This window comes from Falco peregrinus, chromosome Z (genome assembly GCF_023634155.1).
Source record: "Falco peregrinus isolate bFalPer1 chromosome Z, bFalPer1.pri, whole genome shotgun sequence".
Lineage (NCBI taxonomy): Eukaryota > Metazoa > Chordata > Aves > Falconiformes > Falconidae > Falco > Falco peregrinus.
Genome location: NC_073739.1, coordinates 42322522 through 42610879, shown reverse-complemented (window position 1 = coordinate 42610879; position 288358 = coordinate 42322522). Strand labels below are relative to the sequence as shown.

General features: G+C 38.7%; 4 protein-coding genes across 11 annotated transcripts in view; 1 reads left to right on the top strand and 3 right to left on the bottom strand.

Annotated features, from left to right (window-relative positions):
• Window positions 1–5494: 5494 nt before the first annotated feature.
• Window positions 5495–42714, bottom strand: RASEF (RAS and EF-hand domain containing). Its single transcript, XM_055791563.1, has 17 exons — window positions 42164–42714; window positions 30448–30594; window positions 29572–29662; window positions 26751–26846; window positions 25603–25680; window positions 25020–25135; window positions 24104–24172; window positions 23142–23226; window positions 21266–21357; window positions 18316–18550; window positions 17135–17272; window positions 16893–17040; window positions 15856–15937; window positions 14449–14563; window positions 13473–13592; window positions 12382–12458; window positions 5495–10605 (listed from the first exon to the last, which is right to left on the bottom strand). Exons 1-17 carry the CDS (start codon window positions 42523–42525, stop codon window positions 10497–10499), a joined length of 2160 nt encoding a protein of 719 aa, XP_055647538.1. The 5' UTR covers window positions 42526–42714; the 3' UTR covers window positions 5495–10496.
• Window positions 42715–112057: 69343 nt separating this feature from the next.
• Window positions 112058–252623, bottom strand: FRMD3 (FERM domain containing 3). The gene is made up of 14 exons (XM_055791516.1): window positions 252320–252623; window positions 188069–188173; window positions 175296–175338; window positions 166282–166360; window positions 154739–154836; window positions 153392–153515; window positions 143419–143506; window positions 141507–141595; window positions 139174–139237; window positions 138076–138164; window positions 134689–134763; window positions 134039–134107; window positions 130751–130872; window positions 112058–115550 (listed from the first exon to the last, which is right to left on the bottom strand). The coding sequence occupies exons 1-14, from the start codon at window positions 252416–252418 to the stop codon at window positions 114955–114957; spliced, it is 1740 nt and encodes a 579-aa protein (XP_055647491.1). The 5' UTR covers window positions 252419–252623; the 3' UTR covers window positions 112058–114954.
• Window positions 252624–267019: 14396 nt separating this feature from the next.
• IDNK (IDNK gluconokinase) lies at window positions 267020–272547 on the top strand. 4 transcript variants are annotated; one of them, XM_055790902.1, is made up of 5 exons: window positions 267020–267072; window positions 267376–267406; window positions 267704–267790; window positions 269330–269373; window positions 271530–272547. In XM_055790902.1, exons 3-5 carry the CDS (start codon window positions 267761–267763, stop codon window positions 271888–271890), a joined length of 435 nt encoding a protein of 144 aa, XP_055646877.1. In that variant the 5' UTR covers window positions 267020–267072; window positions 267376–267406; window positions 267704–267760; the 3' UTR covers window positions 271891–272547. The 4 variants fall into 4 exon arrangements, with proteins under 4 accessions (XP_055646877.1, XP_055646878.1, XP_055646876.1 ...); XM_055790901.1 differs by lacking the exon at window positions 267020–267072 and adding an exon at window positions 267114–267220; XM_055790903.1 differs by lacking the exons at window positions 267020–267072; window positions 267376–267406 and adding an exon at window positions 267096–267220.
• Window positions 272548–277879: 5332 nt separating this feature from the next.
• Window positions 277880–288358, bottom strand: part of UBQLN1 (ubiquilin 1) — a 27128-nt gene continuing 16649 nt past the window's right edge. The window contains exons 4-11 of one of the 5 annotated variants that reach the window (XM_055790898.1): window positions 287110–287351; window positions 286174–286332; window positions 285282–285525; window positions 284665–284807; window positions 283607–283690; window positions 281294–281409; window positions 280818–280986; window positions 277880–279075 (exon numbers count right to left, since the gene is read on the bottom strand). In XM_055790898.1, the coding sequence (XP_055646873.1) occupies window positions 278920–279075; window positions 280818–280986; window positions 281294–281409; window positions 283607–283690; window positions 284665–284807; window positions 285282–285525; window positions 286174–286332; window positions 287110–287351 (1313 nt within the window). In that variant the 3' untranslated portion in view covers window positions 277880–278919. Of the gene's footprint in view, window positions 279095–280817; window positions 280987–281293; window positions 281410–283606; window positions 283691–284664; window positions 284808–285281; window positions 285526–286173; window positions 286333–287109; window positions 287373–288358 lie in introns of all 5 variants that reach the window. The other 4 variants (XM_055790899.1, XM_055790896.1, XM_055790897.1 and 1 more) reach the window with 4 other exon arrangements.

The window sequence follows — 288358 nt, the reverse complement described above, 5'->3', positions numbered from 1 at the left end:
TGAAACAATAATAGAAAAGACACAAATAATTGGCAGTAGGTGAATGACAGGGGCATGGGAAAGCATGGAGGGAGAATAGTGATAGTATGGGATGGATAGACAAGTAGAGACACAGAACAAAGTTAAATATAAAAAGACTGAAATAAGAACCAGAAGACTCCAGGACTTGGGAGCAGAACAGTAAGCTTTTCAGGGTACGCTGTGCAGGTCAACTTTTGGCCTTCAGATATTTGATTACATTTTTGGATGTATGACTTTCTTTGAAGAAGAAAATATTTTAGATGTCTTGATATATAAAGTACCCAGTTGCCTAAATCTTAAATCTCAAATTTAAGATACAGGTAAGAAAAATATGTGATATAATAAAATATTATGACTTAACAAAATGTTTACAGAACTTGTCTTTAAATAAAAAGACCAAGGTTAAATCTGCTTATACCTTTCATTCAAAGTTACATAGGTATTTACGTGCTTCACTGGTTGGGTTTTAAAGCTCCCCATCTAGCTCCAAATGTATTCTTTGGAAGTATAATTTTACCACTTTTATTCCACAAAATCCTATCAGTAGCTAATCACCAAAGATATTTCACACTCCACATCACCTATTTGTTCCATTCACTGAAAGTGTCATATTCTATTTTGAACTCACTTAATAGCTTGATTTGTAATCACGCTTTCTGGGAAAACCACTACACACAGGCTGCATGACTCCTATCCTCCCCAGTACTTCATTACTTGTAAATACACTTTAAAAAAAGACAAGTCTTTCTTTAGCAGGCAGAAGAAAAACTGTCTCCCTGTTACACACACAAAATGATCCATGTACGTTGCCCATTTAAGAAGGACAGATTTTATGCCCATTGCAGCACTTCACTGCTCCAATTACTCACATTCCTCTTCAGAAAGCACAGCTATTCTGTAAGAACTGTAGTGCTCAAATGGTCCATGAAGTCTTTAGGAAAGACACTACTTATTCATTGGGACCACCTTGAAACCTAAATCACTCATGCAGATCTTGAAAGAGGATCATTCTGAGGCCCTTCTATGCTCAAATGTTGATGCACCTTTCCAAGTAACTACAGAATAGAATGCAAAAAATATTACAGTACCTTTGCCCAGGGAAGCGGTTGAGTTACCATTCCTGGAGGAATTTAAAAGACATGGCACTTAGGAACATGGTTTAGTGGTGGACATGGCATTGTTAGGTTTACAGTTGGACTCCATGATCTTAAGAGTCTTTTCCAACCTAGATGATTCTATCATTCTATGTACAAGGTAGTTGAAAGCACTTTGCAATAAAACACTAAAAATACTCTATGGGTTTCAAAAGCAAAAGTAGTTCCCAGTATGTGCTTAGCAAGATACAGCCTTGGATTCAGAGCAGACTTACACTGAGGAAAAGATGACAAGAACACTGATGTCACTGTTACCTTCTATGAAAACCACTATGTGAAAAATCCCTTTAATTTTTTAAGGGAATGAGAGTAGTCACTGTTTCACATGCATATATGCACACATAATACATATATATACACATGCATGTGTGTATATAAAAGAAAAATGAGTATATATACTCTAATGTGTATGTATAAATAGTCATATATATGTATATACCCCCCCCCCCAAGATGATTTTCCAGAATCAGAATGTTGCCGTGCAAAAAGGGGTTACTAGTCATGGCTCAGCCTTACACTATCACTTGTGTTTGGTCACGTCATCTGACTTCATCAAATAAATGTGGGAAAAAGTATACTTTTGTGTATTTGCTGAAATCTCTCAGAGTAGAATTTGTGTCATCTATATAGCTTTTTTCAGATTCCGACCAGTTTGACCAAGGACAATGGTTAAGAACGGGAATAGTTACAGAGTTGGCAAGGGTTCATTTAGGATGCTTGTGGTCCACAGCTCTGGTTACACGTAAGTTTAATGTTACAGCTCTGATAGTACCAGAACAATGTCTATAGTTTTGAGTAAAATAAAGACTAGCAGAAATATATTAGAAAATACCAATTACTATACTATGTTACTGTAATTCACAGTTTGGAGTTTAGATTAGATTTAGCTAAAACATTTCACTGAATTGGTACTTCTATTTTTATTTGCATCACTTTATATATCTAATTTAAATACAGCACTGTCTGCTCTCACAGGCCTGGTTTTCAGTTTGACATCTTTCACACAGTTAATTTCCTCCACTGTTTTATCTTAGAATGTGCATCTTTGGTATATAGAGGTTACATGAGTTTGTTTAGTGGAATCAATCCAAATCTCAGGCACTTTGACTTAATTCAGTTGATAAAGGGAACTTTTCTCATAAATGTACTGTAAAATGCCTGAAGATCTTCTCTGACAACTGCAATAAACAGTTACCTCTGTAAAGATATGTCTGTGACATGAAGAGAACAATTCCCCAAGAACTACAAAAGGAAACAGTCTACAGGAATGGATACACACTAAAGCAGAAAGCTACTTTCAGGGGGGAAAAAAAAAAAAGCCATGAGGCAGTAAGTACTCTGTTCTAAATATAGTAGCTTCGGCCTTTTTTCTGTTTTCCTGTACCTTAAATGTTCCCATTGCTCTTTTATTCTGGTGCAAACAATAACACTTCTGCACATGGAAATTCACAGTTGGAGCTGGGGAGCATAAAAAATAAGAAATTCATATGGAGGATTTTCTCCATTCTTTCAAGGATTCTATGCTTGATTCTGCCTTTGATTTTTATTTTTATTGTTTATTTTTAATTTTTATTTTTTAAAATTTTTTAATTTTTTTTTTAAATTTTTAAATAAGTTCAAAAAAAGACCTTTAGCAAAAGGAAACCAATAGCAAGTTCTTAGCAAAGTTACCGATTATTTCCAAAAAGTAACAGAAAAGTGTAAAGAGAAAACTATAAGGTATTTTTTTTTTAGTTGCCATGAGAAGATCAACTTTCATTGCTGCATATCTCACTTTCCTTGGATTACAACACTAGTTTATGAACTAGAATTCCCAGCTGACCAAAATGTCAGTAAGAAGATATAGGCCCTTAACGTAGGACTATAAATTGTTTCTGATTATATGCTGATAGAATCAGGTATTAAATATGGCTAAACATTTCAGTTTCAATAATAATTTTTAATTTGTACAAATTATAAAGAAGGCAAAACTACATTTTAATTCATACTACTTTTAAGGCCACAGGAAAAATAGGTTATAGAAATAAGGGAGGAAACTATCTAAAGAGAAAAATTAATATGAAAATTAATTTTTATATCTTTTTTACTAGCTTTTTGTTCTAAAAGAAGGGAATTCAGGCTTTGAAGAGACACACCCCACCCAACCCTTCCAGGGCTTACTACTCTGTGGCAGAAAGCAGTACACGTTCATGCCAAATGTAGCTCCAGACCCAATCACTAGTGAAGCCATGTGTAAGAAGAATAGGAAGGACTTGCTGTCACACTATGCCTGCTGTCCCAAGGCACTCTTTTTCTGTTGCTCTAACTCCAATTAAATCGGAGGTTGATATACATGAGAACATAACATCTTTGCGAGCTTCAGAGTAGCTACATAATACAACTCAAGCAAATCTAAGATTCCTTGGGAACTGCCAAGGAGAGGTCAAAGTTTTGCTCCAAGCCTAGAAACAAAAAGAGATACACAGTGTACTGATAGCCAGTGTTACTCTAAACTCATCTCATCAAGGAGCTCAAGGTGTCAAAACTTTTCAAGGACAGATGTCAGCAGTACTCAGGAAAGCAGCAGTGTTCAGAAGCCTAGGAACATACATCATAGCAGTTCTCCCAGTAAATCTAAGGACTAACTTAAAGATCCATGAAGTCTCTTTTAGGTTGTTCTCAGCTACCATACTTTTCACTAAAATGGAGTACACTTGGTATTTTGAGTATTGTACTTATTAAGAATGTATCTCTGAGAAGACGCCAGGCAACAAAGTGCTTGAAAGTTCCTATTGGATCAATATGGATGGTCAGACCCAACGAGGTGTTCTGAATGGAGATAAATCCAGTTGGAGGCCAGCGACAAGCAGTGCTGCCCAGGGTTCAGTACTGGAGGTGGGGGGGGGGTGGGGGGTGGGGCAGTTCTGTTTAATATCTTTATCAATTATCTGGATAAGGGGATCGAGTGCACCCTCAGTAAGTTTGCAGATGGCACCAAGGTGGGGGAAGTGTTGATCTGCTGGAGGGCAGGAATTAATGGCCCAAGGCCATTTCTATGAGGCTCAACACGGCTCAGTGCCGGGTCCTGCCCTTGGGTCACAGCAGCCCCACACAGCGCTACAGGCTGGGGCAGAGCGGCTGGAAAGGGCCTGGTGGGAAAGGGCCTGGGGGTGCTGGTCCACAGCCGGCTGAGCGTGAGCCAGCAGTGTGCCCAGGTGGCCAAGGCGGCCAGCAGCACCCTGGCTGGTACCAGACACAGTGTGGCCAGCAGGACCAGGGCAGCGATGGTCCCCCTGTCCTGGGCACTGGTGAGGCCGCACCTCGAACGCTGTGTTCAGGTTTGGGCCCCTCGCTGCAAGAGGGACATTGAGGTGCTGCAGCGTGGCCAGAGCGGGCAGCGAGGCTGGTGCAGGGTCTGGAGCACAAGTCTGATGAGGAGAGGCTGAGGGAAGTGAGGTTGTTTAGTCTGGAGAAATGGAAGCTCAGGAGGACCTTACTGGTCTCTACAACTATCTGAAATGAGGTTGCTCTGAGGATTGGTCTCTTTTGCCAAGTAACAGTTACAAGATGGCCTCAAGTTGCATCAGAGGAGGTTTAGATTGGATATTAGGAAAAATTTCTTCACAGAAAGTGTGGTGAAGCATTGGAACAGGCTGCCCAGGGAAGTGGTTGAGTCACCATTCCTGGAGGTATTTACAAGACATGTAGATGCAGCGCTTAGGGACATGGTTTAGTGGTGGGCTTGGCAGTGTTAGAGTAATGGTTAGACTCAATAATCTTAAGTGTCTTTTTAAAATTAAATGATTCTGTGATTCTATGGCAACCTCAGGTTGACAATTTTATCTGAAGCAGCTTTTAATCTGAGTTTTGGGGCAGTGTTTTCTTTGACATATGTATCCCTAGGTATTTTCTGTTTGAGGTCTAGAGTGCTACACAGGGCATATTTGCAATAGGCTTATTACCTTTGGCTGCTTTTTTCTTTTCTTTCTAACCCTACCAATACCACATATTAGTGGTGAGAGACAGAGTGGTTAAAGTATCTCTGTAAACAGATACAGCAGCATAATTTTAAGACTTATTTGGGACACAGTGAGGCACATCTCTCAGCTCAGATAGTTGATAACTGTTCCTTGAGGCTAAGAAGTTGAAGGCAGACAGAGATACAGCGGTTGCTTCACTCCTGTATGCTGTTGGCCACAGAAACTGGTGAGCCCTAAAAGCAGTAAACTGACAGGTTACCTCAAGCTTACAGATGCTATGCTGGACTACTGCTCATAAGCTCTGACAAAAAGAAAATACACTGAAGAAAAATGGCTATTGAAGCATATTGTATTACACAGCAATGTGTAATACAGAAAACGCAGTCCCTTTTAAACATATGTATGTACAAAATTACAGCGAATGCTGTGATCTGTAGTTTTGAGGAAGAACAAGCTTCATGAAAACCACAGTTTTAGTTGTAAACAGTATAAATTAAAGTTTCAAAAGTTTTCACAATTTAAAGCCTTATTTATATAATATACAGACTTTTAATAAAAGCTGGCACATGCAATTGGCACTGAATTTCTTCCTCATACTAGTAAGAAAATACACTTCTGTTTCAAATACTTCACTTTATATTCAGTGGGAAATCTTCACAGCTTGGGTTTATTTGTTACTCACCCACCTAATGACTAATATCCTAGAAACTGTATCTATAGCCATAACTCAAATACCAGAGATGGCAGAAAAAGGAATTCTTTTACAAACTGTGTAATACATTTGAATCTACATTCCACATATCTGAGTCAATTTTTTTTTTACCATAAGAAAAATTTTCTCACAAAACAAGATAGGTGAAAAAAAAATGCATTACGATGAATATTGATGTTACCAGTCCTAAAGATACCAGTAAGAAAGGATTATGTCTGATAGTAATACAGCAGGAGAGAAATACTAAAATAACTGGTGCTGTAAAAACCTTCCCCAATCCGTAAGTAGCCTGGACAGGGTCAGAGTGATAGCATTACATGCTATATCAAATCTAGCAGGGGTAGCGGTAAAGGGCATTTGAACTGCACGTGAGATATTGGTCTATTTCTTTAATTGCCTAATACAGTCAGAAACATCTTGGAAATAGGTTTCTTTGTAATACAAGAAAGTGCCTTGACTATATGAATTGATATCTCTTTGGTTTATGAATTAGTGATCTTTCACTGAAATCTTTTTTGCCTAAAAAGTTACCTAGCACTGTTGTACAGCAGTGGATTGGGGAAAAAAGAAAACCTCTTTAGGAGGATCCATATATGAGCCGATTGCCTGCACTAGCACAGAACCTATTAGCTTAATTGGGGATTTGCATGGGTGCACATCTACATGATGCTCCTTGCAGGAGTGGCCCTTAGATATTTTCCTTGGAATATATTTTAACAGGCTATAGCATTTAAAACTGTAATTTATTTTTCCTAAAATAATAGAGGATTTTGTAGTTAATACAAAAATAATTACGCAGAAAAATACTTCAGCTATGTTAGGCCATAACAGTACTTCTAACTGTACTGCAGCTTGTCTTATGAAGCTACTAATGTATGCTAAACAGGCACAAAGTGGTTACAAGAACTTATGTGATCAAAACATTTTCAGAGTGTCTCACAGAATTTATTACCTCAGAAACATGTACTATGCCACAATTTAAAAAGGATAAAAACAAATACAGTATTAATACTTCCATGTCAATGAATAAAAATAATTTATTTGCAGATCATGAGGAAAAACACAAAAGGCCTTTTCTTTTAAAATAAATACATGTATTAAAGGAACACATCCACTAACTAAAAAAAAAACTGTGCAATTAAATGAATAGTTCTTATGTACTAAACAAAACCATAAAAACATTCAAAGTAAAATAGTGCAACTATGTCAGAGCATAAAGCTGATGTTTGCCGTTTAACATTTTAGGTAGAAGGCAAGGTAACTTTTCAAAGCAAAACAACAGAAAACTTCACTATATTAATTATTTCCATTTACAAATACATGCTTTAATTCCTGAATTTAATTTTTTTTTTTCAAAGTTCTATTGTTTTAACATGAATTCTGCATGGTATCATGTGAATATTCAGACTTGATGGAGCTGATCATCACAGGATTTCTAAAACTAGTTCCAACTGAGCTATAGCTACATCCCCATTTGGTAGTGCTTTTTTTAGTCATTTAGACATTGACCATAACACTAGTCCAAGGTAAAACTTTGATAATTGTTTTCAACCCTGAAACTTTTTTAAAAAACAACACTGTTTCAATTTAAAGTTGCCTTACATGACACAAAAATTACAGAGCTTAAAAAAAGGGATTCAGTTTATATAATTGGGCCAAATAAATCAAGAGAGATTTTGGTCATTTAAGTAAATGAAAAAAAGCACCCAAAGCATAAATCACCAATCCTGAAGACAGAGAAAAATAGGTGTAAAGGCAGGTCCCTGAACTCACATCCTTCAACCAAGCTCTTTAGAGGCATGTACATTCACATGACACTCTCTGTATGCTAATAATCTTATCTATGAAAGTAATTACTGCACATGCACACACACTGCTAACTCTGGGATGTGGAACCCACATTTGCATGTCTTATCTCACAATGTCATTATACCAGTGAAGACAAAGCCACGGGGAATCTTGGCCTACAGATGCTGAAAGGGGAGTTACCAATACAGCAGCCAAACTCTTCTTGGTATCAGGAGATGATATAATGAGGGGAAACACTTACAAATTTGTAGTCATTTGGGAAACTGAGGTTGGACACTGAGAGAAATTTTTATCCAGAAGGGGAGTGCAAGCATGAGAACAAGTTGCCTAGAACGGTGGTCATATCTCTGTCTTTGAGGAGTTCCGCAGCCTGGCTAGCCAAACCCACAGCCAATCTGATCTAGGGCTGAAAAAAGTCCATCTCTGCTTGGGTGTTTGGGAGGTGTGACAAAACCACTTCCAGAAATCCTTCTTGCAAACAACTTTGTGATTCTCTGTATATGACAAAAATGTTTTCCTCATGCAGGTGTATCAACAAGGTTTAGGCAAACATATTTCACCTCATTTACTGCAGGCCAAGACCACAGAGCTGGTAAAACACTTGTGGTTCAGAAGACACACATTGAACACCGAGCCTCAGTCTAAGCCCTACAATTTAACAGAAGTTAATAACACTGAAAGAGCAATATTTTGGAATGTAAGGAAAAGCTTATAACCATGACCTTCTCATCCTGAGAAAACGCAAATGCCTACATGTTGTAAACTTACTCTTCAGAAACCAAGCACTGGATCATCTCCTCCTCTCCTCCCTACTGCTGCAGGAAGAACTACCTTCAAGTACAACCCACGTTATCTCTACTTCCATTTCACTCTTCTGGAGAGAGAGAAGCTTTTTACACCTAAAGGACACAGAAGCAGCCCTCATCAATGCACTCAGTTAAGCACAGTTTTCTCCTCAGAGAAGCTAATCACAGCTGTAATTTTCTTGTTTAAATACAGGGTTAATAGTAAACAATACATATGTAACCTGGCATATTCCTGATACGCCTACATCTCCTTCATTCTCTGCCACCTGCTCCAGCTAATTCTCAGGACTACAGTGAGGCATTTTGTATTGTTGGGTGGGAAGATGCTACAGCCCTAAAGTATCCTGCATGGAATAGAGTGTGAAGATTCCCTTAGTACTTGAAAAAGGACACGAAATGTGTTTTCTCTTCTAGAACTGAAGTACAATACAGTGAAATAAAATGTCTTATTCCTTCTGGCATTAGATTTCTCTATCTCGTTAAGAACAAGCTTTCAGATAGTTACCTGAGGATTAAATGCTCTGATCTAGAGGTTTGAAATGGTGCCTAAAAACACTGCTCTTCCTACTTTAAAACTGTACGTTTTTTTTAAATGACGAACCATCCTGTTTCTGAGAACTCCACACTTTATACTGATAACACAGCACAGGCTATAGGGTTCAAACACAGTGCTGATAAAATGCAGTAACAGCTGCTAGTCATATGGGTTGCCAACCAGTACATAAAAATTTATCCGAGGTTGATTTACTAAGCTAGGTTTCAGCCTGGAGATGTTTTGCTAATATACACAGAAAAGACTGAAAAGGTTTGCTGGCATTCAAGGGTCCCTTAACCCATTCTGATCAAAATCAGGGAAAGCTGAGAATTGGATCACAACTGTTAACTGTAGAAATACCTGCAATTTTTACTACACTGTAGGACTGTTGGGAACTATTATAAACAATACTGAGTCAGTTTTTAGAGATGCTGACAGCTAAAGCTACCACTCACTGGTACGTTTCTCAGAATTTTCCTAAAATCGGGCAAAGGAATTCTTATTTGTGGTTGCTGTTCATTTCAGGGACTTCTTTTAACGAACAGTTTGTACAGATGCTTGTGCATGTGCAGCAATTCTTTCACCTGCAGATTTAAAACCTAAAAAATGCATAAAGAATATCCATTGAAACAGACTCCCGTGTACCATTACAACCCCTCAGTTAGTGTCTGAATGGAAGACATTTAGAAAAAAAGGGAAAAATTACAACCCATATCTCTCTGTAACACTAATAACAACCTAGTCTAAACAAATGGGCAGATTCAGTAATCCTACAGGTATTACAGTCTCTCTCAAATTTTGAACAGTAATGGTCCGTGCACATGTTCGTTTCACTTTTGAGCCAGTAGTATCAGATGTAAAGTCTACTTCTCAGTTATGAATCAAGCCCCAACTCCCAAAATTAAATAAATTCTAACTCACCAACTTCTGCAAAATTATACCAGAACCCCAGGTACCAGCCACACTGTCTTCTCCTGTCAAGAGACCATTCTGCTTCATGCCCTTGAACTTAGGGTTTACCTGGACCTAGGCAACCTTTTAATAGTTTGAGTTTTTCTTGGGAAAAGTTTCATCAACAAATAACTTAAGGCCTTCAAAAAAAAAAAAACCTAGAGAAGCAGAGAGATATTAAATTAATTGAAGCTGCTATTTTTTCTTTTCCTATGAGTGATATATGATATTACCATGTTCTATACATAAGAAACAAAGAAACAAGCAGGTAAAGACAGTAAAATATATCATAATATTTTATGCAGTGACTACTATAGCATTGATTCTGAGCTCACTTCATTCACTTACTTAGGAAAGGTGAAATCAGAGCCTATGGGCAAGTGCACAAATATCAATGAGCAGAAAGTAGAGTCTGGATTTTTAACATGATGTGCAATTTCTAAATACAGAGATGTATAAATCCACATAAAAAGAAACAATATTAAAATCCTTCATTATTTTCTTTTTAAAATACACAAGTTATTTAGGTCAGGAAAAAGTATCTGTCACTTAAACATTGCAACAGTTTTTCCTGAGTGTCAATTCTTTGACAGGTGTCCCAGCCAGGCTAGTTATTGACCTCACATCATCTTGATTATCACTTCGTTTTCGCACTTCACTGTAAAAACCAAACAAACAAAAAATGCACCCAATTAATACATCTCTATTCATGTTCACTGTTCTGTTTCTCCCAGTACATCTCACAGAGAACACCATCATCTATTGCGTGGTTAAAGCTATGCTTTTTAGTGCACAGAACCAGTATGTCTTAAGTTTCCAATTTGAGAATCATATCAATATTTCTATACAAATCATAGTGATAGAAATGTAATGATTTCTGGTATGTAATATCTCCACAATGTACTGTTTTCCCTTTCCTTTTCTTTTTATTTAATTTGTTTGCTTCAGTATATTACCATAGAAATAGAATATATTCATAGCTGAAAGTATAAAACTAAGTAACTGCAATTTCAGGTATAAATTTACCATCAGAGAAAAAATCACATTGTTGGATGTTTTATTATAAATGCAGACTTAAAAGTTGTGTAAGTATCAGTGATTATTGATCTGTATTCATATTATAGGCCCCCTAGAATGTCAAACACCAGCTCTAAGATTTCTTGCTTTGAAAGGTTCTTTCAAAGTATACAGATTACTGACTTGAGTAAAGGAATTGCAGAAAACCATTCCATACCAAGGTTCTGGGTAATGCCTAGACCATCTGAGGTCCAATAAACCTTGTGAAGAAAAACATTTCCCTTTTTTTTTTTTCAGATTCTGAAATGAGAGGCTCCAAATGCCAAAACAGTCTATCCTTGAAACAGTTAAACAAAGTTATCATGTTTAAACATTAGAGATAATTTTCCAACTGTGACTTTTATATAATTGTCATATCTATGTTCTCTAATTTCAGAATCCACTGCTGCATTAATGGCCAGGTTCTTGGACATAAGTCATTTAATAAATCAGTAATTAACTTAATATCGACATTGACAGACAAATAAATGCCTGTGATTTTCCTGAAAATACAGGTGCTCTTGAAAGTCCCACGCAAAGAAGCAATGAACCTCTCTAGAAAGCCAGTATTTTGTATTCAAGCCATGTCAATTAGTAGCATTTTAACAATGAATGAACAAATACTGAACGAATGTCAAAAAGTTTGATTATTGCATTAGGCTTCTGCAAAAATCACATGAATACGGTTTGTAATTCTGGCCTTGAGCTCCAATATTAAACTGAAAAATCAGAGGCTGAGGATTCATTACATACTGTAGCACTTCAAAATTATATGGTAACCACCAACAGTTTGGAAAGGTAGTGGAAGAGTAATGTTTGGCTCACATATTATCACAGAAATACCAGATTGCTAAATGAATATAATCAGAATTTCTCTTTTAAATAATTTAGAGAAAGGGATACCAAAGAAAATATGTGGGATTAGAATGGCCAGTTGTAAAACTGAATATATAATAACATATGTTAAATAATTAAGAATTAATTATACATAGAATTATACACATATTAAATTAATTTAAGAAAGAATTAAGAAAGTAAACCCATGTACCATTAAAAAACACAATTCATTCACCAAACGGGTTTTTAAATTGTGAGGCCCCCAACTGAGCTTTAATTTAAATATAACTTACTGAGACAGCTTTGTAACATTTGCAAGCAAAAATGTTACTTGATTAAACTGAGAATAAATCCTGTCTTGCATTTATCTACAAAGATTTAACATGGTATTCTTTTTTATGCTTTGTTTGCTGAATTTTATATTGGTACATGTGTGTCTTTTAAATGTACATGTGTGTCCGTATGTATGCTCACATATAATTTTTTTTTTATTAAATATACTCAGATGTGTTTATTCGAAAATAGTAACATAGCTACTTACCGAGCAAGATGAAGAACTGCTTCTACAATATTAGATCCGTCTTTAGCACTTGTTTCACAGAATAGCGCATTATAAGTCTGTAAGTAAAAATAAAATGTTACACCCACTAATCTAAAACAGTTCCCATGTGAATATGTACATTCAATTACAAATGGTTTCCTCAATAATACAAAGAAAGATGGCACACATTTAAATGAACATGATTTCTTCTGGTACTCTTAATTCTTCAATATATTCACTTTAGTACTGTGAAAGAAAAGCAGTAATTGCCTTTTAATTGCACCTTTTTTTTATATTCCATATATTCTGAATTAACAAACTGAATAAAAACACATCATTGTCTTAATGTCCAACCTCTATCTTCTTGTCCACAAGACTGCAAAATAGGAAGAGTTTCTAGGACAAGTTACTGAATCCAGCTTGTAGTTACTCATAAACCTCAGCATCTGGTATTCTAGGTTAGCGAGAAATACCATTCCATAAGTAACATGATACCTGCCCCAGTATAATCTATCCATTGTGCAGGCACTCAGCAACACAAGACTAAAATTTCTACATTTTTTTCTGCAAAATATGGGAAATGTGCATCCTTTATCCCCCATAAAAATACCTGAAAAAAACCAACTTGTCCATACATTTAGCAGACAGTTCCTTTTCCCTTTCTGCAGATATGGCGGAGATACAAGATAGTCTCTTGAAGATGAAAATACTCCACTCAAAATCTGGACAGACACAAGCCAAGTGAAAAGCCTCATATGCTCAGTAGTGTGCTTCATATTTGCACTGACAATTTCTCTTTGGCAATAGAAAAAAATCGTAGTCTTCTAGTTCATCCACTTTTTCACCATTTAAAGACTGTGAAGACTATCCCAGCCAATAATGAACTTCAGCTTAATGGCCACTGAGATGTGATTTTAGCCCAGCAAACACCATCAAGATAGGATAGTCTTCTTGAAAAGTATCTGTGAAATCTAATTACTAGATTTGAACAAATGACCAGAAAATTACTTTTGTTTACTAATTTTTGAGATGGTCTTCAGATTAAAGTTCTTAAGTCCATTGTATACTAAAGTGGTAGACTTGGACCTTACCATAGCCAGCTTTTCTCCATAGTTTATAGGCACACATTTTTGCCCATGTTCTGTAACAGCTTGACGGAGATCTGCTTTGTTTCCCACCATCATAACTGGAATATTCTCATGAGTTGCATCCTGTAAAGAGAATTTTATTTCCTTATTGCTAGAACACTCAGGATACAAAAAAAATTAAATAGCATCATTATGTCATAATGATTTCCTTCCCACAAAAAAGTCTTGTGCACTATCACAAAAAATGAGCAACTATCAGTCATGCTGACAGCTTTTCAAGGGCTAGTTCGTATTTAAGCAGCCAGCTTGAACATCTGCCTGCAAAGATGTGCTTCCATTCCCATAACCTTCCTTGTTTCCCAGCAAGAAATTTCATGTGTGAGCTTAATCTAATGGAAATGGTTACGGTATCCAAATGCTATATGACAAAATTAATATGGAAAAAATGACCACGTCCTATACCATGATTAAAAGAAATGGCTTTCAGATGATGAATTAAAGATTGTGCTTATCAATTTCCCTCCTATTAAACACCTCTGATATGAAATAAACCCTCTTTTCATTAAATGAAAATTTGTATTCAAATAAACAAACAAGAAGTAATAGTAGAAAGAAATAATGAAAAGTTCACTTGAACTACAGCTAATCTACAGAATCTAACATATTGGTTTAAAATGCAAAGACTCCAAGGAACAGTCAAGCCATCCACAAAAGGGTATCTGAAATGCGCTGTCATGTTCATTTCAAAATGAAGTGAATGGGAAGAGTGTGATTACACGATACCCTTTTATACAAAAAGATGTATCCATTTTAACACTGAGTATGTCAGGATACATTTTGGACTTCCATGTAGCTTCCACTGCTATGAAAGTCTGCAGTCTGGCTAATTCCAACATACAGATTTTCAAATTTTATAAATAATAAGGTCACAAATGCAAGCAAAACCTAAGTATATGTTGTATAAACTTAAGGGTCTTACCTCAATCATATCCACCCATTCTCGCACATTAAGAAAGCTTTTCTCACACGTTATGTCATATAGCAATAAGACACCATCTGCTCTTCTGAAGTATGATTTAGCAATACTTCGGAATCTTTCAGAAAATAACATTTGCATAAGGCCATATTATTAAAAAAGAATTCCATTTAACATCATTAAGAACACAGCACTACTTTATTGCACTACTGAGTACAATTATCTCCACATTACAAGATGAGTTTTCTCGTAGCTTTTCATAAGTAGTTCCTGAAAACTGCTGATGCAGGTCTACAAATGCTCCGTAAGGATCCACAGGATTCTATCCTAAACAGCAACTAGGTTTTTTGGTATCAAAACAATCTAAAGTGCATTTACCAAAAAAATAATCTGCTTCACGCTGAACTTCTGATTAGGTGGAAAGGCTTCTTCACTTACACATAACTTTATAGATTGAGTGGGTTACTCTGTCACATTTGAAAAAATATTAAGCCAACAAACTTATTCCAGGAATGAAACAGTTTCAGTCATCTTTTCCATTAACATAACACAACCTCCTTAACAACCAAGTACAGCAACTAGGCATTTACATTATACACTGAAATATTATTCACAAATTTATTGTGTAGGAGGAGAATGATTGGGCCTCTGACTACCTACTTCACATAATCACTCATTCAGGCAAAAGTAAACACACACAGCCCAATACAAATCTTGGTCAATGAACAGATTAAACTGACTTCCAAGGTGTTAGAATAACCTCTTAATAAGATCCAAAAGCTGTCAGCAAAAAAAGTAATGGCTCTCAAGTAAGGATGTCATAAGATTTTGAGGAAATTCTACACTAAAATTTGAAAACCCTTGCATATACATTCAACAATCTGTACAGTTTTGCCATAAGCATTTTTAAAGGCTTTGAGAAGAAGTTTTCACACACTAAATACAATGCAAATCAGGATCAAGACTTTCAAGGAAAGAAGAGGAGAGAAGGGTGAAGAGAAGGAGGTATTTAAGATAAAGCCTGCTCAGAAAAAAAAAAAAGGTCTGTATGGACAAAGAAAGCTGAAGACTAAAAATGGAATAAACAATGTAGATCTACAGCATCTTCTTGTATTGCAAGAGTGACATATGGATTTAAAGTTATTATTGCTGTGGTGAACCTCAATTATTTCTTTCTGCAGAAAGGATTACCCTAGGCACCACCAAAGCTAACAAATAAACATTCCATCTCTGTCTTGGGGTCTCAGCAGAGCAAAATCACATCTGTTTATAGACATTCATATACAGCCATACTGACTTACTATAAGGCCATACAATATTCAGTGGAATATTTTTCACTTAGATGAAAAAAGGCAAATATTTTTTAGAAACAAAAATATTGAAATTACACACGTGTAGAGAATCACTAACCTTTCCTGCCCAGCTGTGTCCCATAGTTGTAGCACAGTAGGTTCTCCATCAACAATTAGTCTTTTCATTTGAAAATCCACACCTGAAAAGAATAATGTGTATAGTCTAACAAAAAAACATCAATAACCTTAAAAAACCCAAGGAAAATGAAGTTATATGCCAAATACAACAGTTACTTTAAAATTCATGTCTTAATAGATGATGAGATTTCATTCGTTCACATAGCCTTGAACTGCAATAATTCCCTAATGTATTAATTTGTCTTCAGAAAAATATTTAAAGAAACATTTTACCCACACATCTTCCCAGAAGCATTGATACAAATTTGGCATTATCACCAGCAAACAAGATCTCTCTCTGCTTTATTTTGCTAAATAGTTTTACAGAGTAAGAGAAAATGTTTTATAAAACAGACTTTATTTCTAATGTTAATGAGGAAAAAGATAAATCAGAACAAAAATCCTGACTCAGAGGTAACAAAACAAATATATTAATACAGTTTAATTGGAAGACAAAATTTCAATCTTTGGAATCAGTAAGACAAGTCTGTTAGCTGACAGCTACAATAACATACACAAGTCAGTCAGAAATCCCTCCAGGTGCATTTAAAGCAAAGCTTCAATAACACTTTGAAGAAATGGAGACAAAAAATAGTATGAAAGACATCAAAGTATAGTATGAAATACAAAGGAAACAGGAAAGCACTGAGAAGACAAGCAAGCAATGAAAAAATGGACAAAGGATCACACACACATTCTAAGTCCATTAGACTGAAATTCCATTTTCTCGTGCTTTGGGTTGTTCAGAAACAGGCTTCATGCTTTGCAAAGAGAAACTAAATTAGAGCAATACCCTGTTATCCACTCAAAACAGCAGTTAGGTACTTCCAAGCTTTAGTATTCAGTTAGATCTCACAGCCTAAGAAATTGCATATGCATATTCAGGAAATCATGGTAAGCAATCACAGAGGGTAACCTTTTCACCCACTTCTGCAGAACAACAGAACTCACTTCAGTACTAGGAACAACAAACTATACCTAGGGTTGCACTGGTATTGCCTCGAAATTCATTCTTGCAAAGTCTCATAAGGAAACTGGATTTTCCCACTGCTGCATCTCCAGCAAGAACAATCTTGTAAGCCTTCTCTGAACTGGGGTATTTTGGAGTACATTCAGTTGCATCTGACTGAAAATAAAAAGAACCCCTCTATTTCAATTCATATAAAAATATTCTCCATATCAAACACTTTTTTTTTTCCCCCCCTTAAGAAACTGGTTACCTGAGGGCTGAGAGCAGATATGTATTTCCTTGTTGAAGCAATTGAGCTGCTTCGACTTACTGGTCGTGAGGGCTTCCAGTCTAATACTGTACTGCTGTTGTCAGGACTGTATGCTTCTTCATCCCTGATCTCTGGAACCTGAAAGTGTAAGTTAGTGTGTTACCTACACTGAGAAAAGTATGCCTTTTCAGAAAGGCCCAGGTAAGACCAATTAAAACATTTGTTTTAACAGTTTGGATTAAATGGAGATAAAGGACTAAACAGAACTCTGCAATTCTAATCAAAATACTGTGATTATTCTCTTCTTATTCACATTTGCTGTTTACTATACCCTATATTTGGTCATTAAACATGTTTGCTGTTTGGCATACATGCTTTCAGTACAGTTTCCAGATGAAAAAATTAATTTCCATAAGGAAAATTTCAGCTTATAAAATAATTACAATGAACAAATACTTTCTTTTAGAGCTTATTTTACCAAAATTAAGAATTTCATTACAAGACATTACTGTCTATGCTATTACTACTCAAGCTAAACTAAATACAGCACAGCTGTAATCAGCATTATTCATAGCATTTTCAACTGCAAATAAACTAAATGTCTCTACTAAACGAACAATAAAGGACCTGTTCCAAAAAAAAAAATTATGTTGTGCTTGATACTAGTCTTGCTATGTAGTCATAAGTAAAGCTCTCCATTTTATTAACAATAAAATGAACACAATAATACCTCCCTAAATTTGTAAAAATCGCTGAGACTTACTATGTCAATGTATGCACTAACAGCATTCTTTTTCTCATATATGTGATTTTTTCATTCCCTGCCACAGCATAGTAACAGAAAGCAAACAGTAAACTATTTATTTTGACGGTGTCTGCTTTTTGATCACTAGAATATGGGCTTCTGTGTGCATGCTGTTTAACCTTCGAAAACCACATGTACTTCAAAAATGAAATTATTCTCTCAAAAATCTATCAAGAAAACCCATTTTATTTTAAAGAGGAGTAACTATCAATCTATTCTCAAAAAAGTTGTCACTAATCTTATTTAAATGCATATAACCCAAATACTTAGTTTTAACTGACTTATGGACAAAGATTCATTTTATTTCAGAAACAGGAAACTAACATTGTCTCCAACCAAAGGTCTTTCTCAGAGAGGGAGTAATTCTGGCACTTACATCTGCATCAGAAGCATCACCACCAAAGCTTTCTTGCATACACTGTGACCTTTGAAAAATCCTTTGATGCCTGTACTCCACTTCTGAATCATACTCATTTGAATCTCTCAGGGTTGACAAACCACTGTCAAAACAGCTCTCAGGTAAGCTGTCGACTTCACAGTTTATCCTTTGCATAGGATCACACAGGGCTAAAGAATCATAATCTTCATCCACACAAGAAGAATGAGATGATCTAGTAAGAAAATATTGCAGGAGGGAAAAAAGAAAAGTTATTCCACAATTGGTTTTCTCAACAAAATCTGAGCCATTCTGGAATAGTCAATACTTAGAAATGCCAACTACAAAGTTTAAGACACATATGGGTGTATTTTGCCTTTCTAAATAGTTACTTTTTCAATCATTTCTTTTAGAATGCTCAGATTAAATTATATAATCTATGTTATTGATGATGACTTCACGAGCCTCGGTAGGCATTTATTCATACACAGAAAAGTCATTGTTTAATGACCTTGACCTACTGTATCTAATTTAAACGAATGCATTTGCTCACAGAGGCACACAGGGCAGTAAGTAACAGTTGTAAATATAGAAAATAAGGTAACCAAGTTCAGGAGATCAGTAATGGTGGAACAAGTTACTGAAATGTGTTTTCTTGCAGTTTGGTAGGCTACACCAAACTTAAACCTTTACACAAAAGTCCTTTCTTTCCCCTCACCCTTCCTTCAAAGGCCTTTTCATTATGTTTTTTTTCATTCTGGTTGCTGTAAGATATAAAAATACTTAAATGGATGCAGCGATGACAGTATGGCTTACAGAAAAAAACAATTTAGTTTTTATTTATGTAAATGAAACTACAGAAAAGAAAGATAAAAAGATTATTTTAATATTCACTCTATTAAAGAAGTTTACTGTGGCTACAATCCTTAACTTACTCCTGCAGTAAGACAGACAGGCACAAATTTAAGTGAGGTAGAAAAGATCTCCAAGACGCAGCAGAGAGAACCAGTTTGGCTCTGTCCTGTTGGGAACTAATGTGAAGCACTAAACTGCTAGAACAGGCAAGGTCAGCATCAATACTTGTAAAGATAGTTTACTGCCAGAGGTGTTGGGAGTTCCCAGTGCAATGGCACACCATAGAAGAGTACACTGGGGAGAATCCCTAAATTATGAAGCTGTTATTGAGTCCAATATGATTCCTCTCTGCAAGTGGCCAAACAGGGGTGACAGAGGCATCACCGTCCAATGCAACAACATTCAGATTCATCTAATTTACATCCTTTCAGGCTAATGAATAATCACACGAATGAGTGTGATCTTTACTGTGGAATATCACAGCATCCATGCTATTTGTACTCATGCACCTACTAGCCTATACCAAACCACTGAAATACAGAGGAAAGGTGCATGCTATAACAAAGTTAAGCTTGTCAGGCACTCCCTGAAATAAAGGTCTTTAGTATTCAATTTTCAGTCTCACTGAAGCATGTATTCAGTGCTGGGAATTTCATATGTGCTTAAAGCAAGTTAGACCAAGATGTATGATACAGCTGAAAAAAGTATACTTACTAATGTAAATCACTTAAAACATATTAGAATGCAAAACAGTGTTTCTTAATGCTGATCTGATGCCAGCAGACAGACAAAGTACTGAAAATTAACAGGTCTGGGGACATTCATATCTCCTTCCATCTTTCAATACTACAAAGTCACACCTCTTAAGAGCCAGTTTTATTCCTGCCACATAAACTTTCTTCTAAAGCAGCTTGCATTTCTCATTTTTGTAGGAATACGAAGATTGCACCATGTGGCAGGTACTAAAAAATATTCATAGAGAAGGACATCACTAAGCCTTCAGAGAGGTTTTAGTTATCCCTTCAGAAAATTATTCAACATAATATGCAACTTAGTAGCGGATGCCTCTCAAAATTTGCAGCGTCCAACAGAGGGGAGCTGGTTTTATCTGCATTAAGCAGAAGGAGTCACTTTGTGACAAGCAAAACTTTACAGCCAGCAAACACATCTCACATGGAGACAGCAGAACAAAAGCAACACTATTGAATGAATGGGGATGTTATTAGTATGAAGCAGAAACTAACTTAATCCCTACCAAAGATATTAATCTCTGACAAAATGTAAAATACAGACTACTAAGAACTCTAATAGAGAACACACTATAGTTTGAAATACCACTGAAAGAAAAAGAAGACAAAACAAGCTATCATCTGAGTAAGGACACACATTTTTTCGGGTTGTTTTTTTTTTTTATGGATCCAGTGCCAGACTTCAGTGAGAGCCTCTGCAATGATCTGCGGAACCTCTGATCAAAGACCTACATCCAGTAAGTACAAAATCAAAGTAGCTCTGACTATTTGATATTTGCATTTAGATAAATAATCTGTGGCTCTTACCCCATTAATATTCAAGTGCATTCACTACTCTTGCATGTCAGTGTGAGATGAGGAACTTTATTTGTTGGAAGAATTAGGCCCACATACTTTTATAATAATCATTACCCAGGAAAATCAGACATACAAGCTGATGTTATGACCAAAAATGTTTTATTTCATAAGTACTGAGTAAGCTAGCTAACAGAAGTCCTCAGCAGACTTTTATAGTTTCTTGGAGACAAGAAGGGGAGGCTGAGAATCAAGCTACAGTCAAGAGAAAGAAAAAAAAAAAAAAAAAAAAAGAGGAGTTCAAGACCAAAAAAGAGGCTGTCCACACTCTCTGTAAGTTCATGATTTGCACTGAAAAGAAATTTCCTGGGCTTTCTGAAGTCATTGAAAAGATTCCTATTGACTTCAGTATACTTTGTATCATATGCTATAGTTACACATTCCTTCTGAATCAGACAGAACTATTCTCTGTTATTTGACAGTATTTTCTCTTCTAAGACAAGTGGAATGCTCTAGTCTTCTTAAACTCAATAAAAGCAAATGTGGCTTACCTGTCATACCGTGGGTTTAGAGGAGACTGTCCACCATTAAATTTAGGACTGCTTCTAGAAATGGTACTTCCAGGTGAGGTGTTTGCTAACCGCTGCAACAGATGCATAACAAATGCATAAAGTTTGATGAAGACAGTTTAAGCATCTGGATTTGTAATGAAAAAAGTGTGCATCAAAATTATTACTGTGTATTTTCATATATATCCAACTACTTTTTAATTAACCTCATGCTTTATCTAGGACTGGATATTAAAAGGCCCATTGCATTTAGGCTCCACTGTTGCCTTAATACTGAACCTGCTAGCTACACACAACCACCAAAGACAACAGAAATTCCAAGAGGATGACTTCATTTACTATACCTTTAACACTTTGATATTATAAACTTTGAAGAGTAATATGTAGGAAAATGGCACGTTGACTACTAAATTGAAAAGGGAAATGTCACTGGCTGAGCTAGTTTCAGTAGAGATACCTGCTAGTTCTTGAATGAGATAGTGGAGAGGATGAGAAATCTCAACTGATAGCACATGAGAGTATTTTATATATTCTGCTGTCCCTCTACATGTTTATTCACTGTGAACAATTTCCTCTGTTTTCCCTGTAATCTTCCTCCTTTATGTTTCAGAGCATGGCAGAAGGAAATTGTATCTCTTTTTGCATCTACAGTGAGTCTCTGGTAACCTGTATCAGCAAAAGGCACTTGTGTTCATTGGTAGGGTATGCTGGAAACAGGCAATGACCCCATTTTTCCTCCTTCCTGTCCAGTGTTGTCTCTGTGGGCCCATTATTCTGGCCCCATCCTTCTAAAACAATTAGTTGCTTGCCTGATAATGTAAAGACTTGCCCAATCATTAGTTCTGGAGTTTAACAGGTTTCCCAATATCGCAAAATGGCAGCATAGAGCAGATTTTTTTGTAACTTTCAAGCCTTCCTTTCTCTGGTTTGGAGGATGGAGCGTTACACGTTACAACAGATCCCTGTACAGTTGCAATAGCCCAAAAGTGCAGGAGGGCCTGGGAAGCAGGACCACAAGTAACAATCAGTTGAAAGGAACGTGCTCGAGCTTGTGGGCCACAAGCCCTGGTGATAAGGGACATGAAAAGTTACTGAAGAGTATAGAAACAGGGACCAAGTAGCAAGTTAAGACTATACAAGGAATAAGGTGGTCAGTTTGCCAGATTGCCCAAGGACGTGGTGTAAGAACTGCAGACATTGTTATCGTTAACTACTGCTGAATTGCTAAATAGCTAGTGTGAGATCTTCACGCGAGTTGCTACATAGTTATAGAATAAGCAAGTTTTGAACCTATCAGAGTAAGATGTAACAATTGCTTGTGTGTATATAATCACGCTATTAGGCTAATTGAAGTGACATTTGCTTGGATCAAGCTGTGTCCCATCTCTCAATCGCGGCACAAAAGGTTCTGACTGAGCTCCCTATTATCAGCAGTCCCTGCTATTCATTTTCCCAGTGACATTAGGCTAAGACCTCGCTACTAAAAGAAAGCAGTTTTCTGAAAAAGTGTGTTTTCAGCAGTAGGGCACTTCCACATACACAATAGAAACGTATTCCCTTTAGTGCAAGAGAAACTGCTGACTTATTCACCTCATCAGATACATTTGGCTACAGCATATTAATAAAATCACTACTTTCAAAAGCACCTCAGAAAGTAGCTGTGCTCTAAAAAACCTCCATTATTTTACATCACACAAGTAAAATCTAGCAAAATTTAACTACACAAGTGTATTCCCAAAGTGAGTCTACTGAATAAAACTCAATTTTCTGAGTATCCACACAAGTAAAAACAAATTTGTATTTGGTGAGTTAATTCTTAAACCTTCTAGTACAACATCACAAAAATATAAATACATACCAATGATCTGTTGTACTTGCTGAAACTGTTTTCAAGTGCAGTTCTTAAACCATCATTGCTGTCATGAAGCTTTCTATTAGCTGATCTAACAAGGAAACACAGTTTAGTTTGCAGAAGTAAAGAAAACATTATTTAGCTTACCACAAATTAAAACTGAAAAATACAAATAAAATAAAAACTTCTTCCAATAAACACTAAAGAGTAATGTGGAACTAGAAATGTGCTGTTTGTACACTCAAACAAATGACTGTACATGAAAAAAACACTGTGAAGGTTAGCCTCCAGTGGCAGCCTAGGAAACACTGTCTCACGTCTGTAGCTCAGCTGGTGGTCAGCTGAGGTAGGAATGGCTGCAGTAAAACAGCTACAGGGTAGTAGACAGCTACAGCCATTTCCGAAAAACAAAGTGACTACCCTTTAAGTATCGCTGAGGTTAGTCTTAAAGACAGGTGTGATTGAGCAGCCTGAAAGAAAGAATATGTTCAGGATAAAGAAATTAACTAAAGATATAAAAAACCTGTTCATTGTGACTCTGCTTGAAAGCAAAAATCTGTGTACACCTTGTATAATACTACACACAATACTTTCTAGGTAATGGTAAGACAGGGCGCTACTGGAGAAGTGAAGTCAATAGAAAAAGGAGCCAAGCAATAATGTTTATAATACAATGAACAGACTCAAATCTTTTTGAGCTTATCATGAAGAAATGAAAGTCAGTGAGGCTAAGAAAAGAAAGAAAAAACAATGAAGATTTAGTGGCTCAGTAACACAGTGGAGTTAGCAGCACAATACCTTCTATGAGAGCTGAGCACAGTACCTCCTGTGAGAATTGAAGCCATTTCAGTATTTTTACTTGGTATTTTTTCCCAAATCTCATCCCAGCCTTTTGCATACAAAAACATTTACCCCAAATATGCTGGGGAAAAATTTGTTAATAAAATCCCGTATTACTAAGAACTTACTGAAGTATTTCAATTTGTCTTTCCAAATTATCTCTGTCTTCAGTATACTCTCGGATCATTTCTAGGTCTCTGGAAAACAATCCCAAGTAGTTATATTTTACAGGATATCCTTTTTTAATTTTTATAATTTTGCTTTTGGCAGAGGACAAAACTCAACAGTCAACAGTTATAAGAGGTGAAAAAATACAGTGGGGAAAACACCATTTCAAAATATTTCTGAATATTTCTGAAATATTTCAGTTTTTCTAAGTTTACATTTCTGCTGAATGTCAAAATGTTAATGTTAAATGTAAAATGAATGTTAAAAACGTAAAAAAAAGATGTTAAAAGCAGTTTATGCAAAGTAAAATCACTTGGTAACTTCACTGACCTCTGCCACTGTATCTCAACAAAGATTGTGAATGAAAAATAAAAGATCCTCAAAATAACCATACGGACTGCCTCCTTTCCCCTTGAAATACCATTTGTGTTACTGGAAGATAACCACATAATCAAAATGTCATTTACACTCCTTTAATATCTAGAAGCGGTTTTCATTTATATTAGAAAAAAAGGTTGAGACTGTTGTGGGAGGCTTCCAAAGCCATTCTCCCTAATATTCATACAGATATTCATCTGAGTGCAAGTCATGGAGCAAAAAATTGCCTGATGCTGTAACTTTTATTCCTAACTAAAGTCCCAGTAAAATCAATGGGCTTCCTTGCAAGATTATGAGAGTTTGCATCACATCCTGAACTTGCTCTTTCAGAAACCTGGTAAGAAAAGCAAAGAGTAGTCATAGCATACTTCACATGGTGTCAAATGTGTACATTTATGGCAAATTTAGAAAATAACAGTTACCAACTTACATAGTAACTACATCAGACAAAAGATCTTTTTCCCCTGGTGAAAATGTAATCCTGTGGAAGTACCTTACCTCTCAGTGTTCAAAGTCTGATCTGCATACTCGCTTTTCAAGCTATCTAATTCACTCTGTAGAAAAGCTATATTTGTCTGTGCTTCTAAAAGATCTTTCTTAAGTTTCTGATTTTCCTTAAAAAAAGGAAGATATTAGATGTTAGCTGTCATAGTCACCTGCATAAAATGTTGACATACTATAACGGTAAAATAAAAATCATAAAAATCAAATAAAAATGAAACACTAGAATATCTGAGCATACAGGGGGAAAGCAAATTTAAGAACTTAAATCAATGGAGAAGTCAGTAAATCAGCATGCAAGAACCACTCTATTTTTATTTTTCCATTTCAGTTACACAAAAAGGGGACTACGTAATCTCAAGCTGTTTCCCAATGTTACACTTAAAATGTGTATGCATTTATATAGGACAAGGTTTTTTCCAAGTTAAGATCCTCATAGACTTATCAACAACTTTAAAAGTTTATTCTGTAGTTAACCAGTACTAAATGTAAAAAAAAAAATTTAAAAAAAATATAAAGTCTGTATTGCAGAAGTTAAAACTGAAGCTAAATTAGTATGTTAATGATAAACATGTCTTACCAGCAACATATCATGTATTCTTTTTTTCAATTCAACCACATCTTCCCTGTGATTTACATTTTTGGATTGCTCCTCCAGCTAGAAAGATCAAAAATGCAAAATTAATATATGTTATTGATTTTTCTGATTCGAAGTACATAAAAAGTAATGGAAATCACATTAAATAACCCCTAATTTACAGCTATTAAAGTTTTTAAACCCCAGAGTTTTCCCAACTATGTGAGAAGGCAGCATTACTCCAAAAAACACTGGCTTTCTAAACTATTTTTTAAATCAATACTTAAAAAATGTTTAATGAGCATTTTGCACCCTGTAGGTGTTGAACATGCATAACTACTGACACAGAAGCCAGCTACTGAGAAGACATAAACAGGTGCATCCCCACAAATGTAAAAAAAAAATAATTATATACTACTTCATCTGTGTAGTATTTGTAGTACAAGCTCTCATATTTCTTGTGAGAAATTTCCATTTCTACCAATGCTCTTTTAAGTGCAATTCAATATAAACAAAGAAAAATATATCCTCATTGCTCACTATAATTCTGGTAAAACTTATCATGTCAAAATTAAAACTGAATTACAAAATAACCCAAACCAATATTCATATCTGAGACTTCAGTTTACCTTATACTTAGGTATCAAATGAAAAGATGAGGCTGAAGTTAGGTTGAGACTAGTAATATCAGTTTAAAATTACAGCTTAATCCCACATCTACCATAAACATTTGAGAGAAATGCACTAGCTGCTAAAAGGCACCATATTGCTGTAAATTATTATGTTTGGGTTGCCAATTTCATCTAAATCTATAAATTACAAATACTTAAGAGACAATATATTAGAAAATTTCTAATGTATCAAATACAAGACTAGGTAACTGCAGTGTTAACAGCTTGATGACCTACAAAATTATTCAGCAACAGAATTTGGCTAGCAGTTGGTCCACTTCCTAAATATTTCAGTAAATTATACAGAATGAATACAACAGCACAGAATGATAACACAACAAAAAATTATTTGCAATTGTCATTTACTAATTACATTAACTTTAAAAGCTACAATTATGATTATCCATCTTGGGGAAAGCATTTCATAACATCAGCATCTCTTAAAACACTTTAAAACTTCTCGCCATGGCTTCAACTCACTTTTTTAAGTTTTTTTATTGTCACCTGAAGATCCCCAACTTCCATATCATACTGGCGCTTCAGCTCATTTAGTGCTTCTTCAGCTTTTCGCTTCTCCTGCAATATTTTTAATCTCATTAGAAGTCAAGATAGATTTCAAATGTTTATTAAAAAATGCATTCATTGGTTTGGAAACCACACACTTTTCCCTTAGATTAACATGTGCAATTTTGTCTTTCCATTACATCAAACTGCCCCTTTCTGAAGATCCATAGATTCTGATTCTGTAATAGTAGTCCATTTATAAAATATTCATAGAAAAAAAATGGTGAGGTGGAAGCAAAGATATGGCTCAGTTCAGTGTTTGTTACTCATATCATAGTCTCCTGTGCTCAACACTCTCAATGTCCTAAAAAAGAACTGAAAAAGAAGTGTCCAAGTTTTATTTGTGTCTAAATTTAGGTGTGTATACATACATACCCACACACAAATCAGAGTATTATACCCTTTTTTTCAAACTAGCCTTCTATGACTCAGCATACACTGTTCTAATAACAGCATTACTGTGCCCCCATCAGTTACTTACTTCTGGTTTGCTTTTTTTTTTTTTTTTTTCCCCAGTTTCAAGTGTTGGAATGTTACAGGCCCATGTTCAGTAAAACTGATGACAGCATCTTTAGCTTCATACCTTACTTGTCTGAATATCAAACCAAGTACCCTGTTCTGAGTTTTATTTTAATCAAAACAGAGAGATTTTGAAAGGAAGTTACATCAAGCACAATGAGAACGGTGTGTTTAATTCACAAGTATGTGTTTAACTCACTCCAGTCACTCCCCAGAGACTTCAGTGCAGTTTCACAACACAAGAAACCAGAATGCATCAATAATACATGGTGCCAATAAGACAGGTTGAGTTTTCACACAAAAGACAGAGGTGGACTTTGATCAGAATTCAGTGCTTTCCTGTAGGTGATGCTGACATCCGTGTGTTAAAAAGATAAAGTAATCAGTTTAAGCTGGATAGTCTTACTGTTGGCACCTATCTAGGACTCCTAAGTATTCTTTGGTAACTATTTGTTTCCCTTGAAGAAACAAAATACAGGATAGGCTCAACCTGCAGATACTATCATGCAGAGACAGGTGTCAAGGTGGTATGAGTGAGATCACTCTGACAAACAATACCTTTGAGTACAGGCAGTAAGGTTAATGGCTTAGTACAATCCCACAAAGTAAATATCTTACATTTACTCTCAGGGCGTTTTAGGAGGTGGAGTATGTGGAGCTATGAGCTACAGGGAACATTTAGGACTGAACATGAAAAGAGCACTGTAAGAAACAAGTTACAGCCCACTTTTCATATCTAAAGCTAGGTGTGAACAGTGAAATGGCAATCCACCCTCGGTGACAATTGAGGAATTTATAGAATGAGAAACACAGACTAGGTGAGGCTCATACATAGCAGATGTGTTTTACATAATGCTAGCCCCTACCTGTGGATGTTCTCCCACTGGGCAAATACACACACCTGAGTCATCTTTTTAGAGTAGTGAAAAAGAGTCTTCAGGGCTTTTTTCAGAACAGAAGTTTTCCAGAACAAATGTATTTGTTTTCTAAACATAAACACTTAACCTCTTTGGAAATCAGAAGTTTATCTCTACTGAGAGTTCCATTATCATTACTGAAAGATATTATAATACGCTTTTTTTGCTGGGGTGATATCTTTAACATTTTTATGTCATTATGTTTTGTTTCTAGGAAAAAAAATTGAGGTTTTGGTTTTGTAGGAGTGTTTCTCTTGTCTAGAAAAAGATGCTGTTTGAACAAAATCTAACAGAATACTGTTTACCTTCACAGATCAATTACTGTGAACTACTTAAAATCAGCAAGTTCACAGACTGCACTTTGTTGCTTCTGAAGCTGCAGATGCTTTGGTGAAAGAACCCACACCAAATATACAGACATTTAGTATACTGGGTGTCCTACAAAGCAATAATTATTCCCATAGTATATGTTTTAATCGGTGCATTCCTCATGTCCACATTAGAACACTTTCACAAACTGTTATTCTTATGCATGCTATAAAGTTAGGTTTTTCTTATGTGCATTTATTTAGTAACAGTTCAACACGAAGCAAACACAGGGTGATTTTACTGTACTGCTTTCTGCTGAGAATTACATAGCCACATGTGGTTCTAATAAACCTTTGATTGGGTAAAGGGAAGAAATTCTTATACCTTCCTGTCGAGACTACAAGCCAGTTGAATGTCTAAAATTTGAGCACATTGAAACAGAATTTACCATCAACTTTGGGAGGTCCAGGCCATCACACACTGTCATCACAATTACACTCTCTTATGTCTATAACTCTTTAAATTATAGTTGCAGGATCAGCATGGGAGAAAGAAAGATCACCAATCCAGGCAGATATACAAATTAGGAAGAAATTATCTAAGCATTAATTTCTACAGAAATTCATCTACTAAACGAACGATTTGTTCGTTTGTTTATGGTGAAAGGTCATCTTCTCCACATGCATTTCCAATACTGGTCTCAGAAATAAATCCATCTAGGCCAGCATATTCTCTCTCAAAAAAAAAACAAACCCAAACCTTTTTTTTCTTTTTTCTTTTTTTTTTTTAGTTTATTAAATCTGAGCAGCCATTTCTCTTCGAGAAAGCATTAATACATTTTAAGTCTCATGGATAGGTTGTTTTCATCCAGGCCCTGCCTTCATCAGCTTTGATTCAGCCCATCAGGATCAAAAACACACCTGTCCATCAATCCTGCTTAAGACTGCTGAGAGTTTGGTAATTATTAAATTCTGTAAATATAAAATACTCACTTCCTTTTTAACTTTATGCTCTGCAGCCTGTATCCGTTGTTCCATCTCTTCCTCCAGCTCACTGAGCTGAACTGCTGCTGTATCCTGAGCTCTACAATTTAAAAGTAAATATTCTCTCAGGAGCTGCCCTCTGACTTGACAGAAACATCTAAAACACATCTGCCTACCTCAGCTGAAACAAATTAGACAGACAGACAAGGACACAGTTTAACATCGCCCAGACCAGATCCCAACTGGTATGGTTGGGAACCAAAATCAAACTAATTTGAAGATACAGGGAAATTACATTTTAAATAGCAGCTGACAGCCAATGATTAGTATGAAATACATCATGTCTCCATTTTTAAAATTAAGTTACAGAGATAAAAGGCCCCTCTGGTTATCCCATGAAGAGACTTCAAAAGAATAACTACAGCAACTAGAATTACCCACACATACAAGATCTCTGTCCTGAGCTTATCTGTTTGGTTTTCACAGTGATGATGTGAGATTGCAAATGACAAGTAGTTACAATAGGTAAATACATCCCTTGAAGCTGAAGAAGGAAACATATGGTTTCTAAAATGAAAGTATAATGCTAAAACTCAAAGCTACAGCAAAGGAAGAGGAGTCAAAATGTTTTAAGACACTAAACATAACAATACAGCCTGCAAAAACTTGGTCCAGGACTTACCCAAAATATGATCAGGGAATCATTTAAAAGCTGCTGTATGTGCTTATGCACATGTGTGTGCATGCTGACATGTGCATGCTGAACTCAGTTTATGGAAATACTCCACATGACATATTTTGGCATTAACTCCCAGTAGTTTAACCCAACAAAGTGTGACAGAGAAAAAGTAACTGCATAATTGAAACAGAAACATGACTCTATACCTTTTTACCGCACTGGCCAAAGTTTCCATCTCTGTGCTTTGAAGTTTGATCTCTCGAATGAAGTTCTTAATGACATGTTCATATGGCTGGATCAATCTTGGTTCCACTATGTGTATGTTCTGATACAGAACACTGACCTGCTCTTGTCTGAAAAGAGAGATACCATTTTAATGCACTCACTTGGAACAATTCTAAATTATGTTTACCCCTCCTGCTTCTCTACTTTAGCTGCTGCTGAAGAAACTTTTTAACTCAAGTAAATTTTTGTACTTCTGTTCATGGTGTATTGAAAAGCATGCCACTGGACCAACTTATAATGCATATCAAGTTTGTTGGTGGCTCTAATGTTAATCGTAACCTGTGAAAAAGTTTACAACTTCATAAGAAATGAAAATGGGTATGAATATCAAAAACCTATGTTATAAAGGTTGTTTAAAGGGGGCAGAGGGAGGTGATCATACCTCCTTCATGAAAAAAAGGTTTAATGTTCCCTCAGCTGTTGGACTTCTAGTAGTATTTACCTCTCTTGTATCAGTGCATGGCAGGGGCACAGCTGTAGGGGAAATGAGAGTACAGCTCTTCGGTTTAAGACAAATTATTCTGGTCCAGACAACTGTACTCTTCATAATGCCAGCCCTGCTTTATACCCCAAAAAGTTCATTGTTATAAGAAGTAAATCCTGTATATGATTCTCACATGAAAGATAACAGCTGTATCTTGTACAGCAGAAAGAAAAAAGTTTCTGTAGATCCTTTAGTTATTAAAAACCCTCCTGAAATCCTGAAATGTATACTGCTTCTTAAAAGCTGCCCCAATAGAGGCACAGTATATTCCAGTTTCCATTTGATCTGGAAATTTACATAGGCTGTATACAGTTTTAATTGTCAAAGCAAAGAATCTTGACAAGACACTAAAACAAAGAACAGCATATGCATCAAAGCATTATTACACAGGTTACTACATAAAAAGCACTGATTTCTGGTCATACCACTAGTAATGCCATGCAACCCTTTGCATTATGTGACAGCTAGGTTCCAATACCTGGATTACCATAACAATATACCAGAGAAAATTCCAAAACAGAATTTAGCAGTCCCAAGGAAAACTGAAGCTGATTGCCACATAGACTATATACCAGAACACGAGGTATTCAAGAACTTAAAAATTAAACAGAAAAAAAAAGGAAAAGGGAAGAGAAGGTCTAGAAAGGTGGAGAAACAGGCCAGTAAGAGGGAAATACAGCGTATCAATGGCAGAAATACAAACAAAAAAAATGTTTTGCAAGTTCTAGTCTAAACCATATCTAACATATCACGAATACATGACCTCTTTTTGTTGTTAAAGGAAAGCTTAAACTCTGATTTAATGACCCTCCTTGTTTGTTAGCTGATGTTTTCCTATCTTCTGTGGAGGCAGTGCTACTTATTATCTTCACCATGGGCACGGTATCAACAATCAGTATATACTCTGTGCATTTTTTCCCACTTGAAGCAATTCCACAACTATGATTATCAATACTGCAGCACTCTGCTCCTTCTATGTGATTTCCCGACTGAAGGTATAACTTGTTTTATTTACAATAGTATCGTAATTGTTACTATAGCTCAGATTCCCATTTTAATCAACTGAAGTATTTCAAGACACTGTAAGGTCTGTTTCCAGCTGAAATGCTGAAATCCATTTCAATATACAGAAACGTAACAGCAGCACAAAGAAATATAGATTTATCGATGCCAGGGGCATTTCTGGATACCTACGTGTTTCTGTCTTGCAAAGGGCTTCCTTTACAAGACTAATGGTTTAGCTATATTCAGTGTTTCCAGAAGTTAAGTTAAAGTTAATGTAGTGCTCTGAATATTTTCCAGTGTATGCACACAATTTCTTTTTCAAAACATGTTTTAAGTCAAGAGTAATGTCAAGGTTTGTGAATAGTCACAATAATGCACAGCCTTACCTGGTCATCAGATGCTACAAACTGTGTATAAATAGTATATCATTCAAGAACTCCCCAAATGTATGTTTACTCAACTAATAATTCACATTTTAAAAACTGTTAAGGACATTTTCCTTAGCAGTAATTTTGCACTAGAACAACACTGACATTATCAGCACCATCAGAAATTTAAAACTAGGAAAAAACAAAAAGTAAAAATAAGATTGTACACTTAAAAACTGCCTTCCTTTCACTCTGTACTATTACAACACACAAATGTGAGATTTCTGCATGAAAGGGTTTACTGCACAACAGGTTTTTGGAACAGTTTTGATAGTACCATGTATCGCAAAGTCTGAGGTTTGGATTCAACAGATGGATACAGCAGATTTGTAGAACTTAAACACTGACTTCCAAGGACACACAGACAGACAAACAACAAATTCAGTATCTCAAGGTGTTACCATTTGCAGAATCCCTACCACACTTCCATTAATGTTGGGTAGGCTTGAAGCTAGAGCCTGGCTGTACTTCAGACATTACAAAATGTAGTCTCTTCATTTGAAATTCTATTTATTTTCGATAGCTGGTAACCTATGCTGCATTTCATAAATTCCTAGCACTTCAGCAGTTGTCCTTCAGAGCTGCAAACTGCTCACCAAAACAGCCAATAAACTATTCCAGATTATTTCAAATTTTAGATAGACGTAAATACTGTGCATACCCAGAATTAGCTGCTGAAGAATGTCACCTCTTCAAACAGTGTGAATGCACACAATGTCCTTTAAATAAGTCACATGTAAAATAGAAATGGCACTAGACACAGTGAGATGGACAGTTTACCAATCTTCCAAGGCAGATAAATTCAGCACAAACTAGCTCAACATATATGATTTTTAGAACTATGAAATACAAACACGAAATCTGTGTTCTGAAACTTTCTTTATTTTTCCTTTAAATTTCACCAACAAGATGCTTAGTAATAACCTTGTTCCCTAGAAAGCAAGCAAACAGTAGGAAAATTACTTGTTACTTGATACTAACATAAAATATTCGTTATATAAGCACATGTTCTCCTGATTCTCTTCCAAAACATAAGTCACACTGGATCTTTAAGGACCTACATAACTTTTTCATAAAATTATAGGGCAGGGGTCCTCAAACTTTTTAACCAGAGGGCCCGCGTGCGGATGCAGTGGCAGGCAGCCATCTGCGGCTGCTTGGTTTCCCCCCTCAACCCCCGGGGGGGGGGGGGGGGGGGGGCGGGGGGGGCAGGGGCGATCTGTAAATACCGGGGGCCGGATTGAGGACCCTGGGGGGCCGTATCTGGCCCGCGGGCTGTAGTTTGAGGACCCCTGTTATAGGGTTATATTGGTACTCACTCTTTCTCACCCTATCTTGTGCAGGATTAATCAGATGCCGCCTTTAAATCAAATCAAGCTATATCCATGACACTACAAACTTCAAACTATACTACAAATCCTGTGTTCAAAAATAGCACATTTGTAATGTTAACACCAGAGGCTTCCTACCATACGGATTATTAAAGAAGTAGCAAAACTGAAGATACAGTATCTTATGCTGATAGGATTAGAAAATCAATTAGTCTGGCCTTTCCTTACGGTATTTTTTGCCAGGAGCAGAAGACATTTGCAATGAAATATCGTAATGTATTTCTGCAACTTTCATTCTCTTTACAATAATGCTACAGCCACTCCCTCTTGCAGCTTCTTTTCTAAGCGTATGCAAATATACATAACAGAACGGAAAATAGAAATCAGTATCTCTGCTGAACCTCTGCCATACAGCCAAGTCTGCTTTAAGATGCAGTAGTCAGAAGCACAATGTAATTATTGTGAGTGTATTCTCCCTCTGTGATACAAAAAAGCCTGTTCATACTTATTATTCCTCCTTAGTCCAGTGACCAGCTACCATCCAGATGGATTCAAAATATCTCAGTGACCCAGTTTTATTAGTCAGTACTTAGGCTTAAGAAGCAAAACTATACCCACACAACCACAGTTGTGCAGGATTCTGGAAAGGGCCTGGAAGGTTTTTTTAGATTATAATCAGCCACTGAAATTCTCAGTGACACCTGAGTGCTCCTATGGCAACTTTACGGGAAATCTTAATTAAAAACATGACTCAACAACTACTGCAGCAACAAAAAAACCAGAGGAGAAATAAAAGGCATGCCACAAAATTGATGGGACTCGGCTTAATCACTTATGCCTTTGCAATATACTTTCATTAATTGGGAAGACTGCCATTGATTTAATCACTCCAAGTATCCGTGATGAATTAGCAGCAAGCACAGTGATAATATTTTATAGATACACAGTATTTTAGAAGGATGTAACTATATACACTCTATATGAACATGCCATAACTATTTCATGATTATGAGGGGAATTGTTCTGAATTGTCTCTTTCCATATTTTTAATCACTCCTCGGTTTTCACATGCTTTGGTAAGTATCAGTGACACTACTGCAGCAGGATAGATTAGTTTCAGTGAATATTGCCCAATTCGTTTGTTTGTCTCCCATTCTATTTCTTTCTGCAAATTCATTAGTTACTCAAAATTACTTATCAAGAAAGGTTTCACAAATGGATTTCACCAAGCTTACTCCTGAACTCTGAATAGTCTGTCCTTTTTCTGGACAAAAAGGTAACTAGAATGCTCCTGCTTCAGTTTCAGCAAAATTAATCAGAAATGCTCAGGTTTGCCTTTTAAAACTGGTCTTCCTTAAAATCGCTTTTAAATGGATTTAGCTGCACCCCTTTAAGCTCCACACTAACACAACTGTAGGCATTGACAAAAACTAATGCATAGAAAGAGCATTTTTTTATATAGGATATGAAAGAAACTGTCCCTTGGGACCATCTGGCACTATGGTTACCCTATCTACCATACATGCCTTTCTGCTGCTTCTACAAAGTACAGACAAAACACTAGAATCCAAACAAATATAGTATCCTGGCCAAGTACTGTTCTGGCTATACCCTACCTCATCTCCAAGGTTTTATAATGTAAGCTGTCTGTACAATTAGTAAGTGTAATTAGTCAATATTTGCACTTCACAAGTTAACTTAAGCAAAGTTACTGTATACACATAGTTTCGGAGAGTTCCTGAGAGAATTACAGAACAAAAACAAAACTGCCCTGATGATAACACAATTTGTAGTATGATAGATTTAAAGTACCATGGTCGAATACAAGAAGAGGGGGGAGGGGGGGTGGGGGGGGGTGTTAAAAAAGAAAAGAAAAAAAACAACATTGGGATTAGAGATAACAGACACTTAGATTATATCAAGTGGCGTATTTCATTTAACCCACAGAACTATGCTGCTTCATAACAATTCACAGCACTATTTTTGTTTGCTGAATGTACAGTGACCATTTGCCTAATGATCCACACTCTGAATGCAGCTCAGAGGGAGCTGATAGAATTTATCAAAGAATAACTCTACAGTTGCTCAGTATCTTACATGTTCCCTACGTACCTGCCAGAGAGAGAATGCTATGTTACATGGGCCCCTTAGTCTGACCCCAAGGGTAGTATTTTCAGTAGAGTTTTCCACCAAAGATGTACAAAGTGCAATAAGCCAGTGGAAAACTGGAAGAAATCAAAGGTGTCAGTGATGTTATAATACCACTTGTCCTCATTCACATGGTGAAGATTCAGTGTTTCTTCCATTGCTATTTTGTGTATGTTTACTTGGGTCTGCTTTAGGAAGGTGGAGACTAACCAGTTGACCAGCACTATTTCAGGGCCTCCTGTGCAGAGCACTCTGGGGAGCACCAAGCAGCAAAACAAAGTAAAAGCTCACTTAGGCAGGAGCTGCACATGGGATGTCAGGCTTAGCTAGACAAGGGTTGTCTTGAAAGGCAAGAAAACCAGACCAAAGCATTCACCAGCCAGAAAGGTTTTGTAGGTCCTTCTGCATACATCCATATCTTTCTCAACACTATCCCTTACCAATTAGTGACCTTTGTCTTCACTTCTTTCTTATCCATGTTCTTACCTACAGACTTAAGGTCCCCAAACACTTTCTCTTTGTTTTCTTGACCCAGAAGTCTTTCAAGCTCTGGAAAAATACCATACGTATTTTGTAGGTGCAGGTAAAAGCAAAGATAACCATCACTATGCTTAAAATTTGTTTTCATGCTGATAATATACTCCCAGTTCCTGAGTTTTACAACACTGTTCTAATAGTATCTTCCCAGTGTAGGTGAGCTTTACTCTCAAGACTTCTTGCTGCTCTGTTCTGGTACAGGCATGAAGGGACAAAGTATAAGGTGGTCCAAGATGGGAAGGTCTGAGCTGGGTGGTCAAAGCAAGAGAAGCATTATGCATCTGATCACTGTCCTTACATGGACAGAGTGTAAGACCAATAGCCTATGTATGCCACCAAGAGACAGAGAAAAAACTTTTATTGAAAAGCAGGCACATTGGATATTCCATCATACCAGCCACCGGAGAAGATCGACCAAATCTGTTTCAAAGTGGAAAGGACGTACTTTGGTCACAGCTGAGTGTCTAACACTTTCTCCTAGATTAAATGCATTGAGGAAAAATAGATTACACTAAATCTTAATACGGTGTAAAATTCAAGGTGTGCCTCAACCTGAAGCACGATGGGTTTCTTTAATACTACCTTTCCTTTTTCTGTATCTGTCCCTTCAGAAACAGGCTGCATTGAAAGAAGAACAGATCTGCAATGCCCAGATGAGAGAGCCTAGGCAAGGGCTGATTCCCCGGGAAAGGATTCTTAATGTTTCCAACGAATAAGTACAGTTCCCTTCCTAAAGAGAGAGGTGTGATTTGGAGCCAGTGGAGCAGAGGTGGAAAAGACTGTGGGACAGGGAGGAAAAAAGGAAGTCTGTGGAAAAGGAGAATGCTCCAAATGATACCTTATGACAAATGATCATGTGACATGAAAATACCAGGAAAATAAATGCTACAGTGCTTAAGTTATCTAGCACAGATGTTCTCATTAAAGCAAAAAAACCCGAAAGAGCAGTAAAATCTAAGGTAGCTCAGAAAGTCTCCTAGCTCACAGAAAGGCATCCATCATAACCTCCAGCAGAGCACATTTGTCTAACCCCTGTCATGTGATGTATCAAAAGACATAATTCTCACAGCAGAGATCCCCTCTCCAACACTGTGACAAAGGGGGACCTGGCATTTGTTTTTCCTCAGCGTTTGCCTTCATCCCCTCTCCAGGGAACATGCTTCAGCTTCCAAGGAAATCTCTCCAGTGCTGGTATCATGGCTTGTCATCTCTTGGAAGTAAGCAAACTGCTAACACAGCGTGATGCTGTGCTCTGTATTGACTTTGGTAAAAATCCATCCTAGCTTATGACAGCAAGAGTACAACAGGTTTGGACATTTTTTTTATGCAGCAAAACCCTTCTCCTTTGCTGTAGCACAGCCGTATACCCCAGGAGCATCACCTGTCTTCACACTTTAAGTAGCTCATGTTAAAAACAGCACTCTTCTCATTCTATCATGTCCCCCAGAGCCACATTTTCTATACAGCTCCAGATGACATGACTGAGCCTGAACTGTTACCATAATCACATTATGAGACCTTGAAATTGCATGATGCATAAAATCTCATAGTCTGGCAGCACCGAAATAGGAGTCCAATGAACAGTCAGCTTGGCCCCAAGTACAAGGCACACAAGTAAGTCAGACTCCAAAACTAAAAAGCAAAGCAATGAAGTATGGAGGACCCTCAGAAGCAGAAGAATTTAACTCAAAATAGGGATACAAACTTTCTCCTCCAGTTTCATCCCCCCATTTGTTCTCAATCTAATTTACTTCATTTTCCAATCAGATTATCCAATCTGCCAAACATCACACAAAAAATTGCCTGGCAGGGTTCAAAGAGACTCAGTTTACCCCCGAGTGATCCCACACTACACAAGAATGGATACAGCACACACAGTCCCAAGTCTTTGTTTTTTCTGCTTGAAGGACTTTGACATTAAAATTTCAAAATCTGTTTTCTGCGAAGTTTTTTGCTTGTAATTTACAGACACAGATAACTGTTGTAGCATTCATAAATACAGGTTTTCTCTTGTCAGTGGATGTTGGATCATTGCCTGTTCAAGCTAAGGAACAGAAAAGCATTGCCATTAGGAGGCTTTCCCACATGCATGTGGCGGGAACCTTCCAATCTTACCACTGAAATCCCAAGAGATCTGAGTTTGGCCACATACTAAAAAAGAATGCAACACCCAGTAACACAGCCAAGGGCTAAACCCTTCCAATGCAGGCAGTACAGGAGCTCTCAATGCCTAGAGCACCAAATCAGTAAGTTTCTTAACTTTTTTTGTTTACTCCTGTACCATTGCAAATACTTCTTAGCAGAACAAACTAACTAGCATGCCTGAGTTCTCAGTAAAGCAGATCTCCCATGGCTTACACTGGTATACTCCAGTTGCCAATTCAATAGATATAAACCAAAGGTATTCAACTTTTTGTGTTTAATTACTCATACCTGATTGAATATAACAACACAGAAAGTTATCTGCCTTTCAAATGAAATGCATGCCCCCCAAAAGAAAACAAACCCTCTACACAATTCCACTAAAATCTGACTTCACACATTAGGTCATCAACCTGGAAAGAGTTCCCATTTGTTTTGTGTTACAGGCACAATTGCCCACTGAGCAAAGTAAAGACTAAGACACAGTGACCACCTTACCATGAGATCTAACTGAATTCAGTCCCAAAAATCTGTTCAAATGGAGAGGGAAGGAGCAAGGCTGCAAAAAACTCTCTGATGTTACTCTTCCTGTTTACCTGTAACAAATACAGCCACAGCTCCAGTACAGACTCGGATGATTTAAAGTGTAAGCTAACAGAACTGTACAGCTGATACACCAAACTACAGAGAGGCAGGATCCATCCCATAGTAACACTATGTTTTTTAAAACTAATTAAATTCAAAACATGCTTACTGTAGCATATGCTTATTTTAGTATCTGGAACAAGGCAGTACCTGGCAGTAAACAATGTGGCATCTCATGTCTGCTACTACATTGAGGACTGGGTCAGGACATTGATCTGTTACTGTGTTCACACCCCGTTATTGAGACTCAGTCACAGAAACACAGAGGCTGAACCGTGTGTATTGGTATCAGTGAAAAATTTCCCCTTGACTTCCATGGGTGCTCCATCATGCCCAGGAATGATAGAGACCATAGGCGTTTACTGAGTCGTTTTCTCCTGACTTCAGCCCTGGTTTTAGCTCGCTACTTCCACCTGATAATGCCTTGTTTCTCGCTATATAAATCACAATAGCATCAAAGCACACATGCCAGTGTTTTGCTAGACGGGGGTCAGAAGGTATAGCATTTTGAGGGACTGGACCCCAAAATGATTGAGATAAAAAGCACACGGGATCAAGATTAAAAATATGGACAACAAACTCCATTTATCTACGTTTGAGGAGTTTCTTCTTTGTAATCACTTTTCTCATGGTTTTCGATGCCAATGTTACAGCAAACATATAAAAAGTAATAAACCAACTGTTTTAGAGTATTGAAGATGCAGGTATGTTCCACACTAAATCTGTTTTTCAAAAGTACTGCCTTTCCTGGGAAAAAAAAAAAAAAAAAAACCTTAACTGATAAGCAACTAAAAAAAATTAAAACAACTTAAATAAAAAGACACATAACTTTTTTGAAGTACCAGCTTGTACTTTACATGGCTTTGCTACATTCTGTTGCTTAAAAACTCTCCTATGCCCAGACTCCTCAAACAATTACAATAAATTCATTACTTACACAAGTGGTCCTAATAATTTCAGTGGGACAATTCACATGAAAGAAAACTTACACATACATTTCAACAAAAAGACATGCAGGCCACAAATGGAAAAAAGTTGAGCTTTAACACAGATCTGCTACTAGCACTTCAGGACAGGAAAAAGAACAAGAAAACAAAGGGCACACTGTTCTTCAGCTGACGTTGGCACACACCTAATAAATACAGCCAACTACAAGGATGTTCAAAGCTATTTATAAAGCTGAACATGAATAGGAAGCATTTACATCAAGTTACTGCCCACCTGATACACATGTATTTAGCTATCAAAATCTAGGTCTGTTTGCAATTTTTATACATAAGAAATTAATCAAATGACATTGTGTCATAATGAATTTAACAAAACTAAAGGACACGTCTGCACTGTCAAGCCAATGAAAGCTATTTCCATTTCTTCCTACCACCCTCTTAGACAAACAACTGGACTATATCAAACTGCTGCTACAACATAGTAACCAAGATACTGAGATAGGCTTATTACCAAAAGGATGCTTTCACAAGCCACTACTCTTTATGAGTCAGGTTTTTTCCATCTCCTGTTGAGTTTCTGTTAGATTTAGGTTAAGTTACTAATTGCTTCTGCAAGTTTTCAAACAGCACTTTTGTTGTTCTCTTCCTCTAGAAAGCAAGTATGTAGCAAGGAAGGCATCATGAACTAGGTAAGAGAGACCTGCATGAAGTTATTGATATGCCTGAAATGGAGCAATCCAGTAAGACTAACTAATGTTTCTTATCCTTCCAGCCCAAAGAGAAAAGAACAGTTTAATCCAGTTGTGCATGAGTAGCAGGTTGAGTAACTGAAAATTTCTCTGAAGAAACTTTTCATCTCACAATCTGAACTCATTTTTTCAAAGTGGCTAGAACCAGATTATTGGGGTAAATAAGAATTGAAGGTGCACTATATGGAGACTGGTGTGATACCAATTTGCCAAAGATTTAATACATGCTCTCGTAAAACAACATATTGCACGTTCAACTCAATTGTTACAAAAATCACACCAAAACTAGTGTGCTCTTTATTAGCTTCTGTATACCTCATAGCCAGGATCGGCTGCAACTTTACACAGTCTCACTGGATATACTCACGTATGAGGTTTTATCAACAGCCTCTCAGTTAGCTCCCAAGCCCTTAAACTCGGATTGTTTGTTTTCCATCTTAAGTTACAACTTCTACACGAAGCAGAATCACTCTGTACTTTTTATGGCCAACATTTTCATATCGATTTAGAGTACCTTTGGTGCTATCAGTAATCTTTGAATAGATTATTCCAAACGACCAAAATGTGCCTCTGTGAACTGGAACCAGCTCGGTACTGACAGACCCGTGGTAATCCGGTTCCATCCCAAACCAAGCTGCCATCAGTTCTCTTCACCCAGCTGACTGGGAGGGCAAAGACCCCCACGGGCTCGGCCAGCTCCTCCGCCGGGAGCCGAGCCTCGGCACACGGCTACCTGCGGGCAGAGGGGTGGCTTGGTCTGCCTCCGCCAGGAAAAGGAGGACAACGGTGCACGAGAGCTGCAGGCGGGCAGCAAAAGTGTCATTCACGGAACTGGCCACACTTGGCGTCCCGTGGGTCCCACCGGCCGGACTTTTCCCACGTGGGTGGGTCCCCGGCACGGCCGCGCTGAGGAAGCGAGCAAGCGGCTGCACCCTGGAAGAAGAGCTGGAAACCCCCAAAACCGGGAAGGAGCTGTGGGGACGGCCCCATCCACCCGCAAGTTAAGTTCAGCGAGCGAGGGGTCCGGCTGAACTCCGACATTGCGTGAGCGCCGGCAGCAAGCTGCAGCCAGGACGCCGCTCCGCCTCCGGGGGGCAGCGGGGGCGGCTGGGCGCCGGCAGGCTCAGCCCCGGTCCCCTGCGGCCGCGGCCCCGCTCCCACCGCCGCCGCGCCGGGGTCGGCGCGGGTGCAAGCGGCGGCGCCGGCGGGCCCGAGCCTCACCTGGGGATGTACCTCGCCTCGTCCCCGAGCCGCACCTCGAAGTCCCTCCACGGCTGCTCCAGCCCCGCGGCAGCCCATGCCGCCGCCGCCTCCTCCTCCTCGCCCCCCGACTCGCCGCCGCCGCCGGGCCGCCGCCGGGTGGCGCCGCGGAAGCCACGGGCGAACTCCGGGAAGGTGATGGCCCCGTCGCGGTCGCTGTCGAGGCGCTGGAAGATGGCCTCGGCCTCGGCCGGCCGCACCCGCAGCTCGGCGCAGAGCGCCGCGAAGTCCTCCCGCTCGATGCGGCCCGAGCCGCTGGCGTCGCAGGCCAAGAAGAGGGCGCGCAAGCGGGACAGCTCGTCCCCCGCCGCCTCGCGATCCATCGGCCAGGGCCGGGGCGCGGGTGCTCTGCCCGCTGCCGGGACGGGACGGAACGTGGCTCGGGCACAGCTGCGCCGCCGGCTCGGCGGGGTGGGATGGGCCCTACTCCGCCCCGGCGCCCCGCGGGGCCGGGCGCGGCCGGGAGGCGAGGGGCGGGCCGCAGGTGGCGGCTCTCGGCTGTGGCAGGCGCCGGGCCGTGCCGGGCGGCACAGGGGCCGGCCCGCCGCGCCCCCGGGAGGCAGCAGGAGGGCCCCGACCCGGCGCCGGCAGGTGCCGGCCCCCTGCCCCGGGCTGCGCCGCCGCCCCGCCGCCGGGCAGGGTGTCCCCCCGGCGCCCCGCAGCCCAGCGCGGGCCTCGGAGCAGCGCAGGTTGCAGACACGTACCGCCCCCTGCAGCGCTCGGGGGGAGCCCCAGCGCTGTGCGGCCACCGTAAGGCGTTAAACCTCATCTCTGTTGTCCGGCACAACAAAAATACTCGTTACGTTCACGGACGACAAAGATCCCAGGATGACCCAAAGTTTCACTAGATTAATTCTTGCTGACTACGAGTAATCTTGGAGTTATATGTTGCCGAGTACGCGCTCACTGCTGTCCCATCACTAGTAATTTAGAAATTACATTGTAAAAATACCGGTTTAAACAGAAAATGTGAAAGCTACATTGAAATCAATAACCAAAGGAGCCAGATTTTCAGTGCTCTCTATATAATATATATATATTGACAGGAGTTGGACACCTAACCCAAACTTCACTGGAAGCAGTTAAGGTTTAACTTTTTTTTTTTTTTCCACTTCCCTGCACTTATTCTTGTTTATGTCTAACTGCAAATGTAAATTATGTATGCCAAAGCTGTGCTAGAGTTAAACAGAATACAAATCCAACTATCAAAACAGTGTTTTCTTATTGACAGAAACATAGCCCAGGGCTAAGTACGTGATCCAGCAAAGCACAGGTAGTGCAGCTGACCAGCAAAGCACAGGTAGTGCAGCTGACCTCTCCTCAGAATAAATCACATACTGAAAATGGGAACTCTAAAATACTCCTCTGCCTAAAAGGTGTGGAATGCCCTCAAAGGAAATTATCATTATTTTACAGTTTTTGATTGCTGTCTTTTCAGGCTTAGACAGGCTCAGTCTATAATCCTGCCAACAATCTAGTCAATAATTTTTTTTTTTCTGAAATATTCCATGATATTCTAGAGAAGTATAGCTGTTAAGAAATTTGGAATATAAATTCTAGCTTTAAAATATCAGATATCTGAAGGACTTCCATTTATTATTTTACACATTCTTGTCACTACATTTCTATTACACAATTGTAGAACTACTAAGAGTAGCAAAGTGGCATCATCTTCATGTTCTGAGTCTAGCAGAAATCAGTGTATTTGTAAAGCAGAGTTAATTTAACAAAAGTGTTTTTTCTGTTCCATGGTTTCTCATTTGCCCACCAATTTTTTGTACCCAAAGAATATCGTGAAGCCCTTATGGCACTGATGAAGCAATCAAAAGGAACAAACTTGTCTTGCTTACATACACCAGCTCTCTGTTCAGATGAGTGAGGACATTTGGCTTTCAGTATGGACAAGCTCCTGAGCTGAACTTGGAAGACCCTCATCCAGGGCTGAATGTGTCTCACAAGACCAGCAGGGAGTTCCCACTCAAATCAATGTGGTCACCTTCTTATTTCCTCTTGTGGCTGCAGGTTTATGAATTTATGTTTGTCAATAATCCTTATCCTGCCCACTCTCTTTTTCACTCTGTTGTGTGTCTCTCTTGTGGCAGTGGCTACTTTTGACTGCTAAGCAGAGGGCATAGGCTTTGAACATACAGCACACATCTTTTATTTTTCTCTGAGATCTAACATCAACTTTTCACAAACTTTTCTATTCAATCCTGTTTTAATATGGCTTGGGGTTTGACCATCCTGCTGCAAAGGTCTGAATCTTTATTTTCTTTGGAAAGTTTATATGTGATACAAGTAAATAATAAGGAAGATTGAAAACAAATGGAAATCTTCACATTAATATTCAGTTTTGAATCCAGCCATATAAAAGTCTTGCAATTATTTTCCAATGCAGTGCCTAGACAGGCCATATTTCTGCTTTTATATGCAGGTAGTCCCTTGTGTATCCTCTTTGGTATCTCCCTTATTTCCACTGTTACAGGAGTTTTGTCATGCACATCTCAGGCACTGGCTTGAGGTATAGTGTGTCATTTAGCACTGCCGTGCCATAGGTACATCCTGCAAAACAGATGATGCCTGCAGTGTTACACAATGCCATGCAACCAGTGTTTGCTTGGCAGGACATGGTTCAGTCAAATGGTCCCAACAAAGCAGCAGAGAGATAAATAAAAGAGCATTTATTTTATGAAGCCTAAGAGTGAGTCATCAGGGCAGGATTGCCAGCAGGCAATGGCAAAACGGTGGTTTGTTCTGAAATTTCTATCTGAAATTATGCCCATTCTTAGAAGGACCTGTCCCTTCAAATGCAGCTCTAAATTAATATGCAAAACCAAAGCACTGTTTCTGTGGTCTAGTAGTGTGGAGAAGTTCTAAATTCCTAAGTAAGATACCAAAACTACAGATACTGATAGACTCCACGTGCAATTTTCAGTTTTTCTGTTTTACTTCCCTGTGGCATGAAACAGACAAGCTGGCCAGAGTACCTGCTCGGCTGCAGAAGCAGAACAGAGCGCAAAATCATGCTCCTGAACTTCAAGGAGGCCTAGGAGAACACAGGAACAAGAAGAGATAAATTGTATCACTACTAAAGTGTCCTATTATACTAAGTGGGAAAAGGTGGGTTTTGATGTTGTTACAGCGGCAGAGGTTAAATGGAGCTGATCGATGAGAAGAGACAGGTTATGTGTGGCACCACATGACATCAAGACTGTGCATTGCCCCAGGACGCACAGGAGCAGAGAAGCTGAGCTGGCTAGTGGGATAAGCTACAGAACTTTTAAATACTATTTGAATACATGTGGTCTCTGAGAGTAGTTTTGCAGACCTGTGCAAAAGCGCAGAGAAGTTGGAATGGTGTGCTCCAGGCAGATCCCATGCCTGAAATAGCAGCCTTCTTCCTATACCTCTCTATATACTGTTTTAGGACTTTTACATACATGCTAAAGGAAGACTTTTGCTTGGAATACCAAGTATTTTGAAGTTAAGAAATAGAACATAAACTGGAAGAATTGTTCAGTAGTTTGTTTCTCATTATTTTATGTGGCCTTAGGCATTATTTACAATTTAATGCACACTATTCAGACCTTACTCTGAAGACAGAGTATCTATTTCCTATAGTTAATATAGTTAATATATTGCATATATTAACTAATCTTCCCAATATTACATATGATTAAGAATGTGAATGGATTCCCCTATGGTTGCAATAACTCTCTTATTCACCTTTGTCTGTTTTACATTTGGACAGTTTAACAAATTTAGCACAAATTGTGCAGTTTACTTGGAAAGTAAGATAGAATTGACCAGTAATATAGAAACATCTTATTGAAAACAGTCAATATTACACACATGTATAGTACTGGCCACAGCAACATGAAAACTAATTAATTAAACCTACCTCAATTTCTCCATTCACTGACACAAACTTTACCACCTCTGCAAGCCACCGTGTATCTCAAAACATCACAATCCCAGTCTGGAGCTCCATCTCTTCCTTTTGTACCTGTACCTGTTCATGAACCTCGCCCTCCCCCTACCATCAGGAAGGGAAGCAGGCAGGTGAAGGACATGGTGAGAGGGTGGCATGCAGAGTGGAGTGGCTCTGGGAGGTCTCCAGCAGATGGGCCATGGTAGTGGTCCTTCCCCCCTCCATTTCCCTTCCCTGCCTTTCTCTACTGTGCCTTCATTTGCACTTTTTATGACTTTGATGGCATTTTCAGCTGTTCACTCAGTTATGTCCAGGCATGCACCTTGTGTGAAGCATATAGGATAGGTGCACATACTTAAATGCCAAGTCTGGCATATAGATCATTGCTACATACTTTCATTCCCTGCTGTATAATTTGTAGTGCTTCTGAATGTGACTCACTATTATTCTCTTCAGTTAAAAACTAAGGGTAATGTGTTTTAACAGGCATCTATGTAGACTGTACTTCTCCAATATATTACATCTTTATAACCTCTGAAGGGGAAAAGGCATAACCTATATCTTTAAAACTGAGTCCAAAGCAAAGAAATAAAGAAACTTGCATAATATTGCAAAAAACCCCATAATTTTATGCTTTCACTTTACCAAAAAATGAGACACAAAGTGACATAAAAGCTCTTTGTCAAAGCAGAGATACATTTAAAAGCCAAAAACGTCCCTCAGGATACACCAAATTTTTCATTCAACTGAAATGTTAGCAGTGAGGTTATGAAAGACTTTTATGGTTTCATTGATTTCTTTAATGGACTCCAGACCATGGCTGAAGTGGAAACCATTCAGATGAAGCATCTTCAGCCTGCAACAGAGAAAATGGAACATTAATAAAAGAATAGTGAAGTAACCAAGGTGCTTTTACAGAAATTGTTAAGTATTGGCAGCAAAGGAGTTATGGACATTCGACATCCTTTTTAAAAACTTGTCTGTGTGATCAACAAAATAGCCAGCGTGATGCTGAAATGACCAATAATGCCTGCTGGAACTAGTTTGAAGGCATTAGCAGTCATCCTCATGCTGCTCTAGCAACCATATTCCAACCCCAGAAATAAGAAAAAGACTGTTGTAAAGACATGCTGTCATGTTGCTAATTCTAAAAATCTGTAATGGTTTTGAATAACGTAAGCAGCTACCAATAAATACTTGTAAATTTAATTTTTTACAGGAAATGTTTTTCATCATATTTTCATCATTTTTTTATTCAGTCCTATTTTTAAGGTGTTTGTTAGGAATCCTAACAAATACTGTGATTTTTAATGACAAGAATACAAATGCAGAATTGGCTGAGTGATATGCAAAAGAAGTCACCAAAGCCTAAATTCCACCTTCAGGTATCGAAGTAACACTTACTCAAAACCAGAAGGGCAAATGAGGCTGACATGCAAAGTTCCACAACCACCCTAGAAAACAGAGGCTTTCCTTCCCTTGTCTTTTCAGTCCCATTAGGCTCAAAGAAATCCAAGCTGCTAGATCCATTTTGCATTATTTTCTTGTGGTAAGGCTGGATTGCTACAACAAGAAGTAACTGTGTTGTTCTGTGGAAGGAACACCAGATCACTGCTTAATTTCTTATTATTTCTTTCTCCATAGCTGTAAAAAAGTTATCTAAAGCAAAATTCTCTGAGTCCATTCATGAAAAGAACTGAAAAGAAAAAGTTATCTTCTATGCACAGAGAAATGGTATGTTGATGGACAAGTCATTTATTGCATTAAATTGTTACACATTGCTCATTATTAAGAGTTTTAATTTCATCATGAGCTAAATACTCTTTCATGCATGGTCACACATGGTGAAATCCATATTGATCAGGCTCCTAAGTTTCCCACAGAAGCCATGAAAAGAGCCACTGGTAGTGCCGTAATGGAAAAAATATTCTAAAGAGATAAGGAAAATATGCTTTCTAGTTTAAGGTAGCATCTTTATTAACTGAAAGATATACAAGCTAGTAGGTACATAAGCCTTCGTTATGTTTGATACCTTTTCCAATTCTAATAGTCAAAAGCAAATTACAACTACTGATGAACCTTCTCTGTTCTTAAAGAAATGGCCATCTCAAAATGCAATTCCTATGTGCAAATCTAGTTAACAATAAGCAATGCATAAGACAGAGGATTGATGTGTTCTTTTCAAGATAGAGGTGAACAATGTTTGGTCAAACAGACATAGCGCCTTCCAGTTAGGATTAGCTTTGACTGGTGTCAAAGCTTTTTCAATGATACAGCGAGGTCCAGGTTTTCCCTGCAGACAGGAAGATCACTGTTTCACCCTCTTCCTACCTCCCTTTCTCGCTCAGTGTGTTGGAACATTTCCCCAGAAGCAGGAGAATCAAGTTTAATTCACTGCCCTGCCTAAAGTAAATTAATGTTACCTATCTTTTTCCTCATTCAAGTATCCTAACCACAAAATTAGTGGGGACAGTTGATGGAGTTGATGAGCATCCAGCTACTTAAAGCCACTGCTCCAAGTACCTGTGTTTTACAGTGCCTTATAACTAGTCAAAACGGTCTTTGGAGCAGATGCTGGACACCAGATTTCCCTACGCTAGTTGATCACTGATCCATCCTCCATTTCTCTCTGTCTGGTCTGAAAAATCTTATATTATGTTCACAGATTCTGGCTAAATGGTATCTAATCAGTCACTTGAACAACTGTAATGACAGTTTAAAGGACAGGGTTTCTTGTATTGAACAAGAAATATCTGAAACTGTTCAGACAGAGAGGAAGACTGAATCCATCTCCCAAGATTTTGTGTAATGCTCTTACTTTCAGGTTGCTCTATAACGAAGACAAATGTAATCAGTACTTCCTTCTGTTTTATCTTGGGCAAAAGTGGCTGTGACTGTTTCATCATGTGAAACCTTCTCCTGTTTATGTTAGGCAAACTCTGCATACTGACATCAGAGCAGGTCTTTAAAGAATGAGGGAAGAATGTCTCGTTTCTGGATTCCAAGATTTTGGCTGTTGAGCTGCTCAGTGCCCACAGGGCTATTGGACATGCTCACAACTTCAGGCTTTTGAGCAATTTTCCTGGGGAAAACAGAACTTGTCAATGCCCCATTGGAAGCAGGTTTGAAAGGTGTCTCTTAGTCCCTTTGACTACAACTAATAATTTCAAAAGTGCCAGATCTCAGGCAAAGGCATTGAAACTCAACCACCTGCACTGTTACATTATTTAGAACAATCCCCCAGCATTGGATGCAGGAATACTAGTATCTCCCAAATTATTTCTGTGGCCTAAAGAACACTGTTTAGGAGATAGGGTAAGTCAGTTTTAATGTGGTCACCCCGTTTTGGAAGGTAAATCCAATTTAATAACAATGAAGTGGACACTGCCATGCCCACTGACCTCAGTGCCAGAGAACAGTTATGGTGTTTTTACTAGGGTAGAAAACTGGCTCATGTAGGCCTTTTTATTTATAAAAGGTCAGAATAACATTCAAGATAATAATCTTATTAGAATTTACTTCCTGAGTATATAGCACTTTCAAAATAGTTCAAATTTAAATGCTGAATAAATGGGAACACCACTAATTTGACCTTTCTCCACTTAAGCCTCTGTCATGTGAGAAGTAAAATAAGTGCATTCAAAAACATTAAATAATTATTTATTAAAATGTATGACCAAACAATATTGCAATAAAAAAATGGAGAGCTGGACAAGAAGAAATGTGTAGTGAAGCATCCCTCAAGAATCTTCTAAATAGGAAAGTGTTAAAGGAAATTCCTGGGTTTTTTAAACCAAAGGAGATTAAAGGTTACATGACTCAGAGCTGAAAAGTAAAACAAACAATAAAAAACCCATGAAGTTAAAAAGCCACACTAATTCTTCTAGAATGTGAAATAAAATACTGTTCTTGTTAATATTGAAAGGCAGACAGATTTTCTCAGAGTCTTAGAAAAAAGACTTGAAAAAACATCTGCCAGAGTTTCTACCAATTTAAGAGATCCTCTTTTCTCATCATACAATTACAGAAAAGACAGTTAATCTCAGCAACACAGTATAAGATCAGAAGGAAACAAAAAAAAAGATTAATTCTATTGGATGTTCTCTTCTCTAAAAGGTCATTAAAACTAGGTTCCCTCCCACCTGTCTCCAAAACATAAAGAAAAAAATTATGTTCTTATAAGCCCAAATCCATTAACAGTCTTACTATACCCTCTAGATATGTGCATTATCTTGCAGATCTTCAACATTTACATAACTAGAGAAGACTACAAATATAACTCTTTACAGTGTGTTGTTATTGTTCTACAGCGAAACTTCTTCCACAAATTGTCATGTATCAGTTTCGCTCACAAATCTTTAACAAAGTGAGTGTACTGATGTTCATGTATTAGTAAACTTCAAGTAAATACAGAAAGGTTGATCCTCCTAAGGCACATGACTTCTGAAACCCAAAGAACTGCTACTCACTCAGCTGCATTGTTAGGCTTTAGCTGTGATAAGGTCTAAGTGCTTTAGCTGACTATACCATGGGGCTAAAACCTTTTAGATATATTCATATTATATTTCATACCACTTTATAGCTATTTGACAATTAACATAATGTGCTCTGCTGACTGCTGCGAGGGTTTTTTTAACACAAATGTGCCATCACATTTGCTTATCTGATCAGGGAGGAAAAGTATATCATATGACTGTCTTCAGCAGAAATTAAGACAGATCTAGTTTCAAATAGTCATCATTAAATGATAACTGTCAAAGTAAAACTAAGATGATCTGGTGGATAATTTTGAATAAATGGATTTGGAGAGAGGGGGGAAGAGTAACTGTTCACAAGCAATCCAGAACAACAGAAAAAGTTTTGCTCTTAATTAACCAACTATTTGTTATATGATTCACTGCAACAGTATCAAAGATGTTTAGAATAATTCTTACTTTCATGATAAACTTTTTTAAAATCATGGCATTTAAATAAAATATAGTCTTTTAAAACAAATTCGCTCATGGATTTCTGTACTATATAGTATTAGAGATACTGCTTAAAGTATCTACATCATAACGCTGTAAAATATTCTGACCTTGAGAGCTGCAATTTTGAAAAAGTGGTGTACAACCTGTAAAACTAAATAATTTAACAATAGACGTTATGAATTACTATAGCACGATTCCAACATCTGTAGTGCAGATAAACACCTGTAAGGGTAAGACAGACTGTTTGCATTTTAGAAGTTAGTTGTGAATGGCTTTTAAACTATATTTTGTATTTAATGAGAATAATAATGCTTTCATATTTGCAATAAGTTATGATGAACTGACAGGAAATGCTGCAGCTGCCAAAGACTGAAGGATATATTTTTCTGGAAAGACAGCACTTAACTTTTGCAGCTACTGCAGAGGTTTTTAATTGCATCCAAAGTGACATTTGTACAGAAACTGAGCTTCACACATTTCAGACAGACCTAGCAAAAGCTGACCAGCAGGTGCACCCTGATACCCACAAACAAAATAAAAATTAACCTTATATTCTTTCATGTATCTTTAAAAATATGTTTATGGGTTGTATAGGCAGAGACCTGCACATCACATCATTGTAAGGGCTAGGGCAGCTTTACTTTTGGAAAACCAGAAACAACTATTAAATGCAGAATCCTAGTAAAGTTGATGAAGTTTGTATTTAATTTTCCATGCTTTAGAAAAAATCAAAGGAAAGAAAGGGAAATTATATATAAGCTGGGAAAGGGAAAAACTCTGGGAATAGTAGCAAGCTTTGTAAAAAATATTAACTAAAGGGGAATTTTAATGTGTAACTTTCAAGGTTAGGAAGAGACACTTCAGCTATCTAAGCTGGACTTGTGGACAGTTTTCCTCATCTTCGTTGTATCACTGCTACTTCCTAGATACCGTAATTCAGCTGGCTCTGCTACTGTTATTAGACCATTTCTTGGCGCAGATTTGGCCTGTTCTAACTAGCACTTTCTGAACAATTCCCGGGCAGCTAGAATGGTTCAGAGACTGTTCCCAAAATGGGATGTGCATGCAGTCAGACTGCACAGATGTGTTGTGCCAGGTGGATTGATTTCAGTACCCAGGAACACTCCCAGGCACACTCATTTATTTACTAGTAGAGATGTAAGAGCTATTACTTTTCTCTCAGGGCAGTGGGGTGCCAATAAATTTTGAAGAAAAATTGTCAAGTAGCACATTTCTTGAAAGTGATCTAAAAATATATAAACAGAGCAATGACTAAGATAAAGAAAAGGAAGTCCCTCTTCCTTTGCAATTCCCATTTCCTATAATGGCAAGCAGTGGTAACTACTTCTAACAACTCATCTGTGGTAATTGTATGCATTCAGTAACTGAACTTGAACCATTCCATTTAAATGCAAGATGATTCATAGGTCTGTTAAGAACCTTGCCACTACTTCAGCAGGGTCAGGATTCTATGCAGACAGCTTAAGCAGCAAGAAAAAAACCAAAACAAAACCCCACCAAAACAGTCCAAAACCAGTTACTATAAAGAAGCATATATGACAATGCATCAGACCAGCTATTCTTCCAGATTTTATTTCAAACTAATTAAACAGAAAACGAAGCAACTGTATATTGTAAATCTTAAAATTAAATTTATTCTGTTATATTTATACAAGAACAGGAACAGAACTCTAACAAGATTTTGGGTTTTGCAAAAGATTTGGGTTTTATACAATAATTTAAAAAGTGAAAGCAATGACTGTAATTCAAAACACAGCATCTAGGAACTTAGGAAACATAACTGGCAATGAGGAATTTATCAGTCCGTCTCCAGCATAACCCACAGCTTGGGATACGGATACCATTCTCATATGCAGGGGCGGGGTAGGATGGTGGTATAACTTTAATTGCTATTTTAACATGAATGTATACTATACAGCAAAGCCCACGGGTCATGCAGAAAGTTCTAAGAGCTTGTTTTCAATTCAGATTTTTATAATAGGTACTTATCATCAAAATACATTATTATGTCTAAGTACTCAATTTTGTTCACTTATCACAGCTCAAGGAATAACATTAGAAAGTGACAATATGTCAGTTAATAAGACAAAAGAAAATTTATCTGTTTTTCAATAGAAATAGAGTTGGAAAGTAATAATTTAAAGAATTCCACAGAAAACATAAATGTAAAATTGTAAATAATAACTGATAAATTAAAACCAATTCTAATGACTACATTCATATGAATTCTTTCAATGGACAGAATCATAGAATCATTTAGGTTGGAAAAAACCTTTCAGATCATTGAGTCCAACCATTAACCCAGGACTGCTGAGTCCAACACTAAACCCTAACCCTGTCACTAAGTACCACATCCACACATTTTTTAAACACCTCCAGGAATGGTGATTCTACCGCCTCCCTGGGCAGCCTGTTCAATGCTTCACTGGCCTTTCAGTGAAATATCCGATATAAACCTCCCCTGGTGCAACTTGACGCTGTTTCCTTTTGGTCCTGTCACTTCTATGGGAGAAGAGACCTGCCCCCACCTGCCCACAGCCTCCTTCCAGGCAGCTGTAGAGGAGAACAAGTTCCCCGCTGAGTCTCCTCCTCTCCAGGCTAAACCGCCCCAGTTCCCTCAGCCGCTCCCCATCAGACTTGTGCTCCAGACCCTGCACCAGCCTCGCTGCCCGCTCTAGCCACGCCGCAGCACCTCAGTGTCCCTCTTGCAGCGAGGGGCCCAAACCTGAACACAGCGTTCGAGGTGCGGCCTCACCAGTGCCCAGGACAGGGGGACCATCGCTGCCCTGGCCCTGCTGGCCACACTGTGTCTGGTACCAGCCAGGGTGCTGCTGGCCGCCTTGGCCACCTGGGCACACTGCTGGCTCACGCTCAGCCGGCTGTGGACCAGCACCCCCAGGCCCTTTCCCACCAGGCCCTTTCCAGCCGCTCTGCCCCAGCCTGTAGCGCTGTGTGGGGCTGCTGTGACCCAAGGGCAGGACCCGGCACTGAGCCTTGTTGAGCCTCATACAATTGGCCTCGACCCATCAGTCCAGCCTGTCCAGATCCCTCTGGATGGCATCCCTTCCCTCTAGCATGTTGACCACATCACACAGCTTGATATGGTTGGCAAACTTGCTGAGGATGCGTTTGATCCCACTGTCCACAAAGACATTGAACACCACTGGATCCAGTACAGAGCCCCGAGGAATGCCACTCATCATTGATCATCCAGCCAATTTGTTATCCACTGGGTGGTTCACCTGTCAAATCCATGCCTCTCCAGTTTAGAGACAAGGATGTTATGTGGGACAGTGTCAAATGCTTTGCACAAGTCCAGGTAGATGATATTGGTCGCTCTTCCCTGATCCATCAACACTGTAAGGCCACCAGATTTGTCAGGCCTGACTTGCCCTTACTGAAGCCATGTTCACTGTCACCAGTCACCTCCTTATTTTCCATGTGCCTTAGCATAGCTTCCAGGAGGATTTGTTCCATGATCTTGCCAGGCACTAAGGTGAGACTGACTGGCCTGTAGTTCCTCGGGTCTTCTTTATTTCCCTTTTTAAATATGGGAGTTATGTTTCCCCTTTCCCAGTCCTTGGGAATTTCACTGGACTGCGACAAATTCTCAAATATGAGGGATAGTAGCTTAGCCGCTTATTCCACCAGTTCCCTCGGTACCTGCAGATGGATCTCATCACGACCCATGGACTTGTGCACCTTCAGGTTCCTTAGACAGTCTCAGACCTGATCTTCTCCTACAGTGGGAGGTTCTTCATTTTCCCAGTCCCTGCCTTTGCCTTCTGCTACATGGATGGTGTGGCTGGAGCACCTGTGAATGAAGACCAAGGCAAAAATGTCATTGAGTACCTCACACAGTTTGCAGTCACCTGAATCTTCATATAAGTACAGAGACACAAACACGTACTGAAGATGGTATTTCTAATTACAAGTGCTTCTGGTCAAACATCAAGTACACCACCTACACCACCAACAATTAACGATTTTTTTCTGACACATCATCTCTAACAAAAAACTCCAGAAACATTTCTGGTCCAGGAATCAAGTAAATAGAATTTACCTCTTTCTACCAGAATTCTCAGAGTTTTGAGGCAGTTGCCATCTAAAAGAGAAACTGAAGCAGCTAATCATCAAATAGACCATACTAAACACACTACAAAAAATCCCTGAAATCCATCTGTATTGGAACCACCTATTTTCATTCATTTGTATGGCAAATTTTGTGTGTTTGTGGCATTCATGTATACATACAAACTTACATATGTATACCAGCATATGCACATACATAAACAAACAGAACGGACTCAGACGAGATCAGAGAAATTGCAGCTCAGAATGAAAAAACACATGCCTATATACTTTCCATACAATACTATCTTCATATTCTTTGAAATGTGAACTAATGGTATTCCATTATGCACAAGTATGTGCAGATAATAAATTCTGAATGAAATCTGTGAACATTGTGCCTGAATGACAGTGCAGATTATGCTTACATATCTGGCTATTTGAAATGTCATCTACACTTAAGTAACACAAACCAACACGCACATAGACTGCTGTTCTGAAAGACAATTTTGGAAGGAAAATGATCACGTGTAATGTGAATCATACACTGGCTATTGCCTTCTGGTTTCATGTTCACTAGTCAATTAAGATTTGTCATTTTGTTCAAGAAGAAACCTTTAAGGTGTTTGCTTTTTCAACACCTTTGAATATTTCTCTGAAATAAAAATTTGACTTAAAATGTCAACATTTTTTAAAAATTAAATACATAATAGTTTTACTATGAAAATAAAAAAGGACAAAATGTTTTTAAGAATTCCAAGAAAATACTTCAAATAGACAAAACATATATTTTCCTGCTAGTAGTCATATAGATGAGAGCAGTAACAAAAAGAATATTGGAATCACTGCCTACAACCATTGGAAAAGAAATGTGGTGGTCAACGCATTTGTAAAACATTTGTTACTAGCTCACATGTAAAGAAAAACCCAATGAATCAATGATCAGAGACTGCTGTGTGCTCTGTCTGAGTCTTCCAGGTAATCCAGTGACCAGCCAGGGTTCATCGTTTCCTGCAAGAAAATGATTGGTAAGGACAAAACTTTTCCTCTGTAATAATCTGTATTATTAATAAGAAATTACTGTCAGTGATCTAGCCAAGAGTTAAGCAGTTTGTTTAAATTTTGAGAAGTATTTCTCACCTTTACAGGAAAAGTTTGTTAGCCTCTGCTTTCATTTCTGAGATATCTGTACCTTATCACAGGCCGTTACAAATTAAAGTAACACACATTAGCTAACAGTCTTTACAAATACGAAAACTTTAATATATCTCAATATATGTGTAAAAATATAACTAGAAATTATTATTAATATTTTTCCTATTCTCTATTCTATAAAACACACACATAAATTTTTTTTCTAGGAGGGATTACAAATCTAGAGAAATGTTCTAAAATTACATTTGTGTTACATTTCTACATACAATAGTTCATCTGCCTATGAAAAAACATAAAACATACAGATGAATAATAACATAATTCAATTCAATTCATACATTATAAACAAAGAAGTATTTTGAATATATGAAAATTTACTAAGACAATATAAGGCAGGTGGAGCTTGTAATTTTGATTATTAAACAGTATATAAATTAATGCAGTAAAAACTGTAAGGATAGCAATTCCAATAAACCTCAAACCATAAAACATTTAAAATGTTTCTTCTTCAGCTGTAAATATTTACTAGAAGCAATATTTTTGTCAGGATGTGCATGCAGGGCTTTCAAATTGAGAAGCATCTATGTCATGGCTAGGGAAGAAGTTAATGGTTATCCACAGTATAGCACAATGGGGACCTGTACATTACATCCAAGGACGGTGTAACGGTGCGTCAGCTGGGATTGCGTAGGAAGGGGAGGGTAGAAGAAAGAAGACCACAGAGAAAATCTGACTTGCTGACAATTTTTCATTCAAAGAACGAGTCTGCACATTTCAGGAACAAGAAATCGAATTCCTAAGGCAGCACCCCATTAATGTGCAGAGTTTTGCTATGCCAATGGTTTGTTCCAAAGAAAGGAGGAGAATGAACCATTTGATTACCTGTGAATTTCTGCACAGCAAGCACCATTCTGATTTTAGTTTGCAACACTGTGATATAATATCAACATATCAACATATAATATCACAATAGTTGGCAACACTGTGATATGCCTTAGCCAAGGATTGCTGGTATAATTCTTACTTAAAGAAGGATGCCAACCATGCTGTGTCATTAAAATACACCTAACACTGAAGGTTATGCCACATAAGCCATGTCTGAATGCCCATAATTAGCAAGGAAATTTCTACAAAAGAAACAAAATTGCTAAATAACTCTTACAGCAAAAAAAGATAGACAATGAAAAAGAATACTAATTACTTTCAGCATGTTAAACCTCAGACAAGTTTTGGTGGGTTTTTTTGGGTTTTTGTTTTTGTTAAAAAAAACCCCTTCTTTTACTTGTTGCTGTAGAGCTCAGAGCAAGATGATGAAGCTGGCAACAGCTGCCTGCCAAAGCCTGAATTCCTGTATAAAAGTCACTTTTTACAGCCACAGTTATCAAGATACCTGTAGATATCAAAACAATCGATTACTTCCAAAGTATGTTTGCTATGAGCACATCATGAAATTAAGAAAGTCTTCATCTATATTTAGATCTATATACATTTACTGTATATTTTAAATAAGTATAGTAGTAAGACCATCACAGAAGTTGTTTTATTACTCTAAAATGTATACACTCTATACTAAAATACATTGATTCTCACTTCTCCTGCTTATATTATGGCTTCACTTTAAAAGAATTTTGTAAAAAACTGTTAATGAGAAGGATTTTCACTAGATCAACAGGATAGTCTCCGTAGAAAAGAAAGTTGCTTATACTAAGACACCTCCTCCACCTTGTGCTCAGGCTTTTTTATATACATGATCACTTTTGACAAGGAAACTGTAATGATTCCCAGAATAAAAATGAATTATATGCAACCAAGACTTAAAGTTAATGTTCTATAAACACGTTTAACTTGAATTCTAAATGTGAGATCCACTAGATTTTCTTGCAACTCTTATGCCTAAGCAGCTCATGAATGTCAATCTCATAGCGTAAGGCAAAAACCCAGTGGTGAGTGTTCAATCATGAATTGTGTCACCGAAGATAGATAATAAACTTGGAAAGCTTACAACTATGTCATGACAGTATGGGGTTTTAGAGCATTAAATGACCAATTAAGAATTAAAATGGCAGAATAGTTACTAAGGCATGTTTTGTGCATAAATAGATAGATAGATAGATAGAGATAGATATAGATATGTGCTAGAATAAAATTTATGCTAAACCATCATATCAAATAACAACATGAAATCCGTTTATTCTAAATAGACTGCAAGAACATTTTCTTCCTGGTGGATTCTACTATCATGTTCCCACTTGGAGGCTATAAATCTAAGCAACATTTGTTTACCTAAGAATTTCATGAGTGCGAGCATGCTAGAGGGCTCTGTTAGGAAAGTAATGCTATGTTCTTGCTTTGATACCAATTTTCATAAGTAACTAGCAGGCTCAGCTAAAACATTCAGCAACATAGTTAATGAGCATGAGGAAGGAGTGCTTCAATTATTACCACCAGGCACCATCAAAATACCCAAGACAGATGGACAGAAGCAATCTCTGCTACCTCATCATCTTCTGTCATTCCAGCTGCATAGAACCACACAGAAAGATAAAAGGAATTATGAGAAGTTATAGCTTCAGTGAACTCAGAATTATGTAGCTGAAAAGGAAAGCTTAATTGAAGTAGGTGTTGTCACAGTATCTCACTCCTTAAATAAATACTGTAACTGGTTTTTTTTATTTACATATATTAAAAAGGTGAGGGAAAAAAAAAAGAAAACAGTGAACTTCTTGTCAGTATTTATATAGAAAATAATTACTTCTCCAGCAATTTAATAATTCAGAATGTTGCAGTCTTGCATAAAGTATCATTATTTCATCACAGAAATGTCTTTACAGAGCAATAACATAATGTTTTGATTGTTCACAGCAAGATAAGTATTTCTACAGAGAATCACTATCTTCTCCTGTTGGATACACTCTGAGGAAAAATTGATGTTTCCATCTTTCTCTAAATCAGAATTGCTGAAAAATTGGATATTTATACAGATGTAGCCAGCTTCTGCCAAATAGGACATCATTCAAAAGACCTATGCTTTCAATCACTAGAACCAGGAAGACTAACTGCTGATTCAGGACTCACATACCTCCACAGTGACATCTCCAGTAAAGAAACCACAGTCTCTGCTTTTGGAATACCAGCAAGACTCACATGATTTTTCAAATGGCTGAAATATTCAAATTGACAAGACTCTCATATGGACAAACATTTTCCTTTCAGCATTCAACTTCGTACTGATCATTCATAAACAGGTACTAAAGTCCACCAGTTTTGATCCGTCACTTGTGAAGAGGAGCTGAAAACTAAATACCTCAGCTTAGGACACTGAGTCATAATAAAATGGACAGCAATATCTCTCATCTAAAATGCAGCACATAGAGGGGAAATGAAATACGAACTCTTTAAATATGTGCCTAAACATACCTGCCTAAAATTTCCCTGCCAGAACATTGAGTGGCAGCTGAAAACAATAAAATCCAATGGCCATTCATGCTTGCACAACTTGTCTGTAGATAAGCAGTATACAGTTATCATTATACCCAACTTTATCATCAAAACATGCCTGGTGGTGAAGCCTCTTAGGGTTACATGGTCCTCGCTCCTTGAAAAATTAGCCTTTTTTTCCAAAAAAAGATGACATGATAACAAAGTAAAATGTGTAGTAGTAACAGTTAAGACTGAAGTTTGCAACACATATTGATTCCATTATCACGCATACATAACATAGCTGGATCCTCCCCTCACAGGCTCACTCTGCTATGAGCATCATGCTAACTCAGAGCAGATCTTCCCAAACCATGACATCTTCATTGACCAAAGACCTCTAACAACACATTGTCTGTTGCTAAGTCAAGGGTCATCACTATTTCCTTACTAGTTAGGCAAAATACAGAACTATACATTGATTTAAGCTAACAAAATAAATAAAAGGAGCAGATAGTTATTTGCAAGAAAAGACCTCATAGCAACGGGTTGTTTTCTTAATAACAGAATTTTATTACTGTCTGTGTTTTGTTCATTATCACAGGAAGCATTCACATCCTTTCACTGAGGATATCTTTCCACTTTATACCCCAATTGTGTTTTTTAAAGCTGTATGTAATGACTCCTACTGATACTCAATGAGACCTGGTAACTTACTGTCTTTTCTATACATTAAATTCAGTCTGCAGAAAACACTCTGCAACAAATGTGGGTTTTAGCACATGAATGTCAGACACCGTCACAATATTTTTAGGGTTCTCTGTTTTGTAAAATATGTAGGAGACATTCACAATCTCTATATTATGCCATTTGTATAATAGCATGCCCGCACTCTTTAAAGAAACAAGACGTGGAGGCACTACCGTGAGTCTTATGGATTACACAAAATGCTGCAAGTAGATAGGAAATATCAATACATAGCATTACAAATATCAACAAATATGATGCAAATAATATAGATACAAATCAAACTGCACCTAGTAATTTTAAAATTAATTGAGGCAAGAGCAAGAAATCAAAACTTCATTACCACATTGAGCCCAGTTACACTGAGTGCAGTTTTCTCAGATATTCCAAACTATGTGATGAACAGGCATGGGTAATTCTCAGGACTCTGCCAGTGTTCTGAATAGCCACTAGCCATGGAGCTTAGACATTTGGCAGTTAGAGAATGACAGCCAAATAGTTTTAGTTTTCTATGTCTGGGAACAACAGGATGAAATTACAGAAACATCAAATTCAAGATCATTAATACAAAAGCCCCCAAAAATACAAAATTTGTTTTAAATTGTTTCAGTTTTCTTTTTCCTAAATAGACCAGACATCAAGAAGATTGCAAACATTGACACAGAGGCACTGATGACTTCCTACTATCCAATTCTGGATAATGTGGGAAGAAACATGTAAAACAGAAACTTCTAAATACCACAGAAAAAGAAATGGGTAGTCAAATATTAGTCCCTGTGTCTGAATCTCCTTGTCTGGGTATTAGAGTGATGGAAACCTCTTCAGATACCTAATTATTTTAAATTTTCATCTTGATAGACCATAATCCTAGGCATATAAACTGAAGATGTTGGTGGATGAAAATGTGAATACAAAGCTCTTAGGATGGCACCTAATTTCTTACATATCAACTCTCCCCTCTCCCTCTTGAACAGACCCTTTAGCCACAGTTTCCAGTACAACATAACTCACAACCTGAAGGGACTCAACCCCTCTCTCAGAACTTACATTACAACAACACACAATCCATTAGAAAATAGGAAAGTAGTAAGAGAAATGAAAAAGATACTGAATGAGAAAGTTACATGTTTGGCCTTGAAAGCAGTAACAGATGTTGACATATATGGTCATTTAAGGACTACTTCATAGTTCATTACCATGCTAATATCATGCAAATATAAATATACTTAATAAAATCTATTTGTTTTCTAAAACTAGAAGAGGATTTAAGATGTTGGATTTCAGCAGATGAACAATTTTAATTCATCATCTTTCCTCAATGGCTTATAAGGTGCATTTAGTGGTATGATAATATAGACATTAATCAAGGTTCAACACAGCTCCAAGTCAGAGAATGCGGAAACCTTACTTCTCTGATTCTGCACTTTACTGTTATAGCATAGCATTGCACTGAGGATTGGTTGGGATTTTTTCCTCTTAGGTGCTTTGGAGGATCACATCAATAAAATATGTGAATCCTTTGAAATGCAACTTAAATTCTCTTACAATTCCTCTGAGAGATAAGTAAACAATAGTATTTTGTATTAGTTTACTTTTACTTAAGAAAAGGTGACTTGCCAAAGGTTGGAGCATCTATAATGAAACAGAAGACAAAACACATTGCTTCAATCTCAACTCCACTTGCTTCTTTAATGTTTAACTAGTAAAACTATTGCTGAGCAACAGCAGTCACCAAAGGCCTCACTTGCAGCTGAACTAGCAACTCAAGCCTCAGACAGATCAAACTGCCTTGAAAATACAGACTATAGTTAGTGACTAACTGGAATTATTCACCAGACACCTTCTGTATTCTGCAACAAACCAGACTGCAGCTTGAAATGGTTCATTCATTCCAAAGGAGCCCTGCAGGACAAGGTGGTAGGTTTTATAGCCACTTTCACATGGCAAATATATACCCAGATAAGAAAGTCCCTGTTTAAATTTCTGATCATAAGTCGGAACCTGCTGTGCGCTGGAAACTTTATGATGTGCTTATTTCCTGAATCTAGTAGGACACAAAAAAGAAGCACTTTCCTCCTCAGCAGAAATATATCTCATTTATACTTGTAGTATTTTATTCTTTGTTCCCATTCACATTTTCCTTTGACGTCTTTCCTTCTCTCTGACACTTTAACATCTATTTTTAGAAAGCATTTGTCCCATATGATCATGATTAATCTTCTTTGTCTCTTCCAAATCTTTTCATTTCATCGCAGGAATAAAAGAGACAAAACAAGTTATTTTGTATTCTCTGCTTCTGATGCCATTTCTACTATTTCTAAGAATGAGAGGAATTCCTGTTTCCATGTACTGCATAACCCATTCCATTTGTCATCACATTTTGCAGATCATTATGGTCATTCCTGTCTTACAAAATGTGAGGGGATTAATATTTAATACAAGACTTACACATAACTGCAGGAACAGGTGTTCTTTTGAAAGTGGTAAAATAGAAGTCGGAGAAGAACTGTCAGGGACAGCATTGAAACTTTAATTGCGGGATACAGATCCTGGCTGGCTTGTTTATAACTACACATTTTCTTGCATTTGGCAACCACCTGTTCTCACTCTGTCATGCAGCCATACGTAGACATACAGGGAATGGAAGCAGAATTCAGTAGTCAAGTACTCTGTATAAATCTGCAGCTGCTGCTGCGATCACAGCTTGTGTGCCATGCCTCAGCTGGCACTGAATGAACGCTTAGCTGCATCACTGCAGCACCGTGGAGCATAATTGTGGCCACTACAAACATGCAAAGCAGCTAAACACGTATCTGTGCAGTTACTCTGCACCGCCTTTCTCTCTATGGTGATCCTAGAGCTTAGCCAAGCTAGTTTAAAGCCAGTACTGATATCCCTAAAGGACATACGACCAATCTTGGTGAAGAGGTTCCTGGGATAACTGTTATGGAGTTATCCAGAGCAGGAAAGCACAAGAGCTTCCCTGGCAGAGCGCTGCTCTGCAACACTGCCTGCAGGGCCCCTGCTCTCACATTTTGAGACAGCTGTAGGACTTGCACACACATCTGCCAATATCAGTGCAGACAGCCCCCAAATCAATTAGGTGCTTTTGTGGTTTTTAAGCTGTGAAACCCAGTTTGCCCTGTGAAATGCACAGTGACCATACAAATTATGTTCACCAGGTGTGAAAATGAGGCCAATCTTAAAGTGGTTCTGTAAATAACCAATTTTAGATGTCTAACCTTGAAAGGGAAGACACAGACTAAAGATTGCATCAAAATTACTACCGAAGATAATGTTGTCATTATGTTAGACAGCTATCATTATTAAAATAGTGTTTTTTCAACAGTAACTGTGTTTCCTACTTTTGAAGCTGAAAAGTTTGGTTTTGGCTCACGAATTGCATTTCTTTCTTTTGTAACAGATAAGAAGATCCCTCCTCCCCACCTGCTACAGAAGAAATGTAATATCGTACTCACAAACAAACCAGATCAACTCCTGAGAGGCAGTCTGGAGAGTCAGGTGCTCCTGTAACATCAGTTAGTATCCTACTGAGTTCCCTTTACATTAGCCAAGGATTTAGCTCATCACATAAAATTCCAATTCAGTGTGAGGAGCAGGGTCCTGCCCTAAGTTTAATATACATTAATTTATGGTAGTACATGGTACCACATGATATGAAATAGGAAGGATAGGTAAAGGGTCAGCAATTCATCACATAAAGGTATTTTTATGTCATTCTAAGTAAAATATTCAGACAGATGCTAAACTAAAAGAAAACACTTAAGCATCTTCAAAGTTTTGAAACATACATGATATATTTGCTGAAGAAAATCAGATGGATAAGGTTCTGTTTCCATCATTTTAATTCATAGTGCATATTCTTTGCACAGAATATTAAAGAACTGCTTGAAGACAATGCAGCTTACTGCTATCACTTTCATTTCTTCTTGCTAATGTAATTTATTTGAATAAATTCACCATACAACCAAATTCTTGAACTATGAAAAAAAAATCATATTCTTCTCTGGAAAAAGCAGCACAAGTAATAGTTTTCATTGAATGATATTACTACAATATCTGAAGTATGTCATCTTTACCAATAAATTATGTGTATGCTGAATTCTCGAGTATTAACAATTAACATGCTTCAAACAGGTGAAAATTGATTTTTAGTGCTCAACTTCTGGCAACTTCTTTAACTGAGGACAACTGGCATTACCATGAAAATTTCCATAATTTTTTACAAAAGGCAACCTTCAGGAACTTCTCAAATTTCTAAGACATGTGAGAAACCATCAAACTATGTCTTTCAATGCATCAGGTCTTAATATGGACATGATGCACTGCATAGTAGTGGACTACCACACGTAATCCACATGTGCCATCTTCCCCCATTGCAAAAACAGAACAAGAATTTGGCCACTGGTACAGGATTGCCACATTCCTGGCAGCCTGATCAAAGCTACTGATCTGTATGGCTACCAGATACCTGGACATCTCAGAATTCTGCAAATACGGAGATGGCACACGCAGTGAGCTAGCACATCTTGCATGCACTGGACCCTATGCATGTGTCGTACGCGATCAGTACAGCTAACACAGATGGCCCAAACTTTTTTGCACTTACTACCCATGTTCTGACCACTATGGACTGTCAATGCACACATATCTAGTATTTCTCAACAGAAGTACAGGTAACTTACAGTCTCACTCTATTAATGAACATACCTGAGTGAATAAAATGTACTAGTTATTAGCATTAGTTTAAAATAATAATGATGTGCTACCTTTTGCACTTAAGATAATGCAGGTCTTTGAATGTGTATTCATTCATATGTGTAAGTATATACATATATATTTTTATATATTGAATTAAAAAGATCTCATTTTACACCTAAGCTGAACAAAAGTGGAACTGTTGACCTGCTTAAAAAAGTAAGAAAGAAATTTCCTTAGACAACTTTGCTTAAAAATATGTATATTAATAGAATCAATTGTGTACTCATCTTTTGAGCAGTGACTAAGCATGGAATCACTTTATATTTTCTGTACACACAGAGACACCCAAAAAAAGCAACAAAACATAAAGCACTTCCCACAATCCTGGAAAGCAAACAAAATTTTACAAATCTTGCCATAAAGCTATGAGCAAAAAAGACTTACATGACTGAGTCATATGGTGCAAAATATGAATCCAGAGAGGACAACTGTTTGGCTAATGTGTGAATTTGTCTATGGTCAGTTTGAAGAGAAATGGACTGGCTTACCCCTTCAGCTAGAAGAATCAGTCTAAAGGAGGACTGAATAGCCTATGCTACTGTACAGATCCCAAGCATGCAAAAGAAGCAGAAATGATCACTTTAGACAGTACTCAGTTCAAAGGCCGTATTCAGCCAACTTGTCAGACTGACCCTCACTAGTATTTTCAACCATTGCCCAAATACCATCAGGGAACCTTCCTGTCCCCCGACATCAGGCAGGTGCTGGAGTCAAGACTGGATTTCGTGACCAAATTTTAATTCATCTGTCCTCATTGTATACTGAAGATATTCTGAGGTAGTTAGACAAACTGTCTTAGAAAGAAGGTTGAAGAGCAAGCATTTCTGATGTTCCTCCCAACAAACCACAGTAAGAGATTTGCTGCTGGAGAAAAACGATTGACTGTCTGAGCTATTAGACCATCTGCCTCCTTTCCAGCCAAACAAGGTTTCTGCCTAAAACTCAGCTCCACTACATTTGAGAAGAAACCTACATCAACATACATAACGTTTAACTTCATTCACAATTATTTTTTTATTCCACCCCCACCCCCCAGCCTAAGCAAATATCTGAGGAAAAGAACTGGGCACTGACAATAAACAAAAGAAAAATAAGTGAAAATAGGTCCCATAGGTCCCATCCACCTGAGTTTCTTCATCCTCTGCTTCACGTTTAGCAATAACAAATGGAATGTCAGCAACACACAACCACCACCACCCCCAACAGTAGATTTACATGTTTTCTGATTCCATGTATTCAAAGGAAGTTCAATGACAAGCCAGCAAGACCACTTCAGAGTACTCCTTTGTCTGGGTAGTTAAAAAATGTCACAGTTCATGCCCTTGATTTTCTTGTGTATTGTTTAGCTGCCACACAGCCAAAATTTCCATTTATCGCAGGGTAACACATGTGTTCTCATACATTACTGCCAAAATACCTTATGCAAAAAAGTAATTTTGTTTTTTAGTTAGCAACATATGTATAAGACACAGATTCACAGTATACTCCTTCCAATTCCTATACTTGTGTATTATAAAAAATATAAAAACACCAAATTACTGCAAAAATTAACTCATCTTCTCTCATTCTCATGCACCTTGTTGCTTTATTTCCCCAAATACCATGCTAACATAGCTCTTACTGTTAACAGACTCTTTATGTTTCACAGGGTTTGATTTTTTCCTAGCTAATCATTCAAATCTAATGCTTCTTATATAATCACAAACACAAAATTCAGTTAGGTTGATATTGAGATTGTTACACAGCGTATCAACCAACTGAAATTGCATAAGCCGGGAAATAAGCCATTGATACACTCAGTTCTACTCTTCCAGGTTTTATTAGCTCTGTTACAGCACAGGACCCTCTTAGAGAAGAATACGTGCAGTCTTAAATCTGAACAGCTTGATGGTGTCATACCCAAGCAGAACTGATTCATGTTATGACTATATTTGATGTTTGTGTAGTTTGAATGTTTAATTCATAAACACAGCTGGAATGAAATCTGGTCTCTCAGAAGTGGATGTAAGGACAGGGCAAGGGAAGTAAACGGGCTACCAGAGACACTTACCTCTTCACTTATCTCAAACCCTAGGCCAAGTAATTAACTCATAGTCTCTAGTCTTCACCTACACTTAAAAGTTCGGGCATAGTCATGTGTCTCTGGAGTGTGAAAAACACACCTCCAACCCAGCTGGCAAGGATTAATGCCCTCAGGTAGACACACAACCCTGCTGTCAAAACCACTATGTTATCACCAGGTGTTTTTCTGCATAGGACACTGCTTTATCATTCTGCTAAGCAAGCACAGTATTGCAGCAGCTACACCCTCATTTCAGGGACAGTTATAAAAACTTTTCCTTGGAAGTTATATTAGTAACTACTTTCCAATGTAAACACAGTCATATGCACCTTTACTGAGACAGGTCAACACAGATGATAAAACTCAGCTGCAATTAAGCCAAAATAACTGCATTGTCACAAAGAACTTGTAATATCACTGCCCAAGGTCATTTGAATGGTGGTTACCTTTTACCATGCTTTTAACCAGGGTATTTAAAGCATCATCAGTAATCTGGCATCCATTAGCAGAAACACCCTGAGAACTGAAATGCAAAAAGTAATGTCTATTTCACCAGTCTTGGAAGGAAAAAGCCAAAACAAAACCAACCAACAAACCAAACCAACAAACAAAAAAACCCCAAATCAACAAACAAACGGAAAAAACCCCCACAAAATCCAAAGCTGACAATTTCACTGGCTTCAGAGGTCAGGACTAATTTACTCTAACTCCTTCCCATTACTTAGGAGGCATATAGGGCAAGGGAACTGGATGCCATCAAACAGAAAAGGCTTTAAAAACTTTCAGCTGGAGTAAATATTTCTGCTGCTTGCTTCCAGTCCTCTAAGCAGGAAGCCTGTAGTGACACAATGCAAAAAGGATGCACAGAAGGGAGCTGCACCCCTGAAGTGAGATATACTAACAGAAAGCTCCTACTCCCAAGGGTGTACCTGGATTTTAAAGCTGGAAAATTAAGAGTAGAGATTTGTTCCCTGCCACAAAACTCTCATTCCATGCATGATGAGCAGAGTTCTGGTACAGCTGAGAAGCAAGAATCAAGTGAATAAAGCAGGCTTTTGAAAACTAGGTCAGTGAACAAAACAAGTTGTATGTATGGACTTCAACAGTGTATGATAAGACTTGATTTTCATTTTTTTTCCTATAATATTTGACCTTAAAGAAGCTTCTGCTAAAGAAATGATCTCTAAATCAATAGACCCTGCCCAGCCACCTACCCACAGAGGTAAACTGTTTACAAAAGCTGCTTGCATGCAGCAGGATTATGTCCCCTCTCAGCACAGGACCACCACAGCTTGTTATATTCAATATCTAGATATAAAAAGTACAAGCAGCTTTGTTGCTGAGCAGTGCTGAATTCTTCTAGAGGAAGACCTGGGTGAACTTTATTTCACTAAACATGGACTTGGAAGAATTCTCAGACTGCAATTTTTATCCTGATGCTATTCTTTAAGTACAACTCTTCATCCTCATTTTTATATCCACATAATTAAAAAATTATTTTATGACACTGTTTATTGTTCTTTTTAATGGGATTCAAGCAGCACATTTACAACATATATAGGCATATACATATAAGCCTATGCACTTAGTGTACTATATATTTTCCACATACAAAATACACATTTAGATGTGAAAAAATATCTGTTTGCACTACCTTAAGTGTTTTTATATGGTGCAAAACTAAATTATTCTTGTAGGTGTAAATAGGGTTCACCTAAACAAAACTTTAGCTGCTTATTGATGTGGTTAACTGCAGTTGAGTTCCACTTCAGTATGCATTGAAGTTGTTATACAGCAGTGTAGCATTGTAGCAATGCCCTTGTTTTCTACATTCAAGGACAAAATAACTTGTTCATTAATTAAAATCACTAATGTTGACAAGAAAAATAACAGACAGTAAAGATCATATTTGTTTCCTTGCTCTACCATTAAAACAAAATTATAAACTGGAAGAAGTTTGTAGATTCATATTTGGTTCTATCAATTTTAAGAGTTCAAAAATCTGGAGACAAATTTAAAGCAGTTTTAATTCAATGTAAAATAAATTAATTTAAATTAATTCTATATTCCTTTTATTTGCCTCTCCTGTGCCTGCAGAATTGCTGTTCTCAGGGGTGAGGTGTAGGTATTACAGTAGCTACAGACATCAGTTTAGACTGTAAATTGAACCATGTAGCTCCCACACTGTTATCTCCTGACACTCAGAAGTTATCAGGTGTGTGCAGTGGCCTAGCAATTACCCTCTCAGTCTGCTGGCAGTTTGTCTTTAGTCAGTTCTCACTGTGACATCCATCAGCACACGCACTTTTATGGACAACCAGTGTGTACTTACTGTGTGTGTGAAGACAGCCAGCACCCGAGTTTGTGTCCTTTTCTGCCTCCTGTTCTGGCTGTTAAGGCCCCCATCCCAACCACCTTTGGTGCAGTGAAGCCTTTCAGACCTGATGTCTACTGTGTGCTCTGAACCAAAGGCAGGTTTACAGCTGATAATCACATCACAAGGCTGCCCCTAATCGCTCCTCACAAAGCAATCTGAAGTCCTTTGTAAGTCCATTTTTTCTCTCCTGGTTACAGCCCACTGAATGCCAGCATCTGAAACTGCAGCCACATATTATGGGCTGCCCAACTCAGATATCCCCTGTGGTTTTTCTCTGCTTGACATTCTGTCCCCCTGGCAACTGATTTATCTTTACCCCCTCTCTGAAGCCTATTCACTTGTATAGCATGAAAACAATTGTAAATGCCAAGAACTTTACCATGGTGCCACAAATAATTTCTCTGTAAGACAGGATACGGACATGAATTTCCAAAGAGAAGAAGAAAACTTCCATTTTGTCAGGAAACTCCTATTATGTTAATCAATAAAAGATTTATTGTTATTCTTCTATGGAATAAAGCACTGAAACATGTTTATATTGATTTTGTATAATTTTTAAATCAATCATCAGTTAATGGTTCACCTATGCAATCTTCAAATCGCTAGGTACCACAATTGAAGTGTTTCTACTGAAATGGCTCATTGGACTCCAATTAAATATTTTAGGCATCTTTCTTTCTCTTGCTTTCACATTTCACATGATAGATACATTTACAAGATCTGGAATGTTATATAATCTTTAACACACATTCTTCCTGTACCCATTTACCAAGATAATTTTGTGTTTTCTATGACCACGTTATCAGAACACTTGACAGGTAAGGAACATATCTTCGCAGTGACCTTTGAGACAAAAAGTGTCATTATCAGCAAGTAAGTAAAATCCGAACTGAAGATATAAATACATGAATTCTCGAGTCTTCACTTCTCCTTGAAAAGTTTCATGAAGACAGAACAAGAAGTCTGTGACAGACTCAGCAGTTCCCATATAACAGTTTCAGTACCTTGACTGAAAATTCCTGGCTTACAGCATTTCCTGTGATCTGGTTAGTTTTGGCTGCAGGTCCTTCTCCTCCACTGGCAGCTTTGGCCACTGAAAATAGACTGAAGATGTGCACGAAGGACTGAATACCGCTTATCAACACTTTCCTTATTCTTCCATATATATTCTTGCTCTCCCTTATTTTTACTGCCATTTAAGAGAATGAGAAGCCATTGAATATACAAGGTCAAAATGTTGACAGAAAGAGATTCAAATAGCCCAGGCCTGGAGTAATTTCAAAAGCACCCTTACAGCCAGGTCACAGTTTCTGCTGCCCATGCAGGAACAAATTGCTACACAGATGTGCGAGCAGTCAGATTTTTTGAGGTTTGCTGTAAGACACTGGGAAGAAGACCTCATATAAGCTTAAAGTGAACTTCAAAGTCTACAAACTAAGGGGAAAGAAAGAACCTGTCTCCCACAGAAGCCACCAGGATCCCTTCTGTTGCCAGTAATGGAAACTAGGTTTGGTCTGAAATGTAGTTACATTAAACAGGCAATGAGTAGAAGAACCTGAAAGAGTATGCAGCCCAAATTTCATAAAACACCAGTTTTCCAGCACCAGATTGAAAAATTAGTATTGCTATTAAATAAGAGACTACTGAATACTAGTAAATATATTCCATAACGGCTTTAGAATAACAGATTTTTTAAATTCATTGGTCTGAATCTTATGGAAAAGGACATATAATGAAACAGTTATTGTACAAAAGATGAGCTGCTGCAGAAATTAATTGAATTATTCCTAGTTACCCTCTATGTCTGAAAATAATTTTGCTATTCAACCCAAGGGTCTTATTAGGGAATACTCAGCCACAGCTAATGTTCTGAAGAAAGCTAATTAACTGATATAACTGATGATCTATTTACAAGACACTTTCTTTTACCAGACACTTTGCGTTTGCTGCTAAAGGATCTGTTCACTTAACCTGGCTAATACTGAGGACAGACTAGCTATTTCAGGTGTAATGCATATATGAAACATGTTAACTCATTTGCCTATACCTGTGTATGTGCAACTGTGTATTTACACAGTTGCATATGAAGTATCAGTCAATAACTCTACCTTTTGTCCTTGTTTTAGATACAACTTTCACCACAAAGATAAACAGCATCTCAGAGATTTCAACGGTCAAGATGTCACAAGCTATATGGTTTCCTTGCTGTTCACCTTCTGTGCAGCAGCATGACAGTGCTGATACATACTCAGATTCGTTACCTAATCCTGACTGGCAAAGCCCTGGCACAGGCCCTCAGTTTGGTACCAACTGCTAATGTAAGGAGCAAGCTGCCTACAGCATTGTAAAGATCACTGAAAACTCTCACTGAACATCACTGAAATCTCTACTGAAAACAGTAGAACAAAACCTGTGAAGAGTTCAAAACATTCTCTCTATAATGAAAACAAATTACTTGCATCTACTCTTGAAACAGATTCCATTTTTTCATTTGTTTGCAGATATTTACACCTAGCCCATTTCTCTGGATTGCTTGTGAGAATAACATGAAGGACAGTGCCAAACACCTATTTGGTCTCTACTGTCCTTAGCCTCTCTGTAAGGCCTGTTAGCATACGGCAGAGAGGGCCATTGACTGGAAAAAGGTATCTCTTACCTTTTTCTTTTATTTTTTTCTTTTTTTTTTTTTTTTACCACCATTGAAAATTAAGTTTTATTATTTATCTGAAAAATCCTCCAGGAATGGTAGTTATTCTTAGCACACTAAAATTCCTGGCTTCCTTCTTTTTCTTCCTCAAAGACAAGCACTACTTAAGGGCTAATATACCCTAATACAATTTTTCCTTAATCTTCCTTTTATCACTGCTTATGCAGAATGACATCCTGTAACTATTGATTAAGCTCTCTAGCTACATATCCTGTGGAAATATGTGGCTATCTTGTTAATAAATGTACTCAAATTGCACAAAACAGGTCCTTATATGTTTCAAAACTAAATTCTCTCTGTCATCTTCTAGTTCTGAGACAGTTCTCTGGAAAGCCATTATAGATCTAAGCCCCCAGTTTTGCATTATGCTCATGTTTAATTAATTTATTTCAATAAAGCAGTCACTGAAATATATTTTCTTAGTAATAAAAAGCCTTGGCAATGGATTGCTTTTATTTTTCTGTATTTTTCTGTTGAAAAATCTCAGCATACTGATGAACACTGTATCAACTTCATCACTGTACAATGGGCTTCAAGGAGGTTTTGTAATCAGTGGCTGATTGAAGCTACATGATAAATATTACCACCATGTTAATCTATGTTAATCCTTGAAATTTCTTAAATTAATAAAAATAAATCAACAGAAACTAAGGATTGTGTAGGCTTGTGCATATGCTATCCTTAAGAGGCTGGGGATGTAACTCTGATCTTTCCAATAAAATTTATTGGAAAACTTGTGAATTCAGTAGAGACCAACTGGGACAACGGGTTTCAGTACATTCTTTGGTTCTGTTTTTATTCAAAATAAGAATCTTACCTGTTTAATCTTTCCCAGGGTAGAGGTAACATTCAGAAATATACTGCATCAGATAACTTTTCACTAGTTTCTGTTGAACAGAAGTCTGAACACCTTTAACTACTAAAGAAAAATTCTCATGTTTAACTCTTTAAGCAACACAGGATTGCCTGCTGAGTATATCAAAAAAGCACTTGGTGACTTGGGCTCCCTCTCGTGGTTATTTTTTGTGCAATATTCTAATTTTTCACACAAAACCCTTAAATTTGCTACACCTAAGAAAGAAATCCAAGTAAGGGAATGTTTTTAAATTAAGTGTGTTCTGCTTAAAACTTTTTCTCATTCATCTGTAAAAGATCAAAGAGTTCTTGAATCATTAATGATGATCAAGGGCAACAACCCAGAATCAAGCAAATCCATTTATAAATTGTATACCTTGTAATAATTTTATACCAATATAATTTGTGTACACTAGATAAAAGTTGAAGACAGGTTTGGAAAGGAATAGGCATAGTTCTAACCTCTGTTACGGTAAGGGAGTTTCTAATAAGATGTCAGAAATGTGTTTATGGAAATCCAACTTACACTATCCCATACTATCTTCTTCAACAGAAATTGTTTTCCTTGTCATGGCAATGCTTAATTCAAAGGCAGCCACTGAGCAGTTTTATCTTAACTATTGTTTAACTCCTGGTTCCATGTACCACCTACTGCCCACCATTCCAAGTCAGGTCTAAGATGAGACCATCATTACAGCAACAGAACATTTCACAAAGAGAAATTGTCCTTAACTTATAGGACAGGTAACAGTTGATAATACTCCCCTTTTATGTATGAGAATGGAGGTACAGAGAGGGTAAGCATTTACAGCCTGCTATTGCAGTGTCACACCACTGAGTGACTTACTGAGTGAACATACTTTAGCAGTCTAGGGCACTGGAAAGTTTCCTTTTAGGTGCAAATTTTCCTTGTCTCTATACTTGTAACTATGGAGGTGTGTTCAGAGTGGTGCAACCAAGGCTGAAATCATGAGCAAGGATATCAGTTAAGGCACCTAACTCACCATGTGGAAGCAAGGTCTCCTGTAGTTCTTTTTCCACATCCAATACTCTGTTAATAACAGCAACATCCTGTTAAGTACCGACATAAAGTGCTTGCCTAGGACTGACAAATGATAGGAACTTTATTGATGGTAAATGTGTGATACAGACATGCAATCTTAGAGGCATAACAGCTCACATCAAATCAATGCCCAGTCCTTCCCTTGCTGCACTGCATAGGTTGGTAATGTAGACACACCCATGCACCACCCAGTTTGGACCTTCCCTGGGGATAAACTGGGTTTTGACCAGCTGAAGGCTGTTGCTGCATCTTGCTGCCTGTAACAGCATGCTTTATTCATTCCAGAGATCACCACCTAGTTTACACTTAAGGATTCCTTCCACAGTGCAATGCAATACGTAGATAGACACACTTTTGCACAGCTTTTGAATGTTCTTCAAATGAGGAGATAGGGTTTATTACCATTAAAATTGCTGTGTTATCATTAATTATTTGGAACTGAATCTCCCCACATTTATAATAGTATGAACCAGGAACACTCTCAGTTTCTTTGCTATATAAATGGTGTAAGTAAGTGGGAAAGCTGTCCCAGTGGTTAGTCTCATGCTTCAAGTCAATTGTTCTTTGCCTTAGCTGTAAAACCCAGATAAGAATAATGTAACTTAATAAGAGTGCTGCAAGGTTAGTTAATCAATGTCCACATTTTTCTCTGAAAGCCTAATTTATGATACAAACACAAGAAAATGTCACTATTTCAGTTCAGTGAAACAGACCCTTAATAAACCAACAGGTCTTTTTTGCCATCTTTTTATTGCTAAGAAAAGCTGGTTTGAGATACTTGACTAGTAAAAACTCTTCTTGCCATAAATCTTCAATGTTTTAAAAACATGATTTGTTTTAAAACCTATGTGGATCTTCATATGTTTATATGAAAGACTATAGTAAATTCACTCCTTAGTCCTACATAAATTGGGGAGTGCAGTCACTGACAAAATCGAAACACTATTAGAACTTTTGTATATCTTAATATGCCATTTTGACCATGTAAGTTAAAATGTATTATATATTGGTAAAATATTTAGATGTGAAGTACAAGAATTTAATAGAACAAATGTGCAATGTAAGTCCTTACTTTTACTCACATATGCCTGACAAAGCTAGAGCGTCTTTACTTCAGTTTTTTCATTTTCTGTAACATAAGAGGAGCATTACTTCAATTTTTTCATTTTCTGTAAAATAAGAGGAGCAGTAATTGATGACATTAGGACACTACTTTGAAAAGGTAAACCTCTATACAGTTGTTCATTATGACTGTATAACATACTTAAAATAAAATACATCTTTTTTGTATCTGAGTAGTATTTATAACTATCATTAAGCATTTTATTGCACTACAATGTCTGTCACTAATTTGTAGATCTAACCATCACTTTTTCAGATCATGTATAAAATACAAAACATGCCTGCCACAAACAGCATAAATGTAAGTACAGAGATGTGAGGCAACAAGTAAATACAACAAATGAAGGAGCACAAGGAAACAAAGAGATAATTCTCACCACATGCTAAACATGTATTTTTAAAACATATTAAAAATGTGAATAAAAAGAATCAAACCTTTATGTGGAACAAATCTTTCCTGGAATGTACCTGTAGTAGTAAAATGGCACATTTTTAAAAATCAAAAACATATCAGCACATAAGCCGTACCACGTCTCTGAAAAAAAGACTTTTGTCTCACAAAAACTTGCATTACCTTAAGAGACTCTGCAATGATCAAAGAACTAAGCCCTTACCAGTAAGCTGACGGTTTCATTGTGGCAAAGGTAAAGAGTGAAACACTGATGATGGTGGAGTCCTAAACTGATCCACCGTCCATAATTCAAGTAATGTTAATCTGCAATCTGAATCTCCCTTCCTGCAAAAAGAAATTCATGTTGCCATTTTACACAAAGAAATACAAGCACATATTTCTATTCCATTGTTTGTATAACATAATAGGTTGAAAGTAGTTTATTTAAAGACCTTATTTAAAGAATTAGATCCAGAATATATGTGTACAGTATGTTTTTCTACTAATAAATCCATCATTAGAATACAGTCTGAACTGAAGATTAACTTTGAAAAGGCCAGTGCTCCCTAAACAAACAAGAAAATTCAATCACATGCATTTCCTCTATGTCTTCTGCCAGCAAAAAGTCCTTTAAAAGTTTTATTGCTATTTGGTATGGTATTATCACTTCACAAAAAACTACTCTATAGTTACACAGTACTATTTGGAAATAACCTTTATAAACTATTATTGATGAAAGAACATTTTTTGCTTCTGCTTATTTGTTACATTCTCATGTTCACTTTTCCCTATGAAACCTCAAAGGATTTTTTTAGACCAGACATAATACTGGCATTATCATACCCAAACATTTCAGACACCCATTCAAGCCAAAGTATAAACATTGCTTTGCCTTAGAAGTGTCATAACCCATTTACTGTGGAATAGAAAAAGGAGAGTGATTTCTGAGGATACCAATAGGTTTTACCTACTGTTAAGAATGAAAATCAGAACATGTGAGTCAACAGAATCCCGGTCAACTCAGGTCAACTGTTTTTGGCATTCAGGAGTTCATCTCACAGGGTATAGGAACTGTGGGGGCTTCTGTCAAGAAATACCCAATTATTAGTGAAGATCAACAGTTCTGCTCTAAAAGTTGGCCTGCAATTGCAAGATGTATGCCTGCTGATTACTCTAGCAGAACTGCTCATTTTCTTGTCTGGCTACATATGTAAATTGCTTTAATTTAATCTAAGTTCTCAAACTTTATTTCACTCCACTTAAAAGCAACAATTTTCTGCTGTGACAAAACTAGCAACACAGGATATTAATAGTGGCAAGCAATGCAACTCCTATTTAAATTCAGTATTAAATATGCAAAATTATCCACATTCTCCTTTTACAGAATGCAACAATATGCATTATGTGGAAAAAAACCCAACCACAAACTAGTTAGCTCCAGACCAAACTGGACAACAAAATAACTCATTCTTAAAAAACTTTGTCTGTAATGGGTAAAAACTAAAATAGAGGACTTTGAGTAGACTTCAACTTCTATGACACACAGGACTTTTTGTGCAATGAGCACCAAATCATTACATTTGTTAATATTATAGAAGTTAATTGACTAAGGCAAAGGTGTTGCACAAAACAGTAAATACTTCTACTTTTTATCTCACTCCAATGAATAAAAGTTAATTAATTACTAGATTGGAAACTAGTGGTTGCTTAAAGACAAGTTATTGTGACACACATATTCAATATGGGAATACAGAACACAGTCCCAACAAATAATTATACACATTTTTTTATTCAAAAGGGATAAATTTCCCAATGCAAAAAGTCATAGGAAAAATTACTGGGAAGAAAAATGTTCATAGAAAACAATATAACAAAAAATCAGAAGTTAAAACAAGTGTTGCACTTGGCAAAACTCTCTAATTCCAGTCATCTTTGTCTAAACAATGGAGAACTACATTTAGAAGCAACAATTAGAAACAACAAATATAATTAATGTTAAACAGAGGAAATAGATGGTAATAAAACTGAATATAAAAAGTGCAGGAAAAGGATAAGGAAAGCTAAAGACTGCTGAAATAAATCTGTATTATCAGATGTTAGGCCAGCAAGACTAACATTTGACGTAAATTAGCCACAAAGGAAATAATGCCAGTGATATAATCCCACTTACAGACAGAGATGATATACTATTAATATTGCATGAAAGGCAAAATTGTTCAATGCATACTTCTGTTCTGCATTTTAAAAGAATCCAGATGATTTCCTTGTACAACAGAAGATTTCCAGGTCATTAAGAACTAAGATTTATATTTTAAAACATTCACTAGACAATAACCCTTTTAAAATCATCAAACCTGAGACTTCCATCCAAAAAGAGTTGACTACATAGATCATGTGGTAGAAGGCAACCAATTATTAAAAACCTTGAATTGTTGAGAAAATATTGTAAGAAAGAGCATACGGTGGACAACAAATGCTACAACAGGTAGCTGGATACTAGTGCTCGTTAAGATAAGGGAAAAAGAACCACGTTATAAAGTTAATAAAAGCTATAAAACTTGAAATCAAATCAATATTGTTTTCTAGGAAGTACACTTGATTCCATCTTGGATTTTGCCACATGACTCCTGATTTACAAATACAAAACTGGGAGACAGAATACGCTGAGGAACCTACACGGGAGAGGCAGCAAGGGAAGGTAAGGCTAAGGGGTACATGGAAATGAGGGACACTTTCTCCACCTGACAGAAAATGGCTGAAAAAAAGGGCAGTCCTCACTGCCAGTGCATCAAACAAATGAGAGGAAATAATGAAATAATCTACAGTTATCAAGGGAAAATATGCAAACTACTGAATCAGTGCCCTTTGCTGCACTTTCTGTACAGGCCTGTACCAAGACAAAATTTGTCTCTCCTTTTCCATTTACTCCTATTCCCCTTCTTTTAACCTGACATGAAAATTCTCTGTCATAAAGGAGAAACTGCAGGGAAAATCCCTTCAGGTCTTGCTTTTATTATAGACTAACACCATAAATCCTGAAATACTGGCACCAGGATTTCAAGGCCAACACACTCCCATTTCTGCAGCCTGCAGAACTGCATACAGAAGGCAGCTAACAGCAGGATCCACAGCTGACACTGAGACTTCAGGGGGAATCCAGAAGCACAGCATAAATTTACAGTTAATTTGCCATAATTATGTTAATTTTTCCCCATTAGAAGTTAAGGTAATTTAGATACGTAAATGCCAGAATTAATGGAACTACAACAAAATCACAGGGAAAATATCATCACAGCTTATGACTCGTAACAAGCTCTGAGAGGGGAAGTGGGAGAAAAATAATTGTTCCCCCCAAAAAAAAACCCACACAAAACCAACCAGCATTGATTAGCATCTATAAATATTATTAGCACCCATAACTCAAATAAGTTTAAATAATAAGAAATGAAACAGGATAAATGCTACAGCAAAGAGTTGGCCCTTCAGACAGCCAGCAGAAGCCTCACATTCACAGGCCCTGGTGCTCAGGGTGGGTCCCAGCCACCCCAACACCTGCTGCAGCCGTGCAATCCAGCGGGGCACAGGCAGTCAGGAGGTTTCTGGACTGCACTGATGACAACCTTCTGGAAAGCAATTTAGAAGCCGACAAGCGAAAATGCTCTGCTGGGCTTCACACATGCAAAAAAGGAAGGACTTATCATGGATGTACAGGTCAGGGGCAGCATTGGCTGTAGTGACCATGAGATGGTGGAGCTCAGGATCTTAATATGAGAAAACACGGTAAAAAACATGATCACAGTGCTGGACTTCAGGAAGGCCAAGTTTGGCTTCTTCAAGGACCTGCTTAGAAGAAACTGATGGGATATTGCCCCGGAGAGAAAGGAGTCAAAGAAAGCTGGTTGCTTTTCAAGGCTCATATCCTCAAAACTCAAGAATGGTCCATCCCAACAAGTAGGAAATCAAATAAAGGCTGCAGGAGGCCTGCATGGATGAACAAAACACTTGAGACCAAATTCAGGCATAAAAAGCAAGCATTTAAGAGCTGGAGGAAGGGCTAGTTAGCTCAGCAGGAATAGAGAAACACTGTTCAAGCATACAGGGGTGGGGTTAGGAAAGCCAAAACCCATCTGGAGTTCAAGGTGGTGAGGGATATGAAGGGCAAGAAGAATTTCCACAGGTACATCTGCAACAAAAATATGGACATGCTGCTGAATGAAACGGAGAACCTAGGTTCTCAACACCTTCTTCACTTAAATCTTTACTGGTAGGATTTGTCTCCAGAAACCTCAGTCCTCTGAGACCCAGGAGAAAGTCTGGAGCATGGAAGACTTATCATTGGTGGAAGAGGATCAGGCTAAAATTCCAGTCTTATAGGGTTATGGATCAGTGACACAACCTGCAGTTGGAGACTAGTCACGGATGGAGTAGAGTGCTAGGGCTTGATCAAGGGCTGATATAATTCAGCATCTTCATTAACAATCTAGATGATGTTACAGAGTGAACCCCCAGCAAGTCTGGAGATGATACAAAACTAGTAAGCATGGCTCTTACACCAGATGGTTGTGCTGCTAACCAGAGGCACCTCAGCAGGCTGGAGAATCAAATAACAGGAATCTGCTGGAGTTCAACAAAGGGAAAGGCAAAGTCCTGAGTCTGGGGAGGGATAACCACATGCACCAGAACACGCTGGAAGCCAACCAGCTTAGCATAAAAAGATCTGGGAGTTCTGCGGGCAAGTTGAACACAAGCCAGCAGCTCACCAACAAAAGGCTGACAGCTGCCTGGGCTGCATTAGGATAAGCAGCACCACTGGGTAGATAGAGCTGATCCTTTCTCTCTACTCAGCACTGGTGAGACACCTAGAGAGCTGGGTCCAGCTCTGGATCCCCAGTACAAGAGAGACATGGTCATACTGTACTGAAACTAGCAAGCAGCCATGAAGGAGACTGATGTCCTGTGATTAAGGGACTCGAACATCTGTCACAGAAGGAAAGGCTGAGCACATTGGGAGAAGAGAAGGTCTGGGGGGATCTTATCAGTGTGTATAATTATCTGCTGAGAGGGTGTAAAGACAGAGCCAGACTTCTCTCAGTGGTATTCAGTGACAGGACAAGAGGCAAGGGGCAAAAATGGAAATGCAAGAAATTATGTTTAAACATAGGAAAAACTTCTTGACTCTAAGAACACTGACACATGTTGTCCATGTACACTGTGGAGTTTCCATCGTTGAAGATATTCAACACCCAGCTGGAGACAGCACTAAGAAACCTGCTTTAGCTGACTCACTTTGAACTGGGGCATTGAACTACCTGATTTCCAGAGGTCCCTCCTACCTCTGTCATTCTGTGACTCCATGAAACAAAGGCATTGATAGGCTCTATTATGTCATCACTTTCTAAAAATTTTCTCCTCTATTCCTTTACTGTCAATATGACTGAAGTCTTTTACAAACCTACATGTTTAGCGCAAGTCTTACTAATGCAGGACTGAAGACCAGCTGCAGCAGAAGCAACCTAGTTTACCTTAAGCCTCCAACTGTTTCCAGTGTCATGTTAATGCTTATGGAAAATTTTCAGAAATTGTCTCTTGTGCAAAGATCTTATGAGCCACCAGGGAATGCAACACCATGCTGGGGAAACAGCTGATCTAGCTATTAATGAACTGGAACACCATATTATCATGCAACAACATTAGCTTAGGTTCCAAAAAGCTGTATAATTGCATCAGCACAATGCTTCATCCAGGCTAATTAGCTCTGCCAATCAGACTAATTAGCACAGGGCACAGCCATGCTAATGGCTATACTGATTCTAGCTCCTGAAGTACTAATGACAACACCACACTACTCCAAACAAGAGGTATCATTTGAGTATATTTAGAGGTGAAAATTCCTGTAACTCTGCCCATTCTGTATGTGCAAAATTTTTAGAAAAATTTTTCTTACTTTTCCAACAGACATTTAAGTATGAAACATATTTGAAGCTATTACAAATAACATTTCAAGGGCTTTAAAAATGTGTTTCTGCTCAATACTGGTTATTCTGCAAGATGATTAGCTGCTACAGCAGATTATAACATCCCCTGGATTTCTGTCAGGTTATGTCTCTTAGAAGGAGAATCTTTGAAAAGGCAGTAAGTTCACTGATGCAATTTTGTTTCTTCACATAGGGTTTTCACAAAGCTCTATTTCCTTTAACACCTTTAAGACATAAACCACCAGACACTTCTCCTGCTCATCTGGTGTTGTACTATCACTTCCTTAAAAGTGTAACTCCTAATTTTTAGCTGCATAAGGAAAAAAAAATACTTTCTGGTATTTGGTAAATTTATTTGTTTCAAAATGTTATGATAAAGCTTAGATTACCTTGTGCTTGCTAAAAACTGGAGGTGCATTACCAATTTCCTCTAGGATATATGTCAGGCTTTGCGTAAAGAACAGCTCAACCTCTGTCATGCTCTGCTTGCTTCCCAGAAAACGATCATGTTGTTCAGGTAGTTCATGTCAACTTCATCCACTTCCAAATAATTAATGTCTTTGATGTCAGCTAATTAGTTCTGCACTGCTGCAGCCTGTTTAACAAGGCTCTGTGTATCTAGGCTAACGCAAGAAGCATAATAAATCCTTTCAAGTAAACTCTTGATCTAAAGCACACTTGTCAGGTCATACTTAAGAATGGATTCCAAATTCCAAATTTATATTCTGAAGTACCCCCTCAACATGGTCTTGATGTGCCAAAGGTTTTAATCTAGGCAGGGCCTTTCTTGGCTTGAAAATTCTTTTCTTAGTCTTGGTCTTGAAAGGATCTTAACTCCCAGGGTTTTATTTTATTTCTTTCCAGCTGTGACTCTACTTTCAGCTGCTTGCTGTGTGAAAGTGCACTACCCTGGCTGACTCTGCAGCAAACTAACTTACAATGAATACATGGGACATCACCAAGGCAAAATCTGAGCAGAAAGGAACCTAAATTACTTCTAGCATGTATCTAAATAAGGTAACCAAAAGACTTGTAATACATGCTGAAATGTTGGTGATTTGTTATAGCAAAGATTAATTTGACTGTTATCGCTGAAAAAATCAGCTTTAAAGGTTCAATATTTCCCAAGTAACTGAAACTTATGTCTAAAAGAGCCCCCCCTGGAAAGTTAGTCCTTGTCTGTGTTTGCAATACACTGTATACCAGTGCTCATAGCAACCTCATAATGAAACGCTGCTCCAGGGCAAACTTTCACACAGCCTTTGCCCACAGCAGTGGGTGTGGCAATACACAAATAAAGGTCACTCCGATGACCTCTCCTCCGCTATTTTAAATGTTCTTACTTCAGCTGATGATCCAGCAGCAGGAAGTCATCTGTATAAATACCTCAAACTGCCTTCGAATTAGCTGCTTAATGCCAAAAGATGTATACAATTCATTGCAAAAAGGAAATTAAAACCATCTCTCCTGGACAGATAAATAAAGGGTTAAATGAGTGCACTTTGCAATGGACCCATAGTCAGGCTGAGGTGCCCCATGCAACTGCTCAAGGTTTGATGCTGGTCCATGTATATATGAGGAATCTGCTTGTTATACATCTTTGCAGACTCTGTGTTGTGTGTTGATAGTGTGTTGTGGTGGGGCTCTGCCCAATGCATTGTTCGTTAAATTTTCTGTTATATTTTAAGCACAAGCATGTATTTAATTTGCCTCAAGGGGTACCATAAAAATTCCCTAACAGTTGTTAAAATGATTTTAAAGAAATTGGGTACCATAAAAATTCCCTAACAGTTGTTAAAATGATTTTAAAGAAATTGTTTAAATCTTCAACATGCAATGGACTGCTCTGTTAATGTACACCAATCTATATTCTGCATCCAAACTGAAGCAATACAGGACAATTGACTGTTATGGTATTTCATCAGGCTTCTCATATCCTCATTTTTGCATAGATCTTCAACATACAGCAGCCTGAGCTTATACTTTCATTCAAAAGTGATCTAGAGTCTGTTCTACTAATGGGAAATATCTGAGGGCAGAGTTAAACAGCTGGTTTCAGCCATTTATGAGTCCTCCATTTTCCCTTTTTGAACCACATATAGTTCAGGATTTCATAATATTACAAAACTGTATTAAGAGGATCTTATTATCAGTTATTCCCATTTATTCACTGTTCTTCAAGTACCATTAAGTTTAACCTAAAACAAAGCTAAAATACTGTGTTTACTTGTTCAAAGGGTACCACATGCACATCAAGTGCTGTATAAATAGCTATGATCGCAACAGCAATAACAAATTAACAAACCTAATTTGAAAAAGATCTAGAATCTGCTATTTCTCACCATGTGTGCTGCCTTACTTTAAGTTAATCACTTTACCATCTTCTCTGTGTGCCAAAAGTCACTGTAGGATTTAACAACAAAACTTAAAGCAATCACAGTACTTACCTCCATTAACTTAAATTGCAGTTCCAAAAAGAAGAAAGTACAAAACAGAACCTATGTTAAGTGACTTGACAAACCTTAGCAGTTTCAATACACTGATTTAATCTCTTTCTTCTCTTTTACACACAATGTACATCAGCTCAAACTGTACATACAAATGACCTAGTCGTGTGTAGTATATTGTCAAGCTACAGCTTTGTTTGGAGATGGTGCTAAACTCTCCCAGGCTGCATTCATGTCTACAGAAACTGCTGGTACTCCAACACGGACCCCAAAGCACCTCAAAATGCAAGAAGCAAATATCAATTATGAAAGAAAGATTTATAGACAGAAAAATATGGATAGTTTCTAAGGTTAAGGTTTGTATAATTTGCTGTGGTAGACATGATAACATCTACTGAAAGAATTAACTATGACTTAAACTTAGGGAACACACAGCCCCTTTTATGTAAATAGTATATATATGAAAAAGCACTTTTTTTTCCCAGAGCTTGGGCCTCAAAGGTTTGTTCCTTTTACAGCCACTCTTTCTATGGATGTTACCTATATGCATATATGTAAGTATGCACATCCCTCTGTGTCGTATGTAGGAAAGCTTTTTGATAAACTTAAGAAAAAATCCATAACTTCAGTTAAGACTCATTTGCAGCTGTTTCCTCAAAGAGGGAACAGGGAACAATATAGCTGAGCTAAATAAGCCTGCTGGTTTAAAGAGGCAAATGTATTTTAGTCGGTGAGTAACACCATTTACTAAAGATAACTGCCTGATTACATGAGACTGCCCCATTCTCAGTCCCCAAATCCTTACCTGACAATCACTCTGGAAAATTACATTCATCATTACTACAGACTAACAGAAAACATATCTAAACAACTGGTTGAGGAGAGAAATTAAAAGCATGAACTAAGAATCACAAGCAGAACAAGACTTGATTTTCAGAGACACAAACTCTAAACACTAAAGAGCAAAAGTTAGAGAGAGAGATGCCTCCTACTCCACTCTTGCTGCATGATGGAGTATTGTCCAACCAGCTGAGAGACTATCAGCAAACCCAAAGCAGCTGTCTGCACTTGTAACCACAGTGGAGCTAAATTATTTCATTATTTCCAATTGAGCCTGATGAGATAGTATATTTGCTTACAGAATACATATGATAAGCTAATATAGATCTGTATTCTTTCTTAAAAGTAAGATATTCTTAAAAGTAAAATACATGCTAGTAACCCTAATGACTGGAATAACCTAAAGCAGCTGGTTACAGGAGAAGCACAGGATATTCATACATTACTGTATTCAGAATACTAGCTCTTCCATCATGCTGTACTTCCTGTTCCAGCAACTGGAGGACAGTTTTGTTAAGATCACTGCCCTTACTGCTATGAATCTTTCTGTCAATACCAGCTTGGCACTAGCAAGCAGATTTTTAAAAAGCTGGGTTTGGATTGGCTTCAGCCTTGTATTTCTTTACTTTTAATCATACCAGTTAAGGAAGTGGAATCATTAAAGGGGAAAGTAGCTACAGTTATTGAACATATGAATACAGGAATTTATGAAAATTTCAAAAATGTACATATAAAGTGCATAATTGTATCGACATCATGGGCTGAACATGACGTTATGTTAGTCTGAAATGTTAGGGCAAGATAAACACAGGCTAAGGCTTAAAACACAGGACCTTCATCTCAGAGAAAAAGCTAGCTTCAGTTAGAGGCTTCCTAGAAGGCTAACGAAGATCAACATTACTTTCAGATTTGCAAACTTTGTGTATTACTAGTAGCAGAATACTACTGCTAGCATAAATAGTGTGGATAGCATGGAAATACACAGAAATATCTAATGTCAATCATAACAGTATGCCTTCATCCATCTTGGAAAACAAATATATATATTGCCTTTGAAAGTACGACATACCTATCTTCACTATGCAGTTCACAGCCCTTTTCTTATTTATCTGACCATGTATAACTGATAAAACTTCACTGAGTTTTGAAGCTTTGGTCCTTCACGACATGTACAATAACCAAAGCCAAATACAACACAAGCACCAAACTAAAAATCCCAGACTGACTTAAATTTTTCCATGCCTGTCTGTTGACTTTGGTTTACATCATATATGGTAGTCTATGACACAGTGCAAAAATCCTGCATGGAGCCTCCTGAAGTGATGCACCTTGGGTGAGCCAGGACTTGCGTGCCCATCCGCATGGACCCTACCTGCTACTGCTGCTGCTGTCACCCTCTTTCTGGAGGAATACAATGCTTGGGTTGCTAAAACATTTGTTCAGCACCACTGAAATGCAACACCCTACTTTGTTTGGGCAAGGTGTAAGTATTTGCTCAGGAATCCACCGTGAGAACATGACATAAGCCCTGACAGAGCTATCTACAGCAGGTGACCTCCAGTTTTGTTTGCTTCCTTAGTCATAGCCTTGAGTTTCTTCCTTTTTTAGAAGCCGCCACCCTTATTAACCATTCAGGTCATTCAGTGCATGTAAGGTTTCTTCTGCTTTGTTTCTGAAGTGTTCTTCTTTGGTCTACGGATAAAAGTTTGCTGGTGGGTTTATTTTTTATTATATTTTGACTTAAATTCTTGAGAACAATAAAACAGAAACACTGTTTGACAATGGGAAATCTTCAGTTTCCTTTTTATTTCTCTGTAGTAAGTTAAACTTTCCCATGGGTGAAAGATTCTGGAAATCTGTACAAACCAACTGGAGAAAGCTGGGTTCAGTGACTTACCCTGGTCACTGAATGAATATTTGTGGCAAAGATCTCAATCCAAATGCCACTGATCACAAACCTACAATTTTCCTGCTTACATATTCATGTGAGCCCAGCTGGTCAAAATCTCTGCTGAAGGAGAAGAGCAGGAAGACTTCTTCATTACAGAAAAATTGTTCAAGTAACATCTGTCAGGTTTAGTATGTGGATCACACCTAATAAGATGGCACATATTTATGTGTTCTTTGGTAACAATAAAATTTTTTTCTTATTATTTATTCTTGGTTTAGACTCGTATATGTTTAGCTGGGTACTGAATCTAGAAGTACTTGAAGTATTTGCAGAAAATCCACAGCTACCACATCAAGGTGAACTTGAAAATGATAACAAAAATACAAAAGGGAGAGGACACCTTGAGAAGAATTCACTTACAGGAGATAAGTATGTGACAATTTTCCTTAATGGAAACACTTAATTTGTGAAAAAAAAAGAAATCCAGTTATTTATGTCATATTTTATCAGGGATTACCTAGAATTTGCGATAATTTGCAAGCCCCAAATTAATAATGGCTATGTAAGAATATTTAAAGAACTTTAATATAAATACATTCAGGAGATTTTCTTGGGTTTTTTAAATACATTACATGGAACAAAACAAGTATAGTAATATCTGTTGTTGTTCCACACAATGCAATTACTTAGCCATTACATGTTGTTATTATCTTGATTTACAATATATGACAAACATAAAAGTTTTTGCAAGACCTTTCTATAGTGCAAGTGCTTTAGTGAAATAAAAGTCTTTCTATGTTCCAGAAAAAATGGAGCGCTATGGAATAGTATTCTCCTTAATGCAGAAGCTGAACACTAGACAAGCCTAGAGTAAATTCAATTTCCAATACTGAGATGCGCATATAGAGAAAAACAAGGCATATCTAAAAAGACTTAAATAACATACTGAAACAAAAAGGGGTACATTACATATCATAGTGCATGTGACAAATTTCTTGTAAGGCCTTGAAAATTAAGTTCTTTTCCATCTCCCCTCCAGACAGACATACATTTCTTTGTAACCATGATCTGCATAATTATCAATACAGACAAATTTGTTCTAAACATCATCTTTCCACCACATAACTTATTAGAGACAAAGGAAATCTTTACAATTTAAGATTTTAGAAATGGGTTTAATAGCCTATAAAAGACGACATTTATTAGCTTCAAAACTGAACACATTCTTCCTCTTCAAAAATATCCCACAAATGAAAATATATGCACCATTTCTTAATGGTAACCTGTCAGTTACAACACTTACTATATAGGAGTAAGAGAAGTTATTGTTTGACCAAATACAATATCCACAGGAATTTAGTCTACAAAAACTCATAACTCAATTAGAGTATTGCCAAATTAAAATTTAGGTCTGAACATCTGTGAACACGAAGTTGTTTAGACTAAATAACTACCACATTGAAATGTAAAAATGTGCCATTAGATTTTTCCATATCTATCAGTGGTTACTAGGGTGTTTCTTAGAGTCTCATTTGTTATTTCCCACCAGAGGGGACTTCTTCACCTTCATCTTACTGATCTTAATCCAGATACTGTAATATACTTACAAAACAATCCTTTGCAAGCCAGTGGAATCAGTGACAGACTTATGGGACAGCAGTAAGAAAATGCATAGCCACACCTCATCAGGCAGAAGAAGCCACACTGAGAAGTCACTTTTGCCTTTATTGCTCTGAAAGTAGACTAAAACTACAAGTAGTTGCAAGGAATGACAACAAATACAGTACAGTCTCTGACAATTCTTGTCAATTCTTGACTTGCAATAGACATGCAAAGTCAGGTACCGGAGGGGAGCATTTTCTTTTGTTCTTTAGATCTATTTTAATGTCATCTAATGTTTCTGAAAAAGAAACATGGTCTAAAGCATGCACCAGAGACACTCGGAAGATCTGTAGTCCCTATTTTAAAAAATCCTTACCACATCCTGGAAGACAGCTGTTTTGTAAAAATAAGCTAGAGAACAGATTTGCAAATAAAGACCATGCCATTATATTTTTCAAGGGAGCTTCAGGACTCACACCTCTGCAATCCCAAAGTAAGAATCTTTAAGATAGACACACACACCCCCAAAAAAAAAATTAAAATATCTGAAGGTGGATTTGTGGCATAGTAAAAATTAACGTCAAAGTAGTATTTTGAACATGTAGCTAGGCACAGAGGTACTTATTTACCAAATACGTCGTTCTCTCAGCAGTCTGAACTGTATTTTTGGAAGTTGGACTGTATTTGGAGTTGGATTTTAGAAAAAAGAGAGATTAGTTTGAAATCCCAGAGTTATAAGTAACTTTCTTTGGGATTTTTTAGTAAGGAAAGATACTAAAAAAACCCAAAAGTAATAAATACATAAGCAGTGGTCAAGCTGCACTGGCATACCCTGCCAGAAATATATATGTACATTGTTATCACAGGGAAAACAGGATCAAATTTCTCAATTTTCCATGATGAATTCAGCATTTCCATTTTAACCACTATACAACTGGCCAGACTGTAATTTCCAAGAACTTGCAACACATAAGATTGAAAAGCCCTGTGATGTATGGGGATCTATTCTACATTTTAGTTCAGACTTTCAAAGGCCTATTAGGTCTCCAAATTACTGGCAAAGGCAACTGGAGGCAAAATTTTGTGCCAGAATAACTTGTGTTTGCACTTACTTTGGCACAATTGCTTTCTTAAAGATGTCTGAGCATGCAGAGGTACATTTTCTACAAAACCAGCTCTAACAGCTGCTAAGAAACTATATTGTAGGGAATCATCCCAGAGCAGGAGGCAGACAGCTTACATGATTTTAACACATCTTTCCCATTTCTAAGAAATGAGACCTCATGAAGTGAACAACATATTTGTGTCTTTCATTCAATTAGTATTTTCTCTCAGTCACTGGTATTACGCGATTACACATTAATTTCTGTCACTACAATTGCTACACGGTCAACAGTTAATAGCCAATGAATTATTCTAGCATGAAGCAAATTAGGCTTTTACACATCATTGTGAAATATTTACACTGCTTTCTAGACTGAACTCAACACAGCTCAAGTTCAGCAGCATGGCAGATTGTAGAAGACTGCTGATTTACCATCAGCCTGACAAATTCCACTCTGTTGTTCCACTTATACATGAAGCTAAATAGCTGGGCAGGGTAGAGAACTGAGAGTCCAGTAATTGTGGACATAGGAAACTGGTACTTAAAAGGCTGTGAACACAGCAAGTGAGAACATGGAGTACCGTGCTATCTGCCCTTCACTTCAACTTGTACTTGGTTGACAGCTGATGTCCTAACAGGATTACTATGCATTAAAATCATCCTACTACTTCTGTTGATGTGATTCTTTGCAGAATAATAGAAGAGCATTTCCAACAAAAAATGAATGACTCATAAACTTCTTTTTAAAAAAATATAGTCTATTTAACATACTGAGTCTAGAGCACCAGTGATTATAGGACAACTGTATTTTATTCAGATAGCTTTTGCAATGATGCAAAGCCACATGTGGTCCCATGTGCATTCACAGTCTTTTTTTTTTTGAAAGCAAAATAATTAGCATGGTCAGTAATCCATGCTAACATTATTATGTGACTACTGAAGCAGAGTCACTGACTGTCTTTGTGGATGGAAGAGAACAGTGTCATGAACTCAGATGGGCTGTGTTTGCTAGTATTCATTGCAACACAATAGTGCAAATGTCTATTTCCAGTTATAGATACAAGCAGTACAAATAATTGTAATCAACCAGTGAAATAACATCTATATATAACATTCTCATGTAATTTACAGATTCTAAAACTTAATACACTACTTAATGGCTGCATTAATCCTTATAAGACCTTAAGATACAAAAGCTAGAGACTACTTGATTACGTCTTCAAAGAACTAGGCATATCAGTAGTATCCCATTCAAATCTTACAGTCCTGTTAATATCACTTCAGCCACTAATCCAAGGATAGCTTCAAACCATTTCCAGGAGAGGTTACTTGATTATGCTTTAATGCCACCTCCTGTAAGCTTCTTAAACTTAACTGTAAAAGATGCAGCAGCTCCAACTGCTCAGTGTTCAGCCACTCAGCACATCACTGAGTTCATGACACCAGATCTGTGGTGTTTAACAGAAGTTAAACCAAGCAAGGGGAAAGTGGTAGATGTAGCAAGCACAGAAATTAGGTGATACTTAAATAATGGGTTTTATTTATGTGCATTTAGTCCTCTTAAGAGCTACTACTGTGTTTTCAGCAGGCAGTTTCTGTTGTACTTTCTCAGACACAGTAAATTTCCAGGAAGAAAGTGTTTTCCCTTGTCTGAAATCAACACAAACTATGGAAAAATGTTTTCATAACATTTTCTTAGTTTCTTAGAATGTGGTAAGTAATGGAACATAGAACAAAATTATTTCACAGGTTGGAAAGAATCCATGCCACCACTTGATTCAATCTTTATGCATAACTTATCTGTAGTAATCCAGCAGTTCTAATGTGCTGAAACATAATGATTCAGTCTTCACATCAGACCTCTTTACTCAGTCTTGAATTTACCTGCAAGGTATTTTTTGGACCAGTCAGTCTATTCTAATAATTTGGTTTCCCAGTTTTTGAATCTTTTTAAACATTAGAAGCCCCATGTCAAGAATGTTAATCATTTTCAACAAGTCATGTTTCAGAAGTCATGGGATGCTTCTTATGGTATGTGGCTTAGGATCCACCAGCTTGATGAACTGAGAGAAATAAAGCAATAGGAAAAGAAGGGCTGGGGGTGGGGATGGGGGGGTGGGCTGGGGGAAGGTATTTTTATCTTCTTGTGTGAAGTCTTTAGTTCTTCTGTTTGAATACATAACTAGATTAATGGCAAAAAAATAACATGGATTCTAGTTGCATTGCTAATGAACAAGGTTGGCTTTATGTAACCATTATTCTTGAATCGCAGTCAGAGATAAATAAGATTATCTGTCAACTGATTGCTGGGTTAGGGCGTTCCATCTTTGATTGGAACCTTTTCTCATTACTTCCAGAAAGAATGTACCTAGTACAAGCACACAGGATTATTAAGCAATGGGATGTTAAGACCTTTCCAGGATCTTTTGCAGTGTGCTGACACTGTGAACATAAGATCTGAAAGACTGAAATGCAGTTTCTACGTTTACTGTAAGACTATATTTTCTGTATACAGTGGAAGTGTCCATGCATAAATTGTTTACTGGAACTTGTCTGTTTTAAATTAGCTGCCTTGTAGCACAAAAGACATACAATAAAAGGGCAAAAGCAAGCTCTCTAATCTATAAAACTGAGAATTATTTGCTTCTGAAAAATTTCATTTAATTGATCAGACACAGGAGATATAAACCAGTATGCTTTAGAATGCATGTAAAACCCTTTAAGACTGCTATACAATTTAAGGACTGTCAAATAAGTAACTACCAGCTGAGTGTGATAGAAATCCAGCAAAGTGAGCATTTTCCTTTTATAGAAAGTGTATATAATTGTCATCATCATTGCATGATTTGTGCAGAACACTAATGTAAAAGGGAAATTGAAGAAACAGAGTAAGTGTAAGTGTAAGCATGAACCAGAAGCTGAAAATATGGAACACAAAACCAAATCTGAGTATTTTGTATGATAAGAGTAATAGCTGCTTGCTTAATCAAAAAATTCAACATAGGCTCGGTAAAAATTAGTTACTACTCCTACATGAAATATCAAGAAAACCTTTGCAGGGGCAGTATTACATCGCATTTTACACATCATACATAATTAATTTATATACCACAACACTACAGAAGTAATCCTGACCTATAGGGTTGATATTCCAGTTGGCTGTGATGTCACAGAAGGCTGGAGAAATGAATAAATGGGAATCTCATGGAATTCAACAAAGGGGAAGGCAAAGTCTTGCATCTGGGGAGAAATAACCACATGCACCAGAACAAGCTGGAAGCCAACCACCTGACCAGCAGCTTGGCAGAAAAAGACCTGGGAGTGCTATGGACAACAAGTTGAACATGAACCAGCACTGTTGGCTGGTGTGGGTAACAACCAACTGGGCTGCATTAGGAAGGGCATCACCAGCAAGTGATCCTTCCTCTTTACTCAACACTGGTGAGACACACTTAGAAAACTGAGTCCAGCTCTGGGCTCCCCACTGTAAGAGAGACATGGTCATACTGGGCCAAATCTAGTGAACAGCCTTGAAGGACACCAGCTGTGGAGTCTCTGTCCTTGGAGATATTCAATACTCAACTGGAAATGGCCCTGACCAATCTGCTCTAGTTGGCCCTTCTCTGATCAGGGACACTGCATGAGACAGTCTCTAGATGTTCCCCCTATTTCAATCATTTTGTGATTCCACATTTGCCAGTTTCTCAAAAAGTTGCTCTGATTTTCAGTCTTCAAGGCTTATCTCAGCAATGTGAACAATAAAATGCTTACTCTAAGTAATCACAATATAAATGGAATGACACTTAGCATGATTAAATCAAAAAAGCACAACTTTATTTGAAGCCCTTCAGCAGGGGCATGTAGATAGTACAAGAATGCCTCTTCAAAAGGATGGAGAGTGAAAAGATAGGAGGATCTGCACGAGAAGAAAATAAGCTCACAGATGACATGTAGAAATCGTGTACATTTGAATTAATAACCTTCTGAATTACTTTTCAAAGGTGAGTATTGTGCATTGGGTGGCTCAGAGTCAAACTTTCAGCAACTTTGTCTACCAGATGGAGGAAGTAATTGGAGGTAAAGGAAGGGTATTAATTAACACAGGCCCACAGGCTCCAAATTCTGTGTGGCAAGAAAGAAATACAATGTAACTACCACCAAACCGTAGGATGTTACACTGGTCTTGCTGTGTATTCCTAGGCACATAAGCAATCCAGTTCCACTTTCTGGGCTTTTGCCTACTTCATAGTATTTGTTTACTTGGAAGTAGGACTGCAACTACCAGAACATCACATTTAATTACACTGATTAAGAGAAGTAAACCAGAAAAGAATAAACTGAAGAATATTGAGAGATTCCAGTACATCATTCCCCTTTCACTGAAAGGTCATGCTTTCTTTCTGTTTTTAATTAAAATATAAAAGCAATTAAAATCTGTTTTCATTCTTCTGAATAGTTATATGACCATTTTAAACAAGGTGAAAATGTGGATTCTGAAACCTTGAGATTTGTCTCACACTTATCAGCAGGAGTTGTAGGCTAGGCATTGATCAAAATTTGTATTTTATCTACAAATCTGCAACAGCACATACATTTGCTGTGGCACATTGTTAACAGATATGCCCCATTGCCTCAGCCATACATTTAACCTAAGGACTTTTGTTATTTTAATGGCTATTGATTTATGTGGCAAATGAAGAGACGGGACGCAGCTTGATGCAAGCAAGTGTCCATTTATTAGTGATTTTCTTACAATTGTTTCTACCTTCTACATATTACACACTGATTGGTTAAATCTTAAGCGTAAAAAACACTGATTGGTTAATATTTAAGGCACACCGTTAGAACAATAGGTACTTACTAGTTTATCTTGACCTAGCAATAATTTTTATTCCAAGGTTAGGGAGTTTCTTTCTACGCGGCTTTCTTGATTACATATTGGTGCCATCCGTTCCCTTATCTGGCTACTTGTTTCTCTGTCCGTCTGGTTGCCTCCTCAACTGTGACGGCTCAGGGGTCTGCAGTTAGCTTGTTCCTTTGCTCCCAGGGCTTGTGCCCTACAAGTTCTAACAAGTCTCTATTCATCAGGCTATCAGTACTTGGACTCTTGTCCTTGAGGCCTTGTCCTACAGATTTACATACTTGAAGATTGACCATTTTGATACATATCACTAATCTTGTTCGTATCAGCTGAAACTGGTCTTTGGACATATTATGATCTGTGTCAGGCAATAAAATATCTCATTAAATTAGTTCTTTATTTTCATTTGCTCTTGATGAAAAGCTATTAGTATGCTAATTAGCATACTATGACCCATTAGCTATGATGCACTGCCAAATACAGTACTAAAATACACTGAAAACAAAAACATAACTGAAATCATACTAGTAGCATTTTACTAAATGCACTAAGCATATTACATGTCTTAATAAATGGGTCCCTCTTTGCAGAGACAGTATAATTTAATAAGTTGCAAATCCATATAAGAAATATGGAACCAACCGAACAGTCATATGAAGAATTTCTGTAATTTGCTGTCATATTTATCAGCTTATTACCTTTTCAAGGAAAGTAATTCAAATTCTGTTATTTAGCTTTCATGGGTTAACTATTTTGAACAGTTGCATACAAGATTCCTCCCATTAAAATGTAAGTAGCAGAAGACCTAAACTTTTTTTACATTGCTTATACTAATTTCATAATCCGATGTACATACTAACAGTCATCTATTAGACAGCTGATATTGAGCATCCTGTGTTCATTTCAGCATCATACAACAAATTAAATTTAATGTTAATGCAAGTATACCTCTCATCTAGGAATATGATCTCTGACAACAATGTATTTCAAAAGAGTTCTCATTATTTCTCCTTAATGAGGTACACCAAAAAAACGAATATTTGCATATGGATTTACGCTACAAGGGTTAAAGAAGCTTTAGCCTTGCATATTTCTGTTGTTAATGTGAATTATTACTGCTTGCCCTTATGAATGAACCAGAACAAATGAGGCACAAAGTACAGAGTCATTTCTAAACAGTAAAGTTCATTCAAAATTCTTTTAGGAAATTGATGGGGGTTTATATGGCATTTGCTACACTTTTTCATGCAACATTACACACAATGCTCATTCAAATTTTTTCAGGTCACACGCAACGGAAACTGATGGAATGAAGAAGAACAAGCAGCAAGTTAGCAGCAATTAACTGCATGTAGGGAGCCTTAAAGGAATAATTCAGAGTCCTAACATTTGGTTTTAACACATTTAAATTCTCTGCTAATGATACAAAGGAGCTGGCAGCAGAACCTAGGAGTGGAGGAGACTGCTTAGGTTGCTTAGTTCATTGCATCACATGACTAATACCACATCAAATAATCCTAGCCATGGCTAAAATTCATTGCTGTTGAATCATACAAAGTTACACATTAATCAAAACAAAAGAATAACAGTGAAGTGTCGACAGGCATTAATAACATAGTGCGGAGAGACAAATACGGGACGGGGGGGGGTGGTGGACGACGACGACAATCTTAAAATGTTCAGCTTGGAGAGTTTCAGTTGGTAGTAAGGCCACAATATGATCAGAAATACATGCTGTCAAAGAGAAGTGAAGTAAAAAATAACACCAGCCCAGTGAAGAACCTTTCTTTTTACTTTCTCTTAATGAAAATCTCAAACAGGATAGCTGGAAAAAAATGCATTCATGCATAGATTTTAGCAACATATTCACATAATGCTTTCAGAACAAACTGACTGCAGACACTGCATAGATGATCTAAGTTCAGAGGAAGTGGTTAAACTATTTTGACGGAGTTTTCCACTGGAAGCTGTTACTTAACTGCAAACATAAGCTTTTGAAGAAATGCACCATTTTGACAAAATTTTTGATTAAAAAGTTCTAAGCATTTAAAAAATAAAATGCATCTGTCTTTCAAGTCTGTTTTGATGCATCACTTTTTTATTATCTCCTTACCTAATTTTAAATTGAAACTGTTATTTTGAAAACTTAATATTGTCATAAGGTTCTGACAACAACACTGAGTTCTTTATTTTGTGGAAAAACAAGTTTTCAGCTAAATCTCAAGTAAAACTAGGAAAAAAGGCAGGAAAAGATTGTAAAAAAAAAAACAGAGGTGATTTGTCTTGCCCATGGCAAGTAACTGGGACACTATCCCCTGCAAACCATTGAATACAATGGATTTCCCACTAAGATCAAATACTGCACAAAAATAAAAAGATATTGAAAAAGACTATTTGCAGTATGTCAGTCATCCACCATGTTATTTCCAGTTTCAGGCTGGGTGATTTATGAAGTATGCAGATACACGACCTGAATGGGAGCGAAGGGAAACCCACTAGGTCCAGAGTCCTGTTGCCTTTGTGGGACTCCATGGGGAATAACTTGGCAAGGATGCTGACAAGCACATCACAACAGGACAAGACAACTTCCATGCACTCTGAAAACAGGAACATTCAAAATGCAGCATCCCAGCAGGGCTCGGCCACTTTACTTGTACTCAGTTTTCTGCTGCTGTGAGTGACCTTAGAAGAAGGTGTAAAATGAAGGTAGAAATAGAAAAATATGTACCTGTTATGTAAATATTTTTCAAAGCCCTTTTCCTCACCTATTTTCCAAACATTTCTTTCTCCCACTGTTTTTCTCCAGTGGGCTTGATTTTTATTCATCACCAGGTCATCTACTTAATTTTTTTTCATTTTAAACTCATTTTATATTAGATTTACATTCAGTGTAAATGATAATTTGATTCATGCTAAGTAATCTCTTTTATTTAAGTATACTGGCTTTGTATACAGGCTTTCTGTTTCTAGTGGTTACTTTTTCTATTCCCTGTCTTAAATATTCAGCTGTCTACCAAACAAAAGTAATGAAGTTCTGAGGCCTTTGAATAAAAATTTACCACAGACATCATGGAGGCCTTACAGGATATTAGCAATACAGGACTTACCTTGTCTTATTTATGGATGTGCTTCAAACAGAAACACTGAGTAACAGAATGTATTCATTGTAGTCTACCACCTCACTGTGGAGTGTATAAAAACAAAGCTCTGACAACTGTAGTTTGTTTTCTTTGATTTAAATTCAGTCACTGTCAGGACGATTATAACCTTAACGCAATACACTAAAAATTGAGAAAAATATAAAAGCTGAAGGTAAGGATTAAGGACATTGTATTGTTAAAAGTCAGTATTAAAGCTCTCACTGGAGTGTTCACTAAAGATAAGAAATATCTTGTAAGAAATATGAGCTCAAAAAGTAAGCAAGCCTTGGTTTCAGCTGCCCATGTATGTAAGATGACTACGTAAGTCTGGACTTCTCCCAGTGCCTCCTCAGACCACTCACTTTTGTCCTAAGGGTTTGTGCTACAAAGAGTTTCCTATTTAAACTGTGTGACAGCATGAAATGTTACAAAACATATTTATTTAATACAAAACATGATGAGTGTTCCTTTTAATAAGGGGAGACCAAAACTTCTCCTCCACTGTAAAATAACTGTGTTGCTTAAGCACAGTTTCATAGTTCTCTACTACATTGTGCTGCATTAAAACCAGTTTTTGGTATCACCACCTGTGAACAACACCCAAGAACAGCTTTATTTGGGATTTTTTGTGTACAACCAGGCTATAGAATACAGAAGAGTGCTAATATTAACAATTAGTTATACAAGCAAGCTTTATGTTTCGTTTGACAATATTTTTCTAATGCAGAAATTGACCATGCTGGAATAGATCAATCTATTATGTATTTTAATGAGTAAGGGTACTACTTTTCAGGGTAGTGCAATTATTCCTATTACTACATTAAAGACAGTAACAATGTGTATTTAAAACAAAATTAATTACAGTCATATCAAAAAGCATGACTTGTATTTAACAGAATTATCAACAATGATTATTTACACAATTAAAATCAACAGCTAAGCATATGTCAGAAATTCTTTACCTATCTAAATTATATAATTAAAATTATATAATTAAATTACATACAATTATAGTAATATTTTATATTATATATAATTTAATAATAAAATCATATATAATAATTATATAATTAAAAATAATAAATCCTGGTTTATTAGTTGACGCAGGACTATCCAAAGGCTTTGAAAAAACATGCTTTACCTCAGATTCTGCATAAAATCTCTCATCTTCAAGCGGTATGGTCTTTTCTTCCACACCGCAGTCCTTCAATTACTATTAAAACTTAGTCTGGATGATCTGCAACCATTGCCAGTTCCTTCCATCTTGTCTTATTCAACAACTTTATTTTCAAGATGTCTGGCAAATCATCTTCAGAGAACACATTTTCCCTTTGGAGAAAAGGTGATTCATTTTCTTCTTTGAGCTGAAGCCATCTCATCATACTTAACATCCTGAAACAGACAAAACTCTCATTTTGTGATCCATGCTTAATGGTTCATCCTCCCAACATAACACCTTTCTTACTTTCGGAGCCTTATCAAGGCTGCTTTTCAAAACTTTTGTAGATGTGCTTATCAGATTTTATACACTCTTTGCTCACCAATGTATTTCCCAGAGTTTATTGATATACTGAACAGGGGTATAGCCACATTCAGAATTTCTGTTCGGAAAATTGAGACTTTTATAATTGGAAAAACCTTTAAAGGACAGGCAGCTTCCTGAAGGACTGTCTCCTGAGTTAAGCATCAAATCACTGCTTTCCACAGCAGAACTTTCTGCAGGTGATTGTAGTGCTAATTTATTACCAAAAATTTTGTCAATACTTGATTCAATAATGGCTCTATCCATTTGATTTATGCTAATCCACTTTCTCACTTCCAACATTTTGCCTTCCTTTTCTCTATCTTCAAATCTTTGTTTGTTTTTTCTGACCCGTCTGTACTTTAAAAACTTCAAAATTTAAGATCAAAGCCTCCAAATCATTTACTTATTCCTTTGCCTTAGGAGAGAAAGCCTGTCCCTTGGTGTTATCTGTAATATTTTTGCAAACACAGGAAATGTCAGCCTTTATGGGAAAAGCAGAATTTTTCATCTTGTCTTTATTATCTACTATATGCTTTTTTCTTGTGCTGCATTTTCCACTGCTGTTAGTCTTTTTTTCCAGAAGAAAACATTGCCTTCCAACCAAGTAGAAAAAAAGTGGTTTGTATTTTCTATTTTGAAGGAAGAAAATTTATTTGGAGACTTTTTTGGTATAATATCCTTATTGGATCTCCTTTTAATGTCTGTCAGAGCAATTCTTTCTGCACAGTTCTCACCAGATCTATCAATTAGGGTAATCAAAAAATAGGTATGAGTGTTTTCATGCAGTGTTTCTCCCTCATCCAAGCTTTCAAAATATTTCTCCTTGAGGTTTTGTGGTCATCAACAGCTGGAAGTTGGCCTAAAGTAACTTTTTAGATCTTAGGATCCTTTCCTTCCCATTTATCCATAATTACTGTTCTTCGTCGATTAGTAAGATTCTGTAAGACTGAATCTTACAGAAACACTTGTTTTGAAAAGGTAATGAATAAATAGGAATGGATTTTCCTTGTGTAGTCCATACTGATAAATTAAATGCTACAAAGTCTAGATGCACACATCAGCATGTAAACTGAACTTGTCTGCCCACGAAAAGCAAAAGCTACCTGAACTTTCAAGTTTCTCCATCTTGCTAACTATTGCTTTCTTACTTTCACTGTCTTGAGAAAAGATACATTCTTGGTACAACTGTGAATTTCTTGACAGACAATTGCTCTTGGGAGCTTTACTGTGAGTCTGTCCTATACATTTTCTAGATACTTCTGAACCTAATATTGTTATCCAGTCTTTTTCTGAATGTGATATTCCAGGTCATTTCTCACTGTCTAATTGAGTGGCTGAGTGCTGTTTGACACAAAATTGATTTCCATCATCTTCTGCCTTCATTATGGAATACAAAATTTTTCCTTGCAATGCTTATTCTGGTTTGTTTTGAGCAACAGGACAGGAAACCTTTATTTTTTTTTAGTAAGCTAGGTGCTTGACCTGTATGAACTTGAGGTCTTGAGCGTGAGTTGTCTTTGTTTCACTAGGGATTTTGGCATGCAGCTGTTCAGTCGCTTTTTCAGAAAAGTGTTCTGCCTGAAAGGAAAAGAAAGCATGTTAAAATGAACTAAAATGTTCCTTTAATATATTCAAAGCTGCATTACTTTGTTGGCAGAAAGCTGTAAGATAGTGGGGTAAAAAAATCCCAAAACATGCAAATCCATTTGAAATTACCTATGTTTAAATAAAGATGTTGTTGTACTTCACTATTTAGTGATAGTGATGACTGCAGATTTGATCCTGCCCCTAATAAAGGAAATTCTTTACTGACAGCAAAGACAACCCTGAAGATTAAGAGCTCAGTGAATGCCAAACAAAGACATAAAAGCAATATTCCCTTGTTGAAGTTCTATCTGCCTAACATGAAATAGGTGAGAAAATTAAGTTTTTTTCAAGGACAGTTTTCATGTGATTAGAATTGGGCATATGCACCACTGGCATCTTACCACTGACTCTTTAAAAGTTCTGAAACTTTAAAGTATTCATAGCAAGTAAGGCAGCTCTTTGAAGTGCTCCTTTATTTTCTTAAACATATGGAAAATCTTTTATTTATTTACTTTTAAACTGGAAAACCAGACTCTGAATGTATGAATATATGAAAATTAAAATCTAGATGATATTTAATTTCACAGTTAAAAGGCAACAGACCTTTTACACAGTATTCTATTGCTATTTTGATATGTTACAAATCAAACCCCAACTATGTTCACAGTTACCTTTAAACTAGATAGGACAATACACAAAACTCCTGCTTGCTATCAGACCCATATATTTTCCACTTGGCAAACAGGATTATATTGGTTGATTTGAAAATCCATCAGAAATTTAAATAGTACAACAGAAACAAAAATATTAAATGCATTATTTCCAAAACAATATTCTGGAGTATAAGAATAATATAGGGTATTAAATAAATCTGATATTTAGCCAGCAAAGCGTCTCTAAAGTTTAAAAAACCCCAGCAAAACCTAATTTTGAAATAAAATCCTTAATCACAGCTCACTATCCCAAGGGTAGGACAGGTAAATTTCTCTATCATCAAGAATTATAGTAAGGAAGGTTTTTTTATATTGTCAGATATTCAACAAACTCATAGATATATGCATGTATGCCTCTGCAAAAATCTTTTAAATGTGTGATCTGCTAAAGCCTCATGAAGCCCTGACAACCTTGAAGGTGAAATCCTGACTTCATTAAGATTAATGATAATATTTCCAGTGATATTAACGCAAAGTCCATAGTTTTGTTTGTTTCCAAGGTCCAGCTGAGTCTTGCAGACTCAGAAAAATCAAACTAGCTCAGATTTGGGGAACACAAACAAATTCATCTGAATGAACACTGCAGTGCCACAAGATATCATCAATCGTTATGAAATACACAATTCCATTTAGGATGAAATTTAGCAATCAAGATGTCATTCAAAAAGGATTATAATGTATTTGAATTTAATTTTTTTTTTAAACTCAAAAGCCACAATAAAGTTGATAGCATACTTTTTTTTTTTTTTTTGCTGTCAATCCAGATCTGTACGGATCTTACTGGAGGAAAAGAAGCAATAATGCAAATAACAGGAAATCTACTTCACCCGTTTTCACCTGTCTACAGATATAGACCTTAATCTTACAAGAAAATTTTTACATGCTTAACTCCAAGCATATAGCTATCCTAGGTTACATGAAAAGGTGTCTTTTTCTCTCTCTTACAGCTTAACACCAACATTTGTCTCCCAGACTGACTATGCAGTCAGACAAGGAAATGTTGATAACATGATCCTGCATGTAACTGAATATATTAATAAAGATTTGGGTAAGGCTTACTCTCAACAGCATTTGATTTTGATTACAGGTCACCCCTGTAGCATGAATTCCCCTTAAAATGAAGGAACTTTAGCAATGTCCCTTTCAGGCTTAAGTACCGACTTGAAAGTAAGCACTGGTTATTTTTCAGTATTTTCCTTGAGTATTTGAGCCTTCAGATTCATATTGTTACTTTTTTTTTATTTTAGGAAACAAGGCAATATACTACAAGCTTATCAATCACAATTTTAATAAAAGGTAAAAAGAGCAGTGAAGCATTTGGATTGACAGCACATCTAAAACTGATGTGTTTCCAAAGACCAATTCTCAAAGCTAATATAATCAGTAAAACGAATTCATTCAGAGGCTGCCCTTAGGAAATATTCTCCCAAGACAAAACTGACTGCAGATACTTCCAAGGCAAGCCAGATCCCTTAAAATCTAAAACTTCCATTAGGTTTAAAGCCACTAAGATGAACTAATACAGATGATCAAGGATTTAGGTGAAATACCACATATTCTTGGACTTCTGTTCCCACCCTGATCTTGCCCTTGCCCAAGTAACTCACCTAAGCAGGCTGAAGCATATTAGGCAAATAATGAGCAAATCAGAATTCACAAGTCATACAATATCATTCCTAAGGTTCAAGATATGTTAGACTGACCTTACTACTGGCGCGGATCTTCCACATACTCCTCCTCTGGCTACCCTGCTCATGGAGCAGAGGACACATGGGTTCAGGTATCAAAGCAATCAAGAAAATAAATGTTATTCCACCCAGTCTCTGCTCTAACAAAGGGTTCTTGCATACCTGCTGGCCTCAACTGAACAGTCTGCACAACCCTTCTGATTCCAGCAGAGTAGGCAGCATGAGGCACTACAAGACTGCCAGAAGGACAGTCTAATCGAAATGGCACCTATCAGTTATAATGGAAAATCCTTTTAATATCTATACAGAGCAAATGACATCTATAACAAAATATATACCAAATGAGATTTATAATAAATTAAATGTTATCATATAATTTTGTAAAATACAACAGAGCTGATGATTGATACCTACAGCTATAAGTAAGCTATGTAAGTAAGATACAGCAGGAAATAATTAAGGGATAGAAGACAGGGGAGACAGTGCAGAAAAACAGGTCTCTTGTTTGGAAACTTATGATAAGTTCCTTCCAAGAAAATACTTACTGATTATTTCACAGCCTGTGTTTCCTTCCCACGTAGTTCTTTTAACTCCCAAAGACTTGACATTCTCTGTACATACCAAGGGCTTTTTTCAAAGTATTTCTATTTCCAATTTCAACTACTCTCTAGTCTCCATTTGTAATTTAGACCACAAGAGTAATAAAAGCTTTGTGTATTTCTATCCTTTAAACATTACCTTAGGGGCTGATAAACATTTTCTTGGTTGCTAGAGGTTAGAAAAACCAAAACAAGCAGCTGACAAAATCTTAACTGGCACAGCAAGAAATGCAATCCAGACTCTTGTAGGTTTGATAAAAAGCAAAATAAAGCAAATAACTAGCATTCACAAATAATTTACTGAATAATATGGCCACAGAAACAACATTCAGCAACACAAAAATTAAATTTATCTTGCAAATGCCATCTGAATGGCTAAGAAAATTATACTAATTTATAACACATTTATTATAATAACTTCTCTCAGAAACCTGGTTTTCAGGTTATCAGACCACGTTAATTTTCAAAGCAAAGCTGCCCCACATACTTTTGCTTGCCTGCCTTCTCTAAGAGTAATTCTCAAACATTCTTTGATTATTTTTTTCCTCCTAAAATGAAGCCTAAAACTAAAGCTCTCTGGCTCAGATCAAACTGTTTCACTTTTTACCAGTACATCCTGTTCCTCCTTACTACAAGAAAAAGAACAAAATCAAAAGTTTAATCTGCATAGTTAATGAGGGGAAAGAAGATATCACAAGAACACAGTGTTTTTAGACTTGGAGACTATCTAAAGCTCAGAACTGTGCATTGTGTGTTAGTACACGTGTAGGTTGCATGGATCACTACCCTTAATTGTTCCCAGGGAAAGCTTCCACAGTATTCTGCTCCCATATGCCCTTTGGACAACTTTCTCTCAGTGAACTGTCTCATTTGTATTACCTCAAGGCTTTGCAGGGAGTAACAGGACAAGAGACAATTTTATAATTTATAGTTTTCCCATAAAATTCAAGAAAGCAGCCACTTAAATTGATGCAGGTGATAATTTTCAGTTTCTACCGTTTAGTGAAATCAGCAGAAGCACTCGCACTATCCATGTGAAGATCAACAGGGCTGACAGAAACTTTTCATATCAAACTTCTCAGTGGAAAACACTCTTCCACCAGAGCACTGCAAGTCCTTGTTGTCTTTTAACTAATTGATTCTTCAGGAAAAAAAAACATCCATTATAAATTAAATATTTCAGCTTGACATTACACTTCTTATCAGCTGCACAACTATACTGTCTTCATTTCTGTTCCCTTTTTCTACAGGTCTACTCTCTGGTGCCATGTTAACCTACAGCCAAATTTTCCAACTTGATATCAAATGCTTGAGGTCTCCCTTCCTACTACACGCTGCTCAGGAGCAGCTGCCTACACAGAAATGTATCATTAGGATCTTTTAGAGCAATCAAGGAGGCCAACATACAGCAGAGACCATCAGTCCTGGATGAACAGATTTCCCTTCTGTGTTGCTGTATATCAACACCAATATCTTCTTTAACTCCTGGGACACCTGAGCTACAGCAGTGCTGCAGTAAATTAAAAACCACCTGTTATTTTTTTTGTGTTTGGTGCAAAGTAAGTTCAAAAGAGCAGGACAGGCAGGGAGGAAAGTGACTAAAGGTCTCTCATTTGACTAAACTGAAAATGTGTAAGCTGTGGTTAGCTAAATTTATCCACGATACCACCAGCCAAACAGAACTGAATAATAATAATTGCTTGTCATTTCCAAGTGCAGTTGAGAAGCGTGACCAAAGGCAATCCTGGTATGCAGAAAGATGCATAGTGCCAATGAGAAAGTCATTACAATCACACAAGTCCAGCTGAGGGTTTAAATGGAGCTTGCTTTCACTACCCCTCACAGACACACACTGTGGATATACTATATATATATATAATGTATATATAGAGAGATGCATATTTATGTATCTGCAGGGATGCTGCCAGCAGTGGCAGAACTCTGAGCAGGATGGCTGTGCACTCACAGCTCCACCAACACTGGGGTCACCCAGCCCTGTCCACTCGGGGTGGCAAAAAGTGCCACTGGAGATCTTTGGCACTGTATTTTTCTGAACCGGTGTAAAAGTTTATTCTGAGATCAACAAAACTTGAACTTATGCCTAAAACTTTAAACATCTAATTCAAAACTGTTTGGAAATATTTCTTTAGTGTTATTAAAAAAAAAAAAACAACCACCAAAAAACTTAAATCCCAAAAACCAAACCTACTAAAAAAAACCCCCAAAACCCAACCAATATCAGAATCAATTTTTTTTAAAAAGGCAGAGAACTCCTGATGGATTATTCTGTAGTACCACAAGAGGACACTCTTAAACTTCTTTTTTTAATGAGGACAGGTGTATTATAAGTTGTTTTGTATTCAGTGGTAAATATAGATTTCTGCTCCCCAGCAACACAGAAAAGAAGGACAGTTCTTGATATTAATCAAATCTTGTTTAAGCTCAGAATTCAGGTAGTAAATAATTAATAAAATTTGTTATAATATCTCCTTTAAAAAATTTAGCTCAACTGACAGCTGTAGCCCTATACAAATTGCACAAGCTTTGGTTCTTACAGCTTTTTCAACTACTTGCTCATTTATACCTTTCCTCTGAAAGCATGTAAACGTATTTTACACTATATTACAACATTGTTAGAAACTTGCTATTTCCACCTCTGTAAAGGTGTCTTACCAGTACTCATGTACCTTGGCTTTAACTGCTCAAATCAACTAGGCATTTATACTATTTCTAAAAATTTCTTAGGAATTATGTTTTTAGAACCATAAACCAGGTATTTAAATTAGCTGTAGTATTAAAAATAATGAAATAACTACAGTGTCACTGGCTTATCATTATTTTAGAGATTTTGGGTGCAAGTTTTCGAGATAAAGTCAAGCAAGTAATTAGAATATGTGAATTATACATTAAAAACACTTGTGCACATGTAACCCAGTCACAGGTTTGGAACAAAACTAACACAAATACATAAAATATCTTCCTTCTCTATAGTAAACTTGGTGGAGCATTTACAATCAACTTGTAAAATCTTTTTTCCATTTTGCTTATTATATGACTTGCAGTAAATTCTGTGGCCTGAACAAGGACAACAACAAAAGAAAAAGTTAAATGATTAATTAGTTTCTTTATACATACAACTTAACAATAAACTGATTAGGAGCAATAAAACTTAACGATACCTGATGTTGCTGGTTATATTTGGGAAAAAGGTGTTTCATGCCTAACTTAATTTTAAAGTTTTCATGAGGTGAACAGTACTGTTAACAAAACTGAGTAGGACTAATGCCCTTATTATACTGGTTAGTTGTTTTACGGGGAAGAGAGTAGCCTCAAATTGTTATTCAAAGACTCAACATTACATTTTTAACTTTGGCTTTCATCATAGCAGCAATTAGGTGGATACAGGAGACCACAATTATCTTTGCCTTGACCAACGTGGCCATGTCTGAGATATTCTGCTGGTTTACTTACATCCTTCAGATCTGTTTGCTGATTTTTGTTCAGTCTGATGTGTAAGTACCAAAAGAACTTTCCCCACATTACTAGGTCCAGTCTGATCCACCACAGCATTTCAGCAAGCTGAATTTACCACATTGTCACCATATCCAGGAAAGATTTGGGTAAAGAAAACATGAAGAAACTTGTAATAAAATGTCCATTTTATAGCTGGTAGTAATATGAACAACTGTATTTTTTCTCCTGTCTTCTTGTTCTTTTATAATCTATATGGAAGCTTAACACTTAGATGAATGTAACTACAAATAGGATTAACACTGCTTGCTTTGTGTATCTCTGGAGAGTCAGACTCCTATAGTGGGGGCTTTCTGGTGTACATTCACAGCTATATTTTAGTATTTTAGGTAGATGTGAGGTCTGCTCAGTTGTGATTTCATAATTTCAAATTTGCTGTATTCCTTTTTCTAAGTTGTTATTTTGTGACGAATAGCTCCAGCCTCTGGGGAGAAGTATCTTGTGATTTCGGAGTCTCCTGGTTGTTTTTTGCTAAATGCTCTTCTCAGTGTCCCGCCAAGGGAGTTCTGATAACTCCAGAAGTCAATAAGTTAAGTACAGCCATAAATTATTCGCAGGCAGGAGAGTAAAGACAGTCACAGAACCAAAACCTTTGAAACAGATGCTATTGTACTTTATAAAGGTTTTGAGAGTGCTGGATCACAGCATATTTGCTACATCTGTAGATTTTTAGCAAGTATGTAAGAACAGCGAGTGCTGCAATGCACGTTGCAAAATAATGGCTATTCAGCACACAATATACAGGAATCAGTTGTACATGTTTTGCAGCTCTGGAAAATTAACACGTCAAAATATTACCAAATTAAAAAGGATGGGAAAGAAACATAGAACTGTGTTTCCTCCCACTTCTCCATGAGAAGTTTTCCTCACGCGATCATATAAATGGCCCTCTCTGATCTCTGCATCCTGATGATCTAGGCATTATGCTGCACTGCTTTTTTCCCCGATAATTCACTGTAAGACATGCCTTATTTCATCTCCAAAGGCTCACCTGTTGTTCCACATACACTCCTGGCCAGTCCTGATGGATACAGAAAGTGTATCTGTTAGTTTTTAAGTAAGTTGCCCTTTTACTATTTCTTCAACGTTAGCCTCTCTCTCTCCTTAGCACTTTCATCAGGCATACCTGCCTGGGGTGCCAGGTTCTATATTTTACTTTGCAGCAGTTCAGTTTCAGAAGCATTTTCTCTTTGTACTTTCTATGCTTTTTGTAAATAACCAGGAGAATGAAAAGGAACTAGCCCTTTTAGTGCATTGCCAAAGGTTCACCCTGCCCTGTTACTGACAAACGCTGCTACAGTCGCACCTCCCTGTCAGCCAGGGTGGCCAGGCTGTGGCTGGTGAGCAGCCCGGAGGTGGCCGTTGCAGTCCCCGGGGCACGCAGAATGGTTTGGATGTCCAGGGTGTGTATTAAAGTTGCATGTGAGAAATGGAAGAGGAAGAGAGGCTTAGAAAATAAGGATTTTCACAGGAGGAGCTTCGTGCTTTGTGGAGTATAGTTGCCTAAGTCAGAACAGCAAAGGAGACTGATCAGAAGACAGTGCACATGAAGGAGGAAGTAATGAGTACACAGCTGGGAACAGAAACTCCTGTTTCCAGCCTCTGAGCTCCCTTCACACACAAACATGCCAGCTATGCTGTTGTAATGACAAAGGAACTGCTCACACATTAAAAAGAAGAGACCAACCCTTTATCTGTGTACCCATACCATGCCATGCTCTTTAAAGACATGTTTTATCTCATTTCCGAGGTTCCAAAATAACTTTTGGGAAACAGAAGTGTCAAGGAAAGGGCAGGGGGAAAGAAGGGAAAAGGACTTCCTATCCATCTGAAATGAAGAAAATTGCAGGAATAGAATAATGGTCTCAAAGGTAATAGAGTTAGCAATATTTTTGGTGAGCTGTCCAAAGAAAACACAACTGGCCTATTCTGGCTTAACAGCAGGTTTATTAAAAAAAAAAACCAAAAACAACACAAACCCAAAAGGATGAAATAACAAAACCAGATAGGCAACTATGAAGCAAAACTTCATATTTTCACCAGCAGTTGATGTTTATTTGGGGTTTATACCAGTTTAGCATAATAAAGGCATCTCTTTACATCACCTTTGTTGTTACAGTTCCCTGCGGATATACCATGATGTCAGACCGAAATGGCACATGCCATCAGCTAGGCAAAACCAGCAGAGGAATGGTGGTTGTCATGAGACCACGAGATGCGGTGCTACTGAATTTGGCATTTCCAGTGGTTATATACCTGCTGAGTGAGGATTACAGCTGCGACTGAGACTTAAGCAAACATTGAGCTCAGATGTTTTTTTGGATTTGGCTTTGCAGAAGTTCTGTTTCTCATACCTAAGTGTATCTCCATATGTCGACCCAGCTCTAACTGTGGGAAAAGAAAACTGAGGATTTAGTCGGAAAAAAATAGGGGACACATCAGGTGACATTTTTGTTTGTACTGCCAGGGTCATTGCACCTGAAGTTAATTTAAAAATACATGCAACCCTCTCAAAACTTCTCTTCAGGAAACTATTGCTGCAAATAGTACTGAAAATCAGAACACATTTTAAAGATGTTTTAAAAACAGACTTTTCAGAAGTCATTACATGCGGTAGATCTTTTTATTACAGACTATAAATAGGATCTACAGGATTGCAGTTGAGAGGCTTTCTGTGTTCTGTCTACAGCTTTTTCCAGTAACACATGCTCTATTCAATCAATACAGTTAATTATTCTTCAGTCAAAGAAAGGTAACCTATTTCACCTCAATTTCCAGTCCATTTAAACCAGTTATGTTCTCTTCCATCTTTTGTGACTAGCAATTAGTAAGCAGTATTTGTTCATCAGGACACTGATGATTCTAGGGGCCACTTTGCATCTCTGAAGTATCTACCATTTCGTGAGCTCAGCAGACGTATCTGGATTGAAATGGCAAGCCAGCTACCATGGGAAAACTCAGAACTAAATGCACAAAGCAGGTAATTTCTCATGCTTATGTTTCATTTTTATAAATATTTTTTGCACCCCTCCACTACATGACTGTGAAGTAGAAATTAATGCTTTATTGTTCTTCACTGTCACGCACTGTCATGCTGTGGTTGGCTATAGCAGGAAAACTTTTGTTATAGAAGTTTTGCCACAGCCTTAAATTCCCACTACATGATTAAGCATCACCACATAGGAACAGCTAGTGCCCATGTTTTCTAGGAGGGAGCTACAAGACATGTAAAGGACAAGCTGTGAACTTAACAGCGTAAGACAGAATTGCTGCAGGAAGTTCATCTGCTGAGATGAACAGCAATAACCTGCTTTAAAAGAAACCAGCTGCAAGCAAGGCAGATTCAAAACATCAAAGCAGCTCCTACAAACTTCTGAGGATAAGACTGATAAAGGATTCACCTTTGCAGACGGGCAGAATGAAAAACATTAAGGCTATGGAATCAAAGTCTTGCAGCATGGCACTTAACACCTGTAACAGCAGAGACCTTCACAAGGTGTCTCAGAGATCTTTTTCCACATAAAACACAGCTGTAAGAAAACCTACAGCAAATCCATACAAACAGAAAAGATGATTACTTCCTCTTGGGTTTAAACAAAACCAAAAATGAACAAAATAAAACAAAAAGTTAAGAAACGTACCTTGACTTCCAAATGAAGTTTCTTGCCTTCCAGTGCTTGTGATCGTCAATTTGGCCAACACGGCTGTTGTCAAGTTCTAAGTTACCTACAGCAACTATTAGCACTGATACCTGCATCCTGATGTCTTCAGATGCCAATTTGGCGTGACATTTCTGTGAGTTTTAATTTTAGAGAAATTTTATGTGTCATTATTCAGAAGGAATTTTATGACAAATTCTGAATTTCTACTCGAAGTACACATGCTATTCCCATAAATTGTGGTAAGTACTTAGAATGTTGAGGAGGATATACTGTATTCTCACGTTACCGCAGGAATGCAACCTCTTTTCAAGGCAGCATTACAACTTACCCCATTTCAACTGAGCAAATAGGTGTACTTGTACTATATAGTACTGGCCCTTTACATTTCAAATTGCCAGACAGCCCATTTACATTTTGGCACCTTCTGTACTGTACATACACATCTGCATCTAAATGTTTTATGTGTTCAAGAAGTGTCCTTGTTTTTTTCTGACTTAGCTCTCCAAAACAATGTTGTTTCCTCTTTGCAGACTGTATGTTTCTTACCGGATGCTTTTTCACTGTCCGAGCTCCAAATCAACTTAATATAAGCAAGCTCCATCCAAAAGCTGCAAAGCTTTGCTTGCATAACAGTCTAGCCAGAACTGCCTACCAAAAGGTTGCAGCCATATTTTATGGGTCTAACTTTAAAAGGGCCTAACTTTAAAACCAGAGTTCTCAATTTGTATTCTCTGTGTAGTAATTTTATTTCAGGGCAAACTGAAGACTATGACCAACTCTTACATAGTAACTGGGCAAACCATTAAGCCCTTGGTTAGTGTATCTGAAGCCATGTTAATAATATCTCATTTTAAAGCACTTTCTTACTGTCTTTCCAGCTGATGAATAAAAAAATCAGTATGTAAAAAAACCTGTAAGAGTTCTAAGAAATCCGCACTGCATCACGTACTGATTAATTCTCAACAAGAACTATTATTTATGAAACATCTTTCACCATATGAACAGTCATAACTGCAGAAACCTTTTCTCCAGTGTATTTTTATTAGGGTTTCCTGCCATCATATCAACATACAAAACAATCAGGATGTTGACATATAGAAATGTGAAATTCACTGTACAAAGATAAGGCTCAAGTTACAGGTATATTTTCCCCTTAGTCTCCATGAAATAAAACCATTTTAAATTCTTCCCAGAGTTGTGTTTATAAATGTTAGACAAACCACAAAATAGATTTCAAGTACATAACATTTAACAATATAATCCAAGCACAGACAGAAATACACAATACTGTACCTATAGATTCTCCATAATCCAAGTCTGTCATCCTCACCCATAAAATACGAGACTGCTACTCTCTCTGAATATGCCCAGCCATATCCTTCTGCATGTATTACGTGGTCCTAGCCTTTAAGTTACAGGATTCTCATTACCTTCGGTTAAATTACTTTTACAGACTAGAGAATATCAGGAAGGAAGGGAAGAATTTTAAAAGGCCAGGCCTGAATATATGCACATAGTTAGTAAAGGCAGGCGTATGTGCGCACACACGCTTGCATTTAACCCTACGTAAAACCTTACTGCACTGCACAGTTTCTGAGATTATGTTCTCATGCAACTCAGCTATTTTCTGATAGAGTTAAATCAAGCATAATAATACTCCTACTTTGGGAGTGCTGTAATTTACAGGGACAAGACTATATTTTAGAGCATAAGATCTAAGTTTTGGTTTTTGTTTTTGCTTAAATACTTATCAGGCTTATATAGAATCCTCTATGGAACCATGTCTCCATGATCCAGCAGGATGCCAGCTGCCACAGCCTTCACAACTCAAAACACCTTTTCTGACATCTTTGTTTAGAAACAATGCAAGTGAGTAATTTCCTGTTAAGGGCAAATATCGTCTTTAGTTCACTCTCCGTTTCTATTAGGCTGAATGATTACTACCTCATGGGAAAGGATCATTTAGCTGCAAGTAGCACAAGAAGAAGTACACATCAATAACTAATCAATAACGATTCTTCTGGGGAACAGATTGGCAAGGACAACCAAAGACAAGAGAAAAAAGGTAGTTGTTTAATTCAGCCTTTCTTGGTTGGGAAATGAATAGCAATTCAAAAATTTTCAACTAAAAAAGAACTCCTAAGCCATGTAACTGTTTTGTCCTTCAAAAACTGGGGAAGATTAGAGGGAAAGGAGAAACCCACCATGGAAATTGCCATTTTCAAACTAGAATCTGCAAAGGTTCACATGAGAAAACCAAGCAAAACTGATTCTCTGATATCAAAACTAAATTAATTTATTCAGTAGGAGATCTGGTACAATGTGTTAAATGCACATCTAATAAAATAGCCTTAAATATGTCTCCAATTCATAAATGTCTAAGCAGGAGAAAGGCTCTGAGGCCAAAATCAGATTTCCCTTGTTTAAATATGAAATACATCTGCACTAATATCAGGTCAGGGAAAAAGAATAAAAACTTTCTCCTCTTCAAATGTACCACAGGGGTTGTATTTAAGGCCTTCGAATGTTCTCAATATTGACAAGATTGTACTTAAGTATATTCTCTAAGCTATATTGGAATACTTTTAGATACACAAATCCATGTTACACGAAACAGCATTAGACCATGTAACTGGGCTTACAATAATGGGAAAGAGGGTAAGTATGCTGCTGTATGTGAAAGGAAGCATATTAGTATGCACGGAAAATATGTTGTCTTAGAGATTAGTAATAATGGGCATCAGGGATGAAGATGCATCTCTCTTAAAGTGTTTAAGCCTTTAACTGAGTCAGTAGGATACTTTTACATCGACTGTACAGCCTAATGCTTGTTTTTAAAAAGGAATACAAAAAATATATTCCTTTTCCTCCTTTCCCCTTCTCTTAATTTGTAAAGTAGGTAACTCCCTATTGATCTAGGTAGGGTGCTTTTTTTTTTTTTTCTTTTTTTTTCTTCTTTTTTCTTTTTTTTTTTTCTCCTTACTATTGTCTTTTTCTATGTTATGTACAGTAATCTACATATAGACTGAAGACTCAATGTCTTCCAAAACATACTTACGTACTTGGACTATCTTGTAGGGACTTTCTACAGCACTGATAAAGTGTAAGACAACCTGACAGGTAAGAGGAAGGATCATTATTTTTAGTTCTGCTCACTTCCCCAAGCTTTACAACTGTGCCTTTCAGAAATTCTTCTGCACACTTGGTGTCCTTTCACCTCATCCAATCAGCCCCTACTGAACTTGAGTGAACTTTTAATATATTTCCAAACCACAGTCCCTCTATACAGAGCTATATTAAACTCATTCATTCTTCAGCCCATAGTTTAAAAACAAATCATTGCTAAAACACTAAAAACACCCTACGTGCCCTTGTGCATTACTCTTAACGGTTTCTACATTTAAATAACATCAGAAGTTGTCTTTTGCTAAAAATTTACCAAAATATTTTAAACACATAAAAATGTAAAAAAACCAAACAAACAGAAAACCAACTCAAAAACAAAACCCCAGCATAAACATTGCTTGTATAGGCATTGGTTAGAAGAGACTGCTGTACTAAGGAGTATATTCAAAAAGGTTTTTCTTTCAGTTTCATTGGATTTAGTGTCATGAATCTAAAGGTTAAGGACAATGAACTTTACTGTGACCCCATCTTATACGATGTAATAGATGAGCAGGAAGTCTGAAATGCAATTAAAATAAAGCTTCTTTTTTTGTTATTGAATGGTGACTGCATAAACCTGTAACTAAAGGGGTAGCTTAAGTATGTAAAGAGAATTTAAGAAGCTGAAGAATCTGTAATGAACTGGATATGAAGACAGCTACCAAATGATGGCCCCAGGGGCAATATGGAAAGCTGGCACTAACTGAAATTTTGAATATAGCCCTTAGTTTTATCATATTTATTTCAAATTTAAAAGCTGCCCAGCATGTCACAAATGAAGTTTATTTTGCAAGCCACCCACTGCCTAAGGGGGCAGTAATATTCAATATGAAACTGCTGAAATTCTGGTGTCTGACGGATTTCATGAAGAAAAGAAATTTGAAGGTCCGATTCCAAAAGAACAAGCAGAAGAGGAAACACAAACAACAACAGTCCAAGGCCTACAAGAAGAAGTCTGGAGAAACTCTTCACAAAGGCATTCACCTCTATGTTGCCCATTACAAAGTCATAGCTCCACCTAAGTGCTCTCCGAGCTTCTTTCAGTTCTTCCTCTTCTGCAATCAAAAATGCATTTTCATCTGCTTCCAGTTCCTCAAATGAATCTGTATCATCTTTCTCATTCTCTACTCTTGGACAGGTATCAAAGAGCATGTCAATCTCATCATCAACAGGGGTGGGCAGCAAGCTGGCACTGGGATTGTATACCATTTCCGAGATGGTTAAAGGTTCTTCTTTCATCTTCTCTTCCTGTTCAATGGCAAGATCAACATTCTCCCCAGTGTCCTTAACGGGGGAGCTTGAAGTCACAGGTACTGAAATCTCATCTTCCTTTGGCAGCTGGATACCTTAAAAAAGGAGATGAGAATAGTGATCCTAAATTTCTGCCTTCCTGGTGGCAAAACTCATCCTTCCAATAGTATTAAAAAAAGGTTGGAAAGATGATTCTGCAATTATTTTGTATATTGAAACCAAACCACACATGATTAGCAAAAACTGGAAAAGGTTTTTGAAAAGCTACAGAGGGCAACATCTTTACAACACTGCAGTAACCAGATGTGCTTAACTGTAACTGATGCAGCTAATAATGCTGTAATGCAAAACAGAAAACAAAACAGCTCATTTTCTACTAACAATAAGACTTCTGATATTAATTAACACGTAGTACATATGTGAATTGGTCTTATTTGGTGTATAACAATAACAGTAAAAATAAACACAACAACCCACCTTTATTTCTTTGAGGAGAATGTGGTAAGATAAGGGCTGAGGTGGGGAATTTTTGATAGAGAATCACATTAAAAAGAGATAATAGGTTATCACGATAAATTCACATTAACAGTAGAGAGGACAAAAGGAGAAGGTGGCTGACACTCAGTATGAGGATTACATATCATTGAAACAGAATGAAAGAGCCTCACCTCTAAAAAGCTCCCTCTTCTCATGTCTAATTTTTCTTCCAGTCATCTTTCTACTCTTTGTACGCACAGTTTCTTTTCTCCCTCTCCTTTAAATTTTTCTCTCCCACCCTCAGAGAGGAGTCTTTCTTAGCCTTATGGTATGCTTGTTTCTTATTACCCCACTTGCTGCCCAAGCTTTCTCTTCCTGAAACTTACCTTTTTCCAGTTTAACGTCAGTAGCAGTAAGTCTGAAAGAGTCTTGGTGTTTAGCAACTATATCAACACAGCAGTGACTGCTGTTAGTCATCAGTTGCAGGAGTGGAAGGGAGAAGAGTCAGACACAAAGCTCAGAAAAAGTGATGGGAAAAATAGATTTAAATTTGTCCTAACTCTCATTACCATCATCAGATACCATCTATATGCAAAAGGAACAGACCATACACAGTATCATGTGCAACAGAAACACATAACACTTAGTACTTCTCATTTTGTGATGTTAAGCATCTCTCCATTCTTTACTGACTAATACAAAAACAACAGATGGATAAGGATCAAGCAGGTAAAACCAATACAAGGCTACATGACTTGTCCAACAAGTAACTCAGGAAATCCATGTCAATGTACTATTTCAAATAGCCTAATTCTTTGATTTTAGTGAAAGATTTCTGTAAAAGACAGTGAACTGACATTATCAAAGATTCATTCCAGTTTTATTGTGGTAAAGATTAAGGTTCAGAGACTTCAAAACAACATGATGTAACAGAAAATATACTATTACAGAAAAAAAAAGTACTCTGAAAAACAGTACATCTCCAGCCCTAATTACACTGGATATATAATGGTTTTCAGTGTGAATTACAAGGGTCTCAGCAAGCTACATTAAAGTTTTCTGTTAAAGGATGGCAAACATAAAAAAAATTAAACTGAACAAAAGACCTATTATGGTCAATTTGAGGTGAAGGAAATAAAGTATGTCCTGAACCATGCTATAAAGAAGAGATGCACCAGTGCTCTGTAAACAGACGAACCAGGACAAAAACTGAAAAGCAAAAATCCCCGTCATAAAGGCATCTACAATATAGGACAGTAAACAGCTTAGGTGCATTTGGATTACAATACTAAGCCACGATTTTAAATAGTAACCAAACTATAACTGACCAGAATTCTGCAAAGAATCTCACTTTAAGATCAGAAGACTCTTCACATTTTTTCTTGAAAAAGCCACTTTTTTTTTGTACATTATTAGTACTAAGAATTTTAAGTACCATTCATTGCACTGAAATTATTAACTTTGTTTCTGAAACCTACTTTCCTTTGTTACACTAGATAGTAAAAGAATATCCTTAAGTCATTGGCTACTACTAGCAGATTGCAGCAAAGTTGGTGATACTTGCCTTACCCTAGACCTCACACGCACACACACACACACACGCACGCGCACACACACACACACACACGCGCGCGCGCGCGTATATCTACCACGACTATCATGGGACAGGACATATCCATGAAAGCCTCAGTTTCATAACAGCTTTGTGTCCTAATAGGTCACTCAGCAGTAGACCTGCCCTGAGCCAGACACAGACACGTGATCATATTTCTGCCAGAGCCCAAAATACCCAGTACTTGCAGAAAAATCTCCCAATACAAAGTTAACATGTTTAAACTTCGTAAATGAAATTAAACAACCAGAGTAACACTTTGTGAGAAAGGGCTGCTGCACTAGGAATCTTGAAACTTGTTACAACACTTCCTCACGTAAACATCTACCTTAGCTCCTGCTGTATGACAGAGTGCCTGACAGTTATCATAAAACCCTCTATGCAACCTCTGCAGCTCTGTAAGCATGCTCTCCAGACAATCGAATGGGTAAGTAAGGTACTTGCTAAGTTAACCCAGTTCACAGACTTCCCAAAAGTTGGGTAAGTGATGGCTTGCTAATATCTGGTAACTTTAAAGTTATACCAAACTTAATGCCAGTCGGGATGAAATGCCAATAAATGCAACATAAAATAACAACATATTACAAATATTTCTAAAAACGTAAGAAATTATAGAAAACCTACATTAATTCACTCCTTGAACAAGCTAGCTTGATTCTAATGTGACCAGAAATGTTTCTGTATCAATTTCTTAATGAATCCTTTTACCTGTCATGTTACATTCATCACAGAAAACCTCTTAATTACAGAACACCGTCCTCAGGAAGCATCCCCTTATTCTGTAGAACACATTAGCTATTAAAACTGATTTCCCCATTTCAGTCTTCAAAATGGCCCAGGCAGATGTCGTCCCCCCCCTGTAATTCGTTACCTCTTCCTGCTCTCTGGGAGATACACTGGCCATGCCTCCAGGTGAGATTTCACATTATGGCAAAATCAACGAAACCCACCGTTTCTGCTTCCCCTTACTTCAGCCCTGAGCAAGCCAGCTTGTAAAGCTAACCTAGGAAAAGAACTGGTTTTCTTCCTGGGTTAGTTCTCTGATGGTTTTTCTTCCTGAACTGGCTTGTCAGACGGTCTCACAAGTGCAGCACCTGACCAGGGACACAGAGAGAGAGAAGTACTCCTCTCACCAACACAAAGCCAGCAGGTCTGCATAGCTTGTCCTCAATAAAGAAAATGCAGATGTCTCATCATTAGCTTAATTTGGCTGCATAATTTCTTGCCTCAACTATTCTGTCCTCTCCTATCACAGCCACATTAGAAATTCATCACGTTTCAGCATGAAACATATTTTGTGCTGGAACTTACTGTCTACACCAGTCTGTGCATTAACAAATACATTTGTCACAATCATCAAGAGGAGGACACAAACTGATGGAAACTGGACACAACAGTCTAAGAACACTAAGAGGTGAGATCTGGGGTAAACTTTCTCCTAAGCATACTGTAATAGCTGGTAACACTGGATCATCAAACCGCACTCCAAGTCATTTGAGAGTGCATTCAGATATCTTAAAAATATAAAATCCAAAATTTTTAAACTCTGGAGCCCAACATTAAACACCTACATGTATTTTTAGATACACAAGTACTACCGTTTGATTTTCAAATGTGGTTTCCACTTTCTCTTAATAGAAGTAAAAGGTAAGTTGAACCACTTACTTAGACACCTCAGTATGGATTAAAGGACTAAATTTAACCTCTCAGATTTGAGAATCTCGGCCATAGGCATCTCTATACCTGCTTAGATGCAAGGTCAGTAATATATCTTCATCATGTTTCTCATCATAGAGAAGACAGCTGCAACTACCGCAAAGAAAGGTCACCCCAATTGATGATTCTTGAGCCTTCTCTCCTTCCTCAGAGTAAATTCCAGTGTGCATAGTGAACATAAACACAAGAGATCATATTAACTTTCATTAAAACTGTATTTTTCTCAAATAACTAGCAAACTTCTGACACTGTGATTAACTGTAGATAGAAGGCGGTAGAGGAACATTTTCAGATCAGTGTTTTCTGAAGGGGTTGTATTAACACTGGAATATGTAGCAGTTCCAGAGCATACATCAGCTTTACAGTCCACTACTTAGCCTTAGTGGATTACAAGAATTTTCAACTGGTTTGCATGTTATTATGACATATGAAATGCATTCTACATCAGCCAAACAGATGCGTAAGTAAGTAATGTTTTGATGTAAAAAACTGAAAATTTAGAACAGGCATTAACTGCTGCTGTTGCAAGCTCATTTAATATTTGAAAAATTAAATATATAAAGCTGTTCTTTACTTCATATTCCCTATAACACCACAACATTTCTCAGGTCAAGGACTGAGGAAACAATTAGCTATGAACTGTGTAAGCCCACAGCAAACATAGATTTTGAAGAGTCTACTAAATTTATATTGTGTTTAGATTTAAAGGATGACTTCAGTATTAAATTACATTTGAGAACAACTTCTTTGTTCCATTCTTCATTTTATATTTCTACCAGCAATTTACATTCCATAGATCAGAATCTTTTAACACCTATTACTGGAATATCAAGTAAATAACCTAAATTTTATTTTTAGTATTATATATCTATAGGAAAAATCTGCTACACTTTTCTGACAACTAGACAAATTTTACAGTTCCAGAAAGATCTCATTACACTAGACAAAAGTCGGCTTCTCTTCCACCAAATACTGGGATTAGTTCAAACCTCTAACTGGCTACAGCAGATAGAAACATGAACAGCTGAATAAAACATGACTTTACAGTGGTCATCTGCTGAGAATATTAACATGCAAGAGGTATAAAAAAATTTTGTCAGCCGCTAGTGTTCCTAAAGGGGCCAAAACCAGCAGCTGAGGATTAACAAGATGAAGGGCAGCCCCAGCTTCACCTCTCTTAAGCAGCTGCAGTTGCTGGAAATACAGCACCCCAGAAAAACGTATCCTCTGCTTATTGAAAAATTCAGTTCATGCATTGTTTGGTGACCAGATACACTGCACACAGCTTTACTTACCAGACATGCAAACACAATTACACATCTGTAAAGGCTTAGTATAGTGGAGAAAGGAACAAGTGTCTTTCCTTCTTCTAAACAGCAATGTAAAATTAGATATTGCCCAGAAAGAGCAGTGCTGGCAATACTTCATTGAAACAAGTAAGGCCAGCCAGGCTGCAATTAGGACAGTTTCTTCCTAACCCTTTTACTACTTCCTCTAGAAATATTGTGTAGTCCTTTGCTGGTTTTCAATGTGGACAAAATTCATTTGTACTATGAACAAATGACCTTTCAGAGGGAAGGGGAGGGTGACTTTCTCACATAAGCAAAGTGCATGGATGTCACAAAGAATATGCAGGAAAGGGAAACAGAATCTAGAATTGCACTAAACTCAAATATTCCCCTACACGAGATCTATATCAAAGCAAGATCCACATCACGGCCAGATGTCCAGCCCTCAGAAGTAGGAGGACATAGATCCCTACCTTACCCACATCCCGTGCCCACAGAAAACACCTGTTCTAGATTTGCAAGGAGAGTAAATCAATGACAGTTATAATAACTCCTTTCTAGACAGTGACCTGGCTTTCCTGCTGGCCATTCCCATCTGTTCTAATCTTACAGGCAATTCTAGAAGGGAGTAAAGCCCTGTCAACAGTTGCCAACTCACCCCGGTGACTGCAGCGTTGCAACTCACCTCTTAACAGCGTTGTGTGTCAGTGTTCAACCAATGTCACAGCTAGTGCAGCCACCGGAGACCATCGCCCTGCTTTTCACACCCACAGGGCACCCAAAGCACAGAGACAGAAGCAAAACAGAGCACACAGCACAGCAGGCGTTCTGGTGTGCCTGTCTCTAACCTCCCTCTGGCCTGGAAGGAGCCCACCCCAGCACTGCTGACCCCATTCCAGAACCAGGATTAAGCAGCGAAAATGCTGAAGGGAGTAGCAGGGAGAGAGAACTGCGTATCATGGAAGCAGGAATGAGAAGGCAAGATACATCTGTCAGTAGCTCAAGGAAACGGGAGAAGCTGGTGAAGGAACTGCAGCGACTCAGTGTCTAGCACCAGGCCAATGAGACCAAGGTTGAAAAGAAGTGGGCACAATGTGAAAGCTTAGCACCCAAGAAAAGGAAGAAAGTGGGACATTTCATCACCCCTACTCAGCTTGGGTGAGCCTCCTGGTGAGAGTCAGCGTTGGTCTGAAGTGGTTGCAAACACAACAGGGTTCTTCCAAGGATTTATGGCCCCTGCCATGAGTTTTGCACAAGCTACCTCCAGTCCTTAGGTTTCATATGCTGACATACAGGTTTTATGTATGTGTATACCAAAAGGAATAACATCCTATGAACTACTGTAAAATCAAGTCTTTTAAGAACCGATGTAGCTCCAGTGCACAAACACATTACTAGACTAGTGTCATATTAAACCAACAAGACGGCTTGTGTCTATTTGGAGCCAGCGTTTAACCTCTGATGTATAAGGATACAAAATACATCTAAATACTAACGCTTTTCAATCTTACTACCTGTTTTTGAATCAAGGGAGTTCAGTGCATTCTCGTAGACATGATCGTTTACCCTGAGTGGTGAACTCATGAAGCAAAGGCAGCCAGGGGCTGTTGCTATTCAAGAGACAAGTCACTGCAAGAAGCAGGTTCTCCCGTATCTGCTGTGCTTAATGCATTCTGATTTTCAGATGCCAAAGGTGTGAGAGTATTCTGGTCTTTGCCAGGACATTCTCAGTTAATTCTTCTGTAAATATTTATTACTGAAATGAAGATTCAATACAAAGGCATAGTTTTATATAGGTGCATGGAAACTGAAATCTGTCAATCTATATATGCAAAAATAACAAAAGTAAACAGTACCATAAACAGCATGGAGAAACAAATTTTGAAACGTCTCACAACATTAAAGAAACAGAGACAGATAAACTGATAGACAGGCCAAGCCATCTTTGGCAAAGAGATTTGGTATAAAAACGAGAAAAAAAGTCTTTGTTTTGGTTGCTATCCAAAGCAATGTTGAATACACGTTGTTCCCTGGGTTGCACTTGTGTTATGTGGAAGTGAAAACCAGATCTGAACCAGATTCCCTTCCCCATCCCCCCCCCCCCCCCCCCCCCCCCCCGTAACATTACTCACTATATTAAATTATTCTGTATCTAGAAAAATAAAACCAACAAAGTTATGATCTGGCAACCCAATCCACTTAGTTGAAGTAAAATGCTAAACTGAACTCACACTGTATTTAGTTGGCATCCAAAATCTGCCATGAACCTGTCTGCTAATTTAAGACCTATTTAGCTTTGTCAGAAATTATCAGTTTCAAAGTATTTCTCTCCCTCAGCCCAAGAAAACTACGAGGGGAAAAATTCCAGTCACTCATTTGTTGGCAGTTAACAAATAAATCCACAATTTACATCAGCTATTACAACAAATGTCATTTAAGTTTTGTCTCATTCATCCTCCATTTGCAACTCTGCTCCTGTCAGGAATTCATCCTTATTCTCTGCTGTACTTGATGTGACATTGTCATTCACCGTACAGTTCCTTTCCAACAGACCTCTATTAGCACAACAAACTGGGGGGTGGGGTGGGGGCAGGGAAAAGGTTTGAGTAAAATAAATTTAAATTTACCAGCCCTTCTGGCTGTGAGCTTGGAGCCATGTCGCAGCAATCGAACGCACACTTCCTTGTTGCAGTGGTTAATCATCCGCAAATGAATGCTTCTCTTGGTTTGGATTTTTACAAGACATTTCACCATTTTGGCTATTAATTCCTCTTCTCAAAGTCTTGTAAAGGCTCTACCCATACCAGCTTTGACCTTTTATTGAGTTCCCACTGAGTTTTAAGAGACTAACAGAAGTCACTCTCAATGAATCAAGTGACAAGCTTCCAACATGGCCAACAAAAATATCCCAGTAGGGAACAGAACGAGAGGTTATTTTTAAACATTTCCAAATGCCTCATAACGTATAATACAAACTTCCACAGCATCTATCTCAGTTAGCAGTTGCTAGCATAACAGCTGAACAAGCATAAAAATATCCATGGCATCAAAACATAACACAGTGAAACAAAAGGCCAGCATCTGGAGTACGTTTTTCACAGAACAAAAATGACACTGTGGCCATTATTTTTCTAAAGAGCTTCAATTTGGCCACTGGTGTTGGTTTCCCACCACTGCCTGGGAAGCATCTGCAGAAAATGTATAGATACAAATGGAAAAATCCCTATGCTGTTCTTACAAACCTTAGTCACAAGGCAAACCAACGTGCGGAAAATGCTTTCATTTCAAGCCTAGAATCAAAGCTGACCTGCCTGGTATAAACAAGAAGAGAAAATTCTTAACTTGGGGAAAAATGTCTCCCTTTGTATATGTTCTCCATTTCCCACTTGTGGACAGCTATGGGACATTTGTATCCACCAGAAGTGTTGCTTCAGAAGGCTGGGCACTGCGCCATCCAGCAAAGATATGCAGGCTCCTAAAAAAAGGCATGACACTCACACGCTGACCGATGACAACTTGCTCCAGCTAGAAGCTGGAATGCAACCTCATGCACAGCATCACAGTGTCCTAGTGGGAAAGGAGCTCTTACTGGGTCCACTGAAACCTCAGAGAGGACATAAACTGGAAGGAGCATACTGGCAGCAAGGCAGTCTCTCATTTCCCAGAATACTTAACCTTTAATGTTTATGACATATTATATCATCCAAGTCTTCATTATCTGGCGTCCTTGTTCCCTCTGCACCATAACATCAACGATGTGCATGCAAATATGTGGGAAAGAAATGGGCAGGGAAGACTGTCCTGTAATTGTGTGTTTTACACCAAGTGACTTCTCCCATGAAAGACACCCGTTTCAATGGAGCTTTTGGAAAGCATCTTTACTGTGGCTCCTTTCCTGTGCCTGGCCCACACAATATGAATATCCAGCAGGTTTTTACTTTTTGCTCCTTCCTCCTGCAGGGCAGACTCTCCTCTTTTCCTTTCCTTCCCTGCCAGCACTTCTTTGCGGGTCTGAGATTATGTGCCCCTCTGCTTTCTATCTCCATTTTGTCACCACTTCAAAAGTAAGATTCTGCTTTTCTCATCTTTATTCTTATAACTGTTATAGCAACCAAAAGAGTATCATTAAAATCTCACCAAAAATGGATGGATCTTCAACATGTACACAGCTACAAAACATAGAAAGCACCAATTCTTACAAGAGTCTGATCACCAACACATTCAATACGCAAAGGAAAGAACACAAGTGTCACCTGGACATGGCTGTGGATGATTTCCAACAGGAGTACATTCATGTTGATGAATAAATATATATAACATGCTTCATGTGACCATGCTCATGCGAAAGAGAAAAGACTGTGAGATTTAAAGTCACTTCCCACAAACCATGTATACAAAACTAAGGGATATTTATGCCGACATCTTGCAGCTGAGTCAGCAACTCTCTGTCTCTACTACTAAGTCCCTGCAAGTAAGGAACAGGTTCTGTCTCCTGAGAGAAAGATGACTTTGCGTGACCTGACACAGGCAGCACATCCTGCGTGATGGTTGGAAGATGGTTTTCAGCAAAGCTTTTCCAGACAAGGAGCCTGCTTCTATTCTGCAGTGCTGCCCAGGACTCTGTGCAGATGAGTGCCAGCAAGGGGATGGGTCCACTCTCAGTAACTAATTGTTTTTGCAGCTCACTTCACTCTCCTCCTTCCTGAATTGCTACTCTAGATACTGCACTGCTGACAGGCTAATGACCGGTGGGAACTGTGGCAGAGACCCTTACCATTCATGCACCATTACAGGGGGGCCAGAAAACAGCAGATGGTTATGTAACTTCCCTTAAAATCAGAAAGTATGGTTTACAAAAGCAAAACCAAAACCTAGAACTAATAAAACACTCTTCCGAACTAGTCCCAGCCAGTGAAAGCAGTGAACAGGAAATTTCTGTTCAAAAATAACAATTTTAATGTATATGTGAAAAGGAAGTATATCACCTGTCTTCAGATTTTAGAGGTACCCTATTATGGTGATGGGGACAATGTTATTTAGTTTGTAACTAAAGTAGTGATCTTATTTTGTAGGCACATGGCATGATAAACACCTGGAAATCTGAGAATTTGTAAATAAGTTACAAATGAAAGCTGGCAGAGCTAATTGTTAGCATTAGGTACTGCCATCTTGAAGCAAAAGGTTTGCTCCTAAAAAAATTCTTTTGGGGCTTTGCAGGGCTCAATTACATGGTTAGAGGACTGTAAATCCACGTTAGTTTATTGAACACAGACATGATGATGCATGCAGTGATGTTAAGATCTCCTTAGGCCAGAACGCTCTTTGGGCGACTCCCAGAAACTTGCAAGACAAAGTGTGCAGCAGCAGGAGAAACTTAAGATGACCAGACTTTATTCGAAAAATAAAAGAATGATCTCAACATTAAAAAACTAGCAAAAAAACAGTAGAAAATTCCATCACATACAACCTGGCCAAAGGATGCTCACTTTGGCCTCTACCAAATTCACTGGAATATTAGAAGAAATTATCTCAGCAGATCACAGGAATCTAAAAATAGAACCATTATTTTATTTAGAAAAGCCACTAAGAAATCTGATGAACTCTTACATGTTACAATTTTTGTTATCATACACACACACATACCTGGTACAATCAGCTAACAGGACTATTGCTTCTGCTAATTTCACAGGGAAAAGCTGTTTGATGATACATAAGACATTTAATGATTCTCTTTGATGTAACGTATGTGTCCCATATACAGCAGGTATGATTTTAAAAATATAAATGTTGGCAAGCTGTGTATTAGTTCTATCCAGAGAACAGTTAGCACTAAACCAACAATTCTTTTTTCAAATAAAAACTAAATGTAACAATACTGAGCTGTACCCAGGGCAAAAAGTGAACTAGTTTCCCTGTTATAGTGCTCTTGCTATACAAACAACATGTGAACAGATACTTAAAATTGTCTCCTATTTTACCAACATATTTTTAACATTTATTTATACAATTATTAATAAGTGGCTAATTTTTCATGTGTTCTGCCTAAGCTGTAACCACAAAAGCTCCATATGCCTCTGCTCTACAAGCAAAGCTTACACAGATAAGAACTCTCACGCAGACTGGCAGGAGCCGGTGTGTGCTCATTCCCATACATACCTGTAAGATGCAACAAAGACTCCACATTATAAAATAAAGACACTACTTGTGCCAATTAATTGCTGTTAATGCAGTATTTCTTATACTTAAGTGACACACAAAAATAAGTTTTCTAAAGGTTAAGAGCTCTCCATACATAACTCAGATGCACAGGCATACAATTTCAGAATTTAAAAAAAGATCAATGAGGACATCTAAACAGTGAGGAAGAAAGAATTGAGGAACATGGATTTTAAACAAGAGGAATTTAGAATGAGTCTGTGCCATCAACACTGTGTTTTCTAAAAAACAGTACAAGTTAATTCTATCAATACGATGACTGAAGCACTCTTTCACTTTGGTTTTCCAAGGGCAAAAGTCAATGTCACTAGGAAAATCATTCATGTATGAAAGCTAAGCATACATGTACCAAGTGACTTACAAGACCTTTTCGTGACTTTGTCAAAACACCATTAATACGCTGTCACTCAGAGTGTGGTTTTGCTGTTTTTTTAAAAAAAAAAATTAGGACTACTCAAGTACATGAAGCATCTGGTGTTGGGAAATCCAAAGACAATTATCTACCACCTGCAAAATAATTGCCAAGTGATCAGGACAGGCAATAATATGTCTCACCAAATCAGATGGTAAAAGAAGGCAGCCACAGAATTCCTCTATCAATGCCAAAAATATTATAATGTGTTCAACTGCACATAGAGCAAGGACCATGGAAAGGACCTAACATGAGCATTCAGAGGGCCTGATTTTGCCCTCTGTGACAAAGAGGAATTTTGCAATCACAATTCTGGATACACTTCGAACTTCTGTAGCTAGGTGCCTTTTGAACAACATCTTTTAGGTTCAAAAGTTAGAAACGATCTTTCCAAGCATATCTGACACTCATACATGTAAAATCTAATTCCATGCAATAACCCTCTATGCATAACTTTATGGTTGCATTTTCACATTAGCATGGCTCTTTCTTTCTTCTTCCTGAGATGGAAGGACATCAGTGCAAAACAAAAGTTAGTAACAAGGAATATGCGAAGTGTGAAGAATCGTAGGCAGTAGCAATAAAGCACTGACAGATGACCTGCAAAACCTAAGATATGAACACATGAGATTAGTTTTTTAATTTGATAAAATATGTACTGGCTGGTGGCCAACCTCTTATATAAACCACTTACATAACGGTAATTTAACTGAATGTAACTGAAGAATTGCATTTTGAAGAATGAGACACCAATAGACAAACTCAGGATACTTTTTCCTGCCGTTCTAATAAAAAATAAAATACCATTACTTGTTTTCAAATCCTCTTGTGTAAATGTCAACTGCTGAAGTAACTATTACAGTGGTATCATGGGCGTCCAGTATCTTTCTTTCCACAGTGGTCCTTTATGACTGTGTTTAGGCAGCATACCCTTTCTTAACATGTCTGCAAAACCAATGGACAATTTTGGCTTTTCTGGAGGACACCTTCACTTCAGCATGACAGCCAGAATAGATTTGTAAGATGGAATTTCATATGGGAGAATGGATGGGCTTTAATTCTTTTTCAGTATTTGGTTGCACCATGTTTATTTTCCATCTGAAAGGATTATCCCATACGGACAACAAGGCAGGCTGATGCTGCTCAAAATCCTGTGGGCTCTGCTGTGGCCATCTCTGATGGCTTTTTTCCCTAGCAACTATCAACTGGCACAAAATCTTCACTCTCACCTGGCAGTTTCTGTTAGTTCAGTTTCATACAACCCAGTCTCAGCCATCTCAGAGTTCATCTCTCCAGAAGTTTCAGGAAGCAGAAATATTTACTCAAGACACTGAGGCCACCATATTTTTGTCCATCTGTTTTCCTCATAATACATAAAGCTAATTTAAAATTAAGAACAAGTAACTTTTGCTCAGTTAAAAGACAAAGCTGTGCACTCTCCTGAATCTGTCCAAGGTATGCATGCACAGCTGGCAGTGCCATTATCGCCAGCTGTGCTAATGAGTTGCTTGGGCCCGTCTACACAGCACAGTGCAGCACTATGTGAAGGTCTCGGCCATTGGCGGCTGGAACATCCGTGTGCATATGGCAGCACCTTGCAGAAATAGGACCGAGGGTCCTGGAAGCTGCATTAGCCAAACCACACAGCAAAGCCACATCTGACCTAGGCAGGACTGCACCATGCTCTCAACACCATCTGCAGGCTCTTTGGAAAGCACCCCAGGGTGTCCATCCCCACCTCAGGCCCAGACATTCAGAGAGATGCCAAGGCTGCTACATGTGCACAGTGCACTAAAAGCAGTTTCCCAATGCAGGTAAGCCTGTCCCAGGGCTAGGTGCCTCCCCTGTCCCCACCTCCTGCTCCTGCCCTTGGCCTTGCACAGGACCCTTGCCTGGCCCCCTGTGATGAGCCTCTTCAAGGTTGAGCCAGGCAGTATTGGGACACTGTACAGTCAGGGGTGCGTTGGGGAGCATTGGTTGGGGTTTGGTTTCTTTTGTTTGGTTGGTTTTTTTCTAACTCCTCCCAGTTCACTCTGGGATGATCAGTGCTGACGCAAGGGAGTAGATGGGAATCCATGGAAGTGGATTGAGTGCATGTGGGCAGAACAGCCAGCATCAGTGTCAGAGAGCTGTGAGATCAGTTCAAGAGGCAAGTCGGTAATAAGCCAAATTCACTGCAGGAAAGTATTGTAAAAGAGCTAAACACTGCTAACTTAGCATCTGGTGGTATTTAATTACACATAACACTTTCTACAGGAAATCCACCAGCAAGTACTTCTATTAAATTGCAGTAGTAACAACAATCTGTCTGAATGAAAGGAAACATGCTTTCAAGCTTACATAATATGTACATTTGAAACCAGCAATGGTAAGTCAGCACTTTCCAAAAATGGATTTCATTGCTTAGAGTTGTAAGTGTGGTACAGCAGTAGCAAGCTGTTGATAACTCTGCAGTGGTGGCAACTGCCTAGCAGGAACACAGTGTTGATACTTGGTTGTCAGAAAGTGAATTCTCAGATACACTTATTTCACAGCAGAGGTAAATGAGTAATTATAAAAATTAACTACATGTCATGCAGCTACTACTAATTACAAAAAACTAAGTTCACAGACAATCTAATTCACCTTGCTCTTGCTACATTCACTGTTAAAACTCTGAAGAACAAACAAAACATGTTCATATGACTCCTACAAAACTAAAGTAGGATGCATTCCTATGAAAATGAACATACTTGCTGAGCTGTTTTCCGTTTCCCATTAATCATCCACAACAAACCAACAGCAGAGGTCATATTTCCCAAGTTCTGAAACAATTAGCTCACTACATCTCAAGTAAGAACCACTGTTAGGCTTTTTGGGTTGGCTTCCTTTTTTATTAGGAAGAATGCAGTTACCCTCATTTAAGCTGGCTAAGATGTTCATACCATTCTTTGTAATGACTGGGTCTCAAAAAGATAGTGTTGAATGCAATTTTTAAAATATCAAGGAATAAACAAATACAGGGAAAACCTTGTTAAACAAAATGCATTAAAACTGATCTTCCAATAACATCCTTTTTTGTCAATGGGATTAAATTAGAAGAGATTCTTTCCTAACTGACCTTCAAATAACGGTCCTTTTTGTCAATGGAATTAAATTAGGAGACAGTTTTTCCTAACATTAGAACAAAAAGAAAGAAATATAAAAGTAAAGGGAAGCAAGAAAAACAAAGATACTTAACAGTAAACTGCCAGTTTTCACTCCTGAGTAACTGTAGTTACTTTTTAGTAAAATAGTGCTATAAAAATGAGATTATTTATTTCCTGTTAAGTTCCCTTCACCTGACAATCTAAAAAAAAATTTTTTAAACAGAAAGCTGAACAGCATTAACTTCCTCACAATCTCACACGAGGCTTCTGCACAGTTCCTTGAGCTAGTGATCATTTCCCAGTATGACATGCAAAAGCTTAATGGTGTACTCCTAATGGAAATTATTAAATTTTTCCCATATCCCTGCATCAGTAACTCACCTTTTTCCATACATTTTATCATAAATATTGGTAGCATTTGGCAGGAATCGGGTAAGTGACTCACCTTCACCTAAAGGAACCTCTTCATCCTCACAGGGAGAAGGAAGGAGGGGCTGTAGAGGTTCCAGGTTGATTATGAGTTGCTTGTTCAAGGAGGGAGAGCTGCGACTCTGGGTAATGCTGGTTCTAAAAGAATGGGGAAAAGAGGATCAGTTTATTCACAAGGAAACAACTGCAGTCAAGTACATCTCACCCCAGAATTGTTTTGCATAAATTACAGGAGGCCTTGAGTGATCATAACAAACTCTGCACACTGAACGCTGCTTCCAGCCGTGTTGTATTGCACCCTCAGCAGATATAAACCTTTCAACATCTGAAGTGTAAGAAAGGTTTTGTGCTGCTTTACTTCCCTTTACACAGCCTGACTCCTTTTCACCTTATGCAGGATTTCAGTGTGCTGCTCCTCACCATGCTGCACAGCACACACCAGTATTTGGCTTCAAGGAAGGGGAAGGTAGAGAGGATACAAACTGTTTTCCTGATGTTGTTCCATTGCCTTCAGGACTGAGTAAAGGCTTTGTTATGGTTTGAGCACTGCAGACGAAAGGCTAAAGCAAGAACGGCTGTATCCCTTCAGTTAACAGATACACAATGCTCTCACTCTCCCATACCCCAGACACTACCTCTACACCATGCCTCCAGGTGATCAGGTTGGTTTTCTTTCTTGTCTTACTTGGCTCTAACAGGCTTTCATGATAGCAGGTGTTGGAACTTTCTCAGGGAAGTCTGAGGAATGCTGTTGATTCACTTGAGCCTAAAATCTTATTACTGAGAAGATAAAATGGTTCTTCAGAATAAGTTATCTAGGACTTACAGGCCTGAAGCAAGAGTCCTGCTATAAATGTGAACTATTACATTATAAAATATTTACTTTTAACAAAAGCAAAGATGAAAGGGAAGAGGATTCTACTTGACTTCAAATGGTACATAGGTACAGTGCTGAATTTCACAAACTGCATTTCAAATTTGCACAATGACTCAACTTAAAATTCCACATAGATAAACAAACTGAACAAAGCACCTATTGCAAGTGAAAAGAAGGGACTGTGTGTTGCTGAGGGCTTAGGTAAACTCAGACACAGATGTCCCATGTTAAGTCACATTACATGTCATTAAATATTCTGTGGGGATAAACAAGCTTTCTTGCTCAATTGCCACAATTCCTTGCCGTTAACCGTTAACATATGCCCAAAACTAAAATCCTCCACTTGCATTCTGTAAGCAGTCTCTAATAACTGTTTAGTTTAAATGTTCACTATCCAAAGAAGTTTTTCACTCGGATTACTGTAATTACAATCACTCCAATCCAACAGTACCTCCACAGGCTCGTTATGCATCCCCTGAATCTTTGTGCTGGCTGTAAAGAGCTATCAAGCAACTCCCAAAACAGGAGTTGTGCTTGAAAGCCCATAGAATATTCCTACTCAACACTTACTTACAAAGATCCCTCCTTAAGGCATGTCCTGGAAGCAAAATATTAAATCATTCAGTGTGCATTTGTCAGAAGAACTCACCACCACATTAATGCTGCATGACTACAGACTCCAACAGGTTTTCAGCCTGTGGTCCTTTAAGAGTAATATCCAAACAAAAAGATACAGAACAGTAACCTCCTTACGACTGTATATTTCTTTCTCAATGCAGCCATGGTACCATCGAATTGACTTTGACGGAGGGGGCAAGGGATAGAAAACTTCTTTCTATATGTTTATGTTTATATTTATATACATATATATTTATCATAAATCTTATCATTTCCTCTAAATGTTTTGCATCTTAAAAACTATCATTTCCCATCGCCAAATCTTCTTTCACAGAGTAACTTGATTCTAAGGCCTGCTTTGTTGGTGATGAAAATTTTCTATGCTTTTTGCCTAATGGTGCTACTAAAGACAAGCTATCTACCTCTGTCTCCCGTTTCAAAACCTGCACTATAAAAGCACTTTAAATCATTAGACTTTCTTAGTCTTTCTAAGAAACTGAACCTGGAGCTGCCATAATACTGTATATGCAAGCATTTTAAGAAGTTAATCACAAAAAATATACATTATTATTTATAGGTATTAAATCTGTATGACTCATTTGCCCTCTGATCCATTTCTTTACGAACACTGAGTTTTAAACAGTATGTTTAAAATACTTTAAATACTGAAAGCAAAAAAAAGTAAAATACAAGATATAAAATAATTTTACATGAAAATGTTTTCTTATCCTACGGAAAAAAGAGACCCTATGGAAAGTAGGCAATAAGCTGTTTCCTTATGTAACTATTTGCATTTAAAATGCATTTCTGTGCCCAAGTATTCTACTCTGCCTCAGTGATTGAGCTCTATTCTGCCTTGTGTGTTCTCAATTAACACATTTTAGACCATTGCTTACCCCATTTTTAAATGTAATCTGCAAAAGCATGTTCAAAAGCATCCCTGCACAGCCTTACTATTAATTACATATATTACAACATAATTATAAATATTTGCTGCAAATATATTCCTATCCTTTAGTAAAGACAACCCAAGTTTTTCTCAAATATAGATGGAATAACCATATTAAATTAAAAATAAACCAAACACACATACCACCCCTGAAAAAAAAATCACTGTAAAAATAGGGATATGGCTATAGAATGCTCAGAAAGTTAAGCAGCCTTTTTAAAAAGTTGTTAAATAGCTTTTTCCTGCTGGCTTCTTTCTTCTTGTCTGAAGGACTTTAATTAGGTTCCTACCAGTTTTCCTTGTTACTACAATGAGTGATAAAGTCAAGGAAGTATTTTGCTTGCAAAGTCCAGCTGCTTATTTCTAACAAGCCAAATTTTTCTCTGAAAAGAAGATTGTCTGATCTTTTTTTCCTTTACTAAATGAACGTCTTGCTTTTTAATCTGACTGCATTATAGAAAAGCTATAAAGTATACTTTTAATCATACCGATATACATACACAAAACAGAATTTTTCGAAACCAGACAAGAACTAGCAATGAAATGAGAATGTACTTTTCTGTCAGGATCATGTAATAAGAGTCTATGTCATAACACAGAAAATTATATAAGGTACTTATGTGACTGATCGATTAAAACCAGCTTCAAACCAGCACAGATTAAGTTCCCTTGTGTAGACTACATGCTATTGTCAAAATTTCATAACACTGGCAACATGTACTTCCCAAGGCTTGCATGCCTCATTGTAGAAGCTCAGCATGACAGCCATTACAGTTCAAGTGAAAGGAATGAGAATTTATTTGTAGAGAACAATAATCATCCTTACTCCTTGAACTTTAATATCGAATATCAAGACATACCTGTGAACTTCAGGAGGTTCCCTCTGGATTTTAGAGCTTGCCTCCACAACCTCTTTGGCTACTTTTCCACTGCATTAGAACATGAAATAAATATTCAGGCAAATGCTAAGATTAGCTCATTACATGCCAAGCACTATGTATACATGAACAATTCAGGTACATTCAAAAGAAGAATAGGAAAAGGTAAAAAAAAAAAAAAAAAAAATCCTATGCAGTGGACATATAATGTCCCAGATTAAAAATTCTGCTGACAACCTGTCTGCAAAGCTGTTGAAGAAAAAGCAACTTTGCAGTACAATGCGAGGAGTGGGACTGGACTATCCCATTAATGCATCCGTGGTCCAGAGATGCCCAGTTACAGGGAGCATACAATCTGCACTGGCCACACATCCTTGTTTGTACAGAAACTGCACAAGAAGTGAAGTGCTGTTCTGATGAAACTGCTCTTTGACAGAGGTCTGCGTGAAGCCTCCACATCATTTTATAGGTGATGCTAAAGAGAGAACAGAAAGTTTTTCAAATCCTGACCTGGATTAGGGGTGAACAGGTCCTCAAGAAGGAAAAGCTCTCAATTTACCACGCATAATTACCCATGTTTTCCCTTACTTTCTGAAATGGTTTACCATGAAAAAGAAACTGCAAACACCCACCTATATCGAAATCTACTGCCTTTAAAAAATATCTTGCTGCTGGACATGGTCTTGATCTGACTGGATTTTGCATACCTGAAGAAAAATAACAGAGGCTGTCACATTTTCAGCACAGAAGGAACCTGATAAGCAAAACCAAACAAGGTAAACTACAAGCTTTTCTATTTTTATACCACAAAGTAATATTCAATAATTGGCCTTTCCAACTTTTTTAAGGCCTTACAAATTAGAATAAAAAGCACACACAAAAAAAAAATCAGATAGCACAGGATGCCTGAACACCAAACAAGTGATTGTCTGGATAAGAAAGCAAGAAAACTAGATGCAGACACTTGCTGCATCTCTGGGGACTTTCATTCACAGGACACAGGAAAGACCATGGTACACCAAGAGCCCCTGGGACAAGTCACCTTGTTTGTGGGAAGACACGGCTATTTCCACTTTCCAACTAGTAAACCAAAGAAAAAAAAAAAAGAAGTGGTAACACTTGTCTCCCAAAGTAGTTGCATTTCTGATGTCTCTATAGTGTCAACTTCTCAGTAGCCTGTACCATATCCTACTGCTTCTCTCTAATCACAAAGTACACAGGAACCTTTTATCACAGTATTTTACCACAAAAATCATGGAAGAGTACCTCAGACATGCCATCTCCTTCATGTTCTCTGCCTTCAAAATGGCATACTGATTTTGTATCAAGTCTCTCGTTCCCAGACCCTAGTAGACAATCTTCTATGATTTATATCTATTCAAAAATAATCACAACAGTCAACCCTGAGCCTGGATCAAAACACAACTAAAGCTCTGTTTTTCAAGACATACCAAGTGATCATGACCTTATCTTAAATTCCAAGTCTCAAGCTCCTCTGAGCAGAAGAGAGGACCAAATTTAATTAAGGCAAAGCACCATTATCATTAATTACTTACACAACCTGGCTTCGTCTGTCCTAACCTTACTAGAATTCCTTGTTGGTATCATACAGGACATAGACAGGATTTATCTAATGCTGTAAGACGCTAACAGTCTACACCGTACAGGTCAGTTTCTCTGAAACGTATGAAAAGCTGTGTTGTTTCAAAACTACTACTCTAAGCATTTATTCACAAATTACTTTGGCTTCAGTTTCGTGTTTGGGTTATTGTTGTTATTTTTCTGTATCACACATATTAACCATTACTATTTTCTAATTTACCTGCCAGGTTGCTCTCCACTGAATATCACTACCAAGCTTCACTTTCGTAAAGTAGCCCTCTTTTAAAACCCACCAAAACTGAAACAGGCAAGCATAATTCTAAGGAATCATGCTAAAGAAATAACCCCGCAGTAGTGCCCTGAAGGCATTCAGAAAACAGAAAAAAACCATGAGAGAAGCAGCCTTGCACACACGAAGGTCAGAGAAGAAAGAGCAGGAGGAGGTGCTCCAGGTGCCGGAGCAGAGATTCTCCTGCAGCCTGTGGAAAACACCACAGGGAAGCAGGTTGTCCCCCCTGCAGCCCATGGAAGACCATGCCAGAGCAGATACCCACACCGCAACGCACGGGGGTCCCTGCACTACAGCAGGTGGTCATGCTTTGAGGGAAGCTGCAGCCTGTGGACAGCCCATGCAGGAGCTGGCTCCTGGCAGGAGTTGTGGCCCATAGAGAGGAACCCGTGCCACAGGAGGTTTATCCTGAAGGACTGCAGCCCATGGGAAGGACCCACGCTGGAGCAGTTTGTGAAGGACATTGGAGCAGGGGAAAAGTGTGAGGAGGAAGGAGCAGCAGAGTGAAACTGCTATGAACTGACTGCAAACCCCATTCCCCATCTCCCTTGCACTGCTTGGGGCAAGGAGGACATGGAGGAGTTGGAAATGAAAGAGTGAAGTTGAGCCTGGGAAGAAACAGGGGAAGGGTGGTTTTAGTTTTGTGTTTATTGACACTTCAAAAAAGAGTAAGAGGTGAGAAACAAATCAAATTAACTTCCTCAAGTCAAGTCTGTTTTGCCCATGACAATAATTGGTATGCAATCCTTCTGTCTTTATCCAAACCCAAGAGCTTTTTTGTCTTATATTCTCACCTTGACCTGCTGAAGAGAGGGAATGAGAGAGTAGATGCATGGGCATCTGGCACCTACTCAAGGCCAAACCCACCACAACCATGCATTTGTGACCAACCCCCCACAGTTAATGCTACAACCACCTAACAGTAAGAGCAGAGAGATTATATTCCTGTGAGTGTCCCTCAGACATCTTTACTTTGAACACCAGTTTCTCTCTTTTGGGTGGGAATTGTTTCCCATTCCCTATATTTCTTTCTAGTATCATAAAATAAAACCTCTCTAATACCATGCACTATGTTCCTGCTTACATGTGTTTACATACACTTCCAATGGAAAACACTTCCAGGTAATCTTTTTATTACTTCAGTCTCAAACACAGTAGATGTTAACATAAAGAATTAACAGCCACACTGTGCCAGCTCATATTTCCTGTTTCTTCACTGAATGTATCAATTGAATAGATTATATTGATATATTAGTATATCAGTGCTGAAACAATAGAAGAAATTGTCTCCAAAATAAAGCAGGTCATTAACACCCATGTTAGAAGACACATTTTTCCTACTCAGTAATTATTTACCCTTATGGCAGCCCCCTGGTGTTTCTATGCTGCAACACAAAACCAGTATTTTTTTATAAAATATGCAAGATGCTGTAAGGAGAGACTGAGTAGCAAGAATAAAAGCTGTGGGCCTAAAGGCAGGCATCAATAAAAAAATCTAACAAAGTCAATGAAGGGCAAAAAGAACACATGAGAGCTTTTTAATAAATTATTTTCAGGTTCTCTTTTAGGGAATAAAGAGGAAGATACTCCTTTTTTCTTGTCAGTTTACAGGCCTTTTTTATGAGATGGCTGGCATCTTCCAAAATGTATCTAAGAACATTTTCTTTTGGTTTTTAAATCATTGCACAGAATATTTTTTTTCAACCAACTCTGACTAAATCTTGGATTTCAAGTGGAAGAACATCATCTACCAGCAGAAAAGCCCAGAGAATCAAGCATAACAGTTTCCTTCATTCTCAAGGTATTCAACCGCAGGGCTAAGATTAACAATGATGTTCCCAGACACAAGTGCAGTACTGTGTCCATCCAACATCACAACACAGAGCGACAAAAGAAGCGTGCTGGAAAAAGTGTAATTATTCACTGCCAAAACTCTCCTGCCTCCTTTAGATTTTAAACAGTTTATAATATTGGCTCAAAATGAAATAATATTCTCCATTAACATGCATATTTTCTGTCTGCATTTTGAATTCCATTATGAAATGGAGCATTTCATATTGAGTGATCTTTAACTCACATGCACATTTTTTTTACATTTAGTATAGATAATGACTTCAGGTTTACATACTTGTAAAAAGCCTGGTTCTCCACCCCACATTTCCAAAGATGCTTGCAGGCTGCTGGTGTAGAGGTATGGAATGACAACACAGTCTTTTTCTAAGTGCAAGGAAAAGAAGGCAAATAAAAGTAATTAAAATGTTGAATTCTCGAAGACTGAATCAGCTGTACCTGACCATGTTCATCACCATGAACCAGATACAATGAAGAGTAAGTCTTCCTGTGGAGCCTCAATCTGTGGTTCACCTACAGAAGTTCAACCCATATGTAGCTGATATTTAAATTGCCCAGACACTTGCTTCAGAAATAAAAGGAAATGCTTCAAGTGGGCAGAGAAAGGTATATGTACAAATGGCTTGTAGAATAAATCTGTACCAACTCTATCCAAGCCAAAATCAAAGGAGTCGTCTCTGTGTTCAGTATTACACATTCCACAGTCACTGCCCTACTTACCATCCATTTCTTCCCTATGTCTTACCATCAAATCTTCCTTGCTACCACACAAACAGCCCCTAATACCTCCAGCATTATGTCCTTCCTCCATTTTCTGTTCCTCACCTAGATTGTATCCAAGGCCATAAGCCTGGGCTTTATCACTCTGCCCTAGGGGAAGAACTGATTATAGTGTGCTGTAGGCAAAGATCTCTACAATTTCAATGGCAAGAGCCCAGCGATAAGACTCCTAACTACTTCAACAGACTCCAGCCTATTCAGCAGACCAGGACTTGAGGACATGATTTTAATTAGCCCAAAATACCTCACATGGATCCAGGTATCAATGCTTACCTGAATTTTCAATCTTATACAGATGTCACTCATGCTTTAGAGTGTGTGAGTACAGCTTTAGTGCTTTAAAATCCATCAAAATGTGACTACACAGACCATCAAAACCCTGAGCAATCAACATAGCACTGCATGAATGTTCAGTGAGAATGTCTCAACTCTGCAAACCAGGCATTCTTCTGACAACAGCAATATTCACATTCACTCATTCTATGTTTTAGTTACAATATGAGGTACAACTGATTGTTTAGAAATTTATTTAGTTAAAAAATAATGTTATGTTTTAAATCAAATACAGAAGTTCTGTAAAAATATTAAACCTGACCTCTTTCTGAGCTCCAAACACATAGAAAGTCTTCCCTTCAAATTTCAGTTTATAGACATCACACCTAGAAAGAGAAAAATTATTTGAATATAGGAAAAACAGATAGATCCATAGGTAAGAAAAGCAACTTGCATGCACGTTTCTCTGATTTCCAAAGTCAAGCAGGCTGTCAAATGACAAAGAGCCTCAACAGAAGTCTTACAACCTTTAGCATGAAAGTATTTAATATTCTAATTTTCTTTAGAGTAGAGAACATAATCCCACAGTATTTCTTTTACATCTGTATGCACCTTCAAAGAATTTACTTTGGCTGCTGGAAAATGAAAAGGAAATTAAAAGTAGGCAGAAGCTTATGTTTACATTCTATTTATTACACAGTTTGTAATTCCTCTGGTATCTTACAATCTCGGAACATCTAACGTAATTAAGTTATGTAATTAAGTTATGTAAGTAATTGAGGGAAAGAAAATACTCATCTCTACCATTCTTTATGGATTCATATCACACATCTTAGTAACTGACTACTTACAGACAGAACACAACAGGAAGAAAAAGAAAATGTTTGACAGCACTTACTACTGGGGCATTGTGAGTTGCAAACCTATGACAAAATTTAATTTAACTAAAGTTGAAAGCACAATCTACATGTGGAATAGCAGCACACCATACAAAAGCAATACAATGCCTCTGTTTAAATTGTAATGGAAATACAGTCATCACCACAGCTAAAATGGAGACACTGTAGTTTTTTTATAAACTGCTCTAAAGATTTTGGGCATCAGTTGGTTGAAATGGGAATGATTCTGGAGGCAAGGACAATGTTATCCCTGAGACTTTATAATGAAAGTTTTGCTTTAACATTAAACAACAACAAAAACAACAAATCATTCCAGCTAAGAAAGCTTTTTCATCTAAAATAAAATCCAAAACATTAATTTGTGTGTAGTGCAAATTTCAGCTAATATCAGTTAAATTAGCACTCATTCCTAGATCTCAGAAATGAAAGGAGCTGTACGTGGCATTCAGATTAATCTCACTAGATTGACCTTCCAACAGCCAGCATAACACTGAGACAGCTTAACGGTTTTTCCTCTACCACTATTTCATTTTGTGTCTGGTTTACGTGCTGATGGACTAAATGAATACACCGAGATCTCTGAAAAGACATGTTACCCTTAAGTAAGATGAAAATCTAAGCACTGTGAAACTCATTACCCACAACATGGTGGATACATGCTTGGCAACTGTTATTCTCTCCTGCATGCACTGCAGACTGATTTGTCCTTAAGCCAAAATCTCAAACTACCTTAGCACTGTGACTAGGGCTACCTGAAATTAACCCTAGGGAAACTACAGCACAAATCCAGGATCACAAATAGATGATATTTGACTGGTATGTCCTCAAAGCTCCACAGGGAACTGAATCACACTGACAGAACTACACTGACTTTAGAATTCTGAGGATTTCAGGTTAGCCAGGTATTGGGGAGGTTTCTGTGAATATGTAGTGGAGTTCAGCTCTACACAAAAAAAACCCAAAACACCTCACCATTTCTTTCTTCACTTTCTGCCCATCTTCTTCCCACAAGACAGGCTGGGAGCACTGAGGCAGAGAGGCCACAGCTAGGCAACTACTGTTGGCAGCCGTTTACCAGCAGGGCTAAAATGAGATTTATGAATGCCTGAGCATTACTGGGCTCGCTCTGCACAACACTGCTGAGGGCATGGCCAGATGCTGTCACACCACCTGCAGGAGATGGGTTTTACCTCTCCCTCAAACGTGGCTGAGGCTGCCCAGTCAAGTGTTTTACGAGCAGAAAAGAAAAGCAAAGCCAGACAAACCAAAGCCAAAATGTCCAGTCCTTAAAAAAAAAAAAAAAAGAGACTAAAAAATAAAAATTCAGCAGTATTCTCACTTCCTCTTCTGCTTACCAAATAAGTTATTTTACAATTTTCCAACTGAGGTTAATTGAGGAAATAGCAACATTTCCTAGAGTGAAATAAAGATGCAGGTGGACTCTTCCAGACACCTGTGCCAATAAGCCTCATTGGTGATTTACAGCATAGTTGAAAAATCAAATTACTTAATTTTAGCATTTGTGCATTATGTCAACTAACGCACCCTGTAGAACAACTTTCACTGGAGGAAGTATGAGACCAAATCCTACTTCTCATCTAAGATCTTTTAAAACAGAAACATGATGAGGCAAGAGAAGGTATATTCATGTGGTTCATCTTAAATACAAGAAATGCAGGTGAAGACAGTAGGAAGAAGGAAAGACACAGGAGGAAAGACTCCTGCATATTAATCTACTCTTACTTCACATGCTTACCATTTTAACAAATGAATTCTTTTATTCCCCTGGAAAACTACAAATCCTGCAGCTGTGAATCCTAAAAATGTAGTCATCCCCGTTGAGTCCTTGAAAGAGAAAAAAGAAATAGAATTTTCCCCTCATCCAGTGATGTATTTCTTATGGTTAGAATAAATTGTTACTCCACTATAGACTACCCCTAATGTTTTTCCTTTTTGAAATAAATTTTTCGTTCAAATTGTACACTTCAAAAAACAAAGACTACTGTTGGCCATACAGGTCTCATTTATTTCTAAGCATTTAAATGAGTAACAGCATCTTATGTTTTGTTTCCATCTACCTGTAGCTGATGACAACAGGGAATCCTTAGGTATACTTACTAATGTTGTTGAAAACACAACTTCTGTGTATGTCTCATTCTTAACCAGCAGACTAACTACAAATCAGGCATTCACATCTACTTCAACACTAATATTTTTTAAGATTTCACAATAACATTGTTCCTCTGTGAGATGTCGTGGTGGAAGTACTGCTGACAGACAGAATTACTACAGTAAGCAAGTACTCTTGACTACAAACCAGAACATACCATGATACTTGTCTTTCAAACAGAAAAGACTATTTTTAATTTGTAATTCCACAATAAAAGTTCCGGCTCATAGTTTTTCACCAAGGATTCAGGTGAGTTTTCCATTAATTAGGTTTCCTGTCCATCCCAAGTTCCAGACCCTCACCTTGCTAAAGTCAGTCAACTTCATTGTGACTTATGTTCCACCAGTCAAATAAAGGGGAATGGAAACAGTGATGCTTCTGTAGTAGCAGCCACAGCACTGTAAGGGAGCACATCATAAGAAGCCAAGGAAGCACTTTGCTTTGCAGTTCACTTCCAGAAGACTGAAAAATTTTGCTTACGCATGGGCTGTGAACCCCTGACTGCATTCACACTACAAGCCCTGCTGCACAGGTAAAGAGGAAATTCTGAGCCAGTTTTGACTCTGTTCTAAGTGCCAACATAAGTCTCTGGGATTCACACCTGAAAATCTGCACTATATTTTTGAACTAAAGTTTACTAAGTCACTGACTTCACTGAGCTCTGAACCAGACCCTGTATTTCACAGAGAAGCATCATTCCCAGCAAAGTAGACACAAAATCCAGTGCAGCTTTATTAGAGCTGACTGTTTTAAGGGCACTCACCACCAGAACAGCTAACCAGACAGCCGTGCTGTTCCGCCAAATGGCATGGTATACAAGCCAGAGCAAAAGCAGCAGTTAAAACAAGAGTTAAAGCAAGTAACACTAAAAACAAACCCTGTAGTTTATGGAGATAAAACCCAAGTAATTATAAATGCAGGTGTAAGGGATAATCAGAACTAGTAACTAAAATCACCTTCTTAGAGAAACCACAAAACAGTGAAATGGGGGAATACGCAAATGCATACCCAGTTCTCCCCTTCGTACATTTGGTTTGCTGTGCTTCCTAAGATTTCCATATATTGATAGTGTTTGAAAAAATAATCAGCCAAGGACTAACACTTTGCTGCATCTTCTGGACAGAATAATGCCGAATCCTGAAAATCTTGTCAAACACAAAATATTTCACACCTGGAGTATTTAGAGAAACCTTTGCATTAAATGCAAAGAAATTATGAAGTATAATCAAAGCTTTTGTCATGACACTCTACTACATTCTCCTATGATGTTCTGCTTCCTCTGGGGAGACCTTTCCTTTGACTGATGCAGAAATGTCAACCAGTCAATGTTCTTCCACGGCTTAAACATAATAACATAGTTCCAGGGCAAGTTCTTTTATAAATTACTCCCTATTTGTGCCTGGATAAAAAACAGAGTTAAATCAATTCAATTAACAGCTTTTTACTAAGTGTCAGTAAAAATAATGCTTTATTAAATGCTAGTAAAAAGAACCACTACCTTGCAAGGATGAGGATCAACACCATAAGTTTCCAAAGAATATGCTTTCAGGAGCAAGTTAAATTCAGCAACAGCTGGGCTCTGACCTCTGAAAATACAAAGAAACAGCAGTTTGACAGCAAAAAGAAAACAGGAGAAAAAGACTTTTTGACTGAAGAGTTTAAACGCATAAAAAAGGAAGAAAGAAAGGGTCTTAGTGAAATACAAACTATTTCAACTATGTTCTGTTTATCAGATAAAGTTAGAAAACTTTTCACGTTTTCTCCTGCTGAATTGTACAGTGCCTGATATTTTCAGGTAAATCCTGATGGTTTTGTCCCGCTCCTGAGAGAACATATGTTGTGCAGTTAACCAGAGTTATCTGATATCCTGCAAGTATTTGGTGTCTTTTGATATACACACACATCAGCCTGAATATGAAGTAAACCTCAGCATCTTTTTTCCACAGACTCTTGTTCTCCAGCTCATATAAAAGGATCGTGCAGATTAACAGACATTCCTTCCAGTGCAGGGCATAAACACAGCAATCATATTACACTGGTCTGCTCAGATGTACTCCTAATTATAGCAGTGCCTGTTACCATCATGATGGTTCAGAATCTGTCAGCATTTCCATTATATGCCCCTATTTTTAGGGTGTCTATAATGAACTCAAGCCTGAAACATGGCATGCAAGACTTGAGTTCTAGAGCAAGTTTTATTATTTGAATTTTGCTCTTCTAACTCTTGCCATTACAATAAGCTCTAACACAGATTTGCAATGCCTGCTTATCAGTGAACTGTTCCAAGTATTACTTTATTTACATATTTGAATGACTAGAGTGCATGACCCTATTAGACAATACGCATTTGTGACAACGGGCTGTGCTTAGGACCTTTAGAAAGTCATACCTCATAAATCCTTCTCATGCAAATTATCCCCAAAATATGCCATATCAAACTTCAAGGAACACATCAATAGTCATACTTTATCTTACCCCTGCATTTTTGGGGTCCAGTGTCACACCGTGACCAATGGTACTCATGAACTGGCATTTAAAAATTGTTCTGTGCACTGCTGTAGAATAATTTCCCTTTAAGTCTGTTACCCCTCAGTAGCTAGAAACCAACAAGCTTTGACATGTAAGATCCAGTATTTGGCCCAAAGTTCAGTTAAACAATTAAGATAATGTCTAGCATGCTTGTGGATGTCAAATCCTATTTTGAACCTAGCAACCTGATGCCCTGTGGCAATGTGTCAATAACATCTTCTGTTAGAAAGTTTTAATTCATGCTCATTTGTACTTCACTGCTTATCGTCTCCCAGTCAATCCCATGATACTTCTTCAGCCTCTTCCCTATGTCTTTTGGTCCTCTTTGATACTACACTTTATTTCAGATCACATTTTTGTTCATGTTTAGCTTTTAAACATAAAAAACCACGTAAGAGAGAGAACAAGTGCCCTTCTTTCTCCTTGCATTCTTGGTCTCTTTCTCACCAATTTCCAATGGAGAAGTTCTTGTATCAAATGGAACACTAAATATTACAAAAGTGCATTTACACAGCTAAATATTTAAGGGGAAAAAAGCATGAAAGCATCGAACAAAACAGTATTTATTTTGCCCAACCAACTTTCTGGCAGCTTTACTAAACTGGTTTTCTCCCTTTTCAATACTAATAAATCACAAGCTTTAAGTGTAATCATAACTGTAAGACCATAAAAGACCCTTAAAAAAAAGCAGTAAGTTTGTTTCATGTACCAACCACCTGCCCAGGACAGAAGAAATCAACTAAATTGACCTAAATTACTTAGAACACTTATGTTACATAGTGAAAAGCCAAACAAGTAAGACAGTTTGATTTCATATTGGAAATTGGACCTTACAGAAAAATAAGATCATAAAATGCATCTTTTTTTCCCACCTCCCTTTACTGATCCAAAGGAAAGCAGTCAGTCTTCTGGTTTGAAAGGACCAAAAAGTGACAATTTGGAACAATGTAATTTAGGGGTTTTGACATTTCCAAAAGTAAAAAAAAAAATTAAATTGCAATTATAATTAAAGAGGCACATTAAAAAAGAATTAATATGCTCTCCCCCCTTATATCCTCTAAACCCATGCTATCTTTGCATACATCAAGTGGAACAAGCTGTGGTACTTGGAAAAAAAGCAGAAGACGTGGACAAGTTTGAACTTATCGTATTACAGGCTAATCAAATGGCTACTGAGCAAAGCCTTAAAAAAACAACACAAAGCAGAAGAGTCAAGGGCAATATAAAATTTAAAAATCCTCATTCATCCCTTATCAAAAGATTAATATTCAAGCCTTGATAACATGCTTTTTATCTGTAACTTAGTAATGGAATTTCCCTTAGTAAATAAAAATGTAACTACAGCAAATCCAATCAGCAAAGCCAGTATTTTTTTATCCATCACTGATTTAACATTAGCTATGCCTCTGTCTTTGTTAAAAAGCCTTTAAGATTTACACATGCATCAAACAGCCTTATAAAAAAATTTAGTTTCCTTACCTATGCAAGTGTTTCAACAGTGGAAAAAAGGGAATATTTAGACCACATATCTTTGCTGTTTTGTAACTCAGTTCTCTCAAGAAAGTCAGATCTCTGTCAGTGTATTCACGTCTTTTGATCTTACATGACTTCCCAAATTTTTCAGTAAGTATTCAGCATGCAGTGGAAGATGTATTCCCTTTCCATATGTCGCAGCCACTATAGCACCCAGCTGCAGCATGCCAAAAGTTTTGAACAGGACCAGTAAAAAAACATTACAAGGAAAAGTTTCTGTACACTATACAAATAATAAAATGTGGAATACTTGTGAAATTAAAGCTCCATAGTCATTAGCTATGGATTAATGATTCAACCTAGGAATCAATCATTGCAAAAGTTCCTAATAAAATTTTAATGAAACCAAGTCTTTAATAGAAGACTGAGAGGTCTGCAACACAGTCTGTTTTTTCCTTTAGGCTCATAAGAAGTACACGCTAGCGGATGTACAAGCTCTGCTTATTCCCCACAGGGCCCCCAACTCTGAAGCACTTCAAAGGCCAGGAAGCTCAGAAGGGAATACTTCCAGGGTGTGCCACAGCAATGATCTCCTTTTGTTGGCTGCTCACACGAATTCACTCTAAAATTTTCTCCCCTTCATACCTTTCCTTTGAGGTGTGTATCTGTTCCATACAGAAGCAGTGAAGCTTAGTGAAAGTCAAGGATGAGATTGCAAAAGATTGAGGACTGATTTCTTTTAACAAACAGAGAAGACTATACAACAATAACAGCAAAGAAAGCATTTTCAATGCTATTTTTGGTCTCTTGATTTCTGAATGACCTTAGTAAAGTCACTCCATCTATCTTTTCTAATTCTCTTACTGAGTGATAATGGGCTGTGAGATACCATTAGCATACTAATAATATTAATAAAAGGGAAAATTAATGTCCACCTTTGTGCCTCATCTCTATGTTAAACAAAGTTACTTGCTGCAGAATACAATAGCAATACTGTATTTGAGCGTGCCCCATGTATGATTAATTTCTGGATATTTATGGTCTGTAGGGCATTTCAATTTAATTAATTCAAAGAGAAAGTATGTACATAATGATCTGGCCTCTAGAAACATTGCATATTCACCTCCACACAAACCAGTGCCAGCCATAAAGCTTTAAACAACATAGGCTCAGCCTCCATCAAAGAGATGCCACCAAAGGCACCCTTTGCTCTGCCTCGCTACTGTGGACATGCTTCACTGCAGTCTCAGGAGAGACCACAGTGACTATTTCAGGAAGTACCTCCATCTATGAAACATTCTCCTTGTTATATCCCAGATCTTGTACAGGGTTACCTGCGTTTCCTTTTAACCTAAAAAAAAAAAAATAAAAAAATCCAGAATTCGTCAGAACGAATCAACGTGTTTAGCTACACTATATACTGATCACGGAACTGCTTACCACATAGCTGAGGTTTTGCTGTTGTTTCTTTAAATCTTTTCAGAGGTGGCTGAGACACCAACTGCTATACAATTATAGTGCTAAAGGTCTTGCATAGTTTACTTTTCATTTGAGCTCAGGACATGAGACAGTGGAGTTGGTTTTAAGTACATCCTGTCCGCTACTGTTCTTGATCACAATGAAGGTGCTAAGGAGGTCTATGTAGTATTGAAATATAAATCTCCTAGAATTCCCCATTTCAGTTGTACTGGAGACAATAGCATGATGGTGTGATAATTTCAACATTAAGACACTGTTAAGTGGAATTGCATTGTAGGATGTGGGTCAGTTTGTCAGAACAGTGAGGCCAGGCTTTGTACGTTGCCCAGGCAGCAGCACTGCTCCTCTGCGAATTGCCAGGGCCACCAGCATCAGGGAGTTAAAAGCCTTTAAATGGGTTTGCATATGAAAACAGACCCTTATCACCCGGCAGGTAGCTGAATTGCTGAAGTGTTTCTGGAACATAGAAAACTGCAGAAGACAAATATAAATTTTAACTTGTACTGCATAATTGTTTCTTCCCTCAGATAGAATCCTAGGATGAGAAAAACCTGAATAATCACTTTAAAATAGTAATCAAACTCATTTATTGAGTCTGTTAAATGCTTAGGGGGTTAATTTTACACCATGCATATTGTAATGATATGTCCCACTTATATAACTCCTTCTACCAGAACGTTTTAAATTACTTGTGTGCCTTAAGAGATCAGGCTGATATGGTATCTCTGAAGTCTGTGTTTAGGTATTTGTATTTCACCTTTACTTCATTAATTGATCAGTGACACAGACAGCTCTAACTCTATTCAACAGACAGAATATATTTACAAAACAGAAGCAGTTTTAATTTACCTGTTATTAATTTATAATCTATTCCCATGATACAGAGACCTCTACTGAGCTATGTGTTTTCAATACCACAGTAGATTCATCTTTCTGGTCCAGACAGACCTAGCTTGTAAAGCCTCCTCCCAAATAAAGAAGACGTGGGGAGGGAAATCCTTACATTGTGGAAATTCACACTGCCATTTGAATTCAGCAGTACGCTAAATATGCAGAGTGTGAACCCAAACCTCACCATGAGACAGGTAGCTTGGTAAAGAAAACAACCACATTTGGGGTTCATGATTACGACCGCTCTTCCCAGTGTGGGGAAATGGGGAAGGTACATGCACATACACACACACACACACAGAATAAATCTTCCCTAAAGCTAAAAAATTATCAGTTACAACAAAAGCCGCTACCTTCTCCAATTCAAGCAGATTATCCTTTCTACTGAATATTTCTTGGAATTCTCATTAAAAGAAATATCACATATATTGATCTTTTCAATTTTTCATTTTATCAGATAAACTTTCAGGAAAAGAGGAGGGAAAACACCTGTTTTGTCTGTGAAGTTCCTCTCTCTATGTTACTGCTACAACTGCACCTTCCATTAAAATATGCTCAGGTAAAGCTGTTCCTCACCTTAAAGCTTCTGGAAATACTCTCTGTGCCATGCAAATGCCAATCCCAACAAAAATTATCTCGCTCTTACAATTTCTAGTAAGCGCATCCATAGTTACAAGTATAGTTCCTTAATTTTAATTGGTTTTAAGCACACTTCTGTAAGAAAAGAAATAGTTCAAAAGAACAAAGCTTTGAGGAAAGCAACACATACATCATTTTTCAGGGAAAGGACAAGGTGACTGGGAGAACCTGTTATTTCAAACTTCCAATAAATATAAATTCCAGCCATCTTTCTAATACAGTCAAATTACAACTGACAAGAATGTACGGAGTGAAAGAATACACCAGGAAAATACAGCAGATTAAAAACAAATTGTTCATTTATTACAGCTAACACAACGTCATTTTAATACCAGTCTTCTAAATTAGAGAGAATTAGGTAATTTTGAAGTCACAGTGACATGTGCCAACATACAGCCTGATGGATAAACCTAAATGCCAACACTGGGAAACTGTAAAGGAACCAGCAGGGCCTATCAAGGCTGAAATGAAGTGGACATTCAATGCCACCCAGGGCTGTAATGTAGGTGGGACGCAGAGCAGCAGCCACCACTATCTGCCTATGAACTCCCTGTACACATCACCATCCTCCTCTGCTCTCCAAAGTCTTTGGTATGCTTTGTATAGCTGAAAACTACAAAGACTTTGGCTCCTTAGGCCTAGAAGTCAGCTATCCTTGCTGTAGGCCAAGTCCTGCTCTTTTCCAAACTCCCCCTTCCACTCCATGTAAACCTCAACAGATCCTCGGTCCCCAGCAAAGCAGCCTCTGTCTCCCGTAACATGACTTGCAAGTTTTAAAGCATGCCATACGTCCTTCTGATCAGATTCCTTTCATGTGTACAAGGACATTAGATATCAATGTGATTAGGGTAGTACAAGAAGCTAAGCTAAATATAAAGTGTAGATGAGTGTGCTGCCAGCATTAAATGCATAAAAGCAGATAACATGTAATTTTAATTACAGGAAGATCCTAAATGAAATACAAGACCCACCTTATTCTGGACTTGCTAAACAGGAATTTAGTTTTAGCACTTTTTAATGTATTCAACAGAATGCAAGAAGTCCCTTTAATCTTGGCTAAATGATATTAACACCCACAAAGAGAAGCATTTTCCAGCAGTCCTTGCCAAATCTTCTAGGACAGCCTCCCAGAATGTACTCTGATGGTAACATGTTGTTATACTTGCCAGTGGCTCCCCTGACAGCTCTATGCCTGCACGAGAGCTGAAGAGCCCGATCAGCAGAGACTGGGAAATCCTGTACTCCTCCTGGCACCTGAGTCTGAGCACCCATGGTAACTGATAGTGTGGTGAAGGGAATACAGTAAAACAAAGCAGCAGAGGAAAGTTAAAAGTGCTTAAACCCCCACCAAGCAGTTGCAGTATAGACGATGCAGCAAAGGATAAAAATATGATATGCCTTTCCAATCAAATTTAAACACCACCTTTCATTTTGCTCGGACCAAAAACAAGCATTAATTTGCTACTCTGGTTTTCAAGAAAATACTACCCTTTAGCTTAAAAGTTTACATTGCTTTTGAGATAATTAATAGCAGAACATGGCAGTGATTTCATGCCCTTAGAGGAAACTTTTTCTTCTCCCAAAAGATGTTCTCCCATATATGACTTCTGCAAAAGCTGGAATATTTGATACAGACGATGGAGATGACAGCCAATTCAGTAGCACTTAACCGCCCTGAGCCTGCATTCACAGCTGCCATCCCAAGCAATACTAAATAACTTCCATACGAGGTCAGCATGGGAAACAGGCATTTGAACAGGTCATATAACTCTATAATTTACTGGGCAAAGTAAATGTTTGCATAGTGCTTTCAGATAAATTCATGACTGTTTACATAATACTTTCATATAAAATACATAGCACAATATTTCATATTAGAAATAAGTAAAAACGGATCATTAGTTTTCAAGCGGGACACAAAAAAAATCTCTTTATTTTCAACCACTGAGTCCTTTAAAAAAAAAAAAACAACAACAAAAAAAGACAAAAAAAGCCCCATGAATCCTACAAATATAAATTCCCTTGATAGGGATTTAGGTGGATCTTCTCTTTGGAAATCTATGTATTTTCAGGTATCTGGACTCAGGAAGCTCTAGCTGACAGGTATCTTTCAAAAGCCAGGGAATTTTTTCAGAGTAGCAAATGTTCTGTTAAAGGGCATACAATTTGATATAAATTCATATGAAGGATTATTTCCAGCTAGATACAGAAATCCAATCGTCTAGCACTAGACCTCTCTATATATAGATACTTCTATGACAGATATATTTTATTAATTTGTACTCCTAGAATAGCGATCCATGGAATTAAATATCCAGAAAAGGGCAACATTTCTATGTGACTAGTGAATGTCTGATGTAAAAAATGCAATAGAACAATCAATTTTGGCAAGACAGAGCTGCAGTGGAAAATTTCCAGATAGTAGCTACAGACAGCTCTGAAACCAGACAGATAGGTAAGGCACACCAGATGCTGACATAAGTGAAAGAAAACAGAAAAGAAAGAAAATAGCCCCTGAGGGCTGCAAAGAGCATAAGCCACTGGGCCTAACATCCATAACATACGAATTGGTAAAATCTAGAATAGAAAGGGATTATGGAACATACACATGTAAGTGTGCAGTTATGCCTCAAACACCTCCTGGAGTTCTTTGCAGGAATCAGCAGATCCACAGGCAAAAGAAGCTGGGTTGATACACCTGATTTCCAAAAGGCAATAATAAACAGCATCCCCCATCAAGACTACAGAAGAAATTCAGAGGACATCCTCACATGCCGAGCAGCCCTTGAAGGGAGGAGTCCATGACTAGGAGAATCCCAGAGGGAACTGAGCGAAGGCTTGTAACATTTACTGTCGCAGGATCAGAAGCATCACACTTCTTAGGACACAAAGGGGGGTTAAAAATGAGTTAAAAAATGTGTCTGGTTATTCATAAAAGAGGAACTAGCAGATTAAAGTCACAATGGATGGGCAGAATTAATGCACAAAGTTAAAAAACAACACAGACAAATACATCTCTCCCAGGGCTATGAAACACAAAGAACACCAGCTTTGTTAACCACCCTTCCTTCTCTTCTCCTAACTTTAAATAAAGGACTAGCCTGTTCCTTGAAAGACTGAATTGATCAAAATATTTTCAATTGTGCCTTGGCTTAACTGATGAAAGATCTTGGGTTTTAAAAGTTGAATTTATCTTTTGGAAATCTGCAGCCACTGTATAGAACAATACTGAAAGTAAGAGAAATTCTGCTTTCTTTTTTAAAAGGCTATGGGTTTCTGTGGGTCTATGTACAATGCAGCTTGGACTGCTCTAAAAATATTAGACACCGCTGTGCCATTGAAAGCATTGTTTTGCTGCATGAAATATAAGCAAAGCATATAGGCTTCAGGAAGGAAAAAAGAGAAGACATTAATACTGGCAAGCTTACTGTCATGAATGCTGCATTTTGGTTGAACAAAATATTTGATAGGCTTCTGGAAAAAAGTGATTTAAGCTTTAACACCTCTAAAACGGCATTTTTCATTCCTCGCCTGCAATTTGGTGTCTCCCAATCTAACTTTTGTATAAATAGTATTCATACACTTAAGCAAACCATTTACATATATTGCAACATGAAAACAAAACACAGGGTTTTAAGCAAGGGCAAAGGGCCTTGTAATCTCCGAATAAAAGTTACTCGTCTACTTTATGTAATTAATCGTTTCCTTTCATTTGATTTTCTGCACATCCTATGCCTCTCCAAGTTTTCCGAGGACTGTCTGAGGACATACAAAGTGACTAGGGCATCATGCAAGTTACCGTCACGACTGACTGCTGTGTGTGTCATTCGCTGACAATCCAGAAGAGGGTACAGTTGCACAACACACTGCTACTTCTCTGCTGAAAGGCTATGCTTAGGGACACAGTCAACTTTGAAACCAAAAGATTGATTAATCTATCTTTTTTGATTCCCCTTTGTCACACTGTTAAAAGTTTAGGACACAAAAAGAGCATGCAGAGTTCTGAATCTCACCTCCTTAGTCTTTCAAAGAAGTTATTTAAATACATTTCTCTGCAATTCACCACTATGTTAACAACCTACAGATAAAATAACTTAATTACAGTTTCAGTCAGGTCAATAGCTATCAAGAATTTTATAATTGCACTACAAAGAGAAATTTCACAGTCAAAGACATGTGACCGCTAAATGAAAGTTACTCTTCTACTCGTCAAACAAAACCGCACTCATGATGCTAGTAGGAGCAGCTCACCAGGCCTACATATTGATTAATGAAGGTTAACAGGAAAAGAAAACCCACTACGCTGAAACCGCATTTTCAAATAGGGCATATTAGACAGTATATTGGTAGAATATCTATTATAATCCAAGGAACAAACCCTCCTAAATTAACATACACTATCTGGAAACAGATAAAAGTATTTCTTCACTGTCTCTTTACCAAACAGCATTCTAAATTACCTGAATTCATTTTTATGCATTTCAGCTATTTTCTTCTCGAGTTTTTGTGACTGCTTGGGAAAAATCTTAAAGTCGCTGATGTAATTCTCTGGGTGTTCATCAGGATCATAATCACCAAGCTCAGCTAAACAGATCCGAAATACAAAACAAAACAGAAAAATGCAATCGCAACATTATTTAACAAGGAAAAAAAGTCAGTTAATACAGTGTAATTCAAGACACTTCCATGACTGGAAAAAATCCAGCATCTCTCAAGAAATGCTACGCTGAAGAATTGACAGTTAACTGAAAGGACAAAATTTGTAACTGCCACTGCATCAATGAGTGTCAAGTGAAGTTCATGGTTGATTAAATGCAGCAGTAATTAGCAGTCCTAAACTATTTTCTGTGGCAGAAATGTGCTCTGTAAAAGAGAGGCATAGGTAATGTTCCCCCTTTGAATACGTGTCATTCTGGTACCAGGCAGAACTAAAACAATGCACCCCAGATTCTACTGCTTTTTACACCAATTTATCCTCACCAATATGGACTGGTTTATTTCTGTTCTGGCAGAGAAGCACAGGCTGTAATATTATTTAAGGTGGCCCACAGTATTTGATTCCTCTTCTAAAGGATGCATCACTTAGTTACCCAAACATGGCATTTGGTGTCTTAATTTTCGAAATAAGCCTCCTTTAATAAGGTCTAGGCTCAATCATGGTTTGGATACACTACCTTATAATGCAGTAAGTCCTTGATTCATTTTAAGGCAGAATGAAGGGGATTTCTACATATACGACATCTCTAATCAGATATCTAGCTAACTGGTTCTCTGTGTGCAACCCAAGACATATACCTGAATTTGGCACTAAGGAAATGACAGGGAGGGAGAGAGGGAGAATAAAAAATAGGAAGGGGGGGGAAAAGGCCTTTCTCCTTGAATTAAGTCTACTGTTTTTGCCATAGATTCCATTATCACACAGTTCTTCTTTACCGTAAGAAAGGGCACTGAACGACACTTTTCCCTGCTTAGTTCAAATGGAATAGGCTACATTTACCTTCATGATTCAGAACAGAACTTTGCTTTGTTTAGAACAGATATCAAACATTGATGCCATACTTTTTCACTTAAATACTAAGACAACCCATTTTTTAATATTTTTTTTAAAGTTACAGTTTGGTTTTAGTTGGCTAAAGGGCTGAATCACATAGAACATTTTTACAGTGGTGTCAGTGCAGGGAAACTACAACTACAAAAAAAAAAAAGTACATCCTGCTAGCTATATTCCCACAACAGTTTTGAGTTTCTCTTTATGATGAACACACCTATGAGTTAAGTATTTAAAAAAGCCTGCTGCTTGTACTTACCTTGGACAATACAGGCACCCAGGTAGGCAGCATCCGAAAAAGAACACAGCAGACGGCCATGGAAAATGTCTCTTTTTATTTGTAGATATAAGAGGTATCTGAAATACAATTTAAAAAAATAGGAAATTATGTGGCATCTTTTTGTAACAGATTTAACTTATTAGTGTGAAACCAGCTGTGTAACTATTCTGGATCGCTCTCTTGCTACCTTAAATGGCAGGAAAAAGAGGCAAAGCATGACTACAAAAATTAAATGTAAGACAAGAGATTCTTCTCAGTAACAATAAAATAATGACAGCAGAAGCAACAACAACCCACTAAGCGCTAGCACGGAGAGTACTTTGTTTAAAATGTACAGCTGTTACAATGCTTATTGGTAAGGTGAAATAAAAGACAGTAATGTAAGTTTGTTTGAACTCTCATTGAATACAGGTTTACACAAGGAAATCCTTCTGTTGCTATAGACAAAATAGCACGTTAACCACAGTGGAGAGGATTACCTTCCTTTTCTTTTTTCAGTCTGTGAAGAATCCTAGATTAATTTTTGAGACAGAAGCAACTGCCTGAGGCCCAGAGGGGTGGCAGGCATAGGGGATCTGCCTGGAGGGAACCTCTCCAATTCCTCTGAGCTGCTCTGCCTCCAGAAGAACTGGGGAGAAGAAACAAAAGGCTCCTTCTCCCTGCCCTCTGCCTCCTACCACCGAACAGCATTATTTCCGATAGCAGGAGGGAGGCGAAGCGGCCAGGCCATTGCTTTTTTCTCTCGCTTCCTCCCCTGGAAAGCAAGCCTCCCAGAGATGGAGCGACTCACAGCCCAGCGACACGTTTGCAGCTCCTTTCCCAGCCACCAGGCTGGCTACAGCTGCACCATTCAGCAGCTTAATCCCTCCAGGAAAATAAACCATTTAGGCATTGCTTTAGCCACATAAAGTCAACGAGCTCAAGCACATTATCAAACTCAGTGGCTTCTGCAGACCTTCAGGACATTCCCTGATGCTGCCAGTCCTCTCTAGCCTTGAGCTACAGTGTAGCCAATAAAAATGTGCTTTATGAATAACACTGATGTCAGATGCATTTTGCCCAAGCTACCTGGTTCTGTGTGGACCGTGAGCTCCTGTGCCAAGTAGCTTAACCAAAGCTTACAGTGAGTTCTAGTTTGAGCAAGACTGGAAGTATTATCTGAAGGGCAAGAGAAATTTACCTCCTTTCCTTGGATTGTTTAATAAATGCTACATAAATGCAATTATCATTGAGAGAAGCAATTTGTTCTCATTGTGAATGCATCCCTTCACTCAACAGTATTACAAGTTTCTACCAGCACCTTGCACTTCAAGGTCTTTTTTTGTTACTATTTTTCAATCCCTATTTTTTTCCTGTAATCAGTGTCCACTAACAGCTCACTAACTCCGTTCCATAATTTTGTACTGCTACAGTACAGGTATGCATATCAGGGTGTACTGAAGGCCTCAGTGAAATCCATTAAAAATTCTTAACCTGCAATGACAGGCTACTGGAAAAAGCTCAGTATCTTGATGCAAATACCATACATAACCTGGGCAAATGAGCAGTCTCCATCCTAAAACTTTTTAGTAAGTCTCTCCAGGGTGAAAAATCAGGTTGTCGTTCTCCAGAGTGACCATTAACTTCAGGCCAAACTGAGTTCACCTTTTCAGAAGTGCCAAAAAAGAGCCACCTATGAAAGGGCATTTCACAGTGCAGCTTGTTAGCTGAGCTGTAAGGTCAACAGACCTCTAGCAACACTGCACATAGGTGAGTTCTGAGTTTGAAAATTACTATAATGATATACAAAGTACATAAGCTCCTGGGAAAGCATATTAACCCACTGATCCTGTCCTACATTTGCAGATGTGGGACTGAGATGAGAACTAAGAATCTGAAGTCTCAGCATCATGCCATGTCCAATTCTCCAGCTGTATGGATAGAAGCAAATCCTATAAACAGTTACTTTTCTATGAATATTTTGGTATTTACAAAAAGAAAGAATAGTTTTTCATGAAATTCTCTCCCATGTAACAGAATTAGGCAGCAGCGCTGTCCACTTTGACCATATAGCACAGACCATTATCTTCAGAGACCAGGGAGAAAGGAAAATCTTCAAGAATTGACTCAAAGCACCTATTCAAGAGTCAGGCAGCCTCTCTCTTACTCTCTCTTTCAAATGCTATGCAATAAATCACAAGTTAAGATTCCTGGAGTGAGGTGGCAGGGAGTTCCCCTGCCCCCCAGTATGGTTATTTTATGAGAATAAACCTGAAAAAAACACATACATGAATTCACTAGGTTTCAAAACCTTTTCCTTTTTTTAATATAGGGGGACAGCCATAAATACAACAGTTCATGATGGGTCATTAAGATACTACACCAGCATTTAAGATCAAGAACAAAGCATCAACAAAAAAAAACTTAGAATGAGGGCAAAACCTCATTTCTATGCATCCCACCAAAATTCTATATAGATGAACATAGGAGCTTGGGTGGGAATGTGCAGACCTGTGGCATTTTTAAGTAAATATTTTGCTGCTGACCAGGATCGATCAAAGATCCTCAATGCCATTACTAAATTTCTGCATCTGTAACAGTCTCAGTTGTCTGAGCTAATATTAAACAAATGTTTATTTTCCCCAGAAAGAAATGAAACAGGAATAAATACAAGTTTTAAACTAGTTTCTTGCTTAAGCCTATTTGCAATATGAAACTACTAAAACTTGTCAAAAAATACCCCCCAAAGTTAGCTTCATTACAATAAAAAATAATATATACTTTTTCAATCTATATTGTCAATATATGCACTTTTGTCAATTACATGAAGCTAATACAAATGTATTATTATCCATCCCATTCAGCTAAATCACTGGCTCTGCAACTTGTTCAGAGTTCAAAAAAAATAAATCAGGATTTTAGAATTGCAGAAAATTTCTGTTATAATTTTTCTGGAACTTCAAAATAACACATTTTTCATTGTCTTGTCTCCCTAACACACCAGGAAATATTTCCTTTCTGTAACAATCAGGAACACACGATCTTTTGCTGTGAGGTATGTTAACAGAAAAAAAATTCGAGTAAACTGAGGATATATAACCAAACCAGCACATAAGATATTATTTTAGGGAAAAGAATATCTGTGCCTCAGATAGGATTTCCTCCCAGTGATCACCCTGGGATGACAGAGCTGAACCCAAGCCATCACATAGGCTAGCTTCTGTCACAGATGTGGGCCATAGATGTTATTCATGTGTCTTTGCTTTAAAATATATAATTCCTAGTACTTGCTAGTCAGAGGAAGGAGCTCTGGTTTTCCTACCTTATGTGAAAGGGGGTTTGTTGCTGCAATTGGCTTTGAGGGGCAGGGGGGTTGTCTCTTAAATTGTTCACATACCTTTCTATTACACCGATAATTTTTTAAATAAAAATACTGGAGTTTATTTTTTCTGTCACTAAGGTTCTTTCCTATTGAGTTACTGCATGCATTTGACCACTGAAATCCTTAATGAAATGGTTCAAACTTGCACTTTCAAAGAACTATTTTGCTTCTGAGTATAATGGAAAAAAAAAAAAAAAAAAAAAAAGAACAAAGAAACACCTCCAAGAAAAAAGGCAGCCATCAAGAGAGGGAAAGAGGCACAGAGCATAGTTCACAGTGGCGACTGGAGAAATTGTTAGCTGGGACACTAGGGAAGCACTTGCACTTAGAAGGGCAGATGCATGCAGAGCAGAATCAGAGCCTGTGTTTTTCAGAGACCACTAACACAACAACCTGCACGGGATTCTGTTCATCTTCAAAGTAAGAAGGGCAGTCTGGAACAAGACTAAGACAAGTTCTTTCAAATGAAGGAGAAGCATGCACAATGGACTGAACACCAGTGTCGCAAGCTTTACCAAAGGTTGGCTCAACATCAGACACTTCCTGTAATCCTGACAGAGTCATTTATGTCCCAGTTCAGCAAGAACCTATGAATGCTCACCTCACTCCTGAATTCAGTAAGGGTTATCCATGTAGTTCAGATTGGCTACACTTAGAAAAATAAGTTGCAATATCAGATCTGATTTTGCTGTTTCTCACGTCTTTCCACCACAGCTGTTTTTTCCAGGCCTTGGCACAACTTTATAGCCTGATTTACAGCCCTAAGTACTCGGTCTTACCAGCAAGCTAGTAAATGTATGCTTCAGTGCTTACACTCACGAATGTCTATCATTGGAATAACCTCATTTTCATCTATTATCCATTTGCAATACAGAGGACAACTCGAGCTTAGCCAAGCCCTTCCTGCAACTGCAGATAAAGGGTCAGCAGTATCTATTCTTGTTTTTAAGCAGGCTTTGTGACCCCCAGAGATGATGTTTCTAACTGCTTAATAGTCAATTTAGTTATCTATTTTAAGATGTTCAGTGAGGCAAGAAAGCTTTCCCACAGCCAAACTCTGTGGTTTGTCCACGTAGTGTTTTTTTTTCTTGTGTTCAGGTCACTTCACTCATTTTTATTCCAGTAACAAGCATTTCTCCCAGAGTTGTTGCAGTCTTTCCAGCTAACAGGCATGGTCACCTCAGGAGATCCAGCAGTGTTTCAAAAATTGTTGTCTCAGTGTGGTGTCTGACTTTGACTGCACTGCTCTCTCCCATGCTGCTGTGCATATTCAGGTGCAGGGCAGCAGAGTGCAAACGAGTGTATTTACTGCATTCCTGGACTGGATGCTTTCCTCCCCCAGCAGGATTTGTGGGTTCTTTATGTATATTATTCTGGATACTAACTTCACATTGTGTCTTCTCCAGTAGATATCACCAAGTACACTGCAAGAGCACTAATCTCCTGCCAAAGTCTACGAACCTAACCTAAACATCAACTACTACATGTAATGTATGTAATGCCACAACTAAGAAAACACCTTCTGTATGCTTTTACAGTGCCACCTAGATAAAAAAGCTAATAGAAAAAATAATTATATTCTCTAGAAATATATTGCTTATCTACTTAATATTAAAGAAGTATTTTGGTATCTTATAAATTAAAAGAAAAGCCATCACTCTATTAGCTACCAACAAAACACAGAGGTGACAGATAGATCTTGGAGTCATTACAGACAGGTTCCTGAAATCAACTCAGAGTGCAGCAGCAGCCAAAAAAGCTAATAAAATGCTGGGCATGATGCAGGAAGATATTGTGAACAAGACAGAGGGGCAGTCTGCCACTATTTAATGCCTTGGTGTAATCACATCTTGAATGTATAACCTAGCTCTAGTTCATCCATCCTATGTAGGACATAACTGAGGTTGACAGGTAGGAAAACTCAAATGAGTGAGATGGTGGAGCCTCCCATACAAGGGGAGATGGTGACTGAGGGGGAATAAAAGTGAGTCTTACAAAATCTTGAGGGTAGTGGGAAAGGCAAACACAGAACTGCTATTCACTGAGTTCTGTAATACTAGAGCTAAGGGGAGGTCAGTGAAATCCAGGGAATTGCTTAAGGCAGATGAAGGAAAATACCTTACGCAGCAGGTAGTGAACTAACTGCCTCAGGAGGCTGTGAAGAAAAACAGTATTACTAAGAAAAAAAAAAATTAAATGATCAGACAAATTCATGAACAACAGATCTAGAAAATAATACTAAAATAAATATGCAGGGATGTAATTGTTAAAATTGTTAATATAATAATTCCAGAAACCTTTTAGTGAATTTGGATGAGAAAGAGATCTGTTTGTTTTCTTATTTTTCTGGAACAATATGGAAGTTTTGTTCACACTGGCGTGGCTTAAACCCATCACAGCACTTCTAAAACAGGTACACATGGCAGTATGTGTGCCACAGTGATGTTAGTACAGAAGTTGCTTTTCAATCCACCTACTCAGATATAAGTCAAATTCTAGCAGAGGAATTTGGAACTAGGGACATAGTAATCATGTCCTCAAAACACATTCAAACACGGGAAAAAAGAAAAATCTATTTCTCTTAAAATGTCTAAGACTGTAAGTAGTAGGAACCACCTTGTTACCTTACTTGGGAAGATGCAAGACTGTCTTTTGTGTTAACAGGCAGCTGTAGGAAGAACCTCTCTCCTTGTTCTATACCTTCTGGAGAGAAGTACTGATGCTAAGTATTCAAACACAACAGAAGTAGTAGCATCCCTTAACTCCATCCTGAACCTATGTCTCCCACAGATGGCCAAAACAATCAGAGAAGCTCTGGATTCATAGTAATATATATATATATATATATATAAATGTAAAAACCAAATAAACAAATCAAATTAAACAAAAAAACCTAACCAAACAAAAAAAACACCACAACACCACACACTAAAAAAAAAAAACCAACCCCAAAACCAAAAACTCAACAAACAAACATCAAAACTACTCCCTCAGAAAAAAATAGTCCATTCTCCTGCCATGGGGTGGAGGTGTGAAAATCACTTGAATAACAGCTTTCCAGTAATCTCAGATCTCTCATTTCTGTGATCAGGATCATGACTGCCACTTACAACTAGTAGTGTGGGGGTTTGTCCTTCTGGCTTTGGAACTGGCCAGTGCCTGCACTGCAGTGTACGGTCTTTCCTTGGGAAAAGGGAAAATGTGAAAAATTAACATACCAGCCAGCTGCTTGACACTACTGGCTACACGGGAAAAAAAACAGCTTTATTGCTATACAAGAACTAATTTCACTGACGAATAATGAGGACAAAGGAGTGGTTAGGGAAAAGCTTTATTTTGGATGCTGGGTACATAAGAGCCTCACTGCGGCACAGGAATAGCTTCCCCTCTGCAAGCTTCCACAGCTGAACTGCATCTTCTCAGCGCCTCCTGCCTTCCCCTCAGAGCACCACAAGAGGACCTTGGAACATGTAAGGTCTCCTCCCACAGGCACAAGCTCCACCAAAACACCCAGGACTCTCCTGGATAATTTTTTTCCCTGCCCCAAATGCTATGTGCAAGCCTGCCTGCACCAAGCATAATTTGTAACAACTTGCATTCATTTTTAAGACCTATGCTATTCAACATGATTGCGAGTCCAATACTATTAAAACAACAAACTCACTTGCCAACTGCCAATATGGCCCTAAGAAAGCCAGAACAGACAAGCTGACTTGCAGAGGCATCAAAACATAGCTACCATTGCACATCTCAAGAAAAGCAGGACTGGGTATCCAGAGCAGCAGAGGTATTCCTAAATGATGCCTGGAACAGGTTTCGGCAGCACAGTCCTACATCATACTGGCTTACCCTTGGAAGGATGAACATATTGCAAGACTTTTCAACTTGCACATAAATGGTTTGATATTAAGATATTCAAGCACTAACAACCAGCTGGAGCACTACAGCCCCAACTGGCCTCTCGTTTCTGGAGGGAAAAGCAACCGACTCTTCCAGCACAAGTCAATATCAAATACAGCTGTTTGAGATAGGACTAGTCAAGCACATTATGCATGCAGCTACATTGTTCTTCCTTGCCTGAGCTAGCTCACTCAGGGCTTTAGAATTTGCCATGTTTACATACCTCAAGTCTTTGTCATTTTATATGATTTCTAATTAAACATTTTTTTATCTGCTCTTCTTGTATCAAAGTACTCATTACACTTTTGTAACAGCCTAGTGACTGAAGAACTGCTTCTTGGGTTAGGAAATACGGATTAGAAAAGAAAGGGCATGATAAAAATTGATTGAAATAATCCATCTTTGGTTAATTCCATCACCTACTTATTCATGTCCTCTTCTAGGTCTGTTTTTTCCATAGTAATCATGGATTACTGCTGACACAGTATTATCTGTAGCATTTTAGATCATTCCTTTGAGACCTCAAACGGCTTTATATTCTCTCATTTTAATTATACATACACAGTATAATGTAGGAATTTGGAGAAAAGAACACGTGAGGCCTTGGGCTGCTCTATTACATGAGAAAGAACACTGATTTATTTATTACCTAAACAAGAATGCTGAAAAGAAGTAACGTAGTAAAATATCTGTACCCGGGTATGACCAGTCCTTGGATCCATCTGTTCACACTCCTTTGACTGTTCCCATTCTGTTCACATGCAGCATCTCAGGCTTTCCCAGCTATGGACTCTCCCAGGGCTTTGACCGCTGATCAAAGAATAGTGGAGAGGCACAGAACAAAAACGTCTGTGCTTTCCAGAGAGTGCAGTGGGATGCTGTGTGTGCTGCAGATTGAATGACCTCTGTAGTTACAACTGACTTCATGGAAATTTTGCATCTCTGCATGCCCTGCCAGCAGAATAATCCTGACCATCATAGTGAGCTCTGGAGTATTATTTTTTCTGCACGTGGTTCCACGCACATAGCTAAAGCAAAACTCCTCTCACCACCAAGCCTATCACAGTCTCTGGAAAAACAACTGAAATGCACCAAAGAGACTGCCCCACCAAGAAAACAGTATTTCCACAATTAAAGACAGATCTTCTAAATCCGTGTTGGCACAAGTTAAGGAGATGAGCAAAGAAGGTTAAGCACTGAAGCGCGTTAAGATTTGGACTTTGTTGACAAGTTGGGTTTCATGTAGTCTGTCATTACAGAAACAGGAGAGCTCAAGGTGACAATCCTCATGGCCAGTGAAGTTATTTGTGAATTACAATCCCAGCACCAGCTGACTGTAGAGAAAACAGCGATCAAGGACCACACAGAACCTCCCTCTGTAGCACGAGGCAGAACTTTTGTCCTGAGTCCATAAATCTCCTATTTAGCAGTAATATCTCAAAGTGCCCTAACACCCAGAGGCAGGCACTGGTGTTATTTCAAAAGCATAGTTATGGAAGTGCTCATTAATTAAACTGAGGGAAGATGAAAGTATGCAGCTGGAATGGTACAACATGGCTGACGGTATGCACAGGCATCCTTAGCAGTGGAACCAAATGCAGTGACAAGCAAGTGCATGGCATGATCCTTTGCCCAAGGCACTCCTAGTCTCTAAACACACAGCACACACACATTTTCAGGCTTTTATGGGTTTTTTTTCTATATCATAGGCAGAGGACTAACTTCAGCTATATCATTCTCCATCTTAATTTCCTGAAAATAGTTCCACCTGTAAAACCACAGACTAACTAAAGGATAACAGTCCAGACGAGCATACCAAAGGTAAGATAGAAATGAAGCAGCAGTGACAAATACTGTTTTCTTCCTGCAAGCAATATCTACATCCTGAATATACTTCTATCCACTATTTTCAGAGAAATCAAACCATTTGGCCCACACACACAGAGCTTCATGTATTGAATAGATGATATTTTTTTTGCATCAGATATTGCTATGGAAGAGTAGGAAAACCAGCTCTTTTTAACATCTGTATGTGTCTTTGATGTCTCTAAGGTACTGCATTAAAGATTTATTCCTATAAAGCTTTTACAATGACTGCATTGACAATAATCCACATGGGGGATTTAGACAGGGTTAATTAATATTCTGAACCAAAGAGTAGTATGACAATATGACAGGATGTCTTACTGTATCTTAATTTCATTATCTAAATGGGGACTACAGACACACATCGGATTTCTAGCAAGAGAGCAGCTCTATGACATGCTTAGTTAGGCACAGAGAATAGCAGAAATGCAAAGCACAGTTACTCAGACTCAGCTGACTGTATATGCAGCTATGAAATACAGATAGCGTTTAAGTCAAAGAGGACAATATTATTAGTTTATTTTCAAATCATCTTCAGCACACACTGCAACAAATGTGACTGTCCAGTAAACAGCAGAGCCAGAACAAAATCTACCAAAAAGCCAACTAGCTGTCAAGGTTTCATGTCTGCCCTCAGTCAAATACTAATGGACCTTCCCTTTCTTGAATTTCACCAATCATTGCAATTCAAGAAAAAAAAAATTAACTCAAGCCAATTTGGAGTGTCACCTGCAAACTAACCCTCTGCTTCAGATGACAAAGCAAATTCTCAGAGGTGAGTTACATGAATACACCTCACTTCCTTGTTTCAGGATGATTTCTATGTTTTGTTACTGTATTAGACACCTGGGCAGAGACAAAGCTTCCCAAATAGCTGTATCAGGAAACTGTAAAGCTGATCAGATACAAAAAGGTGTCACGTGCACAAGGTGGACATATGAAAAAAGAAATTATTTCTCTTTTTTAAGGTCTTAATAGTATTAGTTTTAATAAAAGACCATAAAACAGGTTTTTATACAGCCGCTTGACTGCAAAAATAATTTGAAATATTCTAGCAAAGCCTAAAACATACTGACAGCACAATACATGTCAGTGAGCAAATTCTAGGTGCTTTGCTTTTCAACAAAACTTCTCCTGGAAGGGTACTGAAGCAGGTATAAAAAAAATATCAATTAATTAAGGCTCTTGAATGAGGGAAGTCTATACAAAGTTGATACTCTGGCTCATAAAAAGTTAAATGTTCATCCAAGGACAAACACTAACAAATAATGAAAATTCCTTGACTTCCTGGCTTACAACCTGTTCACTCAGCTAGACAGGTTCAGTATTTCACCCAAGATAAACAGCTATAATATGAACTGCATGTTCCAGCTGCTCTGTACAAACTATAGACTTACCATTCAGCAGAATGCAAGCTGTTCCTGAAACTTCCAGTATAAGACCAGGGATAAGGGGATCACTCCCACTCATGAAGTGACTTGTGAGCATAAAAATGTGCAGGGCTTGGGGAAAGCATCAGTGGAGAACTCAAGATAACAAGCACTCAGGCGCTCTGTGCTTCCACACAACTACTAGTCAGTGGTATGAGCTGCTGACTAGCAACACAGTGAGTTGTACATAGTCCTGCACAGCTGGTGTAGAGGTCAAAAGATCTGTGACTTTCCTACATTTTTTCCACCAAGTGCATTTATTAAAAAACACCCAGAGCAACAGAGTATTCACAATGGCTAATAAGAATGACAAATTTCCATTGTTAAGTATGACTGATCCGTTGCACAGCTGTGTTTTCACATCATAAGCTGGAAAATTCCAATGTAAGTAACAAGACTTCTTAACCTCCAGAGCAGCTGTACTTTAAAAACACAAATATCTTGCACCCCTACATCAGTTTGCTAAAGGTCTATCATTAGTTTAAAAATACTTTCTTGTTTGTGGTCCTAAAGACACACACAACAGAAAATTCAGTGAGACTATCCATGCTCCTGTTGAAAGAGCCAGGGCCACACCTGAATTAAACTTGACAAATTCATTCACCCTAAAAAAAAAAACCACCTCAGACACAAAAGGAACTTACTCAAGACCACAACTCTTTCCCAGAAAGAGTCAGGATAGTCCTTGCCCAATCATTTAACCACTGCTTCTCTTTCTAAAAGTTTTTCAGCATCACTGCTTCTCTGTTATAGAAAAGTCCCCTCTGTGTTATAGAAAAGTCCCCTCAAACTTCTTTTAAATATCTACAGGTATCACAATAAATAAAAAAGCTCTCAGTAGGGCAAACGCCTGTCTACTCTAGTATTATAACATAGTGAGAACCTTACCCTATGCAGCAAACTCTTATTTTGAATTTGTTAACAATGTACATTAAATGCACAAACACATTAAAAAAAAAAATTACCTGGTGAGCTCTTCTTTAATCTTCAAGGGTTCATGTGGGTAGAATTTCACTCTAAAGCACATGGTATATGGTGGGTGAGCTGAAACATTATAAAGAAAAAGCATGAGAACAGTAGCAAGCAAACACTGCCTCAGCACTCTGAAGGATTGCCCTCCAAGAGTCTTACAAATAGCCTGTGTGATGGTTAGCTCCAGAGCATCAGGCAGGGACTCAAACAAAACCAAAAATTATTTATACATATAAAAAGAACAGAATATATGACAAAAAAAAGGCCAAAACACATACAAAATACAGCTAACCAAGGCAAATCAATTTATAAATGGTTTCGCACCTCACAAGAGTTATTGCTTGATCCAAGAGGTACAAAACATATCTGAGCTGCCTTTTTCTTTTGGCTATTGATAAACAGGAAGTAATTGCATCTTGTCACAATGAGATACAAAAGTATTACGTATATTTGTTACTTCCTGATAATGATTATGCCTAGACTATAAAATGGCAGAATTAAATTTGGTTACGAAGCTAGAGACCACAGAACTGTTTCTGTTTCCAGTATTTAATAAGGCTACATGACCTGCTCCTGAGCTATGGTACCAATACCAGACCTTAAGTACAATACTGTTTCCAAAAAAAGGAAGGGAAGAAGGGAGGAAGGGAGGGACAGAGGGAGGAGGGAAGCAAGATGACAGTAACAGGAATTATTTCAATTCTGAAACCAGTGCGCCTCAGTTTTACATTAATGAAACAGCTTTATATCCCACTTTTGTATCTTTGATGGCATTCAAAATAACTAATCCTAGGCCAGTTGATCTTTCAGTGAGGGACAGAAAGCAAATCGAAGACTACCATTATAATGAAAAAGGCATCTTGTGATATTCATGTTAGGATAAAAGACATGGGAAAACCAAGTAGAAGGCTTAAGAATAACACATCAGGCACAATACACAGGTAGGCAGAGCCCTCAGAGCTATCTGTAGCCAGGTAATGTTCATGTTTCAAATCTAGTTCAAAGCAAGAAGGAAAATACTGCATCTTCAAAAGGTAAACGGTTTGGGGAAAAACCACAACTATATTTACACAGGCCATGGTAACTGGCAGGCCTGCTGGTTAACACCAAGAGGGAGCACAGAGACGGAGGAAGCACCAAGGCATAACTGCTGTCCGAGTAAGCCATGTGAGGGTCCTCTTTACTAAAACATTTATCAGCACAGCCATTTTTAGATGGACAGAAACAGAAGAATAGATAAGGCTTCAAACAAAACGGAAACCTGTGATCATTGTGCTCATTTGGGAGTGTTCTGCAGACCTGAGTGCAGAACTGTAATCCTTTTATTAAAATATTTACCTTTGAAATTAACTTTCTGCATATTTACACTAGTACTCAACATTTATAGACCCTCTTAACAAGGTGGGGGGTTGGGGTTTTGTTCTATTGCTTTTTTTTTAAAGGAAAGCATCATGCAACTTCAATTCACAGTAAAGTGCAGATCTGTAATAGTCCAGTTAGTTTTAAAAGTCCCTTAATCTTAATGTATAATCAAAGTACAGAGTCAATCTAACTTTCCCAAATCCTGAAGAGATGGTACTTTTACAGGAGGGGAAAAAAGGAAAGGCAGAAGAAAAGGGCAAAGAAAATTACAGAGAAAATGAAGAAAAAGATCAGGAGAATCAGATAATTACTTTTTAGTTACTGTAATCTCTAACAATAATCACTGAGCTACTGTAACATTTTACTGTACCATCTCCTGAAGCTTACTTAGGTCACCGGCTTGTATAATAGCATGTGGACATTAGTTCAACAATCATGATACTCTTAAAGCTACCTTGACTGTAGTATTTATTCATATGCTGCAGTCTTCCAGAACCTCACCTCTAGACATCACATAATTCCATGTGATATACAAAAGCAACAGAAAATAAAAATGCATTGCAACTTTTGTTATGGTTGGTATCTTTTGGAGAGTTCAATTGCTTTTGAAGATGAAGCAGTATTTTCCCCTTTAACAACCCCATGTTGCACTTTTTAAAAGCATGGTCAGCCTTAACAAACCTGCTGATTTCACCTTCTTTTACATGTTTAAAATAACTACTCATTTAAGACACAACTTCTGAAGAGATGGGGATGGAAAAATGAAAAATACAGAAAAAAAGAAAGCAAAGAAACAGTAACAAATAGAAACAAGAGGAAATGGAGAAAGAAAAACAAGCTCTAAGTGTTTCCTAGGGATGGTTTGAACATTCAGGCTAATCAAATCTGGAAAAGGCCTCTGAAAGGAAGCAAAACACTCCAACTGCTTTCTGTGGGTTTTGGCATCTTAGATGTGACCACAGCATTGTCTTACAGTGACTGGAAATAGGTTGCAAAACAGAGGACATTGTTACGTCCTCCCTGCCCTGTAATGGCAAACTAGAAGGTAAACTGAATTCAATGTCCCAGAAAGGGAAACAGACATACAGAAATGCACTAAGGAGTCATGTTGCCTGGACAAAGCAAAAGATAACATAAGTCATCTTAAAGGGTTCTCTCTTCTCAATAGCCTTCTTAAAACTAAGCACAGGAGTAAAACATGCACTTCCAGAATACGGTTTCATTTACACAACACAACAGAAGAGCCAACCTGTACTAAATGAGCAAGAGTTCTTTGTCAGAAAAAAAAAAAGGCTTTTAAGTGTCCTGGCAGATTTAGAGGTAGTTTGTGCTTGAAATAGGGATATGCAGAAATAAGGACAGGGCATGGCTCTGCAGGGCCTTTAGCTATTACAAGCCTACTGCAAGACCCAAAAAATGTACTGAATTTTACGCAAAGTTTTGGATGTCAATGAAATGACTGAAACTTTGGTTGTTATAAAAATAAAGGAAAAAAAATATGTTAGAGTTACAGTAGAAGAGTCACACTCTGGAATTTTATGGCAACCACAGAAAAGCAACAGCTGCCTCATATGAAAAGAGTACCACAGCAAGGAAAGAATGGCATACACTGCACTAAAAAATAGTCCACATTGTTAACAGCAAAGGTTATAATAGGAAATGTTTTCCTTGTAGCAGAAAGACAGTAAGTGACAGAAGTATACACCAATGCACAGAATATGCATAGGAAATTTGGCAAAGCAGTTTGAAGCCTACTTTGCAAACCTTTTCCTGGAGTCAAGCTTCTGTAACGATATTCCTCCTCAGCTGTGCAGCAAGTAATACAAAACAAGGCTGCTGCAGCCTCCTAAACAGAGGTCCTTTTCTCAGTAACACCTGCAAGAATGGCACAGTCTTGACTGACTTGCAATTGGAAATGTTAAAAAGAATATGATACCCTCCACTCAATTCATCTCTGGAGATAAGAAGGTACCCTGCAATCACTGAAGGAAACAAGATCCTGGTTTTCTGTTCCTCTTTCCCAGTTAGAAAACCAGCCACAAACAATGAACACTTGAAAAGGGAAGGAAGGAACACCCACAGCTATCCACTTGCCTCGCCATCTTAATTTTAAAATGGATCGTAAGCCTGATGTTCCTCAAAAAACACATTTGATGATATGCAAACATTTATTAAGGCCTTTGTCTTACAGATTTTACAGTAATGGAGAACCACACCAGAACCTCTTATTCTCTCATTCACTGTACACTTGTAGTGGAAAGCAAGACAGAGAGTGAACCATATCAGCTCAAGAGATGAGATTGTCAAGCCAGACAATTCCTCAATTCCTTGAAAGCAAAATTACTTTCTACCACTTACTCACACATTAAAGTGGAAACATTAACAACAAACCTTCCCAAAACAGATTTCAATTTGCAGAACATTTCTTCAACATAAAACCAGCCTGAATATAATCCGCTTTATAATAGCTATAAGCCTTTTCTTTCAGCATGGTCCTTTATTTGTCAGATAAGAAGCAGCTGGTATAGTGAAATGCCCAAGGCTTTGTCAGAATTTCCCACCATCACAGGCTTTGCTTTCTCGCTAAAAGAGATTCACAATTACAGTAATTTCAAAGGACTTTAGCATGAAAAACAGTACTGGCTGCAAACTCCATTGCAATAGGGCTATTAATTTGGCACTTTATGTGCTAACAGCACATAAAAAAGGAAGGCAAAAGAACAAATACAAACATTTAAATTATATTAAATGCTGAAACCAGTCTAGACCCTTCCTGAAAGAAATACATACACAGCATGGAAGGTTTCCAGGCAACTGGTTTTACGCTGTTAAGGTTTATTTCAGTTGTATTTAACTAAGACAACGTATATGAAACAGTAAGGATCTCCTAGCTAAAACCCAAGCCTCTTAACACCCTGACCAGAGCAAAGATATAGCAGCTTCACCCCTTGGCACAGATACCAACGTGTAAGGGACAGAGTCTCATGTGCATTCATTTTCAAGCAAAGCCCGCTGCATGATTTCTCTTCTGTGAAGTTGAAGAGCTTATAGGGAATGAGAAACCTAATAAAAATTACACATTCATACTACCATTTTCTTCATAGAAAAACAATCTGAAACAGCAAGAGAAATATACTGATGTAGTACAAAATTTGTTTTTAGAAGCTGGTGCAAATCTTGATTTAAGTTTTAGAAGCGTGAACCAAAGAGGGAGAAGGACAGAAGTTTCTCAGCTGCCACTTCTGGGAAGTTTTCCTGTTTGTTTTTAACAGCCTGCTTTTCATCCAGCACAAATACTAGCTTCTGTAATAAGTTGTAGTGTTGATTTTTTGATTAAACATGGAGTACAGATGGATACTGAAAGCCAAAAGAAGATGTTTAAATTATCTTCATAGCTCTGAGAATGTAATCTTGCAGAAAACTACTTGCATCTCTCCTCGATGTTACGTATTTTCTAAACTATGCTACATTACTGAAAGTTAAGTGAAAAATTAAAAAAAAAAACCACACACAAAAACATTACACTCAAACAGTCTTCAAGTTTGCTGATGCTGCAGAAGGATCTCTGGGGAACCCTGAATACATATGCTGTTGCTTCCATAGACCTTTTCCCTTACCAGATGAATCGGCTGTTTATCCATACAACTTGCTATGCATGTTCCAGACAGAACAGTACTCAGTGTTTTTCTTTTATACGTAAGAAATACTTGATCTCAATATAAACCTCAAATTGTGGGGTCTTCCTGATGGCACTCAATTAGTTATGGAACAACACAGGGCATTTTCATCATCAAGTTATAATATGCTTTAGAGAGTGTTATTAAATCTTCATGAACATCTCAGGTAAAGGATACACAGCATTTGGATTAGTGCCTGAAGAATCACACAAAACTTCCCATTGTCACTGTGCACAGATTTATGCACCAAGATTTGATTACACTCTTTTTTAGATTTGTGCTGAGACATGAAAACTGATGGTAAGTTTGTTGAGATTTAAGAATCTTTAGAAAGTTTTGCACAACCCATCTCTGCACCTGGGTTCTTGCTTCCCCTAGTTTGTTCCTTATCCTTTCATATTTTATGACAGCCTTAGAGATTAATGAAATTAACTTAACAAATTTCAATGGACTGACACAGGAAACCATCCTTTCTGCATTACTCTCTCAGATCATCTGAGATGCAAGGCAGCAAGAAAAACATGTAAATTTTGAACTCCTGCACATAACAGCAACAGAACTGATTCTGTTCCACTGTAATCAAGAACAGAACACATACAGTTGGATATTTCCCACAAGCAAGTTACAGGATAGCTGTATACTTATACAGAATAACCTTTAAAATTGAAGAAAAAAGGGAATGAAAGTGCATGGGAAAACACTGTTCTGTACTTTAACATTAGTACTGATGTGACCAGTAGGATTTACACCAAGACATTCCTAGAAGAAAATAAGTAAAAACATGTAGGATGGCCAAATGGAGAACTTTACTGGCAGCATCTGGGAGAAAATAACTGTGTACGGAAAAAAAAAAAAAAAAAAAAAAACCACAAAAAAAACCCAAAACAACAACCACAAAAGAACAGAAAAAAATAGTTTTAAAAGAACCACAAAGATGATGCAGCTATCTTAGGCAACCTCCCAGAGAGTTTTTTCAACACATTATTTGAAGCATGGTGCTCACAGCTACGGATCACTGGCCACCAGCTGGCTTCAACCAGTACAAGACTGGCACTGGTACAGGGCATTTCTAGAGACTAAAATTTCCCCTCTCGGGCAAAATTAGTGGTAAAAATGGCTGAGACACAGACCTAGACTTTACACATCATCTTATGACACAAACATTTCAGTGAAGACAGTAAATGCAAAGGTAGATGCCGAGAGAATAAAAGATGCCATGCCTTCCTCCTTCTTGTGTTGCACCAGAACACATTTTAATATGGTTTCATATGTAATAAGACAAAATATAAAATATTTTGGAAGATGTCTTCTGTCATATCCCAGTAGTACTAAATATGAACTTAAAGCAATCTTTGTGAAAGCTAAAGAAATTAAAATGGTAGCACATCACACAAGAACCTATGCAGACTTCAGAGCTTCAAACATACAACATTCTGTCCCACTGACAGAAACACAGCTGCCAAATTCTGATTGCTGTACAACCTGACTATATAGAGGGATTATGCTTGAATGATTCACGTACTACTGAGGCCCATGAAATCTAGCACCTACTGAAATTTGTATTAGAACACTACTCCCAGACATTCCTTTTCTGCTCTGAATATTTGTAATACTGAGCTGCACGAATAAATACACTGAAAAGCTTGTTACTGTTGCTGGGGAAAAAATGAAGTTCCCCACAAATGGTAGCTGAGATCAAGCAAGCAGCATTTTTCAAATTCTGCTGCATGTATGCAAGTCCTCTGTATTCCTATGTAAATCTGAGCATTTAACTGAATTTAGAGCACTTTGAATCATTAGTAATAATACAGCCAACTCCTGCACCAGAGGAAATTAAAGTCCATTCTTACAAAACAGATCATTTCACTGTCTTCTGAATTCCTTAGTGTCAAAGAAAAAAAGGCAGCCTCCATCCAATGCAGTCTCTGTGAATAGCTTTCTGCCACCATTTCTCCCAGAAGTCATATATACATAATGCATGTTCTATTAACCAGTCACTTCATGGCTTCAGTTATGGAAAGAAGCACTTTACAGCTCCTACTAATTTCAGTCCTCACTTGTGTCACCTGAAACTGGGATGCTTTTCAAATGAATATTGGTAATTTCTTCTGAGTCTAAACTTTTTAATAGTAAACTGAATATTTTTAGATAAAATACAAATTAACCTGTGTGCCTTTAGAAATTGCTTAGTATTTGACATTAATATAACATATTTTAGAAAAATAAATCAGGAGGTTTCTGATGTGAAATGCTTACAAAAGTGTCCTTGAAACCTGTGGGAGCAAAAGATCTATTTATGCATAATCTACGTGGATTCTACACATGTATAGTATATATATATATTTCCTTGTTTTATTTCCTTAAAGGGTTACTGTAGCAACTAAAATCCTTCATCTGTGACAAAAGATAAAGTTACACTACTATTAAACTGAAGCTGCTCATGAAAAACCAATCACATAGTTAAATTGCACTTCTGTCCTAAATCTAAGGTTGATAACAAAACTCCTTTGTGTCTCATTCTGTTTTGCTGTTGTTGTAGACCTTTTCACTATGATAAATAACGTCATACTAGCTGCATTTTATTTTGCTTTTTTTCTATGCATTAATTTTTCGGTCTTCAGAGATTTTATTAGGATTCTACCCCAAAAGCCACACAAGTTATCTGATGAGACCATCACATCACTACATCTATGGAATTTATAGAGTACCATCGATCACATCTAGGCAACATCTATACACAGGTAGAATTTTTTGGAGTAAGTGAAAAAATTCTGAGCATATCTGCCAGCAGAGTTCCAGAATATTTTCACTTACTCAAAAAAATTCTTGTCCCTCGTTTCTTCTTTCACTGGCACTGCAGAGGAGCACAAGTTAGTTTTAGCTTGACATTCTTGAACTTATTTTTTATCAGATAACTCTGGTTAGCTAAACACTAGATATAAACAGTTCACACTGAATATGCTAGGTACGTGTGTGCATGCTTATATACACATGCATGAACATGTTGTGACATATACTATTACTGCATTAATGGAAGAATTTATTGAAGTATTCCATGTAGTCCTGCTAGCACCCAGGACTACTGTTTTTAGGTATTAGACAATCTCTTAAGCCTCATCACATTTTAAAAAATACATTATTTCCCATACAAAAGACACCTTATGCTTAAAATAGAAAATGGCTGCATATGAAGGGTATGTGAATAAAATTATATTTAATTTTGTAAACTAAAAATAGGCAACATCTTTTATCAAACAAGACACAACTCCCAGTGACCTCAGTCAAGTCTCAGAACTGCCAAATAACGGCTCTCTTCCACTGCTGGATATAAACCTGAGCACCAAAATAGTTCCGTTTCCTGAAGAAGTCTTCACAGTTGGCCCACTGGAAAGGATGAGCCAGACCATAAAATTTCAAAAAGAAAATTAAAATAATACATTCCTATTTTGAGGAGTCTTTTTGAAATGATGACTGTAATTTTCCACTTGCCTGTGGCAGGAGCTCACCACATAACCCACAGCACTAGAGTTTGCTGGACTGTAACACTGATCTGAAACCAATGCACTGCATTGTCAGGAAGCAGGGGGCAGCAGAAAGAAAGCAAACCAGAAAGACTCAGAAGCAGATTGCCACACTCCATATTTTATCGCCATCTCCCAGTGGATGATTGCATCTGCCTGAAAATAAGAGCCAGAACATACAGGTCTTCCCACCAGATCTGCCACCCCACACACATCAGCTGGCCTCTGGCTCTAGCCTGAAGCAGTAAACTAAAGCTCTTGATGTGCAGAGCACTGTGAGACAGTGAAATGAGTGTAGCATGGAGTTTTTAGGAGTCCAGATGGCACACAAAGGGCCTATTTGCACCAACAAACAAATGAAGCATATTTTAAATTACTGCATGGAAGCACAGGAGAACCTTTCAGCATTTCCAAAGCAGTTTAAAAACAAAAGCTCTCAACACTTACATTTCATTTGCTTGAAGATGGACTTGTTGAGCTCAAGCCAGTGCTAGAAAAGCAAAGCAGAGAGCACAGGTTAATATGGATCACAGCAGACAACAATATCCTTGTAGATGTACGTGGTACCAAAAATAGGAAGTAGGATTATTGTTTCACTGAGACATACATAAACTCGAAAAAGCACCTCCACAGTGTTATAATACTGAAATTGCACTGTATAAGCATACTTGATATTTTACCACTGCTTATAAGATGTAGTTGAGACAAAAAAAAGACAAATAATTCAAAGACCAATTTAAAGGAGACAGGCTCTAGAAATTAATTCGCAGCAGGCGTTTTAGTCTTATACTTTCAGCCATTTTTCCCCAGAAGAATCATTATACTGGACATAGGATAGAGTATTCAGAAATATTAACACAATCTGTTCATTAATGCTGTCTTCTACAGTTTTTGTAACTAAAGCCTGTGTAAATACTGTATTCTCAGTCAGCACCCTCAGTGTTCTCTTCTAGCAAGAACTAAAGATCTGAAGGGAAAAAAGTGTTCTTTTCCATTAAATGTTTATGCTACGGACAGTCAATGCACAACAGAGCCTACCAGTTGATGTATAAATTTCTAGGGAAAGACTGCTATGGCAGGAAAACTTTCATTTATTAATTCTCCTGGAAAAGAAACTCAGATGCTACCATAATGAAAAGGTAGGCTAACATTTTAGTTAAGACCCTTAGCACATCCCCTGGTAACAGTAGCTGAACTGTCAGTAGGACGTTTTGATTGACAAAAGAACATGCTGATATTCAAGGCCCACTTCTGACCACAGCCAACAGCATCTTTCCTGTAAGCAAAAAATCTCCATGCTAAAATAAGATTTGTGCTGCAGAAGCAGCTGGTCAAAAAGCATAGTACTCAGCTTTAATAAGCTTAATCAACACTGCAAGGCCTTGCACCAAGGGGTTTCGTTTTTAACTCTTTTCATTCTAGCTCTAAACCCCTATGATCTACTGCAAAACAAAAACCTAGCAATTCTTAAAACATATGTCATACTTAAAATATCCTACAGCAGCTACTATTTTTCCTCATAACTTGTAGGAATTCTACTACAGAGGAAGGCAAGGGGAAGATACTTTGTAGGTATTGTTAGTAAGTGACAGAAAATTATTTTAAAAATGACATCTCAAGATTTCAATTAAAATCAGGGGTAACTTAGAATTAATTTTCTGAAACAATTTACAACAAAACAAATTGGAAAGAACATTTTCAAATATCTGCAGCTTATATGCTATGGCTGCTCAGAAATTCCTGCATCTAGTTTACAGAAATATTGGAGATAAGCACTACTGTGCATTTCTTTTTGAAGTTCAATTATCACTAAGAGACTGATTGGAACCCTAGTACTCAAAAGACAAACAAAACAAAAAACCAAAACTTCAAACAACAACAAAAACAATCCCACACTATTTCTTCACTTGTTTCCTCTCCCCAGTATCTCCTGTTTTGAGGGAAAGAAAGAAAGAAACAGAACTGAGAAAGCAATGACTGTTTCACCAACTTACCAGAAATATCTAGCTCATTTCATTCTTTTTTAGATCACACGGACACAGATACATTATTTATACATTTTGCTCTGAGTAATGGGGGGTAAGGGTTGTTCATAAAAAAAGTAAGGCAATTTAAGACATTTGGTACCATCTGCAGTACTTTATAGATACATAATTCAGAATGAATTCACAGACAGGAAACCAGTCAAGACACACAGATAGGTAAGTTTGCTTTCCTTAACATCCTCACACACCTACCCCACCTCCACCAGGATCTAGGCAGTCCAAGGTGAAGATTCAGACAGCGAAGAAGAACTTGGACAGTAAGCCATGCTGTACTGTTCCCTGGGAACTGAGCGTGAGGAGGTATCTCACTATTTTCATCCCACAGGAGCAGAACAGAACTTGTCTGGTATTCCTTTTTGAAAGGCCAAGCTGAAATATTAGCAAGGACCAGGTCAGCGTGTACAGATGTTTGAAAAAGTCAATTACCTATGCTAACAAAAAGTCAGAGGTAAAAAAAAAAAAAGCCAATTTTCAAATATGAAACCCTTCTAATTCACCATATGAATAATGAGAAAGAGGAAACATGGATGAAAATTCCCCATGCAGTGCACCAAACCCCCAGGAATGCAGATTTAACTAACACATCCAAAAGCAAACACATTTCACTAAGACCTGACTTTCATGGGTTAAAAATGGATTGAAAAGACACTGAGCAATTAAGCAGTCTACACTTTCACTTGGAGGTCAATATGCTGACAGGCAGTTTTTATAAGCTCAGATTTCTGTGGTGACCTTCTGTTGGTGGAATATTGTGAACATACAGGCAATTCAGCTGAATCTTCCAGAAAACTGAGCAGTTGCTTTATAATTTGTGATTTTCAAAGCACAGCAATTAGGTGCTTAATGCATTCTGAGTGTCAGGGGAAGATAAACACCTAGTCATTGTCAGTACTTCTGAAGATAGTCACCCTTATATTTGTTTGCATATTTCAAGTAAAGTTTTAGGAAAGATTTTCCCCCGAGTACTTATCTTTCAGCTTTACAGCATTGACTATTAATAATTAATAATAGTGCCTCATCTCTATAGTACTATAGAGTATTCATGCTATATTTATTCCAAGATTAATTAGCTGTTATAGCTAGGACCAGACTAAGGTTCCTATAAATTCATGGAAGGGTTTCTGCAGGAATTTTCAATTGAAAAGCATCACGGCCTTGCAAAATGCTTTTTCCATGTATCAACCTTTTTTTTTTAACAATTTCTCTGAAAAAGAAAAAAAAATCCTCAAATGAAAGGGAAATACAATGTTTTGAGTTAGTCTGTCAGGCCAAATTTTAAAAGCATTTCAAATCTTCAACTGCGAAAAAATTTCATTACTACTGTATGCCACACTGCCTTGTGGGAACAGAACATAGGTGTTTCCATTTTTTTTTTTGTAAGGCTAACACTTCATAAGACAAAATAGATAAACAAAGCCAGTCAGAAGTAAAACTTGGAGCCAGAGGCAATAATCTTTAATTTCTCTCCTTGCAGTAAAATGTGCTAATGAGGGGGATAAAACCCCAGCAAATCTTAAACAGTTTCATTTTTGCCTCATGTATTTCACATCACTGTCCGTAAAGGTTGCTTTAATTTGGGTGATGGCCTACACCCTCAAACCAGCTTGGCTTTATATGTAATAGTATATAATGATCATCAGAAATCATTCCTGCAGAGGCTGAGCTTCCCATTTCCTTGATGGCATGTTAGCAATGTGGTTGTTGCCTAATGGAGAAGAAAAGACTTTGATCCCAGCCCAGCTAACACCTATTACCAAGGATCCCGTGACGAGATCTGTGTTCAGCACTGCCAATTTCTAATCTCTTCTGCTGAAAGAGGTTTGGGTAGCAGCTGGGCATCTAGCTGGTCAGGCAGATGTCCTCACAGAAGCAGAAGGCAGACAGAAAGATACTTAGAGATCTCAAAGGGTCCATCATGGGACAGCTAATGAGTCAGGTGCCAGTGGTGAGTAAGCAAACTATTATGGGTATCACTTTTGGTCCTGGGATCATAATATGCTGAGAATTGCCTTCTGACTGAGGTTTCATTGCAACTGCATTCTGTGTTTCAGACTAATGCAATTTTTACTTTGTAAATACAGCTCTCACCTCTGATCAGTCTTTAAGTGGCACTGAGTAGTCATTAGTAAGGCCAGGTGTGTTCTTGCTTACCCACAAATGCTGGGCAGCTGATGTGCTACCAGCTTCCACAGCAAAAGCTGAGGATGAGCAAGGACACCACACAAGGGTAAAAGCACCATTCTAGAAAGGCAATTTAATTCCAAAAACACTGATGTGGATTTTAGCAAACACATTTCAGCCTGTTTTGAACAAAGTCATTCACTGATAAGCTCAGACACGACTGAGCTTGGTCCCGGTATAGCACAGGGTTAAGGGTTTTGGAATTAGAAGCAGGGAGGAAAGAGGACATAATGTCCCATATCTCTTCTTACACCCATTGTAAGGGGTCAGGTGTCATTAAAAACCCCACTGTTCTTCCTCTACATTGCAGCAGCCACTCTATGGTGCAAAGACGTGTGCTCCAGTCTCACCCTCCTATGGACTCCAGCATAAGACTGGCATAAATCAAAGCCTACCTCCTACAAAATTGCCAAGCCATGAGCAGGTGCTCGGGACCTGACCAGCCACTGAATTCAGTGAAAAGTCTCTCCCTTCCTGCAACAGAAGAGGCTTTTTATTTAGTCTCCGTGTTTGGAAGAGGAGCAGTAACGAAGGGGCAACCAAAAGTGGCCAAATACTGTATTTAAATCACACCCAGCAAGCAATACTCAGTCACATGCTCAGATGTGCATACAGTAAAACAGAATAAGAAGAACCTGCAGATGTTACAAGAATATTTTAACCAGGCAACAAATGGATTTGAAGACTTTGTTGAATGGACAGAAGAGAGCAGGGGAATGGAGATATGCACTGAAACACTGCTAGAAATGTAATAAAATTAATTTTATTTAAGCCTCAACCCTATATTAATCTTCAAAATTAATACCTAACCTTTTCCTTGAATGAAAGGCAAAATGAAAATCAATTTGCTTTAGCCTCAAAGCAGTGACTTGCACCAGGTCACTGCCTGCCACAAGTTGGATTAAAAAAAAGTAAAATAGTAACAGTATCCAAAGCTAATGGAAGCTCAGACAGGGAAATAAATTGGGTTCCCACTCTGTACCAGCACAACAGAGGCCAAATGACCCTGAGCAGCCTGCATGTCGTCTTCTTCACGCCCTAAGGCTGACACCATTTTTTCATGGCTTCAAGAACCTCTAAACCAGGGGTCCTCAAACTTTTTAACCAGGGGGCCAGCGCATGGATGAAGTGGCAGGCAGTCATCTGCGGCTGCTTGGTTTCCCCCCCCAACCCCCGGTGGGGGGGGCGGGGGGGTCTGTAAATACCGGGGGCCGGACTGAGGACCCTGGGGGGCTGTATCCAGCCTGCGGGCTGTAGTTTGAGGACCCCTGCTCTATACTAAGAACATCAATATTTTTCCATTGCAGCAAGGGAGCTGTTCCTCTGTACTGTTCACAAAATCAGGGCACTGACTCTGGTTAGTGGTAAGCTAAGCAGGAAGAAACAAGGTACATCACTATCACAAAAATACAATGGAACAGAATCACTGTTTGTATGATTCTGAGCTGCAATTTACTAAACAGATTTCCAAAGTCTCACTCTGTTATTCCTATTACACTAATATATTTAGTGCTGTATCCAATCAACTGATACATAACCTCAATATCAGCTGAACATCCAGCCATGAAATCTGCATATATTGATGTATGCATGAGCCAGCCACATGCTCATAGACAACAGGTTCAAAACTGATGGAAAAACAACCTTTATTAAATAGCCTGCGGAATTATTTTATTTACAAGGTTACTAATCATCAGACAAAATATTTTAGTTGCATCATTACTGCTGAATTAAGTTTGTATATTCACACCACTATTCATTTGTGCCAAGACTGTGCTTGGTACATAAATGCACCGCTACTGGTAAAAGCGGGAACCCATTTAACTTAGCACTTTGTCCCTGGAAATGGCCTAAAGCAAACACTTAGAAGAAGTACAAAACTAATAGCTCCCATTGTGTTCACTGGGCTTTTTCCACCAGCCTCCATTGTAACTTGTTTCTAAGTCTTCCTGGACTTTAATCAGTTTGTCTAAACACTTATTTTTAAACAATTTTGTTATATTTTTGGCAGCTACAACAATGAATTTTATGAATCAATATTGCATTTTAAAGACTACTTCTTTATAGCAATTGTTTTATAATTTCTTAGTGTGTTTCAGTTCTGTTACAAGAATTACAGGGCAATCTTTCCTTGTCCACCTTCTCCAAGCCATTTTACATCATATCTTCCGCTGTCAGTCTCTCTTGCTCATTCTCTCACGCTCTCTTATTCATTCCCTCTCATTCATTCTCTTTCACTCACCTCTTCTCCTACTGGAATTATTCTAGTCTAATCCATCTCTCTTCACATGAAATCCATTCCTATTTGATATCATTGTCAGGGCTGTCTTTGTTCCTTTTCTACTCCTACTGTATTTTTTTGAAACAGCATAACCTGAAACTGCACACACCAAGCAGGGTCACAGCAAAACTTCATGTAAAAGCACATAATTTTTGTGACAAATCTGTGCAGGAGGGGAGATTCATATGCGTAGAGAAAGATTAAAATTGTAATTAACCTATGGATCAGTCACGCTGGTGTTCAGCCTGTAATACTTCTGCTCTACCCCTTCAAAGAGACTGGAGAGCTCACAGACAGCTACATAGCTCTATGGAGCCTTATGGGTCATTACACAAATACATAACTTGTTAAACAAAGGTTGCAAATTATCTGCTGTCTCTGCTGTCTCTTTCTGTCCTAATGTGGGACCAAGTAGACATTTTTAAGAAAATGTATTAAATAACTGTTGTTTCTAAAGAAGAGACCAGCTGAACACAAGGCTTGCTGACCCTTTCAAAAAGTCCCTCTGATGAGGAACTGCTGTGCATTTTGTGTACATGTCCCACTAAAAACAGAACTGCTACTTCACAATAAATAAATTCATTGCTCACAGGCAACACAGTCCAGTTTTCTTCCCTAGTAAATACTGGGACAATGTTGAACAACTGGGGTTATAGGATTAAACAAATACTCTGCCCAGGTCCATTGGAAGTGCTGTACTCTAGGATACAAATGGAACTCCCCAGCAGCCTTTCTAGTGAAATAAACATGTAATCTGAGAAAAAACTACCTGTGTGTAGAGGTGCCTAGCAGTTTTGGTCTCATCTAAGCTTGAAAGGAAAACAAGAATTGTATTTGCAACAATTCTCCACAGAGAGACTGGCAGGAGCACTGGCAAATCAGTGGTGCACAGTGTCATCCTTCTAACTCTGGGAAAAGTCAGGAAATCCCAGCATACTCACAGCCACCATTAAAGATAAGCTGCATAGCTGGAGTGTATTCATACAGCAGTTTCACTGGTCATACAGCCTTGCTTTCATACTGCCAGGGATACATGCACAGAGCTAAAACCACTGCACTGCTCCTGAGTAGCCCTGCAGCACATCCAAATGACAAAGCATCTTAATGCTTCAGGGTGATGACAGTCTCAAACATTTGTACGCTGACTGGTGAGACTTCACAGTTGCTTCACGGTCCTAACAAAGCCTTTTCATAACACCTAACACTTCCAACGTACCTCATGGGTAGCTCCAAGGTATTTCTGCCTAACTGCCACATATCTTCACATTCAAAAACATAATTACAAGCACATGCTCAAATCCACCTATTGGGAGTAAAAAGGGGGAAACAAGTATTTCCAACTATAAATCACTGCTCAGATGCCTTACTGAAGGGACTTGAAGAAAACATTTCACCACATTACCATCTTCCTTCAGCCCAGTCCTCTACTGCCCTTAATACCAGTGGGATCCCTCAACAAGGGTGCTCTAGTTGCAATCTCTAGTGAGGATGCTGAACAGTAGCTGCATCATAACATCCTATTCCCAACTCTAACAGCCCCAAAATCACAAAAAAGTGCTCAGTCAACCCAGGGTATCTGGCACAGAATTAGCTATGCTGCATATCCTCAAGGGTAAGAGTGTGTATAATATCTATTACATGAAGATATACCAACAGGTAGCTCCTGGAGTAGCAGAACCAGTAACACCTCCTCCAGATATGTCCCCTGTTTGAAACTACCCGTTTCTAAAAACTACAAGCTCCAAATGATGGTTTCTGGGTTCTTAGTGTCTCTCTCCCAGCTCTCTCTAGATTCCCCATGGGGGAGTGTTGCCCTACAGCATTTCCCTCGGTAAGAATAATAATAGGGATTTACCCATCTATGTGGCAGCTTATCTTGATGAAACCTTACAGGAATGTAATGTTTGAGACCTATACACCATAAAATATTGACCAAAGCTGGCTTCAAAAGTTACTACACGTAAGAGTTGGGGAGAAGGCCAATGGGATCCCATATACCTAGTTTTCTCAGAAATCCAGACAAAAAATTCAACAGTGAACACTAGGAAATCATTTGTTCCCAGCATAGTACCATTAGACACCAAATGGCATGCTGCAATTTACTGCATACTTTTACTACAATCCTGGCTTTTCTGAAGCTACCCTAAGGCATAGTTTCCCCAAAGGAACATCCAAATGTGATGCTAGACGATAAAACAGCAGATATGATGTAGAACCTAGAGTCTTTAACTGCTAGTTCATTGGCATTGTTACTCTCATGCATATCCAAACATAATTAAAAAGCTACATGCTGCCTTCTGTTAGGAGTGTCTTCCAGTTTCTTTTTTGGTCTGCAATAGAAAATGAAAAGCTATAGATAATTTTATAGTTTGACTATGCCTAACATATCCGCACACGTTTTACTTATGCAGAAGGAAAAGTTTATTATTTAAGGGGGGGGAAGGAGGTATACATCATAACTTACTTGAAAATTGACCTATAAAAACAGTAGCTGTTTCCCACCACAGTTTTCCCACATTTCAAAATTTTGTTCCAGCCTAAGACAATGAGCTCAATCATCTAAATTTTTCACATAGTCAGAAGTTCTGAATGTTCTAAACACAAATATTTAAACATTTCATTTGAAACATCTGAAATACTGAAACCGTTCATTTTTTAAATTCTCAAACTCAGTGAAGTGTTTCAACACTCCTAAGTCAAAATGCTACATTTTGGTAGCATACTGGGAAAGAAGACACTTAGGATGAATTGAAGCTGGTATTTTTGCCTGCTTGAGCTCTCTCAATAGATGACAAAACAAAAGGACTGCAAATTAGCTTTTGGAGCAACTCTGTAACCTTCACAAAAAAAATTACATACAAATAAGAGAGAGGCCAGCATCACTGATAGACTAAATTCCAGCAGGAGTAATTCTGCACAATATTCATATATATATATGTGTGTGTGTATACTATATAATAATATACTATTATGTCATATAACTTTACCATTCAGAGCCAATCAAGAATAATTCACTAAAAGCCAGAATTAAATGCATGATTTTGGCAGTTCCATTTGGAACCACAGCTATAGCCCTATCTGTGCAGAAGCAGAGACTATGCAGTGGAATATAAACTACAACAGAGGCATTCAACACTTCCAAGAAAACAGGCAAAGTAACATGAATTGTACACTACCTGCATCAGAATCAATCAAAAAGCGTAAAAAAAAAAAATTACGCTTTCTTGTTTCAGCTTTTATTACATATTCTTTGAAAAAAAACTCAGAAAATTATGCCTGGTCTTTATCTCTATCAATGTTTAACGTAAACCCTTCCATAAAATTATAGAGATCTGTCTTAAAATTCATCACAAATCTAGTTAAAAATTTTGCCCTGTTGCCTCTATTATGGCTGTTGCAGACATTACAGCTCTCATTGGCTTAATTAAGAAGCACCTCTCATGCTCAAACTTTCTTTTTCTTTCTGCTTTACACTCTGATGCATGCATAACCGTATCCTCTTATCCTTTGTTTTGCTGCACTAAACGGGTTATGCTGTTCTTAATATCATCTCAAAAACAAGTTCTCCATTCTCTTTATCTTTCTAACAGTCCATCTCCTGATTCAGTTAAACTGATCTTTCCTAAATGCAGACATCTAGATCAGAATAACTGCAGTCTCATTAGGGTGTAACGACTTTAATACTTTCCTGAAAATACAATCCTAACAAGGGGCAAACAAAGTGTTGTCTTTTGTCATAGCCACATCATGCCAACACCAGACCAGGGAATATTCATTTTATTCATTGTCCCATATCTCTTTATTTGTCCACAAGGCACTGAAGTGCATTATCACATACATTATTGAACTGGTTTAGGATAAATTATCACTTCCCTTCAAAGCAACTGTTCTCAGTCAAATCACCAGATTTAACTTTAGAATGAAGCTCTCTGTGAATTCCACATACAGATCTTACTGTTTCCATTTTGTAATGCATCTAACAGACCCGTAAGAATGTACTGTAGGAAATGTCTCTCCCTTTTTCCTTGGTGGGACCTGCAAGAATTCCACAGAGCTTCAGAAATCTCTTCTACAGAGCTGTAAGTACTGTTTCGTGTAAGGTGGCTACAATGATGTGACATTAACCCTGTGACCCCGCTACATCTTATACTTGCTATAGCTCATCTCTATAACCACAGACCTAAACAACTACTCTTCTGGAATCTCAGGGGCTTTTGTTAACATGAATTTCAGGTAGCTACGCTCAGAACTACTAAAATACAAAACTGTGGGAAAAGCCATCACCTACCTCATCATTTCAAAATCATGATTTCCTCTATTTTTCTACTGTGCTGTTTGCTGATGAACTTTATGTAACTACAGTGCTTGGGCCCCACCACACTTATCCATAGAGTCCCACATTGTTATAGTACCGGGAGACTGTTGGTTATTATGTTTCTTTAGGATCAGGAAAAGCTCAGAATAGTCTGCTGATGGGAGATGAACTGTAATTACAGTTTCACAGTCTTCTTACATCTGACTGGTAGACATCAATGCAACTGTATGTGATACAGAGCTAAGACTCAGGTAAGCAAACCTCAACAAGATCAGAGATTCAAAAGAACCAGATGATGTAAAACTGTCAAAAAAAGAAAAAAAAAAGAAAAAAAAAAGAACTATTCTTCTATCAGAACATTTGTCTGCAGTTTAGTCTTTAGGACAGGGTTTGTTGCAGAGGAAATATCCACTCTGAGGGAAAGCAATCTATGTCTAAAAGTTTAGAAGTGCAATCTTAAAAAAGAAAAAAAACCATCAGAACAGGACAAAGGGACAACAGAATAACTGCATATTAAAATAGCTTATTTTGATGAATTGTAATAAACCTAGGAGAAAAATTTATGTCACTTTCAATTCATCATCCAGAGCATTTTTAAATCTAAAGAAGTCTAAAGAAATGACCCTTACAATTTATGTTTTAATTCATCAGAGTTTAAAATCAACAATTAATACCCTATTAGAGAAGTTACCATATGCTTAAATACACAAGAGTAATTATAAATCAGCATTTAAAAATGCATGTATGGAAAATGTAAGCTTGAGAAGTTTGCCTAAAAAATTCCAGCTGAAGAATGTGCCAGTCGATACAAGCCATCCTGCTACACAGGATGGCCACAGTATTCTCAGTTGTTGGATATAAAGGCAAATGAAGACCTAAGATTTTTTAGGTAAGAACATAAATGTTTTCTCAGATTGTCTTTTAGTACTAACTAGTATAATAATCTTTCATAAACTTAACACAGAATTAGCCACACTATAAGACCTAAAAGTAAGCTGTGAAGCCAAGACTGGTACTGCAGTGAATTTGTCAATATAGTTAACAGTTCTTTAAAACATGGGAACCATATAAGGTATGATATAACAAGCATCCCAACAGGAGTGGGTTTTTTTTATTTTTTTTCTGAAGCATCACTTTTTTAAAGTATTCTGCCAAAAAAATTAAAGCTTTTACTAAAAAAAAAAAACCCTCTTGATTGCTATTAAGTAAAATAGCTTTTCTGTAGCAATTTTTGTGTGACTGTCAGAGAAAGGCTCAGCAAAAGTAAGTATTCATTAAGCCCTACCTCATTACAGTCTAATCCAGCACTCCACCTGCTTCTCCTATTGTTTTCAACCAGGTGAACACCTCTATAAATTTAATGATTGTGAAGAATTAAGTACATTGGTCAGAATAACTGCTAATCATTCTTCTAGTTATTTTAATTTTAAAAGGAGGATGCAATGGAAATGACCTGCTGCAGCTTTGCAAAGCTATTGCAATTCTGTAAGGTTGACCAGAGCGTGTTTCCCAATCATTTTTGACAGAACTAATTAGGGTGTAGCAAGAGATATCCAGCAAAATGTTCTTATCCTGAATCATAGCCATTTCAAGCTAGTGATCATCTTCAGAGATTAAAAGCCAGTAGATGCCAGATATTTAAAGACATATTCAAGCCTTAATCTTGAGACTAGCAGGACCACACAGTGAAGAAGTTCTGAATTCCATTGTCTGAGGACTCCTGCATCCTTTCCTGCTCTCAAACAGTAACAATCATCTGAAAACAAACAAGGAGTAGCAGTAGCAAATCATATACAGAGTACAACCTGCAGGACCACCTTCCACCTAAGAAAGATGAAAAATCACTGTCCACACAAATGCCTAGAGCACAGGCTTGTAAATTTCATTCCACAAATGTAAAGATGTTCATGGGGAGAGCTAACCTGAAGACTCCCCCACAACCCAACAAATCATACCTATTTTGTGTATTACAGATATCTAAGCCCATGTGCCCTATGAAAAGTGAACCTGAATGATGCTTTTAGCTGTTGAACTCAATAGGATTCCTGCCTACATGTCTCAGGATGTATACTCTACAGCAAAACAGAAATCCAAATTCCAGCGTACTGCCAGAGCCTAGAGCTACCCCGTGCTACATCTGAGTCATGCCCATAGATCTCTTCTATCTTCAGTGCCAGGAAAACTACACAAATCAGAATATATCTATTTACTGCAACTAAATACATGAACTGAGGGGAAAATTTAATAATGCCACTTTAAGAACCTCTATGGATTACGGCCAGAGCATAAGCCCTCAGAGATCCATAACTTTGCATTAAAACTTGCCTGCTTATTGGGGAAAAAAATAATCAGTTTAACATTACTTAAAAGTAAATGTAGTAAGAGTTCATATACGTACCCTCTGCTTCTCAGGGTCAACATATCGAATGCCAAAATAGTCTTTTTCCAGCAAGCTGTAATAGTTGCAGATGTGATCTATGAGAAACTGACCTTTAGTTTCCCTCTGTAAAAAGAGAAAGAATTGATACATTATTCTGAGTATTCTGAACTTGCTGTCTATAAATATTAAAAAAAACCTAATTGAAGTGTCAAGGAAAATGGCACGTGAAATTTATTGTTATTCAGATGAGGCCAAGGATTTGAGCATTTATCTCCTCTAAAAGATGCAGGAGATCAGTGATTGATATACTCCCTGCACATTCACAAATTGATTTGTTAAGAAAATATCATCACTACTCCTGCCTCAGGAAAACTCTCTAATAGCTGCACATTTATAACATTTAACATATTACTAGTAACTGTATTTCCACCTGATGCTATAATGGCGTAATAGATACCATTTACGTATGGAATTTCAAACCATGTTTTTTCACATCGCCCAAGTTTGCAAGCAGTTTTGGCAGTGAGTACCTTCCAAGATTTTTCCGTAATGCCCACAGCCAGACAGACCTGATCCTTAATTCCCAGACAGCACTACAGTACAGGGAATAAATGCCCAAATCACTAAAAGAGATGTCTTCATCTTTGCATTGTCACTGGGTAACTATAGACTTAAGGAAACTTAGTGTATACACAGTGGTTAGTTAAAAAACTTACTCATTATTTCTGCTTTCTTCAGTCTCTATCCTGTGTTTCATTTCTCCTTAATCTACTGCCTGATAAAGAGAACCTACATGAAATTAAGATTTGTTCAATAAATTTCAAATCTGTTGGGTTGTTGGTTTTTTTTTCTGAACTGTGATGAGTATAAACACCGGTCTAAAGCTGTTCTCCTAAAACACTCCACTCTAAGCAGACAAAGGTGTTTCACTACATCATAGTTTCAGGTCTCTACATCTCTCTCCCTTGATCTGTCTACCCTGGTCCTGCACTAAGACATCTCTGCTGTGCACCGGGTAGCGAGTTTGCAAGACTCTACCCTTTGCTGACATGAAACAACTTGAACTTAGCTCTTTAATGTCTAAAAATAGAATCTACACAGGGTAAGCAATCAAATTATATAAAAAAATTACCTAATTGTTCCTCCAAATGATTCCCTGAAAACTTTAATTCTATGCCTTATTCAACCTTTCTTCAAGAAGCTAACAGGGAATTTAAACCATATAGCTAGGCAAAAATGAATAAGTAGCTCCTGCATTTCTCAAGGTACTTTACAAAATTAAACATAGTTATCACCTACATTTCATAGAGAAGCAGCTGAGGCAAAAACAGCACTGTAACCTATCCAAGGTCACACTCTAAAGGGCAGAGGAAGCAATGGCCTTGGGACCACCACTGTCCAGTGAAACCTACTGCTTCCCACAGGAAAAATGAGACACGCTTCAAGACTGGAGCGTTAGAAAAGAACACAATCTGTGAACCACTGCTCTGTTTTTTTCTTTACAATCAATAAAGAATTCTGATATGGATACAGTTATCATCCTTTTGCTCCCATCACCGAGCATACAGACGAAGCACGCTTGGTGAAGGCATTGACAGAGAGCTGCATGGCCCTTCCAGGGCACCAGGGCTCCTGTGGCCAGCCCCTTCCCTGCCACACGGACCTTCTCTCCTCCCAGATTCATTTCCAGCTACAAAGGAATTGCTAATTCTTTTTCTTAGATGTGGGGTCTCTGCTTCTCTTCCCCTTCTGTAAGCCATCTACTTCAACTACTGTTTCTTTCCTCCACCTCCTATCTCCTATGTATTTACCCCTCACTATGTGTCCCTTACTCTTCCATATGCTGCTGCTTGCCTGGAGGATACCACTGCCTTGATGGCACCATGGTATTTCAGTACTTTGTTTTCCTATTTTTAAATGGCCAGTGTCAAAGTATGTTAACCAAATTTCTCTGTTTTCTGTACATGCTCACTCAGCCTCATGCTTTGTGCCCTACACTGCTACCTTCTCCCCTAAAATACAGCTGCAACAAGTTTCTTTCTGTAATTTTTCTTTCCAGCCTCCGGACATTTAAGAACAGACTTGTTTGCTGTTAAGAATGCTTAACATATACACTGACATTTTTTTATACTGTACCCAGTCACAAGTACGGGTGTGCAAGTGACTGCACAGGGAAAATCTTCCTCAAAAGGCAAAGCCAGTATCAAAGATTGAAAAGTACAAAAAGAAAACTGCCACTTTCTTCATGACCAACAAAAAAAGGTTTACACTTATACAGTCATACCTCAATGGAGTATTTTCTAGCTTAAAATCTTAGAAGTGTCTGCAAACTTTTGTGACTATGTGATAAGCAAGACTATCAAAATATTGAGAAAATTTGCACAGCGACATTTCAATACAAAGGCAGTAGGAAAAATTTGAACACAGATGTGAAATTCAAGTTGCACAGTTTTAAGATGAATCTACAATGAACTAAATAGAAGTGGGGAATAACAGCTATTAGATGACTCAGGTACAGTCAAATGCATCAAAATAGATTTTACTGACAACCCTGTACAAAAGAAATCCATTTTTAAAACACTGGAAATGAGGAAATTAGACTAGTCATATTTTCATCTGACAACATTAGAGGGTGTTACCTGAAGAGCAGTCAGTAATCTATTAGCTTCTATAGGTTCACATTCTAACCCATTCATTTAAAAAGCACTTTGCTTCACCCATCTAAATAATCACATAAGTTTTTTGAGTTCTTAAGCAATGTGATAAAAGGCTAGGCCATGTACAGTGTTTTTCAATCCAGTTACAACACTCCCTTTCTAAAATGAATTGATGCCCTACTTTTCTTGCTTGAAAGATAGATGATGCAAATGAATCAAACAAAAAAGAGCAAATGAACAAAAGCCTCCAAGCTAAATTCATGCTCTAGGAATCCTTAAGCCCTCCACAGATAAATAAAAGGGACTAGTTAATAACTTCACCCTTGGTTAATACACACTTCAGTTAATCGTGCTACTTAGTCAGGCTTCAAGTTCCATGTGATTCATTAACAGATATTAAAAATGGTTCAAGATGTATAAAAGTGGCTAAATGGGCACATACATAATGTAATGACTGTTCTCATAAAAAATACTCATGTTGTAAATGTTCCACTATTAGACTTTTTAAATACCTGAAATTTGAAAAAATTCAGATCACGTGTACACAGGGGAACATACTTGATGTGGCACAGAGCACCTCAAGTCTGAATTCATCACAGACAGTGGGGCAAAGATAGGCAATGGCTGTTCATTTTGTTTTCTGCAAACAGCATCCATAAACATTTTCTACACTTCTCTAATAAAATTCCAAATTCTCCTGAGCTTTAGAATCTGATGATCCTTCTCATCTCCTGTATTCTTTGATACATTTATTACATTACAAAAGAATATGTTAAATCCAAAGTTTATTCTCATTTGCAAAAGAATATGAATAAATTAAATTAGGAACTGCCAGTCATCCACAACAGAGCACAGGAATGGATTTGGGCCACAGAATAATGAATAAAAAGCATTGCCTGAAATTTCAGACAGTTGCCATATAGTTTTCCAATTAAATGATCCTTCAAATAAAAAAACAAAAAACAAAAAAACCCCAAACCCAAACAACCAAATAAAAACAAACCTCAAACCCTGCTATACCAATAAAGTACTTTTCAGCAGTTTAGAATAATATTTTTATGCTACATTTCAGCATGTTTGTCAGAACATGAAAAAATGACATCATAAACAAAGCATTATTTGAACCACTACTGAAAATGTCAGCAACAGACCACAGGAATCTGAGTGAAGATCAAGTCTTTTAAAAGCTTCACAGCTGAAACGTTTGATTATATATACCACAGTTCACCCAGAACTCATCAACTATTCCCAAGTAGAGAAGACCAATCCAGGCAGAAACAAGAGTCTCAAAAGTGTGTAAGCAAGAGAACCAAAATGTCTTGGACTGTAATCAAATACACTGTTCTCAACAAAAGAATACCAAGTTAAACAACCCACTTTTTTCTAAGTCTGTTAATTCAAATACAACATCTGGCTATCTCAGCTGAGATATATTTTCTTTCAGATTCTTGTAACCCGTACTCCATGAAAAGTGCTTTTTAAAACGGCCTTAAACAAAGAACTATAATGTAGCCATTCCACACACACGCTCAAAAATAGGTTTCTGTTGATTCCTATAAATAATTTGAGGAACTCTCCGATTTGCTTAGATAAATTGGCACAGACAGGCTGGACATGTTTTTCCTAAGGCTGCATTTGAATACCTGACCTTAATACCACTAAAATCCCACAACAAACCCCAACATGCATGCAAGGGATATAATACCATGTAAATGACAGGATCCCTGAAGACAGAAGGTCAACTAGCAAATAGCTGTTAAACTCTGCTTTTTAAGCTGGATCAAAATTTTTCTTTTCTATTGAAACAAGTATGTATCAAATTAAACTAGCAGCTGTTTCAAAAGAACCGAGCAAAGCAAGGGCCATTCTCCACTCCCAACAAAACATGAAAACATAATCATACAGAGTCCTCTATTGATGGATTCACTGGACAACCTGAGTTTCTTCCTTAACTCTAGGAACCAAGTAAAAGACTGCAGAGATGCTTCATTTTCACTACCAGACACTAGTATTATGGCTTCCATTTCTGCAACTCTGCAAATTTATGACTGAGTAACCCAATTCCTTGGTATCTCTTCTTTTACATAGAAATGAATCCAAAGATCTCCATGGCTCTTGAACAGTTTCAGTCTAACACAATATCCCAATCTCGTGCTTGCTTGTGGAGATTTCTTTTTTTATTCCTAGTTTCTTTGTGCAAGTTAAAAAGCAAGGGAGAGCGTATCTTCTTGTGGCAATTTAACCTCTCTCTGATGATGTAAACATCTGTGACTTTTACAATTCTGAAAGGGAGAGGAAAACCTTTTGTAGCAATTTAAGATCTTGCATTCAGTGAAATGTCTTCCCTATTTGCATCTGCTTTGCTGTGGAGTTCTGTGTCTATTAATCTTAATGTCGTCACAAGGAAGAGCAAGAGTCACAAGCAGATTAAACACCACGCTGCTGCTCTGTTATCTAACCACTGAAGTCCTGCCAGCTGTGCTTATCTCTGTCAGGAAGCCACTGACATTACTAAGAAGGAGTGCAGAGTTATAAACACAGAGTTTATTTGTACCAGGGATTTCAATCCTCATCCCATGAGTGACTTTACTCGTGCGAACAGTTCCCAGCAGTGACCCTCCATGCAAAGCTGCTCACATACTTAAGTACTTACTTAAGCTTAAATCCACTCAAAAAAAAAAAAAAAAAAAAGTAAATTAAAGCCACAATTCAACCAGTATTTCTGTTTAAATGCATAGAACGTCCAGGCTCTTGGGCAAGGCAAGAGTAATGACTGATCTTGTATGCTTGTTTTCTTCTTTTCTGTAACATATTTTGAAGTTCTATGGATGTAAAAAAATTAATATATGAATTTGAGAATAATAATAATACCACCATAGAAAGAAACCTAACCACATCAGAAAAATGGACAAAACCATGAAGTTCGTCTAAGGCAAAAACTAATTCAAAAAGCATCTTTACTCACTGAAAACTGAAATAGTTCTATTGACAATACTTGACAAAAATGATAAAAAGCAACAAAGATTTACAGAGTTAAACTGCCTCCTCAACTGCCACCTCTCATATTTCCGACTTCTCTTCAAACATCCTCCTCCAGTAATAAGATCATATTTCTTCTAGGCCATTTCATGAGAGAAATACCTTGAATCCCAACAGGCATACATCTTCCATTTCATTGACAGATATTCTATATAGCTCAGTATCAGGGCCTGCTTGCATACACAGAAGTATGGCTGTAAAAGGACATATGGGAGCAATTCTCTGCTCATGTTGGTTTGGGGACAGCTGTCATCACATCTGCATTTATTTCCAGTGTCACAGCAAAAATGTTCACTAAGCATCACCACCAGACTGGGGCACACACTATAGGAATGGGACTGATTTATTATCAACCCTTCAGAACTGAATGGGGACGAGGTCTGAGGAAAAAGAGAGGGAAAGCAACCTGGCATGCCAGAATTTCAGCATATCTTCTAGATGAATTTTTAAGTCGAGCACAAATAGCAACACCAAAAACAGAACCCTCATTCTGCAGCAAGCAAAGGCAGTGAGGTGGAATGGGCTCAGCTCCAAGCCAGCAATGTTGTGCCAGCCCTAACCCTGACAACCTCCAACATCCCGGGCAAATTTCTTAAGGCTCTTTGGATTTATGGATTCACTGAGATTACAAATGATAGTAACTGCTCACAAGACGGATATACAGACAACCTCTTAGCCTTTTCTGCTCCACCTTTGTAAGCAGTGATAAGAACATCCTTCTGCAGAAGTTTCACAAGAACTGGATATTGCATAACGCCTTCAAAATACAAAGAACAGTTAAAAACATGTCTGTTTCATTCCTCAACTAAAACGCTATAGCCCTTCAAAAGGATTTCCTTCCCACTCATAATCAGCACCCTCTGGTATTTTAAACTACTTGAAGTACACTGGAGGTCTATTATACAGCATTTAACTGGAAAATTTTCTCAATTGTAAGAAGGGCCAGCTGCAATTTACTTTGTTGTTGTTGTTCAAGTTTCAAAATAAAAAAAAAGACAAAAAACTTTTGCTCATAAAAACCCAACTTGGAACTGATTTTAGAATCAAAGTATTCATGGCAGACTATTTGTTTGTTTATGATGAGAAATTACCTGTATTTTTACAAACCTGGAAAAAGGGGGAGAAAAAAGCAGTGCTAATAATTTTTCATGGAAAGAACAAAAAATGACACTGCAATAAAGCAGCTGGCATTTACTTAATTACAAGAGTCCTCTTCCATACATTTTTTTTGCATGAATTACCTCTTGTAAATTGTATCCCTTATTCCATATAGGCAATTACCTAACCATAATTTGTATCAACATCTAATTCTAGAATGTAGGGGAGGATGGATTTTTTTAATCTGTCTCTTAATACATTTTGTTATGTGTAAATTCACTTATTTCACTACACAACGTTACAAAACTAGCTTTTGTAAACGGCTTTGACCTGTTTACCTACCAGATCTTTTTCATCCAATCAGGCAGAAATAGATTAAAGAATGTGCTCTCGGTAGCAAAGTTTTCATTATCTTCATTTAACTGAAGGGAAAAAGTGGCACCCTACTACACTGTTGGAAATCCAGCCCCAACACCATCCACAAGGAGCTGACTAATAAGACGCACGCTCAATAAATGGGAAGAATGAAGGGATGTACGGGAAAATCCTCTAGGGAGGAGAGTAACAACCCAACACTGTAATGCACAAAGCAAATATACACTATATGATACAAAAACATACTCAGAGAAGAACTGTACTTGCTCTTATTTATCTACTCACTTTCTGAATAAAGCCCATGAAAGATGCATCTCTTCCTAATAAGCCGCCTAATAAGACAAGCAACCAGAATACATTTCCCTTAGTCACCGGGCTTCCACAACATCATTTCAGCAGAGCTTCCCAGACATGTATGCTGTAGAAATGCACAGTGATGCAACACCAACTTACTCAAAAGTAACAGAAGTAAAACTTCAGATTTGAATTACCATCTTATTTAACAATTTAAAATGGGAAAGACTTTCAGAGTAAAAAAAGAAAAGGATGTGAATACATGAGTGAAAGCATTAGAGAATTAATGCCCATTTTATTTCATAGGGAATTTAGCAGTTAACCTTTGATAACCTTTGCCCACAAGAACACTTCATGCCCGAGACACAAACTGCCTGCACTCCTCTGGTCAAGACCATAACTTTTACAAAGGTATTAGCCTTGAAACTCAAACTTCCGAGCCCTCAATTATCAGTAGAAACTCTGCAGCACCTCAGCGTCCCTCTTGCAGCGAGGGGCCCAAACCTGAACACAGCGTTCGAGGTGCGGCCTCACCAGTGCCCAGGACAGGGGGACCATCGCTGCCCTGGTCCTGCTGGCCACACTGTGTCTGGTACCAGCCAGGGTGCTGCTGGCCGCCTTGGCCACCTGGGCACACTGCTGGCTCACGCTCAGCCGGCTGTGGACCAGCACCCCCAGGCCCTTTCCCACCAGGCCCTTTCCAGCCGCTCTGCCCCAGCCTGTAGCGCTGTGTGGGGCTGCTGTGACCCAAGGGCAGGACCCGGCACTGAGCCCTGTTGAACCTCATACAATTGGCCTCAGCCCATCAGTGCAGCCTGTCCAGATCCCTCTGCAGAGCCTGCCTGCCCTCCAGCAGGTCAACACCCCCCCAGTTTGGTGCCATCTGCAAACCTACTGAGGGTGCACTCAATCCCCTTGTCCAGATCATTGATAAAGATATTAAACAGAACTGGCCCAAATACTCATTAATGGAACTAAATATAAAAAAAACCAAACCCAAAACCCAAACAACTACAAACCTGTGGTTGTTTCATTTGGGCAACAAATAAACAAATATATCTTCAAACATAAAGGAGAAAGCAAAGAAAGAGGAAGAATGGCTATGCTGAGAAGAAAAGAAGTGCAAACCAATTTCAAGGCTGTATGGGTGAATGCAGGTGTGGAAGTTCTATTAATCTTAAATGAAACTGCATGGCTAAATATACACAGCATTGAAAATTTACCCAGAAATGTCTGCTGTAGTGAGGTCAGAAACATATTTGTCAAAGACGATACTTCTTGTGTGCTACCTCGGTTGGGAAATGAAGAGGGTTATTCAAGGTTACTTTAGTTTTGCACTATTCATTTGCAGCAGATGGACAGTTTTGTCCACACAACAGCACATTTTTGCCCTCTCTTGAATTAGAGGTTATTGTAGGATGACAGTGGTCAAATAATAAAAGATGAAGGGGAAAAAGAACAATTACACCATAGAAAAATTAGTAATGCCAGTCCCATGCAATGGAAACAACTATAAAAGCAAAATCATTAAGTAAATGAAAATTGTATTCTACTACACAGTAAAACTTGGACAGCAGGAGTGAGCACAGATAACAGCTTTCACACAATCAGCTCTCAACCTCAGTGCTGTTCTGCAAGGAAATTACTCTGACCTATGAGTAAATTATAAATGACAAAAAGATGTATTTATAGTTCACATACTGCCGTTCTCATAAGTCACCACCAGCCAGGCAGGAAGGCAACTGAAGAAACCACAAATGCAATATTCATTTACATGGCTCATCATCATTATTTGTCCCTCTGCACACAGGCAACACTTGACCATTTAGGTTTTATGTCCCTGAAGTGACAGCTTCACAGAAGGCTTGTAGCATTAACTGTTCACTTCTCATAACAGCTTCCATTAGTGCAGCATTCATGATGCTATCTGAGGCACTATTGATTTCTTAAAAGGAACTGAGTGCTTCTGTCAACAAATCTATCATTTTATTCAATATCCAGAATTGTTCAGCACAGCTAACTCTGCTTTCTCTCTTGCATCCCTGACATCAAAACTCACTTGGAAGATACAGCTAAGACACATCACCATACCACACCTAGCAAAGCAGATGAGAGATTTCAAGTATGAGTTCTCAGCCCTCACCGACAAAGCAACCCAAAAGCCAAATCAGGATTTTGACCAAATTACCTAATGTCCGCCAGTACAGGTGATGGTCAACAACCCTCCCTTGGCCTCATGCAATACTGAATCTTCTCAGTGGGTTCAGCAGACCCAGAAAATGAGGCCTCCTCTGTGTTCTCCTTCAAGTACCATTCTTTAAATATGCCTTTTCTAACAGATACACAGCGGTGTGCCCATTTTTGTACAAAAATAAGTATTCTAAAAAAGAAAACCAACAAAAAATACTTCTAGCCAAACAAGACACTTCCCCAAGCACATGCAGAAGAATCAGCATGGTGTCACACAGCTTAGTTAAGCTGCTTGAAGAAAACCAACCAACTGGTAAGGGGCAAGAATGCCACTTCACAGCTGCATTTCAGGGCTCAGCTGAATGTACTGAACCCCAACCACAGTGACGGTCATGCAGGAACAGCCACACTGTTGTTTCCGCACCAAGTGGGAAAGTATGACCACAGCAGAGAAGGGTGAGTTGGAAGAAGAGATGAGCAGAGCAGGGGAGCTACTGTAAACACTGGTAGTGGTTCAGATGATGTCCCTCAGCCCCCCAGCTTGGGGTTAACGCCCATGTTCCTCCCCTCTCACAGGGAAATACAGCATGAGTGCCTGCAAGCACAACATGGGGTGTGCATGCACTGGGCAGGAGGGAAATCGAAAGAAAAGTAAGATCATGGAACATAATCCCTAGAGGGGGAGATTTCCTGACTGCTGAATTAATGCCCATTTGAAAGGCTATTAGTGATGTGTGAGGCCAAGACCTTACATAAAAGACAGAATATATGACTAGATACTACAGGAATTTGATCCATCATTATGTGGATTACTCCAGAATCACAAGCCCAGCTGTGCAGCCAGTAGTCTGGCAATATCAATTCTGCAGCACACTGAATCACTGCAAGTGCTGCAAATCACAGTTAATGTCTCCTGGCAGACAAGACCCACAGCCACAGCGATGTAGTCAACAGCTCCCAGTGAACCAGCTGAAAGTATAACTCACACTCTAATCTGATGTGATAACGGCCTAGATGAAAAAAACTTTTGGCTAACTGCAGAATCCTCAACATGCTATGCACTTGAGCTGTATGATAGTTGTACCATATAATCGTATCATTAAAACCTCACAGGACATTTGTCATAGTACCTGCTCAGGATATGTGAAAAGGTTTTTATAGCTTGTAAGAGGGTGAGGATGCCAAGAAGCTCTCCCACCTATTACTAATTTAGAATCCATAAACACATTTTTTTCTTTCAAATACTCATGTTCCTTACCTGCCCAAGGTAACTCACTCTTTTCTGAGAAAACTATTTGGTCTTTATTAATGCTGCACTATGCTCTCTCACTTTCCCCAGGTGTTTTGACTGCAGAAATGTTCTAACTTGAGGGACCATGTTGGGTCATTTTCCATTTGCCAAAGTGTTCTATTCCTTTACTCTCTTTGGGGTGAACTGAAAGAATTATTTCACCATGAAAAACTATTTCCAAACCACTCAATTAGTAATTTATGGACACACATGCATAAATATATTTTCCTGTTAGAAATAATTACACAGAAAAGAACCTTTCATCAATACCCACCCCACCCCCAATAATCCCTGCTGTTAAATGCTTGTTGTGAAGGAAAACAAACATTAAATTTTTAAGATTAGCTATCTAATCTTCAGAAAAGCAAATTTATGGAATATTGAAAACACTAGAAAAAGAAACCCTCCAGAAGCATTCCTTGGACATAGAGCCTACCCTACACCAATAACCCCAGCAATATTTAATAAAAGCCAGCTATTGGCATCAGGAACTCATTCTCTTGTGTCATATAAACTTCTGTCTCTATGCCAAAAAAAAGTTTCCAGTTCACAAATTTTTGATAGTATGAGAAACTGGATTGATTTTTTTCTTTCTTTCTCACTTTCTGGGGGTCATTCAGTCCTTGAAAGCCACATCAATTGTCTCATTAGCACTACCTAAAATAAAACTTCCACTTGATAGCACAGCTGGAGCTCCCCTTGCATTTGTAATCACCTTACAAAATTACAACTATACTAAGTTGTTGGGGTTTTTTTACTCTTTTAAGTACAATTAAATATAATCCAGACTTAAACCAAAAATTCTTTCTGAATTTCTTTTAAATGTCACCACAAGAGACACAACACATTTTAAATAATGGTTGGTAAAAATACAGACCGTGTGTTGTACAGTCTTGCTCCATTAACCACAGCTGCAAAAAAGAAGATAATATAGCAATATAATTTACAGGTCCCATACCAAATAAACTGTTTTTCCCTTACTAGACTCCACTTTTCTCCCTTGCTCTGCCACATTCATCTTCACCTTCCTGTTCTATGCCCAGGCTCCCTGCTCCCACGTGCTCAGCAGAGATAAAAGGCAAACTGTCCCAGCTTTTCACTGTTTCAGTAATTGGTCTGTTTTCCACACCTCTGAGTCATGGTACATATCTACACACTGTTAAAATGCATCCTTTTTGACTAAGTTGGGAACTTATCACACTTGATTCTTCTCAACAGTACTTGCTCTCCTATCTCTTTTAAGATCCCCATCCCTGGAATAAATCCTAGGACACCACAAATTATTTCTTACACCCAGTAACCAGAAAGCAAAGCCCTGAATTACATACCAAATGACAATGCAATTGCTCAATGCAAACCCTGACCTCACAGAAACACTATTCAGGACACAATTTTCTGCTTTTGGTATTTATAACATTTCAGCTCCCTGCTGAAAGTGAAGAAAAAAAGGGAAAAAAAAAAAAATACTTCTGAATATGTGTTTAAACACTGGGAGTAGACTAGGCTGTTCCACATAGCTGGCATTTAAGAAAAATATTGTAAAGTCACTCAGTTTATTGCACATTATGTGGATGATGTTTATGCACGTTGACTACCAGTTATCAGCACATTCCCTCAGCTATCCACATTGCCTATTGCAACTGAACAAAAAAAACTCATTAAAACAAGTAAAGACCAGAAGAAGATACTGAATGGGATGACCTGTATCCATTTTACTATAGGTAGTGGTGGGTAAGAAAACCATACAGTGAAAACTACATTCTGTGTGCAACTAAGCAATGCATAGCTGTCCTAAGCAAGTCTCTCCAGAGAAGTCAGTCATGGGCGGGGGGACGACAACAAGACAAGATGACACAAAAAAACCCCAACCAACAAACACAAAAGTACCTTGTTTACAGGTATTTAAGGACCAAAGCAAATTTTTGTACATAAAGTCCTGTTCTCTCACAGGTGGTTGGGGGGGGAGCCATAAAAAATTACAACATACCGTTACATTCATAAATATATTGTGCAGCTGGTTCCTAGGTCACTAGTTGCATCAGAACCTCTCTTTAATGCCTGTCATATTTCGAGTAAAAGCAGAACCACAGCAAATGTCAGGATGAAAACCGAGCAACTTGCTAAGGCACTGAACAGGTCTGAATATTACCTCAAGATAGAAAGTTAACTAAGGTTTCTTTTTCTCCCCTCTCAGTGTCGAAAGATCTGTGCTAAACCTTTTGTAATTTGGCAGCAGACTTAGGCTACATTTTCTCTTCTCTTCACCCAGATCATCTATGGCTGCTACCGGCTTATGGGGGGGAGGGGACGGGGGGTGGGAATCCTCTTTAAAAAAAGTCTCTTAAGAAAGAGCTAGACCCAGCACAAGGCTGACATGCAGATGATAACAAGCAAAGCTCTGACAGCTTCATACCTGCTGTGCCAGAACTGACTGCAAAACCTCAGGATGCAATTATTTTATAATGATCCCCTTTTTCCAAACTGGAGAAGTTGCACAAATGAGCAAATGACACCAAAGAAGAAAAGGTAACTTTGTCTTACAGCACAAGGCAACTTTTTCGATTTTTCTTTCTGCCTGACACAGTGAAGCCAAAAGAACTTTTGGGAAATAAAGTGAGAAAAAAGCCAGCATGGGAACTGGCAAGAGAGCAAGCAGACATATCAGCACCCTTACACCCTTCCTGTGGGATGCAGCAATCATCCCTAGCTATGTGCCCTAAGTACAAGCATGAGCAGCAAGTAGAAGGGAGGCAGAGATGGAGAGGAGGACTTCACCGCCAAGTGCACTTCTGTCTGTCACCCAGACCCACCCATCTTCATGTGCTCTCCAAAGAGCCTTAAGGAAAGCATGGGACTCCCACATCAGCTGAGAAAGTACCAGAGTTAAGCGTAACCATTATCAAAGACATGTGAGACCCAGTAAATCAGGATGTATTATTCTTCCAGGTAAGGTGGAAGATCCCCTTTCATCCAATGCATTTAAAGCTTATTGCAGAGTGACATCTGCTCTTGTACTCCCCCGTCCCACCACCACCTGGTCTTCTCTAGCCCTTCCCAGTCCAGCCCATCTCCCTCTTTGCCACCCAATAGCGGGCAGCCAGCCTCAGACCATGTGGGTAGGCAAAGCACGTTGAGACACCCAACAGCTAGTATGCTCAGAAGCGTTGTCTTTGCCACTTTCTCTCAACAGAAAACAGAAACCCAGAAGTAAATTAATGACAGCTTGCAAGCTCTGAGCATTTGACTGAATGCACAACTGTCAGAAAGAAATGACTACTGAAGGACGCTGCTTCACACTGTGGTTGGAAAGGTCTTTCAATAACTAAATGCCAATACTGATTTCTACATATGACTACCTATTTAAACAGTGACGCCACTGAGTCCCTGTAGTACATATCATACGTAGCCATCTTGGAGAGCAGCAGATATTAATCTTGAAATACTAATTTAAGATTCTATAACAGCAATGGTGAATAGATAAAAAAATATGATCATCATGTATTCAGCTCATTAAAGGCACTTCCTCTTCTAGCTTATAATGCATCTTTGACACATCTCACACATACACACACCATAATTTTGATGCATATGTGTCTATAGGCACACATGCACAGTTTATATACAAATATATAAGAAAGATGTCAAGAAAAAGTACTAAATTTAGAGAAGGCCATTAGATCATTTGGCTGTCTGTATAATTTGGAAAATTTTGTCCAATTTACGTCTCATACTACCCAGCTTTATCTTTTGTCAAGCTCAATAATTGCATTTTTTTCTACAGTGTGTCTGCAGCTGAGGCAGTCAATCTTGATTTAGAGCTTTAACAAAAAAAAAAAAAAAAAAGGTTGAAAATCTGCAGATTCTGTTCCTGGTTTATTCTACTGCCATTACAAGCTTTACAAAACTTAAACTAATGCTTCAGTTAAACTGTCAGCATAGCACCATGGAGCACCATAATTCCCTATGAACATTGTTACTAAAATAAATATACTGAAAAAAAGAGCTATCTACAACAATCTCCTTTGAACAAAAGGATTTAATGAAGGACCATAATCTATTTGACGGCACTCAAAAACTGTTATTTTAAAAAATATATATGCTGTCATATTTAATAATATCCACTTTCTCACAAACCAGAACATATTCCAAAGTTTTATGCACCACTTTTCCCCAAGTTGTACAATATAGTCTCATCCTTATTTTATTGAGTCCCTAAGACAGCTATAAGCAGCCAACTTGAAGCCTCATATTGGGCAAAATGTTTTACAGACCAACCAAACAATACACATACACAGGAATCTATTTCAAATATCTACTTTGGTTTTCAGCATCAACCTTTAAAATGATGTAAAGTTTCACCATCCCAACAGCTTCTGATATTTTGAACAGCTGTGAAGTTTAGATATCCTTTCTCCAGAAAGTATGAAAGGAAGAACAAAGCATTCAAACATTAGGGGAATCCCATATGATAGTCAGTTCAGCTTCCTAATTTATACTGAAAGCAGTTAATTTTCTGTATATGTCATTTTAGGTGAGAATTACAGGCTTGCAGTTTCTTCCGATTGTTCAGCAAAGCCATTACCCGATGTGAGAACAGCTCTCCCAAGCCCAGTGAGTTTTCAGCCCCTTGCTCAAACACAGATCTTGTCCCCGTGCATTTTGGGCACTCTCCCCATCCCCAAAAGCACCTCTGCACTGACTCGTGCAGACTGCCCACATGCCACGGACCTCAAGCAACAACACACATACAGTTGCACTCAAGCTCCCAAAGCCAGCAATTTTCCTGCACTGGCGCTTACTGCCCTGTCCTCCAGTAGCTGATGGCAGAGCTGGCACCAAAGAAAGAATAAGGGATATGGATAACCCTTTTGTATTGGCACTGGAAACACCCATTTCCAGTAAGTTCATGACAGATTAGTGAAACAGAAGGCAGCCAGGCAGCTTACCCTGGGACAGAATTGCACACTCCACCCCCAAAATCACCAGCCATCAATCCTGCCTGTGCGATAGTCACAGTTTCCATCTCACTGTGGCACAACTTTGTAATGTTACCCTGCACTGGGGGAAAAGGAAGTGTGGTTCCGCCCTCCTGGCAAAAACAAGGGAAATCCTCAAAGCCACACACCGAATGCTTGAGCTGAACTTTATATTTGTCAAGTTCTCTAAAAAAAAGCTCAGCTGAGAAGAAAACAGACACAGAAAACAGAGCCTGCCTACAGCGGGTGGCAGTTCCACCCACTTCAGAACCCATGTAGCTGTTTCAGATTCTCCTCTGTTTTAATTAGAACATTTCCTAGTTTACTCACTCTTCCTCATCTGCTGCTCTGAACTATGGACTGTGCCAGAAAGCTTTGAAATTACCAGAAAGCTAAAACATATTCTTCTACTTGTGAAAATATTACCAGATAACTACATTGTGCACAGGAAAAAAGACGCTTACAGATTAACTTCAAAATTCACATACTTTTTTTTGGTTTCTTTCGTTGATCACCAAAAGGAAAATCATGATATTCCAAAACAAGGGGTACAACAGGAGGAGGTCTCAGCCTCTCAACTGCACAATCAGGTAGCAGCCATCCTACTCTTCTCTATCACAACATCCATCTCCTATTGCACATCACCCAGTGTTAAGGGTGCTACTAGGGGACTGACAATGACAACTCCCGTTATTGGATCAAAATCATTGTGATACTCGAGTTACTGAAAGCTCCAGCTGCCATAAAACCGGACAAGAATCTCTGGTTGAACTTAAAAAAAACAAGGAAAACCTGCACCCCAAACTAAGGAAAACCCACCAACCCCTCAAAACACCAGGAAGTGAAAAAAAAAGAGGCAAACTGCATTGTGTAAATGCAGTTTGTTTTTCTTGTGAGCCAATGTTGCAATTTTGGGGATGATTTTTATATGCTTGCTATTAGCAGTACTGGAAAAGACTAGCAAATACACTGTATGGCATGCAGTAAATTAACTAGTGCAACCAAAACAGTATCAATATACAATTGGCCTTCAACAGCATTCTGCCAGGACTACATAAATTAGATTCAACTCAGCTTTTCTCCTGAACAGAGATATTAATCTATGTCAAGGACAAAGTTTCATCTTTCCTAATGCAATACCCTTCTGCCCAGACTGTGAAAAAGCAAAGATCTAAAGGTCATCTGCATCACTGATTTAAAATTTTAAATGCAAAAATGAGTATATTCATTACAGCATTATATGTGATGTAGGAATGAGTACCCTACATTTTATTGAAATAGCTTAATGGGTCCAAACAGTACACTGCCCAAAAACTGTTTTGTTGTGAATATCAACCTTGCTTTCAAATGCAGCAGCAAGACAATACAGAAAAGTATCTCCTGTCTGAATGCTATGCCGACTGTATAAATAACCTTTATTCTGATAATTTATGATAAATACCTGATAATCTTTTCCATTTCATAAATTCTAATGCTTGGTAATAAAAACGTCCAGTGACAAATTGCCTAGACTTAATTAATTATGTTTTGACAGTTTTCAGCTTTACTGTTTGCTTTGCTATCAATTTCATTCTTCATGTGCAAAAAAGAGCTGTATTCCACTTCTTCACATTTTGATGCCTATTTGGGTATAGTGAGGAATCTTCCAGACCCTTCTCTGTTATGTTCTTCTAGCACTGAACACCCTAAAATACAGCAACAAAAACATCTGGGGGCTTAGTTGTATTATGCTGCTTGATGATCTAATCACCCATCCATTCCACCCACTTAATGCCAGTCAAGAACACAGTCTTGCTCCAGACTAGTCTGAACAATGAACTATCCCCTCTGCAGAGGGTAAATCCTTATTAACTTTTCATCTTAATAAGGGGCCTTATGATTGTCTCCTGGTGGTGCAAAATAACATAGGTGTTACCTAACTCCTCCAGAAAGGAGCTGCATTAAGGATGGACCAGGGAATTTGTCTGCTTACAAAAACATCGCATGGTTGCCTAGTACATTCATGGAAAACACCTAAGTAATAAAGTTATGTACTTGTTTTCTTTTCAAGAGCAAATTTACTTATTCATAAAGAGAATAAAGTGCCCAAGAGCAGCAGCACTGAATATCAGAGCATGTCTCCCCTCAGCAACATAACTACAGAAGTACTCTAGCTCTCCCCTACATGCATCCTAAGTGAAGAAAAACCCTAATCTCCCCTGCCCAAAGCACAGAGCAAATAAAAAAAAGGCAGACTGCAAACTTTCTTGCCTATACTGGCTTCTCGGAGAAGATCACAGAAAATTCAAGTTCTTATTCTGACCATTAGTCACAGTCTAACGTATCATGAAGATCACATAAATGAAATATGGACAACATTTGTATCCCCCAGCTAGTAATTTGGGTTACAGCCCAGGCCAGGCAGATGACTTCTCTGCCAGGACACCGTTGTACCAAGCAGAGGAAAGCAGAAACTTCCCAGGTAATGGAGGAGGGAAAGATTACAAGGGCCCTATGGGATGCATACAGCAGCACACCTGGCTTTGCCTTGACAGTTTATTGAGGCTGGTACACCAGCTTTACCAGTGATATGATGAAACCAAGGATAACCTTCAGCCATTCAACACTAACCCACTTCAGGGTGTTCCATGGCTAAAGCACGTAACAGTGACAGTATCAGCAGCATCAGCATAAAACACCGTACTGCTAACACTTCAGCAATGCCAGCTTCTGGGCTAGCAACACAGACTTCCAAGCTACCATGACAAATTTTTCATTGCTTTCAAAAACATGTGTGAGAAGAATTTTGAGAAGTTTATTAACCCCTTCTAACTGAACAAATTATATAGTTCAAAACACTTTCAAATAGCATTCTTAAAATACTATCTCAAAGGCTGATTTTAGGGGATCCCTCCTGCAAAAGACTGTATTTTTAAGTTATTTATTACACATCCCGAACCCTACTCTGCAAATCTTACTAGTTTTTCTTTTAAAACAATTCAGAGCTTATTTCTGCAAGGGTCAAATGCCCCACTAACTTCATATTTGATAGAGGCTGAATAAGTTAACAGCTAGCAGGAGGGAAAAAGACAAAGAAGCAGGCACCACACAGCGTTTTGCAGTCACAGGTTAGTATCCCAGCCTACAATGGAACGTCCTCCTCCCACATCAGAAAAGGACCTCGTCATGTTAGTTTATGCAGCTCTAACTTGTACACAACTCCTAAGATAGAATAAAGAGTTCGGTGCTTAAAGTTCTCATCTTGGTCTCAATCACATTCAAAGGTATCTGTAACATCAGCAAGCCACAGTCACTCTTTCTTATATTCCCCTTTGCATTGACATGTTTACCTATATTCTTTACCCTCTACTTAAATTTTTTCTGGTTTCAATGTGTTCACATTGCAAGATGGCATCACACGTTCTCAGGAAAAAGTATAAGGAGGGCCAGCCACACATTCGGCAGAGGGAAGGATGTGGGCCTGGATGCCTAGATCACTCTGTCCACTTGCATGTCCTCTGTGCAGGGCAGGGAACACCGGAAAAAACATGAGCAGGCACAAGATTCAGCAACAGCCCAGAGGCATCCACTTAGGCAGAGATAGGGCAAATGCGCACAGCTTTTCACCAGTGGCTAACCAGTGGCTAAGAGGAGTGCTATAATGCAGGAGTGTGAAGGTGCAGCACTCATAGCATCCCAAGATACATGTGGAAACTACCAAGGATGAAACAGCTACTGACTTGAGATTGCTGGATCCTTCCAACCTACTTGCAGCAGGAGCCTTTGGAAAGTGTATTGTACTCCCAAAGGGAATCCAGAAAAAGGAGTTTTGCTCCCAGTGTCAATTGGTGCAGTCATGGGAAATTACATCAGAGCATTGTTCAGCAAAGGTATGAACTGGAACCAGCAGAACAAGAGGAACGGCATCTTCAAGGCAAATGAATTCAGTAAATTATGCAATGATACAGAAAGTTGTAGCCTCAGTTCTTCACTCTCCTTTCATGTAAACCAAAGACATCTGTGTATTAATTTCATTAATTATGATTAAGTTTAATTCTAAAGTTTTTTAGAGATGAAAAAGCTAATTAATTAGTTCTGCTTTTATGTTCATTAGTTCAAAAGTAAGCTGACCAATAAGTTGCGTAAATCTTAAATTCAAAGCAGCAGGGCTTGACATCTTCTTTGAAATTCCCTAGGAAACAGTAACACAACTGATCTTTATAATGCACAACCCTTATGCTCTTTGATCTTTCCTTCCAGGAAGTGCCAGTCTTACTCCTTTATGTTTTAGCACACCTAATGCTACCAAAGGCTCTTCAAATCAGAAAGTGCACATTCTAAAAAACTCAGCCTACAGGAACTTGATACTGATTTTCTTTATTTAAAAAAAAAAAGGGGGGTGGGGGGGAAGCTTTTTGTAGTTAGCACTTCAATAAATTTAACTAACATATCACTGAGTATTGAACAATTGTTGATTAAAGCCAAAAAATAAAGTCATTTAAATAAAATAAGAGAAACAGAAAATGCAGCATTTAGAATCATCTAACAGCAAATTCAGCATTTAGAGTCATCTTTTCCTCTGGTACACAAAGAGGAAGCAAATGGAAAACCCAAATATGATTTATGCAGTAAATGGGGAAATTCAATGCTTTCCCAGTTCAAAGTAACACCTGCCCAGTACTGTAGTCATGCCTCCTGTGTGCTGCCTCTAACAGTAATTGCACCGTGGCTCCATACAGTTCAGTGATCCACTTACCACTTTTTCTTTCTCAATTCTCCTCTGCATGTCATTGCACAAAAAGCTAACATGGAACAACATATGCTCCACAGCTCATGACAATTACAGACCTGCTCTTATCTCCAGAGCAGATCCCCATTTCTTTCACAGGAGACCTGGCACTTCCAAATACCTTTAAAAAAAACAAGCAGAAAAAAAAACCCCAAATGTCAAAACCCAACAAAAACTAGACCTTGATATGAAAAAGATGCCAGGAAAATTAAAACAAATCAGCAATCACATTAAAAACCACACAAGTACACAGTGGATACTAGAATTTTACTTGGGACATATTCTACTTCAAAAGATCTCTTTTTATAGCAGAAGTGACCATTATGGACAGGCAAGAGAGTTGAGCCTGCTGCTAACATCAGGCACATTCCTCCCATGTTTGCTGAACTGTAACTGATTTTCTTCTCTGTTGTTCTAGATAAAACTTGTAATGGCCAGCATGGCCACCTTACACATTTTCATTTCATCCACATTTCATTCTATTGTTATTAATACTGATGACTTGACAGCACTTAAAAAAATATAGGGAAATCTAATTACAATATATATTTACAAGAGCAGATTGGGAATTCTTGTTCCTTTCATATGTACTGACAGTTCTGACCATTTTTATAGATGACATCAGTACTGAAGGGAAGCTATCAAAATTTTGTAAATCAGGTCTAAAGAATATGATGCTAAACTATACAAGCAAACAATCATAGGTATTTTTAAATTTTTTAAAACTTCATATTGAATACATATTGAAAATTAACGCAAAAAAGCAAAATGCATTACTGGGAGTACTAGAAAGGAAGTTTATCGTGACCCTTCCCTTGAATCATTCAGTCATCACAGGGATGAACCTTTTCAGTGCAAGGCTGTTACTTACCTTCCCAAAGAAAGGGCAATTTTCTTCCTCAGAGAAAGGATCAATTTTCTTTAGAGCTACAAAAAATACTCCCTTCCTGATTAAATGCTTATCTCTTCTTTTCCACCCTCACCCAGAGAAGAGTTAAATGGAACCTAGCATTCAATCCAGTGCACAACACTAGGTCGTGAATTTCGAAAGTTACCTTGAAGAGTAAATGCTGAAGCCAACAGGAGATGCTTCTCACTTCACGTGGGCTCTACAAAATACAGGAATCTGTTCCTGAAGAATCTGCTTGGGAATCCCACGGGCTCTTCAGTGATCATCAGTTTCAAATCAAAAATTGACCTTTTCTACATAATACACTACAAGCATATGGGAAGTTTAGAATGATTTCTCAATGTGTTCAATCCAACTGCATTTGAAGTCAGTTGGAAATGGATTAGAGCCAAAAACCTGATTATTAGCACTGAAAAGTGCTGACAAAATGTGTGATCACACCTCGTGGACCACGCTATTTATATTTTGGTCTCGTATTTACCTAAACAAATCCCCTCTTTGCTTTTAATCCTGGCTGCTTTTGTGTCTCACATGGTGATGCCTAAATCCTGATGCTTCCTCTTGGTCAGCATCTGCCTAAAGCTGAATAAAAAATGGGCTCTGACACCTGGGAAAGCAACAAGATGACAAAATCTGAGGGAAAGCAGAAGATTAAACATTCCCCCTCCTACCCGGCATTTATCCTTTAATGGGCACAGAAGTGATAAAGCTTGACCTAAAGGAGTGTATGACAACATGTTACTGTGCTTCAGCCTCTCCTCCTGGGGACCAGTGGAACGTAGCCCAGGCCCAGGACAAGGTTCAGCCCCCTACCACAACCCAGGAGCAACTCCACAGCTTCTGTCCCTACACTGTGCTGGTTAGCAGCATAAAGGCCCCAAACTAAGATCTGGGTAGGGGCAGCTGACTAGAATGAACATCAAAAACATGCTTCTGCAGTGCAAAACAAATGGATAAAATAAATAATTAATAAAAAACCCAGCAGATTGCCTTCTGCCCATGACTTCAAGCAGTCACCTGTTCTGCACTCCATGGCCATTCAGCAGCAAGTACAGCATGGATCATGGCCACCTGGGGCCTCCTGTTACAAAAATGCAGGCTTCTGCCTCAAGACTAACAAAGCTACCTCTGTCTCAAAGGAAGACACATCAGTTACCAGCCATAAACCATTACTTGCACAGATGGATGTACACATGCTCACACACTGGTTAGTTTTGATTTATTTGTAGTGCTACAACTACATATACTACCAGGTTTCTTGCCACTCTCTTCCTTTTGGTTCTGGTTAAGACATAAGAGCTACAACAAGTATATACACTAGCCAATAACCTCAGTTTATTTTTCATCTTTTTGTAATGTAAAATATTGCCTTCTGAAAATACCTACAATAATTACGCTCACAAATAGCCAGCAGTTTAAAATATTCAGACCATTAAACATCAAAACAGTCTGGAAGACTTGAGTCACGGCTTAAATCTTCGTTACTACATCTGAAGTAAGTTTCTTTTCCTATATATAAAAAGGCCTGTATGCAAATATTCCACACAACAAGAGGGGAGAACTACATATTACCAGGTTCACTTGTTTGCCTAACATACCCATAAAAGACCTGTCTCTTGGGTACACATGTCATTCTTCCCCAGTCAGTTTGTCTCTGCATCAGGATTTTTAGCCCTGTGATAAGCACTGTACCAGTGGCAATACTGCAGGACAGAATATGATGAAAATACCATCATGGGTTACTGTGCTCTGGGCCAGTTTTCAAAAAACTGCAGTCACCATGGGAATGGAGTGAAAGCCTAAAGTGACAGGAAATGAAAGGGGAAAAAATTCTCAGTGCCTGCTCCATTAAGGAAATAAGATGAACAAGACAGAAAAAACCCTCTGAATTAAACACTCTTTTGGCTCATCAGAGAAACTCGGGTTGTCGGGGCGAGACTGTTCCTCCCTCCTCATGTTCCCTCCTCCTCTCTGCTTGTATATTCACCATACTAAGCTTTGCTACCCAGAGAGATTGTTCAGTATTTTCTGCAAAAAAAACCACCAAACCCCAAAACCATAAAGTTTTGTAATCTTCTGACTTACAAGCCATGCACTAGACTCTCTTCAGTCTGTCCTACAGCTCACAGATTTGCAAGTAAGGAGGTGAAGTCACTGTTACTGATAAATATGTCTTTAGTAAAAACATAAACAGAAATAAAATATCACAGGAAACAGGTTTTTCCTTTTTTATTATTATTACTTAATACATGGAGATATGAAATGAATGGACAAATACTAAAAAATTGAATGTGAGAAGAGTAAACGGTTGAAACAGTTCTTGCACAACCCATTGAAAAGTCACCTCTTAAACATAAAAGTGGTTTCCTCAGAGATTAAAAGTTCAGTATGTGCTTTCAGTTTCAGCAAACTGAGAAGCATGAAATTCCTAGGTAAAAGCAATCTGCATGACAGAATTCCTTGGCAGGACCTGCATGCATCACAGCTGCAGAAGCCAGGTTAACCAAGGTCTCCGCCTCATTACCAAATCAACAATGTATCACAATATTGCAAAAATGTATGCAGAAAGCTCTGCAGTCCTTCATTTTAGAGCACAATACAAGCCCCCACCATTGTCACATAACAGTTCCAATAAATCTTTCTAAACTTATTTCTCTTGTGGCATCTTTGTGATGCAAACTATCATCATGCTTCTTATTTCAGCCAGGAAACCAAGGCACTTCAAAGCTAGTTTGAGAAACCAAGATTACGACAGTTTGAGAAGCTGAGCTTGAGAGGCTAGGACTGGGAATTTCACTTGCACCTGGTGAATGCAAGTTCAGTATTTTGCCAGCAACTCACCAGTGTGCATTTATACTCTGAGAATTTGGGGGTCTCCAGCTTTGAAAACCATAGCCACAGTACCTCGGGGTTTGGGAATTTCTTCCCCTCTGAGGCACTTCCTTAAACTCATGTAAGTGAATTAGCAGAGATCCTCTTTACTCACCAATCTTTCCTTCTCTTCTGCTCCAACAGGATGCCAAGACAGACAAGTGTCTGCTGCTTGGCAGTATATGTTTGTATCTGCCACTCACCTCCTCAATCTCATCCTTCTCCATACAAGTTTTGGACCTTACCAGCTCAGTGCCCCAAGGCTGTTCAGACTATTTAAAACAAGCCCCAACAGAATAACATTTTGCAGAAATGCCAGTTTGTGTTCCCAGCTGACAATCCTCCCAGTTTGCAGGTATGTGATGTAGCATCAGTCTGTGACTTTTATTTATATGCATGTCGCTTTTCTTCAGAAACATGCATGAACAAGGAATCTAATCCCTGTTAGAGATACCAGAGAGGCTGCATTTAACAGGAACATAACAGAAGCCCACTGTGCTTTAACAGGATGATAGAGGCATGTGCCTGTTGCTCTCATACAAGCTCTGCCAAACTGTTTTGGGGAGAAGGGATAAAAGCTCCCACCACTCATTCAACTTCCCACTTGCATACCAATTTTCATGCGTCAGCATGAAAAATTAGCCCCTGCGACCCTGTAATACAGTGATGCCATTCAATTCATGGAGATAAACAACTTTGTTCCAGATAAATGCAAACTTCACAACCACTTCAAGTTTTGCAGTCTCTTAAAACAAAAGGTAACTTATTATTATAACTAAATACTCTACATACTGTAACATAGGACCTTAGCACAAAGGAAACTTGTATAAATGTTGATATAAAAAGGCAAACTGATTGCATTCCTAAAATTTGCCTTAAATAACCCTATGGTAAACATATATTAGTGCTTAATGAGGGTAAATTCAGTGATATCATTATGACATCAGTATATCAGAACTCAGAGAAAGCTCTACAGATTTTGAAATATTTTTCTTTCACTCCACATAAATAGTCTTTTTTCAAAGAATGGAATTTAAAGACTGCTCTCAAGAGCAGGATTACTGTACATTTTGCAAAAGCACACACTTCTAAAATTACTCCAGTGGGAGCCAATGTGAAGCATGGGGTAGAACTGGGGTGTGCAGCACCACGTGAGGAAACACACAAAGTGCCTTCAAGGTGATACCAGAGGAATTTTATCAGTGTGCTTAACTGTAAATGTTGCAACTAATGTTTCCATGACATTGCTGAGCTGCACAACGCTGTATTATGTACTTTAGCTAGTAGTAGAACGCTGCATTTTATAGTTTAGCTACTAAGTAGGTAAGAACTGGTCCAAAACCCAGACATGAGCCAAGAGTGCTGAAACAGGGCCAGAAGAAGAGAAGGTCATGAAAAGGATGAGAAGAAGAAGAGGAAGAGGATGAAAAAGACGATGATGAAAAGATGAAGATGTCCCAAACGACCACAAGAGGATCCCTGACCCATTACGCCACACATGCATAGTAAGAGTGTAGATATGATACATAGTTCTTGGAACCGTAACACATACGCTAATAGTTTCTCAGAAATGTCATTAGTATGCATAGATCGGCCATATAAAGATAAACAGTGAACAAAGACAGTATGCACATTGGGGGGAACTTATCCCCCATGCATCTGTCACCAAGAATAAAGAAGGCCTGCTTTCTAAAACTCCAAACCAAGTATTAGAGAGTTTTGCCTCTGATTTTTCTGTATCAAAGGAATCCATCTTCCTTTAACCTCGCAGCAGCTAGAAGCTTCATTCTGGGAGGTACAAATTTCTCAAAATATCACAAACACAAATGTGCTACTTTGCATGTTGTGATTTATCTTACACATCTAAAGTTCACCAGAATAAGCTCATTGAAAATAATGTAACCCTTCCAGAGGCTTCATAGACTTGCAAAAATGGAAGACTCCCTGACACTCAAATTATTTTGTAAGCAGACACTACTGCAGGACACCACTTACAAATCTGAGTCACTGTGGATAGGATCTGTATACTCATGTTAGCAATGTATGAAAAAGGTACACGTACACAGTGCTGCTGAAGTCTTTCATCCATTTTCACTTCACTTGCAAGTCACTTGCAAATAGACCTGTGTAAACCTTACCAAAAGCTGCACCAGAACTGTCAAAGTCTGTGTGGGTCTTCAAACTGTGAGTTGCTCTCACCATACGGAAATACAGGGGTCTGAGCTTCCCACTACCAAACAAAGCTTCTGTAGTCCTACATTTACCCTGCCTGTGAGAATGTGGACAAATCTCTGACATATTATGAGTCTTTCTTCTCCTGTCAAATGGGTCTAGACTACCTGCCTTTCTCTCAGAAAAATTAATATCCATTGGAGTCTGTAAAAAGCTCCTTAAAGTTTTTACATGTATTTGTAAATCTGTTGTTCTAGCCATCAAAATTTCTAAAGGGAGATAAGAAGCTTAGCCGTTTCAAATCTTTAAGATGGTTACTACAGAAAAGCAGCCACATCAATTTTTGCAAGGGTGGGTAGAAAGAAGTGTAAACCAGGAGCAAAGACAAGGTGGCACAGCCACAACTTCGGCTTTTGCTGCTTGAGTGTTTTCCTTTTGGTCAGCTGCTAGAGAAAATGCACATTTATGCTTTCATGCAAAACTGCAGGGGCAAAGATACTCACCTATAGACAGATACCCAAGTTCTAAGCAGGGCATTGGTATGCTTTAACGTCAGGCAACTGTTTAAAGGATTATTACAAGTGTCTGCCAGGTACTTTCTTTAGCTGTAGACCCACTGCTGTCAAAGTTTTCATACTTTTTTTCTGCCTGGAACATCAAATTCTGAATACAGTTGAAAGTTCATCTATTTGCAACACACACAAGTAAGAAAGGAGAGAAATGCACATGGAAATAAGATATACAGTATTAACACTAATCTCTCAGTCAGCAGTACTGTGATGGATTGCATCAGTAACTACCTAATAAAAAGAGACAGTACTTCTTCCTCCTCATAAACAAGGGTCTACATGTTCTAGAGAAGCTAAGTGGTTATATGCAGACTTCTGCAGGAAGAGCAAGTTCAAAAATGCATGCATGGTAGATACAGCTAGTATGAAAATGTAAGCTCACTGCATTGAGGGATTCATTAAAGGACTTTCCTTCATGGCTTCGCTTCCTTGAAAACACAACATAGTCTTTGCCAGGTAAACTATGTGTAATGACATAAGAGACAAGCTGCAAAATCCCATCTTTACATTTTGATGATTCCTTGCAACCAGATGACTTCTTACTTTTGTTTGCTTGTTTTTAAAAGGAAGCAAAAGGCTGCAAGATTCATGGAAACGCACGTAAGAAATCAGCTGCAAAGGCAAATAAAACCAGAGCTCTTCCAGGCCTCTGCTGTAGCTGTACCGTCTTTCCTCTTTGCTCATTGCAGTTTCCCAATTTCTGTGGCCTTGACAAGAAAAGAAATGCATTTAAATCAGAACACAGGCTAAAAAGAACAACTTCAGAAATGGAAGTTTGTCCAAATTGTTATTCAAAGAAGAATTGTTCACAGGTTTTAGGAACTCCTATGCAAAAGTTTTACTATAGTTGTTTTACCTCTGCAGGGAGGGCAGACCTCCCCATCCCAGCCACCAGAGGATGAGAGGGTGGTGTGCACTAATTCTAGCACACCTGATTTCATCTCCGTTCTAATTTCAGGTGTTATGTAGGTAACAACACCTACAGAAAAGCAGAAGAAAACACAGGGAATAACAGTGAAATGGTGGACAGTTAATCCGATCATATCACTGGTTAATAAATTACAGGTGTACAATTAATACCACACAGTAGCAGGCAGTTTCAGATTCATTATCAATTAAAAAGGAAGCACGGGAAACAAAATGAAGACCTGCACAGAAGAGCTGCTACTGTGAAGCGCTGTAAATCAAAAGATGACTAAATATGCACCTTCTGCAGCAACACAAGTATCTATGGCACCTACCTTTACTGCCAAGGTAAACGCTACGTAAACTACAGAAACATCTCAGTGTATTAGCTCAATTACTTCTTCCTTCAATTTCTTTTATATTTTATGGGTTTAGTTCAAGATGCTATACTGCTTACCATCCTCAGATCACCTCTTAAAATGAAAGCAAATGCAGCTGCAAATCTGCTCCTTTGCTGTGTATCAGTACAGGTCAAAACTGCACAACAAGCTGGACAGACTTTAATTGCAATCTCCTGGATGTGATGATTCACCTCAGTACAACCTACTTATGAAATGAGAGAGTAAGACTGACATTGAGGTTACTGTTCAACTGTAAAAATAAATGAAAACTTTCTTTCCTTAAAAACTTACTATAGTGTTAATAAAAAAAACAAAGTTTCATCCTTTGTTGTTGTTTGTTTTTGGGGTTTTTTTCCCAGAATGCAATTACAATTTTGCTGCCAAAAAATCCTCCACGTTAAGTCTAGTTAACTAGACTAAAGCTGACTACCACTAAACTAACAAGACCCTAGATGTTGCCCTCCATTTAATTCCCAGTTCTACTGTATTCTTGCAGCAACTTTTTGGCTTAAAAGCCACTCCAGACTCCACAACAGCAAGGTGATAGCTCATTTTCAAACTACTGTATTTGGCAAACAAGAATTCTTAAACAAGGTAGTAAATTCTGAGTTTCACTTTAAGGCCCAGTTGTGTTTTATAAGAACGTATTTTATGTTTAGTTGCTTACTGTGTCTATATTGATCAAAACATCTCATTCTAACTCAAAGTTTTATTATACCCAAACCAATTCCTGTGCACTAGCAACTCACTGCAAACAGCTGTTCAGCTTCTCAGTCAACCTGTGAAATATCTTTGAAGACAGATACTGCATCAAAACCACTAATCTACATCAACCAATAACAAGATTAAAAATACATCAAAACAGAAACTTGAAATATAATTAGGCTGAAGAGGCATATCTTCTCCCCCCCACCCTCCCACTTACATTCTCAGGAGTTGTCACAAATGACTATATGCAAAAAAGCTCCTTCTAAGTATGGATGCAGGAAATATTTATCCTTTGCAAACATGTGATGAAGCCCCTAAGGCATAAACAAATCCTCTGAGAAGCATGTCCACATCAGAGTTCCCCTTAATTACACATCTACCAACTGACAGAGGCAAAAGGATGAATGATTGTAGCACACTCACCCTACAAATGCTAAAATATTTGATGAGGTCTAGCCATGGAAAGATAAAAATGAGTATCTATTTAAAGACAGAAGAACTTTGCTTCTGTCAATGGTGATTTTCAGAACAAAATTAGCATGCAGGAGAACAGCTTCTTCAATTTTGAGACAGTGTTACTGGTTAACAAAAGGTACATCCAAATCACATACCAATTTTGGTTACAGGATGAATGAAATCAACCATATTAAAAGAACTTCATACGCAGCATCTCCAGCAACTACTATTCAATACCACCACTAATATTATTATAGAAAAACAGAATACGCAGTATCTGTACTGCACTTCCAAGGACAAGCAGTACATGATACCACTACAGCCATTTTCACAATCAACCTCTATTATGTTTGGTTTTCCTCTCCTTCCTCATTCTCTGACTTTTCCTTTCTAATAGAAGCCACTAGAAGTTAAATATTTCACTTAGTTTCCTAAGAACAGCAGTTACAGGATACACAGCAAAGCCAACAGAAAAATCTCACCAGTTCAACCCAGTATTACCATAGTATCAGTGTTAACAGACATCAGTGTCCTCAAATCGTTAAACAGTGGGATCTTATCCTTGGAAGTTGAGATCCTTAGGGTAAAATACATAGAGTTCTAATCACCCAAGATTAAACAGCTGAGTACATACTTAAAACACAGAAGAAACACAACTGCTTACTGTTCAGCTTCAATTTTGTTGTTACATTCATATGTCTACATTTAAAGCCTTAGGAAGCTTTCTCTACTTTCCCCTGAAAAGCATTTACCTAGGAAAAGTGAGTATCACCAGTTAAGATTCTTGCTTTTATAAAGTAATACCACAGACAGAGCTTTGCTCATAGTACTATTTAAGCCTCCTAGCAGCCTGAAGTAGTTGGGTCTTTGCTTCAGAGTTTTATTCAGGGAACTTGTTACTTGTTTAGCATGTAGCATGACCAGAAAATCTCAAAATAGGGTTGATGTTCTCTTTACTAGAGACCCACTACGTTGCCTCTGCTTAGAAGAGTTACAGACAACCAAGTAAGAAATGGAGGCTAAAATTAATTATCAGGTAGTAATGACAATGCCTGAACATACAAAACAAGTGACATTTCCTTTTTATTTGTGAAGTTACATTAACCTGCAAATGTCCTTTCTGTCTCTGAAGAGATCCTGTTCAGCAATTGAGGACTCCTGCTGTCTCTAACACCCCAAACATTTGTAAAGTCATCTACCACAGGAGTGCAATGACCTCCTCTGAGGATGCTTCTGAGGGATACAACAGATACTACACACAAGAACTGCACTAAAGCAAGCCTAGCCACTTCATTAAACCATCATTATTAGTTGACTTCACTGCAGAGTTGACATTTGTAAACAAACCCATAAATTCACAACACACCTTACCAAAGCGCCTTAAAGTATTTTTCAGAACAGGACCTCAGGTCTATACTTGCTGAACCTGGAACCAGAGCAAAGCCCTGAGGCTGGATGGTCCTGTGCACCTGCTGCATCTGAGCTTTCCGGATTAAAAGCAATGTAGAGACCACAGCACCACAAGCCAGGTGTGACAGACATCCACAAAAGGTGCATGTAGGTATGCATTTAATTTTCCACAAGTCATTGTAAGAGATATTTCTCTGTGGTTATCAGGTGTAGAGGCTGTTGCTTTGAAGCTCAACAGTCCACTTGCATTCAGGCAGGACAAGGGCAATAAATGCAGACACATTTTCATATTGTATTATGAGCTTCTGAATTTCACAACCTGATCCTAACAGCTAATGCTTATTATTTGAAATGTATGGTCCTAGATAGACTTGGATTTAAAAGTCCACCATTAGAGTTGCTTTAGGTATCTATAATTAGGTCTAGGAACATACTGATGTCATAAAACGTTATCACTTGGTCTGGACTGTCATTACTCCTCCCTTCCCTTTTTTTACCCCATCCTAGCACTGTCCAGTAGAAAAAATACTTTTTGCAAGTTTTTTAATGAGAGCCTACTTTTTGCTAGAGGACACTTTTCTTAGTAGGCAAAGAACAGACAAAAGTTTTGTTCCCAGTTAGACCCCATGGCAGACAATCTTCATGGGACCCCTCCAGCTGTGATGGCCTACTGCAGCTACAAGAGTATTGCCATGTTCATGCATAATTTTCTACTTGTGCGTGACCTGCATACGTTAGCATGTCATCTGGCTATGCAAGGCCCACAGCTTCCCTCAGAAATGGAGACTGTGCCTCTCTGCAGAAGCAGCTCCTCAGGAGGCATGCCTTTGCTGCACCACCGCTGCTGCCAGCGACCACACTCAATGCTCTTGAACAGAATTCCTTGAAGGGCTTCAGATGAGATGGTCTGACATGTCCTTGCCTGAGGATATTATTGCCTAAACTCTCAAACTACCAAACTGATTTAGCGTTTCACTATGTGTTAAACAATCTGCGCACAAGGTTTGGGCCAAGCTGACTCTCTGAAGTTGTTAAAAGTGACGAATGCAGGGACTTCTGATTGAAGGAGTCAGCCTTGGGAAGGACAGGAAACAATGGATGTGACAACAACACAGTTATCCAAGTTACAGAAAGAAGCCTCCAAGTGAGGAAGTTTGGGCTGCAAGAGGAGACAAGGATAAAGTGTTGCAATTCACAGAAACTTGGTCAAAAGTAGGACAAAGGTTATTGTGGTAGTGGGAGATGGCGACCTCCAACTCAAATAGCCCCCCAGAGAGGGTAAACCCTGCCTGGGGAGCATGGGCAGTTGGTGAAGAACTTCATCAGCGCTGTCTGAGGCTGCGCACTGATTTGCATTAGAAGCGAGACACTTGTAACCACTCCTGTGTGCATGAATGGCAATGAATATGTAATACACTATGAATGTGCAAGTGCTCTGCTGTATATAATGTGTACCCTTGAGCTGTTGGGGTCTGCAGCGGGTCTGCAGACAAGTTAGTTGACTTCAAAGACTTAGCTGTGTACCTTTAAGACAGCCACAAATTGTCAGGTATGTAAACAGGGTGTGAAGAACTGGAACTTAGAACCGCAGCATACGGGCACCTACAGCAACAGCAAATAGCAAGCAAGGAGAAGGACACAAAAACTTATCAGGGTATGACACACGGACTGTCTAAGATATATAAATAGTTTGTATAAACAATAAAGGCCATTTTTGTTCCAACCCAGCCACGCAGACATAGTGTTTTTTTCAGTCCGCCTCAACTTGCTTTCACCACATTGAGCAACTTGGTGTGCACGCTGGGCGGAGCGATCCCACATGCATCCATCATGTGGACCCGTAATTAAAGAGAATGTCTGCTTCTTAATGCTACATTGGTGTTAACAGGTTTACTCATGACTTTGATAACAAGGACAGCTTCGCCTCGTAGGGCTGAACCATCAGTATCTCAAAGAAATCACACAGACCAGGAGCTCAATCCAGCTGCTATGGTATAAATATTTTTTAGCAGAGAATAAGGCTTCTCCCAGGGCTTAGTTGTTAGTATTGCTTCTCCAAGCAGCTTGGAGTGACCTTTTGGAGTAAACAGAGATGTCTGTGCCTGGAAATTGTTTCCAGATTTAAAACTGTTATCTGCTCCTCCTCCCTACATACACACATGCACATCACACACATATATGCACACTCTCTCTCATGTTCATCTTGAGTTTTCTTTGGCATGTAACTAACTATGGCCAAGCAATCAAAGAAAATGGAAAACAGTTTGAAATATGAAATCAGCAGCATTATATAAATTTGAGTGCAATACATTAGAGTTACAAAGAAGAAAAATTCCCTAGCAGCAACAACATTTTAGAGTCCAACAATCTTTTAGAGTAAATTATCACTTTATAAAAGACTTTTGGCACAATCACTCCACTCAGCACCCAAATTCATCTTTACTTGTGTTTCTTCCACAGAAAAGCAGCAAATTGACTATTCTTAGGATGAGCATAAGAAGCACCAATACAGGGCATTCAGAAAGCTTAGCTGTCCTCCTGCAGTTCTCTCTCAGAACTCAAGACTGACTGCCTGGAGGAGCAATCTCCCTTTGGCTCTTACTTTGCCATAAACACTTAATGCATCATGATAGTTAATTTTACCTTGAAACCTCACCCTCCTCAATACATCTCTCTGATAATCTCTAAAAGATGCTCAGGTGGTTGGAGCCCTGGGAAGTGCCAGCACAGTGACCACTTCTAAGGAAAGGATTAGAGGGAAAGCTCCAACTGAAGTTACTGAGAGTGTGGCTTGTAAACTGACTGAACAAAATCCAAAATAAGAATGTAAGGCTTCCTATCCAGGACTGTTTTAAAAGGTGTTGGGCTGTTTGGTGTCAGCATTGTTATCTTCAGCATGGGCATGAGGATTCTAAGTACAGAAACCAAACTGGAACCTCTGTAATTCCTAAAAATTTTAATAGTTTCAGAATTCTAAGTTGACAATTAGCCTTGGCAATATCTGCTAGCCAGTGGGCTTTACAACAAACGATTTCTTATTTTGAGTTCTATTTTCTTTTCCTCCTACCCTCACATTATTCCATGAGGCTGTTCTTGCAGAATTGATGGAACTAAAGGAAACATGAATTCCAGCTGGAAGCTTGCAATCACAACTTTTAAATGACATGCAGTGTTAATCTCCAGTCACTCTAGATGTAGATAATACACTAGCTAAAGTATGTTGAAATTACAATGGCAAAAACATGAGGTAGTAGTCATACTACCAGTTTTGAAAGGAGCATTTTCCAATGTGTTTATAAGTGATTGTCTTATGTTTTGTTTATTAAATTCTTTTCACAGATCTTCTCAGCTGCTTTTAGGAACACTGGAAGTCACACGTGCAATGCCATTTCTCAGAAAGTACGCAACAACCACATGAGATCATCATACTTCATCAGCAACATTTCCTGTTTCTCCAGTCAGGAGCAGGCATAAAGGGGAATTACTGGAGCTAAGAAGGAAGGTAATGAAATTTGGGTTTTGCTAACATCTCGTGTTAGCAGCTGCAGCTTCTCCTTCTCTGAGATGCAGAAAAGGGAAAGCACATGCTATTTTAGCAGTAGCAGCAATGAATTCAACATTTGGCATACGTTAAAGTAGCACAATGTAGTGCCAGGTAAAGCCAGCCCAGCAACTCTGAATGGAACTCTTCTGGCAGAAATCAAAGGACTGCCTGGACCAAATCCAAGTTTGTACCACTGGCTTAAAATTAGCTATACTGCTTATCTGTGTAAGGAGAATCAAGTACTAGCAAATACTGAACGAAACAGGGTGCCATTTTTGCAGTATACAGACTTCAAGTGTGAGGTGAGGTTAGCCACTAGAAAAGCTAAACTCACTTCACCTTGTCATTTTAGTTTTTATCACATTTCTGTATCTTTATGACACATGTTCAACTGACATCCAATATCCAAATTAGTTTCTTCCCCTTATGACATTTTATGATAAATCATTCAACTGATTGGGGCTACAGTACTTCAATTAAAATGCCTTGAATAGTGAGTTTATGCACCGCTGTGTTACATCTCCATAGCTAACCTGTACCATCTTGTCCACAGATTTAACTGGTCACCACACCAAGGCCTTTCAGTCAATTCTAGCAGTACATATCTTGCCTAGCAAACAGTATTAAACACACTAAGGAAAAGGAGAAAATTATCTTATGACAAATAACAATTCAATGAGACCAGTGTTGTGCTTTGACAAGAATTACACAGCAGATGCTGTCTTTTGGTAACATGCAATTTGGCCACAGTTCAGGTGGTCATGTCTATGGTTCCCCATATGCTGTATTTTATTTTCATGAAAGAGAGAGGCTGACTAACAGAGAGACTTGACCTGCACGACAACAGATCTGACCCTTCCCATGGTTCTTTTTATCATCCATTTCTCCCTACTGCGACAAAGAGATGCCCCATTTGCCTAACAGAGAGGAGTCAGGTTGACTCTGGGAAAATGGACTTCTGAAAGTTGCCCTGAAGGTAGTAGCTGAACTGCAGCCAGGTATTCTTACAGCTCACCCCACTTGCAGCTGCAACTCTTAATCATGTACTACTATGGTAGATCAGATCACACCGAGGGGAACAGGTATGCACAAAACTAAGTGAATTACATCTTCAAAACAAAGTTGAGGACTAACATCGCAAAATCATTGACCTTCCCCCCATACTTGCTATGTAATGCTACACACTTCAACTCAAGAGATCACAAAAGAAAACAGTGCAATAAATTGCAGCAATTGAATCCACTCTTCCATGAAACCACTTAAAGAAAACACGTGATACCACACCATTTTGTAAGAACTCATCCTAAAAGGTGATGGAAGTTTCATGCACTTAGCACATCAGGGTGAGCTGGTATCTCAGTTTCAAGCCCCTCCTTGTTCAGACGTTTGACTTGTCTATAAGGCCACTGCCCATTCAAAAAATCCAAAACAATTTCAAGACTTTCTAGTCTTGAAATGCCCGTGAAGCAGCAAGATAACAGCATTTTCACAACTGTGCATCATTCCAGGCAAGTCTTGCATACAGACTCCAAAGCCTCTGAAGCACATCAACAAAATACTTAAAGGCTAATTGACCACATTTTAGTACGTTTTGTAGTACACGTTGTAGTTCTGTAGTACTTTTTGACATTTTGACACCTACACTAACAGCTAATTAAAACTTAACAGGTGAAGCAAGAAAAATCCGTCCCAAGGAGGATGCAGCTCTTGCAAATTAGCAAATGAGCATCAGTGTGTCCCTTTTGAATCTCACACTCAATGGCTTGAGGTGGCACAGAGAGAAACATTGCCAACAGAAAACTAATTAAAAGGAACAGTAGAAGATGATGCCAGAAATAATTTTTTTTTTATTGTGAAAGGAAGCAAGAAACTTTTTTACGAGTCATCTGACCAACATCTAGTTTAGACTAGATATTAGGAAAAATTTCTTCACTGAAAGGGTTGTCACGCATTGAACAGGCTGTCCAGGGAAGTGGATCAGTCACCATCCATGGAGGTATTTAAAACATACATAGATAATGCACTTAGGGACATGGTTTAGTGGTGGACTTGGCAGTGTTAGGTTTATTGTTGGACTCAATGATCTTAAAGGTCTTTTCCAACCTAAATGATTCTATGATTCTATGATCAAATGCAGAAAATGCCACTAACGCTGTCCTCTCACAACTGTTCATTCAATACAATTCATAGTGTACAAAGCACCTACTATCCAACAAGTTAAAACTTCAACAGTCTAGCTATTTTAAAAAATACCTTTAGAAAATCCAAATCAGTAAAAAATTTACCATAATATCTATCTGCATTTTTATGAACATGCCACATAAATGTAGGAAATTGGTTAAATGTAACATTTCCTAATAGAAAAAGCTGGTCTGTTTTTTTCTTAATTGCACACACCAAGTAAGTTGTACAAAGTTTTCATTAAAAATGTCAGTTCATCCGATATGAAGCTTTGAGGAAAGTGTTACTGACACCAGGTCTCTGTCAAAAAGAGTGAGAAAATCTCATCACATCAGGATATCCACTGAGAACACGGAAGACCTAGGGAAGTCCACATTTACCTGAATCAGACTGTTTCCCAAGAAAGGAAGACCCTAATTCTCTACTTATTTGCTCATCTAGGATACATCTGATTATGAAGATGAGATTTATTTCACCTCTGCTGAAGTTCTACCTAGTTTTTAAAATAAATTTGTATATATATAAACATGCATGTGTGTGCATGCATGTGTGCAAGTGACAGATATGAAAGATAACAAAAGGAATAGTATTAATATATCCATGCATGTCAATATATCAAAATTTATGACAAACAATTAGGAAATGGTAAGAGACATCATCTGAATTTGGGAGAGTGGGAAATTCAACCTAACGCAAACCCCAGTCCTGAGTCAAAGCACCAGGAAAACATGTTGGTGCTATTAAGGCCAAGGCTGAAACATGCTTTCCTCCACATTTCTAAAAAAAAAAACAACCAAAAAACCAACCACCAAAAAAGGTAGGTAATTCACTCATGTTTACCATGCAATTTGCATATTTGTAAAGCTGTCTTTAACTAGCAGACTTAATTAGGACCCTTTGAAAAGATCCTGCATAAGTTGACAGAAGTTAAGAGGAAAACAATAAAAAGTTGCAAATACTGATCTGCTATGCTTATTTAAAGCTTTAAATTTAGTTAATTTTTTTAAAATGCAGTTTCTGACCACAGCATTATATTCTTCTTTGTTTCTTACTTTTTTTGCTTTATCTCATCATCTTCCCCTTTTCTTCTTTCCATCTTCTCCAAAAGAGATTTATCAGTAAGCATCATTACAAATTACTAAAAGGAGGCACTACAAAGGAACCAGGAAAAATATAGAAGTAAAGAAAAAAGAAGTGAAGGTGACTGGCAGCAAAAGTGGATTATAGTTTACTTCTTAATTACAATGCTGTAATACATTGCAAAATGACAGCAGTGTCTGCCAAGCAGTGCAAACACAAATCTAAACCTGCTAGATGGACAAGATTCTACATATATTTTGAGTTTTTTTCAAAATAATACCTCAGTGTTTTGAAAGCAGCATCTGATGTTGAACAGTTCTATTTGCTTACTAGCTGCCACTGCTTCTGGGTTTCCAACATGTTAAACCAGGCATAAAATGATTTTAAATGGCAGATTCTGGTCCACAGCCAGCTCTGTACTTTGTCAAGGCTCCACCAATGGCCCAGATATGCAATGCCTCTCACATGCTGGCCAGAAATCCTTCCCTTGCTCTCCCAGGGCTTGGAAAGTAGTTGCAATGTGCTGCTCCAGTTACTGATTGCTTAGAAAACACACAGTGCCTTTTGGCGTTGCAGAGCTAGAGCCAGTACACAGCAACTACTCCCTGATGCCTGACCTCATGTAGAGTGAATTAACCAAGGTCTACTTTCAGTAGACTCTAATTAATTATACAGTCCTTCGGTAACTATGATATTCACAGAGTAAACATCTCAATGACCAAGTGAGTGTAATTTATAAAATAATCACAGATCATCACAAGGACACCAAATTTTCATCAAAAGCCTATGAATGGAGCTTGTTTGGGAAGTTGGTCCTTGCAAGCAACTCAGGTGCTGCATTCAGCCTTCAAGAAAGAAACCTTTGTCATCTCTCTGCAAATCACCTATTGGAAAAACCTGCAGCAAAATAAATAAACTGTCTTCAGTATTCTAGGGAAGCTTTACAAGTAAGTTTGCAGGAAGGAGGAGAGATGGGTTTGAGGAAGAGCAAGAGTGGGACAGCTTAAAAAAGCTCAGCTAATGACAGTACACTCAGTGGCTTCAACTTGAAAAACCACAATAACATGCTGAATGAGGCAGCAGCAATTGAAAGAAGACATATTTGCAATTTCAAAAGCAAAATCAGGATCAGACCAGGCTCTGAAACTGAGCCAGATGTGTCATTACTTTCTACAACTCCATCAGGTATTATATCACCCCATGCAACTCCTTTGAAAAGCAGGTGCTGTGGAGAGGTGTGTGCTGAAGGGCAATGCAGAATACAGGAAACACAAATTTAAGTGAAAATACCACAGCCACCATTTAGCAGATGTCATAAGGGAAGAATAAAGTAGCACAGGTTACAGAACTGTCCATGGGGGATTCTAATATATTGACACTGCATATGGAACCAGAATTATGTAAGCATGGAAAACATTATTTCAATTAGATAAACAAGAAGAAAGAAGAAATAACATTAACATTACCCATTCTGACCTAAAATCCACAAGCTGTGCAAAATGCACGGCACACATCAAACTTAGCACCCAATAGCTCCACATTTCTATTTAACTCCATGTTACATTTAAGTCCATGTATCTGCAACCTGTCCTGGTATACCTAAATCAATAATCATCCTGGTATGCCAAAATCAATAAAAACCCAATACCATACACATACATATAATGATAAACTAATAATATACTATCCTATATAGAAAGGCCAGTTATCATGCAGCTGTTGCAACTTAGTATTTTGACATAACTTTATTACGGAAGAAAATATATTTAAAAGAAAGTTCTCACATTTCAAAAATCCAGAGACCAAATGGTTTCTGTAAGCACCTATATATATATATCCTATGAACTGAAAGAACTTTGGAATGTGAGCTACCAATGAAAAAATCTGTTACAGAATAAACTAACTGCACCAAGATTAATATCAAAGATGTTTAAGTATAAAACATCATTCAGCCTTTCATTCAGACATACTTTTTTCTCACAATAAATGTATACCTGGATTCCTAATCATTTCTCTCTGACACAGCTCACAGAAAAGAGGGGAACTCTGGATAAATTTTAAATAGAAGCAAATACATAAATCTTTAATTATTACATTTTTTAATCAGAAACATTTGTCATAACAGATTATTACTTATTACCTTCAACATTAGCCTACCTTCAAGTACAGCAAAATCAGCATTTTGGTCATTTATTCAAATTCTATTTTAATTAAAAAATACTGCATGCTACGAATAAAATGGTCTTACAGAAGAAGGTAACAAGCTTTTGAGCTTGGTTCTAGACAAGCAGTTAAATGTATCATTCACCCACAGCTGGGCCAGCAGAAGAAGGCCACTGCAGTTTGCCTCCAGTCTCTCAATATACTATAAACGTGCATACTTAAGATCCCTTCAATTTCTGATGGCAAACAGCAAAAATCTGTTAAGGAAAGAGACCACAACAGATTTTCTCTGTCCTTTTTGTTATACTGTGGAACACTACTTACCTACTCGTTTGCAGATTTTCAGAAACATTGGAGCTAGAGTATTAGGCTTAATCATGTTTAAGGCTACAAAGGTATGCAAGGTCTCCATGGCTCTCTGAAACTAAATCACAGGCAAAAGAAAAAAACAAAAAAAACCCCAACAAACCAACCACCAAATCAAACAAGTCAAACCCTGAACAACCACAAACCAAAGCATCCCAGGAAGGTTCTGGAAGACTTGATTCTTTATCCACAGATTGACCATAATGGAAGATACAGATCTTGCAATATTACATATGAATGGGAATATTTTGCCTTTTGTGAAGATACATTCAGCATGCAATTAAAATAAAAGACCAACAGCTGAGAGTATCCACAAAACAGAAAAGCCTAGAAGAAGCAAATGCCTCTTAATACAAGTTAGGAATAGATTTGAGAACTGAGATTAGTATAACAAAAGCCCATATGGGCTAGCCCAAGAATTATCCATGAAGCAAGGAAGTGAAGGCCTAATTCAGACTTTCTGAATTTTACCTGTATCATGTTACTGAATTTTCAAGCATTCACTATGGCTTAAACCAATGGGCCTGTCCCATTCCTAAAGACCCATTCATTCATACTCTAAATATATCCCCCAGACACAGTACTGATACTGGAGTGGAAAACTTCCAAGATACACCGTTTGACTGAAATGAGAAGAATAATATGAATCTCACATTGAAAAAAATGTTATATGGATTTCTTTTTTGGCAGAACTTGCTGACTACTGTACAATAAAAATGTAAACAACTCTTAATAGTCAAGCTACAACTATACCTTGAGACACACTCTTGTGATGAGAATGGAAACACATCAAGTTTGTAACTGGACTGCGGCCAGCTTGAAATGTCAGAAATGCCATAAACAGAACTAAAACCTTTATGCACAACATTCTGTAGTCCCAAAGAATTAATACCCATACAATGAAGCTGATAAGGAAATGCATAAAGAGGAAGGAGTCAGAGACAGCTCAAAGGTTTCTACACAAAAAATACAGTCTTGTCCTTGTCCCCTGCATGTGCAGCAGCAACAAGCAAGTCCTTGGGGTCCTAGCTGCTTAACCCATGGACCCAGCCACACAGGAACGACTCCCCATAGACACTGCTTACTACAGGCATGCTGCCGATTATCCCCATCCCATGTACTCCCTCAAAACCATTCCTAATCAACCCCATCCTTCTAGCTACAGATGAAGCAGCTTCCCCTGCCTCAACGCAAGGAAGCAGCCATAGCCAAGGCCACCCAGAGGAGGCCTATACTCCTAGTAGCACAGTCACAGGCTGCCACTGTCACCCCTCCAGCAGAAGATGCCACTCCTCATCCTCTTTCCACTTGCACCAGCAGAGGGCTGTGCACGCAGAACAACCCCTGCTAGTCCGCTACTTAATGCCTGTCCAAACAGAAGCATCTCTCAAATAGCAGCTTTTAGACACCCCAATGAGCTGGGGCACAAAGCAAGATGTGAAGCACTTGTAGCAATGCCAAGGCTCCCGTTCTTAACACTATGCCACTAAAAACTTCTGCCAGGGCAGAAGCTGGGTCCTGCCTCCCATCTCACGAGGCAAGAAATCCATGTAAAGACTGGGGGTGTGGGTGTGTATAAAGAGACGAAAATACTCTCTGAAACACTGGCCAACAATAAACAGATAGGTAGAACTGATTCAAAACCAGAGATGTCAAATGTTTGAGACTTCAGTCACACATCCAAAGATAATGGGCAGGGAAGGCTTCCTTTTTAAACTACCATCTGGAGTCAAATAACTGAGCTGAAAATTTATGATGAAGACGATAGTAGCTCCTAGCCTTCAGGGATTTTCAGGACAATCTGAATATACTACCCCTAAACTAAAAGAAAACCTAAAAGCATGGTCTTTAAAAAAAAAAAAAAAAAAGCTAAAAGATTTAAAAAAAAAATACAGCACAACACAGGTCCTTCCCAAATATGGCCAAGGCAGACCTCAACACAGAACTGCCATACACCTCGGGTGTGGGTAATGCTGTCTAACACTGCTAGATGAAGGATTTATTCCCCAAAGCAAGGTGAGTTCCATTAAAAATAAAAAAATTCTCCACAAGCGTTGCAGGTGTTACTTCTGCTTTTTTCCCCTCAGGTACATAGGCCTTCTTTAATATAAACAAACAAGCAAACAAACAAACAAAGGCACAAATAAGCAACTAGATGTTTTTACAGCTAAGTAATACAATGCACTCATTCCCATTCACCTAAAAACCTTTGCTGACACAAGGACATCTGTGACCAGTAATTCAGTGTTTAATATTACTATGTAGCGTTCTGTGTAGCACTCGGCAGAAACCAGAAAAGCCTTCATAAGAATCCCATGTATAAATTATGCTTCATGACAGATTACGTGTCCCAAAATTTCCCTCTCTTCAGTTTAAATATGTGTGTTTACAGTCTCCCACTTAAACAATACACTTTACTTAGCTGTTTCATACAGGATAAATCAAGCTTATGTGACTGCACAGAAGCTAGGGATCTGCTCTTAAAATAATTACAAAAATTCATATCCTTCACAGGCTTGATTCTTTCCAGCTAGTTCATAAGCAAAGAAGCGTATCTCCAGAAACACTGATGTTCTATTCTCAGAACGTTATTTATTATTAAAAGGAATTTCCAACCTAATGCTGTCTCTTTCCTTGAAAATGCTTCCAAACATCACTTTCCTGTGACAAAAAGAAAACAACACCAAGACAGGACTGACACACGTTTGTGACCTGTCTGTAAAGAAAAATTACCTACACTGAAAAATCTATTTCATTAAATGTGAATACCTGAGACCTTTATATTTGTCTCCTCCTAAGCACAGCAGTTTTAAAAAACAACGCACAGCCTTGTAAATTCCCTTTAAATTGATAATCCACCCTGTTTTACAGACCAGCAGCGGGAGTGGCCAGGAACAGCAAGCAATATAGCAGCACAGTCAGCACGTGAGCCCAGCAGCTGGCAGCCCTGACTCCGACTGCGCTGTGCCATCAATGACCAGAAGTCATTCGCATTTAGAGGCAGAATTCAGCCCACCAGATAAACTGCAGTAGTGGAAATGTTCACAAAAATTCCTCATCAGGCACACTTCACAGTAGCAGGGCAGGATCTTGACTTCCGAACTAGACAGGATTTTTGTTTGCTTATTTTTGCCAGTAAAACATGACACCAAACGAGCACTGCAGCCATTATGTGCTTTGACAACCACTGCAGGTACACTGTATTTACAATAGCAACCAGGAAACCACTGACATGCAAAATAAACAATTCCACTTTAATATTTGCACTTTTTTCCTTTACATTAACTGTCTTTAGTTGATAATCCTTGAAAATGCTAGCCAACATAACCATGCCATTGTATTGAGTATGCACACATAATTACTTAAGCATTTAAGTATCACCAAGGATGAGTTCAATATTCCATTTGTATTCTGTTCTAATGGGATGAGCACTAGAATTTCACTGAAGAGTAAACAAAATAAACGTCTACTAATTAAAATTACACTATGGGTTGGAGGGAAATCCAGCAAGTGACTTATGTAGAAACAACTTTCCAAAAAAAAGGAAATCAGTATGTACAGTTGGAGATACGGACTGTATATGGTACTACTTTCATGTATGTTTCTGAACTTGTATCTTTTTGTTACAGTTTCATTCCTCATCAGTTTCTGAAGTTTGTACAAGTCATGGAGGCAGACAATCTGTATGATTGCTGAAGGAAAAGCTATTTTTTGTAAATAACAGATAAAGAAATGCTATTACAAACTAGTCAACTTCTATAATGTACATAATTTTGGAAAGTTGTTGGGGTCTTTTTTGGTGCCATTAAACATGTCAAATCCACTAGGTATTACATTAGCTAATCCTTAACATACTGTGCAGAGAAAATGAAGCAAAGCATGAATTAAGGGCTTCTTATGACAATGGGATGGTTTGTAACTTTCCCTTTTTCCTTGATTGCAACTAAAAAATCATGGATATACCTAACAACATCACCACAGGAAACTCCAGTTCATTATCTGTTTGCATCAGGCATGAAATCAGCTTTATTATAGTACATAAAGCAAACAATCTCTGCATTCTGAGTGCCTGCAAAGACTGTCTTCATGAGAACTATGCAGCCTCATACAAATTATGTATTTCGTCTGACAAGACCTCAGAATTGTTACATAAAATTAACGTTCAAAGCTGATTGTGATGCTCATGTGATTTTGGTAATGCATCCTCAGTCTCTTGGAAAACCAGTACTGAATGTAATAGCTGTAACATTTAAACCAGCAGCTACTGTTCTTGCCCAAAATCCAGGGCTTCAGTATGTCTGCACCAGCAGAGACAGATACAATATTCTAAACCTCTTTGCTGTTAACTTCAGCAGAGCAAGCTGGGAAAACACTTACAGTATATTTAAAAAAGAAAATGAAGTAATGCCTGCAAGAAAATTACCTTGATCAGTGTAAGCGTAACAAAATTATAAGAAAGCACATGTATTTCAGAGCAACTGCTTTTATGTACTGTGCATGCGCAGTTCCATATTCCAAGCATGATACAGGAAACAAAGTTGATTCACATAAAACCATGTACCTTCCATATATTGATCAACCATATTGATTCCACTGACTGCACTGGGACCACTCAGTTGATTCCACTCACCTTAATGCTCTTTGGAGGATTTTTTGAAAAAGAGATAACCATTTCTCCAAACTAAAATTTATTTAAATAAACTTCTGTTTTCCCACCCTGAGCCTTTGAAGTGTTTACACCTGACAACAGATCCATTTCCTGCGTGATGTTTTACATTAAAGATTTGTTTCTAACTGATGTCACTAACTGGTTAAACAAATAGAAGCTGTACACACCTTAATCTAAATCTTAAAAAACTGTGTAGGCTTTGTGTATTATTCATGGTACAGTTTTGCCTAAAGCTGATGTAAATTATAACCCTATTCCCACAGTAACAGAGATTAGCTGTAAAGCAGTACACATAACTCCTGTCTTCCCACCAAATCCACTGTGCCAGGAGTCGAACAAGCATGGATCCATCCAATTAGTTACATGCTAATGTAACTGGCATCGATACAGTTGCACCCAGACTTTTGCCCCTTCATATTCAAAGGCATTGGGTTTAATGCATTTTTTGCAGTTAACAGACTTGTAACCTGTCATGTAGCATAGTTATAACTGATGAAAAAAACATTTTAAGTATTCTAAAATTTAGATGTAATGAAAGGTATGTGTATTTGCATATCCCACTCCTAAATCTCTGGCATCAGCAGTGAGGAGAGCACTATGTACACTTGCATTCCCTTCTGATTATCCAATATAGTTAAGGAGAAATCTATTGCAAATAAAAAAGCCACTTTCATAATTCAGATGTGCCATATTAAACCTTACTATAATACCTCTGAGTAGTTCCTGAATAACGGAGTAAGCATGCAACCAGGTTTCCTTCAGATTTTTGGTCAGGAATGGACAACAGTCGAAGTCTGTCGGCACTCGTCACCACACAATCCTTAATCACATTAAACAATCCTTTAAAAGCCAACTGTGAAATGTTCAATAAAAAGTATTTAAGTTCTTTTACTTAGTAATTTTCTATCAGACATCCCCTATATTGCAGTCTTTCAGCACTAACATTTAAGCTGCTGCCTCATGCCAAAAAGCCTGTTATCTAGTCTAATTTTAACTATTCTAGTTTAGTAAACTGATGTAGTCTAATTCAACTTAATCTAGTCAAATACCTGATACAAATCAACAGAAACATTTACATGTATTTTTCTAAATGGGTTTTCATTTTCTCTAGTGCCAAAACATTTTCCTCCAAAGCAGCAACTACACTGGAAGACCATAAGCAGCTCACCAGCACTTTTACCCTTGCTGCAATACTCCCTAACGCCTTGTAAAAATCTCTGAGTTTTTCATATCACAACTTTCATATTACAGATGACAGCCACTTTTTCTTGTTAAAGACTGTAATATTTTTTTAAACATTAAAAGCTGCTTATCATATTGAAAATCATGCCACCCAAGGTCAGAATGCACGTAATTTGGTAGATAAAAGTACAGCAATTCTGTAGAAGTTGAAGAGCTCAACAGAGTTGAGACTCACCTTTCAAGTCTGTAGATAACATCATGGACAATCCCAAAACAGGGCAAGTCTAACTCTAGATGATACCCAGGAGCCTGTGACCCTGCCAGCACACAACTGGGTGCTAGCACGGGGTTCAGGATTCTCCATGACAAATTCAAAACAAAGAAGTATTGAAGTATCATTTATTAATTGAGAATGGGGGTCTGCTGCTAAGTGTCCAGAGATCCCTTACCTTCTTGGAAGCACACCATACACAGCTTCACTTCACAAGGAGCCCATGCATCCTTGGCCTGTCAGAGGCGGCTTTTAAAAAGCTCTTAAATTTTCAAGTATGACAAAGCTGATGTTCTAACACACACCTACTTTTTTTCCTAAAATCATATTCTTATTATAGATAATCATTACTCCTCCTAACCCCTAAGTAAACAAGGGTATAATAAAACAAGACATTATTTCATTACTATCATTTTGTGAATAATCCCAACATCATATCCTCCGGCCTTGCCAAATGCCATTTTTGCTCATTGATACCTTTCCAAATAATGATGCAAAGATCTTTTCCCTGATCTACTGCTTCAGCATATCCCTTTGTGCATGCCTCCAGTAATTTTGTCATTTCCACCAGCTACTCCTCATCCACCTGTTCCCAGTTGCAATTTACCCCTGCCTACCAGGACCCTCTCACTTTATGCCCCCTCATCTCCTTCTTGCTGAGGGAGGGAGGACAGCAATCACCCACCCTTCTCAGCTTCCACAGTCCACCTCTCAAACTGCCAGAACAAGCAACCCTGTGTTTCCTTCCAGGTCAGCCCTTCTGTCAGGGAGGAGGAATGACAAAATACACTCCATTATAACCTTCCAAACCCCTGTTTCCTTGGCAAAGGTGACCATGTGCAGAGACCACTAACTACCTCACACTGCCCCGTGTTGTTTCCCGCCTAGGGAACAGTCTTCTTGTAAGAATATGAGCACAGAATATAACTCAGCTGCATTTGAGCTTTAATAGATTATTGCCTGCCTCGGTGAACACCATCCAGCTGCAACATATTAAAATGTATGAGCAAAAAGGCTTCAGACTACTACTTTTCACTCCTGGTTCCCACGAACCGAAAGCACCCGCAGATTCAAGTACAACTCCTCATCCATATGGCAGCAAGCTGGGGGTTTTTACATAACATACTATTCCACTGGCTGTCCACGTCCTCAGACATGACTAGGAAGTGTATCTGTGTTTGCATAGCAAAATGGGGTCCTTACCCATGCCTTAGGCTCTGAGGCACTATTGTCATAACACAGTAGACACTGCTATTACTACCCATGGAAATGTACTCCACACGATCCATTCTCTGTGTCAAGCTGCCATTTGCATGTTGCCTCTAAGCATCTTGCATTCATTAGATACACTGAAATAACTGAAGCATCTGAGTTTTGGCTGTTTCTTGCAGTTTTTTAAAATTAAATTTTAAATAAAGGCGCCCGAACTTTTATCCTTTAGAAATTTATCATTTAAAAACAGCAATTCCTGCAAAAATAAAATGGTAATACAGTAGAGAAAAATTACTAGCATGCAGGAAAATTACTATCAGTCCCTTTTGCAAGAAAGCAGGCACAGGTACACTGAAAGTCTGTGACAATACTAACACTGAGGAACAACAAGCTCTGAAAGAAACATGATTCTACCCTCACCAAATTACAAGCCTCTGTAAGGCATATGGTGTAATATTTTGAAATCCTGAATGCTTCCTGTGCTGTAGTCTCCATTTGTAATCCTGAATGGTTATCTTGTAAAAAATATAGAAAAATATAATGCTTCAGATGACCTGAGGTCTGGCAATAACACTGCTGTGCCCAGGATCATAGCTCTGCTTGTGAGAATCACAAGACATGGGAAAGCTTAATGCTTAATACCCCTCTGGGACACAGTATCTATCCCCTTCCACAGAAAAAGACATTTATACATTTATCAATTGATGCCCTCCAGCTCTGGAGTAGCAACAATGTGGAGACAGTCTGGATGACTATGTCTCCCCTAAGCACTTTGGAGGGACACAATGACCCTGGAAACCCAGGAAAAGTGTTAGAGCTGTGGTCAATTCAACTTCCATCTCCTCTCTCTGCAAAGCAGGAGAGGCTCAGGAGCCAGACAAGTACAAATAATAATTTGTTTCTCCATACTAGGCATACAAAGCACATTATCCTTCATGAGCTCTGCAGCAAATTTCCAGTTCAGTGCAAGACACTCCATCCCACACAGTCACCTGAGGAACTAAATGATTCTTCTGAATCTCAGGGAAGGTGTTCCCACATGAATGTATCAACATGTACAGACCAGAAAGCATTATTGTTTCTACCCCAGATTTGTGAAGTTTGTAGTCATCCTTGCAGAACTCATAGAGTGCTCCAAATTAAACATTACAGTCCCTCTCCCAAGGGCAGCTTTCATCCCCAAAATCCAGATATACACCTGTTAGCGTGCCCCCTAAGAACACTATAAATAGACATCTGGGGATGAAAGGTCCTACTACAACCACAGAAAGTCATGGAAAGCATCTCTTACTTCTCTGAGGGACCAAAAGACATCAGCCAGCCCATCTCCCAGGAGCAGCCATGCCTACGGCTACAGGTCATCACAGCCCCACTTCGGGCATTTTTGATCCCATATTGTAAACCAGTAAACCTGAGCTCCACTACCGCTTAGTCTGGCTAAACATGCGTATTACCCCTCAATTTTTCACCAGCTACTGCTGTGTTCTAACTGCCAAACACTTCAGCAAAACTCCAAACCACACAAACCAAGATGTAGATAAAGTAACAACTGATTTGTACCTCCATACACTCTCACATACTCTTTGGAGGTGGGGGAGAATATAGGCAGTCCCTCAACATAGAACTTTACCGTTATATCTTGCAACATTTTATTAATCGCCTCACTGTCAGGAAACTGTTCCAGAATTTGCTTAATAAAATTTATCATGCCAACTAAGCCATGGGATGTGTCCAGTGCACAAAAATCAGACTTTTAAACATTTTTCTACTTAACAGAAAGCATGTTACATGCCAAAGTGGTAGTCATAGTTCACATCTTTACATGCAGCCTTCACCATTTGTGGTCTCCCTACATAAATACCAAAATTAAGACGACCAACATATGCTCCGTTACATTTGGGCCATTAGCAAGGTGAAGGATGTCATCAGTATTGCTGCAGATCTAGCAGTAGTTAAAGTGAATCTGCATAGATGAAGGAGCAATCATTAAGGCTTTACAGATTCGCATTCCTCCAGAGTGTCAAAAATCCTCCCCACACACCCTCAAGTGCTGGAGTTCAGTTTTGATCGCTGATTTAGCTGGAAGATGTGTAAAAGCAGGCACAACATTATCCACTGGCTAAGTGCCTGAGACAGCTCTGTGTGTTGTTTATTCCAGTGAGTACATAAAATATCTTGCAGTCATGAAACGTGTCAGAATGATGTTTACTTTGAACAGAAATATACCATTATCTTGTTCATAAAGCAGAAATATCTCTCTTGGCAAGAAAACTCGTATTCCTGCAAAGAAATACTGCCACGGGAATTCCAGTGCACCTTTCGGAAGGCAGTACTTTCCCTTTTATTTCCTTCCTTTTTTAAGCATACATTTAGCTGTTCTATTCCAGGAATACATGGGAAAGGCTACATAGTTAAAAATGAGAAAAACAATATTCTGTAGAAGCAGATCCAATTTTAATTACAAAGCAATATCAAATCGGTATGGACACAGTGGGAAAACAGAATTCGTTTAACTGGCTTCCCCCTGGATTCATAACCTTTCTTCATTATTCAGCCTGCAGGATAAAACACTAAAAATCCTTCTCCAGCAAACATTTTGGTTTCTGTGTAAGCAGTGAATCCTCTGAAGGAGAGGAGGCATAGAGAGGTTAGAAAATGCAATTCCTTTGGTATGTCTCAGAGAAGTGCCAAACATTATGTAGGGCACAAACCAGCTCTGCAGGTTCACCATGAACATAGCTCTTCTTGTCTCCTCTGAGCACTGTCAAGTCAGCGAACCAGGAATTTCAAAAAGGATTTACATGTCACCTTGCCTATGGGCTTGTTCTTTAAAAAAACAGAAACTAGGAGGGCGGGGGGAGGAACTTTGATGCCTCGCACAGAGAGAAGCATTTCCTTTCTCAACAGAGTACCTGTGTGGCCAAGACTGAAAGTAAAGAGGTTTGATTAATAGAGAAAAGCATAATACAAATATTACTAGTAACACTGAGACAGGCAGCAAGTAAGAGAAGCACAGAGGTCAGTTTGAGGCAGGAGAGGAGCGAGGACATCATAGCTCTAACTAGCAACCTGCCTGGACATCTACCTGCTAACACCTGATAGAGTTTTCATCTTTCTTGGAGTACCACCAAAAGACAGCTTGGCTAAGCATAAGGAGGGGACCAAAATCACTATTAGAAATCAACGCCCTCAAAATGACCAAAAGTTCCTCCTGTGAATGGATGGTGGGGAGAAGAAGAAAGAAGGGGAAAGCACCTAAATCCACATCTGCATCTTCTCTTTCATTTCCTAATCAATAAAAGATATAGCTAGCCAGAGCTCTTAAAAGCAAGTTAATGGAAACTCACCAAATGCAACAAAAACTCTTCATCCTCAGAATACTAGCTACATAAGGAAAAACTGAAAAGGAAAACTCTCCTGTGTTTTTTAAGACTACACTGATAGCTCTGAACACAAAGCAACAACAGCATAAATATTCACAGAGTGAAAAAGAACTGTAAGAAGACAGATGTTGAAGCTATGAATAAAAAACCTCAGTTTTTGTCTGTTCTTTCAGGACACAAGATACTCACTGAACTGCTTATCACCTCCTGACGAAAACTGCATCACTTTCTGTAAACAGGACAGGATGTCTAAATAAATTCAAGCACAAAGAAAAAAAAGTAAAAGATGTGAATATTCATACAGAAGAGTATGTTAGCAGTGCTAAGAGTTTTAACAGAAAGTACATCTGGGAGGAAGGGAGGTTTAGTTTTCAAAAAGGATTTGTTTCCTCGTGCTGTATGAAAACCCCTGCAGGACACAGAAACATTTCCATTATTCTTGAACAACTCCAGTATCATTCAGGATTTCACGTACCAGTGCAAATGTAAAGAATGGGCAAAAATCTGTAGCATGAAGACTGAAAACGCTGGATCTCAATTTAAAAAAAAACAACATAAATTCCATTAAGACTTTGGAAAAGACAGAAAAAAAATTAATTTGAGAGAGGTCAGCCTAGCAGACCATGAAAATGAAGATTTTTCTCTGATTTTAAAATCAATGAAAAGAAATTAAATTGGTAAGAATAAATTAGTGAACGAGCAAAAAGGTGAAGAAACTTAAGTTTCCGAGGTACGATCTAGTTATTATAAAACCTGATTGTTATAAATTGCAGTTAGCAAAACAAAGATTTACAAACAACCAGGATACCGTAAAAGCCTCACAATGATACAGACCATTACAGGTAAGTTACAGGAAGTATATAAACACACATATATACAAATTATTTAGATTATATATAAACACACAGATATTACCCTGTGCAGAAAGTATGTTACCAAGAGCAAAAAAATTATAACCAGTGAGTCAAGATAATTCATTGAGACAGTAAACTACAAAAGATTACAAGAAAAAAAAAACCACAACCAAACCACCACACCAAAATACAGCATGAAACTTCAAAAAACAGTACTTCTGGTAAACACTGCCCAAAGACTAACTCCAGATCATCATCAAAATGATGACTGAAAAAATCACTTTGGTGGGGAAAAAATATTCAATAACACAAAAGTAAGCAATGATTAGTATGAATGTATAACATTCTCTCTGAAATAATTACAGGAATCAGCAAACCAGGGAATGATGTTTATCAACTGATCTAGGTTTCTGTTGTGTATCCAAGAGAGTGTACAGCCCCACTTCCAAAAATAAAGGAAAAGAAAAGGAAAAAAAAAAAAAAAAAAAAGAAAAGAAATCATAACTTCAAAGTGCCATGAATAAAAGCATTGTGAAAAGGACTGAAAACTTTCTGGAGGACTGAAGAAAAGGGCAATGAAAAAGCAATGCAACTGGTGAGTTAGATGACGGCCTCAGCAGGCGTCTGTGTTTAGGCATGGTATTGATATCTTTGTCTACGATGGAGAAGACAGTAAACTAAGTGCTGCTGGAAGACAGGAGTAGAAATGAAAATCAATGGGTCTGCAGAGCAGAACTACAACTCCTATTTCCCCCCCACCCCAATCCAACCCAGCCGCCTGTGGGTTTTGCTACATTCACAAGCTCCTCAAGACTTTGACAGAGAAGGGAGATGGCAAGTCATTTAACAAACTGCAATGGACATTAACTGTACTGCAACGGACTTCACCCCTTGACACCTCAAAGCAAACATGAAGTAAAAAATATAGAGGGAAACAGATTCGTAAAAATTACCTTAGCAGTTGGGATCATAGATTTATGAGCTATGTGTTCTTCCACTGGAAAGAGTTTCTAAATAACAGAATAAAACAAAAGAAGGTGCAAACACTGAAAGGGCGTAGTCAATCCTCTCTGCAATACACCACGTCACTGCTGAAATCTCTACACAACTGGAGCTTTGTTCTGTTCTCCACACATATAAGCATCGAACTCCTGGAATTTCTTCTTCTACAGTAGTATTTTTCCCCCCTTTACTTAAGTGTAAAGTCAGGCCAATGGCACAAATTAATTTGTGCAGTCCCATCATCACAATATGAATTAAGCATTCCCTTACTGTGTTTTCCCTGAAATCACACCATGAACTCTTCTGGGGCAATATACAAACCAGCCTCTGATTCTCAAGAAGATGCAAGACAAAAATTGCTACTTATTTGGGGCATGTAACCCACACACAAAGATTAACTGTAACTGTGCTGAACACACTGTCCTGAAACTGTGTAATTATTGTTTATTTTTCACTTAGATACGCCACTCTTTTTGCTTTAATGCCCACGAGCAGCAACTGTGTTTGGTTTGGGGACTGATGATTCGTTTCAAGTCTTCTCTGTTCTGGTGGCTGTAAAGTACCAGCTGCCAGACTGTATGAGAAAACTAATCCAGAAATCCTGACCAGTAGGTCAGGTTGAGTAGATTCTCCAGTCAAAACAGAAAAGCCTCTGTGGATCCGCACCTCGCAACTGGCAGGGGCACTGCAAGCTGCTGGAGCGATTTCACGTGAGCGGATGAGTCTGCATGCTGAATCACTCACGGCACGGTCTGTAAAAGCCTCTGCTGTTTCCTTCCTTTTCCCAGGATGGAGCTGAAGAAAATTCACACGGAGCTGAAGCAAGCAGGGTCAGTGTGTTTGGTGCACTCACCTCTGTTGGCGTGTCTCGAGGTAAATCCCTGAAGCCACCTAAGTTCAGGCTGGCAGTGCACAGCTTCAGAGTTCAGCTCACACCCCAGGTAACTGTCCCGTTTAACGCAAGAGCAACCATCACTCTCTGACTGTGAAGTATTTATCTTTGTTAACCAATTTTTAAGTAACAAGGTGAAAGCGAAGGATCAGCTGCCTTTTACTCCAGAAAATTTAAAGAAATAGGATTAAAAGTATGTTCTGTGCATCTCCGTGGTGTTTTCTTTTTTAAAACAGAGATTGCATCTAGACTAAAACTACTAAACCATTCAAGCATTTTGGGGTGTTGAAATCTACCACCTGTGCTATCAAACTCTTAGGGCATTCCCTGACAAAAACCCAGTCTGTGTAACTAGCATTCTTTCTGACCAGTTCCCAGGCACCGCCTGACAGATAGAATGGTCCAGGAACCATTCCTAAAAGGCAGCTCACACACAGACACTCTGTTTTGGACACAAAAACATTTGATTAGCCTCTGTGCTTGGAAACAATACAAATATATCGCTACTGAACTTCATGCATTAATTTCCACAGGAAGTCACCTTTAACTTGAAATTGCTTGCAACTGCTTTTTGGTCTCTTTAATTAATTATTAAATCCTGTTGTAAATTCTCCTGATACTGTTTGGGTTTGGGGGGTGAGGGGATTGGGGTTTTGTTTTCATTTTGCAACCCCATTTCTTTTTTGCTTCTGTTGCAGTTACATGAAAGACCAAAAAAAGCATGCACACAGACTGGCTCTATGAAAAAGGTTTTACACAGTGTTGTCAGAAATACCCAAAGTTATCTTTGCAACATGGGTCCTTTTACAGTAAGTTTACATATTACAACATCAGACAAAAAATGGCCAGGTGCAAATCTTGCAAATCTTTTTTAAAGCACAATTCTCTTCCAAAGAGAGTTGTTATAGGGAAAATATCATTGTGAGATAATATGTCTGCAAGCATGCCTTTAATCCAGATTGCCTACTTCTTCCTGGAGTTTAAGTAAACAAGGAAAAAATAACAAATGTTTTAAATGAAGATGTTGACTCATTTAACATTTTTTCAAAGGAAGCCTTTAAAGAGCAATCATTTTGCAGCCACTTAATACTTATGTTTCTTACTACAACTGTCTCGAATGGACAGATTTCCAATTATTGCAGGAATTACTTCTGTTTGCAAACCCTTCTGCTGAAAAAGAACGCATGGTGTGTAGCCCATACCATCTCATTCCTGGCTGTGAGCGATCTTGAGAAATTTTATACATATACTTACCCTTATACAGATTGGTATGATACATTTTATCTCAAGTTTCAAGTATTACTTTCAGTCATGGGAAGCTCTTCCATGAAAGATAACAGTACTAGAGTATCCATGTTCATTTGTCATCCCTGGGTCCTCCTTAGCTGGGTTTCTCAGTAACTCCCATGAACCGCAACCATGAATAGGACAATTACTATTTACACTTGGCCTACTACTGGCATAATTAACCATGAGCTGCAAAACAGCATCTATCTTAACAGCACACTGAGATGCCTAGATGTGGTTATCAACACAAAAACAACATGTTAAACCCTGAAAAGCGGAGAACAGCAACACTTTTATGAACTGAATGCCAGTAGCTGGAAAGGATACAATCAATTTACAGTGGAGGAGTAAAGGAAGAAAAGAATGCTTGGGGCTTATTTATTTATTTATTTAAGTTTTATGCCAGAAAGAAAAAAAAATAATAAATTAATTACTGCTGAATTATTATAATTGTGGTTTTACTATCAGATGAATTAAAAAAGAGTGAGAACAAGCTAATCTGATAGGAACAAAAAGGTGATTTGCAACGTCTAGAAAGGGTCTCTGAGAAGGCAAGGCTAAGGAGAAAAATAAGGCTTTACTTAGGCAAAGACAGAACAAAGGAACAGATAATCAGCCTCTGCTGAAGGAAGAAGTATGAGGAGATATTTTCTATATCCAGCAGGGAAATACACAATAGAAGTCGTCTGGTGGCTGCTTGACTTTAACAGGGAAAGGAGAGAAAGATTATCTGGACGATATGAACCTTGCCAGCAGGCTGATATTACCCACACCAGGGAGTGAAGGGGGAGTACAAAAAGAGAGAGGGAGTAACAGGAAGATAAAGAGAGCTGTTTTCAGTATGTTTGATTTAATAAGCAAAAATACCCAGAAGGACAGAGACCTCTGCTGCAGAAAACCAGCACTATATCACAGAAAGAATTACTCTGGTCCTCCCAACCCACCTGGGGTTTTGATGGGTTTTTTTGAGGCAGAAGAGGAATCAGCTTCCATTCCTCCTGTTCTTTAACCTAAGTGTTCAAACTTTGAGTTTTTAATATACCGTCTGTTCCAGGGGACCAGCAACAACCATGCAAGTCAAATCCAGACTCCCTATTTCACCTTCCCATAGAAAAGGCACTAAGCTCTTCTGTTACAGGTAATTTCAGGATCATTGATATACATTATTAAATCATTCTGGACCTATACAGAAAATTCAATCTAGGCAAATATGATGAAAAAGTGAAAATACAGTACTTCCTCAACAAAGATTCATTTTGACTCTAATCTTAGGCCAATCAATTCTGTCAAATGATCCCTTCCCAGCTGCCTCTTATATTTGATCTGTATCAGTGCACTGAAGATACCTAGACAGATGACAGCAAGAAGACAAAGCCTCATAAGGTGCCAAAAGCCCTTTCAAGAAGAGTACATGAAGTTCCTGCAAGCAGAAAGCACCCTGTACCTCACAGGGGCCACTCTTCACCTCACAGGATCAAACTGATCATTTGCAATTTGGAGATCTAAACTATGCTGCATTGTATTATTGAATTTCCCGTTGTCTTTTTATTAAACAGCTCCACCTCTACCGTTCAGCCAGTGTCCAAACATGTATGACAATAAAGAATGTGAATACATTTATTCACAGCTGTAAGAAAAATCAAAGATGGGTAAAAGTGAAAATATAATTTAAATCAGTAACTATACTTGTAGCTTGCCACTGTTAACTAGCAAACTTTGTCTAAGGATACTTGCATTTTTTGTATTTCTTTCCTCCACACTGCAGCACCAGGCCTCACAAATACATTAAAATACTGACCATCTACGCTGTTTGATTTTACTGAAATACAGGTTGACCTTCAACGCTGCATTGGGCAAGTCCTTAAGCACACATCTAAGTTCCGCCACCACAGTTTACTAGCAATCAAAACACGAATAACAACACCAATAGCAATACACAGAAAATACACAGCTAAACTAAAAGGGAAGATCATAATCTTTAAGATCAGGAATTTTCAGAGTTTTTTCACTATCAGACATGGACTGCGGAAAAAAACTAATTCAACATCATTAATAGCCTTTATCCAACACAAAAGCAGCTCAGCTGCAGTTTAGTATATGTCTTGTGCAAACCAGCTTTGTAAGTATTTCAATTTTAGAAAAACAAGAAAGAACAACAGAGTTTATGAATTGGTAGCATCACGTAAGTATTACACATATCTATGTGCCTTTCACCTAGCAGAGATACAGAAACCAATGTGAAGCAAATGCTGAACTTCACAAACACTCAGCAAAACCCATCAAGACAATTAATTTCTTAATTTGTAATGAGAACTCCCAACACCTTAGTAACTTTACAGTAGCACCTTCTAATCCTTGTTACCTTTTCAGCCCTGGAAGGAGCTAAGGGCACATCCATAAGCACTATTAGAAAGAAAACACATGACTGCAAACTTAACCAAAGACACAAAATGACAACAAAGGTACCTTTAACCCACAGGCTTGGCTTAATTTGAGAGGCTTCCCATTCGCAACCCTCATCAAGAGTACCGGTTGTAACTGTACTATTAAAGTCTCAAGCATGAAGTTAGGAATACAAGCCCTAGTGTGCAGTTTCTAAAATGTGTCAACATAACACAGCACAGAACCCATCCTAGCTCGCATCCCCTTCCTTTTCTTGTCTGACTACCTGGATCCATTCATTACAGCATCATCCCAGCAGCACAAGGCGCTTGCTGGTTACAGTTCTGACATCGCTTAGAGGATAAATATAAATTCACTAAATCTCCTGCCTGCTGTCTACATAATCCCTTAACCTTTCCCTTTCCACAACTATGGCTCTCTGCCACCTTCTCATCTCTAGCCTCTCTGCTCTTTTCATTCTCAAGCTGCCTTCCCTTCCCACTTATTTTTCCAAATCACTGACATTCAGCGTATCTTCACAGTGAGATACGTGGTCACTACTCTTACCTCCAGCCTGCCTTGGCATGTTGTTTTGGTTTTTACACTTTATGAGAGATAGGAATTTTAAAGAGAGTTCTTTGGTTAGCAGATTTCTATTAAATTTAGCATCTGCTTGCAAGTCGCAGACAAAGCAGAAAATATTAAGGAAGAAGGTGGGTTTCCACTCATCAATGTGCTACAAAAAGAACTAGACAGGACAGTGTGTGTCACATTTGGGGGGGAGGGGTGGGGGGGTGGGCAGTCAAGCTAGGAAATTATTAGCTAAACTGCAGGCAGCAATATTCAAACTGTACAGAAGCCACTCCTAAATTAAGATTAAAAAGACACAAGGCCATCTTACCCTATTGGACCAGCAGCAGCAGAACCAACTGAGCCTTCTCAGACTTTGTCATCCTCATTCTTACTTACGCGAAAAAGGTAAAATATCTAAGAACAGAACATGAGTAAACTAAAACTTTGCCCTGCTTCCTTTCTTCCTGATTTCTAAACCAGGTTTTAAAAATTATGTGTTCTCCTTTCTCAAAAGCTGGACACACAGAAATTCAAGCTTGTGCTTTAAACGACAATCAAATAATCATTTAGACACATTAAAAAAATCAGTACTGTAGCCAGGTGATATTTTTGGGGGCATCCAGACAGATTTTTGTTTGGAAAGCTCATACAAAGCAAAACCTGTGTCATTACAAAGGCCTCATTACTACACAGTTTTACACATAGGCTGAGGCACAAGGAGATCCAGTCATACAGTACTTCCACATTTAAACAAGCAGGCAGCAAAGTCCACTACCACTTTCAATAATAAGCTCCAGCTGGGAGAAAAGCCTTATTCATGTCAACCTTAACTCCAGTTTTGCACAGCTGGATCTGAGCAGCTGAAGGAGTAAAATAAAACTTCTATTCATTTAAAAATTAAGTAATGTACTAAAAGTGGCATTTTTCTAGAGTGAGCTTATAATTTTATATTAACCTCATATAGATAAATAAATCCAGAGCTATAATAGTAGCTAATAGACATTCATATTTTGAAAAAATTAAAAGCAGTAGTAGCAGGAGTCACTTCAATTAAATGAGGTATACTGGGCCCTTGCCTTATTTAAAACGTGACAGCGGCACCACTGAACCCAAGGTACACTTACATATTTAATAACAAACAGTTTACCATAACAGGACCTTGAAAGTTAACTTTACTCACAACTTAAGCACAAGTAATCTTACAGAATAAGACAGGTCAAAAAATTTTTTTTTCCTTCCTATTTAAGAAGTTGTGCTGGTTTTGGCTGGGACAGAGATAATTTTCTTCATAGTGACTAGTATGGGGCTATGTTTCGGATTTGAAAACAGTGTTGATAAACCAGGGATGTTTTCATCATCAGTAAGCAGGGCTTACCCAGAGCCAGGGTCTTTTCTGCTCCTCTTCCCACCCCACCAAGCAGGCTGGGGGGGGCACTAGCAGTTGGGAGGGGACACAGCTAGGACAGCTGGCCCCAGCTGAGCAAAGGGAATGGTATGGAATATCATATGACACGTGCTCATATGTGTCTCCTGGGGGGAAAGAAAGCTGGGGAAAGAAAAAGGAAGGGGGAGGACGTTTGGAGTGACGGTGTATGCCTTCCCAAGTAACTTACATGTGATGGAGCCCAGCTTTCCTGGGTACGGCTGAGCACCTCCCTGCCCATGGGAAGTGGTGAATGAATTCCTTGTTTTGCTTTGCTTGCATATGCGGCTTTTGCTTCACCTACTAAACTGTCTTTATCTCAACCCATGAGTTTTCTCACTTTCACTCTTTGAATTCTCTCCCCATCCCACCGAGGGGAGGGAGGGAGGGAGGGATCGGCTGCCTGGGGCTTCCTGACAAAGTGGGGTTAAATCACAAGCAATGTTTAGGCTATTGTTACTAAAAGGTTAATTAGATGCGTGAAGTTACTGCATGAAGCCTGCAAAAATGGGAGTAAAGTGATCCTTATGTCAATGACTCAGAAAGTATCACACTAGCACCCTCAGAAAGGAGGTCTTCCTGCTGCTCCAGACACATTTCCAATACTTCCAACTGCCCTCTTTCAAGCCTTGGTTCTGTGCTTTATCAGGCAGGCTGCACAAACAGGGCATCTCTCTCTCTTGCACATGGGAACAGACCGTGGCCACTGGCCCTTCAGGCTGTTTTTCATAACCTCTCTGTTTTAGCTGTGCCACTACAACTCACTCTACTGCTGCTGTAAGAGTGCCCGACATACAGGTCCCAGAGAGGCTTCACAAACAAAAATCATGGGAAACTAAATGTCACCACAAGTTAAGTACCCCTTGGGCCTCAGCCCCTTCCTATGTCTGTCACCACTTAGCTAATTTAGAGTCACAAAGTCTCTCAGATGAAGAGGACAACACACTGAATCCCGACCTTTGAGCTGCAAACCTAGCCTTGAGCAACTTGGTGACCTACATGGCAGCTGCACAGCTCAATAACTAGTTGGCTGGAGTCTGTAACGCATGATTCATCTCTGATTCTCCCTACACCACCCCATATGCTGTCACTAGCTTGCTTGCTATAAAATGGAATTTCCAAAAGCAGGCTCTGTTAGCCTGTTGGTTTGCTGAAACATGGTTTTGAAAGAACTTTAATAATAAAAAGAAAAATGTATTTTATTTTCCTACCTAACACTATGAAATTTACACAGAGAGGAAAAAACTACACATACTTATGCAACACCTGAATACATCTGCACCTGCTTACTTTTCTAACACCAGCTCCCAATGTTTTAGCTGAGCAACACATGACTTTGGTTGCACATTTTGTAGGGCCAAAGATCTACACTATCTGCAAAGATTTTAGTTAGCAGACATCTCTGCAGTCTAGTGGTACCGCAGCCCTCTGATACTAGCCCACATGTGCAAGCCAACTGCTGGAAAGATATACTCGAAAAAGTAGGGTTTGGCAAAACCCAGTGTGCTAAAATTCAGCAGATCCTCAGCTACATACATCACCATCCAGACTAGCTGCGTATCTCCCCTCCTTTCCCCCTGAAAATACACAGCTAGAATTTCTGTTGTCACCATTCCTTACTGCATCCTGTGTCCTTAAGAGACTCTGTTGGCATTTCTCAGTGTTGTAGAATTAGGCCTTCTTATCCTCTTAATGACCAAAACACAGCTGTCCAATATGCTCCAGCTGGTACAGCCCTGGCATCTCTGCTGTCAACCCAGCAGCACATCATCTGGGCTGTCTTGACCCGCTGAATATGCATCGATATGCATATACACAACTAACTCCCAACTTTTATTTTTTTCCATTAAGAAATGAAATGGTAGCACTCTGAAAACTCCTAGCAAGTCTTGTCCACATTATGAAGTTCAAATACAGATCTGATCAAGACACTAAAGGAAAGAAGTTGAGTGGTTTGGGGTTTATTAGTCTAGTGTCTTAATAGCTATACACACACAATAGGATAAATAAATTATACAGCTAAATTATATCTCCTCTGTATATACAGTGCTAGATAAGGGGTAGCTGTCTATAGAGAGGACGAAGCAGCTAGAAGCATGAGGCACAGGAAAGAGGGAAAGGTAACTCAGAACAATAACATGTTACCATTAATTGCATGTTTCTGCTGAAGTGACCAAGAGTGAAGTAGTTCCTCATACTAAGATCTGCATTTACATTTTTAGAATTTCAGTACCCAAAAATCCTAGGGGGAAAAAAAAAACAAACACAGGAGCCATTCCCACCTTTTAGATATTTTTGGTCAGTGTGCAGACTCAGGAAAACAAGTTCTAGATGAGTTTATAATAGAATTCAATTTTCAGGATTACCCTTAGAACTGTAACAGTTAAAACACTGTGAACTTTGGCGTAAAACACTTTTCCCCTGCATGCATTAAATGCGCAATGAGCCACAAGGATGCAATATGATTCAACTGGTTCTGAGCTAATTACCTCACCCTGTACAATGCAACACCTAAAGTAACGACTTTTTTTTCTACCCTTTGGGCATCAAAGGACATACTCTTAACAAGTGTAAATCTGCTGAGTACTACAAACCTACAGAGTTGTAATGACACCACCTTAGATTTTGACTTTGAATTCATCATTGTTTAAAGAGACTCATTTTTAAAGATGCCACATTAAAAGCTTTCATTAAGCTCTGATAAAAGATTCTGAAGGCCATTCTGCTTCTTACCCATTAAAGCCATGACCTCATAACCACGCTACTCATTAACAAGAGCACTACAATGGTACAGGTACAAGATGTTTCAGCAATTTCCTGTTACTTCCAGGCTACATGCTGTTTGAGTGTTAAGTAGTACACGAGTATGAACTGGGAGAGGAGTGCTGGAGCGCAGCCCTGCAGGGAGGGATCTGGGGGTGCTGGCTGCCACAGGCTCAGTGTGGGTCAGCAGCGTGCCCTGGCCGGCAGGAGGGCAAACCGCGTCCTGGGGGGCATCAAACACAGCGTGACCAGCCGGTCAGAAGCGGGGATTGTCCCGCTGTACTTGGCCTTGGTGCGGCCTCACCTCGAGCACAGTGTGCAGTTCTGGGCCCCACAGTTTCAGAAGGGTGTTAAGGTCCTGGAATGTGTCCAGAGGAGGGCAACGGAGCCGGTGGAAGGGCTGGAAGACATGTCCTGTGAGGAGCGGCTGGGGACTCTGGGTTTGTCTGGCTTGGAGAGAAGGAGGCTGAGGGGTGACCTCATTGCTCCCCACAGCTTCCTGAGGAGGGGACGTGGAGAGGGAGGTGCTGAGCTCTTCTCCCTGGGATCCAGTGACAGGACGTGTGGGAACGGTTCAAAGCTGTGCCAGGGGAGGTTCTGACTTGACAGTAGGAAACATTTCTTTACTGAGGGGGTGGTCAAACACTGGAACAGGCTGCCGAGAGTAGTTGATGCCCCATGCTGGTCAGTACCTTAAAAAAAGGCATTTGGACAATGGCCTCCATAATATTCTTTCGCTTTTGGTCAGCCCTGATGTGGTTAGGCGGTCAGACTAGATGATCATCACAGGTCCCTTCCGACTGGAACTATTCTATTCTGTTCTACTATTAAATGGCTCCGTTGCAACTAATGAAAACCAGAATTTGGTGCAAGCAAAAATGTAGCTTGCATCTCATGGCACTTGATTTTTTCAGCCATAGTTGGCCTTCATACAAGACCACCAACCTGATTTCAAGCTGTGGGTATTTCCTACTACCAGCAAGACAGAAAGATCAACTGGACATGACAAACAACATCCCAAAAGACCACTCACATCTTCCAATCTGGATGCCAAGTTAATCTCAGTAATGACTGCAATGGAAATTTCAGAGTAACTTAGTTTCTAACGCTTGCAGTTTAAGAATCTGTAAGACGTCCATAACACACCAGAGCACAGGTCTCGTTAGGACACCTACAACACCCCTCTGCTTTCACACGCTACAAGCACTGCTGCTCCAACAGAAATGCACAGCCTCCTTACTCTTCACCCATTACCCTTATTACCTGGAGGAATAAAAAGGGACCAAGTAATCAGGGAGAAGGGCTGCTGCAAAGTTGCCTTCTTTCCAACTGCACAAGTACCAGCACTCATGGAAAACCCTTCCGCAAGTTATCCTTTGCCGTAAATGCAGGGGCAGCGGGAGCAGGACCCTGAGCTCTGCCCGCTACCCTGGTGCCAGCGCTGCCCGCCACCGCACGCCGCGGGCCTGGCTGCCCAGGCGGGGGTCCCCCGCCGGCCCGGCTGCAAGCAGTGCCCACCGGGGCGCTCCGACAGCGCGCCGCGGGACGGGCAAGGCGCCGCCGGGTCCCCTCCCCGCCCGGGGCGCCGCAGCCCGGCGGGCTCCTGCTGCCCGCGGGGACGCCGTGCCTGGGGTACCGGAGCGCGGCGGACCCCAGCGGCGGCCGGGCGGGCTCCGCGCCGCGCCGTGCAACGCCGTGGCGTAGCGGCGGGAGGCGGCGGCGAAGACCCGGCTGCCCGCGCCGGAGCTGCTCCGCGGAGCTCCGCGCAGGGGGAACGGGGCGTGCAGGCAGCTCCTGCCGCGGCCGCGCCGAGCCGCCGCTCGGGCCCTAAGACGGGCTCCGCGCCGGGGAGCCGCCGCCCGCGCCCCGGCCCGGCTCTGCGCCCCCGGGCCGGGGTGCCGCCGCCCGCCGAGCCGAGCCGCGCCGCCGCCGCCCCTCTCCCCGCCGGCACCTGGATGTGGCAGGAGATCTCGGAGTCGTCCAGCAGCCGCACGGTGCATTTCATCTCCGCGCTCAGCGACCTGATGCTGGAGCTCCGGAACCGGATCATGCCTGCAGCCCGCCCGCCGCCGCCCCGCAGGCAGCCGCAGGGGGCCAGCCTGCAGCGGCGCCCGGCCGAGCACGGCACGGCGCGGCACGGCGGCGGCGCCGCCCCTCAGCCCCGCGGCGCCCCGCCGCCGCCCGCCATCCGCCCGCCCGCCGCGGCTGGGGCCGCCGCTGCGTCAAACTGAGCTCCGCTGGCCGGCTTCAGCATCCTCCTGCGCCCGCCCCCGGCACGGCACGGCACGGCACGGCACGGCGCGGCGCGGTGCGGCACGGCACGGCACGGCCCGCGGGGGCACCGCTGTGCCCTCACCTGCACCCCGCGCTCCCCCGCCCCACCGGCGCTGGCGAGACGCCCCGCGGGGCGCCGCGCCGCCGGGCTGGGGAAAGGGAAATGGCCCGCGCGTGTGTTTGCCCTCCCCGGCACCGGCCTGTGCTTCGCCTGGCTTGGAGCGCACCTGAGCGACCGGCACTCGCGGGGAGTGCCCGGTGCCCTGCAGAGCCGGGAGTGAAGTCCCCATGCCGCCTGCCCGACCGTAGCGTGGGTCTCCGGGGTACCCCAACACAGGCTGACACAGGAGGAGGACCAGAGAACCCTGTGAAAAACATGTAGTTTTATATATGTATAGTTTTATATACATATAGTTTTATATATATATATAACAAAATTGACCAAAGAAGGTGGCTGCACTGTAAGGAAAGGGAAGAAATCACAATGCAACTTCTTCTAAGAGTGCAGGTGTTGGAAACTTGTTTCCTCGGGGAAAAGAATGGTTGTTGAGGGAGGAGCAGTTTCATCCCATTTGCTGTGCAAGTGGGAAAGAAAATACAGCATCCCGTGCCTTCAGCGTTACGTTCTCCACCACAAAAGACTACACACATTTGTGCAAAACCTTGCAGGAAGCAAGCACTGAAGTTGACCAGCCTTGAAACAGGGATCAGCACTGTGGCGAAAAAGGAGCACCCCCTTTTTCTGTGCGAAATGAAAAACAGCCAGTGCAAAAGGGGATGTGTCCAGAAGTGTCTACAAAGAGAAAAAGAGTACTGACAGCCACACACAAGGTGTATTTCAGTCATTTTGCCTAGTTGTCCATGATCGCTTGTAAACTTCCATATTTTGAAAATAGTTCCATGTGAGTGGAAAATGTCAAAGCGAATCAACCTCTAAAACCCCTTTTTTACAGATCTATATACCTAAGCCTTAGACAGGTTTGTTGTAATGTCTACAACTGTGTGTTTGGTATTTTCATATTACACTAATATCCCAGAGGGTCTGTTTGCGTATTTTGGAGCTAGCATTAATGCATCAGGAAATACTGAGAAACATGGCCGTAACAAAATTCTGCTATAAGCACAGCCCTCAATACATACATTTAACAGCTTTAAACCAAGATATTATGTCCTTTTGAAAGGCCAATAGGAAAGCCTAAGTGCTGCTACTGCTGTAAATTTCTTCCTTTGGCATTCTGCTGGACTGCTAACAGCAGGAAATACAACCACAAACAAAAGAGAAGTACATAACGCTCACTGCTGCCAGCTAATACATACGCAAAGCCCTTTAACGTGGAACATAAAAGAAAAATGGTAAGTATATGCTTCTTGTAAATAAGAAATGCTTTCAATTGCACAGTGAAGAGTGAAGCAAATCAGTGAGTATTTAAAACAGATTATTCACCTCAATAGCCACAGTGAGCCCACAAAATATGGAAGAAGGACCTTATCAGCTGAGACACCAGTTGCGGGCACCCACTTGTGAGTAATAAAGTAACACTTTTTGTCCTGCAGTCCTGCAGCGTGGGAACGCAGCAGATGCAGGATTTCAGCTTATGTGTGCATTGAGTGTCAGGCAACATAGATTTTCCTGTTTACAATAGAGAAGGAATCGTTTCTTTCTAAGCCAGGTATTTTACCTTTCCCTTCAGTCTCCGCAGCGTCTCCATCTTTCACAGTCTTTCTCCATCCAAAAGGGGAACCAGAAGAGGGAGCTGAGACAATGATGAAGCTTTAGGGAGCAGGTCAAAGTCTACCACCGTCAGAGGTTTTTTCTTTTTACTGTCAAAACCACGTGGAGAGGGGCGAGCTTCCCAGGGGTTCTAAGTTACAGACACAGTGATGGCAGCAGCATGAAATTCATATCTCCAAACTGACTTACACAGCAAGTGTGGACTGGTGTGTACCAACAGCAGCACAGCTGCAGCTGCACAAAGCTCAGCATAACTTTTCTTGCCTGCTTTAAAGACAGATCATTCATGTCCTTTTGACACTTTATTTGCTTGTGATGCCCCATACCATGTAGACTTGAGGAGCCCGAGAACTTGTGAGACATGTAACAGATTTCTATGTTTCATTTACCACAGAAATACAGTCACTATTAGCACTGAATACAGTAGCCAACCAGCAGGATGTCACCAAAGAAATAAAACCATCACAACGAAATACTCCACACATAGGGAAAAAAAACAGGCAATGAAAGGAAACACTGCCCAGTTGGAGCTGCAGGATGTAAATCCATCAGATGGATTTTGCATCAGATACCAGGACTGCCATTCCTCCCTTACTCATGAAGCTTTAAAGGCCTTTTTATTATTTCCCCCCTACAAATAGAAGGCTTTTAAATGTCTCATATTATTACAAGTTACAAAGAAAACCCACAAACATATTTCAGCAGCCACCCCTTTTTCTGCCATATCTTGGAGACCAAACAGTCCTTACACTGCTAGTGTTTGGAAAGGTCACCTGAAAAGTCAGGTACTTCAGAAACAAGCATTAAATAGTATGGCCAAGATTAGAAAACACAAAGCAACACAAAGATAAATTCAATTCAGTTAACAGTAAAGCTGAGCTGATGGAGTATAAAAAAAATAAAAATACAATGCTTGTACATCTACCCACTTCTGAGTCAGTGGAAGGTTATTGGCTACTGCTATTGCTGCCAAGACCACGGCATGTTACAGAGAGGTCTATCCAAACCCTCACTTGGCTTCACACTGCAGAGCATGGAAGATCTGATGGGAGATACTCAATACCAGGTAATTACGGCTGCAAGAACAAATGCTGGTGGGTAAGCACATGCTTGAAATGCATTTGAGGTTCATCAGTCTCAGGACTGTCACTCAAAGCAATAGCCACAGTCCCATTCTTTGTTCACCTAAACGGTCACTGAATGAATTTGCTTTGGCCTGAGAACATTCAAATGGAGTAAGGGACAGCAGCCTATACTCCCTATTTACCTAGGAATTGCTGCCAAATATGAAGTTAGATTCAGGGATAGCAGAGAGCACTGATGAGCTTCAGTACTTTGAGCTCTGGATGATTCTCTATGGAGCCATGTTACAGAACACAATAATTAAGGGTTTTCCTTCAGTGACTGATCATCACAGCAAATTTAGCTTTTTAAGTTAGTGTTTATAATTTAAACTTGTGTGTGTGTGTGTGTATAAAAAATGTCCAGTACTCAAAGACTAACCCATAAATGCAACTGCTGCAGCTGTAAACACATCTGCCTTGGGTCAGACCTCGGGTGCCAGCATGGGTAGAGCCGCTACACACTTCACTGCCCCCCACAGGGGTGCCCTGCTCAAAACACTCAGCTTCTTCCACTCTACCTACACTTACCCATCACCTCGGGCTTGGGCCCTTTGCGAGGTTCTCACCGCCAAGCCATACAGCATGTACAGCAATTAGCTGCGACTCATAGATCATGGTGCCACAAGCAAACAACAGTGACTTCATTAGAATTAATGAAGTCTAGGACAGTTCAGATTTTACCCACTTCCCTCCCACAATAGGATTAGGAACCCCAGCTTTACAATATTTCAGCTGAAGACAGATGATCTGGACATCAGGCTTCTCCAGAACATATCCTAAAGAGTGGAGGGTGGAGGCCTGAGCTAGCAATGAACCAATACTCCAGGGAGCAGTTTACTATAGTCAGGGAAGCGTGAGTTTTGCTCTCAGAGTTGTAAGGTCCACAGGAAAGTTAGCTTCCTAGGTGTCCTAGAGGTCCTGTTACAGAGAAGTAGGTTTGGGTGACTTCTGAAGGACCCATTGTTCATACCAAGGTCCAAAATTTTTGTGCATATACTTTGTTATCTTCAATAGAATTGCCTTTGAGCCACACACTGTATTTGTGTAATACTGGAAGTATTTTATTTCCAGTGCTGGAAGTATATATTTCCAGTAAAATTCTGGAAGCCAAGCCTGAAGTAGTAATGAGCCAACTGAATAGATCTAGGCATACTAGACAGCACTCAAAATACGGAAACAAACAAGCTCATCAAATGTTATATATACAGATATATAAATGTTATATATACATACCTACGGGATGCTTTTGTTCAACCCTTAAGTAAGTATTTGACAGGCAAAAAAATCAATTTCACTTCATAGCAAAAAACAATTGTAAAGAAAAAGAGGGGGGTTGCATGTTGAAATAAAAGGTCTCTGGCATCTGAATATTGCACCAGTAATTTGAAAACTGTATATAAAATATTAATGCATATTTCTATAATGCTTATAACTATAATAACAAACCCTAAGAGTATTTAAAGATACATAAATTACAAAGAAAAATATTTAAATAGCAAAAGTTCTACTGATTTCAATGAGGGCAGAGTTGAGTCACAAGCTGAAACTATAATTCACATAGGGTTTCTACTTTCTTTTACCTTATTACAAAAATATCACAAAACCATCAAGTATGCATTGCATGAATGAGAGGGCAACAAGATCTGTAAAACAGGACATTATTTGACAGCAGTACCAAAGTACTCGGGGTTTTCATGTTTGTACTTCAAAAGGAATTTCTATTGTGAGGCAAACATGCTCTCACTCCAAAGCCACTAAAAAATACGGAGCTATCAGTGACATATTCAGCCACAATTACCCCAGCAAAAAGACACAGAGTCCTATTGAAATCTGTAGGGATGTCTCACAGCTTGCATGACACCGGTGGTCCTGCGGCCTCCAAATTCCTTGTGTGTAGTTATGAGCGCAGCCACAACCATGGCTCACAGTCGGAAGGGTGCATTGTCTTTTACTGCTGAAGTTCAGAAATCTCTGCAAAAATTCAGAAGTATAGGAAGAACATTACAGTACTCCCTTCCAGCAGAGAATCATGGGTTGAATACAAACTTCTTTGCTAACTTCCTGCACGTCACCCGGAAGCTCAAGTATCAATCAACATTTATCTGAGTTAAACTGTATTGCACAATACTATTCTTGAATGTTGCTTACTCAAGAAAATGTTACATTGATTTTAATCCACAGAAGACAACTATCATGAAGGCAAATGTCAGCTCCCAGCATTTGATTCAGAGGGTACAAAGTCAGTGAGACAATTGTCATGGTTCACTGGGTCCTGGGACTTGCCAGGGTGTTTACCCATAGGGATTGAAATGTTTCTTTGGTAGACTCTTCTCTTTTCAGGGAACGTATAGCCAGTTCTGTTTTTCTAATGCTGTAGTCAGGAAAGCAGGCAGTGTACTCTCTCAGAGTTTCCCATGCTGCCTCTCCAAGGAGTTCCTCTCCTCTGAGGACCACGTTTGTTCCCAAATACTTCTTTCATTGCTGGTTCTCTCTCATTGCTTTCACACAATCCATGCAGTAAGCTTCTGGGCTTGTTAACAGTCCCAGAGAAACCCTGCAGCTTACACCGCTGAAAGACTAACAAGTTTTGCATGTGACACAACTGGTGGTTTCAGATGTTTACAGTTAATTCAGTACCTACAGGAACCTGATTGTCTCTTGAGTAATGCAGGGTGGCTGCCATATCCATGTATCTCCACAGTCTATGACAAGTTAAAAGAACATTCCCACACCAGTGGCTTAGTAGTCTGAATAAAGACCCTCAGCATCTCCTGATCAAGCTGAAAATCAGAGCTCTGCTCTTCTGACTGTATTTGTACATAGACAAGGGATATAGCAACGCATATCTGCCCATCAAAAAAGTTTATTTTTAAAGTAGATAGAGATATATTTGCAGACAGTTTGGGCAGGTGGAGAAAAGAGGTATTGCCTACCTATAGCCTGAACAGCTCCTTTTTTTTAACAGTATTTGTTTAAATAAATGTTTAGCAAGGCTCCAGTCCAAAACACAGTCTAATGTTACACCAAATAGTCACATCTTTTCAGCTTTATCATTGCAGGGATGATAAAAACAAGAGTAAAAGTTGATCATTACTGTAACACTAATACTCAATATAAAATATACAAAAACTACATTAGCATTGGTTACCGGGTGGCCAGACCAGCAGACTTTGCAGAGCCAGGTTTTGAAAAGCTCTCAGCATCCCAAAAGCCTTGCTCAATGAGTGGAGAGAAATAATCCCCATCACGCAACAATTTGGTGTGTTTTTTTATACTGTTCTTGCTACCAGAGAGACTTTGGATGCTGATGGGCAAAATTTGCTTGCAGTAACATCCTGTTTCCATGGCTGCTGCACATGCACTTTGAAACAGCTGAAAGTGCTTAGACCAGTTTTGGCTGGTTTTATAATTCCTTTTCTCCTTTTGAGGTTATTCTGATTTTTAATACTCCCATCATGCAACTTGGAATTTTACAACCTTTGTCTATACTGGTAGTTGTCTAACTTCTGATGTGTTTAAAGCACTTTTCCAACTAGGAATGATCCTCAAAGTTGGAGACTGTATGAGGAACTGGACATTACACCATGTCTAATTCGCATAAATCAAGGTGAAGTCCAGCAAATAAAACTCCTGCTTTGCATATGCAGTATGTCAGGTTCCTAGTACATTTTGTGAACAAATTAAGAAGTACAGGAAAAACCTGTATCATATAGAACAGGTATTTCAAGTTTGTTAATCTTGCCCCCATCTAATCTCTATCCAGAGTATGTTATTACAGTAATTAGCACCGTGATTTTTGAATAATAATATGCAACAGTATTCAGTTTCTGATATAACTGTCTTTATAGCTTCTGATTTTTGTCATTAATTACTTTGCAAATTACTGTAAGGACTATTGCTTTTTATTGATCTGCTCTTTTAGTTATGTAAAAGCTAATAAGGACAGGATTTAAAGTTGCAATTACCTTTGTTGCTAAACTTCTTTGCACATGAGTGGCTTTCTTACGTAAGAGCTAAGTACACTTGTAGGTGATTGCAGAATGAAGGCTTGGCTATCCAGAGGAGAGATATGGACTAACCGAAAGCAACAAACATCAGAGATACTAAGAAAGCACACTTCAAAAGCAATCATTTGATAACTGCTCAGTAATTGTAATCTTACAACTTGTAGGAGCTGCACTTTAAGATACCTGTATTTTCTCCTCGCCACTTCCCAAAGCCAGCAGCAGCTGGCTACATCTCAGTAACGCTTTCAGTGCTTTCAAAGCTGGTAGTCCTCCATCAGCGTGGCTGTCGTAAGTACTGTTGAACTACAGCATTCCTAAGTTTTACTCCCTGGGTGTGAGGAGACAAATACAAGATAAGATGATAAAATAACAGATCTGTTGCAAAACCTGTACTTCCAACGGAGACCAGAAGCTTTCAAAGTGACAGATGTAATCCTGCAGCAGCTACTTTTAGTCTCACTTAGGCTGGAATTGAAACAGTACAGCTCTCCTGAAGTTCTCTTTAGCTATGCCCCATTTCTTTTTGAAGAGACTGAAAAAAGAAAATTGCCTCCCGGTGACCCTGTGGTCTTCTTTATTTCCAGCCTGCCCCTGCAGCAGAGCTGGAATTACTCCAGACTGCACATGACTGTGGGCTGCGAGCAGCGGCTGCGCAAGCCGCCAGCACCACACGTGCCAGCAGCTTCCCACTGCCGGGCAGAAGGACCCCTGTATCATCCTGTCTCTGTTCTGAGCACCAGACACAGCCCCTTGGCTTTCACAGTCACTTCTGAATCACAGTGCTGCAGCTCCAGTTGTTTCTCTGGACTGAAACCGCTGTAGTTCTTTTTTTTTTTTTTACACTCTTGAGATGGCAGATAAATAAAATATTATTTTATGACCTCAAGGTTCAAACAGATTTTGATTTGTTGAGCCCTTCGAGGAGTCTTTATGCTAGTGCATTAATTTCTGTTATGGCACGTAGAGAAATTTTTATTTGGGAAAACAGACTTTGACTTCTTATACACAATTAAATTTTGTAAGATTCTTGTGCAAACCTGGAGATGGTATCAAAAGATTTACTCTGGATTACACTGATAAAGTATAGCCCATAAAATGAAAATGTTTTCAAAACAACCATGTAAAAAGGCAACTAATATTCCACTGGTTATCTACATTAATTTTCTTGAAAGTGAGTCACCTAGCCATTGCATAAGCATATTATTGTATTTCTTTTTTTGTTATTCCTAGAAAAATAACAATGAATTAAAAATAGCTCCTAAATAGTATTTAGGATTACATGTATTTAACTTTCAGATCAATGTTTTCTTAGGCTTCTCGATATAGAAATTAGTGAGCTAGGTCATGTATAGGTTATAATACTGTATGAAGTATTGCATTCTTCTTCTTACCTATAGCTACTTTCAGTTAATTTTGCCATTCCTTCAGCTTTGAAGTTGTCCTGGTTTCAGCTGGGACAGAGTTAATTTTCTTCCTAGTATCTGGTACAGTGCTGTGGTTTGGATTTATTCTAAGCTTGATAACATGCTGATGTTTCAGTTGCTGCTAAGTAGCGTTTACTCTGTATCAAGGGCTTTCCAGTTTCCATGCTCTGCCAGTGAGCAGGTGCTCCAGAAGCCAGGAGGAAGCACAGCCGGGACAGCTGAACTGAACTAGCCAAAGGGATATTCCATACCACAGACATCATGCCCAGTATAGAAACTAGAGGCAGTTGGCTGGGGACCGCCAAACACTGCTCAGGGACTGGCTGGGCACTGGTCATCGGGTGGTCAGCAACTATATATCACTTAGTTTCTCTTGGGGTTTATTCCTCTGTCTATTTTTGTTACCTCTCTTCATTGCCTTTTTTTTATAAAATAAAACCACACTTTATTTCAGTTATTGAACTGTTCTTATGTCAACCCATGGGTTTTACCTTTTTCACATTCTCGTCCCCATCCTGCTGGGGCAGAGTGGAGTAAGTGAGCAGCTGTGTGGTACTTAGTTGACAGCTGGGGTTAAACCATGACACTAATCGAGCTGAGAACCTACTTATGTCGCTTAGAAGCAACAAGATCAAGTTACTCCCATTCCCTCTTAACTGGGTCTTTTGTACTGCAAACTGGAAAAATAAGAAAAGCTACTTACAACTCTAATTTTTTATTTCATGAACATCACACCCTAAAGCTCTGCACTTCAGTATGAACAAATGGGATGAGGTAGCATGTACAAATACTTAATGTGATTCTTAAAACCTAAACCAGCTTTGGTTTGATTTACTGATCCCAAATGCCTGAACGCTTGACAGATTCATCAAACTGACCATTTTTTTCCCAGTACTGGGAAATCCTTTTGGTTGCAGAAAGCCAGTTTGTACTAACTTCTCCCCCGTCCCCAAAATATGAAAAGGAAAGGATTTCAGACAGTGTATTGACTGACTTTGCATTGCATAGGACAAATTCTGAAAACTGTTGGTATGATTTTGATTAACACAGCCATAATTTGAAGCTGATTTACTTCATAATGAGGACTAACTGTGACAGGACACTGCAGTATAGGCTATTTATTTCCAGTATAGGCTATTTATTTCAGCAACTCTCCTCACAATGAACACATCTTATTAACACTCTCTAGATTGTATTTACTGTCAATACATATCCAGGATTTAATTTGAACCCCTGAAGGTCTACATAAATCTGGGGTTTAGTTGCTTGAAAGACAGTCTTTCTGCCCTTAAGATTTAGGAAGTTGAGAACACCCAACTTATGTGAGCCCTCACTTTTATAAGGAACAGATGTCCATGATGCTGCATGTTGCTGGCAAGGTTTAAGAGGTCTGTGCACTCTTATAGTAGTTCACCATTATGCCGGGGCAAGTTTCAATTATGAATTAGAACAGGAGTAGTTTTCTCCTACTTTGAATTCGGCAATATCCTGAATACAACAGACCTTTCCTAGTGTCTTTGGGAAGGAGGCAGATAAAGTAAAGGCAAGTAGAAATAAGTTCAGAAAAGTAAAATCCTTTCTTTCCTATGTTACCCTTCTCTAAAATTAGGCAGCTAATTTGACGATAAAGCTTTACTGAATTCCACAAATTCAGTATTAGACAATTAGTCAAACCACAGAGGCTCAGAAAGACACTGAAAATATTCCCCAAAGCCATAAAACAGACTAAATGCCATTTAAAAAAGTATTTAAAAATTCTGTATCTGGAAACTCTTTAGGGGCTAGAAGTGCATGATCGGTTTTCTGGTAGGTAGGTATTCTTGAGGGGGGTTTTTCCTTTTAATTTTTGACTGTTCATCATTCACCATTATATCCTAATTTCACCTGTTATTAAATATAATAAATAAAACATCAGAAGACATTGACATTCCATAGTCTCCTATTTCAGCTATGTCAATGTACTCTGGAATTCATTAAACCATACAGCTTTTTTACGTAACTACATCAGAGCTTCAGAATCAAGTTATATGTTCTGCAAACACTGGAAGTAATATTAATTTTAAATGCTAGAGAGAAGGCACCCATGCCAATTACAGCAAATGGTCGTCAATGGAACGACAGCATCAGAATAAATTTCCTAAGATGTGCTCATATTATTAAATGACAGAGACTATTATGAAGCTCCTCCATGTTATTGAAGAAATAATAAGCGGAAAAAATATTTATTTTGTCTCTGATTAGGACTGACTTGAAGGGGAATCCTAATTCAACTCTAACCAAAAGTATCTACATACCTTGTGGGATCTACAACTTCATTAAGCATACCTTAAGTGATACCGAAGAGTATGCGACGTGATCCTGTTAAGTCAACCATGTGGCTGAAATTTACCCAATCGCCTCTCCAGTTGACTACTAACTTGAATTCTATCTGCACAAATCAAATGAACCACACTAGCAGGAAGTCTGAATATAATTGCCTTCTTCGTATTGCCTATAGGCTCCTGTGTTTGTACAGTCTGGTTAGTTTTCTCCTCCTCCTCTTCCCCTCCCTGCAGCAGCATCTGCTGTCTGTACAGCTCCGTCAACGCATGCTCATGGTTTGTTAATGACAAGTAGGCTTTCACTTTTTTTGAGTGAAAGAGAACTCCTGGCAAGACTTCCTGCAAATACAGTGATATAAAATAGCTGTTAGATGACATCATACCAGTCCAGCATGGAGCTTTTCATAAAATGCAAACTTGTACATTATGAAAAAAAGCTGTCAAATAGAGAAACAGATGTTTTCTCTGCTTCGTAGTAATGAAGCTGGATAAAATTGTGATAATCTTGTTACAAAAACAGTTGAGTGTGCGCTGGAGTGGGGTAGTCAGTTGCTCTTGATGTTAACAAAATCTCAAGGATTGTTGTGACAGAAAAATTAAGGTTTTAATTCTGGGAATGGGAATAGCAATTGTGATAATGCTTTCAGGATCAAAGCAACCACAGGTATTTTCAGTTTTGTTCCTGGATCTCCCAAGAGCTCTCATCTGAATGAAACATTTCCTCCTGCCTCACAATTAATCAGCCAAGAAACTGAAAAGACACAGGCAAATTGAATTACTTTAGCACAATCATACTGCCATTACAGCATGATTTGCATTCAGTCACTGGGAGCCTTAAAGGAATCATTGTGGTCTGTTAGTAATTTGAGGACTAGGCTGTTTACGTAGTGGCCTAATAACTTTGAAGGTTCTGGTCTTTGTTAAGAAACTCTTAATAGGTATGTGAACTACAGGCAGTTCCAACTTCAATTAAATAGTCAGAAACAGATAACAAAAAAACTCCACAAGGCATCCATTGTTCATAACGTTATTTGAAGTGCCCTGCAAAGCAAATAAAATTTCATGGGGACTGGGAGACTTAATGTACTTTCTGAGAATTTCTTCCAAGGTTTGATTCATAAGATCACATTACTCCTTTTAGGTTCAGAAGCTAGGATTCACTCAGTCTTCTTTATTTTGGAGAAGGACTTCTAGTTGAGAAACTTAACTGATATGTATTAAAAAACTTTATTCCTTCAAAGGAGGAGCTAACTTAAAATACTCATAAAAAAGAAACAATTTAAATTTATTTCATGAAGAGTCACCACCACTAACAGATCTCTTCTCTAAATAAAGTTTTAGGTTTTCTCTGTCCAGTGTAATGAACTTGTTCATTTTGCAATCACCTAGATAGCCTTTACTTACAGGAGAAAAACAAAGAGGAAATCCAATGTCTATAATTCAAACAGGGAGATATTTTCCCATAAAATCAAATTTTCAAATTTCAATACATCTTTTGTTATGGCAGTGCCAATTAATTTTTTTTTTATTAAAGAAAGATAAAAACTCTTTTCTATCTATCCCTATGCTAGCAGAGAAACCAGAATGTGAACTGTAGAAGGAATGAGTTAAAACTAACTGGATGGATCAGTATGGCTAATAACATGTTCATTTAAGACCTCTTTTATTATTTCAAACAACAATTTCTCACACAGAAGCGTGAAGCCATGGGTAAGTGAGCAAGGTACACCGTTTCAGAATCTGTATGACAGCATATTTGAGACAGTATTATAAAAACACCAGGACTTGTTAACGTTTTTTTTAAACATGGGTAAATCCATCGTATTATGTCAAATAATCATGACTATACAAGAAATATGACATCATTATACTTAGAATTAGCACTACTGCCTATTCTGGAACAAGTCAGCACCTGTAACCTGAAAAACACGCTTATTACCCACTGCTCCTCATTGTCAACTGTGGTTTATAAAGCATTAGCAGCTGAACTCCCACATTGGCGGTGATACATGCAGTACGATGTGACCATCCTTGGTGCCCAACCAGCTTTGCAATTTTTTCATGGATACTTCTTCCCTTCCTGACACCCTAGCGTCAGGCCATCTACTCAAGGTACCTGCTAGCCCTTCCCCCGGTAGGATTATGAGATGTCTGAGCACAATTGACTGTTAACTCTTTTTCCACCTGCAAATTGTCTTCAAGTAGAATATATAGAACCTGGACTGGAACTGCCAGACATTGTGTTGTTTAGTTGTGGTGCCTGTTCCGACCAAACTGCCAAAGTCTGTAAATCCCTGCCGTGCCTACTGCGCACAGGCAAAGCAACTTTAGCATTCACATATGGCATACACAGTCCATCCAGGAGCAAGAAACACAGTGCCCACGGTACATCACTCGCTGTGCATGCATAGGCTGTCAGTCAGGGACGTGAGCTGCAGGTCTGGGACATCCCACACCCATCAGCCTGCCTATGCCCCTGCCCTCTCTGCCTTGTTACTCCCAAGAGGTATTGTTCCCTCCACACCTTCCCCCAAGACACAGAACTACTACAACCTTTCCAAAAAGGAAAAAAGAACCCCCCCCACAAACTACTGCCCCACTTGCACATTCTCGTCACCCATATACTCTCTATTTAGACTGCAGCCTTTCCCACGAAGAGGCTGTCATCCGAGTCTTGTGGACATCCAGGGATTTGTTATGCCCTGCCACTACCGTGCTGCTGTCCTCTTCGCAGCATTAGTGGCAGGTGGCAATTTCTCCACCTAGGATACGACGGGATCCTGCAAAGACAAGATTTAAGAAAGGAAGCTGAAAACAAAATGCACAATGCCAGTGCCATGAATTTTCTAGGTTGTGTTTCAAAATAAACACCTGCAAACAGCAGCGGTGCTTCCCCAGCTGGGCACGAAGGCTGGTGCAGGCCATGCCCTCCCGGCTCCCGCGGGCAATGCCCGTGCTGCTCCCCTGCCTAGGAAAACTCCACGAGCGCTGGCCGGAGCTCTGCCGCCCGTGATGTGCAAGGGCAGAAACCTTGCCAGGCCGGACGTGGGTACGTGCCAGCAGCACGGCACGGGTGTCTAAGGGCAGTGCCACACTTTAAAGTATATGTAGGACTTGACTCATCCTTAGCAAGAGCGCTGCAACAAGCGTTAGCCAGGCCACGGGGCGCGGGCTGACTGTTGTAAAGGCAGAGGCCTGCGTGCGCACGGGTGACCAGCGCCCTGTAACGCTCACGGCAGCCGCCGCTCCCCGTTACCCGCGTCGCCGGGGCCGCGGCCGGCGCGGGGCACGCGGGGGGCCACGGGGCAGGAGGCGCGCGGCCAGGCGGCACAGCGAGGAACGCGCGGCAGGCCCTGCGCACGGTGCCACCGCGCGCGGGGCGGGCGGGGCGCGCGGGGGCGGGCGGGGCGCGCGGGGCGGGCGGGGCGCGCGGGGCGGGCGGGGCGCGCGGGGCGGGCGGGGGCGCGCGGGGGCGGGCGGGGCGCGCGGGGCGGGCGGGGCGCGCGGGGCGGGCGGGGCGCGCGGGGCGGGCGGGGCGCGCGGGGCGGGCGGGGCGCGCGGGGGCGGGCGGGGGCGCGCGGGGCGGGCGGGGGCGCGCGGGGCGGGCGGGGCGCGCGGGGCGGGCGGGGCGCGCGGGGCGGGCGGGGGCGCGCGGGGCGGGCGGGGCGCGCGGGGCGGGCGGGGCGCGCGGGGCGGGCGGGGCGCGCGGGGCGGGCGGGGCGCGCGGGGCGGGCGGGGGCGCGCGGGGCGGGCGGGGCCAGGAGGCGGTGCTTTCCCCACCTCCCCGCGGCGCCGCCCTCCGCGCCCGAAGCCTGCGGGCGGGTACGCACACGCCTCCCGCAGCCGGGGAGGGGGCCGGGGCGGCGGCGCGGAGGCAGGAGAGGGGAGCGGGGAGAGGCGGCGGGGAGCGCCGCGGCGGGCCGGCAGCCATGGTGCTGGTGGTGGTGATGGGCGTCAGCGGCTCGGGGAAGTAGGTACCGGGCGGGCGGCGGGGGCTGCCCCGGGCGGGTGTTTCCGACTCGCCGTCGCCGCAGGCTGCCGGAGCCGGTCTGCGGGGGCGGGGGTCTCAGCCCCTTGCCCGAGGGCCAGGGCAGGCTCTAACCGACTCTCGTTGCTTCCCTGCAGGACCACGGTGGGGTCGCGCCTGGCAGCCAAGGTGCGTGGCCGTGCCGGCTCCGGGGGCGGCGGGCAGCCCCCTGCCTGCGGGCGGCCGGGCCGGGCCGGGCCGGGCGGGGTGGGGCGGGGGCGCGCTCAGCGCCGCGCCGCGCTGTGTCAGCGGTTGCTGCTGCTGAGCCGACGTTGTAATTGTTGCTAATCAACATGACGTAAGTGGTGATCCATGCTGTGGTGCAAGAGGCTTGGCGTAGAAATTACATCGTCATAAAGCCTGGGAGCCTTGTTAGCTCACCTGGTTTGTCTGAATGATCAATAATTTATATATTTTTTTTCTTAGCTCGGATGGAAATTCTACGATGCTGATGATTACCATTCTCCAGAGAACAAAAAGAAGATGGCAGAAGGAATACCACTAAATGACGAGGTACCTTGTATACACCCTGAAAGAACAGCCATCGACACAGTTACCTGAGTAACCTCTGGCACATCCCACTGCAGTGAGTTGTACTTCAGGTGGACTAGGCTGACTGTAGGCACAGGCTGAAATTACAGGTCTGCAGCCGGTAAGGGGGAGGCTTCTTGTGTTACAAAGATTTCTGAGTAAACAAAGTAGTTTTATCAAAGTGTGCTTGGTAGCTCACAAGGCGGTTGCTTCTGATTCAGGATTTCTCTCTCAGAAGTCTCTCCCTCTACATCAATATACAGGTCGCAGCTTTAGATTACATGCTGTTGCTTCGAGTTAAGTACAAGAAGACAAGCAAATATTTCTAGTGAAGTACATTTCATCACTTTCAGTTACTGCAGTGATTAGTCCACAAGATTCTGTTTTACAGGCTCCTTAAAACGTCCTTCCTTCCCTTCAGCCTGTTGTTCAAGCTTAAACAGGTAGAAAAGATCAAGTTAGTTTCACAATACTTACAAATTGAGAGACTTGAGTGATTAGAAAAGTTACAAGATGACACCTCTTGAACTTTTTCTGTGAAATATCTAGAAACAAAGCTGAGCTAGGGAGTTCTTCAAAGCACTCTGTATAGTCTGAAAAACAATATTGTAGGTTCTAGAAACTTTAATCTTTCAGTATTAGTTGGAAGTTCATATATGCTAGCATGTCGTCTAAAGCAGCACTGTGCAAAGGAATGACTAAACCATTGGCGTATAGTGTGAGCAAGAGGGAAGCATCTCTTCTGAAGCTCCAGAGATGCAAAATTGTGAGTGCCTTCCAGTGGGACATGATTCTGTAATGACAATAACAAAGAGTTGTTGCATTTATTTGTCCATTTATCATTTATTGTACTCACTCAGCAATAACAGCATTGAAAGATGAAATGGGAGCAGTTGTTTAGTACTCAATATGTACAAAAAAATGTTTCTGGGAGCTTAACATTTAAAATAAGATTATAATAAGAAGTTGATCGACCACTCACATTGTGTTTGCCTAACTACCAAGCAGAAGTATTGCAAAATTGTGGCTATGACAACACATTTGTGATTGCTACCGACATAAAAATGATATATTTTATTGCAGATAACTAAATTTAAATCTGTTCCTGAAAATCTCAACTTTGATCCAAAGCATTGTGTGTATGTGCCAAGATACAAGGAAAAAGAAACAACAATTCAGGCTGTACATTTGAATTGTATAATGGAAGCAAGAGAGAAGTTGACTGTCATTCAAAGGTTTACAACATGCATGCTACATGTAAATACAAACTACTTCCATCAGATAGTTCCAGGTATCTGTAATGTAAAAAGTACTATTCCACTAAAAACATCGTACTGACAACATGAGCACTTCTTGTTAGCCTTCAGGTGAATCTGCGTTAGGAAGAATGAGAATCAAAACTGAACTTGCTGTACAGTTTAATGCTAATTTTCATCTCTAGTCAAAATGCTCTAGATGTTGGAACTAATTGTTTCAAATCAATTTCATAAACAATTTTGAACTAACTTGTTTTCTATCTAGGACAGGATTCCCTGGCTTTGTGTATTGCATGATATACTAAGGAGGTAAGAGAACATCTAGCTGTGAGGAGTTTAGGCTAAAGAAAATAAAAAGTACCAAAAGTATTTTTCTCCATTGCATTCCAAAGCAGAAATGTATGTAGTAGTATAAAAATATTCTGCAGGTAGTAAAGCCATTCCATTTTCATTTATCTAAGCTGTCACAGTAATTGCTAAGGGTGAGATAATGCCTGAATAAAAGTGTTGGGAAATTGTTGCCAATGATAGTTGTTTTTCTACTGTCTGTGTAAAAATAATTTCAAGGATCCAGTTCAGTAACACGCCTGACATTAGATACTTACAAAGTACATAACCACAAAATCCACCAATAGTGACAGCAGGATAAAATTTTATAAAATATTGTTAAAGATACAGTGTCAAGTTTGCTTGACATCATCTGCCATAGGATCCTTATAGAGAAGCTGATGGAAGTTAAGTGCTGGATGAGCAGACAGTGAGGTGGATTGAAAACTGGCTGAACAGCCAGGTGCAAAGGGTGGTGATCAGTGGCACGAAGTCTGTCCGGAGGCCGGTAACTTAGTGGTATACCCCAGGGGTCAGTGCTGGGTCCTGTCCTGTTTAACATCTTCATTAATGATCTGGGTGATGGGGCAAAGTGAACTCTCAGCAAGTTTGCAGATGACATCAAACTGCGAGGGGTGGCGGGTCTAGAGGGACCTTGATAGGCTGTGGAAATGGGCTGGCAGGAACTCCATGCAGTTTAAGAAGTGCAAAGGCCTCCCCCTGGGGAGGAACAGCCCCAGGCACCAGTACAGACACTGCCCGGCACCCAGCTGGAAAGCAGCTTAGCAGAAAAGGACCTGTGGAGGTGCTGTGGCAGACACCCAAGCTGAATGAGCCAGCAATGTGCTCTTCTGAAAAGGCAGGCCAGCAATATCCTGGGCTGTATTACACAAAGTATTGCCAGCAGGTCGAGGGAAGTGATCCTTTCCCTCTACTTAGCACTCGTGAGGCCACACCTGGAGTGCTGTGTTCATTTCTGGGTTCTCCATCATGACAGAGACATGAACATACTGGAGAGTATCCAGTGATGGGCCATGTAGGTGATGAAGGGACTGAAGCGCCTCCCAAATGAGGAAAGGCTGGGAGAGCAGGGACTCTTTAGCTTGCCTTTACACCGTGGCTGTTCCTTGCTTGAGCACACCAGGTGAGCATACCTCATTGGTGCGGGCTCATTTACTGAGAAGTTTGTCTGGATTGTTACTCTGGATCCATTGCCTTATGTTACATGCTAGCCCAAGGCTACTGCCCAGCTCCAGAAACTTTGCAAAATCAAGTATACTTTAAAAGACCCTAATGCCAGTGTTTTAATTACTGGTACAAGTAGCTGAGGCTGGCATTGGCTTACCTAGGTGAAAATAGTAGATATTATAAGTTCTTGTTTCCTTGTGCACCAAAATCTGATGAACAGAGCATAATTTTTAAATAGATTCATACCTAATTTTAATTTGATTACAAAACTAATTCTGGATTTGCTTTTCAATGAAACAGACACACCCACCATTTAATGCTTCCTTTATTTTAAGAAACTTTACCAGTAAAAAATCCTATGTGCAAGGCATTAATTTACTTGCATCCAATCCCTTGTTTAACTTGAAGTGGACATATATGCAGTGCTGCCATTACAGGAAACATAGAATAGAACATTACAGTTAAATATGACACAATGAAAACAGGTGTTGAAAGTATACCTCCGTATGTATTTAAGAACAGAGGCCTGTACTGTTCAGCAGCCACATACTCTGAACAGATTAGTACAGTAATTTTATAGATAACAGATGGGAGTTTGTATGGATATTCAGTTGCTGCTGTTCTCAGCAAGTGGGGAAATGATGGTGATACTTCCCAGTGCTAGAACTAAATTTGATTTGGGAAAGAATGGTGGCTAATAGAAAATGTTCCCAAGATTTACATTTTACCAAGAGGCTGGCTAGCCTGACCTCGCTTTCAAATCACATCTTCACCTGCATTGGTAATTTGATTTCAAAATCCTGTCAAAATTATGAAAAAATGCCGCTTCTCCCAAGGCTGTCCTCTGCAGGGATCCGGGTCTCATCTCCCTTGTTCAGTAGAACTAATACAGAATAACATTTTGTTATACCACACGTGGATGTATTTTTTTCTTCTTTCATTTTTGATAGAGAAGACTCGCGTAGCCAAGATGCTGTTCTGGCCTGTTCTGCACTGAAGAAGATGTACAGGCTTGTATTAGTTAGCGGAGCATCTGCAATTGAAAGCAACCAGCCAGCACAACCAGGAGAAAAGCCAGCACTGAAGATCCTCTTTGTTCATTTGCATGGGCCTATAAACATTATTGCTGGCCGCCTGGAGAAGAGGAGAGGACATTTCATGCCACCTGAACTTCTCAAGTCTCAGTTTGATACTCTGGAGCCTCCTACAGCACCAGAAAATTTTATTACCGTCAGTCTAGAAAAATCTCTCCCCAAGATATTGCTGGAGATAGAGAGTGCCATTTTGCAGGATGAGGCTCTTCTAGAGTAATACCCTGAACTACACATGCAGAAATTATCTTTTAAGATATTAAGATTGTGAAACAGCATTTTAATTATTAAGTTAAAAACTTAATTATTAAATAGAAACAAATTGTTTTTCTTGGTACTTAAATGGATTGCAATATTAAGAGCTTTTTTTTTAGTATTTTTATCATGGCTCTGTAGAAGATGTGCAAGATGAAATTTTCAAAAACTGTCAACTTCTTTAACCCTTCACCATATGAAGTTAAAACTCCCATTTTAGGAAAAGCCTGCTTTTGAATATCCTGCCAAGGGTCATACACAATAATTAATTTTCCTCATTTTAATTTTTACTCTGTGGACATGGGCACTTCTGCTATTAAGTGATGAAATAATTTACAGCTTTGTTAGAAACAATCTATTTTTCTAGAAGTGTAAGAGGCAGGAACACGGATGATGAAGTTCTGCGCCTGACACTACCACTGTCTCACTACCAGATCTTCAGTAAATTGTAGCTTTGTGTCCTAGCTAACCAGGGCACTGGTGACCTCATGAGAACTTTTGTGAACTCTTACTGAACACCCAGCTGAAAAATGTGAGGAAAAAAAGGTAGTGGTGGTGAGGCAATATACAAAATGCAATTAATTGTATGGAAAGTTTTAGAAATAAAGTGTAAGTGGCATCATATTGGCTCTCAGCTCATGGTTTTCATGTATAAAGCACACGCATTAATGAGGTACAGTGGAGAGTGAGTCAACCAGTGATCAATACTCTATACAAATTGAGTGAAAATAATACAAGATTGATAGACATTTCCTTCTTATAGAAAAACTAATACCTCTCTCACAGTTGGACCTCCTCCTTCACTTCCCTTTTCTGGTGTGTGCTTTAGTTTTCCACCTCTGCCAATACCCACTCCAACACATGCATATGGATAGGTGTTCATACAACTGCTTTAAAGCTTAAGATCAAACTATTTCTAATGCACATTTCTCACTTTTTTTTTGGTGATTGGAAAATTCCAAATAGCCTGTCTGTTACCTAACTCACAGAATTTAAGGCTGAAATCCTTTTTTATTGCCAGAGTTTCTTAAAAAGTTCTTTATGTCTTGTTACACAAGGGATGCCATGTTTAGCTTAATGAAATCTACAGATAGTTTCTGTAAGAAACAAATATTTGGGTCACATCTGAATGGATGCCATTGCACATGGATCATTTTTACTGTCATGCAATTTTTTCATTTCTAGGATGACAGATGAACTCCTTTAGAATCAAAACTCATGTTTCAAAACATCTTTGGTGTAATTTTTACCTGGATAACTCTGATAACCAAGACAAACATTTGTCTTAGTTTTCATTATGTATGAGTAGTAAGGGCTTTGTAGTTCACTAGACAAACTACTGTGCTTGGATCAGTACAATAAATAGGTGTTACTTGAGTGAAAGCAGACATTCTTAGAAACAGATTTGGGGTTGTGTATGTTAACATACCCACACAGAAGTGGCCTTTTCATGTTTGTTCGTGACCCAGAGGGAGATTACCAGGCTGTTACCAGTTTTAGTCTCCTGCTGTACAGCACAGCAGCATTAGAAACAGGGCTTGCTCTCAGTTCAGAGTCTGGTTATGGTGAGAGCCAAGGTGCAAGCTTAAAACAGAGGCAAAGGTATGTGCAAAAGACAGGTATGTCTGTCTGATCCTTAGCACCATCAAACTTCAGCGACTAGGCACCTCTTCAGACAAAGTGACTTGTCAGAACGGTGAAGGTTTAGTAGCTGTGATAGTCAAAGAAACGGCACCCTCTCGTGGTACCTCCCGCTTTTTGTGATGTCTTCCTATTTTCCCAATACACAATTTTACAAAGAAAGCCTCTGTAATATACCCATTACTAAATAGAGATCTGTGCTCACTTTTTTTCAGACAGAGTAAAACTAGGTCAGGACACTGAACAGTGATGGGAAAGCAGCTGCACCCTGTCACAGATATGATCAGACCTTAAAAAAACAATAGTTGGGCAACATTCTCAAGCATGAGTTCTGAAAAGACTAGACTCCCGATTTTGAGATCTGTTTGTCAGCTTTTATGGGATGCTCCCGAAGCTGCTGGCACCAGCAGAAAATTGTACTCAACACTTAAAAACTATTCCCTCTTAGGAAAGCCAATGTAAGCACCTAGGGTTTTGTAAGTCTTTTCTGAACAAAACAGTATGTTCTTACTTACAGCCAAGTCATGCTTTGTCAAATTAGGTTGCGGTATTTCTCACTCTTAGCTCCCGTGACAGGAGTATTTCCTTTCCTTAGCTTTTTAATATTTTGCCTTTTGCTTTTACTTAAAGCAAAACAGGTATTTCTACAGTTCAAATGATTCTGAAAGGACAACAAAGCAACCATTTAGATAAACATGTCACAAGATACATGTAGTTTTCACAGCCTGGAGTTCAGTACTTTAGTCTGTCAAGTCCTGGTCAGCTGGTGCCTGAAGCTTGCAATTCCCACTTCCATTAACAGAAGACACCTCTGTATCTTCACTGTTCTAGCCCCCACATTAACTAGGAATTATCAGCACCTACCTAAAGCTAGTCATATTTTGCAGACTTGGTGCTCATGAGAACCTCCCATTTCCAAGAAAGGGCAGCTGACAGTAAGTGAACAAACACAGCAAAACGTTAAACACACATCAGTTTTTCTCAGAATATGGATCTGAAGATAATGCCAAGCATCTGCATTTCTCTCTGAATCTCAGAAAAGGCAGGAGTTTGCCTCCACCATACTTTATCTCAGAGAGGGACATGAAGCCAAAAAAACTGCACAACCTGCCCGCTCCATAAACAAGTAGAAACCAAGAAGCAGTTACGGTGCAGGTGAAATCTTCACGAACACAACTTCTTACAGATGCTTTACCTCTACACTCTTCTGGCTTGCTTTTTATTTAGAAAAGGAAGATTGCAAGGCTCCTGGGAAACCTTCCATTAGCTCCATCTCACATTCAGTTTATTTTCCCCAACACAGGACCATGCTTGTGTAACGAGCTGGACAGAACCGTTAGTTTACTAAAACTTTTGCCACAGTGCCACATACCTGACCTTTGCAATGCTAAATCCACAGGGGATTGCAGGAGTGGCTGGCTTTTTTCCCCTACACGGGAAAAGCCTCCAGTTTTCTGCCAGCCTGTTCACATGCAGCTGCAGGAAAGTGCAAATTATTTAAAAGAACAGCACATTCGCATTTTGCATGCCTGGCTGTGGACCCCAGCTCCATAATTTGAGACAGTTTCAGATACTGCATAAAAGGTTGTTGTCAACTTAATCTGTTGTTATCTGCTGTTCTAAACTATAAAAAAGCATTACTTCTCTTCATTTACATCTTGTGCATCACAAATTAACAGATGTCAGTTACCCAAATGCTAACCACATAAAACCACTCTTGATTTCAAGGAGGCTTGGCATGTGTAGAGTGGAAGGAAGAGATCGCAGAAGAATCCCTGTACTTAAGTTTCATTTACCTGCCAAAAGACAACCCCACCTTTCATTTACACCCCACCCCACCCCCTGCCTTTTTTTTAAGTGAACTGAACACTATTAGGGATGTTGTGTTCAGGTTAGTTGGGCAGGTTATTTATGTTTAGCTCAGGTTATTGGGATGCAAGCTTTCTGTCTGTATTTTGAAATTCATTTAGCAAAGGCAGCAAAAGCTAAGAAGGAAACATCTGGAGTTAAAAATTTTTTTTCTCTGCCATGTTTCTGCCATGAGCACAATTTATCTATGGAAGATAGATGCTCTATACCTCCTCAAGATTTTATGCTAAGCATAGTTTGTAACATGCTGTGTAAATACTGTACCTAATACAGCATAAGCATTTTGCAATGCTATGAGGAAATACAAATGAAATGCTAGATCCCAGTAACAGTATCCATTCATACATTACATACAGAAAAGGTACAACCTTCTTAAAACTACACAGGTTGTCTATACGGGCAAAGGAACAACCCCAGCTGCCTGGCAACTCTGCTCTAAATTGAGGTGGTTATTTTATTAGGCAGGCACTGGACCAAGAAGAAACCACATCCTTAAAACTAGAAATCTTGCTGTCACATTCCCAACAGTACTGTAACAACCTTTGATTTGAATATACATATTTTAAATGGCATCTGTCAATTCACACTACCATGACTTCCAGCTTTTTCTTTTTGCAGCAGTTACTATCTCTAGCAATAGTTACTATCTCTAGCAATAGTTTGATTATCGGGCAAGGCAGCTCTGTAGACCGGATCAATCCTACCAGATCATTTGGTCCAGTGTAGGGGAAAAGGAAAAGAAAACAGAGACAAGCTTCAGGCAGACATGCCCTTTTTCTGGTCCAAAATGCAAGCAGTTCAAATACAAGTTACCAAAGTGCTTGCAGTTAACTATAACGGCTCCTGAAAGAAGAGGTAGATCATACTTCTTAAGAGAGAATTTTAGAAAGATGGTAAAAGCAGCAATGGGGGATGGGGAAGCAGTGCACTAACAGAAACACTGTAATATGCCATTACACCACCAAGTGTTATCATTCTTTTATTGTTAAAGATTAATAAAAAGTCTACCCTACTTACAAACTTTATTCCATTTACTGTGTTTTCTGAAAATCCCTCCTATGCAAAAGCTGGCTCAGTGTTTTACCATCACTTACAGAAAGTCAGTAACTGTTGTTACTAGTTGACAATACTTACTGATAAATATCACCTGTATTTCAAGAAGGAAACTTAGCTCAAGGCTCACTGTAGAATGTAGATCAAATTTCACCTCTTGCTGAATTGCAATAAAATTTTACTTCAAATATAGCATCTCCTAGTTTGTAACATGCAACTGAAATACTTACATAGGTGAACTGCATACTGTCTCAAGAAAGCATTCATGCCAATTAGATTCATTGGTTTAGTGCCTTGGTAAAGCTTGCTAAAATTACTCCCTTCCCCACCCAACCTTTTCATTTGACAGTAGGCTTTCTGCATGTTACAGATTGTATTCTCAAAAGGACTTGCCTTCTGTATGATGAGGGGTCTTAAATTTATTAAAACAAGGCCCCAGTAAGGCATGTTATAGTCAGATTAGTTACTCTGAAGATCCTAACAAAGTCTTGTGAAAGTAACTGTAAAAAGGTAGTGATTATTCTACAGAAACTACTTGCTATCTGTATCACCTCCCTATCACAGTCATGCACTTGGTGCAATGAAAGCTACCCACCCAATAGAAGTCACTGTGAAGGTATGATGATGGGTCTGATCACTGGCTTGGCAATAATTTTGCACCCAAACTATAGGTATTTTGAATTTAATATAATCAAAACCTTTTATCTTACCAATAGATTCTATTTTAATCTATTCCTCTTTATTTTAACACTTCATGCTGTTACCTCTATGAGACTTTGATCCAGCGGCAGAGGCTGCTAACCAGAACTTCCTGAAATTTTCCCAGTGCCATGCATCACCAGTATTTGATCAACTTACTTACTGCCAAAGTAAGACAAGATTACTAGACAGTGACTGAAACTTCCCTTCTGTGGTAAGAATACAACACAGCTACTGCCAACAAAACTGCATACATGGCTTTCACAAAAGTTTTTACAATTTCACTATATGCTGAAGTGTGCTCAGCTTCTTCCTTCGTGTTGCATTATAATTTCCCTTCAAAGTGATTAACAACCTTGAGTTAAGCTATTTGCAAGCAATGATTTTTAGAGCAAAATGAATTAATACTTGTACCAGAAAAAGAATGTTCAAACCCAGTGTTTAAAAGCACTACAGGAATTCAGTGAGCATATTCACAACTACACTGACGAAGACGACCAATAAAAAGCAGATGCTATTCAGTAACACACACACACACACAGAGTAGCATCTTTTGTTCTGCTACCCCATTTTATCTAAGTTAGTCATCTTCAACATCATATACCTCTTACTTTCTTCCCTCTGCCTTACAGAGGTGGGGAATATTCCTGGAGCTTACACTTAAGTTATCATCAACTGCAAACACACTGAGACAAGATGCTTAAAGATTCTTTTAATTCATTTATTACCTGTGCACAAGAGAAGTAACTACCAATAAAAACTCAGGAGATATACAGTATTTTTTACATGGTTGTTAAAAGTAATTAGAATATCACATGACCATGAATGAAAGTAATATTTCCAATTACAAATCAGAATACATGTTAGAATCCTAATGGAACAAGCCAAAAAGCCTTAGAAGCCGTTCCAGAGCACAAGTCAGTGCCCCTTTAATTTGCACAATAATAAAGGTAATTTACAGTTAATCTTTGTGAATATTGAAACAATGTTACAATGCAAGTTTCTGTACAGTTAGATTTAAAGAGATAACCAGAACAGTAACTCTAGTATATTTTAGCTGAACTTGCTTAAGCATTTTTGCTGACATGGTAGTCAAAGATGCTGAAAGATTCTACACTGAAAAGAGTCTTACAACTTTTTTTTTCCCCTGGCTTTTTTGCATTTCTTATAATCTCATTCTATTGCAATGTGTAAATCTCCAGAAATGAGCTGTCTCCATTGTATATATTGTGTTTATACAAATTAAAGCAAAAAAAAGGTAGTAACTGAAGTGGTGTAAGTCTTTCACCATTTTGCTAGCAAAAAACCCCAAAAAAACCACCATGCCAAAATCACAATAAGCAGTATTGGTACCCACAAATTGTAGCTTCAATTAATTTTGTTTCCTTTTTAATTTGTATTCTACATAAATTACTACTGAAAGCTAATGCTTAAGTAGTAAATAAATTGGACAGTTGTAAGTCAGACAAAACCTGCTCACCCAACTGTGAAAGCTGAGATTGTTTCAAAAAAATCACAAATAATGCAGAAAAGTGTGATGCATGCAAAAGTGAAAATGCATTGATTCCCACTATTTGAAGAAAACTACTGCACTCCACCTTAAAATGCATCAGATTGATTTTAGTTGTAACAAGACAATCCCAAGAGTCAGAATGAAATAAAGCAAATATTTTAAAGATTTAGAAGTTGTTATCAAAAATAAATTACATTTTTTCAAGTTAAAGAAACACTGCTATGAAGGCTGAGAACCAAGCAGCCTTTCAATAGCTGCACTGACGTCTCCTCCTGTTGCTATTAGCGCTTGTAAGTTTGCTTCACGGTTCAGAAAGCCCATTGCACTCAGCTGCTCCAGTTGTTGCTGAAATCGAACTTCTGGATTTTGCAACTGCTAAGAATAAAATTTCAAGCTATGAAGGCATAACACACATTTAGTAAAGTAGAGGATCTAAACGCAGCTGGTTCTGCACCACTCTTGTCTTTACAAATTTTTTACTACATCTTTTTCAAGATCCTAAAACTATACTATGACATAAAAAAAAAAATTCAGTTTTGAATTGAATTTAACAAGTCAGACCAGCTTCCAAGAGTATCTACACTTACATGACATTCTTGAACTGCAGGAAAAGCTGCTTCTTTGATAGAAAAGGATTAAAATTAAACTGGGTAAGTATGTCTCATGAACATTTTCTTAAAGACAAGCACATACATGTTTTTTTATTTAAATGAAACAGAGTTCAGCCTAGTAATATGAAACAGCAAGGATTATGATGATGTCACTGTTGGCAATAGTGAACAAAGACTTTTTTTCTTTACATAAAAATCACATAATTGTTAATGCTCCAAGCACTTGTTCACTAAAATTACCCAAATTCTAATTGTTAGAAAGCTTCAGTCTAAGGCAAACTGGCAGCTGTGCTTTATGGGATTATCTGGCTCATGCAAACTCATGGCAAAATTCTGCATAATTTCAGTGGTGTATCAGTTCAGAGGCATATCTGAATCAGATCAATTATAGAAAATAATATGCTGAAGTAATACTGAGAAGCATTTTTGAAATCAGTGAGTTGATTCAGACATTAAGACAAAACTTGTGCAGCCACTGCTAATTTTCCTTTTGTTCTAATTCAACAGTTTCATACATCAAGAAATTGCCACCAGTATTTAAAATCTGCATATGGTTCCACACCAATCCAATGTAAAGACATAACCTGGAATTTAAGAACTGCCTCCCACTTGCTTCCCCCATGCAAAACTAAAGAGAATGTTGACTCAGTAGTGCAAGATTTGACAACTTAAGTGAAAATGTATAATATGGTTTCCCACAGTGACACCCACCAACACTTTCTTGTGGTTAGAAAACTAAAAGAGTCTGTCAGATCAGCAAGCTGAACTAACTCACCCTGTGGCAACAGAAAAAGCAGGATTGCCCCTTCCACCAGCGGTCTGCCATTACACTGGGTATGCACCACAGTGTTAGGGTGCCGTTTCACACAGCATTCTTGGAGAGTTAACAGCGTGTCTCCTTTAAAGCCAATCTTCTTCACCACCCTACAACTACTGGCAAAACTGCTACTTTTACTTGACTTTTGGAACTCTGGAAACCCTTAATCCCACTCAGCATGTTAACAAAATGCACTACAGTCTGGACCTGCAGGATGTCAATGAAGCCGTACAACAAATTCAGTCTCCAAATAACCAGAGTGTGGTTATTCCAAAGCGTGGGACAGAGGCTTAGTTACAGCTAAAGAGTGGCAGCCCGCAATAAAGACAAAAAGCACAGAGGTAATGATGTTCAATACGCTTTTCTCTTGCCTGAGCCCACAATTCACTTGCCAGCAAACCTTCCCATCCCAATGTGCCTCAATCTTTCCAAGCACTTCAGAAATTAAAGGGTATGAAGATGAGTGCATAAAAATCAACTGTTTAAAGGATACTTCTACTCAAATTCAATGTTTTTCCAGCATTTACTTGCACAGGTGCAACACCACTTTTAAACCCCCTCTACTCTCCTTTGACCAGAAGTATTTAGGGGGCTCTCCTCTCAACAATCAGCTTCCTTTCTAGTGGTCTACAATGCAAAAACCAAGTAAGAATTTTAAAAAAAATCTAGAATATAGTGATGTACTTTACCTGAGCATTTGCACCAGCAAGCGCCTGCAACATTTGCTGGACAAACTGCTGATGACCAGGTTCAGCAGTTCCTGATGTTGGACTTGTACTGTCACTGGGAGCAGAACTAGGTACAGTGGACCCTGCAGGAGCTCCAATGCTTCCTAATCCACCTAAACCAGGATTAAATCTGCATAAATGAGAAAAAGAAATACACTGCTTGAATTATAGATTGTAGCTTGCCTTCTCAGTTATTTAATTACAGTAAAAATCCTGTTCAAGAGGGAATGACAATTTAAGTAGTAAGACCAGAGTCATCACTGTTTAGAAGCGCACAGCAGGCAAAACGGGCAGCTTCTAAAAAAATTTTAGTTAAACTATAAAAGGCAGGAAGAGTCATCTTTAATAAAAACTGGTTAAGTCTCCACGTGTAAAAAGAATGAACAACGAAACACAAGAGAAAAGGTCTTGTCTAAATTTGTAAGACTGATTCTTACCCTGGTATAAGCCCCGGTGCTTCTGTTGCTAGCGTCTGCAAGCCCTGCTGAATCTGTAGCAAAGCCTGCATTGCTCTGGGGTTTGACATAGCTGATATCGTGTCAGGATTCTGCATCTAAGAAAAGGAGATAAACTCTTCCAATATATGCAGACATTCACAGTTAATCTTTATCACTAGATGTTTTACAGAATCTGATATAACTTCTGAACTTGTTATGCAGCTTTGAGTATTTACATGAAATCCTTCAGGTATTTTTCCTTTTTTGAGAAAACTTTCATAGGAGGTCATCAATGAACTCTCTAGATGTGGACTAAGTCTTTCAAATAAGAAGTACACAGGGAAAAGTGTTTTTCATTTCCTCTTCCAGCAGACTTTGTAATCTTTCAAAGCTATAGGACTGTATTAGTCCAACTCATTCTAGATTTAGTCTCCTATATCGTACTACTGGTAAGCAACTATGGTGAACACAATGGAACAAGACCAACAGGTATCCAAGTTATATAATATTTATTTTTCCTAGCTAAATTGAGACCACAGCAGTGCGATCATGACTATTTATGCATGTCTTCCTATCTGTAGTGCCCTCAGAGCCTAAAAAAATGCAAATACAGTGCCAAACATACTAGCAAGCAAATGTAGAATATTCAAGGGCTCTCTCTCTCCTGTGACTTCAATTAACCGGCTTTCACATCCACAGATACTTTAAAAGGCAAATTCTTTTCATTTCTGAAATTAAGTGTCCAGAAACCTAACTGTTTTAGATACAAACCCAAAACTAATGGCTTATGCTCACCTCTGCTTAGAGATGCCATAGATAAGTGAAAAGTAATGTTTCAGTCACAAGTGACACAGCCTTGGTAGCCAGACCTACTTCAAACAGCAGACAGGTTTGTTAATCTTAGCAGCCTTCACTTGGCAACTACACCAAATTCCTTCGGCTGCAAAAACATTTTTGATTCGCATAGAAGTTACAGATTAAGGTCAAACTACCTCTGGTGCAGAGAACTGCAGAATAGGACATGAACTCTGGTCTGGAATATGGGTGCATACTGAGACTTAAGCACAGCAAGTTGTTAATATTCTCCATTCATCTCTTGGACTTTTACCTTCCTGACAGCTAGAAGTCTGAAAATAACTAAATATAGCTGGTAAAGTTTACTCAAATTTTAAAGAGGAAAACATTTTGCGTTCTCCAAAGAAAGCTGCTGCAACTACTTAAAGAAATTATTTAAATCCCAACTTACTGTCTCATATTTGTGTTACTTTACAGAAATGGTGGCCCAACAATTCTCGGAGCACTTAGGTGACCTGGATTTTCCCTCTATTAAAGTTATTAATTTCAGCTGTTAAGTAGCAGCAGCAATTCTTTCCTAGTTCTGCCAGGCAATTGCCCTTTATTGCAAAAGATGCCTTCCGTTATGCAGAGGAACATTCCATGGTTTCTATCACCTAAACCCATAATATAAATGCCAGTAGACAAGCAAGGGAGTACAAGCTGCAGTGCTCTCAACATTCTAAGAATATCCAGCTATTTCTACACTTCACCTGCTAATGCTGCTGATCATCTGACCTAACATAGCGAATACAGCAGAGAACTAGCTGTGCAGATAAATTGCAAGGTGATACTGAGATCTTGGCAACGCACATTTACTCTGATATGAAGGACTGCCTAATGATGAACTCATGCATTTGATTAAGTCTTCAATTCCTAAGAAAAGTCTTGCTTGCTCCTATTTAGGGAACACAGTACTACTACACGCTGTGGCAGCTAATACCAAGCAAATACCTAGACTGCAAACACAATGATATTAAGAGGGGAAGATGGTGGGAGGCCAATCTTTACAGGCAAAAAAACTTCAGAACTCACTTCTTTTGAATTAGACATGCTGTAAGATCTCTTTCCCAAATACTCAAGGTAGGTTTGAAGAGGTACAAGAAAAGCATAATGAAACTTTATTCTAGTAGTGGGAGAAGTACTAAGCTTTTTAATTTGCAAAACAAATCATGTTGCAAACAGGTGTTCTTCAACTGATGAGCCATTAGAACTCCTTCCAAGCAAAGAAGCAAAAGCAAATCTAAGCAGTTGCACTAGCCGAAGACAAAAACATCCGCTAAAAATCAGGTTTAACTTTTAAAAGGGATAGAGCCATTAAGCAAGAATTTATTACTACGTGACAATCCAACCTGGTGTCTAAAGCTAAAGAGAATATATTACAGAATCTAGCTTTTAGCCAAATCAAAGACACCAGTTTATTGAAAATATTTCTCACTGATTTGCAGACATGTATTAGCAGCTACTATTTCATCTTACTTGCTGAAGGAAAGTTGGAAGTTGTTGTCTCATTTGTTCCTGAAGTTGAGGATTTCCAGCAAATAAAGGATTATTCAACATCATCTATGGGACAAAAATATTTAACTTCACAAAGATCAAGTAGTAAAAACCACACGGGGTTTGAAAACTACTTACATGGTAATAGTCTATGAAAATAACCTCATAGAATAATGATCATCTACATCTCCTTTGACCAAAACTTGTTATGAACAACCGGACTAGAACACACTGCAGAAGTTTTTTGGTTGGGTTTTTTTTTTTTTTAATTCATTTATGCTGCTGTTGTTTTAGTTTGGTTTGTTTGGGTATTTTTATCTTTTAAGTGAATGAACTGCCAGATAATTGCCAAGACAACCTCACTTGTATTACAAGAAAATCCTTGTCTGCTCAGCCTCCACTAGAGATCTAAGCAATGGCTTCCCTGCAAACGTCACCTGAAGTGAAGGACATTTTCCAATTGAGTATTTACTACAGAGAAGATAATGGTTTTTTAGTCTCAGTTCAGGATTTGACTTTGGATATTACTGCTTTAAGTAAAATTTGAAAGCACTTCTATGATAGCATTCATAAAACGGCACCTGAACTTCTACAGTGAGCACAAGTCACAAAACAGAAGCTGAAACCAGAATCATTCCTAGACTGGGCACCACCTCACCTCCCTTCACTTCTCCAAAGCTAGTAAGGGTATTTATTTACTGGTAGATCTACTGTAATTTACAACCAAAACATTCATTTTGTCCAACTGGTTCTTAGGCTGGGTCACAAGTTTAGGGCTGTACAAAACATACACAAACTTACAAGTTATTTTAGAAGCATGCCTGGCATGATGTCCAATTACAAATTGAAGAAGCTCACTGCAACAAATTATTAAGTATAAGTAGGTAATAATTTCAGTGAGTTATGGCTTAACATTGAAAACTGGGCCACTCACTACAGACAACTGAGATGTGAAAATTTAACTGTACCATAGATTGAACTTTTTTTTTTTCTTTTTCACATCAATACACACAATACATTACTATACCAAATGCATTTACCTGTACAGCAAGATCAGGATTTTGGCTTAATGACTGCATCATGCTTCTCATATAGGGTGCAGACAACATATTCTGCATAAGTTGTGGGTTTTCTGTTATCTGCTGCAATAAACTCTGCATTCCTGGTGTGTTGAACATACCAGCTTTAAAAAAAAGTAAAAGGCCACTTTAGTAAACATCCTGACTATCATCAGATGAATTAGACTACCTAGAACCAGGATATAATCACTTGGTTTCTAAGAGTTTTAGTCCCTGAAACATACCTCAATGCAGTTCTGCCTCCACAGACATCCTAGAAGACAGAGGCTGTATCCAACAAGCAATCCCACTAAGTATCCAAAATTATTAGCTCTCACATTTGTCTCCAAACAGGAAAAATACTATCATTTATATAGAGATTCCCTGCCTTTGTTATTTTAAGGCAATACACAAGTACTATTACCACTCTTTGTTTACTTTTTATGTTTATTTTTCTACAGAGGACTTTGCTACTGGTCAAATGTTCTACAAAAGTAAATAGCACCAAAAACTCTGAAGCAAAAACTCTCTAATGAAAGCATAATTTCCTGCAAGTCCCAACTATGTGCAAATATATAAAATTGCAGTAACAAACATACCTCCTAGTCCAGGTCCCAAATTTGGTACAGTTGAGCTCTGCCCTGTGCTGCCAGAGGTGCTGTTTCCAGCACTACTGCTGCCACCACTCTCACCACTGGTGGTGGTACTTGTTGTGGAAGTCTGCGAGCTGGACTGAGGAGCCCAGGGATTTGGTAGAGGATCTCTATTTTCTGTACGAGATGGCTGACTGTCCCCTCCTGTTGATGCATTGCTTACTAAAGAAGCAAATGGGTTACCTCCAAACTACAGGGGAAGGAAAGCAAACATGTATTATCTGCTAAAGCAAACAGTTTATACATTGGCTATAAATGACAAATTACCTTCCAAAATTACAGAAGGTGGTAAGCGTTGATGGCTCTTGATAAGTCATACTCACCATTCTATAGTAATTCATTGTAAATATTCTGAAAAGACTAGAGATACTAGCCCATCCAGAAAAAATTAAATCACATTTTTTTGAAAGCAGTGTTCTACTACACTGGTATTTTGATCACAATAAGATTGTATCTTGCATACTGGTTTACAAATTCAAAGCCTTTTTTCCTTCCCATCTTAGGTTCCAAGTTACTAAACACACCCCTAAAAAAATATTCCTGGACCTCAGAATTTTAAGGCAAAGAATTAAAAGAAATTAAAATCAAGTAATACAGGAACCCATTAACTTTAAAATACTTTCTCAAATACACGAAGCAATACCTGTATTTCTTCAAGCTTAGAGAAGCACCAAATTTTTAAAGCTCTTTCCTCCTCCCCTCAAGAGTAAGAGACCACGTGTTGACTTCAAGCTTCAAGAAACATTTTGTCACATACGCATTTTGAAATTTACATTACTTACATGTTTTTGTTTTAAAAAAATTTTTACTTTCAGTGGCATCTGCAATCTTTTCTCACCTGTTCCTGTGCTGCATTCATCATTGGCTCCTGAATATCTGTGTACATACGTCGTAAGGCATTGTATCCACCTGGTATACTTTCAAGGTTGCTCAACGCTCGGTCTTGGTTTCGCATCATTTCCTGCATCATTGCAGGGTTTCTAGCAAGTTCTAGTGTCTAGAGAAGTGGAACGTTTAATCTGTATTAATAAGAAATCCATTCTAAGGCGAATGGATTTCAGCGTTTGGCAATATCTCAGTTACCACTGTTTAACCCAGTTTGAAATTATGATTAAAGCCAAATCAAGATGTCAGCTTAGTGGGACTCAAGTGAATTCAGTACTTAGCCAGCGTTCTACCACAACTGTCATTATGTTCATTGGGTCAGGAAGCACTGGCTAAACAGAAGAAAAACCTGGATTAAACTGTTCTTTTATTTCTTCATCTTCACAGCACGAAATACTCCTACCATTTCCAACATCATTACAACAGGCAGTTTATAGTAAGAAATTTAAAGTAAATACCTACATTTTCAGAAGCACCTATTTTTCTTCTGATACCTTCTGCCAAACACCATATGTTACATACCATTAATTTTAGAAGTACTCAGAAATACCCCCAGTTAGATAAAACTAAAATATGTGGTATTTTGGATAATTACTACTTCTGGTACAGAGGGTTTCAAGTGCACACACAGACATCCAACTCTAACCTCCGAAGGCATGATTACACAGTCCTCAATGTCAGAACGATGTTGCAGACCTTCTGAATTATCAGTCTATTTTGGACATTAACAACTAGAAACGCAAGTATCAGTTGTCTACAGCAATCTCTTACGGATTTTCTAGTAAGCCTAAATACTTCAAGAATATTTAAGCACGTCCAATTCCTGTTCTGTTGTTCACAGTTACAATATAATCAAAAGTCATGAACTTACAGAGATCCTTCCACATACCTGTCTCATTATATCTGGATTATTCAGCATGTGACTGATTTCTGGATTTCTCTGTATCAGTTGCTGCATTTGAGGGTTAGCCATAATTAACTGCCTCATCAGGTCAGGATTTGAAAGCATGCTCTGAACAAATGGATTTTCCATTATCTGAACCATCATTTCTGGGTTGGACATAAGTTGCCGTTGCATCTGACTTTGCAACTCTGAGAAGTTTGATGTATTTAAGCCCAGGCTACTCAGACCTGCAAAACCACCGAGGCCACCTTTAAGAGAATGAAAAAAGTATAACCAAACTTTCAGCTTCTAGTATACATTGAAACACATCCAGGTTCTTTCTAAATACAAAATACTTGAACTTATCCCACACTTTAAAGTAATGAAGATGAATGGAAAGTCTATCTTTGCAAGCTGTTAAGGAATTGTCCACCAAGAGTTCACTTCTTTAAGTAAGAAGACACACAAACAAAAATCCAAGAAACTGTTATCTGAAATAGAATGTGTTATAATTCTAACAGCTTTTTCTTCTCATTTTCAATAGGTAAGATACAAGGGATGTTTGATTGTCAGGGTCTTAGGTTCCTCCCCCCCTCCCAGCAACACTGACAATGCATTTATAATAATCATTTATCTGTCTCTTGGTTAGACTATAACCAAGAGAGAGTTCACAATATGACTCATATTCCTTACTCTAATCAAAAAGTAGAGCTCCTCTTCTCGCTAATGCACCAAGAACTAATTATGCTTTGAACTCCCCTCCTCTGCCAAGTCCAAACAAGAAATCTCAGAAAGTACTCATCAGTCTGAAGACATGTTTACACCTAAGAAAGCAACTGCTTACTATGGTTAGCTTTTCCAGTTCTACCTCTTCCCAGGACCCCAAAATCAAATGGCATGAAAAAGAATGAACCAAAAATCCCACTAAAAACACTAGATAGTATTTTTAAGTCAATAGACTACAGCCTCTTTATCCATAAAGAAAAGACTGATGCTATTAGACTTGGAACCTGAGAAATACCGAGTTGCAAGACTAGCAGCAATTTTGTTACTCCTGTTCCAGATCTTGGTTTCATTTTACAGGTCCAACTTCATCAAAACTCTCCTCACAGCAACTCAGATGCACTTTTAAGGAGCACAAGGGCACTGGAAGGAGTATCATTACCCATAGTGCCAGAATATAGCATAAGTGGCACCTTACTACTAAAGGTGAAACAGCCCAAGTCTGAAGTTTGTGGTGAAATACTGGAACAGG

Excerpts from the sequence above, each read along its gene's own strand:
- RASEF (XM_055791563.1), bottom strand. The coding sequence starts at position 42,525 with ATGGATCGCGAGGCGGCGGGGGACGAGCTGTCCCGCTTGCGCGCCCTC. Across the intron at positions 29,663-30,447 it reads TTGGCCAGTGCGGTAAAAAG|AGCTCAGGATACAGCAGCAG; the intron begins GTATAGAGTCAT and ends TTTAAATTGTAG. Across the intron at positions 13,593-14,448 it reads AATGGGTGGATATGATTGAG|GATGCAACTCATGAGAATAT; the intron begins GTAAGACCCTTA and ends TTCTCTTTACAG.
- FRMD3 (XM_055791516.1), bottom strand. The coding sequence starts at position 252,418 with ATGATCCGGTTCCGGAGCTCCAGCATCAGGTCGCTGAGCGCGGAGATG. Across the intron at positions 139,238-141,506 it reads AGAATTCATTTGTTAAAATG|GTGTGATGTCTATAAACTGA; the intron begins GTAAGCATGTGA and ends TTCTCTTTCTAG. Across the intron at positions 134,108-134,688 it reads GGCAGTAGATTTCGATATAG|TGGAAAAGTAGCCAAAGAGG; the intron begins GTGGGTGTTTGC and ends GTTCTAATGCAG.
- IDNK (XM_055790901.1), top strand. The coding sequence starts at position 267,180 with ATGGTGCTGGTGGTGGTGATGGGCGTCAGCGGCTCGGGGAA. Across the intron at positions 267,407-267,703 it reads GGTCGCGCCTGGCAGCCAAG|CTCGGATGGAAATTCTACGA; the intron begins GTGCGTGGCCGT and ends TTTTTTTCTTAG. Across the intron at positions 269,374-271,529 it reads TTGCATGATATACTAAGGAG|AGAAGACTCGCGTAGCCAAG; the intron begins GTAAGAGAACAT and ends CATTTTTGATAG.